Here is a 282,575-nt window from a genome sequence, read left to right as displayed (position 1 = left end):
AAGGAGCACAAGTCTGTGTCTCCCTGTCCTACCTGCAGATTTGGGTGGACTGTATTAAAGGCATAAATTATATTTGTCAGTTTCATTTTCTCCCAGCTTGTCTGTCAGTTGGGTCTGAGACAACCATCCACGGTTCTGCCCACCCACTATAAATCCACCCGCAGTTCATATCTAGCCCTTCCAGCTGCCTCAGTGAAACTAATCTCCTTACGGTCGCGTTTTTTACAACTCAAACAATATGGCCGCCCTAACCGCAGTCCACAGGGTCCAGCTATTTCAAGTAAAGTAATATTCCTTCCTTAACAGAGCAAATTATACACAGTGTCAGTCCCATTTTGTGGCTCTCTGTGTCTGTCAGTTCCAGAGAGGCATTTCGGAAGTCAGCAAGAGGTTTTTATTAAGACTGTGGTCTGGGCTGTCTCTTAAAGGGAAACTAGAGATGTCTGTTAAAAAAAATCACCTTAAACACAGGGAAAGTGTTTAGTTCGACATACCATAAATTCATTACCATTTATCAGCCGTCAGTTAGGTTTATTTGCATGTCATAATTTTACAGTCATGATTGTCACAAAGCTATTCCTAAAGCAAAGCAATGAAAACAGGCAAAGCTCAGTAAAACGAGCCATCGCTATAATAATTATAAAATCAGTATGACAAGGAACTATGAGGAACTTACAAGGTTAAAGACTTTACTAAACTGCTAACCTATTCACAATTAAAATCAGGTTAAAAAGCCAAATAGGACAGAGTCCTAGATAACGCCAAAGAAAGCAACACCTAAAAATGAGTGAAGAGTGAGCCACGATGGTGAAAGAAGGAATACTGTCTTTTTGTGAGGGCCTGAAAATAGTTTCAGTCAAGGGAGGCAACAGCAAGAGCAAACAAATGATGCAATGACTGAAAGAACTCTGGGCCTCAATGGGATTCCAATCAGTTTAGTTGGATTAGTTCACCTGGAATTCTGCTTTTCGACCTCATTTTCGTTTCCTATTAAGAATTTGTCTACACATTAAAATGACAGCATTTGGCACAATGATATCAGCAGATTTTGGAATAATTTTGGCAGGATACACATATTTCTACATTCTTCCTCCAAAATATAACTTTTGAAATCTTTTGCATTTAAAAACAGGTAGGAAGAGGCCAACTCAAGAGGATGTATTTTTTTTCACTAATTGATCATTTTACTTTGTTACTCTGCTCTCAGTGACACTGATAATATATGTGCTGGACCCAGGTCTAATGTAGCTCTGAGGCATAAAGGTAAAAAGGCCTTATCAGCAAGCATTTATTTATTAGTAAAATAAACAGCGCCTCAGCAAAAGTTACACTCTAGCAAACTATCAACAAATTGGATGAGGAACAGGTCAATTAAAATGAGAAGATGCAAAGGGTCTTAGTTCCCTGAATATCATCTTTTCTCTTGTGTACAGGAACAGGAGTACATATTAATAATGAAAGGAACTGTGGTGATATACTACATACTACAAGTATTTTGAAGCCTATATGAAAGGATCAGATGGTTCACTTGTGTATTGATCTTAACCATGCAAACCCCACACATCTGCTTTGGTGGAAAGCATTGTATTTTAAATTGGCGTTTCCAGCATCAAGCTTGTCATTATACATGTGACAAGCTGGATGTCCATACATTTTTAGATAAACTTTAGTCAAAAGAGAGAGAGGTGCATTCTCGGAACCATTTAGCATGTATTTTAAATGGAGTTGTAAACCTAAACTGGAGTTCCATAAATCAACAATAGTACACAGGCTGTCAAAAATAACAACATTGATGACTTTTGAGTGTGGCCATTCACTTCCACCAAACTGCTCACTCCTGCCCATTAGTTCAACACCCAACAGGCAGCCATAAATAGACCCAAATCTGCCAGCCCACATGGTCACTGCATTATGCAATGACATGCAGCCTCCAATGACGCACTACGACTTACGAACGCTCGGAACCACTTAGTCAGGGCTGCAGTATCTATGGGGATGCACTGTATTCAGATCGGTAAACACGGGCCCACAATGCATCTGTCATGTTCTCTGCTGATTGGGAGCGCGGCAATTTGACATTCATAATACTATATAAAGGAAACTGCTTGAGGAATGAATATCAGATTGAGATTCAGTCCTGAAAAGTGAAGCAGCATTCTAGATATAAAGAGAAATAGCCTGGGCCTTGGGGTGGGTGGGGAATGGGTGGTGCCACAAATTTTCAAACATTTCCTCTCCCATTGGCTTTCAAGATCCTCACATATGGGCATTAAAGGCTTGGAAGGTCCAACCAAAACACTAGCCCCAGATTAGCTTTCTTTGTCAGATAAACACTCCAGATGCCCAAAAGGTCTTACAGACAACAGATGCCTTCAAATACAGAGTTCAGAAGGTAGATCCTTTTTGCTTTGTTGAATGCGGACTTGAAAGCATGGAAAACCCCTTTTGGCAAGGTTGCTATTCAAAGAAAAATATAGGACCCTAAAATTACAACATGTGTGTTTTCTTAAATTCTCTCAATTCAACAAAATAGAACAGAGAGTAATGTAGTTCTCTAAATGTCTGTATTACAGCTGCCATGGGGTGTTAAATTGGGAAACCCCATGGGAGAGATCTTCACAGAAAGAATTCTAGAATGAGTGGATCAATCAAATCAGGACAGACAGAATGCACCCCACCACCAAACGAAAAAGCATGATGAGACCAACAATATTGGCAGCTATTCAAAACCGCAGACAACATTTTTTCATTTAAGAATTATATTTAATCATAATGCCCAAAAAACTCACAATGCCTGTCACTTTACCTTAGTGTGACATGACAATATGCACCCACTAAAAATGAAGAAGCCTTTGTGAGTGTACTCTGCGGAGATTTATGGCACAAACTGTTTGTATCCTACAAAGGTTAGTTACATTGGGGTGGAATGAATCAGCATCAGGTGGGCTGGACAGACACCAGTTCATGGGATTCTGTTAGGCATTCACGACCCACTCCACACTTTAAATTCAATCATTCTATTAGCCATATCAAAAGTTGGATAGTTTCCAGATCTACTGTGCACTGTGACTGTAATTCTTATACAACCATATAAGGCTCTGTACCATGGCATTTTCCTTTTTGAGTAAAATGAGTAAACATATCCTGCTTATTAAAATCCTTGATTATGTATAGCAAATACTGTATCCATCCATCTCAGTCTTAAATCTCACATTTCTGTATGTGGTGTATCTGGTAATAGTAAATATTTTTCCTCTATGTCCTCTATGTGGGCAGCCTGTAAACCTGCAATGTAATTTGTTGTGGTTGAATTTCACTATTACCAGATACACCACATACAGAAATATGACCAATTAGCTTAGACGGCTGCTACAATTATTGCTGCAACAAGTAAGTGAATTTGGGAAGAAGTCAAAATGAATGTATCACACCAGTGTGCGGCAGAATCTTTATTAATACTCAGAGTGGAACACAACAGAGAAGTACAGGTAGGCCACAATCATTGCATTTTTGGGCCTTGAAACATCATGACTGACTGCAGGCAGGTCAGTAAACCAACCCATGATAATCACTTGCTCCAAATTGGATATGAGTTCCATGACTAGATTTACAAAGTTGTTAATGCAGCCAACAAGGAGTAGATTAAACCAATTTAGGAGTGGATGACAAGTTTTTTATTCCGGGTGTATATGTTGAAGAAGCTGTCGTGCAATAGGGGGTATTGCATTAACAAGGTGTTGAAGCATAAGCATCACTTCATGCAATGCACGATTTAGATATTCTGCTTTCGTTTTCTTCTCTTTTGATGATCCCTCCTGCAACCATGTATTCCTGGCTACTGGATCAACATAAAGCTGATTCTCGATCATGTGGCCCACTTGATTAACAATTTGTTGCCGCTGTTCCACAAAAGGGTTGTCATTAAGATTTGCATGTCTGTCTTCCATTAAACGGTTGTACCATAACTGAAGGTAATCTACACATCTATCAACAAGTACTTCAGCTGCCTTGCCATAAACTTGTGAGTTCTCATCACCTTCCTTAGATTTTGGTTGAGCGGGTACCTGCATGTTGTCAATGATTTTGTTGGTTTCTCCATGCATTGCACCATTTCTATATAAGCCATCTAATGGATCATGTTGATGAACATGCAATTCCAAATAACCTTTGTTTAATTTCTTTATGAGAAAATTGTCTATTATTTTTTTGTGGAGTTTTAGGAGGCCAGCATTTATAACATGATCACCCTTTCGTTTAATTAACAAGCTTCCGTCCCTTTGGTTGGATTCTTCATCTGAGGTGTCACTCAAGCTCATTGTATCTGGTGAGGGGAACAATGTGGATTAAATCGTGGTTCTTGTGCACTTTCATTCCACTTTAAGGTTAATCATGTTAATACAAAGATACAAACTGGCTTGAAACCTGAAATTCCACTGTAATAAAAAATTTCATTTAGCAGTACAGCAGCCCCTGCGCAAATAGTAGTTTTATCTTCTCTGGATTACGTGCATCCACAGCTTTCCATTCACGTATGATTTTTTTAGCCATGATAGCTAAGTTTTACCATGTATTCGTGATTTACAATACCACTGGCATACAAAATGGAATTTGGAATTTCAAATCACCTGTGTCCACTCCAGAGCCCACAACCTGCTCTCAGAATGATACCTGCTCTTTTAAATCTTGACTGTCATAGTGTGTAAGAGCTCAGAGTGAAAGTTCTGCACGTGCACTTATGAATGACAAAAGCCACTCTGACTTATGCCTTTGTCAAACGGCTCCATATTCACAGGAGGAGCAGGCAACACAGTAAGGCTTTGATGAGTGTTAACCACAACTTCCCCTAACCCTATGGTAACCATTAACTCTTGCCAACAGTGGTTTTGGGGACATCACCCTCACACACATTGAGGGATTGCTGTATAACTGCTGAGCTACACACTCCTGAATATGTGAGTTGGTGTGTTGTTAGTACTCACTTGAAGACCGGACATTGTAGAGCACTTCCTTGTCAGACAGGAAGTGGCTGTCTTTTGAAGTGAGCTCCTCCTCCCCACTCAGAACCCCAACCAGAGCCAGACACTTTAGACATAAAGAATAAACTAGGTTAACATGCATACACTACGTAGATGTACAAGTAAACTAGACATACTAAAACACAGACGTGCTCGCACACACGTACACATAGCTGACAAAAATGAAAAAAAAAAAAAAAAACAATTCAAAGAAATAGTGATACACCAACATCATGGTCACTTTTGACCACAGATGCCCCTGGTTGATCATGCCTTTCTGACTTCCATGCCAACATTAACATAGCCACTGTTTCTTGTGACACATCTGCAAGTTGAGCAGTCTTTGTCACTGAACAAAGACCCTTTCTGGACTCTTGTTCAGGGTGCCCTGAAACGGTGGTTTGTCTAGACCCCACAGCCTGCCTGCAGGTATCCCTCAATGCTCTGTACTTGGCCCCCTCCTCTCTCTTTACATGCAATCTCTTGGCTCTGTTATCTCCTCCCATGGTTTTTCATACCACCTTTCTTGTCTTTTCTATCTGACACACAGCTTGCCTGAAGGACATTTAATGCAGGATGGTGGACCACCACCTGAAGCTGAAACTGGCTAAGACTGAGATGCTTTACATATTCCCCCCCCCCCCCCCCATTTTCAAGATCTCTCCCCTGCCTAGAAACTACAAGCTATGTCACCGGTTTCACTTCTACTGCCTTGGGGTGACCCTTGACAACCAACTGTCCTTCTCTTCACAAGTTGCAGCAGTGAGCTGGGCATGCAGATCCTTTTTGTACAGCATCTGTAGGATCCGCTCCTACCTCACTGTGTATTGTCTGCAGATTCTAGTTCAGGCCCTGGTCTTCTCACGTATGGACCACTGTAACTCCCTCCTTGCTTGTCTTCTTGCCTGTGCCATCAAACTGCTGCAGCTAACCCAGAATGCAGCTGCAAAACTTGTCTACAATCTCCCTAAGCATAGTCAAGTCACACCACTCCTCACATCATTTACATTTATATTTATTCATTTAGCAGACACTTCTATTCAAAGCAACTTACAAGTAAGGTACAATACAACACAAGCAAAAAAACCATACAGAGTCAGAAATATTAGAAGCACTGCATGACAAAGTTTCAAAGGTTGGCCAGGCAAGGTACAAACTAGCAGGTAAAGCTAATGAGTGTGTTAAATAATTACTATTTATTTATTTAAATTTTATTTTATATTTTATTTTATAGTTTAGTAGGTGATAGTTTAGTCAAGAGAGGTTCCTTTAGGGGGAAGTGTTTCAGGTGCTCAGGTCATGTTATTTGCTTCCTATTAGTCCTTGCATCAAATTCAAAACCTTTGTGCTGGCATACAAGACAGTGAATGGGACAGTCCCCTCATATCTTCAATCAGTCTTCAAACCATATGGACCACTATCTCTGCAACCTTGGAGCAACTGGCTGTCCCTTCCTGATGGGGTCACTCCTCTCAGCCACAATACCTGTCTGTACTGGTCCCCCAGGGGTGGAATAAACTTCCCCAGGGGTCAGGACAGCAGTTATTTGCCATCTTCCAAAGCAGACTGAAGACCCACCTCTTCAGAATGCATCAAGGTTTCACCTCAAAGCCCACCCCTAACACCTGCTTCTTGAATTATTTGCTGCTTATTTACTTGTATCACAATGTGTTATGAATATTGTTAATAATGAATAAACTCTGAATGAATACTGTTATTACTGTGTGATATATTGTAATGTATGTACTTGACTTCTCTTAGTTTTCTAAGCCATCTAGTTTCAGGTTAGTACAATATAAGCTGTGGTAGGGCATGAATGATGTTGTACTCACACTCACTGTTCTGGCAATATTGTTAGCCGGGTCAGACACTGTTGCTCATTTAACATGGGTGGAAGTTTAACGCTTCCATTTAACATTTCTGTTCTCTTGTGCTATAAGTCGCTCTGGATAAGAGTGTCTGCTAAATTAATGTAATGTAAAGACATGAGAGGATGTTAATTGATTAATTAAAAGCTATTACAAAGTATTTCAGAGCTATAAGGGTTACTTACCAAGATAAGTGGTAAGTAGGAATGTGCCATCTCTCCTGTCACTAGGCTTCACCTCAATGTGTCAGCCTGTTGATGTGGGAGACACAGACAGTGCAGGATCAGACCATGGTTGATGCATGTGTTTAAATCAAGCATCCACATTTGTTGAATTAAAATTTTTATTTCTTTAAGATGTTTGTTTAAGAGTGTTCCCAATTCATTTTAATGCAAACGTCTACATTTCAATCCCACAATATTGCACATCTCTCCAGGGCTGTTAATATCTGACCAATCACATATTGCACAGCCACTTAACATATACATCACACAGCGTACTGATTTTTATATCATATAAATAAGCAGCTAAAATAACACATACATGAGCAAAGCTTGCATTATCTGCTTGTCTTTGCTATCGTTTCCTATACCACAACTGAAGATACTGTAGCTACCTACGAAAGTAGCTACAACCAGTCTGGCTATTGGATATTTCTGGATATATACACATACAATATTTACATTTGAATATATCCTGTATAGTTTTATGGTTTTCAATTCACTGACGTATTTTTCTTTCATATCATAAAAATATCAAAAAGCTGCACCTGACTCCTGCACCTGATGCCTGTACTTACCTCAGTAAGCTATTCAAGTCTGAGAAGGATGTGAATTCTCTTGTGCCGTATTGCCGTCTCTAGAGACAACCTGTCTCAAACACTTGGAAGCAAATAAATTTATCCAGAATTGCAGTGGGAGTGGGGGTGGAGCAGGCAAATATTTCTATACTTACATAAAGCAATTATGGAAAAATGTGACATATTTGATTGGTTATCTTACGATAACCACTTGTATGCAATGTGGTTACTATATATGCAAAGGTCAAGTGCTGCAACTCACACCCAAGTGTTAAAATATTAAATTATGAAAAGACGTGTCTGTGAGTGTACATTTACATGTGTATATGCATACATGAAGGATAAGGATAAGGATAAGGATGTTTTATTGTCATTTCCAGGACATGTTGTGCATGACAGGGAAAGAAATGAGGTACTCAGGTCCCGGTTCAGAATAGTAATAATAACAATATCAGGAAAACAATAAAAAAGGGGAAGCACACAATAACACACCAAAAGATTAAATAGGTAAATAAATATATAAATATGAGTAAAAGTGAGCAGAGTAGTAGTCATAGCAGCAGAATTGTTCAATGATAGCAGCAGTTCTCTGTGAGATTCCAGACCTACAGTGCAAAGTGCAAGGTTTCAGTCTAAGAAATTACAGCAATGCCCTGGTGGGTAATGATGCCCAGATGTGGAGTGATGAATTGTTCAGTGAGTCACAGAGTTTGTCAGTCTCACGGTGTCTGAGAAGAAGAAAATAAATGTACATATAATGTGTGTGTGTGTGTGTTTCTGTAATTATGTATGTATATACTGTAATTAGGTAGGGAATTATACATCTTCAACTATATCTGTAACACAAGAATGTAGAACATTCAACACCAAGACATGTACTACATGGACAGACAAACTAACCAGAATCAAGGTGTTTATGAGAAAAATAATTTTTTTAATGCTAAGCAAGAAAAACATAGTAAGAAATGCAGACAAACATTTGGACACATCTTGTGCTTAAGAATTCAAAAACGCATGTCTCAAAAGTCCTCTTACTCATGATACATTTTATGTCCTGTCTAGTTTCTCATAGGGACTACGAGAGCTAAGAAGTAGCTATTTGCTAACTACACTTCAATTAGCACATATAAATGTAAAGATTAAATATTCCAAAATTTCAAAAGTACTCAAAATGAAATATATTAAACTTGAAGATTATGTATTACATCTCATTCATTGCTACTTTAACTCAAATTTCTCGTTTATCTCAAATTTATCTCAGTTTTCAGAAAGGTTCCAATAAAGTATTGAATACAGTTGATGATGATCACGATGTACAAGTTCATATGGCAAATACTAAGAAATGTTGAGTGACTGCCTTTATGTTTCACAGGACCCACCATAGCAACTCAGCAACTTAGCAACCATTCAATAGTCCTCATACTGCAAAGCTTAGTTAATAATTGAAAAATTATTGCTATTTTAATTAAATTAATTTTGCTAAGTTTCCACCCACATCAGAATCTCTGTATTATTTCATTATGTGGACTAGCAGACCACAGTTATACTACCTATAACAAAGTAACAGATGGACCAATCAGAACAGCAAGCTCACCTCAAGGTGAAATCATCACATAGCATAATCTTATTGAGTCTTTGTGGAAGGTAAATTTTTTTACATAGGCATTTGAATGGAAACTGTAAATGCTGCAGGATAGGCATAAATGGATTTCATACATGCAAGCTGCTGACTCTTACATAAAAAGTTTGCATAGCACAATCTTTCCATTGCCAGTTACTGTAACTGTCAAGTGATACTATAAAGGTAACACTCATTTCACTTCCCTACCACATTCAAATTATTGGATGTAATCTGGGTGGATCCAGGACAGACAACCCTTTTTAGTGACTGCCATCATTTTGTAACCTTTTGCTTCCTGACTGTGCCCTCTACACTTGGCACACAAATGAGGTTAGATCTGCGGAGGATTTCCAGCTCCAAGAAGCCATGCCTGTTTGCTGGGAAATATGAGGAAATGACCAGAGTACAGATGTACAAGTACAGATGCTGATGAATTGGTCTGTTCCAGCCCACTGCAGGGAATTCTTATCACATGGGGAGCAGCAGGACACTGCTGTAGGCCCCGTGCTGGTGAGAGGGATGCTGGTTCAAAACCAACAGTTTGTGCTGTTGCACCCTCAGGCAGGTGCTTGCAAGATGCACTGTATAAGGGAATATAGTAGGCCCTGGATCAGGGCATGTATAGAGGAAATGAACACATACTGTACAGTCTTATAACTAGCCTGGTGGTAAAATGAAATGGGTTGTTACATCAAAATGTACACAGATGAGCATTCATGTAAATGTATTTAAAAATGTTTATGCACAACAATATGTTTGCCATGGATTAATATTACCTAGTGCCTGAATATTCAGTCTCTTTTTTTCTGATCCTCCAAAAATGACATATTTTCTATTCAGTTATTAGCCAGAAAGTGTGAAGATCTGGTGCAACTATGCATAGCTCTTTAAGTTGAAAGTTTAGTCAAAATGTGAGGGACAGTTCTTTGTGTCCAAATGTTGAAAGGTTGGGGGTTCTTAACATGTGGTCAGCTGGAGATGGCTGGCATGAATTTGTGTGTTTTGCATAGCCGTGATTCAAGCAGAATGACTCATCCACAGTCCCAGTTGGAAAACAAATGTGAAAATCATGACAAAAATACTGCACACCCACCAGCCAGTCAGTGATCAGTAAAATGTCCTGTTTTGGCTCAGACATCTCCATGGAAATGAGAAGTCTCTGATGGCTGAGCAGTTTCGGCTTATTGCAAGTCACTGAGTACATGTTCAACCTTTGATATAAGTGATTTTATACAATCCTGACATAATTCCAACATTGCCACATCTACTTGGCAGTAAGAATTCTTTTTTTTATATCTCATTTATATTATTATTCATATCTCTATTTTATGTCTTTCATCTACTGTTGTCTTTTGTAAGATATTTAAAATTGGAATTGACTGAAACCAAAAAGGTACATTAAAGTTCTATTAAATATAGCTATATTATAGCTAGTATATAATATATACCTTTGTGAAAGATTTCCTCCTGTTCTGCAGTGGTGTTTCTACCTCACTTTTGGGAGACTCACTCATGGCACATTTTGTTAGTCCATGCTGCATCAAGGGATACAAAGTGTACTCTGAAATGCCTCTTTAAAATTTTAAGATGTATTTTTTCATTGATTTATTTCTAGTGAAGTGAACACTTTATTGGTTTAGAAATGCATAAGTCTTTTGCTTTATGTAACCAGTTACAGTAGCGTGAGCAGTTTATATTTTGCATTTGTGTAATGGATATGGATAAAGAAAACAGTTCATTCTGAATTGACGGTAAACACAGGAAACAGTGAATGAGCTCAATGTGAAGATCAGACACACACACGCCACCCACAAGCTCCCAATCACACGCAGCTCCCATGAGCCTGCCGTCAGCAGGCTGAGTGATGCGCTTCGTGACGCCTCTGCTACTGTAATTAACATCACACACAATGTGCAATCACCCAGATCAGAAATGAGAAATTAATTCATTCAAACTCATTTTGGCACAAGGTGTGTGTGCGTACGTGTGTGTGTGAGTGTGCGTGCGTACGCGTGTGTGTGTGTGTGTGTGTGTGTGCGTACGTGTGTGTGTGAGTGTGCGTGCGTACGTGTGTGTGTGTGTGTGTGTGTCAGGGAGCACGTGTTCGGGTGTGTGTGTGAATAAGGGAGTCTTGTCAGAGAGCACAGGTCTGATTTGCTGTGAATGGCAAATAAAGCAGCCCATCCTTTTGATGACAAGTCCACGTGAGGAGGCGCACGATTAAAGAGCTTTTCTCTCGACGGCACCAACCAAAGGGCAACTTGATAGCCTCAATCCTCTGTACGTCTAATGGAAAAAAAGGGAGGGGGAGACAGCTGTGTAATACAATGACAACAATAAAGTTTTTTTTGTTAATAAATAATGCTCTGCTCGTTTCTGCTTCTTTCAAAATCTCACTGTAGGTTTGAGAAATTGTTGTTGTTGTAAAGCTGATCTGGGACCATATTCATAAATGTTCCTGGAGTAAGAATCTGAGAGGATGTTCAGAGAGCTGGGAGGGAAATTGCTGCTGGAGGTCATAAATGACTGTGACAAGCTTGCAATTTTTTTATGATTGAGTATCTTCAAGGTCTCTGATGGCAATGAATTAATGAGAAGATACCGATTACATCAGACAGGGATTCTGTTTGTGACAGATTTAATTACAGAGTCAATCACTCATCTAAAACAGAAGAAAACACTGCAAGCACTGTGAGCCTTGACAATTGTATTGATATCCATACATATTTTTGTTTTCAAAATGTATTTATACCTGTGTGTGTGTGTGTGTGTGTTATTAACAACAATACAAACAAGTTTTGGTGTAAAAATAGGGTGATAAGTGAATTTATTTTTAACCATTTTTCCAAAAAATAGAAATTAAAATTAAGCGTGATAAGCCTCCCTAAGTGTCCATTTTTACTCCCCTAACACACAACTAGTATCCACATTAATGTTTTGCTTAGGTCTTGAACACAGCTGAGCTATATGTATCTGTATAGATACTGTGTATATCTCAGCACAAGTCAGCAATCAAAGCACCACAGAAGAAATGAATAATTACTTTTTGCAATATTGCAATATTTTAACAGATAAAAGGAGAAATGGAATACTTCAGTAAATTAAAAAATGAATGCAAATAATGATTTCTACTCTTTGATTGGTGGGTGATGAATAAAAAAGCCAGTGTCTATTGTGAGTGCAACATACATGCAGATGTGGTGTGTTTGATTTCAGTGGGCTCCCATTCAGAATATTTGGCCACAGGACTCCTAAAGAAAAGCAAGAAAGATAAAAGCTAAAGAGTTCATTCTAAAATGTTATGATTCTTTACAGTGCTTCTTTAAAGAACTACCACAATTTGTTGTGGGTTCAATGATATGAAAATTCAATGGTTCAATGAAAATCTCTGACAGGTGACAGCTGTAAAATGAAATATTGCATCAGTTCACAATGGCTCAAAAGGCTTTTTGTCTTCATGGAGTAGTGATACATAGTTGATATGTGGATTCCTTCAGACTACAGACACCAGCAAATGCAATGATTTACTTACAAAAAGAGATGCCATTGACAAAAATTCTTTGAGAGTGCTAGTGGCGCTGTATGGGGAAAGGTTTACCAGTTTTAAAGAATCACCTGGATATAATGACTTACACCTCAATAAAAGGTAACAGACACTCTCAGTCTCTGCGGCATGACAGACGGACAGCCCTGTGTGACAAAGCCAGGACAAGTGTGACTATCCAATTGTAGCAGCGGTCCTGTTGTGCATTCCCCACAAAGAGACTGAAAGGTGAAAAAAAGTCCCCTTTCTAAAAGCCACTTAGGACCATGGAGAGCAACAGAGTGTGAGTCTATAAAAACAGCTGGTTACCAGGCCTCTGGGCAGCCACAGCAATGGAAAGAGCCAATCTCGATTCCGCGGTCCCACATCAGTCAGTTGAGGCAAAGCAGGAAAAGTGAGGCTCATGAGGGCAGCGGATGCAGAAAACGAGGCATAACCTAGGACTTAAGGTGATATTGCCTGGTCAGTGAATTTATTCATACTACTATAAGGACAAGGGACCAGCTCACCCTTACAATAACGTCCAAATTTGACTCAGGTGGTATTGCAGGACAGAAACCTATCAGAACACTGTGTTTTTAATTAATTAATCTGCGTAATACTTGCCTGGATGTTTCAGGTTACCTGAGGAGAGGGTTGTTTCATAACACAGCAGGGCTTTGTGGAAGATTTTATGAGACTAACTGGGCATAAACATTGCCACGTGCCAGGTTAAGGTTTGAGAAGGACAAGGTGGAGGTTCTGACATTTGTGAGGTTTGTCACAATGACTAGATGCCCCCTTGTGGTGGAAAGATCTAAATTACTGCTGAACATAATTAAAAGAAATTCACACAACTAGATGTCTTTTATGTGAACACCAAGTTTGCAAAATTATAATTCTATCATGCGTTATAACCTTGAATGAAATTGTATATTGTATTAATTTAATAAAATATTCATATTTATACACTGGGTAGCAAGTATACAAGTTCAATCAGCATCAATCTGTGAAGTATGTATGTGCATGTCACATAAGGAGATGTTTACGCTAAGGCTGTGAAGAGATTCAGTTTCATACTTTAAATAAAAAGGTTGTCTGCTCGAGGCCCCCTGGCAATCTTCATACCATGTATTCTGAGAGCTCAGGTTGACACTGCACATACTGTAACACGCATAACACGTTCACGGTGCAAGAACAAGTGTCCTCTGGGAACTGATGGTGGCCTTGATGTGTAAGAGAAAGCCACAGTCCAGTGATGTAATACTAGTTTGACGCACTCAGTCGATGGGGAGACAATGAAAAGTCTTTCTTTGTGGAGCAGACTTGTATTTATAGCTTAAAAGAAGGGTCCCTTTATTGTATGGTTCTAATGGAGCCAATCCTCTCAACGATGGCCCTATAGAAGCGTTGGGCACGCTGAGGAAACCAAACCCCTCCTGTGACTTCCTGAAATAGGCCATAAACTATTCATACGGCAGGTTCAGTTGTGGCACACCTAGGGCTATCGGATTTGCAGGAGTCTGTAGAGATTTTTTTGATGCTATCCGATGTCTATCTTCAGATAGCAGGAGACACTTGCACGTTATACTGCTCCTTCCTGGAACCACAGTAGGAGCTGCAACAACATAACTGATTCACAAGTTTCGCTGGACAAATCCCACAGGATTTTTCTTATGAAATGCTTTAGGTGGATTTGACAAAGGTTTGACACAAAACATAATGAAGTGATGAAAAAGGAACAAGATCAAGGCATTGTCAAGGCACAAAAACTAAAAATGGCTGCTAGTGGTGTGCACTGAACCTGAAGCAGCTGATGAAATTTGCCACAAATATTTTCAACGATTTCTCACAAAGCCTTAAAAAATTCAGAGCCAGCATTACTTTATGTCATAGGATACATGATGCTTCTAGGACAATAAGTTTGGATACAACAAGATTTTTTAGCATCACTTTGGAATGGCTAAACGCTCTGCACTTGATTGAATCAAACCTTTAAATATTCCCTGTTTTACTATCCAGCATGTCATATTACAGGTCAACACCTCATCCATTCATCTTTTCTTTATGAAGAAAACGGGATGACAAGGAAATGATTGAATCACATATGTTTATTGTTGTAAAACAAGCTAAAACAACACATTTCATTCATTACAACCTGTTACATTCATAACTGAAGTCCATACAAACGCATTCGCTCAAGTATCACACTTCAGAAGTTTCTATTTTTGTGACTTTATCTTCTTCACACTTTTTACACAAGGGATCAGTTTGAATGTACTCATCTTCAAATGAGACTGTATCAGCTTGGCATTTACAGTTCCAGTGGCAGTTGTAGACTTCTTCTTCCTAAAATTCAGCCCTTTTTTTTTTCTTTTACAGTATTGGTAGCAGAATATTTAGAAGGTGTATGGCACCTCTGTAGGAAAAAAAACCCTGTCGCATATAAATAGGACACAAAGTGAGAAATTTGACATTTAAATTTTTATAACATTTAAATTATAATTTTAAAATAAGATTTCAAATGTCATCTTTCACCATCTTTGCTTGACACGACAAAACAAAGTGCATATGTGGAAATCGAGGCGAACGTGAGGAAATAAAAAAAAAGACATGAAATCAAAACGTACATGTGTCTGGTTGTTAGGTTCAGGTGCATTAAGTGTGTGTGTGTGTGTATGGGGGGGTTTCAAGTTCAAGGTACTGTAGGTAATGTCTCAGGGGGTAACACTGGGGTCTAATACTTGAGGCAACGGCTGTAGGAGCTGTAGATCGTCCGGTCAATCCACCTGCGGAACACAGACACAGCGGTGTAGACTCCCGGGAACTTGGCGTCAGCACAGCCGTTCCCCCACGACACCACACCGTAGACACGCCCCTCGCACACGAGCGGCCCACCAGAATCCCCCTGGGACGACAAAAAAACCATGCGTCGAAGACCAAGCCAAGTCACAGAATCATTCATTCAACCAGCACAAGGGATGAACAGTTCCTTTTGGGCTTTATTTTATATATCATAAAGGATTCTCAACTAAAACAAAAACACTCCCATGTCTTCATAAATATTATTGCCTATCAAAGATTCAGACCCAGGGATATTTCTGACCTAGACAGACCCGGGATTCAACTTCACATTATGAAGCACCAGGTACTGTATATCTTTCTGTAATTAATTAATATCTAACACTTATATTAACTTTATTTGATGCTACATGCATCATATTTATATTTACTGAATATTGATGCTAAAATATACTTAATTAAAGATAATGCTGAGGTTGAGGTCTTTAGTTCATTCTCAGTATCTCCTGTAAACACGGCAATAAACTGATTCTCCATTTCATCTTTCCCTTATGGATGTTAGCTTGACTAGCCCTGACATATAGTCAAACTAACACTCAGCACAGTAATCTGTTATGAACAGTGACAGGAGAAGACATAAACAAAACATCAGAAAGCACACACAATGGAAACTGATCCTATTGCATACCATACCACTATACCATTGCTCATTCAAGTGTTCTGAAAGGACAGGGTGGGCCAGGGTATTAATGGCACGGAAAGAAAAAATGGTTGACTGATATAATAATAATGTATAGGTAATTATGGTATGGGTCTGTCAATGAAGCTATGCACTTTTTGACTACTGAGAGTGCCTTTTTTCCAGACTATTCCGGTCACACCCCTTTGAACGTGATTTCCTATTGTTAATACGTGGAACTGTACAAAGCAGTATCTCATGTCGATCTTTGCTGTCTGCTGTTTGAGGTGCATCTCACGTGGATCATGGCAGCTTTGAAACTGCAGTTTTATCCTGTTTCTTTAACTGTTTGATGCAAGGAATGCACGGTTTACGTTAGATTTGGGCAGCAGTGCAGCATAGTGGTTAAGGAGCAGAGCTCCTTGCCGGTTCAATTCCGCCCCAGTGACACTGCTGCTGTACCCTTGGGCAAGGTACTTGGCCCACAATCGCCTCAGTAAATATCCAGCTGTGTGAATGGATAACATTGTAAAACCTGTAATTGATGTAAGTTGCTCTGGATAAGAGCGTCTGCTAAATGCCATTAATGTAATTAATGTGGTTTTCACAGTGACTGTATTGGCTCCATGCAGAGTCTGGCTCCCTAGTGATCATTGTCTCAGGTCTTTAACACCCTCTGTTCCCATTAGAGATCATTCTTTGATTTTGAAATGGTTTTGGGGAGCAAAAGGGGCTGGGCTTCAGTGAAGTTCTGAGCTCAAACCAGGCCACGGTGTGTCCAATGACGTGTGCAATACAACCAAGGATCCAGGCCAGGCGAATCAGAGACTCCCAGAGAGGCACGCTGTCCCACTCAGGCCTACCTTGCAGGCATCCTTTCCCCCGGCGCTGTACCCAGCGCAGATCATGCTGGCTGTGATGTTCCCGTTGAAGGAGCTGCTGCTGTTGCACTTGGCGGTGGAGACGATGGGCAGCTTGACCGTGCGGAGCGTGGTCGGGATCTGGCCCCCGCTGGAGCTGGTGTAGCCCCACCCCGACACCCGGCACACCCGCCCCTCCGGCACGCCAGCACTCTGCCGCGGCAGCGGGGCGATGGACACATAGCTGTTCAGGACCACGGGAGTTTTGAGCTGGACAGGGCAAGGAGCACAGATACTGTGGCGCTGTCACTTTCGCCAGACAAAGAGCCCAGTGCATGATATCAATATACACTTATACACCCACACCATTCTTCGTGGATAGTGCTGGGTATCCGTTCGCACTGACAACCTTGTTGGCCATGTATTCACTTGGCAGAAACTCTTATCCAGAGCAATTTACAAAGCCTAATCATGTAACAGAAACAACAGCTCGTACAGAATACATACATGGCAGCACATAACAGAACAGAATATCAGCACAAATGTGGAAAGGCAGCTGCACAGGAAACCACATAACAAACCAAAGGGAGAAACAGACACAGCAGGAGGGCTGTTAGAGAAGGGGGAGGCTGTCAGAACGAAGCCAAGATCAAAGACCTTGAAAGGAGAGGGAGAACAGACTTCGTGTGTCAGACAATGAAGGGATTGAATTACATAAGGAATGGTGTTTCTAACAGCAACTGAAAGCCAAAGCGGTGAACATTTGAAAAAAAAAATAAATAAATAAGGTGTTCAGAGGACCGAAGAAAATGCTAACCCAGCAAGGGATGACAGGATGAGAGATGAGTTGACAGAGAGGGAGAAGAGGAAGTTTTCACACAGCTATAAATGAAATTCCTGACAGAGTCTGTGGAGAAACAGAGAAAGACCTAATGCCCCAATATTAAGTCCATGAGTGTCCGTGAGACAGACCATCGCATGTCCTAATTGTGATATATTTCACCTGGCACCCTACACAGGATAATGGTATGATTTAGTGTGTCTATTTGTCTGCAAAATGAATCCACGATGTGTGTTCATACATTAATGAGCATGATGTCAGCGTTGTTGTTGCTCTTGTTGTACTGCGGATGAGGTACCAGACTCTGGGGCTTGGAGTACTGTTCAGTCCCTTCAAACACGCTCAGGGAGTAATCTCCCGCCACCACCATCATCTGGTCAGATCTGGGAGAGAAGGACAAAGGCAAGTATAACCACCGAGAGGAGCATTCAACACCAGGCTTCACTGAGCGCAATGACTCTTCTGTGGTTCATCTGATCAGCAATTTCATCTGTAATTCTCCATACCCAGTGTTAGACAGCCCTGATATTCTCAGTCTGCTGCCACATAGCCAGTTTAATGTGTCTTTTTGAATTTTAGAAGCTCTAATTAAAATGCTGTGTGAATCATAAGTTCATTAACCATAGAGTACTTTAAAATTCATTAACCATGTGCTTAAATGCCTCTCACACCTGGCCACCAGGTATACCTGAATTTAATTCTTCAAAATCCAAAAATGACTTTTTTGCCAAAAAAAAGCCAGCATCCCAGACCATTCGTTGGTGAACTGTCCCTCAAAAGGGGACATTCTGATGCTGTGGCATCGCTGTGTTGGTGTCACATCCCTATGTCTTCTATTTCTTTAATGATTTCTCTTAAAGAGAAGCTCAGCAACAAAATGGAACAGCAAAGGCCCACAACCTTTACCAAATGTAGGTTTTTCCATTACATACCTTATATAAAGTACCATTAAGTTTGGACACAAACTTTTCTTCATTCTTTCTTCATTAATTTTACTATTTTCCACATTTTAGAATTATAGTAAGGACATCAAAACTATAAAATAACACAAATGGAATTATGCAGTGACCAGAAGAGTGTCAAAGAAATCAAAACTCTTATAATGTCAATTCTTCAAAATAGCCAAAAAATATTTTTAAAAATTAAACTTTTTTGGAAAGAAATTCATACATAGACATCAACTTCACAATGTATATCTGTCTAAGAAAAATAAATCAAGCATTTAAGCATAAGCCTTTTGATGGATGTCTTTGAATATATGTTTCCCATTATCTTAAACAGTGTGTCAAAACATTTGACTGTTACTGTATCTTTATATATCTTTTATACCTCATGAGCAGAGAAATCTAATTTTTTTCCACCAGAAGAAACAGAAGTGAAAACACACATTTTGTGCAAAGTGTTCATTTGTAAATTTGTAAATGTGTAAATCAAGAGTAGGCTACATTTTCATTCCAGGTCAGTAATGCTAAAATAAAGCGGTTCTTTGGTCCATGCATGAGCAGATTTTAAGAACGTCCACTCTGAATCAAAGATGTTATTTGGTGTAATTAGCGGCGGTCTCAGTCATCGGGCTCACGCTGCTGTGATTTGGTTTCTGCGGACACAAAACATGAATTAGCCAGGAAGCCTCCAGACAGATTCCCACTGTTTGAACGGGTAGGCATAATGCCTGCCATTGTTAAAGTTGCAGGAGTTTGCCGGTTTCATTTTCCTGCGTTGGCTCTCGGTTGAGGTAAGCAACAGGCGCGATAATTCAATACCCCTATCACAGAGGCTCTAAATCCGCACGCACGCCTGAGATGACAAGGTCACCCTACTTTATCTGTACATCTCACCCATAAATTCCCAGCTTCCATTCTTCTGGCTGTACAGACAGAAGCGCCACCAAAATCTTCCCTGTTTAAAAATTTTGACCAAACTCCTTGACAGCATGTTTCTTACACCAATGAAAACACATGTACTTAGGATGCTTAAAGGGTCTGAATAGCGTCTGATGGGCTGGCAAAGCCAACGTCAGGAACTCAATGATTTTGACCAGCTTACCCAATGTTACAGTGCGCTGCCGTTAGCACCCAGTATCTGTTTATCAAAGACCCCCCGCAGAAGTGCTGGCCTTTGGTGGTCTGTATCGAGACAATGTACTTGATTGAGTGCGGCGCTGGGGCATAGCCTCCCACTATTCGTCCCTGGATCAGACCTTGGCCTGCAACAGAACAGACCGTGTAATTGCACACCACAGATAAAGGTTTTCCTGGTAGATCCCATCAAACCAGCACTGTGCCAAATAATCAATTGGCATATCTAAACAAAACTTCAGGATATGACTAAAAACATTGAAACATTGAATGTTTTTTTACAGCCACCCATTGTCACTTATATGCGTACCAAATCCCAGTAATTTCTGGTTAACTTCACATACTGAGGGCAATTAGGGTAACTCTACACAATCCCCGCCTTCTGGTGTCGCTACCTTATCTCAGTATGCGAAATATAGACGTGTGGGATTGAGGGTGTTATGCAACGGTGCATGAGATCTCATGTAAATGATGTGACTGGAGGGAGTGGCAGCCCATATCAGTATCTCAAATCGCATTAATGATGGAGGCTTACAGGAAAAACATCTTTCTTTCTGGTTACAACCTGGTCCCCACCCCTACCTCGGCTGGACAGAAATACCCAGCATGCTTGCAAATCAGTTTTGTTACCTCCCAAATATAATGTTTGAGATTGGTGTGTTTTCCAGTTACCTTGTCAAATCCTAATAATATTTCACATGCAGCCCAAACTTGAAAACTTTGCACTTATTTTGATCTAGGGACAGATTTATTAACATGAGACAGTTTAAATGTAGTTGTTCTCAAGGCAGCACTAGAATTCATCTTCACCTCTCATGTTTTAGGTGGGGGAATTTTATCACTGTAGATTTGGACGAAAGGGCGCATAAGGATGCTACCATAAAAATGACAAGTCTTTTGATTTGCATCAGTTTAATTCTTTTAGCATTTAGCGTGTAGCTCTAAAAGGTACTGATGAATTAGCAATAATTAACAAAACTAATTAATTAATCCCCACCACCTCCAATAAAAGATGAAAGCTTCCCCTTTATAAAGATCTAGCTCTCGCTTTTCAACAAGAACCAGCATGACAATTTAGCCCATCCAGGTGAGAACTCCTTCAGGCTCCCTTCACTGTAAACTCACAGTTGTAAACTTTACACTTTGTAAGCTTTTCTAACAGCAACAGTAATGCAAGCCTATTAAAATAAGGTTTTACATCACAGATGACAGTGAGCACAATTGCTCTGTTGAAAATTGCTTAATTATATGATCAAGTTAATCAACCAAAAAACATCTGAACATACCAAAACTGAACTATTGATGAATAAGTGAATTAATGTGAGCTGTGTGAAAAATGTAACAATTTACAGCAAACCATGTAGTCACAGTTATGGTCTATTGTAAGCTACCATTCTGGACAACTTGTACACCATCAACTGTTTCAACAACTGCATAAATTAGGGGTAACGGCAGCATCATCAACAATAAAAATCAAGAGTAATTTACAATAAAACTGAAAACTTATTTGTGAAATACAGGAAGCAACATGGATCTATTTCTAACTTGAATCTACCGAAAGGAAATAAACAAGAAGTAGACAACTCATTCATTTAAAATATGACGCGACATAAAATATTTCCATCTCAATGGCTGGTCATCGGTCATCAATCGGATGCTGCAGCTGGTATGGCCTGCTGAAAAAATCAAGGAGCACAGCCCATACTCACAGTTCACAGCGAGGAGCTCCGAAAAGAGGCACCACAGAAGGACAAGCAGGCTCATGGTGTGACGGCGGGGGACGGGCAGGAGATGACTGCCAGGAATGGCTTTGCCGCTGCCTCCCTGGTTCCTCTTAAGAGGAAGGGATCTCATCAGCACTGGTCCTCAGGTTTCTTAGTTCCGATTTCAGTTTCCATGGCCACACCGGTCCCGCTAAACAATATATGATTCAGAGGAGCAACAAAGTGCACCTTCATGGACCTTTCTCTCCTGTGACCTCTCTGCCTCACCTCTCTGCCTCAGTTATAGTCTGTACATTGTTTCCCTTGATAAAAATATACATCTATATTTCATGCCACGGCCAACCGTTTAAGTGCCACTCTGTATAAAATGAATTATTAAGTGGACAAAACGCTGCCTGTGGATCACCACAGGTGAAGTGCTAGTTTAAACCTGTAAAGACTGAAAATGTGTGAGGGGAGTGTCCTTAGTCAGTTAGTCAGTTTATTTTTTACTGTTCTCAGTGCTGACTGGAATTGTGTGGTCCTTACACAAACTGACCAGTGGGGCCCTTCCCTGTTGGACACTGATGGTCTCCACTGTCATACCGGCTTTGTGCACGTCACCGGTCTGCCCCGTTTTTGCGGGGACATCATTAAATATTGAGCTTGCTCCAGGCGGGGTCATTCTGTCTCATGCTGCCTATCTAGGAGGGAACTGCACGCGGCTGGCCTCTGACATTCCACCGTCACCCACAGCCCCTCACCACACTCTCTCACAGGGAATTCACCTTGTGACTCTGGAGATCACCATCTAGATACGTTAAATAAACATTACAAATGTATTACGCATCACACATTATATCAGTGTATACATACGAGCCCAGTTATAATTATTATAATGAGTATAATAATAATGCATTAGGTACTAATAGCAACAGTCCTGTAAAAAAAAAAAGATTAAACACAACACACAACAGCTTTGTAAGATCCTCACAATGAGTCCTCACTCCAGTATAGTCACAAAACAACTTTTTACTTTCCTCCTCTCTACACAAAATACAGCTGTTGGAATGAAACCACATTACAGAACATTATTGCCATTTAGCAGAAGTTCTTATCCAGAGTGACTTATATATAGGTTACAATTTTGTACATGTTGCCCAGTTATACAGCTGGATATTTACTGAGGTAATTGTGGGTTAAGCCTCTTGCCCAAGGGTACAACAGCAGTGCCCCAATGGGAAATCAAACCAGCAGCTTGTCAGTTACGAGTCCTGCTCCTTACCACTATGCTACATTGCCGCCCCTGAAACTAATTAACTGTCTCTAAATTTGGACTCCGGATTTCGTGTTTAGACTCCAAGGGTCATTCTATCCTTTTTGCCGGTCAGAAGGATCAGGTTACCAAATTCAGGTGACTGGGATGCTGCATTGTGGGTCCTCAGACAACATGTATGGCCCCGCACTGTGACACGTGAGATCATGTGACCACAGGATCACCTGGCCCAGTACAAGCTCCCTCTGTGAAGGGAAACTCAGCCAGGAAACAAAACTCGAATCCACAGCAAAATGTCTTTTTTATACCATCGTGTTTGTTGTGTATTTTTTTAATGAAGCCATTGTGTGGTATGACATGTGGCTTTATGCCATCACAATGCCCTCAGCATTGCTGATAGGCTGAAGCATTATCCTCCTTTCATTGTCACGATGAATGAAATTCCATTGCCTTATCACTGTCTTCAGTATAAAAGAAATTTAAGGACCACTTCAGCTATTGCACAAAGAACCACAGGAGTTTGAGTAATTTAGAGAGGGACTTGGATAATCTAGAGCTCTCTTCTTAAGAAAATGTTCTCACTCTAAATTTGCCAATGTATAAAGTTTAAGGAAGTATTGTTACTCCATGAAGGTCAATCTTCAGCACAGAGAGCAACAGATTGTTACTCATCTCAGATCAAAGCTCTAAGAAATAAGAGAAGGACAATGACGGGCTGCCCATATAGACAGATACAGTGAACGGAAGAGGCAGAGGTACATAAGTAAAGTCACTGTTGATAACTCAGCATTTAGCATCTTGTTCCTCTTTAACATTAGTGTCATGGGGTGAAGTGGTTTCCCAGGGAGCAGAGGCGGGCACCGCACGGGCACCGCACTCACCCCTGTGTGTTTGTGTATGTGTTTATGTGTGTGTGTGACTTGTAGCCAGAAGTGGTGCGATAGTGTCTGTGAGTGTGAGGGGGGGGGGGGGGGGGGGGGCACTACAGTGTGATAACTGCTGTGTGACAGTATGCTTACTGCTAGGGGGTGCTCCTGATCCTGCAGGGGGGAGTGAATATACTGTGAAGGGAGTATAGTGAGGCATTACCAGAGTGTGGCATGTGTTCCCTTGACTTTATGAACTGTATTTAATAAAATAAACTCATTGCCACTCGTCTGTCCTTACATGTTGACGGGGTGAGGGTGGACACTTCCTGACTGGGAGGTTCTATGGAGGTCTGACTCTGATTATCTTGTGATGATAGTTAATTAAACAAGTACAGAGAACCCAGCACTGGACACTGGCAGCTGGATAGATGCCTACGTCACTTCAAGCAGAGGCGGGTCATATTTCATCCACCATGTTCATCACCCTCTTGTCTTGTTTTAGCATAAGTGGCGCGAAGAGCCTGATGCTATTTGCTCTTAACTTTCAGCAAGCAAATAAGCAAGTATTCTGATTTCATTACTCGCACAGAGATCATCAGGAGGCTGAAACTGGCTGAAGATCTTGTTAAGTAGTAACCATATCTAAAGATTGTCATGCATTTGCTGTAAGCTTAGTAAAAACTCCAAGGGACAGGACAGAGTCTGGCCAAATGTAATTTGACAAGGCTAGACAAAGGCTATTCACATTGACAAAGGCCTCAATTCACCCTAACTTTCAGGGCAAATCGCATGCATCCTTGCCAAACCACAGCCTAGAGTGTTGGCTATTAACCTGATCCACTGGCATCACCATTTATAATGTATCATCTAGTTTTTATGATAGACAACAAGGAGCCGGAGACACACAAAAAGGAAATATTCAGTTGGGCTGAAATTTTTTTTACTAAAATGTAATACCTGAAATCTGGCAAGACACAAATGATTACTTCAGAGCCCACCTCATATACCTCCACCTTTCTTTAGGATAAACATCAAATCACTGTCCAGTAATACTTCGGTGGCAGTTCAACATGTTGCCTTCCAGTGTTACAAATCCCCATCAGAGCAGAACATGCATGCGGCCGTGCTTTAAAAGGACAGCGGAGGTGTCATGGTTGGGCTCAAGCCAAGATGCTTTGCAACAGCCGTGAATTTAAGCAAGCACTCACTTCTTAAGTGAACCTAAGGCCTTGAAATTCATGAAAAGTTGTTCGTTATTTTTACTGACATATGTGAGGGTTTTTTTTTTCCCAACACAATATGTTCTTTTCATTGCTTTTGAGTTATTATTGTGAGAATAAACGGACCGCCTGCATTTAATTGTGGGTCAAAGCTAAGTTTGACAGACACAAAAAGCACTAATATGGTGTAAGGAAAGAAACATAATGCTTGTGTAAATTCCTTCCTCAAATATAACAAAATGCATTGTGTCAGGAATGAACACTAGTAGTAATGTAGTAATACATCTGAAGAACGTTGGTTCGGTCTAGCGGTGTACGCTGGATTTTTGGCCATTGTTCTAACACAGTTTTCAATTACCTGTGTGCAGTCAGAGTTTGAATTGAGTGGGAACTCAATTCATCTTTTGTTCCAGGTGTCACCTGCTGATTGAGAGGAATCAATAAATGACAAGAGTTTGGATGATAAGAAGCAGGATTTGGATACGTCTGGGATAGACAACGACATCACTGTGGCATTTTGTTACTAAAACAAGTACTCAAGCGTTCAAAAGATAATTACAGTATGGCATTCTGTTGCTATTTTCAAACCTTTTTGAAACTGACTATGTGGACCTTCCTCTTTGGTTCATTTGGGGACCACAACAGCCCTTCTGCCCCCCCCCCCAAGCAGAAGATGACAAAAAACAACACACATAATAGATGTCATCTCAATAGCATTTACACCCTTTTTTATGGACACATTATCTGATACACCATTATACTGTGCACGCCAAGTCTGGTGAATATTTATTTTCTGAGAGGTATCTAATTCCTGCATTACTACAGCCAACAATGAGAGACTGAAGACAATGGAGAGTTATAACACTTGAGTTGAGTTATAATACTATGGCATAATACTTGAGAATCCCATGGTCTTTGTTGGGTACTGGGTCAGTCCATTGATTGCGCTGTGGGATAGCCTCGTTCGTTCTAGGAAGTATACGCTGGAACATCACAATAGCAGGGGCGAGGATATTGTTGCAGTATAAATACCATGAGAACATTTCCAGAGCAGCTAGTTTGGAGATATCATTTTAGTTTCTGCAAAGAGCCCTCAACAACCTTGGGTGAGTAAAGTACTAAAGCTAATATTATTTGTATCTTGAATTTTGTACTGCACTGCGCTACACTTATATATTCTATCCGCTCTTGTTGATCCAGTCGCCCAGGAAGGCTCTCCAGAATTAAAATTGTTCCACTGTTGTCCACACTGTTCCGTAGTTCTGTTTTTCATGTTAATCTATGTTTTTGTATTAGGCATCATTATCAAGTCAATGTGCATGTGTCAATTGCATCATCCTCAGTCAACTTTGCAGAGGTATAATTAATAATGTTTCTATTGACATCAAGACAGGATGAAGGCTGATATATGGTTCAGATCAGTGGGGGTTCAACATGTATTAAACGAGGAATGAATGAACCCTTCTGGGACAGATGAAGATTAAGGTTCCCACCTGAATGTGGATCCTTCTCCAATGTTAAATCTGGGTACTACACATCATGGTGAAATTGACATGTAAAGGAAAAATTACTGGATTTAGTTGGTCCTGGTTTCCTGTTTGGTGTTTTGGGCTCATGCCCTGAAACTGTTTCACACAGATTTAACCGTTACCTTTCTCTCTGTGTCCGGCAGGTGCCAGCAATCATGGGCCACTTATTTCAGCCTGCGGTGCTGCTCCTTGTGATTCTCACTGTGACAGGTAATCTCCCATGTCTTCTTAAAAAGAGAATTCAGCTGCAAAAAAACGTAAGACAGTTGGTAAGCTTATTCCTGGCCTCTCTGATGTCTAGAATTGGATCTGGTAATCTGGAATTAAAGCATGTCCACAAAGGGTTTCTGTCAAATACAGAGAAGGTCCACATAGAACATGTGCAGATCTTTCTCTACCATGTATCAGCGAAAAGCAGATACACAGGGCATAAGAAGACCCATCTAGAAAAAAAATCTAAAAACTAAAATGCGAAGATCAATGATTCAGTACAGAGTTGTCTGAGAGTGAAAAATAACAAATACATATTAAAGGTGTTTTTGGTTTTGAAATGTCATGCTCACCTTGACACATTAAACACAGAAGAAACAGGAATATAAACTCCTTTAAAGGTAAAGAGAAACAACAAATTATGATTTTTCATGCAGTGTCATTTTAAAGCGTTCCTTGGCTTGCTTCTCAGGGTATAAAAAATTCACAATGTTCGAAACAAATATACAGTATATAAAAATAGTTGCTACTATTCTTTGAAGTTGCTACTATCCTTTAAGTGTTCTAAAATAATCAATAATCTTGAATATTAAACTAAAGACATGTTCTGTTGGAAACCCCTGCTTGCAGCACAGCCTTGAGTAGCCTGGTGCATGATTGATAGAAATTCATTCTCCCACAAGCTTAAGTTTTCATTTCAAATAAAGTAAAATTGCATGCATTTTTACCCTACTCGTCAACCTGAGTACACCATACTAATCTGTTCCTGAGAACAGACATATACTTTACTTTACAGAATAGATTTTGTACAACTAGTAATGGTATGTGTAAAAATTGTAATAATAACGAGAAAATGATTATGAATTTACAGCTCGATAACAACGGTTGTAACACTCATTAACATGTTGCACTTAATGATGGCAACAGTAATAATTGTAATGGCATGCCATTTAGAAGACGCCATTATCTATATGAACAGGACTACCCTTATCATTTAAAATTCCTGACTGCTTTTCAGTACATCAAGATCACGTTAGAATCATAAAACATAAATGCCATTAATAGAGCAAGGAACTGGGTGCCACAATTAAAAGGAAATGAAAAACATGCAGCAGTAATGAGCAAAATTACATCTCCAAGACAAGAGAAACAGCAATTGTTTTTAGAAGGAGATCAATTCCTTTGTTGTATGAACAGATACTATGCAAAATTAATTATTGATTTTATATTCACAGACATTTATAAAATCACATATCTAATGACAATGGTAATAGTTTCTTGCAGTGCTTAATCACTGAAATGTTAAATCAAAGCTTAATATGGAATCGCAGGCTGTCTGTCTTTGTCACTCTATCTCTTCACTGTTTCTGCGTTTACCTCATGGCATTTGATATGTTTCAAACATGTTTGCTCAGACAGAACATCTATCATTAATGGCAGCTAATGATAGAAGTTCAAGTCAATGTCAGAAAGTACTCCGTTTTATATAGAAATGAATCTGGAACACTGACATCACCTCATCTTTAGGAGTTTCCTAAAAGTGCATTTGGAAAAGTATAGTTTGACAGCACTGAAAAAGGAGCAAAGATACTTACAGCTTATAGATAAGCTACATATAGATAAGTACATAGTGTCTTACCTGCACTCCTCAGACAGGATTTAAGCAGGGATTCATTCAAAACAAAAAAATGAGAGCAGGTTTATTACTGCATAATTATCTAAGTGTACATATACTGTAATTGCTCTGTGGATAGCATACATGTCAAGCTCGGCACCAGGAGAAAATAGAGAAGGGTGCAATAGCAATCCACATGAGTGCACAAAAGGTGATAAATACTATGTAGACATCGGGATATACGGAGACCACTGGGGGTGCACCCAGGTCCGTCTGGGGGTGCAATGCACCTCTAAGGACCCCCATAGCACCAGGCCTGATACACATAAGTGCTACCAGATAAAATGTCATTCTGACAGTTGTAGTCACAAATGAAAATTCCAAATAATGTCGGATGACATTGACCATTTCATTAAATCAGCTGTATTGTCAAAGAGATCAAGTTTCAATGCTGAGCAATGTGATCATTATGGATGTTCTTTTTGAATGTTCTTAGTTGTGACACTCATTCACACAAATGGTGTGCACAATTATGTGGTGGTACAATGAGGTCTTACTCACAGAATGATTACATGTACAAAAAATGAATGTTTTGTTTATTTAGGTACCTTTGGGCAGAGGATCATCGGGGGCCAAGAGGTTGAGCCGTACTCCATCAAATACCAGGCGTCCATCCAGTACAATAATCAACACTACTGCGGAGGCACCCTTATCCACCCCCAGTGGGTTGTGTCTGCTGCCCACTGCTGGAGACCGTGAGTACTGTTATGTTAAACTCGGTGCAGACCATTAATGCTCAAAGGGTACCAAGTGGGCTACCTGACAATCAATTATCAGTCATACGTACTTTCCTCGAAATAATGTCTGTAATGTCTGTAAATGTCTGTAAACGATTTCAAAATAAACTGGCAAAGTGGTTCAATGCTTTAGTGGAAGGTTTAGGTGGTGGATGCAACTCACACACAAAACGAATGATGCTGGCGCCAACAAAAGTTGACATGAACGTTAACAAAATTAATTTTGTGTTGGCCTACTTTATTTCTTTGAAGAGTAACTCCAGGCCTTTTTATTGAAATTTAAATGTCTATATACAAATCTGCCGATTAAGGAAGTTTTTGAAAACCAAACACGTTATTATATAGCCTATTCGTCAAAATTAAAATTATTCTTTTAATAGGAATCATGGGAAGCAGCGCAAAGCAGCGTAAATGCACTTCAAAAGTAAATGAACGTTCACGAAATTACCGTAACACAAACAGACGAAGAGTTCTGCTAGTCTGAATAAACCTTTTAAATTGGCGGTGTACTGTTTCATGTTTCCTTGTATTATTTTTTCACGCAAGTATGTCGTCCAAATGGCTAAATGTGATTGCGGGTGGTTATTCGAGTCAAAAGATGAAACGCGAATCTGATTCTTCTGAAATTTATCATTGCATGCAGATACTTTCAATATACATTTATTCAATAGACGTATTTCATGTTCAAAGTGCATTTGATGCTTTCATTCAGCAGTTAACAATGACTGGCTAATAAATCTATTCTAGTAATAATTTATATAACAACATTGGGGCAAGTATGGTGCGAGACAATAAAGAAGAGCAGCAGTGATAACTCCTTACATACTGCAACTTTCTCCGTTTCACAGGAGCACTTTGATCAAAGTGGTTTTGAGTGAGCACAGCCTCTCCAAAGAGGAAGGATTTGAGCAAGAGTTCAACGTCTCCAAGATCTTTGTATACTACAATTACAACTACAAGACCTTCAACAATGACATCATGCTCATTAAAGTAAGTGCAGGTTATTACAAGTCTGACTCCTGCCTGACACTTTACTGCAGAGAACGTAGATAGACGTCGATGGCCTATGCTGCCACCTACAGGTGCAAGGAGCTTGTGCCACATAAAATAATGATTTAACAAAGTTACCTTTTGAGTGTCTCTTGTACTACAGTAATTGCCATTGCGGAGGCTTCAGGGATGCCTTTCTAGTCACTGTTAGTTTTCCTTTGCTTTTCAGGATGCTCATAATAGTCTTTTACGATATTTGGGCAAATAGAACAGGGAATGCCCAATTTCACAGCTGCATCTCTTTGGTAAGGCTCGAGATGGAAGCTTTTTCAACTTTTTTCTTGTCACGGTGACAGGCGCTGTACTAAACTGCACATCTTTATTCTCAAAACATTTTGTGTGCATTACTGTATGTTTCTGCAATTAACGAGAAATACGAATTAATAATATGAGTGTCGATATAGTAGTGTATATTTTTACTTATGCACCATTGCACTGAATTGAATACTTCATTATACGCTGTGAGTGAGCAAATACTTATAAGCAGTTCTAGTAGTTCATCTGAATTCTTATTATTCTTATGATTATTTAAACAGTGTTACAGCAATTGATATGTGTGTGTGTGTTATGTGCGATTGATTCTCATATCAGTATTTCTTACGGGCAGAGTGCACCATATCTGCTGCAATTTATTTATGCCATCAGATTTATGAAAATGTTAATAATGCTGGTATTTCCAAAACGTGACATTCTGTACATTAGCATATTACTGAGTGTGCATGAACAGGTGAGGGGAGCCGTTCAGCATGTGAGAGACAAACCACATCTCATTTAAATTTACTTTGCATATTCACACTACAGTCAAATGAACGTTGGATCGAGAATGTCTATGAAAGGAGAAAGTACAAAAAGGAAACCACGTTAACTTCAAGCCTACGTACCAAGTAGGAGTGAATTACTTCCAGTAGGGGTGGGTTGAGGCAGAGTTTTCATGAAGTGGGCATATTTTTGGCAGTATGGAGATTAGTGTTTGAGTGGGCATTTACACACCCCTGACCATATGATTGGGTAGTATAAACAAGGGACCAACCATCAACCTAGAAGGATACTGACAGGGGTTTGCCAAGTAATCAGGAGGTCTGAGAAGGGGGCAGAGGGATACGGGGATTGGGCTGTTGGTTGGCCCTGTACTCTTTCTCCTTCTGTAAACCTCCTTGGTCAGACATCTGCCTCCATCTTTAGTCCATATCGATCATCTATAGATCAATAATCAATGATCACAATCATCCATATTGATACAGGTCGTCTAATGTCACTGTGTGTCCCACCCATCAGCTCGGCCACCCGGCCCAGCTCAATGCCAACATCCAGCCAGCCGCCCTCCCAGACCCCAACGGCGCCCCACTGGCGGGAGGGACCACTTGCACTGTCAGTGGCTGGGGGGTCACCCAGATCTACAGCTACTACCTGTCCCCAGAGCTGCGAGCCGTGGACGTGGAGGTCATCCCCAACTGCCAGTACTACTACTACTGGAGGATCACTGAGAACATGATCTGCGCTGGCTCCCGCTTCGGGGGGAAAGACTCCTGTCAGGTGAGTTTGTCACTGTGCCCCCCACCCCAAAGGGGGTTGTGCAGTAGAAAGTACCTCTCGAGACTCCTGGGATACCTTGCGCATCATTTTGACTGGATGGTGTATGTGAATGTCAATGGCTTTCGCGTTAAAAGTACATCCACATTTGTCTCTCGAAAACTTCTGCTGGGCTGGAATGCATCCCTTTTCAATTGCAGCCCTGCATTGAAATTCTGAGTGTTCGACATTATAACACTGACCGTTGCTTCAGATTGCTAGAGAAAAGGCACAGGGTTCATTTTGAGTCCTCCCACAGTGTCAGCACTTCTATGCCACTGGAAGGGCTTGGTGGCTTCTTCTCTGACCTCCGCCAATACCTTCAGTCCCGTCCCTGTGATGGAACAGGCGCCCTCGAGTGAACAGGGACATGTCAGAGAGAGAGAAGGACCATAAAGAAAAGGCCCATTCAGCTGAACACAAAGGACGGCGGCGAGACATGACCGAGATCGCTTCCCCAGCTGAGAGTAGGGACAGACAGTCCAGGGGTGCGGTGCATTCACGGGTCTCACAAAAAAGGGACAAAGAGAGGGAGAGCTTTGTTCACGCCAAACCTTTTGTGTATCCCTTTCTGCAGGGCGACTCGGGGGGCCCTCTTATCTGCAACGACTTTCTTGAGGGCATCGTGTCCTGGGGGATCAGCTGTGCCAATCCCTACTTCCCAGGCGTCTACACCAAAGTGAGAAACTATGTCAGGTGGATCACCTGGATCATCGACAATGACAACTACAATTGAAGTCGCACCCTGTGGAGGCAAAGGGCGGAGGATTAGATTGTCCCTCACTTGAAAAAGATGAAGACGGTACCTGTTTTAGTTTTTAAAAAAAGCCAACTCCCAACACAGTTTGGTAGCACGGTGTACTTGCGGACATCCAGGTGTGTATTGAATAACGCATTGCTGCACATTAGTCCTAGCGCCAGTAGGGGCTCAGAACAATCAGCTTTGAGGGCGCAGGTACAAATCCCAGTCTAGTGCTTTTGCTATGCACTTGAGAGAGCAGACCTGATGTTTTTTTTTAATCCTCTTTCTGCCTACATGCAAAATTGTGTCTTTCTTTAGCTAAAAGCTTCAGCCTTAGAAATTAATAAAGGATTATCAATCAGGAGCGTAGCCAGATATTATTTTTTGGGTGTGCCCAACGCTGATAGGGTGGGCATGTAACCTGAGACGTGGGAACTATGACATTATCTTCCTTGTAAATACTGTCAGGAAAAAATATCAGTTTATATTTAGCATGAACAAACAATAGATTAGTTAACTATGCAAATTTGGCTCAGCCCTCTAGAAATTTATTGCAAATTACTTTCAAGCTCCCTTCCTACCTGATCTCAAAGTTTTCATCATAAACTACAAAAAAGGGGTTAAATGTGAAGGGGATAATGAAGCATTCAGCAGATATTTATGTAACAACTGAGAATTTTTGATGTGCAGCACAAATGTAGACATTTTCTTTCACACAGATAAAATGGAATTTGTTTAGTGGGGTTGACATCTGCTTTGATTTTAGTGCTTTCAGAGTAATGGGTAATTCGTGTATTATAACTGTATCATTTTGCAAATAGCTAGCAACAGCTAAATGCATTTCACATCCGTGGCAACAGGATGGAAAGTTTCCACTTGTAATTTTTGTACAGTCATTTAAACTTTCAAGAAGTTGTCTAATGTTTCATTGATACATTTTGCAAACACAAAAATGAACAATTATCACAGTCATAACCATTTCCTAGCTTTTTAGCATTATAGTTTCATTTCATTATAGTTTTAAATATTTCTCAAATAGCCCACAGCACATGACTGTAAACCTCGACTACAACATATACCCTCCTAAATCCTCTATTCTTGCTTCACAAGATCTTCGCCTCAATGCCTCTTTTTCCAGCCTGCCAAATTCCTCCTAATTTAGAAGAACAGCTGCCCTCATCCCTCAATCCATGTTTCCTCATTACCAATTGAAGGAGATAATCTAACCCTCTAGACTTTAAAGTGCTGATTGGGTATTTGGATTACAATTGGATAACAATTTCGTCCTTTGAGGGAAGTGTAAAAAGTGGGAATGGCAGTTTTTTCTTCCTCTTGTAAGTATATTTCAGTATAGTAAAATATGGGAATTTTTACTGATGGCTGCAATCTCTGCTGCATCTCATCGCTGTACCATGTAACATGGCCTTGTACTTCTGAAAATGAAAACATGTATTCTGATCTTGTGCCAGTATTTGTCAGTCTCCTCATCACTTCAAGCAGTGTTTCGAAAGAGTCATGTTTTGCCACAATGAGTCCCTGTGCTTGCTGGAAGTCGGCTATGTGTGTGTTATATGGGTTCTGTGAAGAGCGTTCTCCCTTGGTTAAACACTATATTCGTGAGCAACCAACATTAACACAGCCACACAGCTGGGATTACAATCTGTTTGGTAGAGTTTAATGGTTACTGCATTTTAAAAAGGGTGAGTGTTTGCAGTGTCTTGACATTTACTGTCTCTGGAACAGATCATTTGCAAACTGCACTCGCAATATCTAGCAGTTTTTTGAGTGGGCATGAACACCATATTTGTGGTCTCTGGCAGCAAACCAGTCATCAACAGCTCGATTACTCCAGCCCAGCATTCCAAACAAAAAATTTGGAAAAGAAAAATGTAAGACCCACAAAAGTCGGCGTTAACACCCAACTTCTAGACCTGATATAATTAGTTCAGCCTGCAAAATCCACAGTTTTAGTTAGAATAAAGTGTATTAAAGTGTTTAAGCTCTAACAGCTAAAACAAAATGCATCTTCCTTCAGACAATCCTCTAGAAAATAACACGGAGCAGTGAAAAATATGACACACCCAAGTTTTACATAAAAATTGCAAATGTGCCTCTTGGTATTTTCTTTGCCACAGCAACAAATATTGCTTTGTTTTCATCAATATATTTATTTCAAGACATTGCTGTTTGTGACCATCCTCTGTATCAACAAAAACAAAGTGCTCTATTATGAATTCTTAAATGTGTCTTTATTATTCTAGCATGTCCGTTTAGAAAATTGAGATTAGCAGCTCATCAACATGTTTTGGCAGTAATAACCTTCATCAGGGCATGATGATGTTTGTCGCAATGTAAAAAATATTACCGCTAATGTAACCAACATTTTGATTACCTGCTAGTGGTACAAATTGACAAAAAAATAAGACATGATTCACAACAGACTCAGCCTAACCGCAAACTACCTGTAACAGCACTTTGTGAAGTACTAGTGGAATTGACAAAAAATATGTGCTGGTATATAAAAAAAAAAACAATCTTTGGTGATATTTGCTTGTCAAAGTTAAGAACATGGTACATTGCCATTTAGAGTTAATCTGGGCCCTGGTATGAAAATTCAAATATTGTTCAAAGTCAGCCATCAAAGAAAATATGTTATGCTACAGCTGAGTTAATCTAGGCCAATATGAATGCTATTAAACGTGAGCCACCAAGACAGACCACCAAGAACAACCTAGAAATCTTACTGAACCACAGAAATTTGAATCTTTATGAAAAAACAGTCAAGTAGTCCTACAGACACCTACATCCGAACAGAGAATAGAGAATGTCAGAATACTGAATACAGAATTTCTTTCTCCTTTCCAAATTTGCTGACTCATTGCTCATCGTACAGGCATGCTAGAGGTAAATTTCACTGAACCGCAGCAACCACACGTCCCAAAAACATATCCAGTGTGCTCTAGAGACATATGTCTGGATGGACCGGGTAAACAGATCCATGTGACCATCATCTGAAATAGCGCTTCAAGTCCTTGTTTACTGTAATTGTGCTTGCTTTCTGCAAGACAACAAAACACACCCTCAGCAAATTCAAGTTGAAACAAAGTGTTTTGCAACCAGAGCAAATAGCTGCAGATGAGGCACAGAGGGGACAGCAGTTTAATTAATGGTTAATCTTTATTAGTCAAATAAACTCAGCTGGTCTACCAGAATCCTCTGTGCACGGGGTGGACGGCCGTGCAGTGACCCGCGGAGAGAACTCTAGAAGCGGCCAAATGAGGTCTCTTGGGTCAGTAACCAAACACACAGGGTCAAACAGATCACATTAGTTTCCGTCATTACACGCTTCCTCCGGGACCCCTGCAGGGAGTGTTTACATCACCCAGCACAATCAGCAGCTCTTCTACATTCACTCTCATAAAATGTGGACCTGAATATATATATATATATATATATATATATATATATATATATATATATATATATATTTCTGTTTCTCCTCCAGGCCCTTTTCTGTGTGATATTTACCACTTAAATAATAAAGCTGGACATTCTCCACCTCATTTTGTGGCTTGGAGTTCACTGCTCTGCGGCAAGCTTTGGTAGCAGCACCGCAATGCACAGCTCAGTCTTTACTTCCTGATCTTGCGTTTCTGCCCCGGCTGCCGTGGAAACCGGAACGACTGGAGCTGACACGGAGCAGGCTGTCAGAGAGCAGCAGGCTCCGACATCCCTTTAACGGGGATTATGTAACCTGTCTGCTCACAGGCTCCTTGCCGCCCCTCCCTCCCTGCCTGCACGCGCTGCGTCTGACGGGCAAACAGGGGGGCCGGCTGCACATCAGCTGTGTGTCTTTATTACCGGCCACCCAGCCGACGCGCACAGGAGCACACAGGAGCACACAGGAGCACACACCCGCGCACGCGCCCACACGCACACGCGCCGCTCAGACATGGGAGACCTCCAGATCATCGTCAGGGAGGACGAGGAGTCGAGAATCCTCCCGTGCGCGTCGCCGGACGGGATTAAAGGGCTCATCTGCAAATCCCAGGAGGCCAAAGAGTTCGCCTACTGCCCCTACAGCAATTTCCGCGTGGGGGCGGCCCTGCTGGCCCACGACGGGACCGTCTTCACAGGTGAGCGGCCGCCCCGGCAACCCTCTCACACCGGGTGAAGGCATCACATTTTGTTTGCATTCAAGAAAGCCGACCGTTCATTTACGACAGTGACAGGCGCACCAGTGATAGTGGTAGACAGGTCAACACTGAATGCTACTCATTTCCTGTGTCTGTGATTTAGATTACTAGATATACATAAAGTGTTCATTTATTTACCAACCGTCCAGTACCCACCAAACTTCAGTGAATAATGGTCACAGAATTATAAAATAATACTGAATCAAAATATATCTCAGGTAATGAAAAATCAAAATTATTTGCCCTTTTGGTTTTGTTTGTGTATGCATGCGTGTGTTTACATACATTTTAAGATGCAACTACTGTTTATAACATGAAGGTAACTGTATTTAATACACAACTACGGTGTAATACTCACCCAGGAAAGCAGACATTCTAATTGGGTACAATGCTGACAAATTCTGAGAAGAACCTACCACCAGGCCTGACCCGTGCCCCGAAATGAGAGCAGTGAGCTAAAGTGCTCTCCCGGCATAGCGAAAACGTTCCACCGCACACAAACAGCGTGAAGATAACAACAAACCAGGTCATCACTTAGCCCATTAACAAACCCGGCCACGGCACACGCTGCCCTAAAGCATCTCCCCCGGTACACTCGAGAACACGCTCACCCGACATGGACTGAAGACACGGGGGGGCATGAAATCACGTTTTGTTTTGAACGGCGTGTCCTGTTAGACCGAGTCAATCATTGATCCAGCGGACAAGCTGCATGACTTCACACTGGGCTCTCCGGTTTGAACTTGAACCTCAGCGAAGATATGCATCATCTGTTGCAGATAGAGGGTCCATCTGCGGGGAGCGGCGTCACCAGATTCCCCAGGTCCAGAGGACCTGCTGCTAGCGCTTTACTGGCTCGGTTCAGCTAGGGTCCTGTTCTTATCTCTTTGTGTTTTGCCCAACTGCACCCTGAGGACATCAAACACATAACATTGCATAATTTATCTGCATTGCCAGATGTCATCACAAAGGGCAATTCATGTCATTTACATAAGACCCCTTCGCATGGATAAAATCCGTCTTTATACACTTACTTGACTCCAGTGGTTCCAAAATTGGGAGCAACAATGTAACGTTATTTTGCAACTCAGCACAAAGTAAAATATGACAAATACGACCAACAAAGCTCTTATGAAAACTAGACCAAAACAAAAAAAAAAACATTTTCTGTGCCCAGTGCAGTTCACATCTGCTGCTACTAAACATTGAACCAGTACAGTTTACTCCATGAAAAAACAATGATAAGGAAAAATAGTGTTAATTTATTATTAAATTACAATAAAATATTAAATTAAAGTAATTATGCATAAATATTTCATTTTGTCTACCGTTATCTTTTCGTATGTGTAATATGGGTTATGAATATGGGTCCAGAGGGCTTCAGCCAGAGAGAAAGGGGTAAACTAGGAAACTCTAATCACAAGTCCATTTTCCCCAGCCAATGGACCGTGCTGCAGCCAGATATACAATTACAAACTCCCTGTACACGCCAGCCAGGTATCCACTTGCATAAATCTACTGGTTTATCAGATGGTGAGACATCTGGAATTGTGTGAATGGGTAAAAACAGGGACAGAGGCCTGTGTCATTATGTAATCCACAGCCTTGACCTCCAGAGGCCCTTTATGAGGGGCTCAATGTCAGCATTGTTTTTGTTTGTGCTCTACGGAGGAAACATGTGCCCACCAGGGACTTGTAAATGACTTTTGTGGGGTCCTGCTGCCCCACCAGGTGATCATCAGATCACATACCTGCTTCAGTGTCCGCAGCACACAGGATTACAGTTTTTTTTCCCCCACGACAGACAGAAAGACGCACACAGACTGCTCAGCCAAAGAATTTACTCGGTAGCCGTTTTCTCAACGGAGCTCTGATACTGCAGCAACGAACTAAAGCAACGCTGTGACAATATTAATGGTACATGCTAACAGGGATGCACTAGCTGAGGGCTGCTGATGCAAGCAATATGACAGCAGCAGTGCCACAGATCCTCCTCCTGGCGCTTTGTCTCCCCCAACGGAGCAAACCCCGGTTCTCACTCCTCACCCAGTCAAACCGGCAGCTGATTGGCTGACTCTTTTGTCCTCCCCCTCCAGGCTGCAATGTGGAGAACGCCTGCTACAACCTGGGAGTTTGCGCTGAAAGGAATGCTATTGCAAAAGCTGTGTCGGAGGGATACAGGAATTTCAAGGCAATAGCCATCGCAAGGTACAACAGCACATTGTGCAGCATTACTGAAAATTCAAGCATGGTTCAGATCTGGAGCGCGCGCACACACACACACACACACACACACACACACACACACACACACAGATATATAGGGACCACTAGGGCATATCTCTGTGGCAATTGGTGATGGTCTTACCACTTAATTTAGATGTTATTACTTTAGGTACATTTTCACTGCAATGTTTTCTGCAGTAAATTTATTAAAATGTCAGTGGGGTGGGATAGTACACTGTGGTTCATTTCCCCTGAAAGAATACAACTTGGTAGATTTTTTTAGTATTACCAAAACCTGACTTCTGAATCCCCTTTGCAACTTGTGTGTGAGTGCTGCGACCATGCATGCCTGCGTTTTAGTGGATTCCCGATTAGTCTACGGGTCATGTGTCCTGTTTTCATAAAGGTCAGACATAACAATGGGTCCTGCATATGTGTGAAATGATGCGGTGGTCGAAAGCTTTATGTCTTTATCCAGACCAAATGGAATACCATGGTTACGGATTTTTAGGGTGCTGTCTCAACACACATGCATGTTATCTTCACTTCTCTGTCTTTTCTTTGCAGTGACTTAAATGAGCAGTTCATATCTCCCTGTGGGGGTTGCAGACAGTTCATGAGAGAGGTTAGTACAACTTATCATGGCAACTGACCAACAGTCACAGAGGGAAAGTGTTAGGGTTCAGAAAGTCCAGAGTGTAAAGAGTATTTGGAAATGAACCCAAAATGTTTAGTTGTCTGGACCAAGCGAGAACAGTTCATAAATTCATAGTACATCTAACAAAACACTTTCCTTGTGTCTCATTTGCCTCATATACAGTTACAATGCCAAATGTCTTTTAAGAAAAACAATGCTGTCTTCCTCTGATTTAAACATATTTGGAGGGGAAAACAATAGGAAGCACCACTTGTACAAAGGACAACTGGGCTCCTTTGGTATGAAAAAATTCAAAACGAAGCCACAAGACATTTTGATTCCCATAACACTTTTGTAACATTTTTTATATTTCCATTAGCCTTCAAATGCAATGAAGGTAAAGCATAAATGCAGGAAATGCTACAGGCATTTTGTTAGCAATGTTCTGAGAATGTTACACATTTGTGGCTTTTGCGGCATGTTTCTCTTTCAGTTCGGCACTCACTGGGACGTGTACCTGTCCAAGCCTGATGGGTCTTACGTGGAGACAACCGTGGCAGAATTGCTCCCAGTCTCCTTCGGGCCTGAGGACTTGAAGAAGAAGAAAGTGTTCACCATTCAAAATGGCTTTTAGATCACAGTAAAACGGACGCACCAGGAATAAAAAAGGAAAAAAGAAGGCCATTTCACCAATACAGTGTTAATCAATGGCGGGTGCTTTCTTTTGTGACTGCTGAAAGGAGAGGCGTGATCAGTCCTTCCATGGTATTATTGGGAACGTGACTGGACATTGCTTATATTTATTATTAAGAGGATGTATGGGTAATATAGCAGGAGCTCTGAGAACTGTACATTAACAGTGCATGTTTGCACTGAAGTGTATATGGGTTGATGTGTGCATACAAATGTAGACTGTAATTCATTTTGCATGAATGTATTTTTAATTGTATATCGATATACAATGCTCTGTACATTAAGTAAATGTCAGGTGATTCATGTGATGCATGCAGGTTTTCTGTTTGAAGATGCCACTTGCACTTTAGCCTAAGGTTTCGATATAATCTAACCACAGTACTTGTCATCCTTAGCTTTGATCGGGAAAAAAAAAAAAAACGAATGCCATTACCTTTTTCAACTTTCTTGGGTATTTTTCATTCATTTTTTGGACTGCAAACCTGCTCATTTTGTGAAGAAAAATGAAAATGGAAAAATGAAAGCAGTACCACTTGCATAAATTCATCGTGCTACGTTAAGGCCAAAGAGCACTGCTGGAACACTGAATCAAGACTGAGCAAGATCTGCGAGTGTGTCACTGTGCAAAGATCTGCATGTTATCTTTTTTCTGCAGTGATGTAGTTCTGACTGGCAATGCCAAGTCAAAGTTCCAGATGCAAGCTGGGGGATGTATTCACTTCTCCCCACAGAACTGTGTCTCCTCCCTTAGTTTTTCCTGATTACTGACATAATATTGTTTTTGATCAATGACAGGATGGGGGGTATGCACGGCCACATCACAGCTGCCCCAAATTTCAAGGGGCAATCAGGGGCTTCTCTGTAAATTAGCAGTGAACTTGAGAGTAGGTAGTCAAGTAGTACTTGAAAGTAGGCATGGATAAGGCAGGGGTAAGGTTCATTGCGATAATTATTTTAATCTCTTGCTGGAGACAGTAGACTAGTGCTCTTATTTATTCTGACAATAGAAGGGTGAGATCCCTTAGTAATGCTATGTTATTACTAAGAGAGCCACAGCTCAGCTTTCTTTGGAATTATGGAATTAATGTTAAGCACCCTGGTCATGTATTGATGGCAAAAAACACATGAGATTTAAATATCATTTTTATTAATGCAACACAACAAACATGAAACATAAAATAAATATTTGTAAACAAGATCAGTGCCTATTTATGTGCAATATTTACAGTTTCTGTTTTTTAAACAATCTCTATTCTCACCCAGTTTAGATTTATGAGCACTACTGCTGAGTAAATGATACAGGCTGAAAACACAGGAGCACAAATGTCTTGCTTGTCCTTTGTTCTGCTTTTTAAAATATTTCTAATTCAGCCTCACTGTGGAGCTGTACCAGAGAGGAGTTGCCAGGGCTTTCTGTTGCTTATGCGACTCCCAGCCGGGTGTAGGCAACCCTGGTCTTAGAGTGCCAGAGGCGTGTCTGATTTTCCTTCCATCCAAGCTGCTAATCATACCATTTAATTAATTACAATATAAAATGAATGCAGATGGCCTTGTGCTCAAGGTGCTCAGCACTTCACCACTTCATTTCAACCTCAATCCCCTGCATTAATTTAGCATAATAACTGATCCAATTAAGCATTTAAGAGCTTGAGCCGAATAAGAACGTGACAGCATGTCGGGTTGCCTCAAAGCAATGCCTCTTTTTGCTTTTGCTGTGGCAGAACACAGGGAGCTCTATAACAAAACCACTGTTACTGATAAGCAGGACATAGCAGTGCATCATGGACACTCAGAACAGCCTGGACCCCAACATGAACCCCGTGAACTCTGCCTTTTAACTCTGCCTCTTAATGGAGACCTGGGGATGTTCTCTGAAAGAACAGTAGTTCGCTGCACAATTATCATTTAATGTGTATTCAGCATTTCTGAAAGAAGCTTGACATTACTTTTAAATTCAATGGGAAAGTCTAAAATTATTTCAAAAATAGAACCCAGGGAAAGTGTTAAGTTGGATGCTCCTGCTGTCATTAATTAGGCTACGTCCAACTGAACAATTTCCCTGGGTTTGCTTGACACAAAGTCTCCACAAGTGTCTTTTACCAGAGAGGGACTGGAAGCTGAGGGCTCCGTTACTGAATTTAGGCCATAAGGGCATCTTTATGAGAAAGGGTGTGCATTACCGCCAAAAAGCGCAAATGCCCTGGTCTCCAAAACCCCTTCTCTCTACTTCCACTCCCACAATAACTCAATTCAGTCAGAAAAAAATGTGTTCATGAGCAGAGGCCTTCAGCAGTGTCACCACGTGGTCTGGAAAAGTGGCACCAAGCCTGCCAGTACTGATATTTCAGTTTCAAATGCATTGTGGGAAAATGAGAGAAGAAACAGGAGTTTGACTGAGTGCATACTTGCTTCCATTAGGGTACATTAACATTTGCTTTCTTAAACTGATGGCGTACAGCTCAAAGCTCTGTACTTTCAGAGGTACCTGACTGTCTTTAACTTTCCCCTCACTATTATATATACTATATGTCTATATATAATTAAATTATAACCAAATCCAGTGCAAGCATTTTTGTGATCCTTTCTCACACCAGTACCAACAGTGGTCTTCAAGTTGGACTTCCTTCTTTCATATTTACACTAAAAACCGGTATCCTTAAATAATACAGCCTTTGCATTGTCTGCATTATGAGGGTACCACAGCTACATTGAGCCACTGGGGGGAGTAGGTGTTGTTAAAACTGTACAATGGTTGTTTAAAAAAATGCGACATGGGGTCAGCTGCATTCCAGGGCAGCGTGTCATTGCTGCTGCGGAGACGGCAAACTGAGCTGCAGGTGTTACGCAAAAACCTCTTTCCTCACGCAAAAACAAACGCACCAGAACAGGAACTTCACATTCAGGACTGCGTACCTCATCAACACAGGCATACGCAACACAGGGTACCAATTAACTCTGAAGACAGGACAAGACAACTCGTACAAGCGTACCAGTAAAAAAAAAAGTTCAGAAATGTGGCTTATGGCTTAAGCAATGCTTACTTGGGATGTTATGTCGATTGTAAGGAGGTCAGTCGCAGTCCCATGAAGACAGACTGATATGAAGACAGAATTCCTCACCCGCTCCCCTGAATAAAATTTGATACTCTAGGGTGTAAATGTAGCAGCAGTAGTTATAAAGGGAATAGGAAAGGAGTAAGAAATGAACAGTGACTCTTCCAAAGCAGCACAACACATCCGGTGCAAAAATAGGGCAAAATTCAAAGTAAAAATATCTTAAAATCTCAGTAACAGCATGATGGCCGGTGGTCGACAGTGCAGCGGGAGGGTTGGATCGGATGACCATCGAAAACCTCTTGCACATGACCCACCTGAAGCAGTGCATTCCAGCAGACCCCACCCGCTACGGCGGGCCTCGCCATCCCAGGACCTTCCCAGCTCTCTGAGGGTGCCCTGCTTTCACGATGAGGGGCTTTATTTGAGGAACACCAGATTCCCGGGGCGCGTTCGGGGGGGCCCCTTGGTGGAGACCTACTTGCGGGCCGTGATCTTGTCCGGGCTGGGCCAGGCGGGGATGTAATGCCTGGGCAGGGTCCCCTCCATGAGGTGCTCCATCCAGAGGCCCAGCCGGTCCAGTTTATGATGGATCTGGAGGGTGGAGGAGGCGGGGCGGGGGTGCGGCTTGCGCGGCTGCTCCTCCCTCCAGCCCGACCTGGGCCTGCCGCCGGCGGCCCCGCCCTCGCCGGGGGGCCTCCCGTCCAGGTCATCGCCGGTGTAGACGGGCTTGAAGAGGCAGAAGTACCTCTTGTGGCCGTTGAGGGCCAGCACGTAGCCCGTGTAGTCGGCCCCGTGGGGGGCGTCGTCCTCCTCGCCGTCGGCCCGCATGGCATCCGGCGCCAACTCCATCAGCGCGTCCATCCACTCCCGGTGTTTGTCCACGTTCAGGAAGGAGTAGTGCAGCGTGGAGCTCCTGGGAAAGACAGACACACCCACACAGAGAGGGCTTTTCACTGACCGCCCCATGCAGACCGACTCCAGGGCTGCCTTATACACACTACACACATCCACCATCAGCACAGCGATTCTATTCACGATAATTACCTTCCAACACCAGGAAGATATATGTTTCAAAGGTTCTTATTCTTGTTCTGAGGAAATTAAAAAGAGGAAAAGCAGACAGCTGGACATACCAATCATTTATCCGTGCCATGAGCTATGTGTGCTTGGTATATCCACCTGTCTGCTTTCCCTGGGGCTCACTTAGCAAACATTTGCTGAAATTTTTCAGCAAGCCTAAAATTAAGAGCTTCAATAAGATAGACGTTATGTTAAATGATAACTGGAAAGTAAACTACAGGCAGCTCTTAAAGTAAAATGGCCACTGGTGCCCTTTATAGGTCATAGCGTGGTTTAGTTTAGCTTCAGGGATACCCCAGGTGTGCTCTGCTCTGCCCCAGGGACGTGTAGCACACACTCACCTGGTGAAGGAGTACACCTCTTTGGCAAACTTGCTGAGCAGCACATTCTTGGAGGCGTCGGTGAGAACCACCACCACGTTTATGTGCCCCGGTCGCAGCTTCACCAGGTTGCTGGTGTACGTGATGTCCGTCAGCTCAGTCACCTCCACAAAGTCCTTCTTCGGTGGACGACTGCAGAGGGGGACAAAGATGGCGACAAAGGGGTTTAAGCAATGAAGAGTTTCATGTTACAGCGCCTTTTCATTGGCCCGTCACATTCTTCATAAGCAGCCGAGCAAAACAAATCATGGAAAAAACAAACAGCATTTGTTCACTATAGATAAACAGCAACTTGCACATTAAACTCAGTTATTCCCACATACACAACAATATGTCTCAGCAGTGCCACGACCACAAACCTTTCCCTGTTGTGAGTTTATACCTTTTAGACTAGTAGCATGGCCAGAGTCTCCAAATCATCCACTACTAGCACTTGTACTATAAGACAGATGAGCTATTAGAAACCCTAAATGATTACAAGTAATATTTAAAGGCAGCTATCATTAATAGGAAAAAAAACAAGGGAAAGCGGTTGGTCACACGTACCATACATTTACAAACCTGCCTTGAATGAGTCATTTACTTATGGTGTGGTGAAAAACCGAAAAAATCCCTGCACCGGGTTTTCCAACATGTTTTGAATTTTAGGCTCCAAATGAGACACAGCAAGTAACAAACTACCCATAATTCCCCTAAGAGTCCATGCACTCCAAGCCGCGCCTTGCCTTGATGGGTCCGCGCTGCCTTCTGACCGCTCCTCTGCCTTCGGGGCTTCCTTCCCCTTGGCCTTGGGCTGTTTCTCTTCGCTGGGATCGCTGGAACCGAACGAGAACCAGAACGGTAAATCAGCACCAAACTGTGATGCAGACCGGACCACAGAGCGAAGCGGAAAGGATGGGGTGGGGGGGGTTGGGGTCTCACCTGAAAGCTTGGATGATGACTGTGCCAAACAGGATGAAGAGGGCGGAGAAGATCAAAGACAGCAGTGGCATCATTTCGCGCCTGCGGACGACAGTTCCTCTAAGTACGTTCTCAAGGACTCAAAAGCCGACACAAACGCCGACACCCGCAGACAGCCCTTAAGCGTGCATGGACAACTCGACATTACATTACATCATTGTCATTTAGCAGATGTCCTTATCCAGAGCGACTTACATAGGTATATTGTACATGTTATCCATTTATACAGTGGCAGTGCCCCAGTGAGGAGTCAAACCAGCAACTTGCAGCCACGAGCCCTGCTCCTTTCAGCTATGATTCACTGCCACCCCAACCATCCCACAATCCAATGAAGGCCTGCCTTCACATGCACACTAGCAGAGCAAATCTGGCTGGCAGTGTGGGTATTTCAGATTACATCCTTTTGTAAGCTTAATGCTGGATGCCAAAGGTTTCTTTCATTTTACTCACAGTTACTACAGACAATTCTGAACTGACGCGAATCAGGTAAACATTTTGTAGTAAGTGAATGTGTGTGTGTACCCGTGAGTGTATATCTGTGTATGATTGTGAGTGTGCACCTGTGAGTGTTTATCTGTGTGAGTGTGCGTTTTTGCATGCGTACAGTATCTGTGTGTGTCCAAATGAATGTGCCTGTATGTGCATGTGTGTATCTTTGTGTGTGCATGTGTGTCTATCTGTGTGCGAGTGTGTGCACATGCGTGCGTGTGTGTGTGTGTGAGAGAATTTCTCCGGGTCCTGATTGGATGACATCAGCCTCATCCTGTTTCCCATGGCATGTTAATTATAGCCCAGGTGGAGTCATTTTCTCCAGAGTGCGACGGCAGTGTTCCATTTAGGATTCAAATCCCCATGACCACAAATCTCCTTCATTACATCAGTACTGCCCACAGCTGCACTTACATTTCAAACACGCGCTACTAAATAATTACGCAGGCCAAACACGTGGGCTTCAATTTCCAGAGATACATTAACATTTTAGGTGTTTTAATGAAGCCGTGCGACAGTGAAGACAGGATATATGGCAGAGACCGCGTGACAGCAGCTGGCTGCATGCCTGAACTTTGCAGTGTAATGCCCTCTTCAACTCAGGAAACATGACAGTTCCAGAGGATGTCAGCCTCTTCACACAGGAGAGCTGCACGCTGCCCTTTAACACAAGAGCAGCATGACATCCTTATATTATAAACTGTTTACGTTTAATGTGTATAACCTAACACAATTTTCTGACCCAGGTAAAACGCTACATTGTCCTGAAAAGCCCCCACCCACAACATCTGCTCAACAACTCCTCCACATATCCCTACAACAACTCCACACTGCCGCCCGCAGGCTATTAAATGAAAGGCAAGTCAACAGACCTACCAGTTGCGTTGAAGAAGATCCTCCACCATTTGAGAGAGGTAGTCATAAGCCGAATACATCCACTGAATGAGAAACATCTAGGTTTGAAAAGAAAATGGAAATAAGAGAGAATGAATGTCTCCAACACATACTGAAACAATGGATATTTTTGCCATCATGAAATAGATCGTGGCTTCTCTGTCTGGTGACGATGTCTAAACAACGAAGATTATACAAAATTAAAATCCAAACTCGAACATCTTCAGTCATTTTGACCATTTTGACTTGTGTATTATGGAAGCTTTTTGCCTTTGGAACACCCACATCACACACAGAGACGTGATTACTTACTGTTTGACCCTGAATTTACATATTTTATGTTCACAGCTGACTTATTACACATTTATAGAGCAATAAGCCACTCCATCTGATGCTATTTTTATCAGTACTTACTGTTCACATTTTCGACACCTTTCCTGTAGGAATCAATGGAAGCTGTCATTCCCGAACAGAAAAGCCCTGTGCTTTAAATAATCTGTCCTCCAGACTCCTTCCACATTCTGTGCTCGAGAGGACAGAATGCCAGCTGTATCCAATTACAGTTAATCCAGGGCATGGTCCTCAATGAACCCAGAGCTGGACATCCAACGATAATGTTTCATAGAGGAGAGAGGAAGGGACTGCACTCTTGCTGAAGCAATATACCAGTAATGGTCACTGCTCAGAATTAATGAATATATGCATTTACATTTACATTTATTCATTTGGTAGACGCTTTTATCCAAAGGGACTTACAAGCGAGGCAGAGTACAATTAGTTAAACTCTGATACGTAAACTAAGTGAAATTGGGTTTCATGAAACAGCAAAACGATCTGAGAAAATAAAGGATTTGTGAAAACCTGTTAGTTTTCTATTTCGATTGCTTATTTATCCACAGGCGTGATGTGTGATTCACCATTGTTTTACCACAGGAAATTCACAATGCCAACACTTAAATTGGAAAGTTGTTCCCCAATCTCTGCTCATATGTTGTGTGAGAATGCCCTATAAAGACTCACGGAGGCGAACTCGTTGTTGAGCTCGGGTAGTGTGGCGTCGTAATGGAGGAAGGAGGGGTCCTTCTGCAGCAGGTCCAGCTGCTCCTGGAGGCGGTACTTGTCCTCCTCGCTGCCGTTCCAGCCGCCCGTCACCGCCCTGTACAGCACCTTCCCCGCCGCGTTCCGCCTCTCCAGGATCACCACCTGCCACAAATGCAGCACACAAACGCACACATACGTAAATGCACACATGCACACACATACACAAGCATGCATATGAGCACAAGCCAACCACCACACACACACACACACACACGTGTGCACACATATACACACGTTATTCCCTGAAAAAATGTGTCCACAGAGACTGCCCTTCAAGTGGTCGCGTCAAGAAGAATTCCCAACTACAGTCATGCACCACTTAACGTCCATTTGGACAACGTCCATTCACATATACATGTGTAGTTAAGGTTACGATAAAGTTAAGGTTATGATAAAGTTTAAAAATCCCAATCGCAGAATGGGACGTAGCGGACGTAACCAGACGTAGTGAAGGCAACGCTTTCCGCACGCAACACATGTACCTCATGTCTCATGGAAATAAATTGCGTTGCCAGGCATATAATGGTACAGTACATAGTATACCATATACTGTATATAGTATGGTGTTTGCACAACGTCCAAATCACATAACGTCTTATTTCACAGAACGTATCGTGGACGTTAAGCAACACATGGCTGTATTATACTATAGTAGCCTATGCAGTGAGACTGACCCATCAGTTCATTACCAATGTCCACCTCTCTCTGTGACAATGAGAGGCTGAACTTATCTCTGTCTACACCATTTAATAAGCTGAAGTTGTGTGATGAGCTGACAGCTGGTTAGCATTTGGGTGTAGCGGTTTATCTTGGTCTGTGGGCAGCGGGCAGGCAGACCTGGGGCGGCACACTCTCCTTGTTCTTCAGCAGGGCGTCACACAGGGGTTGCTGGCTCTCCTTGTAGACGTAGGCGAACCTCAGGACCTCCTTGGTGTTGGCAGAGGCGAAGGCCAGGAAGGCGTCGTTCCTGGGGGCGAAGGACTCGCCCGCACCCGTGATCAACAAGACGCAGTATCTGCACGTCAGAGCGTAAGTGAGATTGGTCGGTCACATGGGCAAACGAAAATGGAACACGGTGGAAACTCACAGTTACAAACAGTATTACATCACATTATTGGAATTTAGCAGACGCCCTTATCCAGAGCAACTTACATAGGTTATGGGTTTTTTTACAATGTTATCCGTTTATACAGCTGGATATTTACTGAGGTAACTGTGGGTTAAGTACCTTGCCCAAGGGTATAGCAGCAGTGCTCCAGTGAGGAATTAAACCGGCAACCTTTCAGTTACGAGTCCTCTTCCTTAACCACTATGCTACACTGCTGCCAACAGCACAAAAGGAGGCAAGCCCAGCTCTCCCTAAAAATCCAATTTAAAGCAATGCAGGGCCTTACTTCCTGCGTCGGTGGAACTGTTTCACAGGACACAGCTCGTCAAAGAGCTTCTGGTTCACCAGGCGGGGCACCAGGAGGAACCTGTTGGCGGAGATGAATTCGTCCACAATCTGTTTCTTCATCCCTTTCGCCTGTGGGAGAAGGCAGCATTCAGGTTAACTGAAGGGCCAAACAACCAGGAGGTTCCAATCCAAGGTGGAGGACTGCTATTGCACCCATCAACCCTAAGTTGTTTCTCAGTTGTTTCTCATGCATCTAGCAGGTCTGCTAGAAGCATAAACATCATCTGACTCAAACCATTATTCAAATATCCAAAAATCTAATCAATGCAGTATGCTGACACACTGTATATTTCTATGAATGACAACAGCACATGATATGTGACGTTAATCACCTTCCTGTGTGACAACCCACACTCTAAATGGAGTTCAGCTGGTGTAATTTACTAATTTACATTAAAAATTCCATTTTCAAATTTCATTCAATTCCCATCAAATATCCATTCATATATACAGTACCACTCAACAGTTTGGACACACATTTGTCTTTATTTCTACTATTTTTCACATTTTAGAATAATACTAAAGTAAATAATAGTAAGTAGTAAAGTAGACATCAAAACTACAAAACAACACAAACAGAATTATACAGTGAAGAATAAATGCTAAACAAATTTGTATTTTAGATTCTTCAAAATAGCCAAAAAATATTTTAATTTTTTTTTTTTAAAGAAATTCATACATAGGCATCAACTTCACTATTTATATGTCTAAGAAACACATTTCAAGCATTTAAGAATAAGTACGATCAAATTTGATCAATCAAATCAATCAATCATGTCTTTGAATGCATGTTCCTGCCATCTTAATCAGTTGTTTGCAAACCTTTGACTGGTACTATACATTCATCCATTCATATATGTCACTAATGATCATTGTATTTAAATAAACTACTGATCTTTGTGCCAAGAAGCGCCCTTTCAGCGGGCAGAGCTACCTGTATGATGTCAGCCGGTTTCTCTGTGTTCTCCTTGAAGAGGAGCATGGTCGGGGCGTAGGTGTTGATGTTGAGCCGCTGCTGGAGGTCCGCTGTCTCTGTCAGCCCCTGGTCCACATACCCGAACCGCACATAGTCTTTGTACGTGAACGCGGCAAGCTGAAGCACAGTGATGAAACATTAGCAGTTTTGCACAACTGGCAATTTGTACAGTTTGTTTGAGGCTAAATGACTAGCACTTAGCATTTCGCTTCATTGCGCCTAGGTCTACCTTGGCACTGTATAAAGGCAATTATTATTATTATTATTATTATTATTATTATTACCCTGTAAAGAAGGGGGACCGCAGGCACTTGGTCAAAGAGCAGCACGTGTGGCTTGTTCTCCTCATACCAGCTGTTTAAGAAATCCAGGTAGTTTCTATCGGTGACCTGAAACCAAAAGAAAAAGATCATGACAATGATAACTGAGATTTGTTGGTGCATTGGTCCTCTGCCAAGGAACACTATCATTTAATTATTTTCATAATCAAGTTACATCCTGAGGCATACAAACATTCACTACATTGCAAACACAGTACTGAAAGCGAGACTTGACAATCTTAATATTATTTAAAATGCCTGAATTAGGTTAGGACTGAAATACACTGAGATCATGTTGATCAAATTCAAGCCAAGGTGCAGTGGACCATGGTCCAGAGCCTCAAGTTTCTGCTCAGCGCCTAATGGCTGTTATAATGCAAACCACTGCAATATGTGATTCACAATACCAACTTGCAGCCAAGATCTACACCTTCATTCATGAAATCCTGTTTTGCAGGGCACCTTACCTGATGAAATAAAAAATAAGTAACTGTAATTTTGTAAGTTTTAATATTTGCTTCAAATCTCAAGCAACAGTGAGGAACACACAGGATCACACCACACTGGAGGCTGTGTTCGACATCATGTCTGACAGTTTAACTTAATACCAGGATACCGGTATATTACTGTTCTCACTCCCAGCCCCAGGATGTGGACGATTGGGTTTCGTCCGAATAATGTGTACTCTGGGGCATGCAAAACCGCTGTGAATGAGAGCTACAGTGACAGACTGACACCCACAGTGTGACACACCCCCATTCAGGGACTGTTGTGTGTACCTTCTCCACCAGCCTCTGCGGGAGTAGATCCTCCACGAACTGTCGCAGGTGCTCCTTGACGACGGCATAGTGGAAGAAGGTGACCTTGCCATTGATCAGGCCCAGGATGGAGGGGGTGCGGTGCGCCCCGAGCTGGTTGGCCAGACGTCGCTCCTCACCGACGTCCACCACCCCAATCCCCACACCTTTGACACAGAAGAACGCCCCCTCTCTCTTAGTCATGATAAAAATCACATTTGAAAATTAATGAGGATACTCTTACTGAACCATCTATGGATAAAAAATTATTTCCACCTCTCAGAGTCGGAAAAGAGACTGCCATATTCTGCTCATAACCTAGTTAGTTATAAATGGGTTTACTATTTTGACAGGAAGTCAAATCGCCTTGCATTCCCAGCGTGAATCAGCTGCTAACCATGGGCGCATGCTGTTTAAAGAGACTTACAGAACTCTGACAGTCAGGAACTAAGGCTGGCCTTGCCTCAGCTGAAATGTTAATCAGGTCCAAACTTCCCAGAGCAAACAGCATAACGGATTCTTCCTTTAGCAAAGGTTTGACACGACATCAGTGAGCTGAAGCAATTTTTTTCAAAACAAAACGTCTGTCCTGTCCTTGACCATATATACTCGATTCCTGATCACAGTTTGGAAAAGTTCACAACAGGGTAAGTGGCTTGAACTCAGGTGTGACCTGCAGTTAAAAGGCCATTTCCATGACTGACTTCCCAGTCAACAGCCACCAGCAGACGAGGGTCAGCCTAATGAAAAACACAAAAACATTGTTCCCTTGCGCTACCCTGAGGTTTTGTCTGACCGCGTATGCCATTCTGCCGGACAGGTAAACGTTCTCACCCAGGGCCTCCAGCTCCTGCACCGCCTCCCTCCAGGCCGGCTCGATGTGGACGCATGTGAAGCACCAGTCCGACGTGATCTTGATCAGGTACGGCCGCTTGAAGCTGTCCGGGACAACGTCTCTGACGTACTCCGCGTAGCGCAGCATGTACTTGCTGTCGGCGAAGTCGCGGCTCGCCCGCGGGAAGTGGAAGAAGCTCTCGTCGAAGTAGAAGCTGTCGTGGAAGTGGCGGAAGCCGTGCTGCGGCTGCTCGCGGGCGGCGCCCTCGTCCATCCACCCGTGCCGGTCGTAGTTCATCCTCATTTCCTCATTGGACAAGATCTGCGGGAGGCGGAGCATGAGGTGGTGGGTGGTGCACAGGAAAATGCACAGCGGAGTGTATTACATTTACATTTATTTACATTTACTCATTTGGCAGACGCTTTTATCCAAAGTAAGGCAGACCACAACACAAGCAAAAAGCCATATAAGGAGTCAACAATATTAGAAGCGCTGCATGACCAAGTTTCAATAGTTGAACACAAGGGTACAAGATAGCTACTAGAGATATAAGTGCATGAAACCATATATTTGAATTTTTAAGAGAAACAAAGTTTAAGACATAAGAAATTGCATATGTCAAAAGGCATGTGGATATAGTCAATACACCAACACATACAGCTTTCATATGAAAGCATGCACTTGAACTACCAAGATGAAGCATGTTTTCTTTAAACTGTTTACATTTATATTGGAAAATAATTACCTGATAAGATTTTGTAATTTTGATAAACATATCCTCAGCCCCTGGATCTTTGTTTTTGTCTGGGTGCCTTCAAAAGAAATGAATTTACTGTCATTTACTGAAGATTACGTCCAAGTACCACATATGTGTGTCACATCACCTGACGCAGTTTGGACACAGAGGTTGCACATAAACAATATTGAGACTAAACAGACGTACAAAGAAGAGCATTACTCTTATTAACAGACTAAGGCCTAATATTTCAAAAATTTCAAAACAGAAAATTTTAAACTTTAAAAAAGGCATTTGAGCAACTGTCTTCGATAATCCTGAAGTTATTTTGCTGTTCACCGCTGTAATATGGGTGTACAAGAACAACCAACAAGCATATTTATTATCAACATAACAATGAAATAAAAGCAATTTCACATGTATATTTTTGCCGGCTTCCAACTAGACATCCCTTGAAAACTTCCGCATCAAGGTTTGGAGAAAGGTAACTAGGGACAATTCTCACCATTGTTTGGCTAGCTGCTTGTACGCCCTCTTGATTTCGGCGTGACTAGCGCTCTTGGTGACGCCGAGAACTTCGTAAGGGTTGAATTCTGAGGCTGTTTCCACGAGACAGTCCAACAGCAGCAGAAAGAGTGCCAGTGCAGCCGGCAACGTCAAAATTGCCCTTAATAATCGTACCATCTTTTACTGTCAGTGAAGCCTACAGAAATTTAAAAAGAAACCAAAAGTTACACGGGGATCTTGTAAAATCCTCCTCACACTCCGCGTCACCTTGTCACAGTATTAAATCAAGCAGCTAGCTAGAATCGCACTTGCAGGATAAAAAGCTACTAAGGTGACGTCTCATAAAACATTTAACAGTATTTAACTTAGTCGGTAAACACAAATGCAAGAACTGTCACAAAATCATACCTACCAAAATCAATTAGGAGTAGCTTGCTTCCCAGCTGCAAGGTAGTTAGCTAGACAGCAAGAAACAAAAAAACAAAGCGCTGAGGAGGCTAGCGAAACAGCTATAGACAGAAAATGAATTTTAAGTAAAATAAACTTTAAGTAGAGTGAGATAACTAGCAATCTGGCTAATTTATCCAAAAGACACAAAACCTAGGCAGACTAGCGACCGAACGTGTGTAGCTGTGCACGGTGCTCAAAACGCTTCAAACAAATCGTTGGATCACGTCTCCCAGCTCACCAAGCCGCTGTACAATGTCTTCACTCTAAACCCCTTTCAGTTATTCTTTTTTGGATAACATTAATCCTGATCTTCATCATCGCCCCCAATTTTACACCAGACAAATTCTGGTCTACATACTTCCGGTCACTGCGTCATGATGTCATATACCATGCATAAGCGTGTCCACGCAACGAAAAGTAAACAGTGACGTCTGCACACTTTTCCTTCAATGACTGATTCAGGACCAGCTATTGTAATCCCAGTCGTGTCCTTGATCATAATTTACGAAACATTGAGACGGATCGGAGGTGAATTTTGGGTTGACCGAATTCGGTTCCACCGTTCTTCTTGGGCAGGGAGAACAGAGAAGGTGATTTAAAGAAAGCATGCATGGCATTGTGTGCGTTAAGAAGCTATACCAGATTGATGTACCTTGAAACCCTGTCGCTAAGCAGCGTTCTGCAGAATAATCCTTCATGTGTGAAGGATGCTGAACAGAATTAGGCCGATACCTCTAGTAACATTAATTTAAAAAGGCATTCAGTTCTAGCAACCAATTATTCTTAGCAATCTAGCAACCCCAATTGTTATCACAATAAAGTCCTGTATTGTGAAGAGCTAAGGCCAAATCAGTCAGCCGGTGCTGAGACTTACAGCTCTAAAGTGTACGAACACAACCGCCTCAAGACAGTACAGCAACAGTCAATAAAATTGGAGTAAACCAAATTAAAAGCTAACACCTGCAAAGCTACATAGCCTACCGGGAAACACAAGCAAAAGCTCATCATAGCTGTGCTCCATTGTGGAGCTGAAACCAAAGACTGCAAGAACCTTTACAGAGTACAATGAGGAAGTGTTTGTGCTTCAGATCCGGAAATGGTTGGTAAAAGTGGACAGAGATGCTGGAGTGTGGGCTCTACATATTAAAAATGACTTCAAGAGACAGAAGAGATGAAGACACCGAGCATACAGGGCTGCTGTCTGGGTCTTATTAGAGATGTCAAGAACAAGAAGGAACTTTGTGCAGTTACAAGTGGAAAAGAAGATACCTAGGTCATCAGAAGGCCAGGATGTCTTGACAGGGATAAAATATTTCTCTGTGAGAGCACCACGCAGGCAGACTTGTGGCCCTTCTCTTGTTCTATATTGTTCAATTTGTGAGTATATGTTTTTCTTTTATTTTACCACATCTGATTTTAATCAACATGAAAACTAAAAGAAAGAACAATGAAATTATATTTTTCAGGATTGTCAGAATTGACAGTAAAGGTAATATTTCAAAATCACCTTTCCAGTCTCTTCAAATGTATTGTTACTCAGAGGTATTACTTTTACTTTGCATTGAAGCTACATTGAGACTGTAATATTACAGTAATGACAATGTTCATATAATTTTGAAATGTGGTCAGGTTCACCTAATTGCTTAGCCCTGCTGTTTTTTTATTATTATTTGTGCAATCCACAAGGCATCTGGCTATTATTTGCACCTCATTCTGTTTATGGAAAACAAATCAGCAGGCCTTTGCAACAACAAGCAAGTTCTAATCAAAGATTTATTTGAGGGTGGAATTTCCCTTTTGAATCAGTCGGGATTGCAAGCATCCGGCCGCAGCTCCCAAGTCTATCTCCGGTGATCCTTTTAGCCGTTAACCACCAGGCTGAAGCCGTAAAGTTGTTCTCCTGGCAGAGGCCTTCATCTGTGATCCAATGATTAACTCCAGCCCTGCTATCACCAAGAACAACCCAATTCTACAACAAGAGCCCAGCTCATCCCACAGCAGCAACGCATGGTGAAACTATAGCACAATGTCTTTTTAGTTTATTCTAGCTGCATTGCTCTCAAAGAGGACTTTTTAATGTCTGCATAAATAGGTTTGTCAGAAAAAAATGAAATCAATGAGCCTTAATTTTATAGTGACGGTTAAGTATAAGGCATTGTGCCTGCCATTTTTTTCCAGTTCCAATTTATGAATCTGTGAAACAAAAAGGCATTTGCCCTGACCCTTCTTTATTTCATGTACAGGTCAAGCACAAGCCCAACCAGATTTCCTGCCAGGCATCCTCTGAAAACATACAGCATGCTGGGGGAACCTTTCTCAGGTGCAATGCATCCCTTTCTACCCCTAAGCTCCACATTCTTGCCAAAATCAAGAGTGATGTCAGATCATATCCTGAAATGCATCCCGGCTCTATCCCATGGCTTTGATTTTCTTAATCTTCTTCCCATTTAAACTTGGTGAAATTTAATCTGGAAAAAGCAAGTAGTTTGTAATTTGTACAAGATGATTGCCCTAGAATGTAACATTGATCAACATATTGGTCTATGATGAATTACTTTGCTGGTTTATAAAAAGATCTCATCACCTGCTGTGAATATTTTATGTAAACAAAAATACTTTTTGCACTTTTGACACAAGGAATGTTATCAAAATACATTTTGGATCCAGTTAATACATTCTCAGTTTTAATGAGATATTAGGAGGTATCTCTTAAAAGAATACCACAAACAACAGTGAATAGCATATTGTATCTTTGGAATGCTGTCAGTGACAATCATTCAACAGAAGACTGTGATCCATAATGACAAATCCATTGGAAGAATGATATCAGTTTAAGTTTAAGCTATGGAATTTAAGCGATGGTACACAGGATATTTTTCGTGAAGGTAATTCTTGTAGGTCTTCAGTAATTTAGAAATGGGAAAAAAATATATATTTTTGAGCAGTAGATGTAAGCAAGTGTTGTTTTTGTGTCTTGACTAATTTCAGCAACCTCTAATATCGTAATATAGTTTGAGAAATAAAAAGCAATACATAATAAACGCATAATGTTTAACACAAAGCTCGTTGCAGGTAGATTAAATTTAGGGCTTAGTCTGTGTGTTTAATGTGTTTGACATGCCTTAAATAAATTGAGATATCTAACAGTATCCAAATACTGTATGATGACAAATTCATCATAAATACTATACAGATTGTCTTAAAGTAATTGCATAAATGTCAAGTATGTTTACACACTTTTAAATTGTGGCACAGTTTATAGAGCTGTCACTTAATGTAAAACATGCAATTTGACTCTGAAAAAGATCTATCTCAGGACATTCACATCTACTCCAATAAATCATGTAGGGTGGTCCGTAATTTGGCATGTGCAAGGAGGTGACTCAGAGTAGCGTCCTGAGCCTGCCAGCTCATTTCCGTCACTCTTACACTGTATACACTGTTATATTTCGCCCCCTCAGGGCGGCGCATGCCTTTTATGACTCTGTTCCCGGGGTTCTCGACTTGGGGACTTCAAATCTGAGGATGTCAGGGGAGATATTGCCTCACAGCGAGGTCCAGGAGAACGGAAGTGGCTCTGTGTCTTGGTGGAATGCCCGTTCAATGTCAGAGGTGCTTGTGCACAGCTGCAAAATCCTGCCTCTGCTGTATTATGTCCATAACACATTGAATCTCCTTCAAAAAGGCAGAGGGTATGTAGTTAAGTCTCAGGGAGTTTAACTCTGTCATTGTCTATGTGCATGAATCCTCACAGCACACTTATAGACCTGTATTTCAGAATTGGAGGGTGGTATTTCATGAAGGCATTTTTGGAAGTTCCAAGACAGACATTTAGGCATTTAGCAGATGCTCTTATCCAGAGTAACTTACATCAGTTATGTTTTTTTGTTATCCATTTATACAGCTGGATATTTACTGAGGCAACTCTGGGTTAAATACCTTGCCCAAGGCTATAGCAGCAGTGCCCCAGCAGAGAATTGAACTGGCAATCTTTCGGTTACAAGTCCTACTCCTTAACCACTATGCTACACTGCTGCCTACACTTGGCTTCCCTTTGTCTAATTAGGTAGCCTAGTATAACACTGTTGCTCATTCAACCTGAATGCATACAATGGACATTGTACTGGAAGTCACTCTGGATAATAGCGTAATGCTAAATTAACGCAATATGATGTAATGCAAAGTGTACTGCCCTTATAAATCTGATGTGTGGTGAAGTGGAATGTAATAAAGAGTGCTACTGTGAAGCCCTGTGCTGTGGATGGGACATGTGAGCCAAATGTGTGATTCACCAGCTGAAAAGCCACAGAGGCTCGCTCTTGTTTTTGCGACCTGACCGTATTAGGAAGCCAAGACGATCGTGCTGCTGAGATCCGAACATGAGTCCAAAAACATTACAAAATATGTGAAAACACACCCCTTTCATTTTTGATTCAGCAGCCAAGGCACAATTAAATAGTACCAGCCTCCCTTTACCTCACCAGAATAAGATGTGTCTTGATTCTTTTCTGTAATAAATCTTTTCAGTCATTGTTTTAAGCACATTGGATCCCTGAGAAAAGGTCAGGTTGTTCTGGATGCTGAGGAACGTATTTTGGTAACATCCCATATTTTATCAGTTTGTTAAAACTGGACTTGAGCAAGACCATAGGATCAGGGCTCAGCTGTCCAGCCCACGCCTGTCCCCCTAGAAAAAGGCATCTTTCGGGAGAGTCACCGTGGGCAGGACCCTTCAGTTCTGCTGTTAGGGCCTTGACCCACACTAGTGTCATCGAGTGATCCTTTGATCTGAGCAGAGAGGCGGGAGCTGGCTCCAGCACCGGTGCCGATGAGAGGAAGTGTCAGCCAGACAGCAGGAGTGCTGGTGAGGGATCAAAGATGTTTGTCTCTCCCCACGGGAGTTATGCTGTTTTACCTGGCAGTACATCTACACTTCCTGAGCCCCTATAGCCCCGTGTTTACCTCACATTATTTACTAAGCAGACGCCCTCATACAGAGCTATTTACATGCCTTAGGTATCATCCATTCAGCTGCTTTTTTAATAGGCTGTACTATCTTTCCATGCTGTTAATTACATAGAGTAACAACATGGTTCATGTGACACTGAGTTTTTTAAATGCTCCTTTCCCATTCCCAGGCATACACTACATTGTGAGCCATAATAAAGCACATTTTCATATATTGTCCTCTTACTGGGAATTGCAAGACAATAGAGATGATACAACTGAAACTGTATCCAACTTTCAGCAGTTTGCATCAAACAGACACAAACATTTTTCATCTTTGAAATAAAAATCTTACCAGGAAATACTTGCTCTGTGGTAGTTGGTGAAGTACGTTGGAGTTTAAATTGTTAAAAAATATCTGGGAGAGAATACATGCATACATATTTTTTCCCCCCAGCATTCACAGACAAAATGGCGCAGTTTTGTGGGAATGGCAAATGTTTATCTTTTGTCTGTGATCAGAAGACAAAAATGAAAACAGCTCCGGGTAATGTAATAACAGAGATGTGTATGCTGTCAAAGCCGCAATACACATGCCTTCGATAAACAGAGCTAGAAGCAACTTGTACACAGAAGAAAAACGCTACGCCAGTGAGTCTGCTCACAAAGAGGAGTTTGGACTTTCAGTCAGCCTGTCTGGTTTGGTGCGCAAGCTCTGCACATGTGGTCTTACGCTGTGCACGAACATGTTGCGACAGAAACGTGTGTTTATGTGTGTGTTCTGTCCATTTGAACTGCATGTAGAACAAAGAACTGGGGCGCGGAGGCAGCAACAGACATTGTTATGTCAAAGTTTTTTTTTCTCAAGGTTTACCACACAGTGCACAGGCCCATATCATTTTCAGTCCTTCCACGCACAAATATCCCCTGAACCTATTCATTCTGAAACACAAGAATTCTAACATCAATGTTGTCTTTTCAGAGGCCAAACAGTAGGATAATTCAAAATTGGGCTCAGGCATAGCATAGAAGGACAAGACTGCATAAACCCCCCTGTGCTCAGTAAAGAGCAAGCGTCACCTCATATTCTGTTCTGTTTCTTCCTTCTGCCCTTTCACCGTCATTTGGAACAAAAGTGTCAGGGAGGGTGCTGGACATGGTTAGACCCCCCCAAAAACATCCAGGAACAGGAAGCAGCTGCCTTCTGATCCTTTTCCAAGAGGGAATCACAGTTCTCCTCAATAATGGAAAATATATTTTTATTTGGCAGTTCAGGGTGTTCAGGGTGAGGGACATAGCTCACAATTTATTCATCTGTACTGCTGGACTATCTATCAAAGCCATTCAGCCTTTGTTGAAAGGTACACGAGAAATGTCCTGCCCAGGGAATGAGCCAACAACCCTCTGTAGGCACTGTGCTGCCACCCCAGTGGTCACTTCAAAAGAGCCAAGTTAACCTTGTTTATATGAAACCATTTCTGCTGTGCCCGGCAGAGCTTGTGCACAGGAAAGCCTGGAGAGGGACTGTGGATTTGGCCTGATCTGTTTGCCCCAACACAAAGTGCAGGAAAGCTCAGTGTGCATGTGAACCTGCCAGCGATGGCAACATCACCCCATGGAGTCAGGACAAAATGCTAATGATGAGCCTGCTCACACAAGGAGCCCAGGGTTTTGAAGTTACATGAAATGAGTTGTTGAATCTTGGCTCTGTCCTGGAAGTTACGCTGTTGTGAAGTTTGCAGGTTCACAGGGCTCTCTGACCACACTCGTGACATTAGTGCTATGACACAAAATACATGAGGCTGTAGAAAGTAAAATGCTATGAGAGTAAAATGATGAGATTGCAGCAGGACTCAGCATGAGTGAGTCCATTATCTACGTGACCCAGTGGGCACAGATAGCTGATGTACTCCCTGTTCACAGGCATCAGTTTAAAGCAGCAACTATGAAGATTTCTAACATTTGTTATCTTCTGGATGCATCAGTCCTGTCTTTGGTACCTACTATCTGCCTCTCCAGATGATATAGCATTCAGTGCGTCTTTTGTCATAAATGTGTGCGGTTTAATTTCACAGTCTGGCCCCCTCAGATCACAGTGAGTGCACCATGCTCATTTTTATTTGCTTGTTAGTTTATTTTCACCGATACCCTGCCCTTTAGGTGATTGGGGCAGCTCGCCTTGCTCACCAAGTGCATTATATCAGCTAATCCACATACCATAAAATCAGTGTCTCTGTGCAGGAACTGCATCCTCCTAGTGACGCATGCATCTGGACACGCTGACAGAAGCACAAGTGGATCTCCAGACAGCCCCCAGTTGGAGGCTGGTGGGTGGGTGATCACTACATATCCTTTGGTTGTGCCCCCCCCCCCCCCCCACCCCTCCGGGTGCTGGCGATCTGATAGCGTCCAATTTCCTCTCTCTTTGATGTGAATATGTAGGCGCTCCAATCGGTTACAGGATAAAGCAGCCTTTGTCAAAATCACCTCACAGACCTCCTTTCTGAAATTGTTGATAATATTTGGGAAACTGGAAAGCCTCTGGCATTCGGGCTTTAAGCTTGTTCCCCTGTACTGACCGGAGCAGATAAATCTTGCTCTTCAGGAGAAGAAGTGGAATGCTGCTGCCTGCAGGTGATGTCTTGAATAAAGCTGTACTACATGGTACAAATGGAGCAATAAACATTTTGGAAATCACACCTGAGCACAACTTTTACTGATAACAATACAATTTCTGTTTGGCTCCGTCTAATCGCATTTTAATTACGTTAGTTTATCTGAAATGACAAAACTAAATAGGTATCCTATCAGGTTTCTGCCACATTGCTATAGCAGTGTAGTGACATAATTATTTGGTTACAAGGTATACTGTGCAATGTATGTATGTTGAATGTGAAAGTGTATGTATGTACAGAATACATGAGTTAGCTGAGAAGGTCTGGCACGAAACAGACTCAGACTGCAAAATATAAAGATACTTTTTTACAATGATGAACAAGGAGTGAGGCAAATACAAATGAAGTTATATTTTAAGATATATTTGATTTATTGCAGCTCACTGTATTCAGCAGACATGTCCCTTCTGATATGGTTTTGGTTTGCACTCCTGCCTTGGAAGCCATTAAATTTAAATGTGTGGGATGGTAATGAAATGAAATATCTATGCTATGTGGAAAATGCCCCTAATAAAGGCTGAATTAAATTCAGTGGCATGTGTTGACAGAATTTCTCATAATACGTCTTTGTGCATAGTGACTTCAGCTTGTGGCCATTTTAGGACATCAAAAAAGCAAAAATATGTATTTAGCTTTGCAGTGCATTGTGTTGCTATGACTGTGTCTCAGTAAGAATGTCTGTGTGGGGAAAAGGCTTACAAAGACAGACTCACAGATTCATCCACACAGAAAACATTGGGGCCCAGAGCAAAGCTGTGGGCACAAGGGCATGAGTGTGTGTGTGTGTGTGTGTGTGTGTGTGTGTGTGTGTGTGTGTGTGTGTGTGTGTGTGTGTGTGTGTGTGTGTGTGTGTGCGTGCGTGTGTGCATGCCTGTGTGCATGCATGTGTATGATTTAAAGTGACACTATCTCTTTAACAAAGGCCCAGACCTGAGAGATAGGACATGCCAAGGTCAGAATGGAGTTATGTGTGCAGGGAAGTGAAGATATTATGTCATGGGCCCATATGGCCAAGATCCAGATACTGTTGCCCTGCATGTCTCACAAGATTGAAACTAACCACACTATGTATCAAAACCTTTAGCATGCATATACATAAAAACAAAATACATGAAAACAAATATCATCACCTCAAATGCCTTAATTACCCCTGTAAATATAAAAAAGTGTTTTTGTTTTTTTGTTTAATGACACAGTATATTTACTTATGGCACACTGGATAATTAGCGGACCTTGTGTCTGTGTTCCCGCTAACAGCCCAGTTTCAGTGGATTTCTAAAGTCTAAAGGAATTGTGGATACTCTTTCACAAAAGCTGGTTATGTCTGACATTAAAACGCTACTTTCACACAAATTCACTAAGTGCTAATTACTGTGTACAAAGACATAAAATGACAGTGTTGGCCTCTTGTATTATTTGCCAGTATACTGTGCTGCAGAGAAACACTCTGGTCACCTCTGAAGCTCTTACTTGTGACCAGCAGAGGCCGCTAATGTCTATAAACAATCAGTTAGGGAATTTATAATTATGTCGGTAGCCCACAGAAGTGTATTTGAAAGTCAAGCTATGTAAGTCATCTTCCATAAAAGCAAGTTCTGTCCCTGCACAACTGAAGACCCATGTATAATAAAGTGTAACACCAATAACAGCAATCTTAGAAAGGGCTACGTCTGATTCTGGATTACATTTGGAAAACAGCTAACTGTATTGGCACTTCTGCAATGTCATATATCTTACCCGTTTTCTGGTGAACTGGGTCTCAGTGTAACAAGACTAACTGGTATGATCTTAACAACAACATGATGTAAGCCTAACAGTATGATTTTCAAAATTTAAATTAGTTGCTAAACATATTTTAGGCTGCATCAGGTATGCAGATTTTTCGTTGAAACTAACCCCTTTACACATAATATAGCACACCTTGAAGGGTTTAGCATTTTTCATGTTCATCTGTTCATATTAATCAATCATACACATTTGTACGAGCAAAATTAAATATGTAAAAGCTGCGTGGCATGTTTAACCACCCATTTTTCATACATGCAACATTTGGGTCACAAACGTCTATTGTGCGGGGAAAAAAGCAACTGTGGTTCACACTCACAGTCACAGAACTGTATATGCTTAAACCCCACACCACCACGTAACCATGTGCTAGAGGTATTGCGCAGAACAATGATGAACAGCCATAATGATGAAGAGAGGAAAAAACTTTGCAACATCGGGAGCTGTATGGGTGACGTCTCGTTTCTCCCATTGAGGGAGTTGCAGGTCTCTGTAGGAGCACTCCCAGAGATAACCGAATTCCATTCCGCTTTTTACTTTGGGCAGTGATTCGAGTATCCCGATGGATTTGGAGTTTCAACGACTCTGACAATGTAGTGTCGGAGTGGAGGTGAAAGCGGGTTTACGCGAAGAAAGGATTTCTTTTTAAACAGGCTTTTATTCATAAAATAGTGTTTTCTTTTCTTGTAGCTAGGCTGCCAAGAGACCTGTGCGACGTTGATGAAGTCCTCGTCGGGCGCTGGGCGAATAGACAACTGCGGGCTTGCACCATCAGAAAGTGCAAAAAAAGTGCACGAAATTACTTGCCGAGTGATCATAAGCGAGAGACACTGATTTTTGTCATTCTTTTTTTCACCCAGCGCGTGAATTCTGTGCTGGGTTGGGAAAAGAATGGAGACGCGGATAGTTCGACATAGAGTCTCCGGACTTATCATCTCTTTCGTTTTAACCTTGCGTCTGATACATGTAAGTGAGCATTTCTTTATTTTATTTTTTGGTAAACGTTGTCTGAATATGACAGTCGCTGTTACTTCTCAATAATGCTACACCAATGCACAGTCACACTATACTGAACCTATCAGTGTGTCTGTGGCGCTCCTGGTACAGTAGGTGCGAACAGAAAGATGCACTTAAAGTACATAGTTTTCTTTCAAAGGAAGTTAGGAGTATCAGTAGGTGTTTGATCCAAGACACTGCACTCTACTGGAAACATTGTGGGACGCTCAATGATACAGCAACATGCTGTCTCGTGAATAAATCCACGTTGGGATATTAAAACACATTCCGTTTTCAACGGTGTCGCTAGTGTGGACTGTTGCTGATCTAATTTTATTCCCAGAAACAAGCATTCCTTTTCCACAACTTATCAGTATCAGCTGCATTTTGAAGGCAAACTTAAACACTGTGGTATTTTAGGCTCCATGAATGGTCGGTCGGTCTTTAGTTTTGAACCCATGATCGGAACGCATCTTACTATCAAGTTTATGCAAAATATCTGCGACTGTAGGATGCATGCTTCGGTATCTGTCGCGTGTAACGTTTTACGCCCTGTCCCAATTGAAGGATTCATGGTTTTACATTAGAAATACAGGCAAATAGCTGTCTTTGATTCCCCGATTTAGGTTTTTTTTACTCAGCGCAGGTGTACATAAAGCCGCATAAATGGTCGCTGATTACTGAACCTTTCCAGGTTGATTTTTAGCAGAAGAAGGGACGCTTGCCAATTGTACGAATGAGACATTGGCATTTTCTTGACTTAAGCTCTCTTCACTACTGCGCCACGTTATTTATGGAGCGTTTGGACTGGTGTCCACACGTGTTAAAAAAAAAGACGATTTCAGAGAGTGGTCCAAAAGTTTGGAGAGACAATTACCTGTCGATTTTTTTCTGGCAATGAAGCGTTTATACACCTCTGCAAGTTCCGACAAGTGTGCCTGTAGGCTACGAAAACAATGAAAATAGTTCACGTCGTGATAATTCTTATTTCACAGCGCCATGCTTCCTACTGTATAATCCCTCGTTTATAGACATTTTGCGCGATATAAAGCCATTTAAATAATGGCTGTATTAATCTCCAAGCTATCCGCGATTGTCCTGCAATTGAAGAAAATCTGATGTTTTTAGATTTCATGTGAGATTATAGATTATAAAATATAAATTTAGATGAGACATAAACTTTTTAGTGGTAAATTCTTGATAGTTCATTATGTTAAGCAATGGACTCAATAAACAACTTTCACCGAATTGCTTTGATCAATTAAAGTGAACGCCAGATACGTAATTGGTGTCCAGAAATAAATTAGATTACTTTATTGAAAAATTAAATCAAGACTTATTAGCATGCGTCTTGGATAAATGACAAATAACGGTCCTTGATCTGAGAAAGAAAACTATGTAAAACATAAAAAGATAGCACTGATATTTGCGATATGAATGTGTAATGCCCTGTCGATGATGTGACTGAGTTGAATGTAAGACATTGTCACAAATACTGTAATTGATCGTGAAAGCAAGATGTTGTCTCACTTTTTGATATATTAAATACCTTTTACCCTCTATTAGACTTGTAGACAAAAGCTCACTCCAGCTATAAACATAGCTGTAAGTATCTGTGTAAGTCGTGATAACAATATGCTCTTTACGTGAGAGCATACCACCACCACCACCTATATTCTTAAATGGAAACGTGATGATTGAGTGACGCGGAAGCAATTTAACTTGCTGATAATTTTATATTAATTTTATAGTTGTTTGCCTTGGGGTGTCAATTGCACTTTTAAATAGTATGTCAACATTTCTTTCACAAGAAATTTGAATCGTTTTTTTGTATGATCTTTGTCTTTCACCTGTTCAGCTACTGAATAATAACTTCATTTAAATATTGTGATTTATACACAGAGATGGCTCTAGATACAGGTTGAGATTTTACATTCACAAATTTTCAATTCTTTTGTAAATATCCTTTATTTTTGAAACATGACGTCAGGACAGCAGTTGAAGAAACTGAGAAAAAAGCCCATTACCTTAGTGTTCTCGAATATCTGTACCACTTGTTTGTCATGGAAATGGTGGTACCAAAATGCTATGCAAAATGTAATGCAAATAGAGGGAAGGGAAAACAACTATAACTTTGTGTAAATTTTGGCTACATTGTGCCAGATTCAGAACTTTTTTCTGTCAAAATATAGCTGTCGTGAACGAAGAGCTGATGACACTACCATTCACATTAGCTGTCAGGACCGTAAATTTAAAGTGCTTGGACTGGATGTTGGTGGTGGTGGTGGTGGTGGTGGGGGGGGGTGCTTATTCAATGTACGCCAGCAGTGAACAAACAACAGGCAACAAATCTCCCTGACATGACACGTTTGACCTCTCAGGTGGGAGACCTGTCCCCCTTGCCCTTAAAGCTCCTTTGTGTACTTGCTGAAGCAGTCTTGCCACACAGGTTTTTCTCCACTCATATTTTATTAGCTGATGTGCATGATGAGAGTAGAGCTGTGCTTCACCTTGTGTCCCGTGGCCCACTCGTTAGCAACTGTTGTTAAAGACAATACATGTCATTCACTTACATTTTAAACCCTACAATGTACCTTTTGAAATAAAAGCCTGAAACTTGAATGGACACTCTTATGTTCCCTCTCATCACTAGATTTTCAGATATAACACCTTTGAAAGGCTCATTGTCTTTGTATTTACTTTTCATAGATAGCACACAAGTAATGTGAAGGCTGGTAACTGATTTGGTTTGAGCTCATAGTTTTACAAGGTTCCTGCAATAAGGCACAGCTTATTACCTAAGAGGGTCATCATGTCCGTATCACAATGGAATTACATGGAAGTGTGAGCAATTTGAGTTTTTGAGCTTTTGGTCTGAAAGAGTGAAAGGGCGGATCTCTCCCTTCTTTCAATTGATAATTAGTTTAGAATGTTAATTTGTGGTATCAATCTACCCTGTAACAAAACACTAACAGTAGCACTTTGTTTCCAAGTAGCAAACCAATAAAAAAGAATGAATAGTTGCCTGCAATGGTCATGTCATTGTTTTGCTAATTAGTGGTTATTCCTTTAATTACAGAACTCACATTAATGAGCATCCAGTTCTTATATTTATCATTTAAATTGACAAAAAATATTGTTCAAGTGTTTTGTCTCAATACTTTTATTTGCGGCATTCAACTGTTTGCCTGGGTGTGTCTCAGCAAAGACATGCAGATCTGTATTATAGAATGTAAGGATTACAAATGTATCTTTGGCTTCTAACCATGGAGCTATGTGGTACAGATTGATATGTTTATGAGTATTAGGCATTTGCCTCTCAATATACCATAACGTAGTTAGTGTATTTAGTCATACCTGAACCATGGACCCCAATGCATGTATTCAAGTTGGGGAAAATAATTTACCTGCTATCTTCACAGAGATGCCCAGACCAGAGTTACAATTCATGTCTCAGTGCTCACCAATTTTGTGCCCTAACCACTGCTTCACAGCACTACTATTCACTAGAAAGACTAACCGAAGCATTTTGTTAACTTGTTTCATGGTTTCTAGCACAGAGGCTGTGGTTTGGGTTGATAACTGGGCCTGTTGTTGTTATTTCATTATATTTGTGGAGCAGATACTCTTAATCAGGGTAGCTTGCATTACATTGACATTTATTCATTTGGCAGACACTTTTATCCAAAGCAACCTAAAAGTGAGGCAGAGTACAACACAAGTGAAAGCCATACACAGAGTCACAATATTAAAAGTGCTGCATGACCAAGTTTCAATGGTGGGCCAGACAAGGTACAAGTTAGGTATATAGGTATTGCTTTAGGTGGTAGTGATTCAGGTGAGTGCGATTCATTTCAGATTCAGTTCTGGATATTGATTTTGTGCTGCGATGTGATGGGACCACCAGATGCCATTCAGTAGCAGAGCACAGTGGTTGGGAGGGAACATCCATAACATACATGCATAGCTTGCCATTTCTGCATGTTGTCTATTTACACTATACAACAGATTTTTATCGAATCAATTTATTTCAAGCATCACGCCCAAAGGGTGCAACAGGAAATCAAGCTGGCAGCATTTCAGTTATGAGCCCTGCTGCAGCTTCCCTGCATGTGCTAATGTAGAGGTGAGGCATGCACTCTTCCCTGGATGGTCCACCACAGGCTACACTCCATGGAGGATTTCATGATGGGGGGGGGGGGGGGGGGGGGGGCAGTGCATCAAGGAGGCTTGTGTTTCTGCTCTCTTTGTCATTGTCACAGCACTGCCAACCTTTTTTTGTGAAACACAATCTGTCATTTTGTTTCCAAGCTCATGCACTGCCTCAATTTAGTGCCCCTCTCCCAAATATTTTAAAGGCTTTGCAGCATATATTAAGTAACCAATGAGGTCATTGTCTGAGCGACACTGTGACACCTCGGTACTATATTGAGTGCAATGTTGAAGTCAGGTGGTTGCCTTGCTTGTGTCTGTTCTGAGCTCATTTATATCTTGTCTGTGAATTCTTCGTTCAGTGCTAATTGTAGTTAGAGACACAAGGGAGGCACGTGCTACAGTTTGATATGAAACTCAAAGAAAACTAAAAACTCATATTGTGCATGTTTTGTAATATGAAATGGAAAATATGTACTATTTGCGATTTATGTACAATTTGCAACCACACGCACATTTTGGGTATATCAACCTCCTCCTTTGAGCCCATAACCTGACCCTCCTCCTCCTCTGGTCTATGGTAGAACTTGTGCTCAGGATCAACCATTCAATTTAATTAGATTGAATCTGGAAACTACGAACCCCTGTCGATCAGCCATTCTGATCAATGAAAATGTACAATGTGTGGTTTGTGCACAGTAGTTGTCATTGAGTATAACATCAGCCTTCTTTCAGCGGGTTATCCTTGCTGGAAAAAAATAATTTTTGCTTCCCTCCAAACTCAGTCTACTCCTACATCCTGTGTCAGTTTCTCAACCTGTCTGTTCAGATTTTCACTGTCCCCTCCCAGCCAGACTAATTCATAACCCTGCTGTAGAATGACACAGCAAGGCAAATGGGTGGCTCAGGTCAAGGCCCAGGGCTTGAGGCCCAACGGGAGGAAAGCAAATAGTGACTCCCTGAAGCCTTCAGGACAGTGCACAACTGCACAAATGCTCAAAGAGGAAGCAGGAGCAGATCACAGGAGTCTAGTGTGTTCTGGATGCAATAGCCTGGGCTGTTATCTCCTAGGAGAAACTTGCTAATCTCAACTGTTACATTGAGTCAGGATGTAGGGCACTGGTAGATGTTTTAAAGGTGCATATTAAAAGTGAAAAAAACTTTATATATTTTTTGAGAGGTTTAGAAAGGACGTGTCTGCAGTGATGTCAGAATGTGAAAAAAAGTATACAAGGTAATAGAAAATGCTCATTGGTTAAACTGGTAGCTTGTTTTTCAATATGTCTGCTGCAGGCTGCTGTAAGGTAAAGCAGAATGAATTAGAGATTTCCAGTGAAATTGTCCTTTATATCTTCCATAACTGAATAAGAAAAACAAATGCATCTGGCTCTCAGTTTTAGCCTACATCCAAAATAATATATTTAGTGTTATAATTCCAGCCATACTGAGTTGGTCTAGAGGCTTGTGTCAGCCTGTGTGCTTGTATAAGTGATCATTAGGTGGAAATAGTACCATATTAATGCTCTGACTCACTGAATGACTATTGGAGTGATATGTCAGCACCTGGTGTGGTGTTACCCTCTGTCAGCAGATATTTTGATACATTAAAAAATGCATACGATATTCAATCATCCCACATTCTTCTGTATTCATGGTTCCACAGTAAAAAAAAAAGCTGTTCAGGTTCACTTCTTCCTTTCCTGTTCCCTCTCATCACAACCCAATTTTGTTGGTGCACCAAGCTCTGTGCATCGGCTTTTCGGCCCTCTGTCCCGGCTTTTCCCTGCCTCCAGGAGAGAGTAGGGTCGTGGCCCACCGGTATGTCCGAGATCCGTTTCACCACTCCACACTTTCATTCAGCGCCCGCGACAGATGGGCCGGAGTCTAAACACATCTGCGGCTCTGCTGGCTGGGCGCGCTGCATGTGCAGACACGATGGGTTGCTTTGCCAGACACACACACACATACACACACACACACGTTTACATGCGCATATGCATGTACCCACACGGCCTGGCTTTACACATCAGGAGGCCTTGAGGAAAATCAGAGCTACCTGTCTGGGACTCCCTTTGTTGATCAAACCGCCCATAAGTTACAGAACCTCAGCCACCTGAGAAAGGAAACACTGAGGTTTGATTACGCGGTTTGAGCGAAAAGGTGCTGTTCTAGCTCGGGCACAGATTCCAAGTATAGGCTTCTGTTTGAACAAGCTGGACCTGCTTGAACACTCAAGCATGTTACCTGAACTGTGTCATTTAAAATACAAATAAATGTAAGTTATACTCAATAAGTATTCTGTGATTGAAAAAAATGAGAGCATGGGTTTCAACAGTTGTGTTGTGGAGTTTAAATCTATCTACACAATAACGTAGCAAATTTATCCAATAAACTCAACTTTGGAAAACCTCTCTTGGCTGGCCTGTGTGGGAGTTTGAAAGCATATTCTTTTTAATTTGCTCTAAACACCACATATTAAGTGCCTCTTGGTTTGGATCAAGTCAAACAGATGAGTTGATATGGATATGCATCGCAAGTCAAAAGTCAAGGCACATTTACTTGTGGAGCAGAAAGGCCTCTCCATTGATCCTTCACGTGAAATAAGAAACTGTCAAGTTTTTTGTTTTTTTATTGCTTTGACCTTCGTCCTCTTTTACTGCAATGTGTCTTTTCTGGGCGTCGGAAAACGAGCCAGGTCACGGCGGGGTCACGCAGGAGGTCGTAAGGTTAAGATGGTGAAAAAATTGTGACGGGCTGTTGCTAGGCCCCAGCCCGAGCTGCATTGGTATGCTGAACCGGGATATTTCTTTTCAGGCTGAGTCCACCCTGTAGGTTGCTGTCAGAGAACTCCTGCTTTATTGCCACACAAACAAACTGACTTGCGTACATCTGCATAGGTCAGAAAAGACAGTTATAGCCTGCTGGAGTTTTCTTGCCTCTGTCTTTGTGCTCAGTTGGGATGACCATTACATTACATTATTGGTATTTAGTTGGACTGGTATTTATCCAGAGCGACTTACATGAATTACAGGGTTTTACAATGTTGTCCGTTTATACAGCTGGATATTTACTGAGGCAGTTGTGGGTTAAGTACCTTGCCCAAGGGTACAGCAGCAGCGCTCTCATGGGGAATCAAACCTGCAACCTTTTGGTTGTGAGTCCTGCTCCTTAACCACTATGCTACACTGCCACCCCATACCCTATAACTTTTACCAGTTACCTCTTTAACTAAAAGCAACCAGGTCACGCCGGTAAATGCCACAAATCTTCAGCTGCATTCTGAAGAAAGAAAACTCTGTACTGTAAGTAAAAAATTAACTCTGTGCTGCGCTGCGTCTTGATTTATATACAGGGAGACGGGGAACAGGATTTACAATGAGTCACGCGTGCCGATTTTCCGCGCCTGCCTTGTGGTTCACTGGAGGCAGAAGCGAGGATGCCCCTCTGTGGGGGGAGGGCTCCTTTGCTCCCTTTGCTGGTGCGGCTTCAGCCAAGTTCACCCCGGCCATTTTCGGGCACTTAGGTCAGCCATTCATCTCACTGTCTCTGGCAGCCCAACAGCGGTGATGACAAAATTGAATCTTAGCATATGCCCTTTTCCCTCAAAGCTCAGTCAGTCTTACATGCAGGTTTCAGCATGCTCCCGGATAAAGAAACATAATTTTTCCTCCCCCCTTCCAATAAGCGGAGAGCTCTCCTGGGCTGTTATTAAACCATTGACTTTCAGAAAGGCAGGCAGGCGAAAGGAATTTTGTCGCCCTTGGGTAATTGTTCTTCACCGTGAGGGCAGAAGCGGCAGCCGTCCTGACGGCTGGTAATGCGACTCTCGGCGGCGTTCGCTGGGATAGCTTTCCGCGCAGCCGCAGCGCACCCGCTTACCTTGCTAGTGGAAAAAAAAAAGACAACTTGGAAAGGTTTCACACAGGCCTCGGCTCCTCTCCCTCAGACGCTTATCGCTGTCAGGCTGATCTCCATTGTGAAGCAGACCTGCTTTGTCAGAACGGTGTATAAAGTTGCACCTGAGGTTGCAAAGCAGCACAATGGGGCTATCTGGTGCAGTGGGAGAGAAGGCAGTGGTATGTTTTGTGGAGCTGACGGGTGAAGCTCAGTGCTCGGCCTGATAAGTGCTGCTATCTGGCGGCCCATCCCACTGCAGCCGCCAAACCCCAGGCCACCTCCTCCTCCTGTTCTTCCTCCTCCTATCTCTCAGTTTTTTTTCACCTCTTTACTTACTTCCATGCATCCTTACTTTCTTACATATTTGCTTTCTTCCCTGCTTGTTGGTTTATTTGCTTTAACATTTCTCAAATTATTTTTCACATAGCTGAGGCTAGGTTGACTTACCACTTGTCAGCAGTCACCTGTGTAGAGTGCAGTGCAAAATGCAAAATCTGGCCTCATTATTAGCCTTCCCCCCTTTGCCACCAGGCCTCTTCTCTGCACCCCCCTGGGCCCTCAGAAACCCATGAGATGTCTGGATAATTCCCCATGAGACCTCGGGAACCTGCTGTGAGTTTACGTGTCATAAGCTCCCCTTTGAGAACCGGCAGCCTCGAGAGGCTATCACCCGTCTTGTGTCCACCTCCCCCCCACCCCCCACCCCACCTGGCAGACAGGAAGTGAGATTGTGTCTTGTTTGGGCTTCCAGGTGAGGGAGATGGGGCTTTGATAAGGCTTGTAGCCCCTCCCACCCACAATTCACAGCAAAGAGTCATTGCAGACTGAGTCTTATCTCACCCTGCTGGAGCCAAATTGCTCCTGTCAGAAGGAGTGACCTGTGAGGTGCGATTATCCTGTCCTGTTTATTTTTAAAGTCAGCCCAGTCAGTTTTACCGACTGGCCTCCCACCCTTACATCTTCTGCATGGTCTGCATCTTGCATTTAAGCTGCACAGCTAGTGCAGTAGTGGGCAGGGTATTGAGCAATCTGCAACCAAAGTTGGGTACTATGAGGACAGCCTTGAGAAATGATATTGACATAAATTGCTCCAGTAAATATCCAGTTCTGTAAATAGATGATGAAAATGTACCCTAGGAAATGCTTGGCAAAGAATCACTCAAATACTGCACGTAATGCACTCTGGCCAGCGCAACAATTGAGGTCTCCCGTCCAAGCAGCTAGATTCACGCAGCGACTTTTTCAGGGCAAGGATGTGTGATGTTTTTGGGCGCTGGAAGACAAGGCTTGACTGATTCATCATCCGCCCGGGGGGGGGGGGGGGGGGGGGGGGGGGGGAATGGCATCTTGGAGAGAGGGGCAGGGGAGCCAGCTTCCTTACAGTAAAGTTTTCTCAGCGTTTCCTTCACACCTTTCCGTGCATGTCCTGTTCTGCACTTGCTTACAGCAGGGGTCCTTCTTAGTCTCAGCCACCCATCCAAATCGTTCCAGTTTTTCTGAAATGTGTATGATTTAGAAATACATGCCTTCATTTGTCCATGCCTTTCGCTTGGAAAATGACATCATCTTACCGCCCTCATCTTCTCTCACAACTCTGCATTCTGCAAGCTGCTCACCCGCCCTCAGATGGAAGGCCCTGTTAAATGCCTTGGTGTGTGACGAGCTGAAAGTGCAGGCCTGTGTCATTGTTCTGAGAGGAAAATGAGTGAGCGTGAGGTTTCGGGGCAGGCTGTCGGAGAGGAACGGGGTGGTGTCCACATGTCACGTGCGACTGTCGTGGTTGGGTGTCTAGGACGGTGACAATGCATCTGCAGTGGGGTGTCACCCGATTCCTGAAGAGCTGCGGGCATGTTGAGTGTTTTTTAGACCAAAGTATCTATGTATACCTTTACACCATTGTTTTGCTTAAAATACACTGCTGTAACATAGGTCTTGGGTGTAAATAGAAGACATAAGACATCAGACATAAAAGTAAAACTAAAAATCTTTGAATTCATGGGTATCCATGACTAGTGTCAGAGAGATGAAAAAATCAACATTTGCCAAACTCTGATCAATAGATTTTGATATTCATGACATTTTGATTATATACAGTAAATGATCACTAGCCTGTATTGAATCTAAGTACTGTAAACTGCTGTAGGATACATTTCATAATAGTTTTAAGAGGCAGTGCCATTATCTCAAACTTAGAGCCTGTCAGTGCCTGTTCAGTTTTACGTGTTTCCATGTTGACCTTTTAAACAGATTGCTGAAGATGAGGTGAGCGAAAAAAATAGCAAAGGAATGAAAATGACCTAGCAATGTGTCAACGTAAGGCAAAAAAAGAGAGTTTTACTGCACTAACGATTTATTAGGCAGGAAAGCCAAAAGCGTGATTTATTCAAGTTCCAGGTCTCTGTGGTTTTATGAGTCTGCTTATGGATGTTTTTTCCTCACATGGGAAAGAGGCAGTGATAGCACAGATACTCTATTTATTATGACAAGATAAACAGCTCCAGTGTTCCAGGAGCTTCCAGTTGGTAACAGTAGGTTCCGGTGTTGTCTGCGTTCCTGTGCTAGCTATGGATGTTCTATTTTAGACCACGCCCCTTCAGGAATGTTCATAAGGAGCCAGAAGATCAGAAGACTTTTTTCTTCAACATTGGCAGCTACAGAACTTTCAGTGTGAAGTGCACTACACCGACTATCTGGTAATCACATAGGGAGTTTGTGGTAACTGTGTACAGCGTAGGCTGTACAGCTGGCTGGTCGAGGTGGAACGTCTAAGTGACATCTTGCTCTGTGAGCCTATCACAGTGCTTTGTAGGACGTACCAAGGATTTATCTTGATAGGGTCATGTCATTAACTTACTATACGCTTTTTGTGCCCAATCAAACATTTTCCCTGGGCTTCATTTTCATGTTTTCAAATATGCAACTTGCTGTAAGGTGTCCTTCAGAAGCTCCTGTTATATCATCACTTTTAAGATAGTTGTAAGGTAAATAGATAAGATAGTTGTAAGGTAAATAGGTTGATTTTTCAGTGATCAACTCCTTGGTTTTCTTGAAGCACATCAGGGGGCCCGTGGACTGTGGATCAAGTGCTCTTGTGAATGGAAATAAAGGGGGTGCACAAAATCCTAACCGGTCTTTGATAAGGAAATAATCTAGATTCTTCCTGTGTTGCAGTGGCTTTGTAGACTGTTATCCCTCCAGCTGTTGCAGTGTTACAATGTTTATCAAATGGTTTCCAGACACCCCTGTTGCAGTCCCCAAACAGGCTTTAAAGCTCACATGTGACTTCCTTTCCTGAAGGTTTGTTTTTTTTTTTTTTCAGATGACACTTGATGGATAGTTGATTGGTAAGCGCTTGGTATTTTGAGACAACCATTTTCCCAGGTTGTAGGTTTTCTGAGAACAGCCCTAGGTCCGCTTCAGATCCTTTTACAGCAGATGTTTCGGAGTCAGACTTCACGTGGAGCTCGGGAGTCGATTAAACATGATGGTCGATGCGCGTTCTGTCTGCAGCTGCACATGTCAGAGCCAGCGGAGACATTTCTGTGGATTTCAGAAATAATGCTAGCATGTCATTTTCTCTCCACTATAACCTCTTGTTGACTACAGAGGTTGACCTGGGCTATTGCCCTGCATTTCTATCCAGAGCCCACATCTCCAAAGCATTCTGGAGGTAAATGTCACTCAAGCTCTGCCTGAAAGGCTCGGAGTCGCAGTTGCTTACCTTTCTTTCCTTTTTGGATTTTCAAAAAGTGTTTCTCATTCTCAGTTGTGAGAAAAGGACAGAGGGAAAGAGAGAGAGGGGGTAACTGCTCTACAGAGAAGCAAAATAAAGAGGAGCAGGGTGTGTGGGACAGCCAGTATACATTGCTCTTTTGTTGGCTTTTGATTACAGTGCAGACATAATCTAGATGGGTTTCCACACAACAGCCTTAAAATTAAAACAGCTGCCTGTCCATGGTAACGTACAGGGTTATGTATCAGTGCCCTCTTCTGCATCCTTGAAAGGCCCCCCTTACAACGTAAATTTAATTTTCTCAAGGTGGTGACATGTTACAAAACCAGCTAATTCAGATCCTGTCTTTCATAACTAAACACTAAAACCTCAAACTCAGCTCACAGACAAACAGGTGAAGATGTCATGGATATAGCATGTCCCTCTGCAGCTGCTTAGTAGGAGCTGTTGAGAGGGAGGAGGACATAGAAGTTTTGCAGTGGCCTTTGCTACTACATGGACTGAAAACACACGGTTTTCTAGTAAAATGGTTTTATATTTACAATTCAAAGTTCAGAGTCTTTAAATTAAATAGGAGTGTATCATTTTTGCAAAAGTCTGGTATTGTCGTTATCTCATGATCAGGAAAACCATGGAATGGCTTGTTACAGCAAGATAGGTTGAAATAAACTACAAAAAAAAACATTAAAAACAGAAGTCAAAGCCATAACCACCTCTGTGCTTTGTCTCAGGAGGGCTTTGCTGAAAGCATATTGGTTTGATTAAAATGTGTAAGGTAGCATTCTGTAAACGGGGTTTACTATGCTCGTAAACCTAATGGCTCGAAAGAAGGCTGGTACCACAAAGCCACGGTCGAGTCTGAATACCAGCTGGGCGTGAGTCACTAACCCTTTGAAATATCAAATCACTTATTAATGCCCTTTTTTTGCTTTTACCCCTCAGCAGAAAGAGAGCCGTGCCCTCTCTGTTTCCAGAAAAACTGAAAACATGGGTCCCTGGCTGTGTTTCTGCCTGTTTCAGGCCAACAGAGTGCACTTGAAAGAAGGTGTAGCATATACATCTGAGTGACTGGGTATTAATATCTAAAGGCATGTGGCAGCATGTCCTTGAATACAGATTCTCAGCTCTTCAAAAAGCAATTGAACTAACGGTTGCTAGTGTTACAGCCCAGGCAGAGGAACACACTCAACTCGACAGTCAGCTACCCCAGGACTCACACTTCTTTAGAACAGCACTGCAAAGCCTGTGAAGAGTAATTTCCAGTCTGTCCTTTTCAGCCCTGTTTCTTGCACTTTGGTTCCAGCTGGGCACAGACTCGTTCAACCAATTTTCTCATCAGGGGCAACTCAGTCACTCTTCATAAGTGGTTCAGAATTAAGGCGCCATGAAAACGCTTCCTGTCTTCAGGACCGCAATGTTCCTAACCTCCAAACTTGAAGGTCACCTGCTTTGGGTGCAGAGTGGTCCCTGCAGGGCCCAATATCACACTGTATGGTGCTTCACCAGGGGGATGATGGGATGGCTTACTGCGCGGTAGAAGCTTCACCTGGGGGGTGATGGAGCAACTTGGCATGGAGCAAAACTGCCCTCAGACTCACTGGCGCAAATTCAAGGGCCTCTATTGGTGCTGGGCTAAACCTCACTTCATCATTTTGCTGGGTTCCCTGGTGAAAGAATGGAAGTGATTGCAGGGAGGAGATTTGGACGGATAATAGGATGGTGGGTCCAGGGATTTTGGTGCCTATTTTTTTGTAAAGGCAGGCTAGACTGGGAGGGTGTGAGTTTTCATAGTTACATCAGCCAGCAGCGCGATGTGTCTGAAAACCAGTCAGTAGTATTCGCCCCGCTGGCATCGCATCAAGGAAAGGTGCCAAGTTCCCGGGAGCTGTTGGAGAGCGAGAGAGAAAGCAGTATGAGTGAGCAGCAGAGTCACGGAAATGGCACCATTGCTGGCTGGGTTAGGCGACTCCACAGCATGTCATGCAGTGCACTGTAATTAAAATGATATGTGTGATAAGGCGTGAATGGCAGTTGCAGTTTTTATTCTGTACGTCTCCTTAAAAGAAGGCGTTATAAGTCATGACGTTAGAGAACAATAAAAGATGGCAATGAGTGTAATAATTTTTTTTCCAAAAAGCTATCTATATCTACATTCATTTCTATATAAGAATAAGAAATATGCTATATTAAAGCTATAAAAGCTATAGTATCAAAAAGCTATGTATCTTGTTTTTGTGTTTTTTTTCCGGTAGTTTAACAGGAGAATCATGAATAAGAATGCGGTAGTGCATGTGTATACTGCCAGATAATTAGAATTACATTAGTCACAGCAATGCCTGGCTCTGTGCTTCCCGCTCAGCACGAAAACTGCTAAATGTACATAAGTCAATGCATGTTAAAAAGTGTCTGAAAATACGCACCCCTAAACACAGTGTGCATTTGCGTATTGCTCCTCATGGCTTGCATTAAAGGCTGACATTTCCTCTCTAAAAGATAACAACAGCAGCTCTAATTGGCTGTGGTGAACAGTGCCGCTTATAGGATTCTGTCCATGTGTGTTACTTCACCCCCATCTTGATTAGAGGCCCACGGCCCTGCCTGGTTAGCTGGAGGATGCAGCTGGTCTGTGTAGTACATTTTCACACAGGTCTCCGGTCACCTATGTGTCTGTAATTACCTGCTATTATTGTGGGAAAGGGCCCTCCCACATCTGCTACTAATGAACATGCGGGGTAGGCCTCTCGCTTCCTGTATAGGTGGACATGTCCTCGCTCTGGCAAACAGATGTTGTATTTACACCGCGCATCTTTCTCTGCCCACAAGTGCACCTTCTAATTTTCTTCTGAATCGAAAGTGCAGGTGAAATTTTGGGTTTGGCTGCACAGAGAATTGTAACAGTAATGGAAGAAAAATCATGGAGGTCCTCTATAATACACTAAAGCATGGTTAAGGTATTAGGCTATATATTACATCACAGCATTTGCTTAAGGAAAAAAACTGTAGCCTAGGAGGTACTGAACAGCCATATCTACTAGGTCCCCCTCTTTATTTTGCGAGCTGTATCCAAGTGTTGAAAAAACCTCTTCAAGGAGAAATCTAGGAGGGCCTGTTAACAATGTGAGGGAGTGTCAGTGTTGGAAAGAAATATCAGGCTGAAGGAAGTCATTAACCAACTTCTCTTTATCATGGGAAGTGGGATTCCATCTGTGCTTAATTGACCTGACTCATAAGTCACCCTCTCTCTTACAGGACTGACTCCCGTTGGGCCTGCCTAATTTTCAAAATGAGCAGTTTTAGGAAGAAAAGAAATTAGCCTTGGGAGATCTCATTTGTAGACTTAACGTCTGAACTGATCTGCAATGACAGAGCTCATCTATAAACCCGAGTATATTGTCCAGCGCTGGTTTCCTGGTTCAGGGATTACACTTCATTAGTTCAGTGTATGCGTTTTACATTAAAGGGGATTTTCCTGCCATTTTGTGTCAGTGCTGGTCAGTGGTGTTATTACGTTGCAGAAGATGTTGATTCTGGGAAAGCAGAATAATAGCTACTTTCAAGAAAACTTTACACAGTGTTGTTAGGTGCTTGTGACCACGGGCGATTCTTAATCCAAACATAATTTTTTCACTGTTTCTTGTGCGCATCTATTTGCTTGTGTTAATATTCATCTCCCTGCCTATGCTAAAAATGCCAAATTATTAATATCTCTTAATATAATGTTCATCACAATTTCCATACTATTTTTTTAATAACAGGATTTCTTTAAGTTATCGATATAATACAGAAGTACCTCTTTTGCATTTTGTCAGCGTTTTGGAAGTGCTGATGGTGAGGTTTATTTTGGGGTATTTGGGAAAGGAAGTAGGAGCACATCTGTGGAAGTTTTTATTTGTCTTTCATTGGAACTTGCCTGTAACTCTGTGCGTGGGATTCAACGGGCGTGGTTCGGTCCGTGGTGAATTCCTTCCTCACCCTCCTTCTGAACAATGGGTTTGCTGTCAGAACTCCAAGCTTGCATGGTGAAGTGTCAGTCACATGACATCCACATAACACAGCGACTGGAAATTATAAATTTATATTTAATATTAATTTTGAATACTTCATTGAAGGGTCTTGATATTTTTTGCACTTGAATACAGTGTAGCCAAGCAAGATCTAGTGGAACATTCACATAAGTTACCTTAATTACAGGTATTTTTGGATCTGCTGTGATGAAGGCTTCAGTTACATCCGTTTCAAGGTCACAGATCCTATGAAGTAATGTCTGTGAAATCTTGAAAATTCTGAATACAGCCATAAAAAATGAGAGGGGAGTAAAAACAAAATTGTTTGTTCTGTTTAAAATGCACAGTAAGAAATTGCAAAAAGAGGATGTGCTTAATATAATTGCACATGCTTGGAAACCAATGTAACGGTTTGGACATGCCGTATCTCTGTAGCTCTGTTTTCAAGATGCACATCCTGTTTTCCCCGGTCTTGCTTCATTTGTAATCACAATGCAACTGTCATCTTCATCACCTTAGGAGACATCACCACGGGTGATGGGGGGCTGGGGGGAGCCAACAAAGGGCAGATTTTGTAGATGGGCTCTGAGCCCTGGTGGGCGCCCTGTGCTATTTATGCACAGCTCCTTTCATGTTTTAAAAAAAATTATATATTTATTGACAGAGATGGCAAGGTATTGCACACCGTGCAGTATTCTGCAGTCCACTAATGCACTATTTAAACCTTGATAATATTAATGATTATTTTTTACCAATGACAATGGCAGTGATAACCAGTATAATGATTCATATTGCATGCTTTGTGTGAGTTGATGTGTTCTTTTTGGTTTAGGATAGATAAAGTAGAAAATCTTTTTTTGCAAGAATGAGGTTTAATATTAATATAGCAGTGGGAATATTTACACTGACTTGAACTGTTTAAAGGAGTTGCCAGCCTTAGTAAGAGCCTAAATGTTATCAAAAATGACCTCAGAATTTGCAGTGAAATAGGATAGGCAATGGGGAACCTATGACCAACTGTTTTGAAAGGGAAGAGCCAGCTTGGACTGTAGCCATTAAAATCATTTAAAGAACGTCTTGCTGTTCTGTTTAGCATTGTCCTGTTGACCAATGGATAAACATTGCAATGGTCAGCTCCAGCCAAACAGTGTGTTTCCCTCCAACCACTCACAGCACCACCTTTATCTTGTAGCTTCAGGGACCCCTTATCCTTGTCTCCTGACCCAATTCACAAATCTTATTTGTTTTTCCCACGATCTACATTGCTGCACTAGGTAGGGGTTGAGCCTTAGTTTATGAGATGTGTTGAACCAACCATGAAAGCTTGAGCTACTTTTCTTTTTTATTTCACGTTCAAAATAATGACATTGATTTTTTTTTCAGTTAACTAAACTATTTCAGTAGAAAATTAACTAATTTAGTGATTTTATGGAAATAGTCAATATGCATGGATCGAGTGAAGTTAGCGGTGTTTGTAAGAATTTGATTGCATTACTGATCTGTAATTATTGGGAAAATACAGTAAAAATCATTTCCAAAATCTCCGCAGTGCAAGTGTCTTATAGAGGAGTGGTCATCCTATTGTTAAAACACACCTGGAGCAGTTCTCTGAAGGCTTCTCCTTACATTTGTCATTGGCATGTATTTATTATCCATGCTTGAAATGAATTTTAATGGAAATACAAAATGACACACACAGTTTGTTGGACATGCCAAACACAAACTCAGTAGCTTATTCAATTTCCTTTATGAGCAGTGTTGCTACCCAGCTGGTGTTTTACTAGCTTGACAGTATTTTAATATACTTTGACCCAGCTACTAGTATTTCTGGAAGTGGGTCGTAATTTTATAGAATACAGTTATAGAATAAAGAGTGCAGTTTGGTCAATCTGTCATTTTGAAAATATGATGACAGAAGATTGCATGTTCATTCTGAGTGCTGCAGAAGCCTAAATGCAATCTCATTGAGACACAAAAGTGTAAGGTTTGAGCTTTACTGAACCTACATTTGTCACAACCTTTGTTTCATGTGGCTGTAAACAATTAACTGTGTACTGTTCTTTGCATCTGTGTGAAAATATAATAGATACGCATATTAGTCAATACGCATGACAGAATATAGGCTTTCACAAAAAAGCAGGCTTGAAAACTAAAGAGCTGTGTGCTTGAGCCATAGCATCTAGCTTGTAGATTTCAAAAAGAGATAAATGTTTTGTTATACTAGCCAAACATATTCCCCCAGCTTTTATTTTTTATTGTCTCTGAAAGAGATTAACCTCAAATGATTTTGAATTGAGTGTCATTTTCGCTGGTATGTGTTGGATGCATGTTCATTGCTCATACTTGAATATTCTCTTGCATTCTATAAGGGTTGTGTGCACTGTGTTTCTGCTTTAAGAGGTTGGTAAGGTTTTGAAGTGGCACTTGACATGCCTGAACCCTCATCATACTACTCATGGTCAACCAAGCATACTGAGGTCAGGGAAGAGCTATAATTGTACACTTACTGACAGTAAGTTTACACTAGCCTTACAGGACCAGAATGAAAGAATTCACTTTATGTTTCAAAAATGCTGGATGTATAAACCTCCATGTTACTGAAGAAGACCGTCTAAGGCCAGCCCCTCTTTCTTGTGTTCTTACTCATGGCCATGACTGACCACAGTGGTCAAAGGCTAAGGGTCAAGGGCACTGCAGTAGCACAGATGTTGTCCATATGGGCCAGATATCCAGCTCCCTGTGTCTGACACTGAAATTCTGCCTCTGCAATTGTTGAAGCTGTACATGTTCTGATTTGCTGGCTCATTATGAACATTCTTGAAGGGGCGTGGTCCATAAGAGAACAAAAAAAGATAGCTGGTGGAGGAATGCAGACAGCCACGGGGCCACTGGAACCTCCCAGATAAGGAATCACAGAAGTCAGAGGGAGCGCAGGAATATCTAGTCATTGTATACGCTGTCTTTGGCAGCTGCACCCACTACACACTGTACCACTGATGTGCGCATATGTAAATTATGTTTACAACCTGCCGCTGTGTGGCTTTGAGGGAGTGGTGAGAGGTTCCTACACAGTGGCCTGGGAATGTATACAATGGACAGTTCTGATGTCTCTGCATACCACGTGCTCTCTTTTGTAGTGCAGTTAACACACACCCACTTTCTCCTCCCCTAGCACTGGGGAAAAATATTTTATTTCCTTCTACCACCTACTATCTTAGACATGGCATTTCAGCTTTGTAGACCACCCAGCATTCGCCTGAGCTAATTGTCTTCCCACCTTTTCCATGCTTGGTATTATGTCACATGTCCTCCTGTGTCTCTATCTGAGAAAGGCTGGTGGTATACTGTTTTCCAGAGTTTTCTGAAGTGGCTGCCCTCATACACATGACACCAGAGGATCATTGAAGTGGTGTGCACAGGAATAAAGGGTAATACTTTTGGCAGCACTACTATCAGTACTATTGCAGTATTCAACTGAATCTGATATAACTGCATAACATACAGTAGATCAAAGGGAGGTATGTACTTACAAGGTACTTTTAAAGGGGCTGACATTTACTCAAAACTGTCGCATAAACCAACCTAAAGGACAGGACACCAGTATATGAACAACACTGTTTTTTAGTTTGTTTGTTCATTCATTTTTTGGCAGATCTTGGAACCTGAAAGTACATCTGCCAGTTTCTGCAATCTAAAGCAGGAAGGATAATGTCTATTTTAATATCATATCAAATTATAATTTCAATCAAGAGCGGTCTTCTCTCAAAAGACAGTCTGTGTGCTGTGGTATTGAGCTGCCACCGTGATGTGGGGAAGGAAACAAGGCCTGCTGTCTAAGCTGGAGTGATGGAAAATAAATTGCATGGTATCAGTTAACATACTCTTGTTCAATTCCCATTTGGTTAAGACCACTGACATGATTAGATTTTAGAATGACCCCGCTGTTGGTCTTCTGCAAAACCAGAATGTGGTCGGGTGTCTGTCCTGGTGTGTAGTTGTTTTTATATGTTATTCTAACTGAAGTAAGAAAGGGATCCATTTTGTAAGATAATGGCATGGAAGTGCTCTTGGGTAGACTTTAAAGGAAGGAGGTTGATTTCTACTGGCATATAGCCACTCTTGAAGGGACGGTGGTGATCCTGGAGAGAGGGGACTCTACTTCGGGGTCTGATCACCTGCAATCAGGAGCCACTGCAGCCATGGTGTCAGATCCTTGAAAAATGTGACCCCTGAACCCATCTCTCACTCTCTAGGTTGGGTGAAAGAACAGTCCGTAGTGTTGCATCATGGTTATTCAGAGTCACCTGTTGGATTTCCCCCACAGTGGACCCAGTGCTCATTTGGACCATTGCCACTAGAGAAAGGAGGCATTTGAGTAATCATTATATTAAGTACTAATATAATGATAATTGCTAGAAGCATTCACACAAAGTAGAATGTCTTCTTATATGCTCCAGCATTCTTAGAAATTTTAATCAGGGACTATGCTCTCTAAACCATTACAAATGAGAGGGTGTTTTCAGTGAGGTTTGTTTTTGCAGTTTTTTGAATGCACGGCATTCAGAATGATATTTTCTCAGGAAAGAGTCTTCTATTAAAGACTTAAGTCTTTTCCAGCATTTACAATCATACAATCTTTACCCTTCACCATCAGAGCTACAACTAGAGCTACAATGCTAATTTATACAGATTACATCAAAATATATTTTTCATAGTATTAATTAGGGCACTGTAATATGAGAATGACTTGATGAAATCACTTCATGTGCAGCATTGCCAAGTCTGTGCATTGTCTGTCTGTGGCTTCAGGCTACTCCACTGGGTTTTGACAAGACAGTTTTCATTATCTTCTAATGTTCATACAGTGGAGTGAAATAAATGAGTCTGCTTTCCTTGTGTATTAGTATGCTCTAATGTGGTAAGCATTTTCTCTGCGGATAGCTGTAGGTATGTCTGCTCCTTCTCACGATATACACTGGCCTTATCGTAGTTTTGATTCATTTCGTATATCCTGTTAACTTTATGTACTGTAAGGAAAAAGTTATGTATGTAGCTTCTTGTGTACTGTAAGTTACAGTAACTCGTCTGGTTGACTAGAAGTCCAGAAAAAAAAAGCTTTTGAGTGAAACATATAACTGAAGAAGTGACTAGCCATGTCTCCTTGATGTTTGGTCATGTGCCCAATCACTTCCAAATGGGTTAGGCGTCACTCTTTCCAGCCTTCAACCTGATTCAACCTGCACCGTGCTCCGTTCCGTGGACACCGACAGTGTTTCTTTCGTGAGGTAGCTGAACTATTTCTGGAACTTTCTGTGGGAGCCAAGAGAGAGGGAGAAGCCTGGCTGTTTTCAAGCCAGCTTGAAAGGTTCCCAGTTCCAACTGCAGGGCTGAGGTTTCAGTTGCAGCGGTGTTGTTAAATCAAGAGAGGAAGCAGCAGGGCGAAATGACACCTACAGGGTATGGCAATCATGTGTCAGTCTTGAGCCAGCTCCAGACCAAGAAGTAAACAGAGGCCTAATTACCAGAAACAAAACAAAGAAAAAAACAGACTATGAAAAACGTATGCTCTCCATTCAGAGAATGGTATTCTTAATCTCATGTAAAAAAAAAAAAAAAAACATTGAAATGGTAACACCTACATAAATGTGTTACTTAAAACAAAACTTATAGTTAAGCAGTACTTTGAAGAAAGGCCTGCTTTTAAATAGCATAATGCTCAAAATACATTTTAGCTTTTTATTTCAAGATATTGGGTAGTTATGAGCAGTCAGCAGTGTTTTATAGGACAGGTACTGTCTGTTAAAAAGTAGAACTCATCTCTCCTGAAAGTAGCTGACTTTGGTAATCACAACCTAGAAAACTGTACTTGGCATAAAATTTTCCCTGAGAAAAATAACGACAAAAGTGTATAATGTAAAATCAATTTTTCCATTTTTTTCACTGTTCATTTACCATACAGTTAACATAGCAGATCCCTGTGGCTTGCTGTTTTAAGCTTTGTTTAGCATTTGTAGAAAAACCGGATATCCTATTCCAGCATTGGCCTTCTCTGCCGTTCCTCCTCATGTCATCAGTTGAAGTTCAACATGAAAGCAGGCAGCTGTTAGGTGATTTCCAGCCTTGTGATTGAAGAAGGCTTTAAGAAAGAGCTGTAACAGGCCACTGAATTCCTTCTCTCCCTCTGATTTGCCCCCAAGGCTCTACCATTGTAGGGGTTGTGCACACAAATTTGAGTCTCCCTCCCTAAGCCATGTGGAACCAGCTGGGTCCGTCTTTGTTATCAATTGATTTATATTAAACGGGTCGACCCGGGCCACAGAATTTAAAAGATATTACTCACTCAGAAGCGCTCACTTGTTTATTCATTGGCCTATTAAGAAATATGAATAGCTTGCTGCGGGGAATGGGATTTGATTGCTCCTATGATGTCATAGGTCACAAGAGTGCTTAAAGATGGGCAACGAAGGCTCCGTTTATAGACTGCAGCTGCGTTTGGAGTGTTTTTGCTGTATTCTTTTTTTCAACTCCAGGTTTTCTTCTTGTGTTAGCCAGTGGAAGCTGAGCCTCTGCTGCTTTGAATGTCTTGTCCCAGGACCTCCGCATTCTGTCACTGCTAACCATTCCCAAAGACTCTCCTTAGTGAAACCCAGCTTTAATTACACGACAGTCATTCTGAAGGGGACCCCATAAGATGAGGTATGACCATTAGCACAGTTCAGAAAGTTCAGAAAGTTTGGACTGTAAAATAATCTGATCTTGGAAGGCATCCCTTGTGTGCCATGCACTGTAAAATTATAGTAGTAGTTCATGTGGACCAACACATCTGTTTTCTTTTTAAAGAAATAGACAAGTGCACACATTTCTCCATTACTTCTTGCCATCTTGTGCAAAATGTTTGTCTTCATGCCTCTGGAAGTGTCATTGATGTGTTTTTGAGGAAATATTTCACAACTGTGTGTACACTACTATGTCTAACTTAAAACCCTAAATAATACCAGAAATCATGACCAGGAAAGGAACTGCGTGACGAGTAGGGAATATTATAAATGACACAAACATTTGTCAAAACATATGTCAAAGCTTACTGGGTAGTGTGGCAAGAAAATGCCCACATCTTTTCCATCAGAAAATTGTGTAATTTGTAATTAACAGTTTTCCTGCCTGTTGTCTCCTTCTCACTTTATCCCAAAACAAATGGCATCCCAGATTTCACAGAATGGTTGCTGATTCTTAATTCACTAGACTCAAAGTTAACTGCTCCTCTGTCTTGAAAGTTTCCCAGAATGCAATCCAACATGGACACAAATTAAAAGAAGGGGATACTACAACAGCAATACGCTTGTCCTTGGGTCTAGTAATACGTACAATAACATTATAATACAATAAAATTACAACATGCAATTCATTTAAAAACAGATGTATATCAGTCCTTTGAATGTCGACAGCAGATTTCAATGCGTGGAATCACTCCAGGGTACTCATTTCTTGGCCTCGCCTTAATATTTTCCTGAGGTCGTGCCAAAGGTCTCACCACACAGCAAGAGAACAAAATAGCTATACACAAGTAATTAAACAGTGGAGACATACACGAGTAATTTAAAAGTCACTGCATTCAGGCAGTGTAGTCATTGGCTTGTCGTTGCCACTCCAGAGATCTGGAGGCTTGACAGACCCGTTTCTATTAATAGGTCCCCGTCACTATTTGTTGTGGCCCAGATCCCCACCCTGTACCCCCCGACGCAGTGAGAGCGCAGGACAATGAAAGCTCTGGGCAGGGGCAACAGGTGCTGGAGGCCAGATTAGACAGTCCTGGAGCGGGAATGCAGGCAAGGGCCCCCAGCCAAGCAGGGTAAGTGGAGGTTAAATTTACTGCCGCGACGCGGGAAAGCCGAGCGCGACCGCGCAGCTGCGGTCGTTTCCCTCACCGCACCCGGCATGTTGAGCTGCATCCCGTTTAATCACCCAGCCATCCACTCCTGCGGGGAGTTCCGGCGGTGTACGGTTACAGTCTTTTGGGACACGCAAGGCACACGTTGGCTGTGATTGGCCTACGGCTTTGGGATGTGCTGCATGGTCTTCAGAGGTGGTCACGTCCACGCCTCAGTGTCTAGTTGTCTGGGTGAGGTTTCCAGGCACAGGGCAAAATACAGCACAGAGCACTCTGACACAAATTCAAACTGTGGCATGCTTACAGGAAAAAAAAAACAGATGTCAGATGCGGTCCTCCAGTTGGATCATTGGATCATATTCCCATCGCAGTCTTAATTGTCCAATCACACTCCAGCGTCTGATGTTGACCGCGAGCCACGGAGTACGGAAACATGGCACAGATGGAGAAATGGCCCAGGTCCAGAAGCCCTTCCTGTTATTAATAAACGCTCCGTGCTTTTCCCTGGAGGTGCCACTGGTTTTGGAGCTCTGTGGGGGTCTCCTGAAAACCGGTCACTCTTTGAGTCAGGTGACAGGAAACAGGAAGTATTTCTAGTGCTTGCTCTGCTTATCTAACATGGCAGTGTGAATTAATGTCTTTTTTATTTTTGTACTATGGAAACTGTATCTTCAAAGAGAGCCACCACATTGGGAGGTAAGGGGCAGGTCAAACACATATGGTCACATGATCATCCTCTGATTGTGTTAGAGTGACAGAGAGTGGCCCTTTTGTTGTGGTATGTTCTTTCTTTCCTTTCCATTTTAAGTGAACGCTAAACCTCCGCTTCAAGAGGCTTTATTTAAAGCAATGGATTGACATTCCTCTCTGGTTGTTGACAAAAAGACACGACACAACCCAGTCATCTCCTTATTAGTGTAGTGACACGTCATCAATTCAGCTGTGTCACAGTGAGCATGCATTTCAATTTGCCCAGTATGCAAACTTAAAACAAACAAGCACATTTTCGGCATTCAGACATGCGCTTAGATTAGAGACTAACAAAGTTGTTGGACACACATGAAAACAAGCCTCATAACCATGGAATTTTTTCCACTTGCTCCAGACTTGTTAACACTATATAAGGTTACATTAGCATTGTTAAGAGTGGAGTTTGGAGACCTGTATTGAATGAGGGAGAAAAAAAATCTCTGTTGCCCACTGAAAGCTTTGAAATGCAGAGGGAATTTCTGTCTTTGTCCTCTGTGTTTGCCATTGTATTTGTATTCGTACTGCATTTCTGTTTTGATTATAACACAAATACTGTCTCCATCAATGAATGGCCATTAATTTTGAAGGAAGAGTTTATTGCTGGCTAATAAACTTGACATAGCCTTTAAATGGTTTCTTTCTTGTAATCTGGCCATAGCCACAAATTCACACAGACAGCTGAATAGTGAGGGGAAAAGCCATGTATTGCTACCATGTTTGTACTGTACATCTGGTTGTTATTGTGCATATGTGCTTTTGTGCATGAGTGTGTGCATATGCATGTGTGTGTGTGTGTGTGTGTGTGTGTGTGTGTATTGCTCCCTGGTTATTCAAGTCTCTGGTGATCTTGTACACTTACTCCCCACATTCTCTTTACAGGGATCATTGATACTGAGCTACTTTTCACTCAGAAATAGGTAGCACACCTCAAAAAGAAGCCTGAGGAGAAGTTTGGTTAGCTTTTGTTTATTCACATTTATCTGGCAGTAAATGCTCTCAGTCATCACGGTCTGGTCACAGTCATATAACGGTCTGTTTTAAGGTCTGATCTACAGTGCAGTATGAAATAATGTTGCACCGGTATGCTCGCTTCCTTTCACACATCTCCCAGGGCATCTCAGCTGCACGGTGTCATTACGCGAGCTGTTGTTTGTTTGTACTTTGGCTTCGTTTGCAGGGATTGTGTCTTGTGTGTAATTATTTTTTCATCAGTCCATTCAAGGACGAATTCTCACACGCTTACAACTGCCCTAGAATTTTTGTATTTACAAGTAAAGGGATTTTAAGCCATAAATCTATGGTTCGCAAAGCTCAGTGCTTTAATTATGGCTGTGAAATCCCCTCCCCTGCTCCTCCTAGACCACCAAGCTGTGCCAGCTTTGTGTGGCTTTGACATTGTGCGTAAACAGTGGGGGGGCTGCCCAAAGCCAATCATTGTTGACTGTTTGGGCTCTTCTTGAGAGCAGGGGTGAGTTCACAGGAAAGCCCCAGGGCCTCTTCTGATTCTCCTGATGGGGTGGTAATTGAAGGGAGGAATCTACCCTGAGGGCCACATGAAGTCAAAATGATGTCCCAGCTCTGATGTAGGATCACCATTAGGTAGGTGTATTATTAGACACATTATTATTTTATAATACATTAATTAAAACATTAATTACTTTAATTATTTTCATTTTTTGTGTGTTTACAAAAATGTACAAGCTGACAAAGACAGGTCTCTTTATATTTTTTCCCTTCAATGTGACGCAGTAGTTCCTGTAATTGTTTAATAGTTGTCTGATAGCGCTTTGAAGAACTTGGACCAGGAATCTTGCAACATGTCTCACAGTTGCTGGGTATGTCAGGGCCTTATGAGAGCCAAGTCAGGGTATGATTCCATGGTATACGTGCGCTGCCCTGCGAGGTCTATCCGCTGTGGGCAGGCTCCTAATGGTACAGTCTGCTCAGAGCCTCTCCCACTCTGCCTCAGAACCACGTAGCCAATCTGTCGGGTGCTGCTTCAGTCACATTGGGTAGGCATTGACTGTTTTCAGCACAGGATTTCATTCAGTACACCTGTGAACGCCTGTCATCAGATTCCTTGCTGGTTTTGCTTTCCTCACTGTAGACCTGTCTCATGGATTGAAGTAAAACTACAGCCACATCCTAACTGTATGTCCCCCTCTGGAGAATGTCTATGGGCAATACCAAAGTCTCCCCGGTAGCAGCTGGCACAACTCCCCCCCCCCCCCCCCCCCCCCGTTGTATTTCTTAATGCAGACCTTGCATTTCAAGACATCAGGTTTGAGTTGTCATGAATACCAGGGAGTTGTCTTACTTGACAAGTGATTGAAAGGTCTTTTTAGCTGCAGACAGCTCTGAAGTAGCAGGCAACCCTGTCGTAAGGGGATGAACCCATTAGATCTGATAATGTTTTAACTTCCAGTGTTGTTTTATTGAGAGATCAGTAGTCACAAGAACCATTGCCATTTAAACTGACTTGTGTAGGTTTGTCCTCATGCACACTGACACAGTACCAATATGATAATAATTTATAGGAATTCTCTAGTTTACAAAAGCTGAGATGAGATCAGTTAAAGGACAATACAGGATGCCCCAAATCTTACCAGCAAGCTGTTATGGTTTAAATTTCATTATCTTTTTTGAAAAGAAAATAGTTTCACTTATTCCCTGGTGATTCAGTGGACTCCAGTTGGGCAGTAAGCATTCAGGAAGCAGTGAAGAGATTTTTCTTTACCAGGTAACCCGAGACATCTGATCTCATTGCCTCAATCGTTCTTTCAGTACAAGTCAGACTCGGCCAGCTGAACTGCACATGTCACAGCAGGCTTATGTGTCAATTCACCTTCAATCCCCTTGTGATGCACTCAGTCTATGGTGTGTGTGTGTGTGTGTGTGTGTGTATGTGTGTGTATGTGTGTGTTTGTGTGTGTGCGCATATGTCTGGCCATCTCTTTTGTGCATTTCTTTGCATAACCTGCAAAGTGCACATTTGTGTGTGTATGTGTGTATATCACTTTGGAGGCTTCAGCACTGCTCTTTATCACTGTTTTATTGTTGTCGCTCCCCAACACCACCACCTAAGCAAGCTTTATTTTTTTTTTCTGCGGGGAGAAGAAGCCAACTCAAACCTCATTTTTCCCCTTTTAATCTCTGATCCTGACAGCTCGTAATTTGGACCTCTCCCCTGCCCCCCCCTCCATATTCTCCCCGCGTCGTGCGAGCACGCACTCGTGGGGGAGACTGTTCTGACATGTCCTGCGGAACAATGAGCTAGCAGCACGTCTTTAAATAAAAGCAGGGAGCGCGAGCTGGGCAGGATCACAGCGAGGCCTGCCTTTGCCAGACACGGTAACACCGTGTGAGAAAAAAAAAAGGGACAGCATTTTGGTGCTGGGGCAGTTTGTGGTTTTCCCGATGACTACATCATTGCACAGGCTGAAGGAAGTTGGAGTTACTTTGAGTCGCAGTTCCGCGTCTCCCCCAACCGTGGTGCAATAAGAACACAGCTTAATGAAACAGCTGCAGTGGGCGGGTCCATAAGATCACTCATGTGCCGAGAGAGACCCTTTTAAAACCCTGTCTCTGACAGGGTCCTGAAATACTGTAACGTGCAAAGCATGAACTGTATGTGGGATGGAATGAATGACCTAAGGATATGATTTTTTTTTGTCGCCAAATGTACATGTTTGAGGTGTCTCTGTTTTCTAAATGGGATTTTTCAGTGTGCACCGAAATAGCACTCAGAGCATCCGGATACTCTTGCAGTATTTGCGTGGGTTTTGTTAGAATATCTACTGAAAAAAAGGAAACAGACCTTAGGCCTGTTGGCAAAGCCAGTCTGTTGACAGAGCATCGGTGTGCATTGTGTTCTGTTCTTTCTCCTTTCCTTCCCGGAGCTGCGCACCATTAACAACCTGCGCCCTTCTGCTGTCGAGAGTGGGAGGGCCTCACTTTCCTTTGCAAGGACACTTGGTCAGGGGTTAAACAACAACATAAGGTGCGTGGTGGGTAGTGGGTTCCACCAGGCTTTTTAAAAAAACACTCAGGAAGCACATACTCATGTTCAGCTGTGTCCTGGCTGTTTGGCCTAAGGGCCAAATCCCGTCAGCACCATGCCTTGCACAGATTTGTCGCTGCCTGGCTTGCCCCTGGCCAAATGCTGTCAATCTTGGCGCATATTTGCTGTCAGGTTGTCTGTGAGGCTGTCATGTGCCGGTTTTCGGGACGGGGCTAGCTTAGGCTCTCGGCCTCGTCTGCGCCGTGGCAGTGCCGCAGAGATAGCGGCACGTCAGCCCCTCGCCCAGAGGCCAGGAGGCCCACGCGAGCGCTTGCTCCCGGGCGATGCAGCCCTTCGCGTCACCTTTATCCTTCACCTCCTGCATTCCTTTCCTTCCCCAAATCCTCTCTGCCCTTGGCCTTTGGCAAGACTGCAGTTTCGGGTCTGCGAGACGAGCATGCAGGCTCTGCCCCGAAAAGCATTCCTGCCTCAGTAACCTTGAAAGTAGGCCATTTCACGTGAACTACCCAGGACGATAAGGAAGGATATCCTTGGAGTGGTTTTCCTCAGCGCGCTTTGATCTTCCTCTAATTCAGCGCTGTTGAGGATGTGCTGGAGAAAAGCGAACGCTTATCGAAACGTGTGCTGGCAGTCATCCTTGGATTGGCTAGAGTGCAAGCGGCTCCATAGGACCCTGCTTAGATAGGAAACCATGAACCATGGGATTCTGCATAAATATGAATCCCTGAACAATGTGATTCTGCTTAAATATGAATCTCTGAACCATAGGGCCCTGCTTAAATATAAATCCCTGAACCATGGGATTATCCTTAAATTTGAATCCCTGAATCATGAGATTCTGTGTAAATATGAATCCCTGAACAATGCGGCCCTGCTTAAATATGAACCCCTGAACCATGGGACGCTGCTTATTGTTATGGTTAGTAAGGCAACGCCTTCTTGGACTTGGACCTGTTCAGCAGCTCGCTCTGCAGTCTGTGTGGACTCCAGCAAGCCCTCCAGACTTCAAGGCCTAATTTTTCTGTTTCTCAATGATTGTTCACAGCAGAGAGATGAGATGCTGGAATTCCTGGCTTACTGTAAACAACAGCTGGTGGAACCTGCGAAAGGCCCGAAGCCTTCAGCGGTCCCTCAGAAAGCACGGTGTCCTCTCTCTCTCTCTGGCGCTCTCTCTCTGTCTCTTTCTTACTCTCTCTCCAAGTTGCTTTCAGAAGTCTGAGCAAGGGAAACAATCGAACAGTTGCTGTTGTGAAAACTGCGTAACCAGAAAGTAAATGAGCACATTCCACAGGGCTAGCACACAATCAACCCTGTCACAAGTGTCGCAAGGCATCCTATCACTCCTCATCAGAGGAGTTAAAATCATACTGTCAGGTCTGCAATCATGTGGTCTGCAGTGGGTACACAATGCCATGTCCTAATGACTAATGTGTGCATCTGTATGCATGCATACGTGTGCACATCTGTGTGTGAGTGTGTGTGTGCACATGTGTGTGTGTGCATGTGCGTGTGTGTGTACGTGTGCGTATTTGTTTGATTACCATGAATCCAATTGTGAAAAGGCCTTTGAATATTTTTATTGCTATTGGCTTTACTTTGTTGGCATCTTTCTATTTATTCAAATTTTTTGACCGGCATATAACACATTTATTTTGACATTTAGAGCATCAGTTTTTTTTCATGCAGAGCAGCCTGACATGCTGAAACGATGGTACACAGTAATTCTACAGCTGTTCCTGATGATGCATGTGGCAGTGATGAAAGCTTAAACTTGCTTTCTGTGCAAACACAGACCATTAAATCATGGAGACCAAAGACGAGCAAAATGCCCCATTGATTTTTGGCTTCTTTGATTCTGAACCTTTTTTATGTATATCCCACTTTATTATTATGATTGTAGCGTAACAGTTCCACTTGTATTTCATTACCATATGAGTGCATTTCCTGAAAACTACAACTTAAAAAGAATCTTAACTGTGAAAGTCAACAAATCAACAAATCTTGACAGCACTTTTGCATAATGATGGAAAGCTGAATATAAGGCCTGCTTCAGTGTGTAGTTTGGATTCCATTTTTACAAGCCAGGAGCGTTCCAACAGAACATGTTACAGGACCCATTGCAGCCCAGCAATGTCTTTCGGCCGAGACGGAATCATTCTACCATGACCTTAGTGAGGACACCACCTCTAGGGTGACGGGGGGAAGAGAGGCCAGGGGGGCGGGGGGGGGGGTGCACGGGAGATGATCGCACCAACGGTTCGTTGGTCGGCTCCAGTCTAAGGAATTTGGCCAGTCAGCGCTTTCCTTTTGAAAAAGGCCCGGGATTATTATTGCAGGCTGCTCAGTCAGGGGAGAAAGGATTTCGGGGAGAGATCAAGTTCTTTATTGGCTGGAGCCATTTAAATGGGAGATGCGCCATGATGGGGTCGGGTGGAAATGGGAACTGGCGTGCCGTACCAACTGGAAATGCCAGGCGTGGCACCCTGCCAGTGGGGGGTATGCAAACACACGGATGAGTGTATGTTTGTGCGGGGTGGCGTCGGGTGGGGTGAGGTTTGGGGGGAGGGGGGTGGAGGGTAGCAGAGAGGAAAGAGGTTAACCATCACAGGGCTTCACTCCAGCTGTTGAAGCTAACAAAGGAAGCCAAGGACACCCATTGGTCACCATGTCACCCATTGGGGGGCAATCACCTTTCAATTTTCAGTCCTCAGAAGGCACAACTCTCATGAGAATTATTTGTGCAGGGATTACAGTTATACTTGGGGGGGGGGGGGTTGATGTTATTGGCAGGTGTTCTTCTGGGAGTCTTACCACTGACCACAAGCGTTCGGATGGCCAATGTGATTGTGAAGGGAAGAGATGGTATATTTTCCATTGGAAAAGCCCATCATAATCCATTCCATCATAAAATACAAAATACAATAAAATAAAACTCTGATAGTAGAAAGCATACTTAAATAGATGAGGGTCTGTTCATTTCTCAGGTGTTGACAAAACATCTACATTATAAGAGTCTATCACCACTGTGGTGTCTGCAGCTACAGAATCAACATAGAAATCAACAGATCAATGACAGAACTGAAAGCAGTTCAAGTCTGACTGATTGTAGACATGTTCAAAAACTGTGTAATGTGTCCGACCGTTCAATAAAGGCACAGCCTAAAGCAATTATTCATCTCTGGCAATTTACTTTTCCTTTTCTGTGACAGTATCTCTCTGATAAATGAGCGCTAAGGCAAACACAATGCCATGTTATCATTCTTACTTTGTGGCATTCGTATCGGCTCGGCCTTGCTGCCTCTCCTCCACCCAGGTGTACGGGTTTGATGGATGTCGTCTGAAAATGGAGAATTTGGCCCCTGTATGAAAGCGTGCTGCATTTGCTTTCTTGCAGGTGGCTCAGGGCTCCAGAGTGTGGGGAGACTTGGCACTGCCAGAAGACCTCGAAGCGGGGCGGGGCCATCGGAGGTGGGAGCGATACCTGGCCGAGTCGGACGACGAGGACTTCGCTGTGGAGGAGCCCTCTGGAGGTGGGGACGGGGTGGGAGTGTGGGGGTGCTTCCCAAAGGAAACCTCCCTCAAACAACTTACACTACCTGTAATGCACAGTCTCTTGAAAAATCTGAAATGTTCAACAGTGGAGATGAGGAGGGCTGAAAGTCAACACTGAATTCCCATTGAGAATAGCCAAAACACTGTGATAAACAGCTTCAGGGTCTGTCCTCCCAGCAGTAGGCCACAGTTGATGTGTCAGTGGTTCTCGAGGCCTGTGGCGGCAGCGGTTTGCGCATGGAACCACAGCGGTACTGATGTTCCAACTGTGTCCTTCTGTTTCTACAGAGGAGCCCAGCGGGGAAGAGGATGGGAGTACACCGGAGCCCCCTGAGGTCACCCCCACAGCCATCGCCCCCACAAGTAAGGGAAATGGCGCTCCCCGCTTCCTCCTCAAAGCCAGGGGAGCTCTGTGGAGTTCACGTATTTATTTCACCATGAAATCCTGATTAGAACTCATTTCTCAACTGCTGTGATAACCAAGGGAAACAAGGAAAGGGATGGGGTTGTTTTATGGAACAGCTGAAGGAGACAAAAGCTGCCGAGTCCGATACAGGCCATTTTTAAGGTTAGGACCTTTCATTAATTTATTCAAAGGAAGCACCTCCATCCATGTCCAGTGTCCCTATCATTGTACTAGTAATGAATACTAGTATAGGTATTGTTCTGTGCTCCAGCTCAAGGGAAGAGGGCCATATTCTGGCCTACCAGTTCTCACATCCAGCAGCAGCAGCCTGGCTTTCCCACATAGCCTGCCTGCCAAAACAGGTAACACTCCTGCATTCAGCAGTGAAGACTCTAGGTGGTAGAGCCTCTGCCAGAAACTGAGAAATCAAGTGCTGGCTCAGTCTGGTAGTGTACTTGCCTTCAAGGAAGAGAGTTGATCGTTACAATAGGAACGGGACACAGCTCAGGGCCACATCACTGAACCACAAAAAAAGAAAGATTGATAGGAAAAAAAGCACGTAGAGTGGGCATATGGAATTTCACGTCTACATTTCTTGGTGCTGCAACACTCACGCTTTCTGTCTATTGAGATGCCTTGGCAAGGCTTCTGAGGCTTCTTTACAGTAGCTCACAGGCAGCCGGCGTAAGGTAAAGAACCGAAGCTGTCTGCGCGTTGGTTGCGCAGTGTACCTAAAGGTCTTTTCCCACAGCGATGACGATCACCGAGGCAGCTTTCAGAAATGTGTCAGACACGTAAACAGTCCTCTGCCCGCCTTTTATCGGATGAAAAACAAAGGGAATTCAGATGAAAGGAAGGTAAACAGTGGAGACGTGGGCAGACGGCAGGCAGCTCCCGTTCCGTCCTGCCCATCCACTTTGTAGCGTCTTCTCCTTTTGAGGTGGCAGACACAAACGGCGAGCAACAAAGCATTTCCATGGGGCCAGCTTTTATTTGGGGCCAGCGCAAAATGGGAGACTGGTATTACCAACTGGATAAGGAGGGACAAAAATAAAGCAGGGACTGCTCTGATGTGTTCCCTCAGATCCAGGTGCCATCAGACAGAGGTGTACCTAGGATCACATCAAGCACAGGCAGGTGTAAAGCATAAGCTCCTTTGCTTGATGATGCACTTTTCCTGTGTGAACTCTGAATATGGAAAGAAAGTGTTACCCAGGTTGTTTTTGACATCTGTCTGTGCCTTACTTATATTCAGCCATCATGTATTTATCTGTTGTGCATGGTTTATTTAAAAAAAATCCTTGTTGACAGTGTGAGAGATACATACATTAGACAAGCATTTTCTCTTCCTCCCTTTCCCGACTTAATCATAAATGCTGTCAACACTCCTGTGAGCTGTGTCTAAAAAGGCCTTGGTATAAAGAACTGCCTCTTTTCCCCTTTTGTAATGGCCGTATCAGACACTGACAGGGTCTCAACACTGAGATGCAATGGATGACAGTATGCACAGAAGGCCAGAGCACAACAGCTTTAGAATGTCTCCGGCCAGTTTCTGTGTGGTTTCAGAGCTGTGGGGTCACAACATTTTTTTCCCCATTTGTTTGTGCTTTGCCTAGGAAGTGGGCCATTTTTGAGAGATGCAGAGTGCTATTTTGGTGTCGGTATGCTCGTAATGTAAAATTGTAGACATGCTCATTCATTTTCTTCTCGCTGCTTTGAATTCCATCGGCTCTTTTGCCGTTAAGGAGTCCTGCCTGTGCAGCCATCTCGATACTCTCTATATGAATGGATCTGGAGTCCCTAACATTGTAAATGTGAACTTGCCTTGAGACTGGATTAACTCCTTATGTACTGCATTCTCGGCCATGTCTGCTGGTTCTGTGTCGCGTCCTTGGCATTGATCAGCGGCGTGCCGGCATGGCCCATTACATCATGTTGAAGTAATTGTTTTGGGTAGAAATGCCATGGGGTGACATCAGGGGTCTGAGTGGAGAGATCAGCATCTGGCCTTGCTCTTCAAAATAGCGCAGCACCCAGCCTAAACCACACCACCCCGTGACTCTCCCCAATTTTGCCACCGAAACCCTTATAGTGTCTTGCAGGGTGGGCCAGTGGTCAAAGGGGCGTGGCCAGATTATTATGGGTCAGAAATGCTGCAGTTGTCCCCAGTGGGAAAATAGGTGGGGCGGTGGAATGGTCTAGGTGGCTTAAAACAACAGCCATTAATCACACAGGAGCGGCCTGTGCAACAGAGGCAATAACTTATCCTGCTTCCAAAAGGCGCAGAGTAGCTGTAACTCTGTGAGCTCCCAAAATGTAATGCACGAACAGTTGCATGATGGACGAATGATGCCGTTAATATGTAGCACACACAGCAGTACATTTCAGCCTGGACAGATCCCTTTGGGCAGCTGTTGCCTTGAAGGTGAATTGTTCCCTTACGTTCCAGATTTGACTTCTTGACTCTATTCCCGCAGGGTGTCAGATGTTCTCCTATTAATGGGTTAATGGCTGGAAATTGTTTTTCAGCGGTTGCATACACAGCATGGGGTTGTTTTCAAATCCAGATTTCTCAGCCGAGCCCTGCTGGGTTTTGATTATTTACTCAGCAATCACAGTGCATTTGGGTGACATTCAGATAGATTGCCCTGTTTCTTCAGTTGTTCCACATGTTGCTGAATAATAACTCCCCGAATCAACTGCCCTCATAGTACACAGAATAATGGTGCAGCTGTCTCATACAAACAAGGACACTGTTAGTGATACAAACAAATTCAAATGAAGCTGTGAAACATTTGAATTGTGGAGGACATTTTATAGGAGGCTAATTGTTTTTAGCAATGTGTAACATAGTAAAGATATTCATCACAGGCATCACAGATGTCTCAGCTGGATAACCCTTGTTAATTTTGTTTTAGAAACTTTCAGTACAGAGTGGTATTGATTGTTCTGATACTCTGAGGGACGGGAAGTCTGCTCAAAGTTTCTGTGACTGATCTCTAGATGACTGCCTTGGGGAAGGAACCGTGGTTTTCCTGAGCTGGAAGGTTTCAACCATGCTGTTGTCATTGCCTCCTTGACTCATAGATTTCGTAAGTAAGCAAGCCCCTGGCCTCTTCCCCTCTTTAACACTGTGAGGAAGGGAGGGGCAGAGAGTCGTTTTGAGGTTTTGAGTTGTATCCCTTTTAATCAGCAAAGGAGTCTAAAATCTTCTATCTCCATTAGGCCTTATTGCTTGATTGCTTTAGGTCTAATAGTAGTAAAAGGAAGTTAGGTACAGACTGTGCATCCGACTCCAACTCATTAAGGCCTGCTCACTGGAAGCATCATTCTGATCCATGATGAAATGAGGCTGATGCACACATAGGATCTGATCTTCTGATCTACAGCATCTTCCTGACTATTTTCCAAGAATGCCTCCAAAGAGTCTTGTGTGGGTTCCCAGCTCAGCTGCCCTCTATGGCCAACCCCTCTCCACCCCCAGCATTCACAGGACCCCCTCTATCTTCCCAGGTCTTCCAATAAACATGGAAGAACTGTAGCAGCAATGGTTTCATCTCTGTTTGTGTGAATCCTGTTTATGTGGAAAACCAGCAGTCCTTGTTCTAATTTTGGGTTTTTGAAGGGTTGGAAATGTTGACACTGACACCCTCTAGAGAGTATGGCTGCTATTACTCATCTGTCTTGAAATCTGTCCATATTTTAGCAGGGACAAGTTAAGATAACAGGACATTTTTAAAATACTGCTCTCAACCACTTTTGTCATGTCTGCTGCATCAATGCAATGGGATTGCCTTACTGGAAATGCATATATACAGTAGATATGTTTTATTTATGTATTTGTTATTATAAACCATCATATATTTATGCTTGTTTTTTTTTAATTATTACATTAGTTTTATTCATCATATTAGAGACAAATAGTATGCGTTATTTCTTTGTAATGCAAGAACTGTGTAAGTCAGTAGCCATATTCAATATCCTAAGCACCTCTTCAGTTGTCTCTTGTGTTTTCTGATTTTGGGCAATGATTTATTTTGAGGATTAGTGTATGATGCAAGCTTATGAAATGTTTGCCGTTAGCAATGCTGGGAAAGGACAGATGAAACACGAAATCAGGATTTCTATCAAGAAAGAGGGAGAATGTCTGGTCTTGCAGGCAGTTTATTAACACCATTGGGACTGGCAATGATGCAAGAACAATCCTCCGATGTCAACCATTCTGCGTCTGCTAAACTTTCTGAACTGAATCAGTTCAGATCCAAGGAGGCTGCAACCAAATTCTGAATGACAAACCGTCCCACAAATGCACCTAAGGTGAATATCTCCTGTAAATACGGAAAACAGCCATCCGACAGCCAGCGTGCCGCTCCATTCCAGAGAACAAATTCCAACGCATTACCTCATGAAATAAACTGCATCTGTGCAAAACATTTAGGGAGCATGACCTACTGTAAGAGGGCTGCCGGCATGTCTATCACACATTGGGCCCTTTCATGGTGTAGTGGTTGGCCAAGCAGGGCTCCCAAATAATTATACTACAGCAATCAGCTATGTGGCAGCAGCTACAGCTGTTTTGGCGGTGTCTCTTTTATTGCTAACCTTCTTTAGCTTACGTAGAATCAAAAACTTTTTCCATGACATTAATGAGTAAGAATGATTAGAGACTGGAGCAAGGGAAGAAAAGGAGAGGAAGAGAGGGGATGTGCACGTTTGGAGAATAACAGGCAGAGATCCACAACAGCCTGTTTGGTAACTTTGGGACCAGGGAATTCAGCTGGCTGGGACAAATAACAATGCAGTGAAATATCATTTTGACCACATAGAGTCTTACCCCAGCTGTAAGAATCTGTATGTCCTATAGGTGGCAGTCTAGAGCAGCAGTGAAAGAGCTGGTCTTGTAACCCATGGGGTGTTGGTTTGATTCCCAGGTGGGGCACAGCACTGTACACTGTAGCAGAATACCTGAATTGGTTCAGTAGCACATATCCAGCTGTATAAATACATAATGTATTGCATGGGGGCTATGTTAGCTGGTGTGGATAAGGAGTCCAGCAAGCAAAAGAATAATTCAATTCACCATAATGTGGATCAAGAGGCAGCTGTATAATCATAAAGTCCGACTGCAGTGTTGATGGGAAATGAGGTCCAGATCTAGTCTGAGCATATTACAAGACCAGCAACACTGGACTTCAACATCACTACAGATGTTAGAGTTTTATATTAATGAACTTAGCTCAGGTCTGCTTCCTTCTGCGATATGTGAAGCCTGAAGATACATTTTTTTATCTACATTCACTTTTTTTCCACTGGAGCTTAACTTACCTTCCTCATTGACTGTATCCATTAGGCAAGGATATCGCTACAGGCTGTTGTGCTGATAACAGAAGTGTTGCCTCGGAGATCCAGATTTTCCAATGCTTCTTTAGGAAACATTGATCCAGAGCTTTATCCAGTGGAAAAATTTAGCGCATTTCGCATGTGAAGGAAACCTCTTTCTTCCTGTCCAAAAAAGCAACAACAGAAGGCCTTATAATCTTGAGTTGCCTAATGAGTCTTGATAAAGAGGCAATGTAAGTGTGTCCTTACAAGGCCTGGCATAGTTGTCGGACAAATCAATATCGATAAACCTGAAATACCTCTTTAGTCAGAGTTACTTACATAAAGGGGCAGACATGATATAAGCACGTAAAAAAGGAAAAACATTGTCATAGTAGGCTTTACAGGATATTTCACAGTGCTGTGCTCAGCACATTCGAATTACTGGAGTCCCCGCAGCCAACAGTTTGTTTTTATAATAGATTACGCCGTTGTCATGGTTTCCTGTAGGAGGCCTGGGAGTGTCCATAATAGTACTGATAACTTATCTCTGGAGATGTGTAAAAATTTTATAGCTTTTGTTCCGGTAGCTTAAACAAATAAATACATACCCACTGTGGATCACCCCAGACAATCTCGTCACATTTTTTTTGTTTTTCGTGGCAAAGTAGAGGATGAGCAGAAAGCCAAAATCTTGCTTTGTCTTCATCTAAAGAACAATATGCCCTCTGTCTCAGCAGCAAAGGACATTAAACGGTTGTTTAGTCTCATCTCTTTTTTTCTTTCCCGGCTGTTTGATTTTGACAAGGATAACAGCATTTCAGCGCCCTTTGAAGTTTTGGATGGTTCATTACTAACAAAAATTGGCTGGGCCTCCCTGATATTTTCATGATTAAAACAAAACTATTTTAAAACGGCCAAATTTTGACTTTGTAGAGTATGATTGTTCTTAGCCTAATTACCATTGTCCTAAATATACTCCCATTAAATCCAACATCTGTAGTACAAATATGTGCTGTAATTTGGTGAAAGAGATTTTGTGTATGAAAGTACATTGTATATTTTCATCTGTCAAACAGCTTAACTAATTAAAATAAATTTGCAAAGTTGCAAAATCCCAAATTTGCAAGATGTTCTTTCTGTTGACACTAGCAAGTAATATTGGGTATTACAAACTGGGATTCTCACTGTGCTTTAAATAGAATTTATAGTGGTCATCTGTGCTGAAATACCCCTGTGAAGGCAACTTCATAAGACTCACTGATAATTGCATGTTTTCATTTGTTTCCTGTGTACATAAGAATTAACTTGACACTCTTAACGTTTAGCAGCATAGCCTGTGTTTATTGTCCCTCACACACAAGCTTCTGGGATCATACGAAAACCCACTTAAGTGAGGTACAGCTTATCATTACCAAAGCCCCGATGGCTGCCTGTACCTTTGTACAAGATTGCTGTTTAGGTTCACATTTGTTTCTTTTTTAAGTGTTGTGTCAGGTTGATTTCCTTAAATTGTACGCCCCTGCCGCTAAGTATAGAAGGCTTCCCGTACATGCGAGAGCACTGCGTTTTCTCTCCCTGCGGAACAATAACTGTGTAAATAAGGAGCCCAGCTCCTCAGACTGATCCTCACAGTTCCGCTTAAGTGATATTTCAGAGGCCGTTGGAAAGGATGCAGGGCGTGTATCTGGTGGGAATCCTGACGGCAGTGTATAGTTGTTTAGAAAGGGAGTTATGCCAGGGAATTATACCGTAATGTCATGCCCTGGTGAGTGAGGTACAGTTGGATGTTTTTGCTGTGGTGACACTTGCCCGTTGTCTGTGCCATTTCTTTCCGTTCCATTCCCAAACAACAGGAAAGTCTCTTGCCTGGCTTCCTCAGAGGTGTGTGTGTTTTTCCTCTGGGGATTACCAAAACAGTACATCTTTAAAGAAGGAATCTGACGTGTAGAGTCTTAAGGATATCCTCCGCGGTCCTTCAACTCAGATAACTCCTGACTGCTGTGCCAAACCAAGCACTCATAGCTTGTGTGTGTGTGTGTGTGTGTGTGTGTGTGTGTGTGTGTGTGTGTGTGTGTGTGTGTGGCGAATGCATTAAACTCAAATCAAGTTCACCGCTTACTCTGCAGTGAGACTGCAGTGCCCAAAAGAGATACAGTAAGTCAGTGAAATTTTGCAAATCAGCAACACAGTGTTATTACCATAGGTGCTATGTTGTACTATCAGTGCTATTATGTGAATGTCCTATCCCCAGCTGGGTATTTGAAACTTCATAGCCAAATGTTTTGGAATGTCAAATTACAGAGCAAGTCAGTTGAAGCCTCTTGTCTGGATGAAAGCGATGCTGTGTTGTATTTTCAGTAAGTAATTTATTTGCCCGGACCCTAAAACAAACATCAAAGTGCCATCTCTCAAAGAGTTTGCTGTTTAGTTATGCTGGTATTTGAGATGGGCAGCGTTCTTGGCGGAACAGGTCATGGGGATCATAACAACCGTTGCCATTAATTTCAACTTTTTCACTGCTTAAATGTTTTCACTTTACTCCCTTGGCGAATCGACCTGCTTCAGGGCACCTTTCATTTTTATGCATTATTCATTTCTGCAGCTGGATATTTTATGGTGCACTTCAGGTTCATTTAACAGCTGAAGGGAATGACAGCGGTGTATCACCCACGAATTAAGCCTGCAACCTAGTCATCCAAGTCTAGTTCCTTAATCATCACACTACACTCCTGCCTAATATGAATTTGATGCAGTTAAGACACAGTCAGGAAGATATATAGGTAAGATCCAAGCTGCGGTATTGTAACCATGAAATGATTTTAGGGTATCATCTCCTGTTCGAGACACACATGATATAAAAACATTATCAATCACTAATTAATTGTACACAATCTCTTGTAGATGTAGGTGTTTTTTTTCTTCCTGGCAAATGTGTTTCTCATTACATAATTTCCAGAGTTTGGCAGTGAGCCATATTGATATAAGATTATGCGAACAAAAGGCGGATATTGTTGACAAAACAATTAGTGATCCTATTTAGAACCCTCTGTGCAAATTCTATGCCAGGGAGACATCACTAATTCCCACTGACTGTTGGGTTTGCTCATTCTTGCTTGAAGTCTGTCGGAGGTGTTGCTTTGTGTTCCGTTTGAATCCATCCCAAACTGGAGAAATTCGGTTTCCCAGTGATTTTCTCTGTAGTGTCGGTTCTCCCTATTGCTGGCTCTCTCTCTCTCTGTCTCTCCTTTTCCTCCTTCCTTCCTTTAAAACGAAGCTTTTTCCGCTTGCTTCTATCGCCTCGTAACTGTCTCCACATTCCCTGATCATTCCCGTCTTCCTCTGTCCCCGCTGCATTATACTGCCAGAGGTGTGATGCATAATATAACCTCACCCCGCACCCTCTCTTTAGCATCCCTGGGGTAGTCTCCATGTATGGCAGGGAGTGATCAGCTCTGAATATCAGGGGTGTAATAAATTATGTCTTCAGATTTTCCTCCTGGCTTTTCCTGCTCTTTGTTGTACTCTTTGAAATAACACGAACACATATACTGTAGCATGGTTCCTGTCCCAGATACCCTCCCCTGTAACACGCCTTGCATATTTCTGCTGTTTTACAGCACAGTTCTTTCTCCTTTTGGATTATGAAGAGGTACTTATCTCCACTCCTGGCCTCCCCTGAGGCCTATGTCAAAGTCCCGTCTAAATGATGAAGTAGTGGTTTTTTCTTCAGAATACGTCTAGATTACTTAAATGGGAACACCTAATCCCATAATTACCACGTTTTCTCAAGGTGGACCGTCGCAGAAGGAGAGTTGGCTGACTTAGTACTTACTTGTCTGTTGCTGGGTCAAGAGATTTTTTTTTAAACTTTTGACTGAATTATTTTGTCAAACATGTACATTGACTATTATGTAAAAAAGTGTCTTTGACATGAAGTAAATGGTGCATGACTGCAACGTCCCATTGGATGAGTACAGTGTATGATCTTGATTCACTTATGGCATGATCCCCCTCCAGTCTGAGCGGTAGTAATCTGACAGGTGAAAAGTGGAGATGTAGTTGAGTAAATTGTGCTTTCAGCATTTGTGGGCAAGGTCTTGGTTTAATCCCAACCAAAGTTTCCACCACCGCAGTGGCCTGAATTCCCTCAACACTTTTTCTTCTTTTTGACTCAGAACCAAATGAAAGGGAATTACTGTACAACCTTAAACACCACTGGTGTTTCATCACAACAAATTTACAACTGAGCTCAAAGGGCTGCAACGGCTTGAGGTGCCACCGGTTTTTTGCTTATATTGAAATCAGTTTTACAGCTGATAGCCCATATTTGTATCAGGAGGGGGGAGGTATCAGAGGATGGAGACCTCAAGTGCATTCCAAATTGGTAAAAAGTAAAAAGCATTTTTGTTTATTGTTAAATGACCCCAAGCCACAGCTTCACCATTATGTGTAACATCAGCATTTTTTAGTATTTTGTCAGCCAATCAAATGTATAGAGTATTTTGTGGTTGTGTTGGGGCAGTGTTAAGATGGATAGGAAGTAGTTTGGATGGGGTAAGTGTCACCTGGGAAGAGTAGTGATTTGGTTTTGTGGTGGTAGTGGCAGGTAGGGGTTAGCAGTTCTTTGGATGGCTTAGCGGGGATAGCAGAGCACAGTTATGGTTGTCAAGGTGGTAATAGTAGTGGATGTTAGCGTTGGGGAGTGGTTGTGAGGAATATGAGTGTGTTGGGGGTTGGGTTCTGACTGATCCACCACTGTTAGTACAGCAGACAGATGTGATCCCGAAATAAGTGTGTGAATTGAGACTTTTTTCTGCCTCCAGCCCTCTAGCATTCAGCTTTAGCACACTCGGGTTGGCGAGAACGGGTTTTGCCTAATGGAAAAAGCACGCGGTGACCTGGAGAATTTGCCTGAGAGCATGGAGCCGTCATTAGTACGCAGGAGAAGCAGAGTGGAACGCTGTAATCACAGGCACAAGCCTGGACCCAGTCAAAAATGCAACTCTTCCAGGCCTCGTGTACAGTGAATGAGATTCTCTCCATTGCTGCAGTGCATAGTAGAAGAAGATTCAGTTGGCCTGGGTTTAGATTGACCATTGTGCCGCATGTTTCAATGACTCTTTGTTCAGTTGGCATAATTAGTGTTATATAAGCAATTAGGCCTGTTAGAAGCAGCCTGGATGTTGGAAGTTACCAGTGCAGCTTTGATTTGTGTTACTTTCAAAACACAAGTTGGTACTGAAATACTGGCTGAAATACTCAGTTTACTCAGGGCCAAATTACTTTTAGGCCTTTACTCAGGTCTGCTTTCTCTGAGTGGGACCAGGTCTGTTTACGACAATGTAGTGTGTAATAGCAGGAAATTCCAATGTTCATAAACACCAATTAAACATCATTTGTAAATCTGGCAATTAACCAATAAGACTGTCATCTGCATAGCTGATGTGGAGTCTGAAATCTGCTGTAGCAATATGCAGTCGTTAATTGGCAGTTAGCAGGTAGGTGTTATATTTGTGTGTGTTTGTTTGTCTGACTGTGTGTGTGTGTGTGTGTGTGTGTGTGGATGGCAGGAAGGAAGAGAGGGTGTGTGCTGTGTATCAGAGTGAGACAGTATATGTAAGAAATGGCCCGTCTCTGAAGCCCCAGTACAAGCTGATTTAAAACATAACTTCCTTGAGGTGCCACGTCAAGTAGCAGTCGACTGTAAGAAACAGCTCAAATATTGACTTCCTCACCGACCCGGGCTGACAAACTGAAATCAGAAGTGGGCAAACCCACCTGGGTGTTAGCAAAGGAGTGTGAAAGGGGCACCCAAGGGCTTTAGCCATGAGAGGTGTGTTGCATTAGATGCCGGAATTCGATAAATATGCAACAGAAGATGAGGGCAATTTTTATTCTGTAGCGAGTTAGCATGTACTTTAGCATCACTCAGAACTACAGGCTGCCTGTCACTACAGTGTGTGTCTTTGAAAAGATGCTGCAGTACAATGCACCCTAGTCTTGTGATCCAAATTCCCTCATATATTATGAATAACCACCAATACAGTGCTAACCACCAATACAGCGGACTCCTTTTGAGAGCTGCAGACCAAATGAAAAGACAAATGGAGTATATGAAAACCAGAGAAAGTGTCTGGGTTGCCCACAGCATGTTTTTATGCTAGTAGTGTCTTTAACTTGGCGTGAGCAGGATGCAGCCATCTAATGCTCACCAGTGATTGTTCTGAAACACTTGTTTCCCTTCCCTAGTTTTTCCCCTAGAAGTGCAGTTCATTTCAAGCTCAAACGAGGGAGGCCTGCATGTCAAAAGTAAGGTCAGCTTGTGTTACTTCCAAGAATGGCCCAAGGTGTCCTTTAAGATGGGCCCCCAGACTTGCGCTCTGCTCTGGGATAGGCTGCCCTCAGGGGCCCACTGTGTTTGACTTCGTAGGGGCAGGGGGAATGCACTACTTCACCTCCGGAATCATTCAAGCCCTTGTTCTCAGGACTCTTGGCACACCCATGCCAGGGGCTCACCTCTATTTGGGCCCAGGGAACAATTGCGTCCCTTTTTTCGTTCTTGGAAAGAGACTGTAGTAGTCTTGTGAGGAGCTGTCTGCCTTGGTAAGCATGGCCCATGATCTGAGGGTCGAATGTGTCTGTACATGCGTGTGTGTGTGCGTGTGTGTGTGTGTGTGTGTGTGTGTGTGTGTGTGTGTGTGTGTGTGTGTGTGTGTGTGTGCATGTGTGCCAGCTTTTTTGCAGAGACAGAGTTGCCCTATTGCAGAGAGATTTTGTCTAAAATGAGTGGAAAATCTACTGTTGGTTCACTACTTGTGGCTGGAAATTGGTAGATTAGCACTTCATTCAGGCAAATGTTCTGCCAAATGAAAACTTCATAGGGCTATAAAGTGTTGTACATTGTACCTTATTTCTTGTCAATTGGCTATAGTCCTTTTTGCACAAAGGATAAAAGCAGCATCATTAAGGTCAACGGGCTGAATCATTGCAGTATCATAATGCTGATAGTGCAGTATTGTTTATATCAATTGAATAATAACAAACTAAAAATCATTTTTGCGCACAGTACCCTTCACATCATAATGCCTGATGGGCAGGTAAAATAAAAGTCAAAAGTGAAATAAATCTGCTTTATGGCTAATTAACTTTCATTATGGTGGTTTCCATAATGTCCAGTGCTTTTCTCAATTTCATGCGCAATCATATAAAAGCAACCCTGTGAGAAAGCAGAAATGAAGAAAAAAGCGTTTGACATAGAAAGCGTTTATGACTCTGCCTTGTGAGAACCACTGACTTAACATGCACTTGCCATGTCCAGCTAACCACTTTCCCTGGGGTTCAAACTCAAGTTCAAAGCTTAAAGTGATTTCAAGCACCAATACAACATATGTGCCAAGTGTCAGTTTTAAGGGAAAGCATTGATCATTTTTCAGAGCATAGCCAAAGGAGCAGTTTCTTTTCTTTTTTTTTGTATTTTCTGGCACAAAAACTGTGTGAGCTGTTGCCTATTCTCTCGTTCCTTGTGAACTGATCAAAATAAATGCAGAAGGAAAAGTCCACACACATTTTCTGCCCTACAATTCTTCCATTACATCACATTATTTATTTGCTTAGCGTCAGCCCGTGTGCGCATATGTTTTTATAAATCCCATCATTTGAGAGTGTGACGGCTCTCTGTTCACGGCCTGCTGGCGTGCTCCAGTCAACCTCTCGGCATTGCCCCATTATGGATTTGAACCTGCAATCCACATTTAGTGGCCTGAACGTTTGACCCTTACTGAGGCTGTAGTTAGCTTCTGTTTCTCACAGGCAGCAGCCATGTGGTCATGTGTATGATGTGAGTCTTCTCTTCATTCACAGTCTACTACCGTGCACTGGTAAACTTCACGGACTCCTTCCCATACAGTCCAGAGCTGGAGGACATTTACTCGGACACATTTCAGAAAATCTCAGACGACATTGTGACCTCGGTAGGTTAACCACTGGAAACACGGTGTGTGTGGTGTGTGTTTTACTGAAAATGGGTGGTGGAATGGAATAGTTCTCATTGTATACAGTATGAGTTATGGAATGAATAACATAAGTGTTGTCATAAACGATTAACATTTTTATGTTTATTTCTTTCCACATTATGAACCAAAGGGTAAGCCACCCTTTCCCTGGAGAGCCACATTTTTACACAGTTTCTCCATCTGACTGGGATCTCCCTGGCCTTATATCTGGAGCAGCACTATACTAATATCCACTGACATGTAAATTAATCTGGATGACCTGTTTTATTCATGGAGCACAATATGCCAGTCTATCCATGTGTTATGGGAATCTATGAATCTGTGTGCCAGTGAAGCCCTTTATTTCAGGCCAGCAGGGCTACAGGGGCATCAGCCCTCATCTCCTCATCACACTTCAGCTCCTCTGTTTTTCATAGTTGTCTGTAATTTCTTTGTTGAATCACGGTTATAGGTACATACTAACAATCATGTTTTCTTCATCCAACAGTTGGAGGCTCTGTACAACCAGATCACAGGAGTCCAGACTGTCAATGTTGTACTCATCAAGTAAGACCCTCGCCTCTTCTTTTGCCTCTCCTCTTCTTTCTCCTTTTTAGGGTCACGGGTTCTGCTGCTGTAGCAGGCACGACAATACGATTTGCCACAAGTATGCACTAACCTGAGATAATGAATGCACAGGAGCTGAGCAATAAAAAACGCCCCTGTGATTCAGTCACTCTGTCAATGCACAATAACTGTTTTTCATTAGAGTGGAAAAAAAATGGAAAAAGCTCCTCCCTGCCATCATGCATAATTATATCAGTAAAGTGCACGGCCGTCACTAGGCTGGCTCAGTGAGCCGGGGTGGACACACGGCTGGGAGAGGAGGCTATTTATGGGCCAGCTGCGTAAGAGAGTTGCATAATATGTTAGATGTCACACTGAAAGCGCTGCCAGGCACCTTGGACCTGCTAAACTGAAGAAATGATGGCAGCCCTGTGGAAATCATGTGCTCCAAGCTCAATGCGTCCAGTCAAATTAAGCGGCTGAGTAAAGCGGAAAGTCTTGGAAATGCTGCTCTCTCCCATTCACTAAGTTTCCTAGAGTCAAATATGACAGGCCGGCAGTTGAAAGGTAGAGAGCCGAGTGCAGCAGCCATTCCATCAATTTGCATATTGTTTAAAGTATTCAACATGTTTGAACCTGTATAGAGACAGTATCATTAATTTTTTGTCTTTAGACATGTTTGGGGGGTGGGGGGTGTGGAAATATACCTTTCAAGTTTGTCCTCGCCTAGATGAGTTTTCCTGTTTCACTCAACACTGTGTTTTCACTTATTTGACTTTCACTGATGCAGAACATGAGAAGCCATAGACAAGGTTTATGCATAGTATTTAAGGCCACATATTTTCCTTTTTGAAACTGGCAAGCTGACCTTAGGCGACTCGGGTGAATTTTTCCTGTGCAGGAAACTGGGCAAGGACATATTCGTGGAGCTGGACGTGGGGTCAGACTACAACTCGGATGACAAGGAGATCCGCGAGGTCCTTCAGACTGCCGTTAGGGAGAGCTCTGTGGCCTCCTTCAGGACCTCCGAGCAGGGCTTCCAGTTCCGACGCCTCGGGGAAGGTGAGGAGTCGGAGCAGGGTGCTGGAGGGGGGAGGGGGGAGCCCTGTGAATTGCAGCCAAACCCATGACACAGCAACCAATGAGATCACTGGTTAAACCCAAAACTGACAAACCGGGGAGGTTTATAAGGAGTGAAGAGAGAAATTTGAAGGCATTGAGGCTCAAGAGTGGGTGGAGTGATCTCTGTACTTTTCAGCATTTCCTCATGAAACAAACTGAGGTCATAAGGATGGCAAAGGGGAGGTAGAGAACAAGGTGCCATAGAACTTACAGAGAACTTGTTTCTCAACACACAACTGACCACTTACCTCTCTGAAAGGAATGTGTTGCTTATGGATATGAAGGGTAGAGTAAGAGGATATCAACAAGCTTTCTTTAGTGCCGTTTTCATACCCAAGACACTTGACACAGCAGACCGACCATTGTGCGAGTGTGTAGAGGCCACACAGCATGTACACTTGGGCTCTCTCATAAACCACTTTGAGCAAACGTCAGCCTGCATACATGCACTTGTACACACACACGTGCATTCATACTTATCAGTCTATCCCATGAACAATTACCAAAAGCAATAAACAAAGCCATAGCCATGTCCGAAATATTGCCGCTGGTAAGCTGACCTGTCATCTGAGCTCTCAGGTAATTAACAGGCTGTGGATTATGGGTAACAGTCATGTGGTGTCTTTCCTCATACCTTTAGCCCAAACCCCTTTGCCTCTTGAAGCGGAGGTTTTCCCAGGTCGGTACAGTGTCTGTTGCATGGGCACGCTACACATACACATTAAAGGGCACCTTTGGCTGTTCTCTGAAGAATGATCAATTATTTACAGAATAATTACCATCTGTCATCAATTTGACGCTGAAGGTTAAGTGTGACACTTTAGTAGTCATTTAATATGCAAATTAATATCAAGACAATTTATACATTTCTGGAAGAGGTCAATAAATACTTGAAATTGAACACCAGGAAAAGTGTTAAAAGGCACTTTCAAGTGTTTACCATGTCCAATCAGACAGCTTTTCCTGTGTTTAATTTGCTCACAGATACCCCTTAGGTGCCTTTTGTCTCCCCAGAAGGAGAGCTGGTTGACAGAAACTTACGTGGTTCATGCTGTTGCAGAATTTCTGTGTGTTTATATGACTGTGCATGTTTTTCTTCATTGATGCCTTCTTTGAACTGAACTTCATTTTGCTTAATTAGGCCAGGTCGGTCATATTTCCACATATACAGAATGTTTCCTTTTTTACATTTCCATGCAATTATGCAGATATAATGTAAAGACCACTTAAATTCTGACAAGATACTACTTGTGTTAATTCCTGTCATTATTAATACCGTTTTTCCCCTTAAAACTGTTGAAGAGATGAAACAATGCTTTTTCAAAGTTTTTTTCTCCAACATGCCCCACAGCTTAGTGGCTTCAAGCACTGTCATGTTCTGCATGTGGATTAACAAGGATACTGTGTGCTGTGTGAGTCTGCACTGAGAGCTGTTGGAAGTCAGTGTGCTCCATTGCATTGGTTTATCGATGACTCTACCAATCCAGGCCATAATGAATGAATGAATTTTGTCTTTATTGCCCTGAAAGAAAATATGAGATCCAGGAATTATGTTTTGAAGGAAGGAAGCAGCAGAAAAAAATGTTTTTCACCCAAACGATTTATTGCATTGTAGTTTGATTACTCCATGTCTTAGTCCAAGGGAGCTGTACTGTCTATACCCCTCTTTGCCATTCAACACTGACCCCTTCAGTTTAAGATGGGAATTGGTTTGGAGGTTAGGACTGGCATTAAGTTTTTGGATAGAGAGTTGAGTTAGGTTATGGGTTATGGAGATAGTAATTGCAGGGTTAAGGAGACAGTTGCAATTACTTCAACCACAAAATCCTTTCCATGTAATATGTTACTATATGTAAAGAATGTGCACTCATGTGAAAGCCTCCTATCCTGTTATGACAGTGTAATTACACTGGTATAACTGCAAAAGCAACACTCATACAGAATGTGGACTGTGTGTTTACATTACATTATTGTCATTTAGTAGATGCTCTTATCCAGAGCAACATACACAGGTTACAATTTTTACATGTTATCCAGCTGGATATTTACTGAGGCAATTCTGGGGTAAGTACCTTGCCCTAGAGTACAGCAGCAGTGCGGCAGTGGAGACTTGAACTAGCAACCTTTTGGTTATGAGCCATGCTCCTTTCAACCATGCTGCACTAATGGCCACAGTACTTACAGTGAGGTGTCCCGAATTTAGCTCAAAGCATAGCCCTAGAAACTTCTCCCTTGACCACCACTCCTTAACGCTCATGCTTTGACCCCCTGTCCATCGGCCCCGGTGCTCCTCCCCCTCAGTTGTGCCGAGTCGGCGGGCCTGCATGGAGGACGAGTTCATGTGCCTGGATGGGGACTGCATCCTGCTGGAGTATCTGTGCGACAAGAGGCCTGACTGCCTGGACATGAGCGACGAGCTGGACTGCGGTGAGTGAGAGGGGCCAGTCACCCCTTCAGCCAATGAAAACCGCAGAAGCCAGTATAAGAGAACACTGCTCAAAGTAGCATTTGCTATTCCTGTTCCTCACATGCTACTGAGCCAAAAGTTGGTAACTTTGTACAGTTACCTCATCATATTGGTGGGTTAGGTGTGAACACAGACTTTCCGGTGGGTATCTGCTTCAGCTGAAGGTCACTCTCTTTAACTGAGAAATGCAATAGAAGTTTGAGATTAAGGAAAATCAAAATATGATTGAAGACAGAACATAGGGAAAGAGTATGTACAGTGTCAGCAGGGCTTGTGATTTATAAATGCTTGGTTCATGAAAGCAAAAACCTTCCAAGGGTTAGAAGTCATCAAAGGACAATCCCTGGTGCTTCTTGCTGCCAAATTGATGTTTTTGTGATGTGTATTTTTAGACCAGGTCGTAATTCCCACAACTACACTTGCTCCAACTCCTACCACCATCGAACGCAAAGTCCCCTCACCCCCAGTGCTCGGGCCCTGCCGGGTGGACCAGGCCACGTGCCCGACCGGGGAGTGCATCCCACGGGACTACCTCTGTGACGGGGAGAAGGACTGCCCCGATGGCAGCGATGAGCTCAAGTGCGGTGAGAACATGTGAAAGACAAGTGTGCAGCATCACTCTGGGATGTGTACACAGTCACACACATGCATACACACATACACACACATATACATATACACACACACGCTTGTGCACTCAGCACCACCTAGATCAGTGAAGGTTTCCCACGCTATCTCTGTGCTAGCCGTACAGTCACAAACCTCCCCTCAGAAAGCCCTGCTCTGCTGACCCCTGGTGGTGTGGTGTCCTTTTTGCAGGAACCCCATCTCCCTGTGAGCCCAACGAGTTCAAGTGCCAGAACGGGCGCTGTGCCCTGAAGCTGTGGCGCTGCGATGGGGACAATGACTGTGGGGACAACTCCGACGAGAGCTACTGCCGTAAGTCCCGGCCCCTTTCCCCGGTAGCGTCAGCATCTCCTTCACATATTCCTGAACTGCTCTGTCAGAGACAACATGCAGCATCCTGGTTAGAGCAGTGACCTCTGACCTTGAGTGTCATTTGTTCTAATCCCAGAGAATCTACTGTGCATTGTAACAGGCATGGCAGAGTCTAGTTCAATAGCATAACTTTTGATGCACGCAAGCAATGTTCAAGCATGCTCTCAAGGTGCCTGGGGTACATTTCCAGCATAGGGAACCAGCTACAGAGAGGGTGTTTACAGTTGCTGAATTTGATCAATTGAATCAATGATGTTAAGCCTGACTTCAAACTGTATTCTCTATATCACCGGTGAACGTTATACCAGGTGCATCAATTATCTTTGGTTAATGTTTCATTACATGAATGGTGAAATATCGTCTGCATTTAATATGCATATCAAGTAGCAGTGCATTGTGTTATTGATAAAGGGGCATTCACTCTCTCCGTGCTGGAGAATTAACACACAGAAGCTACAGTCGGTTGCTCGGTAGCTGCACTGCAGCGAGTTCCATTTAATCACACCGTTGGATCTGTGTCTTCTCAGCCACCAAAGGCCCAGGTGACACCTGTGCTCCTGAGCAGTTTGTGTGCCTGGGCGACCGCACCTGCATCCCAGCCAGCTACCAGTGTGACGAGGAGCCGGACTGCGCTGACCGCTCGGACGAGGTCGGCTGCGGTAAGCCCCTCATCGCACTCTGGTCTCCTCTCACCAGCGGCCATCACCAAAGTGATGGTCGCTGGTGTTTGGTTGTACATACCTTGCATTTATAAATTAGTCTTCTAAGAATAGTCGCTTGGTATAGCTATGAAACGCTTTCCCTGTGCTCATTTTAAAGTAATTGCTGGCTTTTTTCACTTCACCTGAAGTTATTGCCAGTTTCCAGTTAGAGAAAATGATTGTTGCTGACAATATATGAAGATGTTCAGCTATCAATGGCAGATGCCCATTGCAATCAGACACGTATATGGCAGCAGAGGTTTGGTGTGGCAGCACGGCTGTTTGGATGGTCTTTTTTGGTCTGCTTAATCGCCCACCCCTGACCCCCAGATCCGCCCGTGGTGACGAGCCCGCCGGAAGAGTCCATCACGGTGGCGCGGGGGGAGACAGTGACCTTTACCTGCATGGCTGTGGGTGTTCCTACCCCCATCATCACCTGGAGGCTGAACTGGGGTCACATCCCCGTGAGCGGCAGGTGAGCTGGACACTGTGCCTTATAAATGTAACCATCCGCTCTACTCTGCACACCTAACTCTAGCTTGCAGACCAAACTCTAAACTTCAGACCTAACTTCACCCTGCAGACCTAACTCTACACTGCAGACCTAACTCTATACTGCATGCTATCCACTCTACATTGTAGACCTAATTCTACACCACAGACCTAAGTCTACATTCCAGACCTGGCTGTATGCTGTAGACTTCCATTCTATCTGTAGATCAGACAATAGACCCCTCTCACATTCTTTCTGTATTAGCACTAGGTAGAACTGTTTGGTTCAGATGATTACAATAAGGATTGCTTCTGTTGTGGCCAATGAAGTAAATGGATCTGGTGGACGAATGCCAAGAAAAATGAGAGTTTTTGAGAGGCTTGATGTCAGCTCAAATAAATTTTTTCACTGTGAATCTTTACTCATGATGTAAGACAGATATGAATACATAGCTAGATTCTTGCCCTCCGCATCTGAAGACAATAATTCTGAAAAATACTGAGACTTGAGATGACATTTTAATGCATCAAAGATGTGGCCTCTAAATAAAAACACAATGTGAAAATGAGCATTGTTGTTTTAGAAGGTGTTAAATGTATAATTTGAACATAAATGCAGCGGCAGATGTGCCTGGCTGCTAGGAAAAGGTTACCTGAGTTGCCCTGCTGTAAAGGTTCCTCCCTGTGAGAATTCATGTAACAGGTGTGCATCCAATTTCCCCTTCACGCCCAGGATCACCATGACCAGTGAGAACGGGCGTGGCACCTTGGTCATCCGGGATGTGAAGGAGGCAGACCAGGGAGCATACACCTGCGAGGCCATCAATGCCAAGGGCATGGTGTTCGGCATCCCAGATGGAGTCCTGAGCCTCAGCCAGAACCCAGGTACTCCTACACCTTCAAACCCCCACCATCACCACCTGCCCAAAACCCAACCTCTCCCACCCACAAAACTCCTGCACCCAACCTGGTGCCTGCTTTTGCCAGGCAGGCAGTTAACCCCGTTTGATTTGAGGTGTCTGATCCATAATCCCATTGGTGCCAAGATGTGTTGAGAGAGAAAGCTGAGAAATTATGCTACCTTATTACTTTCTCTCTTGATAAAAACCATGTGATGTGTCTCTTTAGAGGACACCTGTGTCCCTATTATTTCTGTGTTTTGAAACTCCTCCCTCGCCTGTCGTCCCAGATGACTGTCCCGATGGACACTTCAATGTGGCGGGCAATCCACGCTGTGTCCCCTGCTTCTGTTTCGGCATCACCAAGTCCTGCCAGAGCAGCAGCCGCTACCGCAGCCAGATCCGCCTACGCTTCAACCAGCAGGGCGACTTCAAAGGTACTGACCCACCCTGCATCTGCGAGTCTGATCCCAGGGGAGGCATCTCTTCAGGTTCCTCCTCTGTGCCATCAGGGTCTTTATTACCATCAGTAAGAGAAGTGGATTTAACAAGTCTGTCTGCCTGTCTGTCTGTCTGTCTCTCTGTGCTTCTGTCTTTCTCTCGGACTGTCTCACTCTTTCCTCTCTCTCTCTCCTTGTCCCAGGTGTCAATGTGTCCTTCCCCTCCAAGCCGACCGTCTCCCCTCTCTCCAGCAACCAGCTCCTGATCAATCCCAAAATGGAGGAGTTTCAGCTGGTGGACCTGTCCCGGCGCTTCCTGAGTATCGAATCCCATTGGGCGCTGCCTCGCCAGTTCCTGGGCAACAAGGTGGGGCTGCGCTCCGGGGCGGGGGTGACACCTGCTGTCTCCCTAGTGCCCTTCACCAGCCTGTTGAGCACAGCGGGTGCAACTTGGCTTTTACTGTAGCATTACAACATCCTATTGTAACATCCTATTTCATCTCTGCATTTTCGGATCATAGCCCTGTTAGCATCTGTACACAGCAGATAGCAGTAAACTTGGTTAAAAGCATAGTCTTAAAAGATTGGACATGAGCTGTAAAAATGATCTGAAATTGTTGATTCTCAATTGTATGAGAACAGCAAATGGAATTGAAAGTGTAGAAGCTCAGCAGTGACGAGTGGTGGTTGGGTACTTGACTTCTGACCAGGATCTCTGTTGAAACTCCAAATTGTGTCTATAGCATGCTTACCAGCGGTTGCGCGGTATTCTGACTGAACTGAGGCTTGTCTGTGCTTAGATCGACTCCTATGGGGGTTTCCTGAGGTACAAGGTGCGCTATAACCTGGGTAAGGGGGAGTCGGAGCCACTGGAAAGGCCGGAGGTTGTCCTGGTGGGGAACGGACGGACCCTTGTCTACCGCCGGGGCACTGCCACGCCCCCGCGAACCCTCACCCAGAAAGCAATCAAGTTCACAGAGGTACAGCGCCTCTGTGCAGGGGCTATGATGTTGCCTGTGGCTTACAGATTCATATCCAACAATGATTTTAACGCTGTTAGCCATGTGGAGTCATGGGGTTTGAATGTAGTTTCACTCTTGTGAATTCCTTCACCTAGTAAAACCCAACTTGCAATGCAAAGTCCTAGATGTAAGTAGTATAATTAGAATATGCTGCATGTCAAATATTACATGACAATATATTAGTTGTATTTCCTACTTCACACATGATACTCTATACATACACTCAATGTGTTTGAGCAAAATATTTATTATACGATATTATCTATAATAATCTATAACATATAATAATATTATCCTTATTTGGATCATTTAATGTGTCTTTATGAGTACTGCATCAATTAATATTGAAATAGCTGCATATACACATTTAAGACGCTGCTGGAGAGCAAATGGTAAAATGGTAAAAACACAGTTCCTGAAAGAATGCTGCTTCAAAGCTGTCCAAAGTGGATGAATGTGTATCTTAATTAACCACATCAGAGCCATAGATTAGTTTAGAAAGGTCCTTTGAATCAGAATAATCGCAGGAGGATACTTGGCCTTGTTTAAATTGCTGTGAAGCCAAAGAGAACAGCATGACTCATCACCTGAATACTCACAGTCCAGAGGCTGGTGTTCAAGTTCTAAAAATACACCCTGGACTCCAAAAACGGCATTGTTTGTCTCTGTTGCCATGGCAAATGTTTCAGATATGACTCACTTATTTAGCATGTTTAAATCACTGGGTTCTCTGTTTGCTGACAGAAATTTAATCACACGATAGTCTCTGTGATAAACTGATGAGACCCATGTGTGGACGAGCTCTTCGTACCTCTCTGGAGCAAATCAAAACCCAGCCTTAATCTTTACTTAAGTATCTGCCGAAGTAGTCCTTATTTTCAGTGCTAAAAGATTAGGCTCAGAGCTATGTTTTGTTTGACGCTCTATACATAAATTAAAATGATCTGGACTATTTCTGTATGCAGAACTGATCCTGTGGCATGTTGACCTTTTTGCAGGACTCCTTAAATGAATTTCATGCTACAATGAAAATAAATCAAACCATTTTCTGGATAAAAAGGCACATAGCTGCTCATTTTTAGCATCGCCATAGATCGTCACCATCCAGATTCAAAGATGAGACATGTATCATCTCATCTACCAGGAACACTGGCAGCACTCGTCCGGCCGCGCGGTGGCACGCGCCGACCTGATGATGACCCTGGTCAAGCTGGAGAGCATCAACATCCGCACCATGTACGACGGTCACATGATCAGCGTGTCGCTGAGCGACATCGTCATGGACACCACCAGCACCGAAGGCAACGGCCGCGCCCTGGACGTGGAGGAGTGCAGGTGAGCGCCGCCCTGGAGGGAGCCCTTGAAAACAGCTACTCCAGCTCTACATGAGACAGACTTGAACACATGGGCTTTTGGTCTAATTTTGCCTCTTAATTAATTAAGGAATGTGTAGGACAGGTCACAAACTTAGACAGAGTCTTAGTCCTCAGGTACTAAACCCAAACATCATCAATCAAGGGTAGCACTGCTGTGAGTCACAGATATTCTATTGAAGGAACTGAAATATTTTTAAAAAGGCCCATTTTCTCCAGTTGCTGTCTCTATCTTTTCAAAACAATAGTTCATGACACGATAGATCACATCTCAGTGCTTCCAGTACCACCTCTCTGGGCGGTTCATTTTCACCTGTTACACCTGCTCTCTGTTAGATGTGTGACATTCCCAGTGATGAGGTTAGCAGATGAAAGCTCTACTGATTTCAGTCAAAGTGCTGCAGAGGGGTGCTCAGGATGTCTTTGGCTCGCGGTGACGTGGAGGGTCGCGCCCCTTCCTCCGCAGGTGTCCCAAAGGATACTCGGGCTTATCGTGTGAGGTCTGTTCCCTCGGGTTCGAGCGGGTGCCTGGCGGCCCTTACCTTGGAACCTGCGGAGGCTGCAACTGCAACGGACACGCCAGCGCCTGCGACCCTGTCAGTGGCCACTGCCTGGTAAGACCTGCTGCCCGGTAAGACCCATGCTGAGAATGCTCAGCAGAATCCTTTAGTTTGATGTGTCACTGTGTGTAGTTCGAGTCAGCAGCTGCAGTAAGTGTATCTTGCCTCTGAGCACTGATTCAGGATTGTCTGACACTAGCATAATCCTGAAACGGCTCAAGCCACTGGGACTGGAAAGGAGTCCAGATCAGTGTTGTTTTGTTAAATGCCTTTGGTACCTGCTTATACTGACATCACGGTTTATGATGTCATTGATGACAGCCATAGCAGTTGGGTCGGGGGAGTTCTGACATGTTTTGACAAACCCGAGGGCCCTGTCTCCCTCCCACAGAGCTGCCGGCATAACACGGAGGGGCCACAGTGTGATAAGTGCCGCCCAGGCTTCTTTGGGGACCCCAGGCGAGGCAAACCGGACGACTGCAAACCATGCCCGTGCCCCGTCACGGACATATCTCGCCGGTAAGTAGCTGTGTTTTACCACCATAGAAATAAGCACTGTAAAAATAACAACGGGACCGGGTGGCTATAATACAGGAACCTGGATAACACGACCCCTATCCACAGTTGGGAGTTTCTTGGTCTGTTTCAACCCATTAATGTCTTTGTTTTCAAGTTTCCACAGTGATAGCAAATGGAAGTTTTAGATCACGGTCCATTTCAATGAGTACCATATGTTATGCCCCAAAACAACAAACAAAACAATCTAACATGGATACTACTAACTAACCTGACCTGTTTACGAACAAAAAGAAAAGAAAAGACAAGCGACTTACCTAACTTCCTAGTGCAAAAACAGGAGAAAAGAGTGCCAAAAAAGAAAAGGCTTCTCACCCCTACAACTACCCGAACCGGACTCTTGGCTATTTACAATATTTACAACGGAACAGACAACAACATATTCAGTGAAATCACAGAACAATGTACACAACGACGCAGAGAAGTATGTTTTTACATCGCAGCATGCACGGTCGGGTTGGGAGCCAGGAAAGCAGGGGCCGGCATCGGATAGGCGTCGCTTTAAAAACGGCGCCAACAATCCCCAGACCAATCTCCAGCCGCCACCTGCAACTAGACAGACAGACAGACAGAACGAACAGCCCCACCCTCAAATGGGGGGAAGAGAAAAAACAGAAGCACACAGGGGAAACACACACAACGAAACACTTATGACTCAGGGTCATAACACATAGGAGCTGACAAAAGTCTGACACAGATCAAGGATTTGCTGGAAAATGGCATGGGTCTGGGGCTCAATAAAAATATTGATGCAACATTGAATTCATACTGTCTGCATGTTTGAAGGTTCTCTGCCACCTGTTTCCTGGACACTGACTCTAAGCCCACGTGTGACGCGTGCCGACCTGGCTACACCGGACGCCAGTGTGAACGGTGAGGGTGTGACATCATCCCACCTTCCATGGAACACTTTCAAACATGCACACTGGCCAGTTTGTACATCAGAGCAACCAAACTTTTAACTAAATGGTCTTGACCTATCAAAAATTACTGAGTTTTTGTACATTATATCCTTGTTCATGTCTGTCTTTCCATCATTTGTCTCTCAGCTGTGCGTCTGGCTATCAGGGGAACCCCCTTCTACCCAACGGCAAATGTGTTCTAAAACGTGAGTGTCTAACCACACTTTAAATGCCATGACACACCGTTTCTCTCCCTGTGGGAAGTCTTACTGAGCTAGCCTCTGTAGTAGGGACAAAACTCATACAAATTCAGCTACCCAGTCAAATTCAATTTAGAACAGAGCTTGTTGCTGTGAAATTTGCAAAGATTTAACAGAGGAAATAAATCCTGGTCACAAAATGAGCACACTAAATTTAGATGTGAATCTGAATTTGTCAGTTCCACTCTAGAGCATTGCTCTGTTTGGGGAACATTTTGTTTTACGCCTTGTCCAAAATACAGTATGTGGGATGTTAAAAAACATTGACCGTTCCCCTTTGGGGCACTGATGAGAGTAACCATTCACTGTTTTTCTCCAGCTGCAGCAAGCTCAAAGTGTGACGACAGGGGGACTCTGAAATCGAACGGCAGGCCGTGCACCTGCAAGGTAACGTCCTTCATCTCTGAAGCCAATTCACATTTTCATAGGATTTCAGAGTCCACTCTATGTACTTTGACAGACACTGTGCATGACTTTTGCTGGCCAGTACCTGTGAAGGCATTTCAACCTCCGGCACAACAGTTGGCAGCAAAACTCATCACATAGCATAAAAGACGTTTCGTCTGCCATTACAAAGCCTTTCGATTACTTTTAAATTTATGTCTATTAACAGCTGAAACAGGTGTGTTGATAACTTACCTAAATACACACTTCTGTCAAATAATGAATGAACTGGAGACTGCATTGAAAATGCTGCATTTGGACTTGCCCATCCTTTTGTTATGTAAGTTAAGTCATTAATCTCTCTTTAGCACCATTCACACACTGAACAGAGTTCTGGCTGTAGTGTGAAACCGTTTTTAAAAATCCATTCATACAGAATAAAAAGACTGCATCTCAGCGACCTTAACTCAGAAAAGATCCAGGTGTGTGACAGCAGCCTTGATGTATTATATTGTTGTAATCTAAGATTGTTTTGCACACCAGTCAAAGAAGGAAGAAAAGGAAATGAAAGTGAGTGCTTGAGTTTCGTCTTACAGTTATAGCATTATGGCTAACCTTACTGAAGGTAAATCTTTGGCCTGACGGGATAGCATTACTGCGGTAATGATACATTTGAGGCTTCTTTATCGCAGCGACCATCAGCTGCACAAAAGGGTTAACTTAAAACCAAGCTTAGGTTAGTCCAAGACTGACCTAGGGCTATGTAACAGAACTTGTATTACATGTTGTTTTGTGATGTCAGAATTATAAATGTTCTCTCTCTGAGAGCGACTTTGAGTCCTCACAATAGTTCTCTCTCTCTTACAGTCTAACGTGGAAGGGGCTCTGTGCGACGAATGCAAGCCGGGCTCCTTCCACCTGACGGCGGACAATCCCGACGGCTGCCTGCAGTGTTTCTGCATGGGGGTGACCAGGACCTGCACCAGCTCCACCTGGAACAGAGACCAGGTGAGTCCTGTGTCGGCCTATGGAGTTCCCTCTGTCTCATCTGTGGCCCATGTAGTCTTCACATTAACTAGATTCTTTTACGTAGAACATGAACTGTGAACAACTGTGCCGGTGTCTGTTGTTTTACTGGTTACATTTACATTATTCATTTGTAATACCACCTATCGGACCAATTTCAAGTTGCTTAATATTGTGGTTTTGAACATCCATTGTTTGCCTATGTCAATTTTCTTTATCACATGTTGGTAAGTTTGGCACTCGACTTGCTGCAAGGACTTCACTCATAAAACCAGTATACACAACCAGAGCAAAACGGTTTACCAATTTATTACTTTTGAAAGTGAGACTGTGCAAATAGAGGTCAAAAACCCTAGCACAGTTATCTGTCTCTCGAAAGGTGCGGGGTGGCACCAACGGGCAGCTCTTCACCCTCTCCAATGGAGCCAACACCAGGACCATCACCGAGGGCATCATCCAGAAGGGCTCCTCTGAGGTGGCCTTCCGCTCCTTCTCCAGTGTCCCCAGTGACATCTACTACTGGGTCCTGCCAGAGAGCTTCCGGGGTGACAAGGTGAGCGAATGTTCATCTTATCAGCTGCATCACCTTCGCTAACTTTCTGAAGGCAGAAAGGCCTTGATTAAGACTGACCCATGATTTTACTACATATTTGGGCTAATCAGGCTTTGTAAACTCCACTCTTTACCATTAACTGCCAAAAGTGATGAGTTGTGGAACAGAATTAAGATACCTGGAGGCCACCTGTTGCTGAACTGTTGATCAGTCATTGCATAGGTTGCTGGGACTGTGACCCCATAGATATAAGTCTTAATGGGTTTGCTAAAACTGTGATTATAATTTCTAACAATACATCAGGTATTTGCAGGTCATTTCAGCTAATTGAAAGTTGCAGTACCACAACACTACCACTGTGTTGTTACACGTTTATGCTGAGCTGCAATGTGCATCCAAAATAGAGATATAAAGGCAGATATTCAACAGTAGATGCATAATACGTGTGGAAAGTGGCGCAAAAGCCATGACACTGGCCGGGTTTACCATGATTTCCCATTTGGTTGCCAGGTGACGGCCTATGGCGGGGACCTGCGCTACACAGTGCGCTATGAGCCCCGCCAGCGCTCCATTGTGACCGCCGGACAGCCAGATGTGGTTCTCCAGGGCAACGGCATCTTCCTAGAGCACTACTCCAAAACCAAGCCCCTCCCCCGCGTCCCAACAACCATCACCGTGCGCTTCAGGGAGGTACGAGTGGCGAGCACTGAGACAAAACATATAAAACCAAGGTGATGCTGTAACACACATGGCTACTCATGATTACCCAGTAATGGCTGAGGGAAAGCTTGTATTTGGCCTTTTTGGTCAAACTGTCATCTGCTGTTGATATTCCTGTACTACAGATGCAACTTAATTTAGTTAAAGATTCAAACTGAATACACACTTATAATACATCCAGACACACAAACATCCACACACATTAACCAGTATACACACACACATATGCACACAAGCACAAACATACATGCACAGACAAACACACATATAAACCCACACACACTCTAACCCTCCCTCTTCCAGTCTGCATGGAAGCGTGCTGACGGGCAGCCCTGCACTCGTGAGCACCTCCTAATGGCCCTGGCTGAAACTGCGGTCTTCATGATCCGAGCCACCTACGCCGACAGCATGTCTGAGACCAGGTGTGTTGGGGGGAGAAACCAAGCATTGAGGAAGGCTGGCCTCTTTGATAGGGATGGCAGAGACAAATGATTTTTGCCTTTTTCGGCTTTGTTCTGACTTGGCTTTTATTTTAATATTTCATCCGTTCTGATTTTGATATGTAATAGATGACCATTTAAAAAGAGAAGGCGCTGTCAGGCTGCAACCCAATACTGAAAATGTTATCACAAGTGAAAATAAGTTTGCTCTCTGACAAAAAAATGTCAAGGTAAATTGTACAGAGGCCTTGCAGTAATATCATGGGGAAAGGCAAAATTCCCTCTCACTGAAAAGAGCAGAACGAACAGGAATGCCGTCTCACCCAGCTGTTTGTGTGTTCCACAGTATCTCGGAAATCCAGATGGACATCGCGGTGCCTCGCTCCACAGGCAACAAGCCGGCCCTGGAGGTGGAGGAGTGTGCCTGCCCCCAGGGATACAGAGGGCCCTCCTGTCAGGTATCTACACCCTCTGCCCCCAAACAGGACAGCTCAAGGCTTACTCTAAAGAACTGTGTAGCTGTCCTGCACACAGTATAGTCGTACTCTTTTCCCCCATCTACATTTTGAATTTTATGTTTCATATCCACACTAAAATGTCTCACTACTACTGTAAGTATAGTTCACACATACACATAAGTACATACATGCAGGAATATATACATGAATGCATATATTCCTATTGTAAATGCATGGATGCAGATACACTCACAGGTTTTTCTTTCATTTGAATATTGTCTATATAAATGCATCACATTTGTGGTGGGAGAAGAGTTATTGATGCCCCTGGCTGCTGTTGCTGACCTGTGCTCTGTGGGCGCCCTGCAGGAGTGTGATGTGGGCTACAGCCGCACCAGCTCAGGGCTTTATCTGGGCACCTGCGAGAGGTGCGACTGCAACGGGCACGCTACCAGCTGCGACTCCGAGACCGGGGAGTGCCTGGTGAGTCCCTGCTCCTCCCGTGGGAAGACTGTTTTTTGTTTCCTGTGCCTGCAGTCACATCACTCTATGGATTACGATAGATCTTGAGCGGACCGATGCAATCAGAGGCCTCCGTTTCTGTTTTTTCTCCCTCCCAGCAATGCCTTCACAACACGGTCGGGCCGAACTGTGAGCGCTGTCTGCCTGGTTTCTACGGCGACCCTACGATTGGCGGCCAAGATGCCTGTCAGCCATGCCCCTGCCCTGGTACCTCCTCCAACAACCAGTGAGTGGATCAGTTTCACATATTCCCACAGCCCACCAGCTCAACAGCCACTGACAAAATGTGACAACACTATAAGGTTGCCAGAATGCAATAAATAGTCAAATGCAAGACTTTTGCAAACCTTTAGTTACTGGAGAGTGCAATTTTTTTATCTTTTGATTATTGAAAAGTATTATACATGATTTTTGGCATTCATACATCTGGCATAACCTTGCATAACGTATTGAGTAGTACATTAGTTAAATTTTCTGTGTGTGAGAATCCTGCAACAGCAGCAAGCTGTAATGGTTAAGGTAACAGTCTGATCAAATGCTGTTTCCCATAAACTGCATATTGTCTCAGCAAAACAAGAGTCAATAGAACTGAAATGTTCTGATCCCACACCTTGTTGGCCCTTCTACCAAAGTAAGAAAGGGTTCACAGTCAGCAAAATCATCCCACAGGTTCTCCAAGCAATGCTACTTGGACTCAGACAACCAGCCTACTTGTGACAGCTGTCCCCCTGGTTTCACTGGCCGCCGCTGCGAGAGGTAAAGCCCTGCTCCCCCGCTTCCTTCGCTCAAAGGGGTGATTGTTTTCCGCGCGGGCGCTCTTGGGAAAGCTGTCCTGGGTGTATGCTGAATGTGGATGCCCTTCTTCAGTTGGTTGGGTCAGGCTGGGGGCGAGAGCATGCCCGGTGTGTCACGTTGCCTTGTCTCTTCCTGTGGTGATCGATCACTCACGGGACACTGGTATGGGAGAAGCAAGCCTCAATCAATGCCACCCATTCCGTGCCATGCAAAATCCTTTACATGTCAGGCTCCCTCTTGCTGGGAGCTGCAGAAACTCCTGACAACTCCTTCTTAACTCTTGATTTAAGAGCTGCTTTGAGGGGTGTTTGATTGCTTGAAGTTGGCTGTCTTATTTTCAAGGAAAGGGGTGTTTTGCTGAAGGGGTATTCGGCTCCAAAAAGAACTGAAGTGTGTCAGGAACACTGATGTGCAGATTTACATTTACATTTATTCATTTAGCAGACGCTTTTATCCAAAGCGACGTACAAAAGTGCATATAGTGGGCAAACAACAGGCACAAGGGCAAGATGTGTACAGGTCATACAATGCAGATAGTGCTGAAGCTGAGCGTAAGGTCGGTGTAGCGAGCCAGAACTAATCTGATCTAGGATTACATATATTGACTATATTATGTATGGATGTGTGGAGCACTGCAATTAGTTAAAACTATGTGCCGAGGTAATCATACTGATTGGGAGTGAAAGCCAAAATGTGGTCTTGCTAATCAGTTTTAATATGCCCTAGTGAAAAATGATTTGTTGAAGACTGATTCTGATTACCCGAAGATGGAATATAGTTGGTATAGTTAGCATGGTAATGTAGTAACATAGCTGTTATAGTCAGTATTATTATATACATGAACATGGGTAGGGTGGGGAATAAGCACGAATATATTATATTGAACATTTGAATATGCTTTAAACCTAATATTGAGGTATAAGTTGTGAAAATAAATCTTACCTGGGTAATGTTAATGGTAAAGGTTAATGATTAAGCTTTTGTCTTCTTCCTTTTGTGATGTGTGATGTTCAAGCAACAAAGGTAGCGATCAAGTAGCAACCGTTTTTCTGTGGCACAATTTCTGCCAGTTGGAGATTATGCAAGAGATTTGTCATTTGCAGCAAGTGTTTCTCTGTCATTTGCTGAAGAGTTTATCCTTGTAGCTTTATCATGCAGGATCAGTTGTTATAGTATTTGACTTGCTGAAAGGTTAAAATTTTTGGAATCATTCTCTGCCCTGGCAATACCTGACACTGCAAAAAAATCATGTTCTTGTGCAACAAAATATCTTGGGAATAACACAAATCGCTTGCAATATGAAAATATAAGATTAATATTCTACAACATGGCATATATGATGAATAGAATGTCATTTCTGTTCAACATTCTTATGTGGTGTGAGGATGAAACTCTTAAACTCTTAAAATAACTCTTAAAATTACCCCGTTTTAAAACATTGATTGAACAAGATTGCTTTTTCAAATTATTTTGAAAAAAGATTTCCACTCGTAATCAAACCGCATTATCTGTGGTGAACACTCCCTCTGATAAAATAAAAATTCATATTTAAGAATGCGGAATCTATATTTTCATATTTGCCTGATTTGAGCGTGTCATTGCACAGGAGCATGATCTGTTTTCAGTATTCAGTCTTGCAGAAGCTGTTGGGTTGCTCGGTCTGTGTTTATGCCTGTGATATGAAAACATAGCTTGTTTTCGGGTGTAAACGTGACGGTGCTTTTTTCTGGAAACCATTTCCTGTCTTGTGCATCTTTGTGGCTCCTGGGGAGTGCAAAGATGGCTGCGGTGATTGGTGACTGGCGAAGAAAAATTGAACTCGCCGACATGTTTGCGGAAAGATGTGCTGACCTGAACTTCCTTGGTGTGTCCCTTCACCACAACCCGTCACTCTAAATAAAAAGGAGGGGAGAAAGAACCGTGAACACGTGCAAGGACCTGTCCCTGAACGGGAGGAATGAAGGGTTTATCCCGCTGGCATGCAGCGAAGCCGTCTACAACTTCGGCCACCAGAAGAAGGTCATGGTGGACGGCAGCGGCGAAGGCAGCCCCGATGAGGAGCACGGGGGCGGCCGCGTGACCTCCGGTCCCATCGACGTGGGCATTTCGAAGGTCCCCTCCCGCACCCTGCTCTCCACCACCATGCATAGCCTCCTCCCCACCAGGTGGCACACCACCCCGACCGCCCGCTCGGCCGCCGTCAGCTTCAACCGGACCGGCGTGCGTGTCCCCTCCCGCTCTACGCCCAGCCCACACACTCGCCACCACAGCTTCCAGTTCCTCCTGAGGCTGTCCATGAACAGCTTCAACCGGCGCATGAGCATGCTGGAGGGCAACAGCCTGGACGTGAAGGAGAGCATCCAGAGCATGCGGGCACAGCAGCGGCAGCTCAGCTCCCAGCTGGAGAAGCTCACCGATATGCTCTCCGCCTCCGAGAAGCGGGACAGGATCATGGAGCTGGAGAGGAACTACACCGACATGGAGGTCAGGCTGAGCCGGCTGGAGGGCAAGCTGGAGATCCTCATCGATGGCTTCACCGCCCTGGCTCAGGAGATCAACAAGCTCAAGCGCTCCAAGCACTTCTCCCGCTCGGCCCAGGAGCCACACCACCCGCCCTTGGTCACCACCCTCCCCGCGCCCGCCCTTGCCCTCACCACGCCTGCCGGGAGGACTCCCACAAGCACGGTCGCCGTGCGGAGGAGGACGACCACTTCGGCAAGCTTGTCAACGTCCACCAGCGTCACGACGCAAAGGACAGTGACTGCCCGCCGCCCCATTAAAAAGCACAACACGCCGGTCGCTCCAAAACGAACTGTACCATCCCAAACCATCCAATCCTCGAAAAGACGCAAATCAGCAGCTAATGGTGCCAAGCCCCCAGTGGCTACCACTACAAATCCTCCAACGATTAATGGTACTACAAAGCTAAACACACAAAAACATAGAAGTGGCCATAATGGTGGCAAGAGGAATAACAGGACAAACACTGCCTCAGAATCAGTTACAAAGACTTCTAGGGTGTTAAAAAAGCCTTCCACCACGACAGCCAAGGCTGTTACAACCACCACGCGCCTATCAAACAGAGCCAAATCAAGACACACAGGACAGGGCTTGGCTACCACCGCGTACCAGCTGGTACCACCATCCCATAAAGTCAAGCCTCCAGCTTCAGGATCAAAACCTTCTTCTAGGTCCAAGCTCTCAACAACAACCCCAGCCAAGAAGAAGAACCGGAATGGTTTCAAGAGTACTGCTCAGCCCAGTACTGTGCCGAGACCAGTCCAAGAACAAACTCCTACAACGCTTGCTCCAACGAAACCCCCCCGCTCAAATCGCCGTAAATCGAAGCAGAGTGACAAAGCACCGTCTCCCACATCATTTCAGCTAGTCCCTCCATCCCATAAAGTCAAAATCGCTTCAGAACATGTAACCGAGTCCTCAAAGCACACACCGACCACTGAATCAATGGTAACCCAATCCACTACCTCAGTGAAACCAACTAGGAGCCCTCCTCAAAGAAAAGGAAGAAATGGTACCACTAAACGTCCTGTTAGTCCAAAGAAAAAGAGACAACAATCCAGGACCAACGTCCAGGACCTTCTCCAGCTACTACAAGGAGAAAACCAGAAACCCAAGAAGAGACAGAAACAGAAAAAGGACCCCTCTATCCACATCATTTTGGGAAAACTTGCCATTCCTGTCAAAATCATCCCAAATTATTGATCAGTTTGACAAAAGAACATTCATCGGTATCTTCTAATTAAATGAGAGCCTGACCAATCATGATGTTCTTAAAGCTGGCTTTTCATTGTGCTCTTGGGCAATGAAAAAATCCATTCTTAAAGCTCAGTATGAAGGGAATGTTTTTTTCTGAGTTCTCTCCTGTGTCTTGTTTTATATATTACAGTTGCCTTTACCATCAGGAATGCTAAAGGATTATTAGGGACTGAATTGTGCAAGGGGAAAAGCAATTAGATGCATAAACCTTTGATTCTGAAATGACCAGCTGACTTAATTTTCACTGGATCAAATGGCCGGTGACCATATTACAAGGCTTTGTAATGCCTTCAAATACAGTGCATATAGTACTGAATCCTAATTGCAGTGATATTACCATTTAACATACTGTCCAATCACCATAGGACTACAGACTACAACATCTCATAGCCATGCTTTTGTTAGTGTACATTCACAAGTTACAATATTTCAAAGAACATTGCACAAGGAACCCATATAGTATAGTAAGATGGTAAATGAATACATTCTTTGCCAGTTACCAGTCATACTAGCTCCAGAGCTTTCCTACAGCTTTCAGCATTTGGCAAACTCAGTGGTAGCAACGACTGTTTTAACTGTAGTTTCACTGTACATGTTTTTGCAGAAACCATTTCCAAGTATTTCTGAAAGGCTCAAGAGGTGTGACATTGTAAATCTTTTTTTGTCTACCTCTGTGAGGTTCCTCCTTAACCATGCCAAAGTACACAGGTCAGACTACCTCAAATATGAGAAGTGTCTTATAAAGATGTAAACACCAAATGTCACAGTCTATTCACAGAAAAACATGGCTTTAACTAGCACTGCCACCAGTAATTTATTCAATGTATTCAGTATGCCTATAATTTGGTGTGATGTATAGTGTGGACACCTTAACTGCATTGACATCTCTGGACCATCTAGCACATTGCAGCATGTTCTGAAGTTTGTGACATTTAAGTGTAATGATGAACTAAATGGAAACATATGTACATACATACATGTGCAGTTCTAGTCTATGGCCACTGTGGACCTATGTGATGTATGTCTTTGCAAGCGAGGCAGTCTGGACTGCCTTCCTGGTGCTATGTAAATTCAGTTGCTTAAATTAATGCATTTTATATATTTTGTATGTTGTGCTACAGGACCAAATATTGTATCTTTTGTAATAAAATGATTTGTCTGGCAATGAGGAGTGTTCATTATATTATGTGAACGGGACAGTAAGTACTACACACACTGATTAATATAAGAGGTATCTGTTCATACAAGTGCTACATTATCTTGTATAGTCACAGATGATAAAGATGTGTATATAAATGTATACATATACATGTAAAGGTTTTTTTTAGTGATTGTTGATGTGATGTTAAATTACAGTGGCATACAAGAAACACTCAATGTTCTTTTTCCTTAAAGAATCATTTTTGTTCTGCCTCTTCTTTCACTGCATGGTGAGCATATCTTCGAGGAACAAGTGGTAGCTTTCTATGCTCACAAATGATGTTCAGACTGTGGAAAGTTATGTTCAATACCAACATGGGTCACCCCTTCCAGGGGCAAAAAGTCACAACAGATCATGAATATGACACATCACATGACATATCATTATGGAATCCTGTCAAAGCTGAAGATCCGAAATCAGAGGATCTACCGAACGAGGTAAGACACTCCCTCTGCGTACAGCTATGCCGTGTCTGTAATCAGACGTGACTTCAATTTGGTGAAGTTCTGGGAAGTTGGTTCTTGCTTGGGAAGCCACATCTGTCTTCCTCTGTTCTCAGTTCCTATGTAACATAATGATTGGAGGTGTTGCTGATTACTGACCCTCTGAAATAGACTTGACCTTATGTTTGCCTTCTGGTTCTTGTCCACATTCCTTGCGGGGCTTCAGCCTTGAAATCGACATCACCTTGTTGGTAAAGGGTTTACTTAAATTGAGCTGCGCATATTCAATTTCTGACAAATCGAACATAAGCGTTCAGTTCCTAAACTGACCTGTCATTTTTATGACCTATTGTATGTGCCTGGGATCTCTCTCATCACCCTCTTGCAGAAGGTGGTTTCAACATTTAGTAAATGTTGAATATTGTATCACTTGCCTGGCTTCCATCGTCTGAACAGTTATTGACTCACTGCCTCTTGCTGCATGTTTCCGTGGGAGGCTAAAACCCCTTACATTTTTTTTTTTTATTCAAGGAAAAATGTCTACTGTTTGTTCTCCATATCTGTGATTATGTGGGCATATGTTGGGTCCTTTGGGATAATCTGATACCCTTCCATGGGTGTCGCCTCTGGAGATCACAATAAGCACCTTTTGATTTGATCTCTTTGCTCTCCTCCTCCTTGGCCTGAAGCATAAAGGCTTGTGTTGACTCAGTCCTTCCTGTGTTTCAGGATCAAAGCACTCAGCAGCTTAGATGGCATTAGATGGATTAAGGAAGGAAAAGGGATGTCAGCCATTTCCAGTCGTGTGCCTACACCCTTTTCGTCTTAATGTTGCGTGATGCCCATGGTTGTGATTGTGGTTATACTGCACAGATAAAGGGAAATAGTAGTAAACTGTTTAAGGGCAGATAATGATTTTATCTGCTGCATTCGGATGGATTGTGAGATCCTATGACAAAGTGGGTGATGCACTGCACATAAAATAGGTTTTAAAGGATGCTTAGAACTGTACCACAAAACATTTCCCTACAGTTTTAAAGTTGTAGATTTAAAAACAGGGTTAATTTACATAGAAAACACCAACAATAATACAGTAACATTAACATATATTAAGTTATAATATTATATAAATTACACAATAGCTAAATACTATTTTAAACTAATGAAGTTTTTGCAGGCACTGTCTAACAAGGGTTAGTGGTTCCATCTCTGCCACACAGATCCACCAGTAAGAATGCCCCCGACTTTCCAAGCACACCTGTTTTTATTCTGTGTCCATTCAGAACAATCATGAACCAATCAACCAGTAAAAAGAGGCCGTTTCAATTACAGGAACACTAACAATAATAACGTATCCAAGCTCTAAAGCAAACACTGAAAAACTAACCAAATAAAAAATTAAACTGGGTAGCCATTGAAAGGAAATCATTCATTTCCATACTGAAGTTTATTCCAATTATTTTTTGCAAATTTGTATCGAAATTTTAACCAAACGAAATGCAATATTATCCCAACAAAAACTTTTGCAAACTTTTTTTTACAAAAGCTTTTGTTTGGATAATGTTGCATTGCTGGGTGTCATATTGAGTCTGTCTGAACAGAATTACTGAGAGGCACAACATATTATCTGACATGACAAACCTGACTGTTATATCTTTAAAAGACAACTGAGGACATTCATTGCAGGTTCTGGTAAGTTTGCATGAATGTAGTAATTACATTTACGTTTTAGGGGGTCGGCCATTGAATATAAGAAACTAATTTAACCATGTTAACCTACATTACCATTGTTATAGTAGAACAAAGATAGCTTAAATGACATATGTTTCACTGAGTCATTAAACCTTTATTTTTGTCTTTTGCTCTGCTATCTCTCTAGACAGGCTTATTACGATTGCTGTTCCAGATCAATAGCAATGCTATCTGAGGCCTCTATCTAGTCTAACTTCTGTACACTTCATACTTGACTTATAGCAAATATCACTTTTTTCTGTTACTTAACGGCTCAGCTGTTGCTGAAATACATTCAAGTGCTGTGTGGGAAACCAAAAATCAAATAATAATAAATGGATTTTTTAAAAAATGTGATTTTGATTTAAAATGTAATTCAACTTTAATTTTTCACTCTACATAACAAATAAATCACATTACATTGAGTGGATGCCCTGATGTTCTTATCTTATCATTCCAGGTGTGCTGCAGGTTACATAGGGAACCCAGTGCTGGGACAGCCCTGTATCATCAGCACGGGTACGTTCTCGATGCCGTTCCCGTTTAGCAGGCAGTCCAGACACTCGCCTCTGTCAGAGCGCACTGTTCCTGCTTTAACAGTGCCTTCATTTATCACTCCATCACATGCGAGCGAAAAGAAAATAAACACAAATGTCAAGTCCAAGAGAAGGAGGGAAAGGCCACGCAGCTGACCTTTATGGAGATGAATGCTTGTTGCCTTTTTGTCGTCATGAAGAGATGGTTCGCTAAGATAGTTTGGTGTTTTTCATAGTGTTATGCCATGCATGTGGAATTATATTTTGCCCATTTGAATGACCTGTCAAAAGAGCAAGGCTGTTGGCAAGTTCAGCCACAGTGCAGGTTGTTTGAACCCATAACCTCCATTTTACTTCTCCTTGCTTCCGTGTCCTACCTACACCTACATATACAGCTATCGCCTGGTCTCCATTGTCAGTCTACAGCACTGGATGGGCCATTCTGAAACATAAAAGCTTCAATAAATGGTAAAAATACATCTCACTTAAGTAGATGGTGAATGGTTGTGGACCACCAAAATTAAAGCCTGTATCAAAAAAGGAGTTTGTGTGACGGAGGTCTATAAAGTGCCTGCACAGGTATCTGTCCCTAACAGTTTGGCCCATGGTAGTCTAACCTGGCCAGTCTCCATCTACAGGGAACTGCAAAGCCTGTGACCCAAGAGGAAGTGATGGATGTGACTCAGATGGCACCTGTCGCTGCAAGGTAAGTAAGCAGAGATATTTATCTACTGATGGCCATGATCTGAGGCCATAGCATCTGATAGAGTCTGTGTCCACATGAAATGTGACCACAGATACATTTCATCATGCTAAAACAACCTAAGATATATATAGTTCCTAGCGTATATAACCATATATATAGCGATTTATATCGTATCCTGTACATAACATGTAGCGTTCATATAGTAATTTCAGCTATTTCATATGTTGATAGTTCATGTATGGTTAAATATTCGATATTTATTCAATAATATTAATGCTTATTTTATTAACACAATTCCTTTTACTATGGTAATCCTGTGAGGTTTTAAACTGATTTTTTGTTTGATTTTTGCATATGTTCTTAGCTGGAGTGACCAGCATAGTCAATTCTATCTGTACAATATTTACCACTACAATTCAGTGGATACAACCACAGTTCTCTTTCCAAGATTCAAACCTGAACCAACTAGCTTAATGACCACGCTCTTGCATGTTTGATGTCCAATGGTATGTCTTAGGGGAGTTATTAGGCTAAGGTCTGTCCTCTTGCAGACGCACACAGAGGGTCCCTCCTGCAGCTCATGTAAGCAGGGTCACTTCCACCTGAGCGCCGAGCACAAGGATGGCTGCCTCCCCTGCTTCTGCATGGGGGTCACCCAGCAGTGCTCCAGCTCCGCATACTACCGGCACCCGGTGAGTCTCGAGGGAAGCCGGGGGGGGGCTCTGGATCACTTGGTGTGGCGCACAGCATAGGTTTGAAAATCACCCTCAGATGCATAGAACTCATCCATTTCACATTTCATATGAAGAATTGTTTGTTCATGTAACTCTGTGAAGTGAAATAAGATGACCAACAACAGAGCGCTAACACAAGGGCTGTTTGCCTGTTTGCAGGGAGCCAGTAGAAAAAATATGTGATGTCTTACAATTTGGCTGACTAAACATGACTTTCGTGTGTCTGAGTGGGTTTTCCTGTTCTGAGACGCATTCTCTGGACCCCAGGTCTTGTCAGCCTTCACCCCAGGTGACTTCCAGGGCTTTGCGCTGGTGAACCAGCAGCGCACCGACCGCATTGCCACAGGCTTCACGGTGGAGGTGGACACCGACGGCACCCAGCTCTCCTTCAGCAACTTCGGCAACCTGCACCAGAAAGCCTACTACTGGCAGCTTCCTGAAGCCTACCAGGGGGACAAGGTAGAGTGCAAGGCCAACAACAGCCAAAAGCTTGGCCGCCCCCTTGCCATTTTGGACACAGGGCCAGGAGATCCAGTCAATATGTCATGAAACCCACCTCTGCTGCCTCTTTTCCGGTTTGGTTTTCAGTGCTCATGAAGCTTCCTCCTTCTGTCGCTATTCTGCAAAGCCAGCTCCATTCTCCCCTGTTCACCTCTTTGCTCTCTGAACATGTGATCTGTGTCTTTTTCTAACTCGTGATAGAAAGGGTTTACTTTGGGTACTCTTTGCTGGAACTTGAACACAGAAAACTTCATGATGCAAGTCTCTAATCTGATCACAGATATTGCTGTTCTTGGTTTTGTCAGGTCTGCATGGTTTCCCCTTCAATTGATATGAATATATTATTGTCACAGGAAGTAGGTGTTGCTGTGATGATCACTGTTCAGTGCAGTTTTGGTTATTCTTGAATGTTTTTAAAAGAGCTATAGAAAAGAGATTCATTAGCACTGTAAAAGCTTTTATTACCATTTATGCCAACAGACACAGGCTGTCATAGGATATGCTGTGTATGTTAGATATCTCAAATCCATATCCATGTTAGATATGACAGTGCAGTATAATACCAAATCAGAACGTTGTGGTGATGTCTCTCATCTTCACTTTTAGAGGGAAGCTTTCTTTGCTCGTATGAGGCGAGCACACAAGGTAAACCGTGAAGCTGCTTGTCTCCTGCACTTGATTGGGGTGATACTGACTGTATTAACCGGACTTTTATTTGGACTTTAGAAATACATTCTCTGTGAGCAGTTTTGTGGATCTGACCATTATTGGACAGAGGTGTTGCGGCTCTGTCAGTCTGCAGTGTACGGTATACTTACAGTTTTGACACCAGTAACACAACCCCACAACTTTTGTGTTATGTGATATGAATACTTGACTTTGCAGCAATAGAAGTACACATTTTTTTGTTGTGATGTGAGGTGTAGACTTACAGTTTTGACTCTGTAGTAATGGAAGTGCACTAGTTGGTGCTGAATGCTGTGCTGACTTTGAACATGCAGTGTAATTTACACCGATAATATGGGTTCCAAATCCCAAACTAGATCACCTGCTAACCTTTCATCTCTTTGGGTGTGGCCAGAACTGCAGTTTGTGTTGCTGTTTTTGAGCTTATTGTAGGTTAAACTCTATTTACTGTTTTGCTGTGATCAGTACAGGAAATCAGTACAGTTTTCACTAGGTAGAATTAGGCAGTATACCTAAACAATGAGAATATGTAGATATTTTATTCTTGAACATGTAGTTACATCTAGTTATTTTTAGTCATTATGAATTTTAAATGGCTGTGGAAAGATAGCAGTCATTCAATTACACAGTCCTAGGATGGAAATAGTAACGTGTGACATATAAAAATAAACAGTGCTCGGTTCATGTTCAGGTTTGGAGATTTACATGGCATGTAAATGACTTGGCACCAGATTTAGTCTAAGAGTTTACCCACCTGCCAATCAAACCAATTCAATTGTGCCAATTCAAAATACCACAATTACAATTTGTGTTTGTCTTAGAATGTTTCCCCTACAAAATGCAAAACACTCTGTGGTTATATAAGGAGTATGATTCATAATTAGGACTTTGATTTAACTTGGGGTTTAACCTAGGGTTGATTTGTATTTTATTATGTAAGGCAAAAATAATTGGCATGACCACTGAATGTGGAATAACCTAAAACATATCATAGGATGTATATAGATATTTTTAGTTTCTGAGTGCAGTACCCCCTTCAGCAGAGCTAAGTAGAAACCCATGCACCTAGCACTACTCCATGAAAAACAGTTCAGTTTACACAATAAGACAACTTTAACCTATAGTATCCTGTCTGTCTGCAGTGTTTGGAGCACTATTGAAAACGGACTTTGCTGGAAAAATTCAAAATGCATTTACCAAGTCATTCACCTACACTGAACACCTAGTTTACAATCTCACAGGAGCATGCTGAGTGTCTTCTCTTACACTGACATGAGGTGCATACAGTTTGTCATAGTTCTGAGGAGGAGGAAGTAATTTAAATTTGCTGGCCTCCATTTTCCATGTGTCCTTGTTATAAGCAGTGTTCAGTATGTAGGGATAATTTTCAGAATTCCATACAATTCTCTGAAAAGTCACTAGAAGCAAAGAGACTGAGAAGTTCTTCTGCCAATGGGAAACCAAGAGTAACAGAGATAGAGAGAGGGTTAAAGGGGTCTTGCTTCATCCATATAACTAGAAAGACCTTCCATGGACTGAGGAACAGATGAGGAAGAATGCGTCCGTATGGAAGTTAATGGATTCCGTGGGAAAAGGGGGCTACAGGTCTAAACGAGCCAGCAAGGTACCTGTGTGCTCTGAATGACTCGACTGTGTCGTGTATTTTGTTGAAAGATGTCCATCGGTGGCTGTGGTGTGCCATGGATCACCGTTTGTTAAATATTTAATGAGAATTTGACAGTATAATGAAATTAATTAAGCAAAAGTGCATGCTTAACATTTTTTTAAACCATTCAGTTAAATTAGTGGTCATGTAACCTCAGAAGGCATGTTTGTTCCAGGGAACTGAAGCACTGAAATGTTCCTGTTGTTGGAAACAGTCTTAGCCCATATCTGTGGGTCTACAGTATAGACTTTCTGAAGACCTCCTCTTGTGAGCATTGTGAGAAATCCAGGTTTAAATCTGGGAGTCTGTGTCAGTAAGTCTTTAAGAGCTCCTTTCTATCAATGTGCTAAATCATCACGGCATTAAGTGACTGTAGAATTCTCTTCTGGTTTACAAATTAGGCCCTTTGGATTTTCCCTTTAATTTTAAAGCAGCAAAAGCATTCAGATCTCAGTCACCTGAGCTCATAGTGTAGTAGGTCACCTGACAGTTTTGCCAAGTCTGGTTTTTAGCAACAATTGGCATTCTGCTGTTCTGGTACAGGGCTAGAGACCACTGTCCTGCATCAACATTTTCCTGTTTTGACGTGAAACTGTATTGCAAGAGCCAAACCGAAAAATTTCTATGACAGGCCCCATGTTTAAAAACATGGCCCTTTGGTCCTCATTTTGCCCATCCCCCGCCGCCCTACTCTGTATGTCTCTAAAGCCCTCACTGATTAGCTGGCCCCTATGTCACTCTCTCTCCTCTTCCTCAGTCCTCCAATGATAAGCGCCTGGACAATGAGATGTGGGATCTCAGTTCCAGCTCCTCCAATCAGCCTGCAGTCCCAGGGCCCCACTCCTCACTCACATCCTCCTCCTCTCGCCACCTTGGCCCCCCATCTCCGTCAGGTCTGCATGCCCCTGCCCCTCCCCTCTCCTCTATCTCCTCTGCTTCCTCCTTGCCCCACTCTCGCCAGCTTCGTGCCCCGTCTCACTCAGGTTTGTGCGCCCCGGCCCCTCTCTCACCCCTCTCCCGCTCCTCCTCTCACCAGCTCGGCCCCCCGTCTCACTCAGGTGTGCGTGCCCCTTCCCCACCCTTCTCTTCTCCCTCCTCCTCTTCATCTTCTTTGTCCCCGTCCCGTCACCTCGGTCCCCCCTTTCCCTCACCTGGGCGTGCCCCTTCCCTTCCCACTCCCCTGTCCCGCTCTTCCTCCTCCTCCTCTTTCACACAGGCCTCAGGGCCCAGCTCAGCATCTCAGGGCTACTTCTCTCAGCTCTGGAGCCCTCAGGTACCGTATCTCTGACCGTATATCTGAATCGCTCAACCAAAGGATCAGAGTCCTGCTCAAGAGCTCATCGGTCTCTCTTTCCCACGGGGGTGTTCACAGGGCAGGCGTTGGGCTCATCAGGGTGCCAACAGCGTCAGGCCATACGGCACCAGGCCAACCACCACAGGAAAGGTAGCCTGAGTTTGACACTCCACAGCAGTAGGAGAATGCCATCCTCAGTCATCCTTAAAAAAATAAATATACATATGTATATTTATATATAAATGTATATAGTTACTCTGATGTGTTAGGTTTTCATTGTTAGTCCACACCTTACAATAATAACATAAACACATTTCATGGTCATTTAGACCATCGTGTTTCTCAGTGGGTGTTCTGTTTGCATGTGAAAAGTGTGAAATTTTTCACTTGCCATCTTGGTTATATGTTCTCCTGTGGAGTGCACTGACTGCATGCTGTGAATAAGATTTTCTTTATAGACAGTAATTCTGGATCTCATTATGGACTGTAATACTAGAGCTCATTTACAGCCAGGCCATAAACCTTATATTGACCTCAGTAAGTCTTCATTTTTGCTCATAAACAGTAACAGGGAAGAATAATGAAGAAGCCAAGGGAGGGATCCATTGTTTGTGTTTACAACCTCATGTCATAAAAATGGGTTTGTTTTATTATGGCCTAGGCTTTTGTTGCTACAGAGCTGTATGTCAGTGCACAGGGCCTGTTGATGAGTTTTTTCTGAATGACACATTATCCTTTAGGTGCCACTTTGCTTCAATCACACACACAATAGCGTGATTACATAATAATGGGTCAAATGAGACATTCACAGGGAGCTATATGTATGTAACGTGTATGATTTTCTGTGAATGCACTAATTTATAAGTAAGAAAATGCAAGATAAGAGAATGGCAAACTGGCAACCCTTGTTGATGTACAAAAGTGGTATTTCACCTATGGACAGCCTAGTTTTGTGTTTTGGCAGTGCGTGCACCTTTGTGTCATCCAGTGTGGTGAGTTATCAGAGTGTGAACCCTTTCTGTTACGGGTCTCCCTGCTTTTGTGCTACTTTCTGCCTGCTTGTCTGCCCTGTGGATCCTCTTCTCTCTCTTTGTCTCTTTTTCTCTCTCAATCCTCTCCCTCCTCCTCTGCCGCAGTACGCTTTGGTCTACAAAGGGTTCAGCTTGCATCCTGAGGATGTCCTCTACTGGCAGCTCCCTCCAATGTTCAAAGGGGATAAGGTAACCGCTGCAGTATAGCCGGGCCCGCCCGACCACCCCCTCAGGGATTCAGTCTAACCAACGTGACAGTAACACAATCCCATAGACTTTAGTGCTTCTCATACAAGGTCAACGGAGGAGGATGAGGGCGTTAACTGCACACTGCGGTTACCCCCTCCCCCTCCCCCATGTAGATCTTTCACTCCCTCACCCTTTCAAGAGTGGGATGAGTCCCAGCGCGAAGGACAGAGTCACCCAGAGAGATCATGGCCATGCTGACTCTCTGGAATCTCCCATTCCATCTGTGCAGCAGGTGTCTTCCCCAAACGGTTGAGGGGGGAACGCTTCACCGAAGGGCACAAGGGCAGGGTCCCACACAAGACTCACGCGATCCTTGACCAACCCCCCCCCAAAAAAAAATCAATTCAGATGAATGGGACTCGAGAAGCATATTTCACTGCTCTCCATGCTTCATGTGAAATGGTGGTAAGTGATGATGTTGTATGTGTGGTACCTGAGCTTGAATCTGTGCTTGTCATTTGTAGGTGGGCTCCTACGGTGGGCGTCTGAGGTACACCCTCTCCTTCATCGCCAGTACCAGGGGAATGCCCATCGAAGACGCTGACATTCAGATCATTGTAAGGGCAGACTCCGTGTGACTCCATTTCCCAACAGATGTTTTAGGACCGCAGGAAACACAGAATGATAATATGCTGTGACAGTATATTCGGGCAGTACCCATTAGCTGTTACCCGATCCACCAACGCATGGTTTTATCATTTCAGATTAATCTGAATTTGCGTCTTTTCAGGGCAATGACATCACACTGGTGGCACAGCAGTCTTGGCAGAGGGCGCCGGGCACTCGAGAGTCCCGTGAATTTGAGATTGCCTTCAAAGAGGTGGGCTTGCCTTCATCTGTACTCATCCGTTCTGAACCTGACTCACAAAACGTCATTTTGACTCTGTATAGTAGGCATGAATGAGGATTTGCGAAGCCGTGGCTGAATTATTGCCACCATCCTTTTTTTAATTATTTCCACTTTTGGTGGTATTCCTTCAGTAATATTTCTTCCTGAGAATGTGTTTTTGCTGATGCAGTATGTTCATACTGTATGTATGTATTTCATGTTGCTCTAATTTAAAACGTGAACCATACTATGCTGATGTTTCAGTACTACCATACTGAAACATCAGCATGAATTTACAGAGCAGCGTGATCCAAAGTGTCATCCAGCTGAAAGGTAATGGTAAGGAAGCTGACCCTCTCGCTGTGCTTCATCCCCACCCCCGTCCCCGCCCTGCAGGAGAACTGGCGTCGCCCTGACGGGATGCCAGCCACCCGCGAGCACCTGATGATGGTCCTGGCCGACCTGGACGACGTCCTGATCCGCGCCTCCTACTACACGGACATGCTGTCGGCCAGCATCTCAGGGGTCAGCATGGAGGTGGCCGCCCCGAGCTACAACGGCCTGGGCCGAGCCCTGGAGGTGGAGCAGTGCCGCTGCCCGCCCGGGTACCAGGGCCTGTCCTGCCAGGTGAGCGAGCATCATGAGAACATGAGAGGTTTGATGACAAGAACATGCTGGGGTCATCATTCTGCCTATAGCCTGTAGAGTGTGTTTCATATTGTGGCAAACCTGGTCTTGACAGCTGTAGGGATACCTACTTCCCTGGCAAGGTATTCCATGCATTTGTAACTCTCTGAGTGAAAAAATACTTCCTAGTTTCAGTGTGTAGTTTCCACCTATGTCCTGTTGTTTTCCTAAAAGAGCTCACCTTGAGAAAAGCTTCTGTGTTTGATTTTAACAATACGTTGCAAACATCTCAATCAAATCCCCCCTGTGTCTGTTTTAGCTAAGACATAGCTTCAGGTCATGTGTTGGTCACTGATGATGTTCGGCTTGCACATACCAGTAATGTTCTGCAGTGCCCTTGAGTGAGTCAATCGACCTAAAATTTGGTTAGTGTGTACTGTTCTTTAAACTGGCTGTAGAAAGGTGACTCATTTCACATTGTTCAGTCATTGTTTTTGATCTAGTGCAATGGTGCGTATTTCTAATGTTGTCAAAAAAGAGCTGGTCCCATATAGAACCCATTTCTCTCCTCTTGAGGAGCGCTGTGGGAATTGCTCAGCTGTGTGCCCTGTTGCTGTCTGTGTGCTGTGTGACCTCTGACCCCTGACCTTCGTGTGACGCCTGCAGGACTGTGCAGCTGGCTACACGCGCACCGGAGGTGGCCTCTACCTGGGCCACTGCGAGCTGTGCGACTGCAATGGGCACTCAGACACCTGCCACCCTGAGACGGGCATCTGCACGGTACGGCCCACGCCGAGTACCTAACGTTCTCATCTTCACTCATGAGCTCACGAACACTCACCACTCACTCATGAAAGCAGTGTTTTCTCTGAAAAGGTTAGCAGGTTTTTGTTTATATAGACATATATATATATATATATATATATATATATAGGCAGAGCTTGAAGCATTAATTGCCCCCCCCCCCAAAAAACATTGTTTGTTTATATTTTATTTTCATATACTGAGTGGCATGTCAGTGTCAATCACATACACATTTTTAAGTGTTGTGGAATGGTTAGCTGTGAGCTGGTTGAGGAAAATGATTGGTGTGCTGAAAGGCAGAATTGTGATGTCACAGTTAACACAGCCTGTGTCTGTGTGTGTGTGAGTGCAGAGCTGTCTCCATAACACCATGGGCGAGTTGTGTGAGCTGTGCGCTCCTGGGTTCTACGGAGACGCCACCACCGGAACACCTGAGGACTGCCAACCCTGCGCCTGTCCACATACTGACCCCGACAACCAGTGAGCCTGCATACACACACACTGCATACACACACATATACACACACGCGCGCACACACACACACACACACACACACACACACACACACACACACATACACACACACACACACACTTCTTTATTAGTTGCTCCTACTTTTTGGACCCTCACATGTTCTGCTTGTAACTTCCAGGTTTTCCCTTACCTGTGAGAGCTTAAGTGCAGGAGGTTACAGGTGCACGGCCTGCCAGCCTGGCTACACCGGCCAGTACTGCGAGCGGTAAGACCTCCAGCCTTTAAGGGCAAAACTGGCACTGCCCCTTCCTGCCTTTTCCCTTCAGACTGGTAAGTCTTGTCTCCTCCTCCCCCAACAACAGCTGTGCTCCTGGATACGAGGGAAACCCACAGGAAAGGATCAAGTGTCGCCCAGATGGCAGTAAGTACTTGTGTTGGCAGCCAGAGAAACATCACAGATATTCTATTTGTTGGCCAGACGTTCAACTCGGTGTGCTCCACACCAAAAGCTGTGTATCTCTACGGTTGCTGCTATGAGTTTGCTCTGATTTTGTGGCTCATCAACGTTCTTTGAGGGGTATGATCTGAAGCAGAGCATCTACAGCCAGCACAGCCACGCAGTCAGTACCAGAAACTCCTCTTTCCAACAAAAAACCTCCTAGGCAGGGAAGTACAGAGGGTGAGGGATGCAGGATGTTCAATATCTAGAGGTGTATATGAGCTGGGGTGCAACAGGAGCTGAAAATGTGAACATTAACTTCTGGTCACCTCATTAAAAGCTTTGTATGTCTTTCAATGTGAGACTGAGTGATAATGTAAAATCATTAGTGCTAGAGCAGCGGCGGGAGGTGCACGTAGCAGACTGTAAATTTAAGTTAGCAGCTCTCAAAGCCACGCAAGGCCTTGACGTGTGTGTACATGCTGGCACCTCCATATGCAACTACATGATACAAGATGAGTTGTGCTTGGGTCTTGCCTGGAGCTGTGATGTCTGTGCACAGCAGTGTGCGCATGTGATCCTCCGTACGTGTCTTTCCAGGCGCCGCCTCCCTGGTGGTGAAGGTGCACCCAGAGAGGGTGGTCGTGGCCCAGGGCAGCCCCGTAACCCTCAGGTGCCAGGTGACCAGCTCCCCACCCCACCTCTACACCTGGTCCCGTGAGGACGGGCGACCAGTGTCCAGCAACGCGGAGAGACGCAGCTCCTTGCAAAGTACGCCGTCCCACAATGCTCTGCAAAGCTCAGAGAGTCTGTCAGGCAGAATATTTACTCCGTTGTAGCACATTGGATTATCTTTTTATTCATTGGATAACATCAGTGGTTCACATTTCATATATTGCTTATTAATACACTAGTATTTTTGCTCATTTTAATAACTTCAGATGTAGTATCTCTCCCAAGCCCACAGCGTGATTGCTTTATGTCGGGGCTCACAACTGCAACATTTTTGCAAAGTGCCCCTTGTCTTAACCACTGCCTGCTCAAGCCCCCTTGCCTTAATAGACCCGACATCCAGTAAACACCCCCTCCCCATCTGTGCCCTCCAGGTGAGGAGCTGTATTTCGCCAGTGTCCAGCCCATCGACGCAGGTGTCTACATCTGCACCTGCCAGGACCAGCGGCACACAAACAGGAGCCGGGCCGAGATTGTGGTCACCAGTATGTTTCATGCAAATTTCAGACTCATCTAAAAAGAGTTAAATATTAGATCGGTTTTTGTAGTTATCATTTGAAAATGCACATATGGTTGTGCTATTATGTAATAAGAGACAACATGTAGAATGTATTTGGATATGGCTAGCAGAGATCAGTTTTACATGTCAGGGCCATTTGATTTGCATAGTTTCCAGCTAAAGACTTCTCTCTCTCAGGGAACAGTTAAAAAAAAAGCCCACAAATGAAGATTCATTTCAGTACCTTTGTTATCTGTGCTTGCCCAGCTGGTTTGGCCAAACCAATTCAAGTGACAATCGAGGAGCCCAAAGCACAGAGCGTGTCCGTGGGATCAACGGTCACCTTCATCTGCACGGCCAAGAGCACGGTAACGTCATGAGCTGTCACCATGCAAGTCACCAAAAGGCCCTAGTGCCGCTCTCTTTACTTAATGGTCCTGGTCCAAATACCCTGCATAGCAGATGGTCAGAGTGCAAGGCAATCTGCAATTGATCACTCTTTTGCATCAACTATTGTTATAAATGAATGAATGCTTCATATTTATGTTTTTCCACTGCAGTCTAGGTGTTGGTTAAATTGCTTTCCCTCTTACAGATGCATATGTACCTTTTAATCTGAATGCAGGTTTATGTCAAGGGTAAGCTCTCTGCTCAAGGGTACAATAGCAGCGTCCACTTTTTTGATACAGAGTTCACCACTACGTACCACTCTGATCCAGAATGACTTATATAGCGTACAGTTTTTGCTATCCATTTATACAGCTATTTACGGAGACAATTTGGATGAATTACCTTGTCTAAGGGTGCAACAGCAGCACCCCCCATGATTCAAATAAGTCTTTTTACCACTACGCCACTCGACATATGACACCCTGCATTTAGCCTTTCTTTGCTCACTAGCCGTGCTCACAGCTTAGTTACTGTGAGGTACCATTATTGAGTGGGGCAGACTAGGAACCATTCTGCTTTGACGCACGTACCTCATCCACGTCTCACCAGTCCCCCGCGTACACCCTGGTCTGGACCCGGCGCAACAACGGCAAGCTGCCCAGCCGGGCCATGGACTTCAACGGCATCCTCACCATCCAGAACGTCCAGCCGGAGGACGCAGGCATGTACGTGTGCACCGCCTCCAACATGTTGGCCATGGACGAGGGCACAGCCATCCTCTACGTGCCAGGTTCGTGATCGTACCCTCCTGCGCCCGTCACCGTCCACCCCCAGCCTCCAGCCTGTGTGATGCAGAGCCTTTCCACCTGCGGGCCCCCCCCCCCCCCCCCCCATCCTCTCCACCCTCCCACGCCCCACCCTCTCCTGCTTCTGTATGTTTCATCTTCTGCATCCCTGCAGTTGGCTGCAGCACCTTGCTTTGGGTACTCCCTGCCCCAAACTGATCCAGGATCAGCTTAACCAAATACTAATTACATTCCCAGCTGTAATGTGAAAAATTCCCAAACTGATCTACAGTCAGCACTTGGGGGCAGAGTATCTAAAGCATGTCATAACGCATTGGCTTTTGTCTTGAGCTCTGTTTGGGTGTAAATAACCCCTTGGAAAAAAATCATCATCATTTCATCATTCACCATATTTCTCTTACTCTTCCTTTTTCTTTTCCACATGAGTCTGTGTAAAATCTTTACTTTGGCATGTAGAGGAGGAGACAGGGATCAGTTACACAGAGCAAGTTTATTTGTAATAGACACAAGATGAAATTATTATACAGTAGTGATAAGTCCAATTACATTACGAAATTGGCAGTCATCTCAGAATATTGTCAATGGGAGAAAATTGGCTCTTCACCATACAATATCATAAAGTGTCTATCATGTATATGTTTTAAGTACTTTATTAATGACAAGTTGCTTTGGCTTTGTTAATTGGAATTACATCCCTATTGTATTGCTATGAATGCACTGTGAAACATTTCAGATTAATTATCTTGTTTACAGATTCTAAAGATAAGTATGCAGCTTTGGCGCTACTATTTTAAGGGGTACCACCAAGTATAACTGTAGCAAATGTGTGTAAACCATAGGTACTAAAAACAGTGTTAAGTCACCACTTACAAATATTGTTCACTCTGGGAGACCTGGTTCAGAAAATGACTAGTTAAAAGACTAAAAAAGAATTATGTGTCTTGATGTTTACTGGAGTTTTTCATATAAAAGATTTCACAGTCTGTCTTGATTTTAAAATCATGCTGCACTAAGTATGCCTTGGTTCAGTTCAAAGAGCTAAATATTCAGTATATTTATAGTTTTTATAATTTTTTATACTTTCTGTGCAATATACCAAAGAAGTTGTCTGGTTCTCTTACAGCAGGGATACCATAGTTTATATCATAATCTCTTCCATAACATGAATATATTTCCCAGATTTTTGGGGGGTGTCTATCTTTGGCTTACTCAAAGTAATCGGTGGTGGTCTTGGAAAACTTTGAATAATTCTCATTAACTCCTGTTCTCTAAATTTCAATACTAGCAAGGTGTTGGTATTGTTAGAATTTTTCAGCAATTGCTGGGGGTTGTGGGACTTGGCGACTAGGGGCAGGGAGTTACTGACCGGCTTGTCAGCAGTGTTATCTGAATATAAAGGTCAATATTATATAAAAGTCTGTATTACCAGAGTTTATCAACGTATATGTGGAGAAATGTATAAAAAAATATGCCTATCTGTCTGAAGTAACGTGAAGTGGATTTTTAAACTTTATTTTCAAAAGATGCTGATGTATATGTATAGTTGACATTCTGAAAATATGTATTTTGTATGAAAACTGTGATGCTGTATTGCTTTATGAACAAAAGGATTGTCATTTCTTTAGGAGATTTTAAACTAAATGAGAAGTGACCTGAGAATAAAATCCAAACTTGAAGTGTTACAGATTTTCCTCATGTCAGACTTCAATATAAAAAGATGCCGAGTCCTGCTTGACTGGGAAGAAGTGTTTGTGTTGCCCAGGTGACATACAATAAATGTCACTTTGAGACGTTTGTTTTCTAGTTAGTGTTGATTTAGGATGAGCATATTGACAGGAAATCAATGATGGTGCTACAACGACTCACATTAAAGATCCACATTAAAGACTCAGATTCAAAGACTCACATTACAGTAAAGCAGTTTCAAGACTCACTGTATTCATATAGGAACACCAACCTGGAACTGTAAACAAATTGATTTGTCAACTCCTACTCCATGGGTACTCGGAGCAAGGGAAACTCGCTAGTAAAGATTTTACTTAAGATGTGAAAACTCACTAACCTGCATGCCTGTCTTTGGATAATTTTTGTCTTGTCATTTTGTTGTGTCTTTATTGTGTCCACTTTGTATTATTATTTTCCCAACTTTTTTACCTGTGTTCACTGATTTGTGGTGCTATATGTATACATTGTTGAAAATTGACTGATATTTCAGTTTACAGGATAAGTAAAACGATTTAAGAAATGATATTATACAGCACAGTGGGTTGAGTGTTATTATTGTTGTTATATATCTAATGAAGGGTCATTGATGTTACGAGAAATTAAAGGTCAAGCACATGTTAGCATTATTAAAAGGAGTATATTAAAAGGAGCATGATGATAAAGCCAACAATGGTACGTATCAAAAACATAATTTATTGTTAGTTTTAACACTGGTGTTGAATCATATCAAAAGGACTATGTGGTTTGTATTGGGGGTGGGTCTATTAATGTAGGCTAACTGCTTTACATTTTAAAAGGATAACAGTATTGGCACAAACATTAGCTGCCAGCAGCAATATGTTTGTGTTTATCTGCAGGGTTCAAGTTTTAATTTAAACTGGCACTAAATCAAGACCTGCACTAAGATTTAGTGTACTACCTTTAACCCTTTCACCTTGAACCACTACAGGACATTCTTGACCATAACACAACTCTCAGTTCGAGTCGGACGCCTGGCATCCCGCATAAAGCTTCGCTACTGCCTCACAAATAATATTTTTGTACCACAAGATCAAGTTGTCATCAACATTCCAGACATAGATTCATCTCAGTTTTCGCAGCTGGACAGGCTAATGGAATTGAGAATGCAAGAGCACTTTTGTTTTAAGCCGTATGCCCTCATATAAATGTGCACAATACTCCCATATCAATTGAACCTGATTTTTTTGATACAGTGACTAGCCACTTGCCAATGTAAGGTTTCTGTTCCATGGTCCAAGTTTTCAAAGGACATTATTGCAATTGACTGTTGGGCTGAAAGTAAATCACAGCAGATGTACATGGTGATCAACTGAAATCTCCGCGCTATCATAGTATGTTGCTTCAAATCACAGATCCTCTCCCTCGGTTCATTCATTTTACCATAGTCTTCTAGTCTTCACTTACACAGTGGAATAACCCGTGTCTCTTGCATTCTCATGCCATGTTTTTAAGTGTTAGTTATGAGGCCATTCCATTATGCCATCCATTCAGGGAGAGTAGTAGGTCAGTCAAAGGAGGGAATTGAAGCTTTTCATTAAACTAAGTAAAGACACAAGGGCAGCTGAGAGGATATGACAACATAGTGATGGACAATTCCAGTCTTTAGGGACAAGAATTATTCTAGAATTATCCCTCCATATAAACAGCAAATATTTGAATCTCAGGTGATTTAACTATTTACCCAAACAAACTTCAATAGAGATCTGGGGTAGGAGGAGATTCAAACCCAGCAACCTTTTGTGCCTCAGAAACATTTTTAAAGGACATACAGCACAAGGTACAGCATATATCATAGTTAGCTACACTAGACGATGCCAGTGCCAGGTTCATGAGGTCATAATGGGAGGAGCTGCCATGTCCTGTCAATCAATTCCGGTCTAGACCAATCAAGACATGTTTTGCTTCATAGTCAAAACACTGATTGGGTCAGATCAGTGAGTCATTGAGAGGGTGCTGTGGTTCCCGCCCATTATGACACTCATGAGGCCTCGCGCACCCGCCCCCCTCCCCAGCTCTTGGGCGGCGGTGAATTCTCTCACCTGTCTCACCTGTCAGTCTCTGCCTGTCCCTCCCTCACAGAGGCCTCTCAGACTCAGATGTTTTACACGGCCTATGAAATGTTTGAAGGACATAGAGCGCGTAAGTCCGCATGGCCACCTCAACTCCACCCCCCTCCCATCCTGCCCCCCCTCCACCCCACACAATCCATCACCTCTTTCATGCATGCACCCAGCACCAATCACCTCTTCTCTCTGCCTTCGGCTCCTCCCCCTTTGCATGGGCGGAGCTTCACATGTGTTCCATGGGGTTGTACTGCTCATGTGCAGATCATGGTCATCACCTATCCAGTGCCGATCAGATCGCTGTTCTGTAAAAATGAAATCAATGAGAAATCACCTTTATCTAAACTGCATCTCATTGGTTTTTTAAAAAATTGACAGTGTTGATCAAAATAATATCTGGAATGGCAGTGCACCTATTTCTTAGAACAAGTTAAAGAGCACCGAATGTTCGATGGGATTTAAAAGCAACACATTGGCATGGGTCCTGAGTGGCTCAGTTGGCAAAGTGCTCACTTTGGGGGCACGCTGAGCCCTATAACCATTATTTGCCAACAGTGAAAAGGAAGCGTTCTTCAGCTGCAGAACAAATTGGCTTCATTCTGCCAGAGACAGGAGAGGGTAGTCCATCATGGCTTCCTTGTCTCACCACTCTCAGGCACCCTGCAATTCATCAGGAATGTGCGAATTGCTGGGAGGACGTCAGTGGATTACCATCTGTCCTCCAATGAATGACAACTCCTCTGTAGTGCACTGTATAACTTGTAGTGCAAAAATTAGCCATTGGCTGCATGTGAGTGTATCTGAGGGTTGCATTCATCTTGCTACAGCACCCCTGCATGAATGCAGAGGTGGTTACTGTGAGACAAGCCTAATGCACAATTGGCAATTTCAACACTGGGGTTCATATAGGGGAAGAAAGAATTTAAAAAGCAATGGTCTCGCACTCTGTCTAGCAATGCCCTGGTTACGATTAGACTGAACTCTTGACTGCACATGAGCAATACCGAGCCCAGTTCTTTCTACCTCAGAGGGCTGTTGGGAAGGATTCATGCTCATTCATTTTGGGAGACTCCTCCCTGTGCGGTTTACCCACGCTATCAGCAGGCCCGTTTCATTTAGTTTAAATTCTTACAAGCCCCCTCTCACATCAAAGTCTCACATCTGGCTCATGAGTAGGTCACTAGTCAAGGGGTTCACCTTGAATGCAAACTGAGCTTTATGGCTAGGGTTTGTTCCTGGCCATGTTATCAGCCTTGAATGATTAGGAGCCCACAGCAGTAGACCAAATTGTCTTTTTTCTGCCAGGGCTGTACGGACGGGTAGGTTAGCCAGGGTTTGTCCCTCTCAACACACACCAGCGACACCCACTGGTTAATCAGGTACCCACAGTCTTCCTGTGTAAAGCTGTACATGAAGTGTCTTCCTCCAGCTCATGTCTGTGCAAGCCTGGCATGGGGAGTGCTGTGCGAAGAGAAGTTACGCTTGGCATCACGTGTTTCGGAGGAGAGCACGTGTTTGTCAGTGTGGTCCTAGAATGTTAGCAAAGGTTGTAACAATGCCCGACCTATCTATGTTACAACTGGGAATTTCAAATTGAGAGAAAAGGGGCAAAAACAATTTGGCATTCCAAATTTTAAAAAGTCTGTCATCCTCACTGTTATCTCACCCACATAACTGTACAGTAGTGCAGTCAGTGCAGCATGTGAAGCATGATGCCAGAGTGTGACATCACGTGTAATGTGTGACATCTCATCACTGTAATGGCCACTGTTGGCTGTACTCTGGTCAATCGCACAGTGAGAGGAGCCACCCACCGTCCCACACCCCACCCATTACATAGTTTCTAAATTTCATTCCAGACACCTGGGCATTTGTCTTGGAATTCTTTGTTTTGGATCATCCGTTGTGCTTCAGACATCACACTGTGCCATTCATGGACTCCTAACGACCAGTATTGCAGAGGTGTCAAGCTGAGCTAACCGGGAGTCTGTGTATATGCTGGTTGTGGTAGCCAGTCGACCTCACCTACTTGGCCTAATAGTAGTCTATTAGTCCTGGGCACATCTTCAGCTACGTATATGTGTGTTGCTCAGCGAAATAAAATGCAAGAGTACATGATTGGTTCTGGTTAATAAATTCAGAGGCTGGATCAAAAACCAGCACATGCACACTTCTGACACCTATGCTGTACTGCGTCTCCACTGAGGGTGAATTTTGTACCCGTACGTGCCCGTTGCCGTTGTAACCTCCAGGCAAGGACATCCCACTGTTCCTGTATCCATCCCATTGGAATCCCAAGGGATATAACCTCACAGGCCAAACTGCAGGTGCAGGAGTATCAACTGTCATTGCAGATTTGTCTGTGCGTTTGAATGGCGTGTTTGTACTAGGATAGCAAGATTGCTAACATGCACATCACAACTTAGTCGGTAGGCGGAGAGTTATCAGTCCCACACACTGCTCAGGTCTTAACAATGCCTCACTGGTAATGCTGAGAAATAAGGATAACTAATGACAAACAGCCAGGTTTATGTCAGGCAATTTCCTTTGCAATGGTACATTAGAACTCCCTCTCACCTTTTCAATTTTGAATATGGTGACTACAAAATTCTCACATGCAAAGGACAATTTTGGTTGGTCTTCACCTACATTTAGACCAAAGGACTTCCCAAAGGTAAGTGTTTCCTTTTGAATTAGTGGATATTAACAGCAGTAATCAGTAGCTGTGGTAATTTCAATCCAATAAAGGTCATCTGTTAATCAGTAAATTACAGGGGCATAGAAGGAAAAATTCAGCACTTTAACTATGCTGTCTATTGTTCTGTGACAGAGGAGTTATTCTCTATTTTTAACTGAATAGGCTCTCTGAGCTAAACTAGGAGATCAGTAACATTTGAGTATATGAAAAAGTAGCAAACAGGGTGGCCCCAAAGTCATGTCCGATATGGGTTTTTATAGATACAAGACAAAATCATACTTAATGTCTGAATTGTTGACCATTACTTTTGTAACATTTTTATTTCGCAAATTCACAATGCCTGAACACTTCCTTTGTATTTAACCTAAGCATGATCTCCATGAGCCTGTGATCATTTGGTGGCCTTCTTGGATCTTGTTCAATGAACGAATGAGATCCCTATAGCAACAAATCAAAATGAATCTCGTCATTGGTGTTTGTGAGAAGGTCATTGTCTTCTTGCACTAATTTTGCAGACATCACTCATATGGGGATATTTGTTTTTTATTAATCTTTCAGGATTGGGGCCACACTGTTTGTAAAAATCTGAGGACCACCATCATCATATACAATACAAATTATAAAGCTGTTGGCTCCTTGGACGCAGCTTCAATTTGAATTGGACTCCATGTGTCTCATCTTCCAGCTGTGTGTTTGTTAATTTGGCAAACAATGCCATTCATTGACTTAAAAGGCACTTTGTAGGGCTGTTTTCTGAAAGATGAGCAACCCATCATACACCTGACCTCATAATGTGTGTATCTAGTCAGAACTTGCAATGTGATGTGTTTTTTAGGTTCTGGAAAAAGGCAAAAAACAGACAAAGACATACATTAGAGATGACAGTGGAGTTTTGGACATTCCAGCGAACATCAAATCGGTGCCCTTGACAAAGCTTGGCAGGTCGAACAGATCGCTTTCTCATGGTTTGATTTGGGTTTGTTTAACTGTTTCGGAACCAACCCTGTGTGCCTTTTAGTTACACTTTTAGTTTAGTTGCCTTTTAGTTTAGTCGGGCAGCCTCTTCAAAGATGGCCGACGGGATGGCCAGATTTGAATAAAACCTCTGTCGCAGTAAGCATCTCGTTTGACATGCGCGGATTCCCGTGTCCCCGTGCCCGGTGTGTCGCCCCTCTTTCACCGGGGCAGTGCTGACACGATCTCTGCCTCGCCGCAGCTGCTGAAGCCTCCCAACCCATCGCCGTCATCAACCCCACCGTTCTGACCATCCAGCAAGGCCAGCGGGCCGAGTTCCGCTGCACGGTGACCGGGAGCCCGACGCCATCTGTTGAGTGGACGGGTAAGGACTGACCTGAGGTCAGTGGGCCTACAGAAAGAGCAACTGAAGTACACTGTCAAAAATATGTCCAATTTTTATTTGTACATAAGGAAACATATAGGAATCTAATCAAGCTCTAACTTGTCCAGAATGTTTATTAAATTAAAAATTGTGCCTTATAAACTGCCTTAAAACTGTTTGATACCCCGATGATTGCATTTTGAAATGTTGACATGATTTTTTGTTGTGTGTATCTCACAGTTTGATAGAGGTGTTGTCTGATTATGATGTGTACAACACGCGTCCTCCTTCACTGCACTCCTCCATTCACTCCCATGCAGGTGGCCAGGGTAACCCAGTCACCCCCAACGCCATCATCCGCGGTGGCGTCCTGACCATCCCAGTGGTGGAGCGCTCGGACGAGGGGGAGTACTTCTGCAAGGCGGCGAACGCGCATGGGGAACACACCGCTCGGGCTGTTCTCTACGTCCACAGTATGTCCACAAGCACAGCATGAGGGGAGGATGCACTCCTGCTGTCACGGTATTGAGAACCTGAGACTGACCTGTGTGTGTGTGTGTGTGTGTGTGTGTCTGTGTCTGTGTGTGTCTGTGTGTTTGTGTCCTCTGTGTATGTGTGTGTGTGTGTGTGTGTGTGTGTGTGTGCATGCGTTTGTGTTCTAGGTGCCAGTCTGCCTCATGTCCAGGTGAGCCCCCAGCGCGTGGAGATTCGTGAGGGGGAGACGTTGAGGCTGTACTGCAGGGCCGGGGGCACGCCCAGGCCAGCCCTCTCCTGGAAGAAGAAAGAAGGCCCGCTGCCCCCCCGGGTGAGCCTCCGCCATCTCTCCCCCTTCCTTCCCTTCTCTTCAGCATTCCCTTCTGTTTAACAGCAGTCATTCTTAATAGAGGAACACGGACAGCAACAGCCCGCTGACTAAATGCTTAGGACATGGAGCTCCAGTTCCTGAAATAAACATATCAAGAGCTCTAGTCAGTGTTCATGAACATAACAGGAGCTCCACTCCATTTGTAAACATAACAAGAGGTCTAGAGGTCTAGCTCCACTGTTTATGAGCGTTGTAGATTGCAGCTGGAGTTATCAGAAGGTCACAAAGACTTGATTTAATTCCATATCAGTTCAGTTCAAAATCATTATAAATGAGAAAAATTATCTACCCACCTATTTGTTTTTCATGGTAATATTACCCATTTACATTGCTGGAGTAATTTGTATTTAGTAGCATGTGAGAACAACAGCTGTGTCTCACCCAGGACTTAAACCAACAGCCTTTTTGCAAGTCTTCCCTGCTCCATGCCTCTAAACATGACTGGAAGCAGTGCAGGTTTCACAGACTGTGCTCTGGACACAGTGCAGGTTTCACAGACTGTGCTCTGGACGCAGTGCAGGTTTCACAGACTGTGCTCTGGACGCAGTGTAGGTTTCACAGACTGTGCTCTGGACGCAGTGCAGGTTTCACAGACTGTGCTCTGGACGCAGTGCAGGTTTCACAGACTGTGCTCTGGAAGCAGTGTAGGTTTCACAGACTGTGCTCTGGACGCAGTGCAGGTTTCACAGACTGTGCTCTGGACGCAGTGCAGGTTTCACAGACTGTGTTCTCCTCTGCTCTGACCTCTTCTTTGCATCCTTCTCTCTGTTTTTGTGTCCCCCGTTCCCCCTTGTGTGTTGTGTCCATGGTTCAGGCCATTCCCTCTCATGGTTTCCATCAGTTTAAAACCGACAGCCTCGATGTGTTACAGAGACGTATCGCAGAGATGCAGGTCTGTCTGTCTGTCGTCTGTCTGTGTGTCTGCCTGGCGTTGGCTTCCTGCTTACCGGTCCCAGCCTTCCTTCCTTATTCCATGAAGTGCATGTAGCCAGTCCATTCTTAATTTGCTTAACGCCCATAAATTTACTGGAGCAATAACTGGTGGACAGTACATCCGCTGATTGTGAAGACATAGCGGGGGCTAAAAGATCCCAATGGGCCAACCCCCCTTGTTTCTTTTTTATTATGCCTTTTATGAATTTATCATATACGATATACATTAATTGATGTAGTTTCTAGCATTGTCTCCGCTTGTGGGTGGCAGGCACAAATGATTCAGTGCATTTGGTAGGGCCCCTGTGAGTGTTGCAAGGAAATAGGCTGCTTGCTATAGACAGTGCAATGTCTGCAGCTTTCCCCAGGGCGCTTTGGGCCATATCGTTTGACCATGCATAAATTTTATGTGTTCAAGCAAACACTTGAGAGCCTCATGAATGACCTCATCTATCCATATATTGCAGCATGGCCCTCCATCACTGTAAGTAGCAGTTTACAGTTCACTTTAGCTTTGCTCACAGGTGGTGGGGAATCCTTTTGAAGTCACTATGTCCACTCAGCCCACACCTGGATATCGTCATCCTACTTTGGTATCTGCAAACGTACATTTAAGTTGAGGCTGTCACTTTGAACTTCGTCCTGTGATCTTGTATGTATTACAGTAAGTGCTGAAAGAAGAAATGGAAGCCGGGCAAAGCAAAGCACATTTCCCCCGTTCTGCATAACTGCTTTAATTGGAGGTGTTTTGCACCTGTGTGTTGGGGCAGTATACCCGTGAGACACACCCATGTGATTAATTATTGCCTGGGTGTTAAAATATAAAATAGCTGCAGATGTGTCTGTGCATATTGGTGGTGATTTTTCTGGTAATGGACACTAAATACCCATGTTAATGCATATATTAAATAGTTGCAAAGGGTAGCAAACCTAAAATATATATAATATATAATATATAATGGATGAAATAAAAATGAGTGTCTGAAGGTGCAATTTATAGTGATAATGAAGATAATATTTTACATAACAAAAGGGTCAAACTGTCAAAGCCATAAGATTTAATTGTTCAGACAGTAAACACACATATAAAGAATAATTCTATGTGTATGTCTCACCATTCTTCATTATGGCAAAGAAAACTTGGTAAGGCACTACTTTCTGGGTTAGCTGCAGAAAGGGGTTTGCAAAGCTTGCATCTCTGTCAGTCCACAGACCCGCAACAGAATATGCTCTGCATTTTTTGTAACCCTATTCTAGCCTTTCCTTTTGCAATAATAATCATATTTATGATCTGAAAGCTAGCAATGTAAATAAAATTGTCCATGTTAATGGTAATGATATTGCTATTAATCATATGAATTTTAAGTGAATATTATTGATCATTATTAACAATAACATTAATGGAGAAAACAGGTACAACACGTTACACAGAAGACCAATGATGATTTTGCTTGTTTGATTTCAAAATGACTTCCAACTGTAATTTATTTATCTTTTGATATAATAGTGTCATTGATAAACACAGTGAAGAAAGTAACATTTGAAAATAAAAAAAACAGTCCTTACTTAAAGTTACAAAAGCAGCTAATATCAAAAATGTTTTACATTACATTTTATACGTGTAGTATGGTCATTGTAATTATTTGTACAAAAATATAATTGAATGTATTAAATGTGTCACACTATTTTGCCAGGGCATTACTAAGTTAAGTTGTTGATAAGCTAAGTCAAGCTTAAACGTAAAACAAGGTTAAGTGAAAAGATTATTCTCACCCCTCAACTGGGCCTCTAGAGGCCCACAAGCCAGCAGTAGATACCATTAACACTGTGGACTGAAAAGTTAAATTGGCTCCGTTGAGATCACCATTCAAAGTTTCATGTGGTTGTGTGTCGGTGTGGAACAGACACCTCCTGGATGGTGGACAGTGGCCCTCCAGGGTCTGGGGTTGCGCTCCCCCAATCCCCCTCAACTCCTCTTCCCACTCTAATTTTGCCCCTCTGCCCCCTCAGGCACACGAAGAGCGCACTGACATCGGCACCCTAGTCATCTCCGGCGTCCAGGCCGAAGATACGGGCACCTACCTGTGTTTGGGCACCAACGGCATTGGCACTTCCGAGGCGCGCGTCGACGTGACCGTAGTGCAGGGTGAGAGGCTGGGCATCAGCGCTGATCACAGGCACCCTTTTGGGGACTTGGGTCTAAGTGGGAGCATGACATGTTTAGGAATTACAGTGTGAACCCAAGGCTCAAAAGGAGCCAGGTAGCCATGGCTGTCCTCGTAGAATGCAGTTAGAAAGAAGCTCCCTTTGATATGCTTCTCAGGAAATGTAGTTCTCTTGGTATTCTTGTTTGGAACTGTAGTGCTCTTGTTTCTCTCGTTATGGAATGTGATCCACTTGCTATTCTTATCCAGAAATGTATTTCTTTTGTTATTCTTGTCTGGAAAAATAGTTCTTGTATTATTCTTGCTAAAGAATGTAGGCCCACTTGTTTGTCTCTCTCCGTCAGCTCATAGCCATCCAAGACCAAGCTGCAAATATGCAACAGTCATGAAACAGGCATGAAAGTCATCTACAGGATAATGATTCTAGTGAGATGCAATCTGTCAGAATTAATATCCATTTCTGTTGACAGCTTTCTCTCCTTTTCTGTCCCCAGGAATTGCGTCTGAAATCAGGATCCAGCCTCCCATTGCCACTGTGCAGGAAGGACAATCATTGGACCTCAGCTGCATCGTCCCCGGAGACCCACCGCCCTCTGTCACCTGGCAACGAGTGGGCAGGGCCCTCTCCTCCAATCATCAGGTGGCTTCTCCTGCCACCTAGCAGTAGCTCCTGACCACCATCCTTACCCATGCCGCCTCTGCAAGGCAGTTAGCTGGATTAGTGCTGAATGACTGTATACTCAGCACAGGATTTCCTGAACAGTTTAATCACAAATTGAGTGTTAGCTACAGTTGCAACAGGGTCACGGCTTATATGTAGTCTGAATGACTCAATATGGTGTTTGTTCCATTAAATCCACTGAATTATTATCTAAACGGAGGATTGCTAAGGCTTGTAGTGGTGTATTGCCTTTTGCAGTCTTTGTTCTCATTTTTTTAACCAGGTGTAAAATAACATTTTTGATCTTGTTTGAACTACTTTTGGGGAAAAAGAAATGAGCAATTAACGTTTCAAACCCTTCACAGAGTGACTATCATCAATTTAGAAACAGCAGAAATATCCAAATTGGTAAGGGTCAAGGGCAACTTTTTAAATGCCTCTGCATTTTTTTATGGGTCAGTTATAACATTCTTTACATGGAGTAATGATGACACTGACCCTCAAATATGTCCTTTGAAAGACAGCTTCAGTAAGGTCTTATCCAAGACCAAGACCTTCAAGTCACTATGCCTTAACCTGTTGAACTCTCTCACCCTATTGGACACACCTCAGCTGCACGTAGGTCCAGCAGCCTGTGACCTGGGGTGGTTGTGTTTCTTTCCGGTAGGTTCTGGGGGCCCAGCTGCGGATTCTCCGGGCCACCGCGTCTGATTCTGGGGAGTATATCTGCCGGATCAACGGTGGCCCAACGCTCAGGCAGGCTTCCGTGTCTGTTTCTGTGACTGCCAGCTCCGCCCGTAAGAGTTTCCTTTTTTTTCACTATGTACCCAGTTTTTAAATGTCACAAATCCACAAGAAAGCTCCCTGTTTTGCACCTTTAATCTGTATGTTCAAATACCATGATAAAAACATAGTGGATTACATCCTCATTCAATACATACAGTATAATTTAAGGAGCTGGCCTGTCTACATGGGACACTTCAGTTCATAGTCACAAACATTTTCGTTCAGAAGCGGGCAGCCAGGGATTTAATCCATGACCTTAGCAAGAGTCTGAAGCCTCACCCACAGACAGCAGTGGCTATAGGCATTGGGGGAGGGAGGAGGGGTTGGAGAAACAGATTGAGAGTGTTGCCAGTGAAATTTCGGGTGGATTCCTCAGTATGGGTTAGGTATGACTCAGCGAAGGAGGTGAGGCCTAACGCTCGGTCTGTGTCCCCTTCGGCAGGCCTCCAGACGCCCATCATCTCCATCGAGCCCCACAGCACCTCGGTCCGCCTGGGCGAGTCCACCAGCCTGCGCTGCCGCATCCACAGCGGGACGCACCCCATGCGCCTCGAGTGGAAGATGGTCAACGGCCGGCCCCTGCAGGGTGGGGCCACGTGACTGACACTCAGTCGTCTGTCCCTTTCTCTTTTGCCATCTCACGTCACACACAGATTGCTCTTTCGCTGACCTATCGACACAGAGGCAGCATCCAGGAGAACCAGATGCTCTAGTTACACCTGTTCAGAACTATTAACAATGTATTTTTTGTAATGCACTAGCTCAGTGGTGTTCAAACTGTGGGGAGCATGCCCCCTGGGGGTGCGTGAGGGAACTGCAGGGCGACAGTGCATACGGTGAATTTTGGGAATGAGTTTTTTAATAATGCAGCAAAAATAATGTCAGTGAATATAGTAGAGCAAGTTCACACTAAATCCATTTTTGCATGTTGCCTGCCCTTGCACATTTTAACCCCAGAAACCGTGTAACTGCTTGCAGTACTAAGGATGGAGCATAAGGGCTAAAAAGTTAGTAAAGACTAACATTGGACCAGCTGAACAGCTGCTAAGATCTAACTGTTAAGTGATTCATTCTCCCATAAGGCTTCAGTGGAGTGATGAGTCATTTCACTCCTTTGCAGATAATGTGAAAATAGGACCGGATGGCTCTGTCCTCACCATTGTCAAGAGTCGCCGCAGCAACCAGGGGACCTACCGCTGTGTGGCCAGCAACAGCTTCGGCATAACCCAGAGTCTCGCGTCCCTCATTGTGAAAGGTACTGTGACACTGCTGATAGGGAAAAACTTCACCCTAGGGGGCTTTGGTGAATGAGGAGAGTCAGGAGCCCCGACAGAGACAGACCTCAGTCATAAATGAATATAAATGAATTACAAGGGAAGATCTTGTAGAAAAGGCTCCCATCACTGCAGTTTGCTCTTGGACTTGCTTGACTGAATTTAATTTGCTTAGAGTGAGAGAAAGTAAGAATTTGTATGCATGTATAGTGATACTATCATTTATACATGATCCCTCTTTTTTTTTTTTTTAACCTCATTCACAGACGGTCCTAAAGTGACAGTGACCCCCAGGGGTATTGTGGTGGTGAGGATGGGTGACCCCATCAACCTGGAGTGCCAGGCAACGGGCGAGCCACGCCCATTTGTCAGCTGGCACAGAGAGAATAATGCCCACAAGACTGTACTCAATAGCCCCTTGCTCATGGATTCCAATGCTGTGATGCAGGTAATCAGTCCTTGTTTCATAACATTTCCTCCAGGAAGAGTGCCACTTACATGTAGGTGTCTCGGCTGAGCATGTGGGGAAAATTGCCTCACTGCCATGGTAATTTTGCTCATATCCCATAACAGTCAAAAGTTTGGAGACACCTGATTAAGATAATGGAAAGCATGTATTCAAAGACATTTTCATCTAAAACAGGGGTCTCCAACACATCGCTCGCGAGCTACCTGTTTTTGAGTAGCTCGACAAAAGGTTTAGAGATTATGTACAAAAAAATCCAACAACAAATAAATGCGCCCTGGAAACCTCCTCCCATTTCAATCCAATCAAATACACAGATGTCCCACCCCCAGCTGTCAATCAAATAAGTTAGGCTACTGTCAAGTTTGCCAACATGTCGTCACGTCACTGAGCTACTGAGCTAAGGCAACCCAGTGTAGCTTATAAAATAGCCAGAATTATGATGAACAAAGAAATTGGCCAGGCCAAAAAAAACATGTTATTTCCATGAGGAATGGGAACGCGAGTTTTTTTTTTCCACGAATGTGAAGGACAAGTGTGTGTGCCTCATCTGCGGTACCAGCATTTCAGTCGGTAAGAGATGCAACGTTCAGCGCCGCTTCAAGGACATTCTAAAGCTCTTAATGTAAAAAGGCTTAAAGTGGCGTAATGTTCCAAAACAGCGATCAATGATCACCAAATTTCTCTCAGACATGTCTTGTCATAAACACTTTCACCTGTCAAAACATCAAAACAGAGTGCTGTCACTACGGTTGAGTATACGCTCTGACTGCCATACCAACGAGCCTGGTTCTTTGGCATCGTAGTCAAAGCTGCAGTTTGGTGTCCTGTAGACCCGGGCTCAAGGCCGGGTGGGGTGACTGCTCTCACCCTTTGCTACAGTGAGCCTGACATTGAAATTTGGATACAGAATGTACATTTGACAAGCTATTGATGTGAATTTGAGATACTTTTGATCCAAAATGTGAGCTTTGGATATTGACATTTGATACATGTATATAAAAAAGTAGCTTAATTCAGCTGGTTAATGTGAGTGTTTTGATACATTTTGTGATTAAGTGTGAGTAATATAAGACATGAGTAGCTCTCCGCCACTTTCATTTTTTCGCTCTCAGATGAAAAAAGGTTGGACACCCCTGATTAAAACACTTATGCTTAAATGTTTGAATACATACAGTCCCAGCAGATCATGGCCAGAAGCAGATGCAATAAACCCCACCCACTTTCCTTCAGGTGCTGGTGGCCCGGCCAGAGGACTCTGGGACGTACACCTGCGTGGCCCAGAACAGCGAGGGCTCCACAGAGGCGAAGGTGGAGGTGATCGTGCAGGGCGGGCCGCTGGTGCCCTCTGTGCCCCGCGCCTCGGTGCCCGAACCCCTGATGCTGGTGGTTGAGGGACAGACCGCCACGCTGCGCTGTGACGCCCACGGTAACCATCAGCGCTTTCGCAGCTTTTCCAGGAAGCTGGGTCCTTCAGCCAGTCATTTTCTGGGTTCCTTTATTCTGTCTGCATTAAGGATTGCTGAAATCCGCAAGCATTTTCAGTGATACATCATTATTAGGTTTCACATCATTTCAGTCTTAACAGTAAGCCAGGCTGTTCCATTGGAAAGGTAATTCAGTGCATTTTGTCATTTCACTGCAAGTTACTGTATATTTGCACCCTTAAGACAACCAGCGCTTTCCATACAGATTGCAGCTTCAGTTTCAGTGTATGAATACTTTTAAGTATTCTAAGTGTTGATTAACTTAGTAGGATGTTTTTGGTATGTGTTAAAGCTTTAAGGTATTTTGTGTTTATTCAAGGGACTGGTCCCCCTGTCCCTTTTATGGAACATCACCATTGTCAAATCTAATTTTTACATAGCAGTTCTTGAGCTTGAATATGTTTTATTCCTTCTTTTCTTGTCCAGGCTACCCCACCCCGACTGTTACGTGGTCTAAGCTGCGTTCCCCCATACCCTGGCAGCACAAAGTGGTGAACAACACCCTGATTTTGCCCAACGTTGGGCGCCAGGACTCTGGCCAGTACATCTGCAATGCCACCAACAACCTAGGCACCACTGAGGTCACTGTCATGTTGGATGTGGAGAGTGAGTATCAGGAATGTTTACCATAAATTTTACAGTTTATTGGTTGTATTGGTCTTCTGGTACAGAAAACGGATTTCATCGACCCACATCAACACTTGCACCTACTTAATGGTAACCAAATATATGAAGCACTCAGGCAAACCCTGTAATTTTGACTCTGGGCATTGTTGGGCAAAGAAGAACTCACATGAGCACAGTTACCTGTGAATTATAATTCAGGATGAATTGGTTAAAAAGATTAATTTAATTAATCATTTTAATGACTACCTGTTCTAGAATTTCAGGCCAAAGGCGAAACCATGAAAGGTATAAAAAGTTGTATTGCAATATACAGCATTAGTCTAGATATAGAGATATTAGGTTGGCATCTGATTCAGGCGTTCCCTGTGGCTATCATACCTTTAATATTCTGCAGTCAGTCGACATAACCACAGTGAATACACCCTTCATTTTGTGGTGGTCTGGATTGTGATGCGCCCTCCCCATTCTCCTTACTCCAGCACCCCCCTACGCCACCTCTCTCCCGGATGACCTCTCCGTGCGCGTCGGCGAGGTGATTCGCTTGCAGTGCCTGGCTCATGGGACTCCGCCCCTGCATTTTGATTGGACTAAAGTCGATGGCAGCCTTCCCGCCAAGGCGGAGGTTCAGGCTGGCAACCTCCAGATCAACCTGGCAACTGAGGCGGATGCAGGAACCTACAGGTGTAAAGCCACCAATAAAGTGGGCTCCAGCGAGGCCCTGGCCAAAGTCACTGTCACATGTGAGCAAATCCGCTTGATTACTTTTCCTTATATCTCCAAAGCTGCATTCACCTACACAACTGAAGCAGGTTCAAAAGGTTCAAGACGGGTTGTTCTAAGATCTTTACCATTAATGCCTGTGTGGTGCTTGCGCATTCTGGGAAGACTATTAATTGATTTCATACCAGATGAGTTTTAAATAGCTTTAAGTGGAAATAGGCTGATATATCCTGCATGGATTGAAGATGTTTTCCCATGCATACAAAACTAGAGGAGTGGAAAGTAGTATTCTTGTGCTGCTTTTGGGACATCTTTGGGACATCTGGCATAAGTGATGTGTTTGCACGCCTCTCCCTCTGCAGCGCCTCTGGCAGTTCGTGTGTCCCCCAATGTGGAGGTGAAAGCGCGAGGCAGCTCTGTGGAGTTCACATGCTCAGCCAACGGGGGCTTCCAGACCTCCATCGAGTGGCTGAAGGAGGGCGGCCCACTGCCCCCCAACCACCAGGTTAAGGACGGTGTGCTGAGGTGAGGTGTCCGGTTGGGATGGCCGTGAATGACAGTAAGATGTCCACCGGGTTCTTTTGCATGCTGCTGAGGGTGACATTGTACCTCTGATGATTGTGATTGGCTCCTCAGGATCGAGAACCTGGAGCAGAACGATGGAGGCTTCTACATCTGCCGCGCCACCAGCGAGTTCGGCCAGGCCCAGGACAGCGCCAAGCTCACCATCCAAGGTCTGCCAATCATACTCCCCTTCCCCCCTCCTCCCCCCAGGTCACCACATCCTCTGAACGATCCTTTGCAACCTGCTGTGACCATTCATCACCCTATTATTTTTTTTTTCTCAAAGACAGTGGTTGTTAGTGCCTACAATTCATTCCGAGGGCCCTGACCTAGCTGCAAAGTTCTAACAAATTCTTTTCTTGTTTTAATATTGTGTTGGCTCAAGTTGTTTTCCTACTCTGATAAAGTCTCTTAAAGTTACAATTATAATGGCTCATATCTGAGAAAATTATCATTATTTCCTAATTTGCTGTATTGGTTTATGCAATTGTGTTCTGTTGATGCTGAGGGGGGCCTTCGGCTGGAGCATTGCTGACCGCCCCGTCTCCTGCGTCTCGCAGCCCTGCCCAAGGTGATGATCAACATCCGCACCTCGGTGCAGACAGTGGTGCTGGGGAGCTCGGTGGAGTTCCACTGCCAGGCCATCGGCGAGCCCCAGCCCACCATCCGGTGGAGCAAGGTGGGGGCCGTGCTGCCCGCCCACGTGCTGGTGCAGGGGGGCATGCTGAGGATCGAGCAGGTGGCCCACGGCGATGCCGGGCAGTACCGCTGCACCGCCACCAACGACGTCGGCTCTGTGCAGTCCCAGGTCGTCCTCAACGTCCAGTGTAAGTAAATCGATCCAGCATACAACCAATGAATATGAATTTATGGAAGTACATTTCTGTGAGAGCAGAAAGATATCAGTTTTATCTGTCTCATCTTACTAGAGGTAATGATATCTATAGGTATTTTTCAATACAGTTTGTATCTTTGAATGAATGCTGGCATTTATTGTAAGCCCTTTGGAAAAAGTAAGTACATTTTTGGAGATGAACCCAAAGGAAAGTTTATTGTTGGACAGGCCAAGCATGCACAAGTTAAATGATGCTTTCAGGCTATGTCCAACCAAACACTTTCCCAGGGGTTTGTCTCCAGGAGTCATACACCATAGTCACCAGCTGCTGACAGATTCCATTTGTCCTTCCTTACTCTAATGCTCAATGGTCGTGTCTCCAAAGCCCTGCCCCAGATCATAGCCCAGCCCGAGGTGAAGGACGTGACAGTGGGTTCCACCGCTGTCTTCCCCTGCACAGCCACTGGGCACCCAGTCCCACAGGTCACATGGTCCAAGGTAAGGTCCTGTTACAGAGGTGTCATGGAGCGAGACTGATGGCTTTCAGATCATGGATGCTGTTCAGCCTTGAATGTTGAGTCAAAGGGGTACACTGTTAAATACTGGCATATCATGTACATACATGCATTTGAAAGGTACAGAAGATTGTTCTATAGGGTAATCTCAAGAATCTCAGGAAATCAGTCTTTTAGGGATTTAGGAACCATTTATTTGATGTGTGCATGGCAGTTCATATTCAGCAGTAGCTTACATATGCAGCTTGCACAGTGCATGTTAAGTGATAATTGTTAGTCAAATTATTTTAATTTACATCCCCTGCTGTAGGTGACCTTTTAAGTACATATGGCAGCAAGTGTCGGGCAGATCTGTGCATTGTGTTACATTTACAGTTTGGATATTGCCAGCAAGTCCTGTCCATATCCTGTTTAAGTCTGTTAGTGCTCACAACCCTCAGGGTCACAGTCAGTTGCCCTAATTACTGCTCCCAGCTCCTGACCTCGCCTTTGCCGATGAAAGTGTGTCTCTGTACGTTCTCGCAGATGGATGAGGAGCTCCCGTCCAAGGCGACAGAGGAGGCCCACACACTGACCATCCCGAATGTGACTGAGGAGGACGCAGGAACGTACATCTGCACGGCCTCCAACAAGCAGGGCAAGATCCAGGCCTTCTCCACACTCAACGTTCATGGTAGGAACTGGGGGCACCCTGAAATGTGACCACTTAAAAAAATTACATTTTTATACAAGACAGTCGTATTTATTCCGTTGCAAGGTTATTTATCCTTAACAACATATATGAAATATTTCTCATACAGTCTGTTTTAGAAAGGTGCAGCCTAAAGATTAAGGATAATATTTTATGATGACAAGGATCTGTAATCATAATTGTGTAAGAATAATTTCCTGAAATTTGTATTAGAAGAAAAACATTCTTGTGACAATCTTTAATATTTTTCGTTGGTATTACCTGTCATGTTTCAGGAATAGATATTTTAATGAAAGGAATCTGCTTTTAAAGCAAATCTTTTGTTGGAGAAAACTGTGAGCTGCATAAGTGAATTTTCCTGTGAGAAATCCCTTATAAAGATAACCCAATGCAGCAAAGCACTGCCTGTAATTGTATGAACATGTCCACTTCACTCTAACCATTTTTAACTGTTTGTTTCCCTTGTAGAGAGAGTGGTGCCCTATTTCACCCAGACACCTCTGTCTTACCTCACACTGCCTACTATTAAGAATGCCTATAAGGCCTTCTCTATCAAAATCACCTTCCGGCCAGACAACGTGGACGGTAAGATTAGATATCAAATCTATCCTATTCTTTTCTATCATATTCTATTCTACACCATGCTGTTCTTTACATAGTCTAAATACTGTTTATAAATGTATACATTCAACTTTCTTTTGGAAAATCAAACATGGATATGTGTACTGTATATAATACAACGTTCTAATGATATTTGATTTCCCTAAACCAAAAAACCAACACAGCTGCCAAATTATAGTCAGCTATTTCTTGACACAGTAGTACACATCAGTGTGATTATTTTTTGCTTGTCTGTCACATTAAAATTCATATCTTTTTTGTCACTTTTTTCGTACAGTCATCTCATGAATACATGAACACAGTCATTGCTAGGGTCTTAGGTTTTGTCTTTTTTGCCCTTGTTTAACTTTTCACAATTTCTTTGCCCCTTTCCTCTCCCACCCGTTCGGTGCTCAGGTCTCATACTGTATGCTGGTAGGTCAGAGTGTGTGAGCTCCCCCCAACACTCACTTGGGTGCTGCTTTCCCCATAAGGCCCCATTACATCCATATTCAGCCCTCAATATTCATTCCTAATGATCGCACAGTGGCACATTGTTTAACACAGTCAGGTGCTTGGTTTGGGTGGGAATGCGTCTGAAGGTATTGCTGATCGTACAGTTAATTTCTTTAACAGTAATGGTAGCAAGCCTTACATGTTGGAAATAGGACAGAGCAGTTAGATGCTGTATTTTTGGACATCCTGAGATTGCATGACTGTTGCCATCAAAAGCAATCACTCTTCTCAGAAAGGTGCTGAGTTCTCTGTTCAAATTGTGTACACAAGTACACATTTGCTGGTCCAAAGTCAGCTCATCTGTGGTGTAGAGGGATTTAATTCACTCCACTGTTATGGATCAGATGGCAGATTACACCTAACTGCTTAGTAATAGTCTGTGAGTGTTGTTAGCTAAGTTAAATGGATACACTTATATTCTATTGTGCTGGAAGTCGCCCTGGATAAGAATGTCTGCTAAATACATGGAATGTAAATGTAAATGGTACAGACTCCTTCACTTTAACAGTCCATGTCTACCGGGTGGGCCTGTGTAACTGTGAATAGGCTGGAGACTCCATATAGCATATGCCTGTAGCATGCAGCCTGTGTGGTGGATTAGCAGTATGGAATAGCCAGAAAAGCTTTAAGCAAGCATGCCTTCAGAGTGGATATGAGCTAAACTGGCTTAGCAGCATGCTACCTCCCCCTGATCAAGGACAGAGTTCCTGACTGGGGGGATAATGAGTGTGCATCCGTCAGACTGAGTGAGAGGAGGATTGAATCTTGGCTGTACATGGCTCCATGCTAAACAACACCTCCTGTTGCACCCCTAGGAATGATCATCTACAATGGGCAGAGGAAGACCACAGGAGCTGACTTCATCTCTTTTGGTCTGGTGGGTGGCCGCCCAGAGTTCAGGTAAGTAAACGCACGTGCGCACACAATACATGCAATGTACACACAAACACACACACACACACACACACAAACACACACACACACACACACACACACACACACATACACACACACACACACACACACACACACACACACACACACAAAAGAGATAGACAGACACACACATTCATTCATTCATTTTCCCAAAATGATTGCTAGGTCCCCCCCCGCCCCGGCTTTCAACACACGCATCACCACATCACGCAAGCCTTATATTTGCTTAATAAAGTACAGTCACTTTCTGTGATATTCAATTTTCAGTCTTATTCGTGTACTTGTATTTTAGTATCATTACACATCAGTCTTTCTCTCAGTATTTTCTATTTTTTCTATTTTTATGTACTTTGGATTTACAATTACATATAAAAATTGAAAAAAATATTTACAGAGTTAAATTAAATTTTGCCTGCACCTAGACTTTAAGATCCTAAAGGATGAAAGAACAAGATTTTAGAAGCTGAACATAAGTGCTTTACCTTGTGTATTCGATCATTTTACACCTGATCATCTATGGCTGCATACGAGCTATTGCTTGTTTGATTTTATAATTACATTACAATAGAAAAGGACTTAAATCAGCCCGTTGTGTTTTGACTGTGTTCTTGACTTGACCCGTCCCCGTACCCTCCCCTCCTCTCGGCTGCAGGTTCGACGTGGGCTCGGGCATGGCCACTATTCGCTACCCGACCCCCATCAAGCTGGGCGAGTTCCACACAGTGGAGCTGTACCGGAACCAGACGCAGGGCTCCATGGTGGTGGACGGAGATGCCCCCATCAATGGCAGCTCCCAGGTACAGCCAGGGGCCTTCGGCAAGCGCTAAGTCCACAGCCTCTTTCCAACCTAAACGCAGTGCATCTCATAATAAACACTGAGAAATGGTCATTAAGTATTTTTTGTGTGTTTCAAAATCTTTAGGGTTGGTTCAGTAACCAGACAACAAAGTAAGGTTTGCCTAAATGTGCAAAAAAGTAAAGAGTAAAATGAACAAGACAAAGTACAACTGTTTTGTTTTCCCACAGTACTTCAGCTGCAGAAGTGCCGTTACAATTAATAGTAGCATCTTTTGCTCAAGGCAAGAGAAGCATCATGTGTAATGTATATTAGCCTGCTGTCACAGTATGCAAGTGGCTTTGAGAAAATGCGGTGGAAATCACCTAGCAATTGTGATCAGTTCCAGTTCTAGGTCTACAATTAGTTTTTGCTTCTTTAATGCCTCTGCATTTCTGCACATCTCGGTGCATTGTGAGATCATCTTCATCAGAGCAACAGTTGCACCATTTGTTTGAGTCCATTTTTGTGAAAGAATGGGTTGAATGAAAAGTAAGGGCATGGAGCCAGACAGGCTGCCATTTTTGCTTATACTGGCCCCTGTCATGTGACACACAGGGTAAATTCCAAGGCCTGGATCTGAACGAGGAACTGTACGTGGGCGGTTACCCAGACTACAGCTTCATTTCCAAAACTACGGGTCTCAACAGTGGCTTTGTGGGTAAGTGCTTCTGGGATTATGTCTTGGATTGGGTGAATGAGGCTGCATGAATAATTTAATTGTTAGCTCCACAATGGTGCTCTGCATGAGCCCCCAGTTGAGTTTCGTGTTCAAAGCTGAACCAATCAGTCTCTTGCTTGTTGAAAATGAAGCATCTTCATTGGTCCTACGTTGTATGTTGATAGCATATTGCACCCCCCCCCCCCCCCAGAAAAAAAGGTTCATGAACCCTAAATTATGAGATTCTGACTGGCAGAAAACATGGATTACAAATCCTAATCTATGAAACCACCCCAGCATGTACTGAGGTTCATTAGTATAGTGATCATTTTTCGATGGTGAATTAGTATCAATATCTTCTGCTCCTCACTAGGTTGCATTCGTCAGCTGATCATCCAAGGGGATGAAGTAATCTTCAAAACCCTGGACCGCAGCTCCACCGGAGTCTCCAACTGTCCCACCTGCAGAGATCGTCCCTGTCAGGTGCCCACAGCTGTGTCCTCTGACACTTCCTTAACATATCTGTCTCAGCAGAGCTTGCAATGGAATATACAGAAAATAATTACATACATATTGACATATAGCCTCCTATAAGTGACCATAGATCTAGATTCACAGATCTACTCTGTACTTGGAATGTTATGTTCTCCATCTAGTGTTGTCCATCACTATCACTATACTTGCAAGATTTTTCATTTAGCATTAATCACAAGACTTACATTGTGTCAGCAATAACAACGTTTAAACATCCAACATGGCTCCATATCACTGTATGAACACCATACAACACTTTATAACATCTTAACACCTATGTTATAACAGGATTAGGGAACAGTGTATCGATTATAGTGAAAGACACTCATCTATGCATTGATTCATTTTTGAAACATATTCATGGACAATTTAGAACACGGTGCAGTGGACACCTGAACTGAAGTGTTACCAGAGCGTATAAGATGCTGAAGAACCATGTATATATAAATATGTATGTTGGAGGATTACAGACTATAGTGAGGGGTGTGCTGTTGCTGCTGTCATGTTGGTGAGTGCTGGTGTTGCTTCCTGCCACAGAACGGGGGCGTGTGTCGAGACTCAGAGACCAGCAGCTACAAATGTGACTGTGCCAGAGGGTTCACCGGGAGCAACTGCGAGCACCACTCCGCCCTGCACTGCCACCCAGGTGCCCTCTCAGCCAATCAGTGCACTCCTGTCAGACCTGTGTGTGTGTGTGTGTGTGTGTGCGCGTGAGCGTGAGTGTGAATGAGTGTGTGCATGTGTATCTGTGTGCATATGTATGTGTAGCTTGTGGTCACTATTTACAGATCATTGTCACAGTTCTTTCACATTTTAACCTCTTTATACAGATCCAGCCAGCCATATCAATGAATCACACTCCCCGCTAAGCCTTTCATTTTTAACCCTTGCAGAAGCCTGCGGGCCGGATGCCACCTGCATCAACCGTCAGAACGGCCTGGGCTACGACTGCCGATGCCACCTGGGCAAATCTGGGGACAAATGCATGGAAGGTGAGCATGCCACTGCAGTGACGCCTCCAGTTCAGACTGCTGTGTTTGATACATTTACCACTGCTTTGAAGTAGAAAGGGTTTACAGTGATTGTGGTAGACTAGCCACTAGCTGGTATGTCTGGATTTCGCACTCTCAGAACGTGCCATGCTGTGCTTGCAGCCATTGCTCCAGTCAGAGTTGCTTTCCACATTTCAGTTCTAGGTACAAGAGCTGACTCTGGTGAGCTGAGAGGCACAAACAGTGCAATACGCTCCTTGGAAACAGATGTAGCTCACAATGCATTCTGAGAGTGTTGACAATCTGCTTCCCTAGAAAAATTACAGAGTGTCAAATGCTGGATAGTGGATTTGAGACAGCAGGAGAACCTGATGGATTTTGAACCTCTTAGGCTAGACCATGATCTATGGAGCTGTGCCCAAAGAGTTAAACCCCGACATTCTGTTTTCAACCCCTTACCCTTTTCCCATGAAACGTCCCATCACTGGGACAGAAAGGGCCACGAGTAAGTGGTAACGACATGCTCTCGTTTCTGCGGCAGGCACCTTGGTGACCACTCCCCTGTTTGATGGTGAGGACTCCTTCATCGCCTACCCGCCCCTCACCAATATCCACAACGACCTGCGGGTGGAGCTGGAGTTCAAGCCCAGCGACCCAGACGGTCTGATGTTCTTCAGTGGGGGGAAGAAGATGAAGGTGGAGGACTTTGTGTCCCTCTCCCTGGTTGACGGACATGTGGAGTTCCGCTACGAGTTGGGGACAGGTGAGTTCTTCTTTCTGTGACACCTGCGAACAGGTGAGCTCTCCTCTGGGTGACACCTGGCGCACAGAGATGTTCTCCAAATAACTATGAGGTATTTTTATCCAATATTTTTTAATATTATTTATTTTCAGCCAATTGTTTTATCCAGTTTCCAGAAATTGGAATCAATTATAACTTCTGTGGAAAAAGAAATAAATATTTCAAAGTGAAAGTGTTGGATATACTAAGCACACACAAGTGTGGAAAGTAGAATTATGAATATGCATCTGTGCATCAATATAATTTCCTTCTTTTTTCTTTACCCAAAGAACGGCAGTGGTGGCTGTATTGTTTAGTTTCTAAGGATTAATAACACTGATTGCAATGGAGTGAAAGATATTCTTTTCACTCTCCTAGCATGCCGCTGGTCAGTTGTGGGATAGGAGTGTCTTGAGTTGCACTTTCCATTAGGACAGTGTGTCGTCCATGGCAAGACAGAGACATCATAACCTTTGACCTCTGGGTCTTGGCAGGCATGGCGATCTTACGCAGCAGGGACCCCGTGACCCTGGAAGAGTGGCACCGAGTCACCGCCGAGCGCCTCAACAAGGACGGCTTTCTGAAGGTGGACCAGGCACCGGAGGTCAGGAGGTCATCACCGGGGAAGGCCCAAGGCCTGAACATCCACACCCCAATGTATCTGGGTGGGGTCCCCAGCATGGACATCCTGCCCAAGCCAGCCAATATCACCATGCTGTTTGAGGGCTGCATAGGAGAGGTGAGCTTCAGAGAGCAATGAATCTCCCCTCAAGTTCAACAGTAGTATACAGCCTGTAGAGGTTTCCAGCTGACATAACTTTACTGTAATGTTGTTCTGATGTCACAGGCAACGTGATTAGAATGCTACGCTTCAGCTGGACTAATAAATCTGATCTTAAATGGCTGTTGAAATCACTGTTTTTGCAAGTTGTCAAACTTCAATGCTGAGTTACGCAGAGCAATCAGTCTCCCTTCAGTACAAGTACAGTGGAAATATCTAGTGTGTAGCACTTCCCAGCTTACATTACGTTCGCATAACGTTGTTGTGATGTCACAGGCAGCATTGTGAAAACCCCATGTATTAGCTGGGCTAATATATCAGACCGTAAATGCTTGTTAAATGCTTGTTGAAGTCATTGTTTGCGTAGATTGTCAGACTGCCAGGGATTTCTAGGTCTTTGCTTTGTTGCTTAGTTACAGTGAACTTCGAGAGCAGAACTCTTCAAGCCCTCAAAGACCTGTTTTGGCGGCTGTTCAGCAATTTTGTTTAAATTTCAGAATATCTTAAAGTAGACTCATATTAAATATGTATTCAAATGGTAAAAAAATATGTGCTGTAGAAGGCTCAAAAACTCCTTCTAGTATGAATATGCATATTCAAACAATTCAAATTTCACACCAATATATACACAAAATTATATTTATTGTATATAATTTGTATATAATGGGTCATTTTCTCAGATGCACTTTGTTATTTGATACAGATTGAAAACGTAATTTCCATAACACTTTTGCATAGGGAAAATGCTACTGGTGAAGGAACACCAAGTCTAACAAAATACAAAATGCTTGAAATATATAACTGCATAACAAAACCACTTGCACTACAAATCTCCTATTTTATTAGTGACATCTAATACTCACGGATAAACCTACATGACTTACACGTACATGAAAAAATTGTCATGCATGTATAGGTTCATGCCCTTGCACTTCTGTTGAGCTACAGAGACTGCCCGCCCCCTTGTCCCACCAAAATGGGTTGTTCCCAAGCTTTGGGCAGGGCTGCTCTTGTGACCAATGTGTCGCTCCTATCCAGGTGTCCATCAATGGGAAGAAGGTGGACCTGTCCTACAGCTTCACTGAGAGCAGGGCCATCAGCCAGTGCGTGGACTCCAGCCCCTGCGACCGCCGCCCCTGCCTCCACGGGGGCTCATGCCTGTCCAGCGCCGAATACGAGTACCAGTGCCTCTGCCGGGAGGGGTATGAGGGTAAGCCCCAAGCCGTGGGGCAAAGACCCCAGCTCTGATCAAAACATTGTCTAACATTTATTACAGAGAACACAGTCATTTCTGGGAATAGTGTTGGTGTACCACTGAATCTGCTTTAGCAGCTCTTGTTATTGCATCATTATTACATCTTTGCTACATTACTTTGACTCTTGACTTCTTAGTGAATGTGTTCTGTTTGAGCCCATTCAGCAACACAGCACTACATTTTATTATAGCAGGAAACCTTGAGTGTCGCAGCCTTTAGGAACACAAGTGTATTCAAATCACTAGGCACTAGTAAATGAAGCTAGTGATTAATGAAGTCTTCTATATAATCAAAGAACGTATTAGGTAATGTAATACATGTGTTTGATTTAATACCCTAAGCGTATCATGGATTGCTGTTGAATGTACATAAAACCTTGCCAGTTGAAACAGTACATCTTTGAAAATGTATTGAGAATTGATTGTTGAAATATGCCGAACATTCTTTCAGTTTGGTGAGCACTTTTTTATCCAATCAGGTATTAACCCTGTAAGTGATTTTCAAGTAGAGTGCTTTAGTTTTTTTTCCAAAGCGATTTTCAACAGAAAGGTAAAAGGTTTGTAAGAAAACAAAAATGACTGAACCAATATGGTCCTTTAGGTCCACCCTTTCACATTCTTTAGTCCCAGAAATGCTTGCGAGGACAACAATGAGCAAACCCTGTTGGCAAAACGCTTCAAAACAGAGGCCTAGCCAGCAGGAGGCAATGTGGAGCAGTGGTTTAGAAACTGTGCCTGTAGCCAAAAGTTTACCGTGTCAATGAAGGAAACTGCTGCTGTTCTCACCCAGAACTGCTTTGGTGGAATGTTCAGTGGCGCAACTGTATTAAGTGGGAAATGCAGGCTATGTATGTCTCTGAGTAAGGAGAGATTCATTGAGCTCCTCTTCTCTGTTTTCACCCAGGTGAGCGCTGTGAGGTGGTGAAGGACGCCTGCCAGCGTGACGCCCAGTGCCAGAACGGGGGCAGCTGCACCAACCACCGGTGTGTATGTGCCGCAGGGTACACCGGCCGATTCTGCGAGAACGGTGAGTGTCCCGCCTGACGACCTCCGCTCGCTCTTTCCCAGTACCCCACGCTTTTCAGCTGCGCAGAGGAGGGGTTAAAGATGTTTCCAGCATTGACGATCTGCCATAAACAATCACATTCACCCTACCCATTCAGACAGCTATAACAGGGCAGTCGGTTAGCCTTTTTAACTACACTTTTTACTAAACCTGAAGCTGCAGCACCCAGGTGGGGGCACCGCTATTGTGTGCTCAAGTGAGGGAACAGAGTAGAATTGCCCCAGTACACAGCGAGCTATGCAAAACCAATAAACATAATTATTAAATTATGTAATAATCTTAGCTGATGAGTGTTACTTCCTGTTTTCCACCCTATAAGCAAACAGGGATGGGCTCTGTCGTCTGCTTTAACGACTGCATTCCACTCATGCAGGGCAGTCTCCCAGCTTCCCTGAGGCCCTATGGGAAGCGGAGGGTAGCGGGGGGAATGGTACAGTATCCTAGTTCTCTGCCTGAGACCCACCACTAACAAGGAGGGAACTTCCAACCCAGGCCCCAGGCCTTCAGGCCTACCTAACACTACATGACCAACATTGTGTTTGTTTGTGTTCATAACCACAGACTGGAAGTCCAGTATTTCATGAATGTGTAAAAAGGGGAACTCTACGTTGGGTTTGGCAAGTTGAGCAGGGGACACACTCTTAAGTTCTGAAGGCTGAGGCTTTTGGGGCTCCTTTTGACTCGTGAGACATGTGGGAAATGTAGAATTCCCCTTTTTGCTTCACCGGGTCAGCCTGTGACCACCTTACTCACTGCAACGTGACTGTCGATGTGACATCTTTGAGCCTGCTTGCCAAAATAAATGTTTTCTTTCCGTGCCTGTTGGAAATTGGGAACGAAAGATGTGCATTTGAATGCTGATAGAATACTGTCATGTTGTGTAATGACTTACTACCAAAGGAATTCCATGAAAGTGTAATGCAAGGATTGGCTCAGTAGGTGAGCTGAAGTTGCCTTGAAAGCTTTGAAATCAGTGTTGCATGGTGCATCTTTATGTCAATGCAAAATGCAAGATACCTGAGGTCTGTTACAAGTCCATTAAGTGTCTAAGTATATTTAACTGCTGATCGTAAAATTAGCTATCGACTGTTTCATATTATTTTTGCAGTGGACAAGGCATTTCACTTCTGTCAATGTCAGAATTCTTTTCTGACATTCAGTCATATCTGCCATTTGTCAAATTATTCCATACCTATATACTACTAAATTGCCTTAAAAGTAAGACATTGTTTGGACGCATTGACTTGGCAACCATCAATTTGGAAGAAATTATGTGTCACAGTTCTTTAAATTGATCTTTTGGTTTAGTATTTTTCCCCCATCTCAAAACTAGTCGCTTCATTACCAGTCCTGTAGTGTCACCCATCAGTCACAAGGGGGAACCGTGGCACAGAGGGTGACAAAGGGCACAACGATCAGAAGAACTAATGCGTTCACACCTCTCTGCAGATTCCCCGATTCAGTATAGCGCATTCTTCCATGATGACGGATACCTGACTCTGCCCAAGCCGATGTTTCCTAGAAGGTGAGTTGACATACCAAATTAAGACTAACAGCTAAGGAAGGTTGAAACCCTTTTTTGTTCAAATAATAAAATGTCATGGAAGCAAAAAGCTGTTCTTGCAAAAATCTATCGTGAGTTCCAGACCTGTATGTACATCTTCTGTTGTATATGTTCTGATGTACAGTACTTCTTGCCCTACTGTAACTCCTGTGTAGGATACATATGAGTTGTGTTCAACCATACTATCAAAAGTTGTTAGAGCTTCGAGCTGTTCCATCCACTCAGAATGATGGGAAAAAGAGCCAAACCCCCCCCTTGGGTCCGCTGAATTGCACTGAGGTGATGGCTCAGTAGGCCAGGCCTGTGTCACTGCTGCCCCTCATCAGAACTAAGCTGGTGTGTTCTGTTTCAGCGCCCCTGACGCCCCGGAGACCATTGAGCTGGAGATCCGCACCACCTCGCCGGAGGGGCTGATCCTGTGGCAGGGGGTGGTAGGTCCAGAGAGTGTCCTGGATCAGCGCAAATGTTCTTCACACTCAATCTTAAACCAAATGAAAACAGTCCAATATCACCTAATATAGCATGCAAAGTGGAACTGTCACAGAGCACTGCGTATTCTTTGGTTCTTTAGTCTTTAATTTAATTTAGTCTTTAATTTTAAAAAAAAGGAAAAAGCAGTGCAATCCTGGGTCACAGCATGCAGCTCATTGCATAGTAATCACATGTTTTCATTCTGACATAAGCTTCAGATTTGCCTCCCCTGCATGCCAGAATAAGCGATAGGGGGTGTTTGACCAAAACTGCACGTTGCTTCAACACACTAACCCCGCCTCCGTCTTCTCCAGGAGCCGATTGGTGCTTTCCGCAGGCTGCATGCTAGAAACAAGGTACCCTTTCACAGCCTATCACCAGTGAGATTGCAGGCCCACGGATCCCGCGGGAGGAATGTGAATGCCGCTCATCTGTCACTCTCTCCCCTTACAGCCTCAGGACCCCTTTACAGGAAGCGAAAGTGGGGGGACCTTTTTAGCCCCCTCCCCACCCCTCACCCCCACAGCCGCCTGGGAGCATTATCTAAACAGATCCCCTATCGGTCAACCCCTCGTGTTTAAGGAATGCCTCCTTTTAACTTTCCCACAATCCCTACATGCAATCCCCCCAGTACACAATTTACCAGAATGGCTCTTCTCGAGTCAAGCACCCCTGATATGTCACCAATAGATCTTAGTGGGAGGCTTTCAAGCCGGACGGGTCATTGTGTGGTGCTGATGGATGCCTTGATGTTTGCCTCATAGATCTTTGCTGAATTCTTTTTGAGTGAGTTTGAGCATGGTGAAATGGCCCCGCTGGCTTTGTGGCGCTCCCTCGAGTCTGATTTGTGTCCCTCTGCCGGCTGAAATTGCATGTCCATCGCTCTCCGTGATTTAACCTCCACGGTTGACAGGATGTTGCATATGCACGCACACGGCAGTAATTGCTTTGTCACTAATATTAATCAATACGATCAACACTTAATTGTTAGCCGTGTTGAAAGGGACCTTCTGCCGAATGAAATGTGTTTTTTTTCCCAGTTTACTTTTTCGTGTTTTATCGAATGCTGTGGAGTTGTTGTTATTATAGTGGTTCCATTGTGACGTTTTATTTTCAGGAACTTGGAGAACAGGGAAAGGGCAAAGACTTCATAAGCCTTGGCTTACAGAACGGACACCCTGTTTTCAGGTATGTCCTGAACACATCTTTCAGTTGTGTTTGTCTGTCTTTTTGGATAAATATCAGAATGATTTTGCCAGTCAGTTGCACCTTTTCACTTAATACAGTTCTTGGTTTCACACCACAGTGAATATCGGTTTTTGTTTCAGCCATGTGGAATGTTCTCTCAAAAAGATGTCATTAACACTAATTGTCTGAACAACACCAATTATCTGTCACCACTTTCACCACTATGGAGGAAGTAACGTTAAGGAACATCTAGGGCTATTCTACAAAGCATTATCAGTAGTGAAATGTGCAGTTATTTTTTAATATTCATATGCACCTGGAGAATAAAAATAACCTCACACTTTCTGGAAGAGGTCAAAAACTCTTTGAAAATAAACCCCAGGGAAACTGTATAGTTGGACATACCAAACTGTGTCTAGTATGTGACCCTATAGGTGCATTGTACTTCAAACCAGGTGGATTCCCTGGGTGACACATTTTATAGACATCCCAATGATGCCTGTGAAGTCATTAGCTGATGCCTGTCAAATCACATGTAGCAGTGAGGTCTGGGTGTGTTTTACGTCTACAGCTACCAGCTGGGCAGTGGAGAAGCCGAGATTATCTCCAAAGAGCCAATCAATGATGGCAACTGGCACAAGCTAACTGCAGTGAGGTACAGTACATCTGCAATACATTATGTAATTTCTGTGTTATTACGCATGTTATAGCAAGCATATTACCTGTACAGACAAGGAATAACAGAGCTTCTGGGGATATAAGGAAGCAGGAAGGGGGTTTGCATATTTGGTTAGTTTTGATTCAATTACATAGGTTTGGCAGAGTTATTTGTAAAAATGTATCCTATTAATCACTGTCGCATAGTAACCTCTATTTTTAAGGGTGGTTCACTTTGCTGGGGAGATTGAATATGAATAAGATGCACATCATTGGTGCAAGTATATATTCAATAATCATGACATTTAGAGTGCAATCTGCTGATTGATGGAAATTGCAGTTTAAAATGACTGAAGCGACTGTAATTTAAGGAAAGTCTTGTGCTGCTCTGTTCTCACCTGGACAGGACCGGTAAACAGGGCTACCTCCAGATTGACGGAGGGCCCCCTCGAAAAGGACAGTCACAGGGGAAGATGATCATGGTGGACACCAAAGGCAACATATTCCTGGGTAAGCACTGTGTGTGTCTGTGTCTCTGTCAGACTCTGCAAACCCAACAGTATCCATATGCCTGGGTCATTTGACCATTTACATTACATTACATTGGCATTTAGCAGACGCTCTTATCCAGAGCAACCTACATTGGTTACAGTTTTTTTTTTTACAATATTATCTATTTAAATAACATTTATACAATGTTATCCATTTATACAGCTGGATATTTACCAAGGCAATTGTGGGTTAAGTATCTTGCCCAAGGGTACAGCAGCAGTGCCCCAGTGGGGAATTGACCTAGCAACCTTTTGGTTATGAGTCCAGCTCCTTAACCGCTATGCTACACTTTGCAACACTGCTGTTGAATTACAATTCAACCTACAATTGTCTGCCTCCTAAAAATGCTTAGTTAATAGTAAAAAAAATTCTCTGGTTCAAGTGTGCAATAGCAGTGGCCCATTTGTGATTCAAATCCACAGCCCTCAGCTACTATATTGTGTCTGATGCTCTATCCACTATATCCACATGCTTCCCAGACAAGCGGTTTAATGAAACACTTGTCATTCTAGAGACGTGTCAGCATGTTTTAAAGTAAGTGCTTAGACAGTGAAGAAAGGGGTGCTCAGCTCAGTATATATCAGATAAAACTGCATGTAAGTATGCCCGCACAATGGGGCGTTTGCCGTGCCTGCCAAATAACGCTGCTTCATGTGTTGTGGGTCGGAAGGCGGGGCTCCGGACATGACAGCGCTGACGGGAGGGAAGTTCTCCTCGGGGATCACGGGCTGCATTAAGAACGTGGCGCTGACCAACGTGCGGCCCGGCGAGCAGCCGTCTCGGCCAATCGACCTGCGGGTCCACGCGGAGGACGGCGTCAACGTGGAGCGGTGTTCGCCATAGCCCCCTCCCCCGCCCCGCCCGCGCGAATGGAGACAAGGCCCAGAGACTTCAGAGAAAAAAACACTCACACACACACTCACACGCATACACAGACACACAGACACACACACCTGCACACACAAACACATACACTTGCCAGCGAAATGGTGCTCAGCTGTTACCAAAAATACAAAAACATTGTCTTTGCTCTGTGCTGCATAAAACCAAAAAAAAACTAAACAATGTTAGCTTTTCTCACAAAATCTTCCTCGTTTTTGCATTGTCAATGAAGGACTATTTCTACAGAATATCTGTCTCAGTTTACATGCTCCCAGCAGTAGCTTTTAACCATGAAGAGAAACAAACAGTAGGCCTTCCACAATGGGCCAGTTTTTTCAGAGTTGAAGATGTTTTAACAGCACTGAATTTTTATTTATATACATATATATATTTGTGAGGGGGTGGAGAGAATACAAACTAACCATAACTTGCTCTTCTGTTTCCTGGAGTTGATTCTGGGTCCTAATACTGTGTGTCCAAGGCTTTTTGGCCTAGTTGTGTTAATACTTGAAGATGTTTTAGGCCTCCTCTCTCTCATCTATCTTAGCTTTTCCTTTCCCACAACCATTTGAGCAAGCATGCTCAGAGCTTTCTTTTTTTAACAATGGGGGGCAAAGTCTAGAGTCACGGCACAAGTAGAATCAGGATACCGGATCTCAGGTGAAGAAGCTATGCAAAAAATAATAAAATTAAATAAAAAACACAAAAGCAATGGTGCCTTCTGTCATGCCAGACCACTTGGTTTTGTTCCATTTGTTTTTTTTTTTTTAATATAGGAAATGATGTGCCTTCCGTTAAAATTTCTTGGTGCTGTTGGTGACAGAAGTGATCAAACTCAGCCTGAGTTGAGTTAATGTCAGGAAGAAAGTCACTTCCGTGTCACTGCTGTTTTCCGTGACCTTTTTTTTGAAACTGCTTAGCTTTTTTCCCAACTCTACCCCCACCCCCCACCCACCTCACCATATTATACAGTACAGCATTCAATCGCCAATTTTCTCATGTGAATTCGTAAGAACTTTTACAGTTCTATTTATGATATAGTGACCATACTTGTCAATACTATAACTACTCTCTGGAGAAGCCTTTGTATCTTCCTGTATTTAAGAGAATATTTTATTTTTGTTGAGTGGATCTCAAAGATAAAGAAAAGACGTAAAGTATATTGTCTTTTAAAGTTATGCTATTTCTACTTCTTACAAAATTCCTCACCAAAGATGTGTTTCATTTCTTCAGGCATAATAATGACAATATCTGCTAGTCAGGTAAATTAATCGGTCATGTCTTTTTTGCGTAATTTATATGTAAAGGTAGAATTGCCTTTTTTGTTCAACCCCCCACCCCTCCCTGGTCTGTGCTTCTACACTTCTTCACGCTGTCCTTCTCTCTCTCTCTCTCTCTCTCTCTCTCTCTCTCCGTTTCTCTGGGTCAAGATGTCAACCTCAGTCAGTGTACCTCTTCATCCGAGTTCCACCAGACTCAGCATATCTCTGCCTCTCACCGGACACCTCACGCATTCAGGTTCACGTAGCCTCACCTTAGGACACAGCCAATTAGGACAGGTCCTGCGTTCAGTTAGCGTAGAGTAGCAGGAGCCCTCCAAGTGTGCCGTGACGGAAGGGTTCAGGAGCATGCTCGCCAACGTGGACCGACCTCAGCGATGTGGCCGCTCGCTCGGGGTCCGCCTGCTTTTTTTAAGCGTTAGGCTTCTATTCGGGCCGACGGCTTTGGCCTCTTGCAGCACAACACTCGGTGCACGTCGTGGTTACGTCGAATAGAGGCTGTACTATTTTATTTCCATTCTAACCAAGCTCTGTCCTTTCCAGATAGGTTAATTTGTTTTGTATTTATTTTGATTTTATCCTTCTGTTTATTGCTTTCACGCTTGATAACGCTACTGTAGAGCCAGTGGAAAAAGCTTTCCTTTTTTATTAATGTATAGTGTAATGCCCTGTACGAACACACACACACACACCACCACCACCACCATCATGTTTGGGTCCCATACGCTTGGCTTGAATGAGATTATTTCAGGAGGGGAGCAAGGTAATCACATTGCTGCAAGAAATGTTTTGATTTGGAAGGGGGTCAATCTCCCCAGGGTGTCATCCATTTAAAAATCCCAGACTTGAAGAGAGCTGCCATAAGCAGCTTGAAAACTCAAGCTCTTAAAAACGTTGATAACGCCACTTTTGTAAATCACACAATAAACCATGATGGACTGTGTTGTTCTTTTACTTTTAGTTTTGTTCTTTGTTTTATTTGTTCTTATTTTTCCAAATATGAGTAAAGAGATTATTCTACAGAAAGTCCCGCTCACCTTTTTTTTTTTGCATTTGCTTTCATTTTTGGCACATGGTTCCCTAGAGCTTTGTTGTATGACAGTGATGTACTGGCCCAAAAATACTCATGGCCCACTGTGGTTTTGGGAATAGGGAGTTTTGTTGATCTCTAGGCGTGCGTCTGAATGGGATTTCATAGTGATTTAAAATGTACTTCAACTAAAGAAAAGACATCAAAAAAGAAATGCACACAGACCAAAAAGACTGCAAAAAAATCCTGCAAGCATTCCATTCATGGGACTGGACACAGTTATGTAACTATATTAACCATGTCCACCCAGCAAACTGCTGGTTCCTCTGCCATTTCTCTGCCATTTTTTTCCTCTAATTCTGAAGGACTTACCATACCCCCTGTGTCTCTTAATTAAACCATTCATGTGCTATTTATAATCTTGTGGGTGGTTTTTTTCCCTGTGCGTCAGCACAATTTCAGGGGCACAGTGTTGCCCCCCCCCCATCCCCCCCCCCCCCCCCAATGAAAAAAGAAAAAAACCTTTGTGGTCAATTTCACAGTTTACGCAGAACGGGGGCAAAGTTAGCATGAACATAGGATGACAGACATGAGCTGCTTTTCATACAGAATACAGAAGATACAGACAAGTGCAGCACACTGTAGACGGTGGATGGTAATCACTGCTCATATTTTCTATACAACCAATCACATTGAGTGCACATTTTAACTCCGGTGTTTTTACTCACACAGAAATAATATCACAACTTCCAGTTACATCCTAAATGTTCTGATGTTGATTGTGTGAACATATATTGAGGTTATGAGTGTGTTGGAACTGCAGTTATTTGTTAGGTAAAATTGCTTGTCAGTAAGTCCAGTGTTGAACATTATTTTGACTACAAGATCTTTAGGAAACCATTCATGTTGGTTTCTTCCATCATAGCACTGACACAGGAAAATTAATCCTACATTGTGACACCAAAAGGATTGTTTTTCAAATATTTCACACTAATGTGGTTTTTCACAGTGTAATTTAACCAAACATTTATCTGTCTCTTTATTATCTATTTTTATCTATTTGGATATATATTATCTATATTTATCTGACAAGGGTTATTTACATGGTGTATGTAGGGTCTACCCAATTGACCAATTCCATGGATTTACTTTCTGTGGTTATTGTTTGCTTATGTAGAATTTAAAATGAATGCTAAGCCTTTTTTTATACAAATGGGTGAAATGATAACAGTAAGGCCAAATATTTAAAAGTATTTTCAGAGGAGGACTCTGAGCCTATTTTAAGCTATAATATTTCTCAGAGTGGCAAATGAGGGGAAGTTCTTTAAGTGCCATGCAGATAAAGAGAATATCAGATTCCTTTTTGCAGGAGGCGGGGAGAGCAGCAAGCATTTCCCTTGAAAGGCAGCTAGTGGTTACAAGGCAACAGACAACACAGTTTGTGGTTGAAGAGTTCGGCACCCATTTCTTTTGTGAGCAAGTGTGTAAATAATTTCCCAAGCAGGAATGCAACCCGCTCAAGGAAATGATGCAGTCTGCATTTAATTATGAGTTATGATACCAACAACATATACACAAGTTCACACATTTGTGCAGAATTCCAAATCTCAAACAATAACAAGTAACTTTGTGATGTAACGTGAACTTCATAAAATTCAAATTCTTTAGGCACATTTATAGCCAAATTCCCAATTCAGATCTACAGCCTGACACTTATTTGCCAGGTATCTAATGGTGATGCACAGAGGCAAAACTCAGGGCAACAAACACAATTCAGTGCTGTATTTAATTAGATTTTTCCTCAAACCAAATCAGAACATTCAAACAAAGGTAGTAATAAAAGTCACAGTCCTACTGCGAAAACCTCATGAAAACCATAGCAACAGAGTTCTTTACCGTATAGAAATTCACCACAAAAAATAACGCTAACAATATTCTTATCATTATCATCTTGGAGATGCAGAAAAAAGTCTTGTTTTTACAAATTGTAAAAAAAAAAAAACAGTGCCATAGTACAATAAAGCAAAAACAACAAGTCTGTAACTAACAATGAAAAATCCCATCATGTCCTTGAGAATGTGAATTATGTTTACTGCTGGTTAAAAGTTTTCTGGCCTTGAGGGAGACCTTTAAGGGGTCTATTCAATGGACACGATCAACTTTAAAGGGCTATTTGCTTGAAAATAATGATACAAATAACTGAGTTTTGACCTTACAGTACCAAGCTACCAGTGTGAGAACCTGAGATCTGAGGTGGGAGTGGTCATACTCACAGTGTCATTAGAGTCAGCCTGATGCGAGGTATGCAGGTGTGTCCAACACGCTGATTGGTCTTTGGACAGAAGGAGGTGGGATTAAAAGTCACCATTGCTCAGAAATAAGTAGTAGAATGTCATCCTTACAGTAGTTTTACACCTCCTTGCTGTAAGAGGCTTTTCAAGTCTGTAGTTTGAAAACTGAAAATCTTTTTATATAATACATGATTGGATTTCATAACCCCCTTATATGTAGTTTACATGGGATTTTTGTTACTGGACAGTTGATGAGCTTGATTGAATAGACCCCAGGACACTAAAGCCTTATTTTAGTCCTCATATGGACATCTAAAGAAACTTCACAGACTTACCAAAATCATGCTTTTACGTTTCTCAATATCTATGTCCTACAAGTCAGTTAGGACTGTGCTATCCTTAATGATTTCCTTTGGATGCTGCTCATGTACTCAACCTGGACTTATGGAATTACTGTTCTCCATTTTATGGAGAGCAAAAAAATAGGTAGAAACTGAAGGCAGAACAATATCAAGCTACTAATGAAATACAGCATTGCCCGTTATCCCTTATCAAAGCAAGCAGTTTTAGCAACCTTTTCAAGCACATAGTGACCACAAGGGGAGAACGTATTTACAGATAAACCCCACCCAAGGGTTTCAAAGGCCATCCGCAGGCTCTCACAAATCTCCTTTAGGCGATCATTCAGGGCAAGGTTAAATCTTGATCAGGCCACCACAATGCGGATCTTCTTGGATATTGTTGACCACAGTTATTGCCAATTCTCCTCCAGCACAAAAGTCAACTGTCAGACATAATAGTGTATGTCTGTGTGTGTGTGTGTGTGTGTGTGTGTGTGTGTGTGTGTGTGTGTGTGAGAAAGAGGAAGATAAAAAGAGAGAGAGAGACAGAGCAAGAAAAAAGACAGAGAGAGAGTGTGTGTGTGTTTGTTTGTGATTAGAGATGGAGGAGCGTGTACTAAGCAACACAGCAACACTGAGGAAAAAATGCAGCTTTTGCCCAGGCATGTGTGTTCTAAAGAAGATCATTATTTTGAGATTACTCACAAGCTGGTGCAACGGACACCTCACTGAGGGATCACATGACCCGAGAGGGTAAACATGGGCAGTGCTCTCCTCCCAGGATTATGTAATAACCTTCCTCTCATGGTGGGAGAGGATGGATATCGTTGCAATTGCCTGCTTCTGAAATCAAAGCACCCCGGCTGGCTAAACACCAGGGAATTTGCATCCTAACCATTAGTGACCCAAGCCGACCTCAACATTTACACACGGAACATGTTAGGTTTTCAGTTCCTGACTGATTCTGATGGTTATCCCAGTCCAGTCAGCTGCAGGCTTTTCTATCAATGTGCCTCGGGTTCAAAAGCAAGGCAACATTAAAAACAAACAAAGTCCAACATATGGGGCAAAAACCGTGTAGCCTAACTCTAAATTCCAAAGCGGGAGCTCTCCCCACCACCCAGAGTTCCCTATCACCCAGCCAGCAACAGCGGTCCAGACACCTCCATCCATCCAGGAGTGGGGGAGGGGGGGGGGCGGTGTTACACGGCCACAGTGGTGGCCGCGGTGTCCCCCTGGGGCGTGACCTTGCCCGGGCGGAGGTCCTGGCGGGAGCGGGAGCGGGAGCAGCTGCGGGTGCAGAGCTGGCAGGAGGCGCAGGCGGAGTTGCAGCAGGGCAGGAAGCGGCAGACGCTCACCCTCCACAGGAACCACCCCGGCGACCAGCAGCACCAGCACAGCAGCACCGCGCCCGCCACCACCCCCAGCGCCACGTACAGGGCCAGCAGCGACGCGTAGCTCTGCGAGTCTGAGGAGCACAAGCAGGCCAGCCGCAATGCATTATGGGACAGCAGGTCACCGTAAAATGGCCATTTAAGGACAAGCACAGAAAACATGTTTGCTGGGACTGTGGACAGCTGGGAGTTGGGGCATCCAGAGCATTGTAGGGATATATTAAATAATAATAATTCAAACACTTTTAAAAGCTTCTCAAAGTGGAAAATCAAAAACAAAACAGTCAAACAAATGTGCATTGTGCCCAGCATTAATATTATCTTAATCATTGGGTAAGACGTCGCAAGGGCATGCAATAAAATAATGATTTTTTTTTTTATTAATTTGGCTTGGAAAATGTGATTGACCTTATCCCACTGCAACACAAGGCAGGAGAATTCAGCAAGTATCATTAAGAATAAAACCTTTCAAAAGACATCTGGACTTTGATCTCCATGATCCTTTGTTCACTGCACACAAGCACAGCAATTCCTTCAAATTCTAAGCATTTATGGTCTCTGCACACACAACACGCAAGACACATCCACAGTGGGCTACGAATGTTGTGAAAAACACTGACTTTCAAATGAGCTGGTTTTTGAGCCTTTCGGATTGAATCCAATTGAATTCAGGATAGCTGTTGTCTTGGTTCGGCGTCTGCAGGCTTGGCACAGGCCAAATGTCCATCTACGGCTATCTGCCAGCCGCAGTGTCCATTTGCACTGTCGCTAGCACCAACAACAGAGCAGCACACTCAAAGGGTCATACTTTCTCCTGACCGTCAATCAAGTTCTAATGGCCACTGGCCCAGGGTCTGGCATTTATTGTGTTTGCTCCCTCATCCATTTTTATGCCCCCCCCTTTCTTTGCAATTTGTTTTTATACTTTGGTTCAGGCTTTGGTTACCTCCTGCCCACTCAGTCTTGAGTTAGATATTACAGAACATCAAAAAACTGGCACAGAAAAATTATTCTTTAAAAATTGTTTTGTAAATGTATCAACTTTTCCTCCAAACATTACGATCAAATTGTATCTAGCAAAAATGCAAACATTTCTATTGCTGCCATTCACAATATATAATCAATATGTCACCAATGGTTTAAAATACATTTAGTTAATGTGATGTGTAAGTAGTTTCAGGATTGCTGTATTCAAATATACTGTGGGAGCTGAGACACTCTGATTGGTGCTCACCTGTTACAGAGTCTTGCTTCGCACCCTTGTCTGGCGTCCCACAGCTCCTATTGGTGGAGAGAGCTAAAGTGGGCGGATTTAAAATGGGTGATGGCGGCGTCACTCCCTGTTGCCTGGACCTCGCTGTGGAGTGCTCGCCTTGAACAGCAAACAGTGAAGGGAAGTAAGACCTCTGTCTCAACTTGACTATGATTTTTAGGTTGAGCAAAAGACTAATCCTGAAGATTTTTTTAACATTATTGACATTTTAATATGTTAGGTTGCCACATTATTGACAAGTTTGGTTGCCACAAATGATACGGTCTAACTCTTCATAACTCTTCACTCTACATAGCATGTGCCTGATGGTACTCACTAACCTTTGCAATTTGCAGGGGGCTGGACTGCCTGGTCACTGCCATCACCACAGTTATCTATGCCTTTGTTGTCACACACCAGACTCATGGGAATGCACTTCCCGTTTCTGCAAGTGAAATAGGGCTCCCTGCTACACTCTGATTGGTTGAATCCTGTAGCGGGAAAGAACATGCAACAATTCCATACAGTAACTAAATTAAAATGGTTTCAGTGGCCCCATTTAGGACTTCTCTGTGGCTGCCTCACAATTTAGTCATTCATTTATAGTTATAAGCTTGAGAATAATCTAAACTGAACAGTGAGTGCAGTTAAGATTAAGATTTCAGGATCACTTTGCAGAATACAGTGGACTTTGAGCAAGTCAAAATGGTTTTGCTTTTTTGTTGAAAAACGTGCCCAAAATGCATTTATTAACATCTGTGCTGCTGTCAGATGTTAAATGTTAAATCGCAGTTATTCAGTGGGTAAAAAAGCCAAAATCCCTCACCCAGCCTGAAAGATGTGAAATCCCCCACAAAGTCCACCCGGGGCTGCGTCCCCCTGGTCATCAGTCGCAGGGTCAGGTAGTTCCCCGTGGACAGGACGGGCCTGGGCAGGGTCTTCCCGCACAGCGGGGGGCCGATGGGGGGAGAGGATTTGTCCTTCCCGTCGTAGAACTGAATATAGGAGCCGGCGTGGCAGGGGTCCCCCGCGCCCTCCCCGGGCGTGGGCTCCAGGCGAGCTCCGGGATTGGCGGAGCCCGGCGGGGGGAGGCTCCGCGAGGCCTGCGGGAGCAGCGGGGTGGGGCTCAGGGGCGGCTGGCTGAGGGGGGAGACCCGCAGTAGGCTGTAGACCAGGAAGAAGCGAAAGTGGAACTGCACCTTGTCACTGGGGGAGGCGGCCTGCATTGTGAAGTGGCAGTCCGTCCCCATGGTGACAAAGTAGTACTTCCGGGACTCCTGGTGGGAGTTGACGATCATTCCGTCCCCGCGGATGGTCTGGCCGCAGAAGTCCACAAGGTTCACTGTGAGGACACGGGTTCAGACCGACTCGTAAAAAAAAAAAAATCCTTTTACTCACGTAAATTTCTCAGCATAATTATTGAGTTTATCTTGCGTGCCAAGTGGCAGCAACCTCTCTTGTTCTTGATAGTGCTGGGTATGTAGTTTCACCTTAAATATGATGAATAAGTTCAATTTAAAGCCCTGTTACTGAATTTGAAGACATCTTTGGAATTAAAACATTTTTGTGGAAAGTTAAAAAGAGTTAAATAAGATAAATACAGTACATTAGCCACCCAGCACTTTTGTGTGTGGAGGGTACAACTTTTTAGGAAACTAACAAAGTGTTAATGTGAGCTGGGTGCATCTCTCCAGCATTCCTCTTTTGGGCTGTGGACCAAATAATTGGAAGATTTACACCCCCCTGAACATTTATTAGCTCTGTCTCCAGGGGTGACCAGCAGATTCCTCTGAACAGCCCAGCTGGAATTTCCAAAGAAAACCTGTATTTTGGGGGGTGGGGGGACGGTGCTCATCCTTCAAATCTTCGGTAAATACGTTTCCTCATCAGCGGTTTCCAAAATTCGGTCAGAGACGGAACAGCAAGTCCCCAATAAACGTTTTACTGGTCAAAAGCCCACAGAGCCGAAACACGTAGCGAATCTGAGGTGCAGTAAAGACACCCGAGACGGGAGCCGGGTCGGACATGAGAGCTACAGTAGAGAAGAATGCGCCTTTGAAGGGCAAACAACCTTCGCATAGATCAATGTGTTGTTTTGGTGTCAATGAGTCATTCTAAGCCAACATCCAGTCCCCGCCACCGCAAGAACCTTTAGAGAATCCATGGGAACACGATTAGAGGCACGATTTAAAACCCATTTTCAGCAAATGTGGCGCACACTTCGCAGAGTCAGAGCAAATCTCTGCACATACTTATTAAGTGCGGTAAAGCAAACTTAAACACGTTTTAAAATGTGAACATAAGGGATAGTGATTACAAATTGTCATTTTAGTCCTCTGTCAGCATTTCTTAGGGGTATGGTAAGGTATACATTTTTTAAAATTGAAGTAAGTTCGATTACGGCGCTCATTTTGAAAGTTTTAAGAAATGTGTTTTATGGGTACATGTAGCTTGGATGTATTCTTGCATAAACATGTGCTTAACGTGTTGTCGATATTAGAATTACAACATTTTTGTATTGTGTATTTCTGACTGAACATAAATGATAAATTAAAATATCACAGTTCCGTTCGATGATTAAATATATAAATACTGCAAAATGCGTCACCATCCCCGTTTTCTACGATCAGACAAAATAAACAGATCTAATTCAGTATGCACTACATTACTATACACTGCTTTGTATTTATTTTACACATTACAACTAAATCAAGAAAACCCCCAACCAGACGCAAAAAATGCGGATAAACTACACTTTGCAGTTATTACGACCTATTAGCATAATGATAATCATAATTGTAATAATAACGATGATGATAATAATAATGATGATGACGGTGCACACATTGCGGTAAATAGGCCTATTAAATAATAAATACTTAAAAATGTAAATACCGTTTGTGACATAGGCTATTATGTATAGGCTATTTGTAGCGCATCATAATTTGTCACAATAACATCACTGGTAGGAGCCCATCTCCCATGCACAGGTCTAAGTGTACCATTGTGGATACAAACGCGACAGCGCAAAAATGCAATAGGTTATCAGAGTAATACACTATCGCCACTACCGTAGTAGCCTACTTAAGCGTGCTCCACAACGGTGTCTTTTTTCTTTACTCTCAGAGAGGTGTCTTTTAACAAAACTTCTCCTTTTCCATTCCAAAGTTTGCGTACACTGTTTCAATGCCAATTTATTTTAGAAGAATTAAAATCTCTTAAGCATGGAGCGAGAAGTAATTATTGCCGCAAACAAAAGCGCTGTGTCGCTGTCAGGATCGCCAAGAGCAATAAATAAATTACGCACACAAGGCGCAACGTCAGGCTAATTGCAACAAGTGGCAAGTGGATGTTTAAGCGACGGAGTAAATCTTAAAAACTGATCTTCCATCTCCTTACCTGTCTCAATGGCATTGGTCTTTAGTGTCATAAAGTTTAGAAGAACAAACAGTTTTGACAGTTGTTTCAGGCGCTTCCCCGTGTTTTCCATCTCTGCATTCCAAAAGGCGCCTTGACTGTTCCTAAAGAGAGCTCCGTTTCACAGTCTCTAGATAGCTTGTCCCAAGTCTTAGGTCAGTAGTGGCCACGTCTTTTCGATTCTGTGATCCCGCACAACGGACAACGTAATCATTTCGCAAATTTACTATGTAGACACTTAGCAGCTGGGTTACACTGACAAAGAGAGGCGCATTTATATATGAAGGTCGCTCGAGGAAAATTTGCCTTTAATGTTTCTGATACCTTTTTTAGAATAACTCTTCATCATCGTGGCTTTTGTGCCTTTGAAGCATCTCTTTGTTTAATCTATGTGTGTCCTAGGATTTCCATGACAACGCCTCCAATTTAATGGGTCAAAAGGAGCTACCGGGTTGGAGCCCCCTCCCGATTCCGCCCTGTCCTTTATCCAATACATAGCGGCCAATCGGACATGGAAATGGACGGATGAGACAGACCTCACCATCTGTTCCACATTTTTCGTGGCAAAGTTTACCACCAGAGTTTTGAAAGAGCTGGAATAATTTACTTTTTAAGACCAACGAGAGAAAGACATGCAACAATCAATAAAGAATCGGGGTTATTAAGTGTGAGGAATCCCGTGGCTTCCTCTGTTCCTAATTGTCTCAGTATAAAAAGAAAAGTGGACGAAGGAGAGATTTGGATGCTTTAGGGCAGGTTTTTCCTTACAGTGTTGCCCAGTCGCTGAGGCACAAAAATCTGCCCCATCAAGCTTCAGTTCCAGGCAAAGACTAGTGGAACATAAATAGATAATGAAACAGGCAAAGGTAAATTGCCATAACAGCATATCCTATTTGGGTTCTGTTATGAAAGTTATAAAATGCGTGCAAACAAAATGGGCTAACTTTCAACCAGCTAATAGGTAACATTCTCATTTAGTTATAAAAATTTTGAGAACACTGCATATTAGCCAGGGTCTCTGAGATAGCAGTATTTATCACCACACTACAACATGGCACATAAATAGGCTGCATCCACTCATACCTGTTATAACTATCGCATTGATTCACTTTGCGCTCATGTTTTGCTCATGACGTCTCTTTGGAGCCTGGTCCAGAGGTGACAGTAACTCTGCTATAAGCCAATTTTTGTCAGACACCCTCCACACCTATTTTGCAATGAAACCAGTCAGAATTTCATGGAAATAGGGAGTGGAAAAAAAGGAGTAACAAAAATTCTTTTAACACAGTAATTGCTGTATATTCATGGCTTGTTGTGTGAAACGTCTGCACAAGATACAATGTCTGCAACAACTACAGTGTTAAGCATATGTATCAAATTCTGGCAGATTTAGAAGGTCCACACAGGAGTCTGGAAGCAATCTTGTAGTGACCAGTAAGTCTCTCCCTCACACTTCCTTTTAGGTTATACGTTTGTATTGTCCAGAATGAGAAAATGGACAACTGGACAGAGAAGGAATAGACTCCCCTGTAACAACAAATTATTAAAAGACATTACATACCAGCCAGACCACCCCTCCCCGCCTGTCTGTCCCACCTTTGCAGTGTCGTACAACGCTGTCATATATTGTCTGTCCTGACCCCTATGTGGTGGAATGAACTTCCTAAGGCTGTCAGAGCATCAGAGTATCTGGCCTTCTTCTTGCACAGACCAAAGACCCAGCTGCATCAGGCTGCATCTTGGTTCCCTGTTCTGTTTATGTTGTAGCACTTAAGTCTTTCTTTCCTCTGTAGCACTTTAGGGGTATTGTAATGCTGATCTTATGTACATCAGTACTGTGCTATGTACATTTTTATTACTGTAGCACTCATTTCATTTTAAGTATGGCACCGGTAATTGGAGCACCATCTCATGGATTGAAGTTTTTGTTCAGTTTTCTATATCTCTAATGCCACCAGTGTAGTATTATTATATGCACTCATGCGCTTAGCTTCATAAGTTCATTCATCAGGATAACGGCATCTGTCAACTCAAATAATGTGTATTTTTATTTAGAAGGTAGCTATTCAGTCTTGGTGCTGGAGGGAAAAAATATGTAGGCTTGAGTTTCCTTCTACCCCTTTTAACTAATCATCATCTCGACTGAATTGGTCCAGTTCTTCCCAATTCAGAGATGTTCAGTGGCTTTCAGAGCAGTGCCTGACTGCACCACTTTTGCCGTAACACATTCGTACAGGACTTCTACGGAGTAATTTGAATTTACCTTTTTAATTTTTAAATCAATTAATCATACAAGATAGACCTAGTGTTCCTGTAATAGCCCACAAAAAGCGATTCGAGACTGCGTATTTTCTTCATGCGCCAGCGAAGTGGTGTCCTCATATTACAAATTTTGCCTTTTTCAGGTATGGCACAAGAAGTTCGCGTTGCTTTTATGACCGGACACCCCGCGCACGCTTATCCGAATGGTCGAATACTCCGTGTGAAGTAAACGCACCAACCACAAATGAGTATGCGTTTCTTCCGAAGAGAATAACAACCGTTCGATCTTACGTTAACGATTCACGTCACTGCCAAGCGTGCGTCGTACGTAAGTATTTCGGTCCCCTTAAACAAGTTTGAAAGTGAAGGAGGAAAAATTTAGCTATTTGAAAAAAAAAACTGACGTAGGGGCGCTAAATCTGAAAAAAAAAACTGTGAATATTATGGGAAAATATATGTATGCCAAAATCGCCTAATCAGACGCTTATGGTAAACTCACACAAGGTTCGAATGGTCATTTCTTTTTTAATAAAGAGGGAAAATAGACAGCCAGCTAGCTAACGTTAGCTAGCCACAACGGTAACATTAGCTGGCTAGCAAGCCTGTAGTTATCTCAAATGTAAATTGAGAGCCATCAATACATGTCAAGATGTGTTGGTAGTTTACTAAGACAGTCTGTGTTTGCAAGAAATTTGGCGTTAAATCTTGTACCTAATAGTTGTCGATAATTGGCTTAGTTTCATATTATTGGTGATGTGGTTGTTACCTTCAGATGTGACATTGCAAGCTAATGCTAGCTTGCTAGTGTTAGCTAACTGCGTTTCACGTATTATTTGCCTCAGAGACTACACTGGTCTTCTTAGCCAACCCGATCGGCGTTCCCTTTACGGTATTCTGCTATGAAAAGGGACACATTTTGCAATTTACTTTGTTTGCGAAGTTAGAATTAACCAGTAATCCGAATAGGTTAGCTAAAGTCGCTTGCTAAGTGGTAGTTAACGTTAGCGAACTAGCCAGCTTTCTGTGTCACCATAACGCTATTTGTCTCGGCTAGCTATCGTTAGCAAACTATGCTTGATTGCATCTGTGGCATAGTAAATCATTTTATTTAATGTGTGCATCATTAGTTAAGTAATTATTGTTTAGAAACACTGAAAATAGCCAGCAACTCAACCAATGTTTCTTTTACACATTTCGACAGCTGGCTAGAAAAACAAGGTGTTTTAGCAAGCTAACTAGCTAGGGTCGCTAGCTAGAAAGCTGCAGCGTTCAAACGAATATGATACAGTAGGCCGGTGAATCCGCGATCTCTCCCATCCTGGAATCTTAAGGCTGGTGTGGTGTTGTTTACGCAGAATGGCCCCTCGACTGCAGCTTGAGAGAGCCGCCTGGCGCTGGGTCGAGACGGTGAGACCGGAGGATGTCAAAGACGAGCACGTAGAGACCGCATACCGCATCAGAGTCCCGGCGTGCAAGAGGGGAGCATGCAGGTAAAATGCTGACATTTGTTTTGAGACCAATACAGCAAACGAGCTATTTACGGGCTAACGTTACAGCACTGGTTATATATCAATGTCTCAACTGGAAGTAAATGACGCAAAGTTGTAAGCAGCATCAGTAATGTGTGTGTTAGCAGTGCTGTGTCGTGATACGTTTTGCACGATTAGATCTCGTGTCCGCTAAATAGTTGACTGTTGCTGTTGTGTGTTTGGTCATCAGCAAAGCAAATACTGATTTGTCTGACTCGTGTTATGTTGTTAATGTGGTTTGCTGGGTGGAGTGGGCTATATTGACCTGTGTCCTGCGATGTGTAGCTTAAAGAAACGCTGCATTTCGATAACACATGATGTCTGATCATTTACATTTAAAACGTAACTCTGGGAATGCGTATGTAAGTGGCCAGAGTGAGTGAGTGTAATAGTAAAGTAATACAGGTGTTTTTGCCTTCATTCTTCAGGAGGAACTGTAAAGGAAACCCCAACTGTCTCGTTGGCATCGGAGAGCACGTCTGGTTAGGGGAAATTGATGAAAATGCCTTCCACAACATTGATGACCCAAATTCAGAAAGGCGAGACAAGGTACTAAACTGCATTCTCACTTGTGGGTACAGCCTGCCAGTATTACAAAGTTTGTGGTGATTTTGAACTGAAGTGCCACACGGTCACATAACCAAGCAGTTTTGTAAGCGTAAAAGATGTGTTTTCTAAAAGGTGACACGAGATTGAATAAAAAAAAATCCCTCCTCAACACCCTGCGTATATCTAGGCCATGAAAGTATACCATGTTTACTGTAGTCGTATGAGACGGTTGCGCCTGAGAACACGTTGCATTGGAATTTAGTGACAGTTGAGTGCCGGATTAAGAGGATCGCTCCCAGTGACCCCAGTTTCTCTCCTCTGCCCAGAACACGTTTGTCGGTCTTACGAACCTGGGGGCCACATGTTACGTGAACACATTCCTGCAGGTGTGGTTCCACAACCTGGAGCTGCGACAGACGCTGTACCTCTGTCAGAACTCCCGCGCCGAGGAGCACAACATGGACTCAGGTCAGTTTTGCCGCAGACTGCTTCCACACTGATCTGGCGAGGGCTTAAAAGGACATTGCTGTGGACGTGCGTTTGGATGCACTCGTTTGATATTCAGATCTTCTGTGACTCCTAAGATGTAAGATATTTGAATAATCAAATCTTCAATTCCCCCTTCAAGCACTGTATGGAACTCCAGTTCATTTGTGCAAATAATCTCTTGCTTGCAGCAAAGTTAATAATGTCAGTTAATTCACGAAGGGATTCTTCGGCTCTCCATCATGAATATTGATGAGAACGAGTTCTCATTTATGGTTAATTAACCAACGTTCAAATCCTGAGCCAAGTAATCACTGAGTGATGTCACAGTTGAACTTGATTAATACTAATCAAGTATTGATTCTCACCCTTAATGAATGTTTTGCTATAATACCACATAGTTAGACATCTTTGCTGTCATGCAACTTTGGCAGCATGATGCAACTTTGGCACCAGAAGGATCTGATAATGTGGTGGAAAGCGAGTTCAGAGAATTTTCTGCAGTTTGTGCACAGATGTTTTGAGCATTCTGATAGCAGTCTTGAGCAATGTTAGTGCATTGCAGATTGTCAGCAGGCAAAGTTCTTAGACCAAAGAATGTCAACTGTACTAGTCTCATGGTTATGACTCAAGTTCCACCATCTGATTTTTTGCCACATGAACACAGAATAAGCCTGAAGCTGATTTCCGTTCATATTGGACTATGTGACTTTGTTTATTGTAGACTTCATTTGATTTTTTTCCCAAAATGCATTTGGTTGCCCTTGGGTAGTATCTGAGTCTGTAAAAAATGTTTATCTTTAACACAGTTTATTGGACACAGTCGAGCTTGGAAAATCACAGCAGAAATGCCTCAGTGAGAAGTCCGTCTAAGGGAAGATGATACATTTGTTTTAAGGAACAGTACCTGTATACATGTACATGTGATTATAATTTATATGAAATATTTCAGTGTAAATTAATATGGCAGATACCCACATTCATATGAGCTTGACTTTGACCATTTGTCTTCATTAAAATGACAATATTTCTGTTGATAACTTTAGATTGTGCGTAAAATAAGCCCAGAGGGGCTTTTTGTCCCGGCCATGCTTTGTGTCATACTGAGAACTAGTCACATTTGGCATGAATTGAGTTTAAGCATTGACAGAAGTGCTAAGTTAGATGGAATTAATCAAAGGGATATTTCAGTATGAATAATGGGATGCTTTTCGCCCACAGATTATGAACCCCAGACCATATGTGAACACCTGCAGTACCTGTTCGCATTGCTGCAGAACAGCAACAGACGATACATCGACCCCTCCGGTCTAGTGAAGGCACTTGGGCTGGATACAGGACAGCAGCAGGTACAGAGCCTGTTGTCATTCAGTTTAGCAGCTGAACCCACCTTTCCTGCAAGCAATTCACACACCATGAACTGAAGTCACATTTTATACAGTGGAACTTCATAAGGCCTTAAGAATGCGTACCTGAAATCTCCCACCAGAATGGCATTGCTGCCTTACAAAGGATTCAGAAACGACTGCGGTGCTGAGAGCTGACGCTGAGTGAAGCTGTGCATGAAACAAGTCACGCACGTGGAAAATGTCATGTATCACTCTGTTAGCCACCCTAGAAAATAATAGTTTCTCAGAGCTGTTTCATAAAATGGTAATGCCATGCTAATGAAGGCGTTATGTAAGCTTTATGCAGGCTTTGTGCAGTGTTAAATGTAAAATGTGGCAGTATCTCATAATGGCTGAAGCAGTGAGAGTGTGTTCAGAAGCCCACCAGTAATGATGGAAGCCTCAGTAGTTATTTCTTTTTGCTTGTGAACCTGAAACTTGAACTTATTAGTAATGGTAGTAATGTTGGTTTTCTTCAGTCCATTCAAATTCGTACTGTAGTGTGGCATAGTGGTATGAAGCAGGGCTCGTAGCAGAAATGTCACTGGTTTGATTCCCTGTTGGGGCACTGGTGTTGTACCCTTGGGCAAGGTACTTAATCCAGAATTGCTTCAGTAAGAATATAACATGTGAAACTAACATATGTATGTCGCTCAGGATAATAGTGTTTGCTAAATGACAAAAATGTAATGTAAGATAATGTCATTCAGTCAGACTGTCATAATTCTGTTTATAAAGGAGGTTGTCAGTGGCTGCCTGTGCATAAACAAGAGCTTTCCCTCTGTCATCGTGGTGGGAATTCACACCTTTTTTTTCCTCATTTCCTTGTCGCCATCCATTTGGTTCCTGTAGGATGCTCAGGAGTTCTCCAAACTCTTCCTGTCCCTGTTGGAAGACACTCTCTCCAAACAGAAGAACCCTAATCTACACAACGTCATACAGCAGCAGTTCTGTGGGCAGTTTGCATACGTCACTGCGTAAGGCTTTTATCACAGATTTTTTTTTATGTATGGGCCAGATTTTCAGCTTGGTGAATTCCACGTTGAAAATTTTGTCTCTGCCATTGTTGTTGCAAGAAGTGTTCCGATTTGCTAGCTCATTGTGAACATTCTGGAAGGGGTGTGGTCTAAAACATCCCAAGTCAGTGTAAGCATGCAGACAGCACTGGAACCTTTTGTTACTAACTGGAATCTCCTACTTTTTGGATGGAAGGATCGCAGGAGCTGAATATCTGGTCATGATATTATGGTCATGTGTCCTTTATTTTCTTTGTTTGAGTGAAACGTACAGTTTAGATAAGACAGCCATGGCAGTAGAGCACACCGGTGACAAAGCTAGAGATTTGTTTTGATGTTTGTGTATAAGCATTTTAGGCAAGGGGTATTACAAAATCAACTTCAACCATTGAAGTACATAAATGATTACCCTGTTTGGTATCACTGTATCAAGTCTATTAGTGTTTAATACAGTTAATGTATTGTCAGAATCCAGATTCTGAAACCATGCCTGTACCAATCTGGAGAAATAATGTAGGAAAAAATGTTTAGATTATAGCCAAGTTAATTTTATTTCTTGATTTAGAAGATTATGAATTATTCAAGTCTTCCTGCACCTTAAAACAATGTCCCTTAAGTAGAAGGACAGGTGCGTCATTTCAGTGTAAATAATAATATTAAAAAAGGCATAATCTACGCACCATAGTGTCAAGACAAAAAAGGGACATGATCGTCATACTGAAAACCCTTAAAGTCTGTCCCTTTGCTTTTCTTTTGTCTCCTACAACTACCCTTTGCACATGGAGTTTTGCATGTGTCATTTAATAAGTTTTACCTGTGAACCTATTGGTCTTTTACTGCTAAGTGCAGATCCTCCGATTTTGACATTTGGGTCAACCAGTTGATACTATTTTCTTTAATTCTGGGGGAGAACAGAGCCATAAGTCTCCTCTGGAGAAAGGTATTTAAGACTCATCATCTTGAGACAACAAGGTGAGTGTTGGGAGTCGGTCAGGGGACTGATGTAAAAGATGCCCCAATAAAAATTCAGTGATGTTATGGTTTTGTTCCAAAGGATGATAAATCTGCACGTTGCCCACAGCAACGTCCTTGCCCCCTCTTTATTGGTAGGTTTTATAAAGCCAAGTGTCTAGATTGTTGGTGCTTTGATATCAATGCTGGAGCAAGCCCAAAACTGTGTTTTATCGCCTGTTATTTATCTCTGAAGGTTTGCAGAAAAATGTGTATGTGGAATTTATGGGATAGCCTATGTCGAGCTTGATGGAAGTTTTATTTTTTACTAGATTTGGTTTTGTTACAGTAAAGGTTACTTTTTATCAGGGCAGCATTTTTCCCAGTTTTGATTTAAAGATCAGACTTTGGGTGATGTCTTTTGAATTTCAAAAAGACCTTGATTTATCCACCAAACACAACAAAAAGTGGACTAGGCTGACAGTACAGTTTGGTTTAGTGTGTTCCCATAGAGATATTTTGTATCTACTGCTCAAATATCCTAAAAATGTCTACGTTCTGAATTGATTGAATCAGACCAGGGTTAGATGCAAAGAACAATTTGCATGAGAACAAAAAACAATTTACATTGGAGATACAAAAAAGAACAGCCTAAAACACTATTTTAAATAAAGATTGAGAATATAAATTTAAATTTAATTAATAATCGTTGAGACCTAAATAGTTAAGAACTAAAAATAATTTTGATAACGTTAGAACTACTTAGCCTTGGTGAGTCAGCAGATAAATAGTAAGTAGCTAGCTCAGTATATATACACTGCATTTCTGCTGTACAGAAAATGTATTTTCCTAGTCAAAGGAAAAGAAAGAGTATGTTGTTTATAGGTCTGTTTCCCTGTTACTTGTTAAAGAGAAAGAAAGACGGTGCATTATCCTGTAACACCCATGCTGTAATCATTGCCGCTGGCATTTGTTTATCTTTGCTTCTTAAAGACTGTCTCCATAGTTATTATCTCCGTATTATCAAGAAAATATCCTCCCTCAGGATAATCTCCACAGTCCAGCAGTGTATGTTAAGGTATTTACCCTTTGAAGAACCGTGTCTGCCTTCTGTAATCATTCAATCGTTGATGAATGATTTCCCAGGGAAACGTTTTGAGTTTCCACTAAAGGATTAACTAGTAAGATGTTTAATTGTTGACCTCCTCAGATAGGACTTTATTTATTTGTTGGTCTTCTACTTGTCTGAATGTGTCATTCGAGTGTGAGCTCAGTTGCTTTCAGGGCTGTTATGTTGTATATTTGTGCTGTTGATTGGAAGTTGATTGGAGCCACCATCTCCACCAGTGGGGGAAAGCACTGCGATTGGCTCCACTCGGCGAGTCGCTGGTAGCACCACCCATTCTGGGGTGGCCGAAGCGTCACTCTGCCATGGGTTACTGAGCTGTGCGGGCCTCTGTTCCCCCCGTGTGCCACAGGTGTAACCAGTGCGGCCGCGCATCGTCACTGCCGTCCCGCTTCTACGAGCTGGAGCTCAACATCCAGGGACACAAGCAGCTGATGGACTGCGTCACCGAGTTCCTCAAGGTAAACTCGGCGGCAGCCGCGTGGCGCGATCCACTCAGTTCCCCCGCCTCGTGCGCTCAGCCCTTAAGAGCGTTGAAGATGTTGTCTTACTGGGATGTGAGTGCCAGGCGGGATTGCATAACTGTGGAGAGCTTTTTGCCTTTTACGGGCAGAATAAGGAAGACGTTAAACAGCCCAAATACTTTCTTCTCCTTTATCATTCTTAAATCAAGTTAAACCATGTTTGAAGCCTTGTTTTTTTTCTGATCTTCTGAAATACTTACATGATTCTAGTGCTTGACATGATCATCAGACAAAGCACTTGTGTACAAATCAAGGATCTTCAAAGTCAGTGTTAGGAGCACAGCACCTGACCATACAGGCTGGTTAGGTGTGTGTATGTCTATATATGTGGGCGTATATGCATATGCATGTGCCTGCCTGGCTCATTTCAAACCCCCCCCCCCCCCAGGAGGAGAAGCTGGAGGGGGATAACCGGTACTTCTGCGAGAGCTGCCAGAGCAAGCAGAACGCCACCCGCCGGATCAAGCTGAAGAGCCTGCCCCGCACCCTCAACCTGCAGCTCATGCGTTTTGTCTTTGACAGGTGAGAGACGTCCTCGTGTTCGCATAACGTGCAACCTCATCCAGAGCGGCACTCAAGGCCGTCGCCACTAAATAGCTCGAAGAACGCAGCCCAAGGTTGTAGCACTGTCAGCAGTAGTGATAGCGTTCACTTAAATGAATGCTAACATGGCTTTTTGTTTGTGTTCTCTGTTGGTCAGACAAACGGGCCACAAGAAGAAGCTGAACACGTTCATCAGCTTCCCGGAGGTCCTGGACATGGGCCCCTTTTTGGAGCGGAACGGTAACTCCCACCCCTGACATTGTGCTTCCTCATGTTTCTGTCAGTCCGGCCATTCCGAGCTTTCCCACAGTTTTTCCTGTCAGACGGTATCTTTAGCTTGTAGCGGGTTAGCGAGGCTCAGGCCGTGAGCGGGGTACTGGCGCCCCGGTGCGGCAGATCCGGTGACTCAGTGTTCTGTGCCCTCGCAGAGGAGAAGTGTGTTTACGAGCTGAACGCGGTGCTGATCCACCGCGGCATCAGCGCCTACTCCGGCCACTACATCGCCCACGTGCGCGACGCCCGCACCAGCGACTGGTACAAGTTCAACGACGAGGAGATCGAGAAGATGGAGGGCAAGAAGCTGCAGCTAGGAATAGAGGAGGACATTGGTAAGTCTAGAGAACAGCTCTGCTGTTTTGCATATAACAGTATATGCTGTTATATGCAGTACCATATACTAGTATATGCCATTGTGTAGAGCACCATAAACCAGTACACTTGTTTTCGTTTTCCATCCTGCCACATGTCTCACAGCACTTTCTAGCAGTGTACACGCCAGCCCTTTGCAGTTGTGAAAACAGTGTCTTCAAACAATAGATTATAATTTTAAAACTATTTACTTTGACATGTTCTCATGTAATAAGTGATCTTGTTTCTTTACTGTTACCACAGTGACTTACCCTGCTTTGTTATTCTGGCTCTAGCTGAGACAGTCAAGTCCCAGACGCGCAAGCCCAAGTGCAGCAAAGGGTACCACTGCTCACGGAACGCTTACATGCTGGTGTACAAGAGACAGGCTGAAGAGGGGGGGGATCAGGAGGCGGTGAACATTGAGGTACCAGGTGAGAGCTCCTTTCGGGAGGGAACAGGGGCAGTTAAAGGCACCCACCATGGTTCACTGACAGAATAATAGGAAAGCACTGGAGGTTGGACATACAAAGCATAAAACCGTTATAAGGTCAGTCAGTCTCGAGGTGATTTGTATGTCCGTGTCCAGCTAAATGCATTCATATGGGATAATATTCAAATGTAAGAGTGTGTGTAAAATTATATGGTACATATACAGGTACATAATGTATAAAATTATGTATATATTAATCTTTTATTTTGTCACTGGAGAAGGTTCAATTTGATCATTCTTGTTAGATTTTTTGGAGAGTAGTTATAGTTGCCAACTGTCAGCACAGTCATATAAACTGACATATTAAAGTACTTCAGAAACCCACCCTGCAAGGTCCCATGGCTCTGGCCTGGACCCACAGCGTGTCCTTGGCGTGTCTGATTCCCGTCCTCCGTGTTCTGTCTGTCTGATCTCGTTTTTGCCTAGCCTTCCTACAGAGGCTGGTGGAGAGGGACAACAGGAAGTTTGAGGAGTGGTGCATGGAAATGGCAGACATGCGGAAACAGAGCGTAGACAAGGGCAAAGCCAAGCACGAAGAGGTGAAGGAGCTCTACGAATTGTTACCCGCAGCAGACGGTCTGTAAAAACATTCCCGTTCAGTATCAAAAATAAATAAATGTATCATTACACAAGTACACCATAGGGAGCTTCCCTTTGTCCTCAGTGACACAGCTGCGCCATTGCTAATGAAAAGTTTCAGATACAGTTGATGCCATTTCCTCTCTTTCCCTCACTCTGTGGTGTGCATTCACATGTGAGGAGCTTTCTCCTAGGGCATGTTGTGGTTGTGTCATTGAAGACAAGGAAACGTGTACAAAACTTGCTCTGTCTTTTTATAGATATGTGTTCTGTAAACATTGATGTTAAAGAGCACACTTAACCCCTATTGTATGGGAATATCTCCCCCTTGAGTCACAGAGAATACTTTTATATTGTGTTTTAATATTTACCACTCTTTAATGCATCGAGTTGATGTTGTGTGTCTGTAGCAGTTGCATCAGTTGGGCTGTAGGTGGCGCACGTACTCCAATCGTGCGGTCATGCCTCGCTTCCTCCTCTTTTGTAGACCAGCCCTTCGAGTTTGTCCCGCTGGAGTGGCTGAAGAAGTGGCTGGATGACTCCACCGTCACTAAGTCCATCGACAACTCCAAGTTCCTGTGCTCCCACGGGAAGCTGCACCCAGACAGAATCGGGGACGTGAAGCGCATCTCCCTGAAGGCCGCCGAGCACTTCTTCAACCGCTACGGAGGGAGCCCCCGATTAGATCGTAAGAGCTCCATCATCACGGGACACAACACAGACTCCCCACGAGATAAGCTCTCACAGTGCAATATCAGTGCCTCCTAATCAGCTTTTGAAAATAGGTGTTAACAATCTCACAATGATCTTGTTCTGCTCTTAATGATCTCACAATGATCTTGTACTGTTCTGCCAACAACAGCTATAAGTTGCTAAGAGGTCAGCAGCTAGGCAAACTCATGCACAGTAGCAGTCTGCGTGGCTCTGCATATGTTGTGGTTCATATTTTCCAGTGTTTCCTACGTTGCTTTGTGGGTGTTTTTCAGAGCAATGTACGTTGGTAGCCAGGACAGGCTTTGTGGCATGACTGCTTTGTGGTTATGCTCCACATCCAGGGTCCTCTCTGTGCCTGGAGTGCGTGGTACAGCGATGCCGGGTACTGCGGCTCAAGAACCAGCTAAACGAAGACTACAAAGAAGTGTCCAACCTTGTGAAAACCCCACTCAAAAGGTGCTCCCAGCTCTTTTTTTTAACTGTGTGAATAAGCAGGTCTTCAACTCATGTCTTTATAAGGCTACAGAACATCATTTAAAGTCCAGATACATGCAGAAGTTCAAACGTTGAGAATTCACCAGGCCACTGTGGTTGTGGGTAATTTCTCGGGCCCGGCTGTGTTGTAGTAACGAGGGCTTCTGGATTGGGAAAGCCTCCTTGCGGAGCTGGAGACAGCTGGCCCTGGAACAGCTCGAGGAAGACGAGGAGGAGACCAAGCACACCAACGGGAAGGCCAATGGGGAAGGACCGGACATTTCCGCAGGGAAAGGTTTGCTGCTTTCCGAAGGGCACCACATCACTTCACAGTTAACAGTCAGGTTTGCGTATGGTTACTGTGCAAGTCTAATTACAGCTGTCAAAATGTTCTTATTCAAGATTCATGTCTAACTGACTTTATGTCGAATAACTGAAACTCCATGAAGCATTTTGTGAGATAGTGATTGTCTGAGTGGATCATAAAAATTAATAGACAATAGAAGAGAAAACTTTAAGGAGCTTTGCCAGTGGACTGAAAGCAGTAATGTTTTTTGTTTTGACTTGCAAAGCAGATACAGGCGTTTGTGAGGGAAAAGAGGAGGGAGATGAAGAAGACATGAAGACTTTCAACGAGGATATTCTCTGTCCTCACGGTGCGTACCTGTGTCTATATAACCTTTACAGTGAATACCCATATATGACTAAAAAGAAGTAAAATAATTTATCACCTGTTTTCCTTTCTGCATAAATAAGCTAGTCATTATTCACACAGAAAGAAAGACTGGATTTTCACACATGGTTTTCGCACGGGAATCGTTTGAATGCGTGGTCTCAGAGGCAGCCGCGGCTCGTCCAAATAGCCGATGAGAAGGGAACGCTCCCAAGAGCTGGTCTCGTTTCGTCTCCCTCCAGGAGGCCTGAGCATATCAGAGAGCGAGAGGAAGCTGATTTCCACTGAGGTGTGGAGCAGGCTGCGGGTGTACTTCCCCAAGGCCCCCGAGTTCACCCACCACCAGGACCCCTGCCAGCAGTGCATGGTGAGTGAGCCCCCCCGCAGAGCAGGAAGACGTGCAGCACTGAGTGCGCTGAAGCTTCACCGAGCCCGACACAACCCCCGCAGTCTGGGCCTTAGGCTTGGATGTGAAATGTCAAATTATCGCTCTTCACTTACGTAGATATATAATACGTTTCCCCTAAATTGTGCACCACAATTTTAGATCTTTTTGAATGTTTTCATATTTGTGAGTTGCATGTATTTGCTTTCATTCGTTCAAAGTAAGACTGTGTATTTTTCCTGTTTTATTCATCTTTGCAAATCTTTGTACTTTGCTATCCATTTTTTTAAATTCACATAGAATGCCCCGACTCGGTTTTATCGTTAACTAGGATTTATAGTTGATTATTTGCTCTTTCCAATGTGAATGTGCTTGTGCACTAGTGTTCGGAAAAAACATCTTGCAGCTGTTAAACAGGCAGTACAGTTGCTTCCGAGTGGTACAATATTCTGAGATGCAAGCCAGGAATAGCCTCCAAGGAGTGCAGTGTTAGAATTTAGACTTAAATGGAGTGGTACAGCAGGTAAAGCATTTGCAGAACTATGTTAATGTGTTTTACACAAGAAATCTGCAGATTTGTTTCACAGCTTGTTTGTGGCTGCCATGTTTTATGATTCTGCATTTCTTTATTAGACCAACACAAACAGAATGATACACGTGTAATTCAGGCGCAGAATTTTCCAGAATTTTTCAGAATGGTCTCTGTGAAACAGGTATAAAAGCTGTAACACTGTTCTCCTCCGGTTGTGTGTAAATGTGTATCCTCAGAGGCTGGACCAGGAGGGTAAAGAGAACGAGGCGCTGAATAGGATGATGGCCAGCGAACAGAAGACGTCCCTCCTCAACCTCTTCCAGGAGAAGAACCGGCCGACTCTACAGAAGTGGCCGCAGGTAACCCGCCGCAGCTCGGTCTGAGAGCGCCAACGCCATGGCAAACACGCAGTAACGGCAGAGCCCCTCCCGGGGCCGCAAACACGTGCTCCGAGATCAACGTACCTGTCTGCTCTGTGCATGCTACTGCTAATGTCTTTGTTTGTCATTTTCTTCTCTTAGGACACGGACATCCTGTATATAGTCTCCCTGTTTTTTGTTGAAGAGTGGAAGAAGTTTATCAGGTGAAGTAATGCTGTGCTTTACTCACACGTACAATATTGTTTGCTTTTTTTTGTTGTCTCTTTTTTGCACCAAGTGAAATGGTACAAGTCAAGGTGTGTTTGTTTTGAAGTTGTCTCTCAAAGGAAGCAGTCCATATCAGTCTGTTCTTACCCATTGCATATGAGCTCATTCATGCTTTTTGTGTAATACTGGAGCCATTCTCAGAGTGGCATTCACTCAGAATCATACCCGCTAAGCTGTTCCAACTAGCTGCGGGTAAGAGCACCCATCAAACAGACACTGCCTATAACATTACGAAAAACACAGATTCCGTCTGACTCGCGTGGGCCGAATGAATCCCCGTCACGGCTCCTTGTGACAACGCTGATCGCCGTTGTCCCTGCATTTCAGGCGGCCAGCGAAGAGCAACCCGGTGTCCAGCGTGGCGAACAGCGTCCTTCTGTGTCCACACGGCGGCTTCATGTTCACGTACGACTCCATGGTCAAGGGGGATGCGCAACAGTGAGTGTAGTCTCTCCTCTAGGCCGCAAGAGAACCCCCTCGCACCTCCAACACCCGCTTTGCTGTCACAACAAGCAGCATAGAATGCCAGTTGTAGGATGTGAATATTTTGGGTAAAAGAATTAAACCAAAAAGCGATGGTGTCAAATCATGAATTTGGATTGAATTCCTTCCACCCGTAGCCCTCATGCAGTCTGTTTTTCCTTTGCACAGTATAGCTCTGCTCTGGCCAAGCGAATGGGAGGTGATCAGCAGACTGTTCCTGGTGGATCAACCCATCTCCATATGCAGAATTAGTGAAAAAACGCAGAACGACACTGTGAACGTAGAGTACCGAACTCAGCCAGGTAAGTTAGGGGGGACACAGAGTACTGAACTCAGCCAAATGACTGGGGATGTTACATGCGGAAGCAGACTGCTTGCAGTATTGCATCATTGTGTATCTGTGTGCTTAAAGGGGAAAAGGAATAAAATAAAATGAGAGTTTGATATGTATTGATGGTTAGGGAATAGGAATTTAAAATAATTGACTGTCGACATTTGGAAAACGGGGAATAACTTGAGAGGGACACGATAAGATCTGTGAGTTGAGGGTTGAAGTTACATAAACCCTTCTTTACATCAGCTTTATCAGAGTATAGCTTTGAAACTAGATTAGATGAAGTGGAATGAGTATAATTATCTTTGTTATTCAGGGTTATGTTGTAGTGATCGGGGGCTTATGTTTGAATATGCATTCCGTTAGTACAGTTGAGGAGTGAGCAGAGAGATAATGTAAGTACAGCAGAGAGCAAATCTTCGTTAAGTGGGTAGAGGGTAGAGGGTGGAGGCAGGCTGTTGCGTGATGATGAGTAGAGTGTGGCTGCTTTCAGAGCTGTGCCTCGACTGCAGAGAGGGCCTGATCTTCCAGCAGCAGAGAGACATGCGAGAATACGCACAGGCCACCGTCTACATCCGCAAGGTGGTCGAAAACAAGAAGGTGAGGCTGGCACACGGACGTGGACATGCACGTCGGGGCCAAGCACAGCTCTCTAATCTGCCTGCCTCTCCCTCTCCTTCCTCTCTGCCCTCTCGTCTCTCTCCCCCTCTCCCTTTCCCTCTCTTCTCCTGCTGCTGTTCTTTTTCTCTCTTTCCTTCCACTCGTGTCTGTCATCTTACCACTCCCTCTCTCCGTTCCCTCTGTCCTGCCTCCTCTCTGTCTCTCTCCCCCATCACATTCTCTCTGCTTCCCCCTCTTCCTCCCCGGCCCTCTCTCCTCCCTCTCCCTCCCGCTCCGTCTGTCTCCGCAGATAATAAAGGACTCTGCCCCGGAGCTCACCATGAGCGGCTCAGAGGCAGAGGATGAGAGGGAGGAGCACAAAGGAGAGGGGGAGAACGACCCTGACTTCAGCCAGGTGAGTCCTCACATCCCAGAGCTAGCAAACATCCGCAGAGGTCCATTTGCTGTGCTTCAGTCCAAAGAGGCACAGGTCAGGTATCAGAATGTGTCACACCTACACTATATGGACAAAAGTATTTGGCCACACCTGTTTTTCAGGGTTCTCCAGTGAAGGGCAATCTTAAAGCTTCAGCATACCAAGACATTTTGGACAATGCTATGCCTCATAAATGCTCTACAGAATGAATGGGCACAAATTCCCACAGAAACACTCCAAAATCTTGTGGAAAGCCTTCCAAGAAGAGTGGAAGCTGTTGTAGCTGCAAAAGGGGACCAACTCCATATTAAAGTATATGTATTTGAATACAATGTCATTACAGTCCCTGTTGGTGTAATGGTCAGGCGTCCGAATACTTTCGTCCATATCGTGTATAAAAGGGTATGGCCCCCTTTCTCCTTGCATCCATGCCTGTTTGTAAACTTGATAATTTTAGGCTGCCTGTTTTTAAAATGTGTTGTAAATTATATATAAGTATATTATACATTATGTATATACAGTACCAGTCAAAAGTTTGGACATACCTACTCATAGAAGGGTTGTCCATTATTTTTACTGTTTTCCACATTTTAGAATAATAGTAAAGACATCAAAACTATGACATAACACAGATTATGCAGTGGCCAAAAAAGTGTTATTCATACACTGTATACTGTATGCAAGGCCATCACTTTCATGTTATCAGTTGTGTTTAAAATGAGTTGGTAAAATGCAGCATGAATCTTAACACAGTGGTAGCTGCCAGCAGTTTCAGTGACAGTGCGCTGCTGTTCCCCCATCCAGTCAGAGGATGGTGCCAAGCGTCAGAAGCTGAACGACTCCAGCAGCTGTCCCGGCGTCGCCTCGGGAGCCTTGGCCGGGCCGCACAAGGCGGGCATCCGGAGGAGCACGCGGCACCGCAAGCTGCGAGGGGAGAAGGCGCTCATCGTCTCCGCCAATCAGACGCTCAAAGAGCTCAAGATCCAGGTGCGCCGTCAGTTTCCTGCGTTTCAGTCAGCATCCGCCTGCCGCCTGGGAGCGCGTCCCAGAACGGCCTTCAGGAGCCTGTTCAGTTACCAAGCTCCTATTGGATTGGATTTGTCTTGCTGAAGTGAGCATGCAGACATGATCAGACCTGATCTGAATTGTAGTTGTGGGGCAGTGTGCACAGACGTCAGAAGTTGGCGACGCCTTTGAGAATGGCAGATGAGAAGAGGTGTGTTCTCCAATCACAGAACAGAGTACGGAGTACATTCGTAGGATCCTTTTTATTTATTAGTGTGGGACTTCTGCAGCATCTCTGTGTGTTACTTTTCAGATCATGCACGCCTTCTCCGTCGCTCCTTTTGACCAGAACCTGTCCATAGATGGACGGTGTTTGACGGACGACTCAGCCACCTTGGGCAGCCTTGGGGTCATCCCGGAGAGCGTCATCTGTTTAAAGGTACAGGTGTCAATCACCCGGCACACCATGTTAAGTCGTCAGTTGTTTGTTACCATAAGCGCTTATGAAACCTCTGGATGTGCCATCTCTGTTTGACAGGCTGACGAACCCATAGCAGATTATGCAGCGATGGACGATGTATACCAGGGTAAATTGACTTAATACAAATACATTTTTAGATATACGTAATGTAAAGATAGTATTTGAAGTAATTACCTCAGTACTTAAGTTTGCATGAGAACACAAGGAAACCTAATTTACTGGAGAAGGTCAATAATTACCTATGTGATTTGAGTTCCATAAAATGACAGCCTAACTCACTACATCTTGCTGTCAGCAGAACACAATATTGGACATTTGGTTCTTTGCTTGTCCTTCAGTGGAGCAATTCATGATCACAGTCTTCGTGTTTAGTTCTAGCTTATACGTATCAGTTGTGATGTAACATACAACAGGGTTTCGTAACCCTGTAAACTGCTTTTTTTGAATTAAAGTGTCTGCTTGTAAGATTAGCTAGATGGGAATGATGTGACTTGTGATTTTAACTGCAGTCTTTATCAATTTCCCATCTTCTTCCCTCATCTTCTCCAGTCTGTATGCCTGAAGAGGGATTTAAAGGTAAGTTTGTAGTTTTCTTACCTTTGTTATCTTTGACAGACAGGTAGCAATAGATTTTTAGAATTTTTATACATAATTGAAATATTAGTGGATTAAAAAGCAGCCAGCCTAGAAATATTATAGTCGGTGATAATATTTAAACATTTCTATACAATCCTTTCACTTGTACCTTATGTTAGATTCCAATAACCCGGGTCAGCACCTTATCTAGTGTCATTACTCAAATTCAGAGCTAGGGCTATGTCCCAGTGCATGTTTCCTCTGGGCTTAATAAGGCCATGACTGAGAACAGCTCCGCTTTATAAGCCTCACTGCCATCCTTCCTTCTGCCTCCAGGCCCACAGGGGGCAGCAACGGTGTACATGGGCAATTGACTATGTTTAACGGAATCACAAAGCTTGGTCACCATATTTTTTCAGCCAGTAGCGAGTTAGGCATCCTCACCAGCAACATTTTAAGCAGTCTTGCAAGTGGAATCCAGGCTCAGTTCTCAATACAACATTTTATAGCATTCCAGATTGGCAGAATGTTGTCTTTTTTTTAAAATTAATTCTTCTGTCATTTTGCAGGCACTGGGCTTCTTGGACACTGAAGAAAACATTTCACCTTGATGGAAGATGGCAATACCAGACCAAAAAAAGCTTGATGTAGTTGAAGATGGCAGCTGGCGGGGGAAAAAAATAAAGTGCTTTGGTTTATTTTTTGTTTTGTGACTGTATTTTGCGATTCCTCTCTGAACGTTTTGGTTTTTTTTTACGTTTCGCTCGCTTTTAATATTTAAAGACGTTGATGCATTCTATAAAACTTTCTGGGTTTCCATCACCATGGTGGCTACTGTGTGTACAGAGACAGGTTAGGCTGTTCTTCCGGTGGAAGCACACTGTGCTGTAGGCGGCTGCAGTTGTCACGCCTGAGAAATTAAAAAGTACCGTCTTACATGGGTTGTTGAAAAAACTTTTGTGTTAAAACAGACAAGAGAAATGTTTGGTTCTACTGAAGCTTGTCACATTACTAATATATTGTCAAAATATGTTTAAGAATGCATGAGCAACTTTTAAATATTGAAAATTATAACTATTCTCGGGATTAAGTACCTCAGCAACGAAATAATAACTCACCTCGCGACATTTAGGAACATCCACAGACGAGGGGAAAAGAAAGACATTCAGTTTGCCTTTAATTTCTTTAAAACATTGCAAACATAGCATAGGTGTGCACTGCAGTCTGTAATAGGATTCAGGCATTTACGTGAACCGTTCCTTTCTGTACGTTCTTTCATATGGGCAATAAAGTTTTTGTTTTCTTCTATTTTAAATGTAGACTTTTTGTATTCTTCTCTCTGCTTTGTTCTGAGAAAGCTGCCAGTGTGGATGTGACCTCGCTGGAGCCACGGAAGACAGACATTTGTGCAACTTGAACTGTATTTATCCTCGAACTGTAAATGGTACATATGCAGAAACTATACAGCATGCTACAGATGTACCCAGGAAGCTGAAATGTATATATTCCAGGGTCATGTGGTTTGACAGTCATATTGTGCATGATGGGAGTGTTTCATTTTTGTACACACTTAGGGCTCCTCTTAAGTTTTTATAAGTTTTCTAGTACAGTAGTTGTTTCAGCCTCCTCGAGACAATACAGCAGCTGTACTTAGATTTCACCCCTTATACAACCATTTTGATGACTAAGTGTAAGTGTTATTTTTCCTCCAACTCAATGAAATCAGTTTTGGATAAGATTTTTTTTTTGGGGGGGTGTTTGCGCTCTTGAAGTGACAGGTATTTTTATTACTCAGTGCGGTGGATAGACTTTTTCAGTCCAGATTCACAAGATGAAATGCCAGCATGCTGACCATGCTGTAGTACTGTTGATCAGGGTACTCAATTTTTCAGAAATAGATGTGTCCTATTGTTTGTTAATTTTGGTATTATCCAAGCATATCATAAAATCACCATGAATGACAGAAGTAGTTCAATTTTACATTTAAATAACCTTGCAGTGTAACAACCTGTTTTTTCATGGTTCTCACTTGAAGCAGAGCCATATTCCTCTGCAATCCAGTCTCAATTCATCCTCAGTTACAAAATTAAGCGGTCATTGTCATGCAGAAAGAAAAAAAAACTACACTGAGCATAATGTAGTTGGCAAGAAGCATAGCGATGCATCGCAGCTTTAGGGCTGAAGACATGCAGCAAAGACTTCAGTATTTTACATTGTAACCAGTCATGTCCCACTCCTGACCTTGTTTTTACTTTGAGACTGTACAATTGCAGTGAGACTCCTGCTTCAGGCATTTAAGTCGAAGGGAGCTAAATTGTTGCATATACTTGATTGCACCAGAAATATGTATGGTGCCTTGAGTTGTTAGATGCCCTCAACATTTTAAAATATTTTTTTTTTCTTTCATGAAAGCTCAAAATGTCATTCAGCATAATAATGTGCCGGGGAGGGTGTATCTAAATCAACAGCTCCAGTCATTTCTGGACTAAAACTTTATGACATAAGAAATTACATACCCATTGTTCTTTTGGTAAGAAACAACATGACCATTTCCAATTATTGGTGGAACTCCCCCCTTAATTGCAGAAAGAGAAAGTACATTTTTACATTTTTTTAGGGTGTAATGCCATCTATGGGGCTTATTGTGTAAGTGCTGACCTGGATTATATGTAAACAATGCCATGTGCTCTTTACCCCTCCTGCAGGCCTGTGGTCAGATGGGCCATGTTTGTGCAATAGAGGCAATAAAGTATGGCCTGCTACAGTGTATCTGTACACTGAATAGCCTCTGTACATCAACAGCCCCTCCGAACTGCAATGGCCCTCAATGTGCTCTCAACATTGCATGTCTGGACGTCGGGCACCTGGGAATCTACGAACTATGCCCTGCAAAAAGGTGGTTGATAATGGCTAGATAATTACACTTTCAAATTATTACAACTGAGTACAGCACATCATTTATAGTATTGGTATGAAAGGGTCTTTTGAAAAAAACCTTTCAAAAATATCAGTGCCTCCAATATTGGTTTGTATTTCAGGTTTCAGCTGTAAGATTTAATTGATCACAAATATTCTGCTTGTCACAAACTAATCCACCTTCACACTGTATTGTCACAAAGTTGTCTGAGTGACACCCCATTGTCTCCCTGAATCATACATACCCATACCGTACATACCCTCAGTTGCTTTTTTTCCCCTTGATAAATTATTCAAATATTTCATTTTTGTATGGCTGTTTTCTTTAGTAATAGCAGCGTGGGTCAGTTTTCCTGACTCAATCAGATGTTCTGTATTTCCTCCTATAGCACGACTAGATGTCTGCTATAGAACAGGTAATAGCAAAAGCATGCAGAAGTGGGTCGTCATTTCCGGTGGAATGTCACAGCCAATATTCAATTTTGGCTTTAAAAGACGGATGAGCTGACAGGAGCACACCCATACCCCCGTGGACTACATAGCTGGGCGGATTATATTGCCTAATTTTAATACTGGAGGAGGGCATAAATGTTGACAAAATAAATTTTAAAAAATTGTTTTGAACCAAGTAAAACAAGACCTAGCCATTCATATTTGCAAACCAAAACTTCATTTTCCTGCAGGTAGGTGATGTAATTAAGTTGTAGTTGTATTTGCTGAATATGCTCTTCTGCTTGTATAATTGGTGTGTTTTTTTTTTTCCAATTCTTATAAACGATACCTTGGTAGCTTTTATAGTTACACGACAGGTTGCAAGTTTGTGACGATCCTGTTGCAAGGTTTGATAGAAATGGTGGGTGGAATGGGAGGACTGTCATTGGTCCATCTACGATGTAATTTATTTGATATGAATGCGTGGTGCAAAACCGTCATTATGATTAATTTAAACATTTAAAAATGTATAAACAATGCTTTGTTTCTGACAAAACTTTTTACAAGCCGTGCTGACTGAAAGCTAATCATAGTTACCGCAGATAACCTTTGTGTGACGATTCGCTGATATTTCGTCAAATGTCCTTTAATGTTTGAAACCACGTAACCACGTTACTTGATAATGGTTCTCCCTCGCAGCTAAACCTCGCACTATCATCTGTCATCTTACATTTTGTACTACACCGTACAGTATTTTGAAACACAGTCACGAAATGTATCAAAGTCAAGTCTTAAAGACTTTTTTATGTATAATTCCGAAAGCTTTATCATGACCCTAGTTTAACGGTACAAGTTCAGGTACAGGTTTATTGGTCCTGTGTTCTCCATGGCCCGCTAACGTAGGGAGTGCATAATAAGCTGCATATACGGTTAAAACCGTAATACGAAAGTACACGCCATGTGTAAAAGGAACATTTGATCACAGTTAACGCAATCAAAATCACGCACTTTGTCAATGATATGTGTAATACATCTATTATCCATATGCTAACATTATTAAATAAACCACCTACATTACCACTGTCTAGCCAAATAATTGTGTAAAACACAGCAGTCAGCAGAAATAAAATAGGAGCACAGTCAAGAAATAAAATAATGATGTCATTAAGTCAAATTAATATGATAAACTTAGTCTATTCAAAATTTTATTATTTATCCTTTTCAGTTGCTGTTCCAGAGCCACTCAGAGACGACAATGATTTTAATGGCCCCTCTGTATGGTATGTATTTTTTTTTATTATTGATTTCCCCAATTTTGCTAAATGTGTCTTGTAACTTAAAAACCAAGGTGTGCATCAGGTTTTTCAGGTTTTAAGGTGTCAGGTTTAGTTAATGGCTCTTAATGACTCTTCAGGCAGCTGGCAGTGCAACTATAATTTCTGAAATTCTATTCTTATTAGCATACGTTCAGGGGGCATTGTAAACAAACTTGTCAGTTTTTTCCATAACATTTTATAATTGCATTTAAGAAGAAAATAGTTATATCTTACACTGATTTTGAGATGTACAAGGAAAGACTGCAGAAATTTGGTGCCCGATCATTTTCTGACATTAATCAGATATTTGAAGCATGTTTAGTAACACACAATGCAGTATTTATTGTACTGTAATGTGTATTATCAAAACTTTCATCACGAAATGCTGGTATAATATTTCACATGCTCTATGTACCACATCACAATCCAGTTATGCAGGTGTTAATATTTTATATATTTGTATATTTCTCAAACATTGAAACACCCCTCCAGGCAAAGTGTTTGGTCAGACTATAGACTGTCATTTTGAATTTGTTTTAAATTCACATATCATACAGTGATAAATAATACTAGAGAAATCATTACTCATAACTGTGTGTTAACTTCAAGAGTGAGCTTCTGCTAGCCCACATCAATATTCCCACATTATCATTATGGCCAAAGAGAATTTTTTCGCCTCATGCCAAGATCAACATTCTGCCGTGTGTATTTAGATAAATATGAAGACCGACATTCATGCTGCATGAGAGTCATCGTTTTGTTGCCATAATAAATCGATTGCAATGGCAAATGAAATGGAAGAAAATGTTTGACATTGTTTTTGTCTCTGACATCATTGCATTAAGATCACATTGTGCATTTATTTTGGTTTATCTGTGTTGTTTATTGACATAGTAAAAGTGAAGGCTTATCCTGCTTGTCTTGTTAGTGAAACAAACAGCTCAGGACACATGTAGAGGGATCCTGTTATGTCTCATGTCTCAGTTATGTCTCCCACTGCTCCCAGGCTTTTACCAACACACCAAGAGGCTGCTCCTGGGCAAGAGGACCAGCCAGGTCCAGCTCAGGGAGTTTGCCCGCAAAAATGTGGCCAATTCCCTGTCTATAGCCAACATGGTGGCAGGAATGGCCTCAATCCTCTGTAGCCTGAATGGGTGAGTGGGGATGTTGCTCTCTCCTCAGACTGTCTTTCAGGTTTGGTTGAAGCTGTTCAGCCTAGCCGCAAAACCACTTTATTAAATCACAATGGGTTTTTACTATGAACGCATATTTTATAATTAGTGCATATTTGCACAACATTTTGCACCTGCCAAATTTTAAAAAATGGAAGAGCATAAATTTGTAACTCAGATTTAAAGACAAAATGCAATGCAATAATTTTCCACTTTGTTGAAATACATTAATGGTAATTGGTTTAGAGTAATTACAAGGAAAAAGAGTATTACTTCACAAAATGTCAAGCAAATTTTAAATAGCAAATTCGTCTGAAAAGAAATTCAGAACACCATTAACCAGTCAGCTGTGTATGATTGCAAGAGCATCTAAAAGTTTAATCAAAAACTAAAAACAGCCACAAGTAATTGTTTTCTTGTTTTAAGAACACATAATTAACAGGATACCAGCAACTGACAGCATGAGTTACACTGAGAATCTGAGGGGAAATGAAGTCACTGTGAACCCTACTGGTACTTTCTCTGTGTTTCTTTGTTTTGCATGGTCATGCTCCCATGTTTTTTTTTCCTCTCTTTTTTCGTGCATTTCATTCTCAAGCTGCCAGTATGCTGCCTGCTGGCTGGTTCTGATTGGTTACCTGCTGGACCTAGCAGACGGAGCAGTAGCTAGGCGACTGGATGCCTGCTCAGCACTGGGTGAGTGGATCGTGTCAGATAGGCCAGTCGGAAGGGTGTCTCCAAATGCTAGCCACAATCAACAAAGGACAGATGCCATTGTCGTGTTGATTTTGAGATCAAAAACAATCTCAGGATGCTGCTGTAGGATGACAGCTGTAGAATGACATAGGTAGATGTTACAATAGTAACTATAGTGTAAAATGCATATGATTGGACCTAGAAAGTATTTTCAAGTTTCCTTTTAACAAATTAAACCCAGGTCATGTTTGATTAATGGTTTGGGGATACCAAAAACATTCTAAGTGGATATCCCAGACAAGGCTAGTAGATAAATGTTCAAGACACCCAGTAAGGTATACATGCTATGTCCAGTGGTACAAGTAAAGTCAAGTATTAGTACCACATATATCCAGTGCTATCAGTAGGGTCATGTGTTTTCCAGGGAAAATGAAGCAACAGTGAAGGTAACTCTGCCTTCTTTAGCCAATTGCCAGAGACGCAAAGCTGATGGAGATAGATTGGGTTTGCGGTCCATTTTGAAATCAATATGGGTTAGGTGAAACGCAAATTCACATGCAGACTGTAACTACCATTCAGCCTCTGCATGATTAGAGACCAATCTCTGGCAACCGTTGGTAGGTGTGGCCATGTCGCGCCATCTGCCGAGTGTCAATTTGCGCGTGACTTCACACTCAGGTGTTTTTCACCTCCTCTGTCAACGGCACAAGGGGAACACTTTCCGATCGGCCCACCTGATCCCAGGGGGATTACGCCCCAATTGTGTGTGTAATCCCACCGCTTGCAGAGCCCCGCATTCCTGAAATCGCTGAAATCTTTGACCCCGAGTTACGGAATTCAGTTCCTGTGTCCAGGCCCGGATCAGAATTTGCCCGCGTTCGTATCTTGACAAAATATGCCACCCCACAGTGGGACAGTGAGGTCCTGGCATGAGGAATGTTGTTTACAGAGGGACGACGAACCGGTTGGCCTGATACAGAAATTCGCTTGCGTGTCTACAAAGCGAGCAAAGCGGGCCCTGCTTTACTGCATAAATGGCAAGGCTGCCTAATGTTGGTCCTGGAGCTCAACACCCTGCCACTCTCTAAATCACTAAAAATCTCACAATTAGGAGAGGAGGAACTACAATGACTCAACAAAGGCAGGGACCAGTGAAATTAAGAGCAGAACCGTTTGGACTGGGGACCTCCAGTAACAGCACTGGCCACACCTCCACTACTATGAGACAACATCATCAGGCAGAGCATACCTGATCTGAGATGGTGGGAAAGGGATGTGAAAGGTTATAGTTTTCAAGCACATGGCAACACTGTTTTCTGATCTTCAGTGCACCCCTTGACGTCTATGACTCATACCCTCTTTCTTATTTTTAATTGTTAACTGAACATTAAGAACACCTCACTACTCCGTCTGAAATGTCATGGTTCAGGTGCCAAGCTGGATGACTTTGCAGACTTCACTACCTTTGGGATTGCAACCTCGCTGCTCTTGACAACCCGTGGCTTGATGGACAACATCCTGTGCATGTGCTACGTCATGGCTGTGTTCATACGTCTCTGCTTCTTCTCTACCGGTGAGGAGGGCTTTCAAATGCAAGCAATTCTTTATGCTTTTTGTTCCCTTTTTTAACTTTTTATACATATTACTGCTACAATTCTCAATACATCCAAATGGGGTTTCTGTGGGGTTCAGTTTCTCCAAAGAACTCATTAATTTCAGGCTCTGATTCGGCATACATTACATTGCAGGCATTTAGCAGACACTCCTATCCTGAGCGACTTACATCGGTTATTGTTTTTTTTTTCCATTTATACAGATGGATATTTACTGAGGCAATTGTGGGTTAAGTACCTTGCCCAAGGGTACAGCAGCAGTGCCCCAGCAGTGAATAGAACTGGCAACTTTTTGGTTACAAATCCTGCTCCTTAACAACTGTGCTATACTGCCAACCCATTATACATAACAATAATATCTTCATCCACGGATGATTTTTCAGAGAACACTGCTTGGTGTCATTGAAGGGGATTCAAATTACACCCTCTCCCCATCCTTATGTTGTTCACTCTCTTCCATGTTGTTCATATTTTTGTAGCACCTTGTGAGCCTGTTTCTCAGGTAAACTCAGCCTGAGCTTGTGCTGGTCTCTCCCCCGCAGGCATTCCCTTCATGTACCGGGGGCTGCCCTGCATCTATTCCTCTGCCATCCTGGCCTGTGCCTCCCTGCTGTCCGGGGGCAACATGCAGGTCCTGCGTATGACCGCTGTGGCCATGATCGTCTTCATGGTCAACCAGAGCTTCTACCCTCATGACCGTGTGCTGGAGTCCCAGGCCTGGAAAAAGGTCGTCTACGCTGGAGGTAAATTGGGGGCACATTTAGATTATTAACCCAAACCACTTGTTTCTATTTAATCATTTACTCATTTGGCAGGTGTGCCTATCCAGAAGGACTTAAAAAGCAATGGTACATAAGCACACATAATATGGCCACATGAACGACAGTGTGTAACGTAACAGCTGAACGTGTGTCCAGTCCAACATATGGCATTGCATTAGCCAGTGCAGTACGGAATGCAATATTTGAACATCAAGACTTGAAAAGTCACTATTTCATATCCCAGGCTGTGCATTCCTGTCATCTGTTTGAGTAATATTTGACATGGTTTCAGAACAGTGTATGTGGAAGTCACTCTGGGAAAATTTGAAGGCAGAGTGCATCAACACTAAAAAAAAAAAACCAAGAGCCTGATTCAAAATATTCCAGTGTGGAGTGGACTTAAAATCTTTATTTTTATGGTTTCATTTTCTCATAGTGCCATTTGTTTTGCAAAAAATACATTGCTATAAACATGTTAATGGTCATTTTAGCAAGTAATACAGAATAGCAATGCTCCACCTTTAAGGAAATGTAAGCCTGCTAATTGGGCTGGATTGACCAAATTCAACTTTGAAAATAATTAGTACTACTAAAATATTACAAAAAAGACAAATAAGTAGCTAAGATGTGAATATAAGCAACAGTGGTCATTAGGATATGCAATAAATGAAAGGTTATCCTCAGGACAGCTCTTCAACTGGTTCACTGATAGGATGTGGAACCCAATAATGGCCTTGCCACAACAAACCTGACGTAACGTCTTGCATCACTAATGTCACTAAAGCTCCAAAAATGCACATGGTTAAACAGAACTTCTTGGGGTTCCTTGTTGCACATGGAACCTGATTTCTTCTCTTATTTTCCTCTCCCTTTCTCCCTTTTTTCAGGAGTTGCCATGGTGTTCTGCTCCTCGTTCCCTCCAGCCTGTGTGTACTACCTGCTCTGGTCAGTCTCCTACATCTTATTTCCCACAGCGCTGTGGAGCTGCAAAGTGTGACGTTTCAGTCCAGGACTCTTTTTTTCCTATGGACCGAAGAAAGACAGACTGGGTTTACTGAACAAGCCACCAGACTACCGCTGTTTGTTACTGTGGAGAATATAATTACACCACACTACACTCACTCATTCAGCCAGAGAGACCACTGCCTCTTCTACTTTTACTTGAGGGAGAAAAACATTGGTTGGATGTTTGCTTGTGTGGAAGTGGTGAGGAATATAATGTTGTTTAATCTGCAAGTCTTTTCATGCGCTTTTTTGTTTTCAAAAAAATATTCTTGTATGCCACATAAAATCACCAGATCACCCAAAACATTACTCTCAGTAAATCTGGGGCCCGAAGGTCTTGTAAAAATCGATGGGTGCTTGGCACAGTTCGTAACAAAAACACTTTCTTTGGATTTCATTTTCTAATTCTGTGGGTCTTTTTCATAAACATGAAAAATGTCAAATTCAATAAACATGTAATTCTATAAACCAATATTCTTGATAAGGCACAATTGTAAACTATTTTCAGAGAGCAGTCTGAGTGTACCTTAAAACTACTGTTTCCTCAGTTTAGCCAAATAATGCACTGATATGGCCTTAAACTGTTAAAACTGAGATGTGCCTTTTTCAAACATTCAGGTGCTTTTGACATACTACATTTTAAACATAATGCACCAAAGTTAAAAAGTTTTTCAATGATATGACCTCTAGTTCTTTAAAACAATCATATATTTTATTGATTAACGAAAAGGGTCTTGTATGGTCAGTGTTTACAAAATAAATTTTGTATAACAATGCTTCTGTTTGTGTATGTTAGACTGTAAAACCAAGTGCTGTGTGTGTACAATGTAAGGATGTGTGTTCTAATGACAGATGACTGTACAATATAGTATAGTTTCCTGATATAAAGTTTCCTGATTGATTCTATTGCAAGTTCTTAATTGTTTTAATGTTGCACTTGCTCCTCTCATGCACATGAAATATCTTTTTAATAATAGAATATGAATGTAAAGCTTACCCAATAAGAGCCTTTTCTAAACTTTTCAGTGTTTCTGAGCATATACAGTTCATAATGTGACAAGCAGCCATTTTAACTACAGAATTTTTACAGGTACAAAATCAGAACTTATTTGGAACAAAGGATATTGCTTATAAAAGGAAAACGGTCTGATGTCTAACTGTCAAATTACAATGGGAAATAGTTTTCATGGTACTAGAGAACTCTGGTCCAGGACCAGCTTTGCTCTGTTTTTGACGCCCTCTCTTGCTGAGCTGTGCAAGAACCAGCCTTTGGCCCCAGGCTCTTGGCCTAGTTACACATAGACCAAGTGGAGAATTGGGAGAACTGCAACATATCATTGTATTTGTCAGAGCTGCAGATTTTGAGAATATGGAAATGTTACAAGAAGTGCTAGTTCATAGCTAACTGATTAACTTTTAAAGGCTGGCATATGTAAATTGCCCTGTAACATTTATTTTATCCAATCAAACATCTCTTCATCTCTAGAAATATAAGTACATTACATACATACGTAGCTATCAATATATATGTTAACTCTACACTTACTGTAGTTACCACAGAGAACATGGGTCACTACACACTTATTAACTGGACCACTCTAACAAGGATTAATACAGAAGCTGTTTTCATCATTAGCTTGGTAGCATTAAAATACAAATATTCATAATTTGCACAGTGAAAGCTTGAGAACATGAGTATTTGAATGAGATTGCATCATAGTGTTACTTTGTTACGCCAGGCTACAAATGGTCAAATGGTTTTTATATTTGTAAGAAAATGTATTTATTAAAGCGCAGTTGCACAGTAACTTTTCAAACACTAAAAAGTGGTAACACTGTACATGAGAGCAAATGCACGTATGGCGTTTATCCACACATACACAGCAAAGCATTTTGACCAGGACTGGCCTTTGCCAGGTTACAAATGCAAGGGACACTTCTAAATCACAGACTTAGTAAACCATGATGGTGAGGCAAATCCTTGTAGTGTAATTGCATGTTCCAAGACACCAGTGTTCACAGTAATTTGAACCCATGGGTTATGTGAGGCCTTGAATTATGCATTCTGACTTGTTGCAGACAAATTCAAGATTAGCTTGTCTTTAAATCACAGAGTAATACCCTAAAGTGCATTACACTGTAATTACACCACAGAGCCATCTAATAGCTTTCAAAAACATAAAAAGTCAGTATGGTGGAAATACTTAATGCAGTGGTTTGCAATTTTCATGTCCAGACTTTATTTGACCTGATGAGTTCCAACGGCATTACTTGTATTGAAGAAATATACCTGTTCAAGAAGGCCACGGTCACTTGAAATGCTATTTTCTTTGGTAATTTGTAATTTCTTGATTGTGGGGAGAGATTAATTTAATAATAAATTAAAAAAAAAAAAAAACCTGTTGCCCTTGTATATGGGAACAGCGCTTTTATTGAATAGACTGCCCTCCCGTGGAACCCCGCCCGCAGTTCACGTTTGTAAACATGCCTGACAAGGTAAAAAAAAAAACCTAGCAAACCCTTTTTTTGATTTCGAAATAAAATACCTTTTCTGCATTCAAGTCTGAAAACGGATTAGCAAAATCTAATGTAATTTTCTGAAAGCACAGTGTACAGGTTTTGACCAGTTAACGAGCTTGCCTTTCATGGTCATGAAATACCAGGCTATGTATCCTAATGTCCTCCTAGCAAATGATATTTGAAATAACCTCCCAAAGATATAAAACCTTTAGAAAGAGCATGCATTCGAAATCACCCTGTAACTAGAACCACGAAATGGAAACAGCCGCATTACAGAAAACGAATTGGCAGCTGCCGACTACCCAAGAGCTCTAGAACGTGGAGTCTGCGCAGTGTCGTCTCCGATCAGGACAAAGACAGCCGCCATGTTCAAAATACGGAATCTTTATTGCTTCTCCTAGTTATGTCCACCGACCGGGTTTAAATAAAGAGCTGGATTATTTGAATAAGAGTTAAGGTAAAGTGATAAATTCAAAATGTATGTTTGGGAACGGGAGCTCTGACAACCCTGAGTGTCAGCCAAGGAAAACAAATCATAGTTTTGTTATAGCTTTATTTGCGGCCTTTGCCATTTGTGTCAATAAGTAATGGCGCAGCTCAGAATGGTTTCTTCGCAATCTTGTAGACTACTTTATCGTTTTCAAGTTGATGTTTTATGCAGCTGTCAGACAACTAACTATTGAAATTTCAAACAATAATCTAACTCTCTACCTTGGCTATCCAGTTAAACCTACCTCTAGCTTGGTTGTTTGCTAGCTAGCTAGCTAACGTGTCTCAGGAATGGTCCGTTTTAGTAGGTAATACTACCTTGCATCTCGTAAGCTTGCTACTCAATCCTTTTCCACTGTAAAATGTACTCTTACTAGCTGGTGTCCTATAGATTAAATAAATAGTTTTCATTACGAATGACCAACAGTGGTACTGATATTCAGCCAATTGTGCTTGCTCGCTAGTTTGTAAATAAGCTCGATATATTGGAATCCTTCTTTTGAATGTTGGAAGCCATTTAGCTGGCTTGCGCTGTTCTCAGATAGCCAGCCAAAATCAGCGGCGAGCTGTTCGTGTTCTCGTATTGGCTAGCTGACTAATAAATTATTAGAACAAGTTATTCGCGTGTTGTGTGAATTTTCATTGATTTGACCATCCCATTCAAATTGGGGTATTAATCCATTCAGCCACTTTAACCAATTTTAAAACAATTGTGCTGTTTACACTCTCCAGAATTTCAGTCGCTAGCTAGCTACCTAGCTAGCTGTCATTACAAGAGTAAAAGCACTCTTTCCAGATAAGGTCACTGAATGTGTGGTAAACCTGTGGAAATGCTCCCTCTAGCGGTGCCTCCCGTCATCAACTTGTCTCCTCTGTGTTCATATAGCTCCCCATGGAGCTCCCTAATTATAGCCGGCAGCTCATGCAGCAGCTCCATACCCTGCGTAAGGAGGGCCAGTTCTGCGACTGCACCATCCTGGTGGGCGATGACCCTCACAGGGCACACAAGCTCGTGCTGGCCGCCTCCAGCCTGCTCTTCAAGTCCGTGCTGGAGGGGTCAGAGAGCATATCCATCGACCCTGCCGTGGTCACCTCCCAGGAGTTCTCCAACCTGCTCGAGATGGTCTACACGGGCAAACTGCCCCCGGGCGAGCACAACCTCACCCGCGTCATCGCCGCCGCCGACAGTCTGCAGATGTTTGACGTGGCCGTCAGCTGCAAGAGCATCCTCACCAGCCTGACGAAGCGGTCGCCCCCGCCCCCGGTCAAAGGATCGCAGCATGCCAGCTCTGGCAGCCAGCCTACCTTGCCAAGCCCTGATAAGGTCCCACCGAAATCTGATCTGCATGGAGCTCAGGGGGAGGCAAAGGTGGCCGAGCAAGGGGCCCAGGAGGTCACCAATGGCTCTTCAGAGGACACCACCAACGCGGCCGTCGACGGCCCCGAGGGACCGTCTCGCAAAAAAGCTCGCCTGGAGTCTCCGCAGGTTGCAGGTGCTTTTGCTCTCTTCATTCAACCATCGCCTTGTGCTCTATGTCCCGGATACCTCACCATCTCATTCTGGAGGCCTTTTGTGGCTGCTGTTGTGTTCATGTGGTGTTTGCACATCTCACGGTTTAATAAGCGTGCTCTATATCAGTGACTGAGTCTGTTTAAGTGTTTCCCTGTGCACATTCTTGTCAGATGCAGCGAGTGAAGGCTTGGAGTTCCTGTCCAGGTGCAGAGGTAGGATCGCTGGGGCAATATGTGATGTCCAGCCCTGGGTGAAAGCAGTGGAGACCTGGGAGGCCATTTCCAGTGAGGAGAGACTGGTGAGGATGGCAACCTTGTTAGAAAAGGAAGCAGGTGGCCCTGCTTTCCTCTGGTGCTCTATATTGTACTTTTAAAGACAAGACACGCTGGATGTTAAAATGGAATACCTTGCGATCTTGTCACAATACATAAGTAGGTGACTCCTTAAGATTTTCTCGGTTATGTGGTTCCATGTGACCTGTCAGAGGTATAATGCTTTGACACTGGTTGCAGTTTCAGTGACAGACCTTGCCAAATAAGTGTGAAAACTGAGCAGGAGGGACAGACAGTCTATAGCACAACCTGCTCCATTGGGCGTGCTGCTCAAGGAGATGCAAGATGCTGAAAATCCCGCAATCTTGAATGAAGGCTGAGCAAACATAATGCAGTTTTGTTAACAGAAAATTTACTAGTAGTATTATTATATTATCTGCCTGCCTCTCACTGCCCAGGTCATTTTAGACTGCTGCAAAGGAGAGCCAGGAGGATCCAGCGTGTTCCACAAGCTCTTAGAAAGAGCCGTGGAGCGCAAGTCTCTCTCATCGCAAACTCTCCTTTTGCTGCTGGATCTCTTCAAGGAGGGCAACCCAGATCTGGCCACGGTGCTGCAGGAGTGCACGCCCCGAGGGGAGAGGGGCAGCGCTGGACCGAATGGTACTAGTACAGAACCAAGACACACAGGGCACCGCAGTGCTCCAGTGTCCTGCTACATGCTGTTAAATGGAACATTTGCCACTGTCAGTTTATACCTGCTCTTCACCTGCATTGTAATTGGATACTTGCATTTTTACCATCACTTTCATAATGCATAGAACATTGTTATAAATCTCCACCTCTAATACGTAACATCTTTTATGAGCCTTCACAGTGCTTGATGTAAGCGCTTACAGATGCTTGTAGCTCCCTATGACAGCCAACATTGCACTTTATGACTGATAGGGTGATACTAAAGTGGTGCTTTCCAATAGTCATGAATTATTTCAAACTGTTTGATCAACATTTTACATGACTGTGATGTTTGCATCACAGACCAAGCTGCTGGGAAGAAACCCACATCTGGTGGGCTGCTGGACCATGCTGCAGAACTGACTGACATCCTCTCTGACGTCAGCTCCATCATGGAGAGCCTGATTGGTGCCGCGGAAACCTGCCTGGCGGAGGAGGAGAGGAGGGTATGACACATAATGGACTGAAATAAAGTATGAATGAATGAAGTGGGAGATGAATGAACAGGCTTTCAGTGGCTGAAAAGGTCAAGGCAACAAATCTTTGCACTTTACTTTGAAATTTCTGGCCATTATGGGTGCTCAATCATAGTTCATCCATTTAAACAGAGACTGGAACGCCTTAGCCAGACGAGGGAGGAAAGGAGAATGTACTGTTTCCTAGTGATAAACAGTTTCTGTAAGGACCATGACTCCTGTGCCATCCATTCTTTATTGAAATGTGTTGAGCTTGAGATGTTGCTGAAATTAAATTAGAATGTAACCATTCCATTAATTTTTTTCCAAATCCAAAAAAAAAAAACGAAAAAAACGTATAAAAAACAATAATCGCAAGATTAGCTTTTCAATGGATATATATTTTTATAAACTTAAGTGCATATGGACTTTTTATAGTTGCTTGGAGTCATTTTTCACTCCCTATTTTGAGACATGCACTCAAAGATTATTGGCCATCTGAAATGTTTGTGTTTTTTTATTGACCAATGACATGGATTCAGTGCAGTGTAGAAAGAATATGGACGTCCTATGATCAGGTGTCTCTCCCTCAGGTTGTGTTGGAGTGCTGCAACGGCAAGGGCCCCAGGGAGGCGGTGGAGGGCCTGTTATCGAGGGCAAGGGAGGAGGGGCCCCTGAACGAGGGGGGCCTCCTGAAGCTTCTCCAGGCGCTCAGTCCTGGGGTTCCTGGCCTGCAACAGCTGCTGGACGGGATCCTGGTCCACAGTGGTTCCGCCCAGGAACCAGGAGGTAAGACGTGAGACCGGAGTCCAGAGGCACGTTGCAAGCACTCGGTCAGTCTGAGGAGTGCTGGTTTACTGAAATCAGGCTGTAGTTTGGGGGCTTGCTGTTGGCTTTTCCAGTTGGAAAAATGTCCATCACAGTATGTAAAAAGTGTGACAGACTCTGGATTTGTCCTAGGAATAAGATCATCTTAGAATAAATCCACTTTAATTTGTAGCTGTTGCCTACGACAAAATGTGTTTCTGTTAGTACTGGAAATTGCTCATAGTGAACTAATGTGAACAAGAGAGTTTAAATTGGAAATTGACTCCAATAGTGCAGGTCACATCAGAAGCCTGAGACAAAACCTGTTTGCTTTTCAAGTTATATCTTTTCAAGGAAAAGGAGTAAGAATTGGATACAATGACAATGGTTGAACTTCTGTGTCCTCTAGCCTGTTGATTATTTAAGGCTACTTCTATCTGACTCATTAGGCGAAAATCGGGATGAAGATGACGCAGCCAGTCTGTTGGGAAGGTACCGCTGCAGACTGGTAGAGTCACTCTTGGATCCCCAGGCCCTCCTGCGCAGCCTAGAGGCGGTGAGCGGTATTGCAGCAGAGGAGAGAGAGGTACACATCATCCTTTCTTCTTTAGTCTGCTTTCAAAATTAGACGTCACCAGGGGAGAGGACCCAGCATTGCAGATGTCATACGTTCACCAAGATAGATCTTGTCGGCTGAACAATTTTTCTGTAGAAATGAACTTCACTCCTTAACAATACTTTAGGCCTGGGATGGGTTTTTGGTGCTAGAGGATTAGAGTGTTCTGGTTCAACCATAACTATTTAAGTCAGATCAATATTTGGTTCGCCCCAGGTGAAGGAATATATTTCAGATATGTCAGTAGTCATAGTGTCTTCCTGTGTATATACAATGCAGTATTACAGTACCTCTGCCCTGCAGATCTTCCCCCAGTGTATATTGAATGTAGTATTACAGTACCTCTGCCCTGCAAATCTTCCCCCAGTGTATGTAAAACACAATATTGCAGTAACTCTGCCCTGTGTATCTTCCCCCAGTGTATGTAAAACACGATATTGCAGTAACTCTGCCCTGTGTATCTTCCCCCAGTGTATCCAGACACTGCTGAAGCAGGGCAGTTGTGCTGAGTGTGTGGACAGGATGTTGTCTCTCAACCCGGACGGAGGCTCCACCACAGCCCTGACAGTGTGGCGGCTTCTCTTCCGGGCCGGAGCACGGGACCCCTCACTGGCCTTGCTCCTGCAGGAGGTCAGGGGGGAGCCTGGAGCCCAGAGACTCATCCACTCCGGTGAGTCTCCCCTGTCTCTGGACTGAAGTGTGCACTGGTCGAACTGTGTGGCTTTTTCTGTTGGCTTAATTTTTCAGTCATCATGTTTGTAAAGTTCTTTCCAATATTAAAGGATGACTCGAATTGGGATGCACTGCACTACCTTGCCTTGAGATTATTACAGCTGAACATGCTCAGGGTCGAACTGTATGAGGTCAGTAAAAATGTAGAGAAATGATCTGGTCCTGGTGGAGCTCCTGTTCAGGAGATGAGATCGGCAGACAGTGAAAGTTAACCATTAAATACACCTACAAATTGGGGCATTTGGTTTCCAAACCTAGACCGACTGTTGGCCCCTTGTCAGGTATACATTTTTAAAAATTCTGTTGAAATCACCATATGTACTCTGCCAATTGGCTATTTCTTTCCATCATATCCTCTCATGAATTTTTGAAAAACCTTTTTTGGATGATATATGCTGTCTTAACGGCATTGGTCATGCATTGGTCAAAATTCCCCATGATTCCTTTTTCAGTTATGGACACAGAGAGCCTGCACCTGGACTTCCTGTTGAAGCACAAAACATTGATCCTTCAGACAGTCGGTCACATGGGTGTCCTGGAAGAAGTTGCAAAGGAAGTGGAGAACACACCAGAGGAGGTCACTGAGGTACGTCTCTGTGGTGAAAAGGATGGGAATTGTGCAGCTGAGGGAAAATCCACAACCTCACCGCTGATATTTGTGTCACAGTTCGTCAGAAGCTGCCAGGAAGGACACAGCGGAGCATCGGTGAAGGACGTCCTCGGGTGCGTCTTAGAGGAGCAGTCGCTCTCTGCTCAGGCATTCTGCAGACTGCTCCTCCTGAGTCAGAGGACCCTCCCTCAGCTCCTGCCTCTCAAAGAAGACTTGGAGCAGGCAGGTGAGGAAATCTCACCATAGTGTCATCCCTGATGCTTTGTTTCGGTAACTGTTATAGTTGTTCACGGCACCTGTGAAGTCACCATTGAGTTGTTCCCAGACGCTTAATTCTGACTGCAGTTTGTATTGTTTGACCTGAACAGACAGCCATCACCATGGCAATGTAACAGAGCAGCATCCACGTGTCATTTTCACCCACTGGTAGACAGTGGACATTACACTGAATGTGATGTAATATAGACAGTGTATGTATATAATATAGTTGAGGAAAAAAAGAGCTCCTGTCCTCTGTTGAGGAGATCAGGACTGCAGTTTGAAAGAGCGCTCCTTGATCAGCTCTGATTTCCACCCTCAGATCGTGTGACATTCTCTCCTCAGGGAAAGGGGCTGAGCTGGAGGCTCAGACGCCCGGCGGCGCGGAGGAGGAGGCGAGCAAGGGGCGGAAGAAGGGCGCCAAGAAAGGCGCGGCCAAGCAGTGCTTCTGCCAGTGGTGCGGGAAGGCCTTCACCTTCATGTGCCGGATGGAGGGCCACCGGAAGCGCTGCCCCCTCTCGCAGGAGGTGACACACCGCTGCCCGCACTGCCCCACAGAGCTGCCCACCCCCCGCGCCCTCAAGCAGCACCTCTCCCAGGCCCACGAGGGCCAGGCCGGCAAGAGGAAGAAGCAGACGCAGGTGGCCTGCGACATCTGTGGGAAGACCTTCGCCCACCCGTCAGGTGAGCGGGAAACTCCGCCGAATGCACTTTGCAGCGGCAGCTCTGAAACACACCGGTTACCCAAAGCCTTTCATTCTGAAGGGTCTTATTGGTGGGAGGTACTTCTGTGTAATGTTAAAAACAGCATATTCAGAAGTACAGAACAAGCGTAATTGGAAAAGTGTCTTGACATTAAAAAATGTCTGGCAGTAGCTGCACCAGGATTTTTATGATTACAAGGTTACAAGGTTCTTTATTTGTCATTCGACATGTTAAAAACACGAAGAGCGAAAACTGTTCCCCAGGACCAGCGTTTAAAATAGATAATAATAAATAAATAAATAAATAAATCAACACCTAAAATCATATAATAACTAAAACACATTGTTAAAAAAAAAAAACGAGCAGCATTGGGATGTAGTGCAGAGGGCAACTATGGCACTGAGTTCATGAGCCTCACAGCCTGAGGGAAGAAGCTGCACCTCAGCCGTGTTGTCTGAGCTCTGAGGCTGCGCACCCTTCTGCCTGAGGGGAGGAGGGTGAACAGTTCATGGGCTGGGTGGGTGGGGTCCATCATGATGTTCGTTGCTCTGGTTCTGCATCTGCTGTTGTAAATGTTCTCCAAAGAAGGGAGGCTGCTGTTGGTCATTTTTTGAGCAGATTTAACCACTCTTTGCAGCGTCTTCTTGTCAGCCACAGAGCAGTTGCCGTACCAGACAGTTATATGGTATAGCATTATGTTATTATTATTGACACGATCACCAAAAAGGTTACATGGCTGTATATTTGCAATTCATTCCTGTATTATTTCCAATTTACCACCTATTAACTGTCATTGGCATTTGAGAATTATCATTCAAAAACCTGGCTTTAATCTGATAATTGCATATTTTTGGATGCTGAAAGTTTAAATGCCACACATAATGAAATGAAAATACCATTGTATCAGTGTTAAAACAATACCCAAGTAGCCTTCTCAACTTGCACGGTATGGTGAGTAAGCAAACTTTGCGCATGCAGGCTTGTAATACAGGTCTGTAGTCCTTTTGAAATGAGAAATATCAAAGCCTAGAAAATTGTTCAGTTGGTTCAGCTGAGAGCCCGACGAGTTGAATCTGGTGTTTAAGAGACTGGATGGTGCAAAAGCCTGCAGTAATGCCTGCCTAAACCACAGTGGCTTAGCCCTGCTTTTGCAGAATGTGGGGCATGGAAGGGAATTCAAAATGAGCAGAGTGATGTGCTGACTCTGCAGACTTGTTGAGGTACAATACACCTGGCCTGTGATGATGCTTGGAGCGTGCCCGTTTGATGTAGCTCTTTGGTTGGTGCACCGCAGGTATGCTGTACCACAAGCGCACCGACCACTTTGACGAGAAGCCGTACGTGTGCAAGGAGTGCGGCGCGAAGTTCGCGGCCAACTCGTCCTTGAAGAACCACATGCGGCTGCACACGGGGGAGCGGCCCTTCGTCTGCAAGCACTGTGACATGGGCTTCAGCCAGGCCGCCGCCCTCTCCTACCACACCAAGAAGAAGCACTCCGAAGGTACAGCACAGAGACACCAAATACCCAAGCTGCTTTTTCAGAAGGTGCTGGGCGCTGACTGTAGTGGAGGGTATGGGTACGATGGTCATGTGTACCGGTCAGACCTCAAGACTGAGGAAAGGTTTAACAGTAGTCCCAGTCAGTCAATACCTTGGGTATTCCCCAGGGGTCTGTTCTTGGACTTTTAAATATTTTAACCTACAATAGTATTGCTTTAGTTTTATTTAATCAGTTGTGCCATTTTCCACTTTAAGACAGTGCTTAAGATAATTTGTCTGAGGCAATCAATCAGGGATTGAATATAATTTTATTGATTGTTGGTGTTAATGAAATTCTTGTCACTTCATTTTTGTCTCAGTGATTTGTTATTGATTATGCATTCCTATTCTTCTATTTGCATATGCTATTCTAAGCCTGCAGGTTTGTCATCTAATGTGAGCATGTGTCTCTTATTTCAGTGTGAAACTTCAGGTATTGTTGTCCTCTGTCCTACTTTTCAGTGCAAAAGAGTAAAAATAATAGCTGATCTTTCCATCTTTCCATGCTCTCAGGCAAGATGTACGCTTGCCAGTACTGCGAGGCCCTGTTCGCCCAGTCCATTGAGCTGACACGTCACGTGCGCACACACACGGGGGACAAGCCCTACGTCTGCAGGGAGTGTGGGAAAGGGTTCAGCCAGGCCAACGGGCTGTCCGTCCACCTGCAAACCTTCCACAGTGAGTTGGACGCCACCTGCTACCTTTGTGCAATCAGTCACCATAGCATTAGTGTTAGTCCTCTTATACAGTACATACCAACTCAGAATCATCAATGACATTTTAAGAAAAAATTTGTCTACATTATGTGCTTGGCAGGGTATAAAGATAACAAGAAATTTAAACCATTCACAGATAAAGAGGCCGTTAGTGTCTGTGTCATTATTTTTCTAAAGAGACCTTCTGATGTCCAGTTGTTGGTTTAAAAAGAAAATAAAACCATAAGCATAATAAGGGCCACTGGCCTGGCCTGGAAAAGCCAACTAAATGCTATACCTGGGGTTTGTTTTCAAATGAATGTTTTTTTTTCCCCATTAACCAAAAAGTTAATTTGAAGTTCCAGTTCATAATCGTTGTTAACTGGTCATGGTTACATGGTTACTTACAATCGTGCAGCAAGTGGCCCCAGGAGCTTGTTCAGTTGATCTACATGTACTGTCAGGGGGGAGTTGTAAGCGGTGGTCTTCGTCTGACCGGCTGAGTTGTGTCTCCCCCATCAGATATCATGAACCCCCACGACTGCCAGAAGTGCCGCATGAGTTTCCCCTCCCTGGAGGAGCACAGGAAGCACATCCAGGAGTGCCACCCCAAGGAGTACCACCAGTGTGAGGTGTGCAGCAAGGTGTTCGGCACGGCTGCCCTGCTCCTGAAACACGTCGTCACCCACAATGGCAAGAAGCCCTACAGCTGCAAGATCTGCCACAAGGCCTACCAGGTAAACGCCTCACACGGACAGGTGTGTCGGTAAGGTTAATCCTAAAACTACACAACACAGGGGTTTCCAACTGTTAGTGTAAAGCCACAGGGCACATAAGCACTTCTGTCGCCTGTGGTTTTACTTTAAGCTTTTTACTGCTATTTGCAATGGATTGTTCAAATGGCCCATGACTACCTCTCACGGTGTTGTGTGTTTTTGCAGCAACTCTCCGGACTGTGGTACCACAACCGCACCACCCACCCCGAGGTGTTTGCCGGCCAGGGCTCCCGCCTCCTGAAGTCTGTGTTCCAGTGCACCAGCTGCGACAAGGCCTTCTGCACCAGCGCCAGCCTGGCCAAGCACGAGAAGGCCGAGCACCCAGGCAAGGCTGCCCCGCGGCCCAGCGTTTAGAACAGCTCGTTGGCATTTTTACGCTGCCTGCTGCAAATACAATGAGCGGCCCACATTCTCTCATTGTACTGTAACCACCTGAATTCTCCCTGAATGTCAGGATTCATATAATTCCTGTAATTCAAAATGATGAGTTATTTATGATTACGGCTCAGTAGGCTTTTAAACATTCAAAAATGTCGCATATTTAGTTACTCATTTACACGTGTTTTTCCCTCCAACAGAGAAGATTTATGAGTGCGAGGAGTGCAAACAGACCTTCCCTGATTTTGATTCGGTGGTGGCCCACAGGAAAGACAGTCACTCAGGTAACGTTGCAAATGCTGACCGTGGTCAGTCAAATTTGATTTGTTGATCAATTAATTAATTGATTGGTTGCTTAATTAATTGAGTAAATTCCACACAGTTCTACGTAGTAAGTCTACACAGTGAACTACTGTGATTTCCAGCACTTCTGCCATTGACAGTGGACATTGTAAAACTGCACCATTACAATGACTACATTGAGAAAACAGTCATTTAACTAATAATGAATAATAGGAGTATCACTTTAAAAACCTTTCTACATCACCTCTTTTATTGTGAACTTCTTCCATGAAGCTGTCTCCCTTTAGTGCAGTTGTTAATAAATATGGATGAAGGAAATCTAACCATTTTATAGTGTATTGTGTGTGGGTGTGCGCATTTGGACAAAGAGTTGTTGAGTTGGCGTGTCTGCAGAGCGCTGAAGTCCCTGCAGCTAGCATCAAGATGTCTGTGATCATATTTCAGCTAGAATGCGCATTACATTGTTTGCTTAGCAGACAGGTGCTACGTACATATCATCCACATACACAGCTGGATGGGCACCGAAGCAGGTCAGGTTAAGAGCATTGCTGAAGGGTATAACAGCAGTGCCCCACCTGGGAATCAAAAACGGCTACCTTTAAGGTACAAACCCTGCTCCTTACCAACATAGCGCGCTGCAGCCACACTAATGTGGCAGTGCCTTTCCCTGTGTCGTTCCGCTCTCTCCGCAGACGCTCAGGTGTTCAAGTGCCTGTACTGCCCCTCCTCCTACGGCAGTGCCGCCGAGCTGCAGCAGCACCTGTGCGGCCAGCACTTCAGCGAGCAGGGCGAGGCCTTCGGCTGCACCCACTGCGACCTCATCTTCCCCACGCAGCCCGAGGCGCAAGAGCACTTCCTGTCCCACCACCAGGAGGCGCTGGCCGAGGAGCCCCAGGTCTCCACCTCCCAGATGGTAAGCGCGCCGCAGGGGCGGGACTGGCAGTCTCGCACAGCTGTGCTTTCAGAATCTGTTTGGTGCCATTGTGGATGTGCTCCCCGATCCCAGAAAAGTCACAGAATTTCCCGTTTTGCATGCATTTTTACACATTGACTCGGCTTAGTCATTAGTAGATGAGCTCGGGCGATGGCAGGTGTATCTTTGCTTCCCAGTCTGGCTGGACTGACTCTCTCCTAAATGCAGTCCTCTAAGCACTGGGCTACATAGCATATCGGTACTGACCTGCTGTCCACAGCTTACAGTAGTGTATTTGCTGATGCAGACTGCTCTCTGCACTGAGAGCCAAAGCGTGCCATATTTTCTCTGAGGTGCTGAGGGCACATTTCAAAGCAGCGAGAGCAGGCCTTCCCAGGTCGAGCGTTCACTTACATCACATAAATTACTTTACAGAAACTCTTCCATTTTTAAACTTTAAGCGCTGTTGCCTAATTCTGCGAAATATGGCTTTCTTGCAGAATGAAGTATCATTCCTGGAAAATACCCAGCATTACCCCCTAATCTAAAATAACCTGGCATTATCCTCTTGTGAAAGCGCAGAAATGTCTGGCTTATGTAACAGTGGTATTACTGCACCTGCTGCACATGGCACGCTCACTCTCGGCTCTCGAATCCCCCTCCCTCTCCCCACAGGTGATCCAGGCGGAGGAGCCCTCCGGTGGGGCCGAGCAGGTGATCGCCCTGCACCAGTCCCAGCTGGGCGGGTCCCAGGTGTACGTGGCGCTGGCCGACTCGGAGAGCGCGCCGGCTGGCTCCGAGATCGTGGCGGTCAACATGGACGACCTCCTGGACGGCACCATCACCTTCATCTGCGGGGAGGGCCAGTGAGGCTGACCCCACGCCACTCTGCCCGTAGGACTGCACCCAGAAGTGAAATCCAGGGAGAGCGTTTGATTGGACGTGCCGTACGTTTATCAATAAGCATAAGGTGGGCTGTTGACCTGGTGAGTGGCCAGTGTGTTCGAACAGAGACCTTCCCTGGGCATTATTTCCCAATACTAACTTTTACAGACAGTTTAAAGCCACTGAAAGTTCCAATTCAGAATGCACGTTAAATAGTAACCAAGATAAAACACTGGTATTTACCAAAATTACCAATATTTGAACTTAAGATGTAGCACACTGGAGGTTTATTGTTTACTTGAAAAGCAAATATCTGAAAAGTTGAGGGGAAAGTATTTGGTCGCAGGCCGATGACCCACACTAATTGATGAGTGTTCAGGGCGTCCAACAGATCACTTTCCCTGGGTTTACTTTCCTCACACAAGAGCGCTACATGTCCTTGTACTCCATGCGCTCTTTGCCGGTTCACTATTTGTTGGTGAGACATTTGTTGCTCTCAGTGTCTCATACAGACTTCACCCAGTGAATCAGCCGTCCACTGCAGAAAGCAGCTCTGATCAGTAGAGCTACATCATCGGCAAAGAGCTGCATGATTTCTGTGTTCTAGCTGTTGACCGTTGTCACATTGTGTATATATGGAGCTGTCTGTGGAGTTCGGACAGGCTCTCATACCTCCTGTTGCTTGAGGGGTAAACTTGCCTAGTGAAACAGTCAATAAATGCAAGCAATTAATGAATCAGGTGGGGTGAAAACCAAAACAGAGCTTTCTGCACCATTAACACTTATTGTGTCCAGGGCCTCCTGTTAGCTGACCCTGTGTGATGTCAATAGTCCTCATTTAGTTCTAGATTTTGACTGGTCAGATACAGGGCTTTGATGAAATGTCCTGCTATGATACATAAAGGCTGTCAGTGTTGTCCCTCACAACTGTAAAAGTGCTAAGCATAGTTAGTCCTTGGGTCACCGATGTGTATATCTGATTTTCAAATCACAGAAATTAGCACATTATTTATGATTTATTTATATTTTTTGTCACAGCTGGAGTTGTATTATCTACAGTTATACATTTTAAAATGCTGTCTGTATATCATCTATGTACTATGACCCCCCAACACACACACACACTTTATGGAGTGGGAGTCATGACCTTTTGCCTTTTTTTTAATATTTGGCACTGAGACCACAAGGGGGTGCTATAAAATTACATTATTGTACTTGCAATACAAACCCCAAGGTAGAAGCTCTGGCATCTGCTTGGAAAACACATACTTCAGGCAAGCCACAAAAAGAAGCAAAATAATACCTTTCTAAATTAACTCTTTGAATTCCACTGACTTTTTTCTAAGCTTTCACTTGAGTTTTTAAACATTAATTGGGGTAATTTAAATTGCTCAGCAAACAAATTAGCAGCATACTGTGGTACTTACAATACGTAAGGGTAGCATTATAGTTTCATGGTTTCAAAATGTACCTCCATCATATCAGTTTAAAGAACTGGATAATCACACCACTTATGGTCTGCAGGTGTCATATATAGTTCAACATCTCTAAAACTCTCCAAGCAGATAGTAACACAAACACATCATAGGTATTGCAGATCTTTATCAGAAAGCAACCAGACAGGATGTTCACAGCAACCAGACAGGATTCTGCCAGTTATAAATATGCAACACATTAAATATACATGTATTCAGAGAAGCTGAATGACCACCCAGTTAACGACCCTGAGAAAGATTCACCGCTATCAGAAGGTGCTTCATTCAAATCTCTCGTCACTGAGAACCATGTAAAGTAATACGTACAAACGACACAATGAAATTGTCATAGCCTTAGAGTCCTCCAATAAATGAACCCTTGATCTTCGTGGGACTTGTGGTGTCAAGTATGAGTAATCAAAACTCCAGTGTCATTGTTTTGTGGTTTTTGTAGGGCACCGCGCTGCATTGCTGTAACTGAAGGAGGGCAGTGATCCGTTTCACAGTCCTCTGCAGGCTCCATTAATAACCATTCAAAAGCCCTTAAATGGAGGGGATGCAGGTTTCAGCTGTGTTTTTGTGGTCAGATCACAAGGAGTGATAAAGAGGACCATCTGAACAAGGTCTAATTAGGGGGCCAAAAAATGTGACCTACTTTCTTGTGGCAAGCATCACACAGGAGTAAAATGAGACATTTCTGTCTTTCTGTCTTATACCGAACAGTTAATCCTTGGGAGGTGAGATGGTGTCCCTTAAAGTTCCATATGGTATGAAAAAAGAAAGGTAAAAATGTTCCACCAAGTTTGTTTCAAACTCAAATTTACTAATAAACAAACTGCAATGTTTAGGTTACAGCATGTAGGACTGAGGAAATGTGTTAATTTGGTGTTATTTAAGGAACAGAAACTTGGTGGAAAAAAGGTGTAGCCCTTTTCCTTTCTTTTTTTAAGCAGCACACTGGAGACACCTGAAGCTTGTGAAAGTTTGATGGATTACTTTCACAATGGTAGTGTAAATGTAGACTTCCCAGGCAGACTGCAGTGAATTCAGAACCATCCTTTTGCATCATAACAGAAATCTACATCGAGATTCTGCCCCGTGTATTCTGAAAGTAAACAGCAGCCTGACCCCCCCTGAGGTTCCAGTGTAACAACGCTGAGAACACCCACAATGTTTCCAATGTAGTGCTTTTCATGTGCACTCAAATGACCTCAGGGTAAAACTGCAGGTTAATTTACCCCACAATGCAACCTTTCATTAAACATTAAGACTTGAATACAGCTTGACCCATGCAATATTTATGAAACATTATTGGCTTGATGACAATGAACAACGCTCCCCAAAGCGCAGGTAGCCCAGAGCAGAACGCCCCTCCACACAACCAGCAACGTGACTGGAGCTCTGTGCCTCTGCTGCTGCTGCAGTCATTTTTCAGAAAGAAATATTTCATGATCACAAAACGCTCATCTGCATGCTCACACAAAGCGCATAAGAGACTTGCCTGGTGTCTTTAAGCAGCAGAACACCGATGCTCACAAAAAACACATTTCTGCTAATAAATGTCATCTTCTTTCCAAAGACAGGCTAACAGCTCAGAGCCGCTTTATGTCATCATTAGCGGGGGGTTCGGCTCTGGGCTAGCAACACTTTGAAAGCAACATTATGAGTCATCAATGAAATGCTTTCAAACATATTGGAAACATATCCAATGATAGACTTTGACCCAAATGACCTTTTGGGGATGCTTAAATTGAGATGTCTCACATAAAGCAGCCACATGTAAACTTTGACCTATGGTGACAAATAAGTCTCGAGTGGGTTACAAACACCAAAAGAAAGAGACACATTTTTTACTGTCCTGAGGGATTATCAGAAGCCAGTCAAAACCAATGCAAAAAGGGGGTGCATAATAGTTTCCCTGTATTCTGTTGAGAAATGTTACCGCTTTTTTGGTAATCTGATGATCCTAGCCCAGCCTGGCCTGCATTATCCCTGTTACAATTGCTCGGTAGAGCTTAGGCCTTTTTAGTGCTCAGACTTTTAGTACTACATTCAATATGCCTTTTGTGCGGAGGCGTTTGCCAAAAAAAAGTTTTAAAAATAGGCTTGGCTCGGAACATGGAGTCTCAGAGGGGAGTTGCTACCTCAAGCCATTCGGCCCCTCCTCCATCTCCACTCATTAACACCAACAGCAAAGAGGACAAGACAAGCCACACAGTAAAAAAAGGACAACCGCATTAAAATAGATATTATTCGTACAGTAGGAAATACAAAAAAATTATTTTAGCTTTTAATAAAATACTGTACCAGCTGACCAATGTCTAATTTGCTTCCCAGGTTGCTCCATATTTCATACAGTGCTAAAAGCAACCCTCCATTTTCAGTAGAAATCTCCAGGCAAACTACAGTAGATACCAGGCTGGCTTTAATGTTCACTGGTGAAATTGTGCACATTACCCATAGGAACAGGACTGAAAAGAACTCTCGCTCAGGTGGTGGTCACTCAGGTGGTGATCTTCTTCTTGGGAAGGTAGGCATTGGTGATCTGGTTCATCACCACCAGGGCGGGGAAGAGGGGCAGCAGCAGGAAGGCGTACCACAGCAGGCCCTTGACGGTGGCCTGGAACCAGTCGGTGAACATGGCCAGCACCACGGTGACCGTGGCCAGGAGGTAGGCCACCAGGCCGCAGGTGGCGTGGTAGAGCCGGAGGCGGGCGTGCGAGGTCACGCCCTGCAGCTTGGGGAAGAGCAGGCAGAGGCCGCAGGCCGCCTGGAGCGCGGTGGCCACCAGCGTGCCCACGCCCAGCAGGCTATGCCAGGTGGCCAGGTGGGGGCGCTCTGACACCCGCTTGCTGGCGACCATGAAGCCCAGGCCCGTGGCCCCGCCCAGCACCACCAGAGCCTGCAGAAACCAGTGCAGGCGCACCTTCCCCTTGCGGGACTTGAAGCAGAACGGCGAGCCCTCCGTGGAGAAGAGCAGGATCCCCTCTGTCATGCACAGACAGAACTGACAGAGGAGAGCAAAGGAGAAGCACAGAAGCAGAAAAAAAAAAAGAATGAAGCGGAAATAGACAATGAGAAACAGGAGGAAAAAGGGAGGGAGCGAAAGAGGAAAAGAGACACAAACAAAGGGAGGAAGAAACAATAAGAAACAAAGGAGGGTAAACAGAAAATGCAAAAGAGGGAGAGTCAAGAAGAAATTGAGAGAGGGAAGAAAGGAGAGAAACAGCGAGAAGAGGGAACAGAGAGGGAGAGAGAGAGGGAAGAGGGAAAAACAGGAACAGAGAGAGTGTGGAGAGAGGAAGAGAGATTATGTCAGCCTTAATCACACAGACGCAAATAGCACTCCCAAAGCACAGGAGTTACAATTTCTGCTTTGACAAATCCAGGCTTGAATACAAAGCCTAACACATATGTGATGAAGTAATTTGGAGACAATGTGGTGTAGTGGCAAGGAACTGCGGTCATAACCCAAATGTTGCTTGTTCAATTTCCTGGTAGGAAATGTTGTACCCTTGGGCAAGGCACTTAACCCAAATTGCCTTGCTAAATATCCACCTGTTTAAATGGATAATATGTAAATTATTGTAAGCTATGTGAATCACTCTGGATATGAACGACCGCTAAGCAGCTGTGATGCAATGAATGGTAATGCTGACTTGCTGGACTGCAGCCCCTGGCTGTGAACTTGCACAGCCTGTGAACTTACGTAGCCAGTGAGATTTACAGCAACATACACTGTGATTGGCTCTGAGTGTCACAGCCGTCCCCGAGCCAGCCGGCGATGAATGAGGTCCTCAGTGAGGGCTGCTAGGCACAGACACTGCGAACTTCAGGCCCTGTCAGTGAAGTAAGACTGTAATGCTGTGCCAGCGTGCGTCTCTACGAAAGATCACCACACGGGCACACAGACACTCCCTTACGCGTGAGGACGGGGCACCGTGATGCGCTGGCCCCTGCCCGCATCCTCTGCGTTGCACGAAATCAAATCCCTCCTGGTGAAATCGGCCCTCGCTAAGGGTGAGGCAGCCTCGGGTTTCGGATGCTGGTTGTCCGATTCATTATTCATAGGGGGGATGCATAATTCATCCGCTGCCTTCAAACAGCGCACTAGAAAGACGCGCGTCTGCACGGTTCCTAGGCATGGCGGGGAAGTCATTTTGAAGGCTGCATTGTCTGGGGGGTTAAGATTCAGACAGGGATCAACACACCGGTGGTGGCAAGGAAAGAAACTGAGAGCTGGTAACAGAAAAAAATGCGTTGACGATCCTTACTCATTGCATTACATTATTGTTATTTAGCACACAGTCTTATACAGAGCAACTTACATAGTAGGTCACAGTTTTATCCACTTATACAGTATATACAGGAAATGTTTGGTTAAGTATCTTGCCCAAGGGTTACAACAGCAGTAGCTCAGCGCAAAAACAAACCAATAACCTTTTGGTTATGAGACCTGCTCCTTTACCACTACACCACACTGCTGCCCTAAACCTGTTTATAAGAAAAGTGTTTGGTGATAGTAATATTTTTGCATTAAGGCTTTTTAAAACAAACATCTGCTCAATCTGACAAACAGATCAAACAGGGCACCTTCATCCTGTTCAAGTGAACTCCAAGTGAACTCCACTTCAAGTGAACTTTGCTTATAAGAAAAGGTCAATGACCCCACCATTTGAAATACCAGCTGGCCTGACTTTCTGTGTCACCCAATGATGTATTAATTTTAGAATTGACTTGTTGGTTTGGACCTTGGATAGGGTGACCGTACGTCCTCTTTTTCCCGGACACGTCCTCGTTTTGGGACCTAAAACACGCGTCTTTAAACGAGGACGTGTCCAGGAAAAAGAGGACGTATGGTCGCCCTAACCTTGGAAGCTCTCAGGATGTGCACGTATGACTTTGAAAAGATCGCAAAAGACTTACTGCAACAGACATGCACACTGGATGCCAGGAAAAGAGACCTGGAAGACAAAACGATTCATTAGCAAACAGGTGCAATCACACTAATATGAAGTTCATCGTTACACTGAATAATGACTCGGTTTTGTTCTCCACCAATGTGACATCAAGTAGGCTTGGCAGAGTTCATGTTATTGCAAACGCTGGAAAGTTCTAATGACAAGCGAAGACGGCCCAGACATAAAGCCAAGGGTATGAATAATCCATGGACTCACTAAACTAGGCCTTTGTTACCGCGCAGTGCCGTCAGCCTCCGCTGACGTTTGGCTTTGAATTTTCTTCAAAGCATTGTTTTTCTTTCATTGTTGAGGAAAAGCCTTTTTAAAGTCTCCCTCCCACTACAACTGGAATGGAACTCAGTCGTGTGGTTCAACGTTCTTTCAACAATAGAAGCACTGCAGTAAACCTTCACGATAGAAAAACAACATAGTAATAATCACATTATTATTAATATCGATATTAACTTGAACAACAAACAAGTGAACGTCAAACGTATCTAGAATGAGAAATAGCAAAAGACAAATGAGTTATGTCTTATGAATTATGTACAGCACCATTATGTAGTGTTTCATTCCATGCAGAGGCAAATCCCCAAGCTCAGAAGTGACAGAAAGTGGGAAATTGTCGGAATTTACGTGAATACAGGGAAATGTGCGGATCTATATCTACCAGCTTTTCTGCACAACCAAGGGTCAACTGATAGGCTACATGAAAAACACAGCAGCTATGCAATAACAACTACTACTGCTGCTACGGTTATTGGTATGGACAACAACAGTAAACATCAACAAAAACACAGTTTTTGCAGTTTTGCTGAATGAATGACAAACTCACTTGTTCCCGGTCGGGATAGTAGAGACATTAATATAGTGAATCCCAGGGCGACGACATGCGCAGCGATCACCGCCACTCTCCGCATCCACACATAGAGCCAGAACTCGTTCATCCCCAGTCCCTCGCCGACGGGACTGTACTCCACGTCCGTCCGCATAGTTCACCGTGTGTGTACTGTTGATACTTCAGATGGAGGAAACATCGTATCCCGGGAAAAGCCGGCACGGACGAAGAAACAACGCATGGCGTGGAGATTGTTTCCAGAGCGTCCAAAAATTAGTGACGTTTTATAACATGGTAGTCTAGTCCCTAGACGTCACATAACTTCAATCACTGCAGCCTCTGTTAACACAGCTCCCCTAAATGTGATCAGCCGCAACCTGCAGTGGGTCTGCCGGTTGAAGTGTCAAGTATATCTAGTTATGTAGCTGTGTTCCAGCATATTTTAAAATACTACACCTTTCGGGTTACAGAGTATCGACGCATCGCAGTAAACGTTCAGCGCTGGTTATCCTGGAATGACTGGACTTCTGTAAGCCACATGAACCGATCTGCTGAAATCTAAAAATCCCTCAGCAAAGGATTAGTGCTTCTTTCCGGCGCTGTGTCCGTGCATAAATATAGTCTTAGCCACATCAGTTTTATCCCGAAGCGTGTCGAACGTCACGTTCCGGTTGAAGAGTCTTATCACACTCTGGCGACACTTTCTGACTTCTTTCTGCTTACCTACCTGAAACATAATACACGCTCAGGTGTTTTTTTAAAAACCTACTTCCTGGATACAACCGGGGGGGTGGCGAATGACATTTCGAGCGCTTGAAAAAAATTGGCCAACGTCATCGACAACAGATCTCCCTTGATGAGAGGGACATCTATTGGCCGCATTTCCCACACGGAGATGTGCTTGATATTATCATGGCACTTTTTAGATCTTCACTCGAATGGCAGCATTATTATAGAAAAATAAAATAAGTCACCGGCTCTTCTTTGCACTGCCCCTTAACACAATATCCCAGAAAAAATTAAGGAGTGGTCATAAAACGACATCTCTGAGTCGTTTGCTGAGTATTGTGAGGAATGCCGAGTATTGTGTGTGTAATCACACACTGTTCAGATGCTTTTCCAAAGCTACCAAAGCCTTGAGGCGTTACCGGAACATTTTAATGAACAAAAGACGTCAGAAAACTAAACGCCGGGGCCCTGGGCTGCCGCTTTGTAGTCATACTACCTCGGAATCTCAACGATTGGGCGTATTTTAGACTTAAGTCAAATGGAGTGACTCAAGATATGTCCCTCTAGGTATATAGATACTAATATATGTTTTGCCCAGCACATTCTGCTGAGTTATTCTTCGACTTCTGGTCACTGAAGAAACATCTACCTATGACCCCATGTAGCCTACTGCATATACCAGCTGTTAACACAGCTCTCCTGAGAGACGGTTGTTTGATCATGAAAAACAAGTGACACCATGTATACAGAAATCAGTTCAGCAGACCCCATTTGGTTTAAAGACGGATTCTCATCTTCCAGGTATGCTGTCAAACAAGGTCTAAAGGCATTTCTGCAGTACTACATCCCCCATGTTATCTAATGCAATCCATTGCATGTTTTACACATATACCTTAATTATAATTTGGTCCCAACGATTCTCAATGGGAATTTAGTAGAGAGAGATGGCTAAAACATAACTAATTTCCACTCCTTAAATCACTTTCAGAATCTTCCCAAAGAAACAATGTTATCCCGTTATCCAATGCCTCTTGAAAATGTTGCCTATATCACTCAAGAAGTATTTCAAAAACTTCTTGCAGTGCAGGTCAAAATGTGTTGCTCAGTATGCATTTTTATATGCGACTGGCATTGTTCAAGTGTTCAATTTCGTGGCGTTGAACTTAAAAACATGGACGACTTCAAGTGTTAAAGGATATTTTAATCCATTTTATATATCAATTCATTTTTTTGTTTAGCAGCATGACAGGTAGGTCTTGAGGTATTTCTATATTCAAACACATGTAATCACACACCCATTCTCTCTGTCATACACTCACACACATCAGCTCGTACTCCTTGGTGTACAAACATTCATATGACTTCAGCATTCAGGCGTAAACTCATTTCTAGTGTCCCGTTCCCCCCCCCTCCGCAGTCAGTGGCAATAGACTCCTATAGGCTTCATCTCCAAGTGGCTTATAAGGCAGGCACTCTCAGTGATGCAGTTTTGGCTGTTAAGAGAAGGAAGAAGAAATGTCAGGTTGGCACTCAGGCAGTTATTTCAAAACTTTCCATTCCACAACCTCACAGAACATTCACGATCGAGAAAGCAAGTCTTCCAAATAATGATCTTGATACAGCATTTAAGTGGTGAATAAGTGTTAAACTCATAACTAAGTGCTCGGTGAATGTTATCTGCTGGAAGAGAAAACACTTCAATGGATCTCGTCGCTAGACTGGGAAAAAGGGGGCTAAAGTGTCCACTGTGTTGCGTTACACCCGAGAACCACAAACACCTGTCAGAACTGCAGCTGTCAAGGACAGACATGAGACCACCCACCCAAAAACAATATTGTTTCCATACATTTCAAAACCTTAGCCTTAGCTAGTGAGTAGCTGGAATTAAGTGCAGGCTCCTTCTGTCCTCCGACACAGAGCAGCCTAGAGTGTGATATTGACATGAGCTAAGAGATGTGCGTCTTAAATGAGATGCCTCGTGTCCCCTTTAAACCCACCTTCTGCGTGCTGAGTTTCTTCTCCAGTCCTGTGGAGAGCCCTCCTCCCTTGCCGTCTTTCTTCCAGGAGAAAAAGCTGGAGTGAGAGGAGGCGGGCAGCCGGTGAGCTTTGGGGGATGATGGGCTGCTGTCCTTGCTTTTCCTGCCTAGACCCTTGTGGTCATAACTGACTGTCTTACTGTGCAGGCTCGAGCCGCCCCCCCTGCCTCGAGAGGAAGGGTCAGGGGATGTGTGAATAGGGGGAGGCACACGCTTGAACAGCCCCGGGGAGGTTGAATGAGGCTCCGCGGGGGCTGTCTGAGGGCGCGGTTTGTGTCCGGGCGACAGGGCGCCATTGACTGGTCCGTGAGGGGAGGGGGCCGTCCTGCCCAGAACAGGCAACCGTCCTTTGTCGTGGAGCACAGAGTTCCTGTCGTGGCTAGGCGAGTCGTCCTCTTCGGGGGACACCCTCCGCTTGCGAGAAGTGGTGGCTTGCTCCACCTGCTTCAAGCGCACCTGCTGCTTGCTCGGCCGGCCTACGGGATTGCGCGGGCGGCTGAGGCCTGAGGGCGAGGAGGTACTGGCAGGGAGGGGCGGAGTCACAGGCTGGCTGCTCCCTGTGCCTTCTGACAGGCCGCAGGTGGTGCCGGAGCTGGGGGAGCAGTTCTGTGGCCGTGTCTCCCTCCCGGCCCCATTCGAGGAGGAAGTCCTGAGGGAGGAAGCACTGGGAAGTCCCACCCCCCTGGCAGTACTGACTGTGGAATGCTGGGAGCTGGAGCCAGTAACGGTGGCAGCGATCGAGCCCTTGGCCAAGGTGCGATGTGTCTGGACATCTGTCGCTTGAGGTATTTTCCTGCAGGGTGCAAAAATCATTGATAAAGTTTTGTGCTCTAAGTTGACCAATATGGGCCATTGCACAAGAGAAGGAAATAAGATATTTTCTGACATCAACAATGTTTTTAAAATAAAACCAATCCAATTAGGCCATTCATTATTTTACAAAGCATTTCTTACTTGGCAAATTAGTTAGCCCATCATTGCGTTTTTACACATACTCTGGTGACCTTAACCTTGAGATCTAAGCTATGGACTGGACTTGAGGACACCAGCATGCTTGCATGCAAGGCCTTGAAAACAAGGCGACCCTCACTTCCACAGGTGGGCGTTGAGGTGGTGCTCCACCATGGCATTCAGAGCGGACCGCAGGTGGTGTAATCTTCGGTCGAAGGTGAAGACACTGCGGCCCAGAGCATGGCTGCCAAATGAGCAAAACTGTAAGAGAGAGAGAGAGAATCTTAGCATCCTTCACGCATCAACTTGACAGCAACCTCTTAGGACAGCTGAAATGGCCTCAAACAGGGAGGGGCCGTTACTATATGGGTACAACTGCTGCTAATACAATGGTACAAGGTTCTGTGCTCTGCGTTCTCTTGCAAAAGGTACAGGCATGTTATTACAGCCCCATCTTCCTCCTTAAAGCTTTGATGAGAAACCACAGCAAGAGGAAAATAAGAGAGGAAAGCATATGCCATGTACAGTCTTCTGCTGACAATGGGGGAATAAAAATCAATGGCATATAAAGTGCGTATTTCAGTACAAGTCAGCGGCATATGATTTCAAGGTATCAACAATGCATCTCATTTCACTTTGGAATGATAAATCAAGCAGGGCATTTGTGTCAGGTGTTCCAATAATGTCATATGTAGCTAATGCTCCCCTTCCATGCGGAGATTGTTCTGCCTTGGTGTTACTGTAAGCAGACTAAGCTAACAGCAAAACGGCTGATAATGACGAAGGTAAAGGCAGGGCCTTCTCTTACAGCGAGCGGTTTTGGGTGCCAGGGGCTTGAGTGCCACTCAGGGTTCTCCTCCTGCCCCTCCCCCTCGCTCTCCTCGCTGGAGAGCCGGCTGTGAGCGGGAGGAGAAAGCATCTGCGCCTCCTGCTCCTCCGGTCGCGCCCTCTCCTCCTCCGGGGCGCTCTCCGACGATGTCCTGGTCCTGCCAGCGGGGACGAACCGAAATTCAGGGCGACCCAAACTCCCACAGAAGCCCTTACACCAAGCACTACACACCCACCCAGCACACCCCCACATGACGAGGCTCAGCGACTCCCTCCCCCACCTGAACGCCGTGCTGCTGGCGAGGTGTCTCCTGCAATGCGGCCCTCCCATCTGGTCCCCGGAAACCTCGGGGCCGGGAGAGGAGCCCTCGGGCCCCTCCCTGGATGGGGCCGGCCGCTCCCGCGCCTTGGACCCGGTCTTCAGCTCTGCCACCAGCTGGTCAAAGTTCTTGCTTCTACCAATAACCTTCCTCCGCTGGTGGATGGAGTGGATCTGTGTGTGTGGTGGGGGGGGGGGGGGGGGGGGGGGGCAGAGGTGAGATAGAGAGATTGAGAAAAGGAGGAAGAAGAGAACAATGAGAGGGACCTAAAGAATGCTACAGGACTGTCTAACCTCTACATCAGCATGTGGTTCTTTCATACAACAAACAAATTCAACCACTGATGGGGCATTCAGACATATAACACATGACTGTTGAGAGGGTGGACAACTTAAGTTTTCCCAGATCACCTGACAATCCTCCAATCAAATCAATTAGCAACCCTTAGCTAGTCCAGACCTTCATGTTTTCAATATATTCTGTGTATGCTTAAAATACAGGACAGCTATTCAAAGTGTGCAGGCCTGGGTGCTCCACTGATTAAGGGCATGGCTCATGATGCTTAAAATCCATTCAGGTTCACTCTTTCCATGTCTGTACACATTTTCTCATACTATCACCACCTATGGCACTGCTTTTAACAGGAAGTCTTCTGAATATAACGGATAATGACTACAAAGGCAAAATCCATTTTAAATGTGTGGTTGAACAAAAGTGACTCCAAAATGCCAGAAGGCCTTTGACCTTATTTTTTCCCCTTTCATATTCCATTTCCTGTAAGTGAGGTCACACTTCCTGCTTGCCACTGACCCTGCTTCACAGAGAAAGAGGGGTGTGCTCATAGAGGGAATCACTGACCATGCTTATCTCAGCTAGACTTTACAACGCCATACTCAGGAATGGCAGACATGTTGGACCATGGGCACGGGGGCTTAAACTTAGCTGAGCTCTCATATTAACATGTCCATATAGAATACCTTCTCTGGACAAGAAGCATGTCCACCACATGGTCATGACTCTTTAATACTCAACACTGTTCAGAGGCAACGTGTGCAGTTTTCATTTTATTTGGTTCCACTTATGTGGGTATCGACTTGTCGGGGTATTAGGGTGACAGAACCAAGAAGGCCACTGAACCACTCCATACCTCTAACATGGAATATATATATATATAAAGTATACATGCAAGGCAAACACATGCAAGATACTAATGACATAACATTATATGTAATGAACTGAAAAAGAGGTGGGAGGGTAATGTTACATTGCAAGTCAGCAGCCTGGTACACAGTTTCTTCCTCTCCGGGTCCAGCACTCCACAGTGCTTGTCCAGGTCGCATTCTTTCCCTAAGGAAGAAAATGACGTATGTTAATCATCTGGGACCAGCCTACATCATTCTGTGAGGTGACCATCCGTTTCCCTATCTCCACCTTCCTATTGAACAGTTTGTGAATCTTAACCTTGCCAGACACAGTGAAGGCATAACATTGAATAAATCTTAAATGAATAGCGTCAGCTGAGACTTGGGTGGCTCGTTTCCAAGAAGGCATGAACTTTAGCATGAACCTATGTGCCAGACAGGCCCCAAACGAAGAACAAAAACCCGAAAAACATCACTGCCTGCACAGAAACACTACTCCTGGAAGCCTTACTGGAAACTTTCTTGTAGGTCCTGGGGCCGCGGAGTGGGGCGAGGAGGCTGGGGGAGCGGCCCGGCTCCCCTCTCCGCTGCAGCGGCTTCTCTGAAGCGGGCGGCACGCTGGGCGGAGTGGCACCATGGGGCCAAGGGGGATCTCGGAGGCTGGGGGCCGGGGACTCCGGGGGGGACTCCGAAGGAGGGGGTTGCTTGAAACTCGAGCTACCGGGAGGGGCAGTCCCAGAAACTTTATCCAATGGCGAAAAGCTGGGAGAGGGGAGATTGGTATATAATAAGCATAAGGAAAAGATGGAGGTAAGTTAGAGAACACAGGGATACATATACATGAAGGGATATAGGATGGCGTTCAAGCTGTTCTTTACTATAAAGTTCTTTACCATTCACTAATCAGAGCCCATTACTAGCACTACTACTGATAATCAGAGCCCATTACTACCACTGACAGTGTTGCTCATTCAACCTGAATGGATACACTTATGTTCTATTGCGCTGGAAGTTGCTCTGGATAAGAGTATCTGCTCAATGCATGTAATGTACTGTATCAATGCCACCCTGAATGCTGAACCGCTGAGTGGTCCCGGATGTCACCCTTACCCAGCTGCCTCCTTCTGGGATTTCACATGTCTGTACTGAGGCGGCGTGAGGGGGGGCTGCGGCGGGACCCGGGGGGGCCCCGCTCCCTGATGCCTGCCGTCCCGCGCAGCGTGGGACGCCCCGTGCAGGGACGGGGGGTGTCCGTGGCGGGGCCGCTGCAGGGAGGAGGAGGGGGAGGGGTGGAGGCGGCCGTACAGCTTGCTGAGGGGCCCGTGGCGTCTCTCACAGTGCTTCTCGAAGGCCTGCGGCTTCACCACCTGACTGCAGTGGCTGCACACCACCAGGTAGAAGTCATCGTGCGCCGGGCAGTGTCCGAAGATGGACATGTCTACAGGGGAACAGAAGGGAGCGAAGAACATGTAGTTAATCAAGATTTAGAGTACGCCCTACGGATTCCTGACACGTGAAGTAAAGGGCCAAGCTTTTTATGTCTAGATGAGCATAAATACTGGGACTGGTAATACTGTCATTTGTCCAGCCAGCATGCAACGTCCAAGACAAGTACATACACGCTCTATTCCTATATGCCAGAGATTTTCTAGCCTTACTACAGTAACTGCACACATGATTAATGGCCATTTTAAAAAACTGACAAACACTCCAAGAAAGTAATCAAAGCCAATGCGCATGACAGATTAGCGAGCATGTTGCACTAGGACCGCGACAGAAGCATGAGCATAAGGGGGGATTGAACGCAAAAACACAATTTAAAAATGGATTTTTTGGGATTAGCTTGTGTAAATCATTTGTTATCGTGACAGCTTCCGTTATTTCCTGCATCTCAACAGTTAGCTTGTGATTTTAGTATTCGTGGCTATGTCCTGAGGATTTACATTATAACCACATGAACACGCAGCCTTGGGCCAAGAGCATCCCTCAGCCACCCTCTGGCCAGTAAGAATGCAGTGTAGGGATGGCTGCGACACAAAAAAAAGCACCCCGCTTCCACAGCGAGAGCAATGCAACACCCCAAGAGAAAGCGCATCCCTTTGACCAGGGAACAATGTCACCTAACCTAATCACGAATCAATGACACGTGTGTGGCCTGGACAAGCACGTGTCGCTCCTCCGGCGTGGCGGCGGACCCTTCCGGAAAGGCCGGGGCAAAGACATCTGTCTGGGAGAGGCGGGCGCAGGCGGACACCTGATGCGCGCTGACAAGCGGTGCGGACAAGGCCAAGGTCTGCCCGCGAGCGCAGGGCCGAGACACAGGCAGACACACGCGCGCACGGGCAGACCGTGTCTGTCACACAGCTGCTCTCTGGCAGACAGAGCCTGGCTCCCCACCGGCTGCCAGGGGGCATGAGGGCCTCGCCGCCCCCGCACCCCCCCCTCCGCAACATAGCCAGCTGATTCTCGGCCCATTCAGCACTCAATACCCCGGGGGGGGGCAGGGACAGAAGAAGGGAGGGCCTGGGATTGGGAGAGGTGTAAACACCCCCCCCCCCCCCCCCACGCACAATGCAGCAGACAAGGAAACCTGCTTGTGGATGAAGAAAGCGTGAGGGATCCCCTAATTTTTCTCCCTATTTAGCATACGGATCTCCATATCTGCTCATCCCCGACCCCAGTTACATATATGCTTGGTTGACTTGAGGGAGAAGACCTAACACCAGCCACTGATCAAAACATTAATCAAGCCAGAAGACAAAAATGTACAGCCCTATAATATAACCAGTGAATAATTTTCCAAAGAGCACTGGAATCATATCAACTGTATACACTTCTTGTTGTCAATCAGGAGTGAACAAGGGAAGAATACATAACTTTATTTTGTGAGACATGATTCAAGCACGGCCCTTAAAGAACAACCCCAGCTACAGGCCCACCGCTGTTTTTACCAGAGGATTTCTCCTCTGCCTACAGAATCACCAGCAATGGACCAGCACTTCAACAGCATTTCTGGACTGGGTCCGATTTTCACAGGACCATTTATGCATGAAAGATCAACTCCAACTACCCAATCAAGCAACCACCAGAAGCAAACCAGCTTTTTGCTCACTGCATGTCTCCTTACATCAGATCGCCATGAGCCAACAACACATAAAGCAGCAGCATTAAACTGTAGCGCCACGTGCTATATGAAACATTGGCCAAATTACAACATCCTTTAATGCAAACATCACACACTCTACGTATACTATCATTCATTTGTGGATTTACACATCTTAAACTGCCTTGGCCATTGGGTTACGCAACACATAATCCTCATGGTGATGTCATAATAAACGCAGCACATACCTTCCTTCCGCAGGGTCATCGTTTCCACCTTTTTCTTCCCATTCTTGCTGCACTCCTCTGCATCAGATCCTGCCAGTAAGAACAGTCTTTATGGATTTTGCAAATGGTGGCAGAAGTCGTTACAACAACGTACATTGTGAAAGCAGAGACTTCAGTGATTGTGCCCCAAACAATGTGAAACTATGCTGGGGATAACGTTTCTATTATTATTAACAATCACAGATTAACAGTAGTAACAACAACACTATCAGAATATTGTGATATGACTTCTTTTGGCAGTTACACCAAGCTAATTGTAAAGCATCTCATCGATGCTCCTCTATGAAACTCCTATTAAAGTCCTTACATTTTTTCCCCCATTTTCTCAGGAAGCACAACTCTGTGAATCGTAGCTGGAGTCTACCAAACTACTGTGACTGCCCTTACAAAGACTGAGACCTTACAGTAGACTGGGCTGACCTGGGTGTGTCAAACTATCAATCCCTATCAAAACGTTACAGTCGGCTAGCGAGGAAACAGATTTAAAGAGCAATATGGCATACTTTTAAAAAAGCTGACCAAGGGATCGGTCTTTTGTGAACTGCGTGGCTGGGAAGCTTACTATATTCAGAATGTCAAGATTCATGTCATAAGTTACAGTTAGCTGGCTAGCTAGGGGTCTGACTTGGTTAACTTTGTCCCGAGGTGCTTGTTGAGCGCCTGTTTGATGTTGGTCGAACATTATTTAGCTAGGCAGTTCATTTACTAGCAAAATGGGAACTGAAAACTTGGGGAGTGTAATGCACTTTTGGAGGGATGCCAAACAATGCAAGACCGACTCGCACATTCCGATCGGCGTAAACATAAACCATCTCTCTGGTCTTGACATCCGAGTGAGAGGCGAGGCTCGTGCGCCTTCCCATCTCCCTAAACTGTGATGTCCATTGATAACTAGATTTCGGTACAGCACAGACAATATAACAGGAGAAATACTCCTCCTAGCCACCTAGCTATCTGGTAGGTAGCTAACTAGTTAGCTGTGTAGCTAACGTTACAGCGTAGGGCTCCTCCTCCGCCCGGCGTCTGCATTCTCCATCGCAGAAGTTATGTAGCTAGCTAGCCATCCCTGTTCCACTAGTGATACACGTTGTGTTCTACAGCTTAACTCCCATATGCACGGTCTTGTAAGATACGCCAAATTGCTAAATATTGCAAGAAGCGATGAGCATTTCAGGAGATTCATTACTTTTTAAATGGATGCTACATATGCGCTAGGACCCGGGAGAGTTCCTAAACTCACGACTTAATACCCATCCAGCGCTAGGACCCAGCGGGTCCTTTGTTTGGGTTACACGGTAAGGGTGCCGTGCGTTTCGCCGAAAATAAAACCTAGTCGAACATCTGTTCGGTTTGAAATCGGGCGGCGTTGAAGCCGAAGTCATCACTTACCATCCGGCACGAAAACTTTAGCCCTTTCGACCCAGGAGCTCCAGCTTTGGCCTGCGAAATCATCGAGACTGGGGACCCGCCGATCCAGGGCAGCCATTACTGCTACTGCGCGTTCACGCACCGCCATCATCACTGCGCGGGCACAAACCTTACGTCATCTATCGCGTTCCCGCCAATGAAGGATTACCTGCGTGCGCAGGCACAATGCGCAGATGGGTGGGAGCAGGGAGACGTGCAGCCTCCGCGAAGCCAGGTTACAAAGGCTCCATGCGAAACGAAACCCCACCACTCCCTGACACTCGATTGGTGCGTGTCCCGCACAGAGTTCGTATTGATTGGCTGACGCATGTCTGATGCCGGGCAACGGTGAGGGCCACTGATCTCAGCATATAAATCATGTACACTGTTACGTGTGACTGTCTTGAGTAATTCCGCGAACGTGATTCTGTTTCAGTTTTCGTGATCGAGTATTATGATATACATAATTTACTATTTTCGCCAGTGTAACTTACCCATGGCATTAACTGTTAGCTTTTTTTTTCACCCATAAATAGGTGTTTTTTTTTTGCAGTCACTTGCGGTAATATTCACCACTGAAGGATTCCGCCACAGTAATGAACCCTATAGTCTAGAGGGCAAAAAGGGCAGAACAGGGGTCACAGGTAATGTGAACAATCAGTCAAATTTTATGTTATAGTGTTTTTTCTTTTTCTTTTTTTTACAATGGAAATTGACACAAAGTGCTGCGCATTGAGCATAGGCTTGTTCAGTTCTTGTGTCTCTTGTAAGTGGTCAAGAAATGCTTGTAAATTCTTGCATTTCAGGAAGTTGCTAGGACAAATACACTCAGCTTGATACTTCAGACCCCTGTCTCACTTTCTATGTAGAAAATAGACCATCTAATAGAACATCTGATGTGAGAGCATTTCACTGTGTTAAAATGGTTCCAAGGTGACAGGGTAATAAAATAGTCACTCAACAATCTATAAGCAGGGGGCAGAGAGGGAAACAGCCTCCGCATACCTGCAGTCACTCATCAGACCTTACACACCTGCAACATCAGTCCACGCTGAAACCTCAAAAGGCCTAGCTGTCCTTCCCTTACCTGGGTGTGGCACAGTCCGGTCACACACCCCTGTATCAGTTCTGGCCCCAATGTGACTGAACCATCTTCCCATAGCAGTCAGGCCAGCAGAGTCGCTGGTCATCTTCTGCCCGCAGACTAAGACCCATCTGTTCAGATTGCATCTCGGCTCATCTTCCCAGTCGTAATTCAGATTTTCTCCCTTACTGTGTATTCTGAGTATTACTGCAAGGCAGGTTGTACTGTTGTGCCTTAGCATTAGCGCTAGTTATCACAGCACTGTGTGCTGAACTCGCACATGTTCAGATGCAGTCAGTCGTGCTCTGTACGTATCGTTGACTGGATTTGATGCACTTCTGTACTGTTGCTTTGCAAGTCTCTCTGCAGAAGTGTCTGCTACGTGAGAAAATGTAACTGACCATAGGTAGGCCCCAGCTGTATTTAGAGGCATCTAGCGACATTACAGGGTCAATGAATTTGGCATCTTAAAGGGTATGCTTTTAGCCAACACTTTAATTGAATACTTTGATCTGTCCATATAGATCCATAATAAGGCCATAATTAAGGGAACCATTTCTAGCACATGTCTGAATCCACAGGTCAGGGAGTATGTGATGTGCTGTAAGACCAAGGTTCAGAGAGGCAACCTAAAGCTTTGCCACACACAGATTTGTATACCTCCAGATGGATCTGCAAACAAATAAAGAAGACAGGAGGTCAGAGCACTTTTGAATTTTCTGTATATGAGTGCCAACTGGAGTCTTAACAATGAATGTAAGCTAGATGGAAACTGCACAGATCACTGTTCAGCAGTATAATAATTGTTGCAAGGGGTTGTAGATGACAATGGTGTGAAATCATTTCTACAGACACATGATTAACTTAGGTACTACTATGATATAATTACAACATCTTAAAAAACACTCACAAGAGTATACGTTGCCCTACTTAAGGACTCTGCTCTTTAGGAAACAGAAAAAATACACAGAGCTAGGAAAGCCTACACGTGGATAGTGCAGCACTTTTAAGAGGACATAAAGGGAAAAGTATCTCAAGTGAGAGAGATGCTTATCTTGTGGGAATGACTTGTGAGTTCCTTAAGCCATTCCCTTGAGATACTAAATTGGTCCCTGAAGGAAAGTATTTTTGTCCATGTTCCCTTAGGTGCACTTGTAGGATTGTGAACAATCTGGTGTGCTACTATTATTTTTGAAACCCCACATGAATAGTTTATATTTTCGCTCTAGCACTTGACTTAGCCCATAGGCCCAGCAGGATATCCTTCTTACCTCAGAGAACTCCCATAATCCTCCTTGATCACTCTGGGCCCAATCTTTTTAAGTGTTTAAGCTTTAAAGAGTCAAAGTCAATGATTTTACACTCTGCTCTGGTTCCTGCTCTTTTTGCTATTCAAGCTATTTCCCATCTGTCACCAATCAGAGCAAAGCAGGCAACATATAAATGCTATCCAAGTGTGTCACACTCAGATCAAAAGCTCTGTAACTCCACCAGTATTTCATTGTCTGTGAGGTTTAACTAATAATTTGTCTACCTACACTGTTGGAAATAAGTCCAACATCACACACTTGCCATTACTTCTTAAATTCTATTAAAAAGTTTGCTGTATAATTACAAAATATAACAATTGGTGAGGGCAGTGAGGTTAAGTGGTAAAGGTGACATTTCATGTTGTGAGGGACAGCTTTACTCACTCTTTGCATTCCACTGCTGAACCCTTTTCGATCTTCTGTATGCTTCCAACTCACTGCAAACCACAGACATTTATGGAAATACTGCCATCTTGTGGCTTGACTAGGGATTGCACAGTGTGCCCCATGCAAGCATGGACACAAAACCCAGAACAGGGGTAGCAGCTCTGCTCCTTTATTTTACAATTTAGCATATGTACAGATTTAAACTTGATTTTTTTTAGGTCACCACAGTAGACATAAATGCACAAATGACTGTCACATTCCAAAAAAAGTGCCATCCAAGTTTGGAAAAAGAACATCTTTAAAGCACAACTTAACTGTAGTCTTCATTTTAGGACTATTTTATTAACTAATAGAAAAAAAAATCTGACCTGAATGTGCTGCCAGGGACCATACTGAATAATGACAGAAAAATATGAATGTATGACTAGTATCTCCTGCCTTCCCTTTATTAAGCACAATAGAGGTAGCAGAGTGATACAATCAATGACTCCTCCAGGAGAGATGGCCCTCGCTCAGAATCATCTGAGGAATATTTTGGCACGTGAAGTGAACAGAACAGGTTAATAATGACAGTAAGGCTAGAAGTGCAAAGCCAAGAGTATTACATCTCAATTAATCTCACCTATTACACAAAAACATAGCTTAGCAAACATGACAAAGCAAGATTTCTTCTTGTTAAATTAAAAGGCACCAAGGGGTGTTCAGTGAGAAAATAAAATGCAGATATGCCAAGAAAGATATGCTATTTACTTTAAGCAAGATTGGCACCTTCAACTAAAAAAGTCACTTTTCCAGACACTTTTTCCAGGATGTAAAGCTCAAATAACAAGTCTGAGTTAAAAGACGACTGTAAAGTAAACTATAGATAACCTTTCAGAGAATATCGCTATGTTTACTTTACAGCCTCCACTTCTTCAGGAAATGAAACCAGAGGATGAAGGCAATAAGGAAGAAATAATCTATTATATAAAAGTAATAATCAAGGTTCTTTTGAAAAAAACACAGCAGGGTTCAGTAAGGCCTAGATTCAGCCTACCCACAATGCACGAGGTCTTTAACTCTGAATCATGGGGTGTTGCGTTTCTTCTTCCTCTCCACGCACAACACCTTTCAGTAATTTCAGCAAGCTGCCAAAGCCATAGTGCAGTGCAAGTGGTGGAAAAAAGCACAGATGTTGTGCATGAAGTGCCCTGGAGATAAGATGACTCTCAGCCTGGCTCTGGAACTATCAGTCGGTTCCAATGCGTTTTGCCTCCCCTTCACCAATTTTCTCCACCTTTTCCATCATCTATGGATGACACTGCGTCGACGCACCCCTTGGCACTTCACATAAACACCAAACACGAAGGAACAATCAAGTGGAAAAAAAATACAACAAGGAGGAGACAGAGCTGCAGAAAATGTAGCATATTTCTTTAAGAAAAAAAAAAAAACACACAGTAGCCAAATGTGGGATTCCGTTTCTAATCGACCAGAGCAAGCAGTTATGTAAAAAAAAAAACTGTATAAATAATGCAGTTTAACCAATAGTTGTGTTTCCATGACTTTGAACAGTTTTAGCCAAACAGTCCAAAAATGGAAGTTAGTGTTCAGACAGAAAACAGGCTGATTAAATTGCACATTCTTACAACCGAGACTAAAAAACAACTCAAATTTGGCTCAAATTCTGATGCTTCCATAACTATACCACTTAACAAACTGCCAATGACATCAGATACCAGACTGTGTTGGGATAGGCTGCTTGGCTCAGACGTTTAAATAACATAATTGTTTGGAAAGGGCATCTTGCTTATTTGATACAGAGGACAATTACTAGGATACATTAAATGATTTCTCAAACAAATAATCATAAGTAAAAAAGAAAAAAACTAGAACACCTGATCCATACTTCCAAAAAGCTTACTGTATATGCCAACTGGCAGTGTGTACAGCGATGATGTTTTCAGTGCACTCAAACAGTGGAGGAGCATTCAACCAAGACAAAGGGTCTTGTTTTAAATTCGTAGTTATAGGTGAGGGGGAGATTCATTACAATGTCAATATTTTAATAGTTTTGGTCTTGAAATGAACTGCATACTTGAAAAAACCTGATATTGTAGGAAAAAACAATCAGTTGGTTGGGAACTCACAATGTCCAAGTTTCACTGGCAAATTTCAGCTGAAGCTTTGGCTGATTAGTCATGAAACAGGCTCAGTCATTGTGAACCCCCCCCTCCCTGCCCACACAGGTTTGGCCTGGCATTTAGCTCCAGCTGAAAATCAGCAATCATAACTGGGCTGCACTAGATCTGCGTTAAAAAGCTTTTCAAATTTGTTTCCTTGACAATGAGGTTTCTGTGAACCAGATCTGGCCCCCTCCAGTTCATGATTGACCTGAGAGGTGGGAGAGTGTGTGTGTGCGCGTGTGCATGCATGTGCATATGTGTGTGTTTGTGAGAAAGAGAGACAGAGAGAGAGAGAAAGACAGACAGACAGACGGAGAGAGAGGAGGGTTCCAAGATCCATTTAAGATTTTCCAGCTCCTTCCTCCACACCAGTAGGGGGGTTGGCTGGCTTGTGGAAGGGGGTCTCCTTGTAAATGAACCAGCAGTTCCCTGCCCACAAGATGAGGTTGAGAAATCCAAAAATCTGTGACAAACAAAAAAAGTGTAAAATAAAACGAAAAAAGAGAGGAAAAAAAAAGCAATAAAACCACAAAAAGCGGAAGCAGACACTGTCAGACTTTCTCTTGTTTTGCCACCACATAATGATTACGATCTGGCCCAGATCAGATTCAGACTTTCCAGTGACTATTCAAAGAATGAATGTGAGGCTTTAAAGACTCATGCTCCACACCTCTGTGGCTTGAGAGTGCTGTGTGTCTACTTGTCTCCGTATGCATATGTTCTAATAAACCTTGGTTGCTGAGTGCTGTTCTGTCTCTGGCTGGTTCCTGACTCCCCTCACTCACCGAAAGCTCCTTTGGGGGAAGTTCCACCCTATCAGTTGCAACAGTCCTATCAAATGTGGCTAATTTGAAGATGAAACTGCAGGCAGTATGTGCGGGGGTGTACTTTCTGAGACAAATAACTTTCAAAATATTTTTTCTACAGGGATACAGGTCCTGGCAGTGAATAGTAGTCTTCATTGACTTGTGCAGTGGGTGTACAGTACAAGCTTGCCATACTTGTAATATCAACACACTCACAACACTTGACATAAAAGACATCAAGCCACTGCAGAAATGTAAAAGAAATAAATTAAAGAACTTCATTTATGTTATTTTTACGATGAATTGAATAATATTTTATTATTCTTACAGATTTTCTCCAGGATTCCCAAGAACCCTGTGCTGTTGGTTTACAGTCCTACAGCAGTGCTGGATCAGGCAGAATGGCTTGCAAAGAAGGATGCAGCCCTGACATTCCCGTTGTAGGTTAAGGGTGAGGGGATGGCTGTACAGTGGGCTTACCACAGAAGCATTGAGACGTCCCATCGCAGGATACGGCCCGGCAATGCACTCGCGCCCAGCAGTCCCAGTGCACTCTTTGATGATGGACGTTACCAGGTTGTAAGGACTGGTGGCCGCCTTGACATCGGTCAGGACTTTGCCCCAGGCAGACGATGACACCAGCCACATGAAGGCAAAGACTGCGGTCACAACCAGGTCCTGTGGGGACAAGGGGTAGCTTTTTTAGGACAGGTGAGCAGGGCTACCGGGTTCATACATTACCCTTGCATGCTCAGTATACACCAAGATGCAAGACCGACGAAGTGACCGATCATCCCTGCCATTTGGGAGGGTTAATTAAAAATCTCCTACAAAGCGTTCAGGCCTCTCGCCTTCAACTGACCGGGCAATTCGCTAAAATTGCCAGTTTAAGGTGACCCATTACATTGAACTGGGTCATCCATTTTGCAGGGGGGAGACAGCTCTGATTTGTGTTAAAAGAAAAAAAAAATGTGAACAGTTTGGTTTAAATTAAAAGAAATCATGTCACAAGCTAAAATTTTAAAGAAAAATTCTTATTTTTCAAGGTATTTTTCCCTTTTTAATCAAATAGCATTGGCTAAGTACACGTTCACGACAAAATAGTGCAATTCAACTGCTAGCTGTGATCGCTTCTTTCAGCCAAATGGCTGCAAGAGTTTCTCTTTCCACCACCATTTCAAAGCTGGCACTGAAACTGCCTTTTGGGAGCGACTGCTTCCAGGGTGCTGTCTTGAATAGTTGACAGAGGAAAAGGCAGCATCCAGGGCAGCTTTGAAAAGACACGTATGCGGTCATGTACAAAATATGTACACTATATCTGCCAGATACTCCGAAGAGTGTAAGAGTGTAAGAAGGAGCCAGCACAGGAAGCTGGGCTGGAGGTTACTGGCTCGGCGCTCCATGTCAGTATGGTCGGGTCACCGGCCATAAATCAACACTCAACACAGATGCGATATTAATTATAGCAGCTTGTCACAAATTATCTGTCATTTGTGGTTGCCCCTCTGCTGATATCTCTCCCCCTCTTCTGCTTCTATATTTTCCCAACATCCAAAAAGTCTCAATAAGCTAAACCAATCCATTTGTTTGTTATTTGAGGGTAAAAGTATGGCGATAATTTGTGGCTCTGCTGTTTAAGCCATGATAGGCTCCAATAACAGAAGTAAAGTGCACTGTAAAATGGGGAAAGGGAAAGTCAAATGATCACACATATTCAAAAATACTACAGATGATACAATGTAAATGACTGTATTATTCAATACAGATGGATAGGAACCCAATTAACACAAAAAAATAGACTTTGCATGTCAGTGTGTCTGAGCCCGTTTGTCCATTTATGACTTGTCTGTTGAAATATACCAGCTTGCCTGCTGTGCAGGTGTTATTCTTGCACTGGCCAGATCGCCTTCATCTGAGGCTCACCCTCTCACCCAAACTCTGAAAACGGTTTATAGTGTAGCGGAGACACGGGCAGACTCACAATGACGGGGCCGCGGGAGGTCTCCCGGTACACGTGCTGGTAGCCCAGGTAGAGCACCAGGGTGGCAGTGCAGTACAGGAAGCCAAAGACCCCGATGCAGACGTAGAACTCGGCCGAGGAGGAGTGGTCCCCTGTCAGGAACATCTTCTCCGTGTTGTTGCAGGTGGGGAACTCGTACGAGCTGCTCGGGAGCCTGCGGAAGCAGAGACAAAGCTGTCCACACCGTCCAGTTCCTTTTGGAAAACAGTCTGTAACACGCCATTCTTTCTTCTACTGAAATAACCACATGGTATCTGGGTGGTTCTGTCAGAGAGCTAAACTCAGGGAGAGCATTCAGTACTCATAAATCAACCCCATTGTGGCCTAACCCTGAAGTATTTACTTACTTATTCCACCTAAGTAACACACTTATATGCAACTGGTTTTCATGGCTGAGTCAGTGATTGGTATGACCATTTTTTACCATTAAAATACTTACTGCCCCAACTGCATACACAGTATGTGTTAATTGATCATTTTAAGAGAACATTTTTCACAAAACAGCCCTACAGCCTAAGTATGACTTGAAAAAACTGCCTGTTTTGACCTCTAACGTTAAAGGTGTAAAAAAAAAAAAAACACACCATTATAAGACTTTTAAATTACATGACTTAAGAGAACGACAAACATCTCCATATATTAGCTTTTTAATGATACTAAAATCATTTCATTGAAATCCAAACAGAGCCACAGAACCTTAAAATCAAGAATGGTAAAGGCTAAACTGACCCCCTTTTAACCAGTTAATAACACAAACATTCTGCATTTAGTTGGTCGCTTTAGGAAACCTCACAATACCGTGATGGTAATGATACATGTTACAGGTATACTGTGTGGACGCTATGACATAAGCCCAGAATGTAGCGTGCTGCTCACCTGAACGGGTAGCCAAAGGTGACGTTGACGGGCTTAACGTCAGTACCACACTTTACACTGAAGCTGGTCGTGCCGGAGTAGCCTCCCGTTGTGGCAAAGGCAAATATGGTAAAGACCTACAGAGAGAAGACACATCTGTGTGAAAATAATAATAATAAAAAAACACAATATAATAATAAAATAATAATAGAAAAGATCAGTACTGTCAACAACCAAAACAGTGCCCAATAAAATTCCGGCCTGACTAAAACTGATCAGACAGGACGAGAGTGAGTGACAGGAAGAACTGCAGTTTGTTTTTGTTCAGCTGAGTTTTTGCTTGGATTAGTCTGGACTAGACATATCAAACAGTCTTGAGTGTAGGCTAAGCCCTACAGCCCAGGCTCTACACCATCAGCACGACCTGTGACCTGGAACGAGAGTAAATTGGCTTTGTTCTGCTGGGGATAGGCATGGGTGGGTCGGCCTGGATCTCCTCGTCTCGCCACTGTCGGACACCTGTGATTTTTTCAGATGCCTGCCAATTGTGTGGATGATGCCAGTTAAGTGTCACCTATCCTCCAATGAGAGCCCACTGCGGTGTAAGTGTGTCACTTGTAGTCCAAAAAATAGCCACTGGCTTACAGGTGCTTTCCAAAGCACATTGTCATTGTGCATGTAATGGTTTCCTTTATTTAAAATAGTTCTACCTCTCACCAACAGCCCCCTCTGAAGTGTCAGGTGGTCTCCCTTACAAGCACACATGTGCAACATCTGCTTGTTCCCCTGCAGTCTAAGCCAACAGTGCTAAAGGAACTACAAGGAGTCTTAATAAAGAAATCACAATGGAAAAAACATGCAAAAAACAATAGCCTGCACATAAGTAAACGTAAATAGATATAAACACAATTTATAGTGTTTCCTTGGTTACAGTACAATGCAGCTATAAGAAAAAGCTGTAGCTGTAATGTAATTGCTGTATCTGTTTGCTCATTAACTCCGCAAACAGTCTTAATGCCAATTTTAGTGTTGACAGGCTCTGTCGTGTATGGTAAGAACTCTGAAACAGGAAAGATGAACTCCCAGTAAAACATTGTCCCTCGCGACAGGAGGCCGGTCCATCGCAGTTCCGGTGAAAGCTCGCTGTGAGCGGGTTTTTTCCGTTGTTTGCCTGGAGGGGAGGCGAGGGACGAGGTTGTTGGGGGGCGGGGGGTTGACACAGGAGAGGGGAGGGCGGCGCAGTGGAACGGCGTTTCTTCTCTTGGTTTGTGGGCCGAGTCTGGACTTTCCCTTTTGAGGGCGAAGCCTGTGCGTTCTGCCTCCACAGCTGCCCACATCCTGGCTCTGGAGGTTTTCAGCTCCTCCTTCCTCGCAGGAAGTGCTCCCCGCAGGAGCGCTGCACTCGGCACTTTTTACAGGGCTTTTATGGCCGCTCATTACCGGCAGGATCAGGCCATAATTCACCCTGGTGCTTGTAAGGACAAGCTAGCGTTGCGCATCAGCGAGTTCTTCAGGGTTTGTTTTAGGACTTTTTTTTGGTCGTCTCAGGCGTAAGGCATGCTCATGTTTACTTTTTGAGCACTGACAATCACCAAGCATCCGACTGAAAAGTCCATGCTCCTGATTTTTGGGTCAGTGAAGGATAACAATGAAACTATGCATTAACTATGAGAATTACAAGCATTCAGACGTAGCCATGTTATAGTATAATGTGGCCAAAAATCTGATATGTGCAGTCAAACGATCTGGAGTTCAAATGGTCTGGGGATTTAGGGTATAAACCCCCTGTGTGGCCCAGCTGCCTGACACTTAAACCACTTAAAATTATACACCATTTAAAACAGTTCAGTCAAAGGTATGATGGCAATATTTTCATTGTGTTGCAAGCCAAAATATCCTTTCAACTATTTCTGATCCATAAAATTACAGCCATAACCAATTAACGTCCAAGTGGAATTAAAACTGCACCTCTTCAGGAGTGTCGCTGCACACCCCTGGAGCAGCAACCTGAGGTTTGGGCCAAAATACCACAGTGATTATACACAGTGCTTATATAGTTACACAGTGTCATGAAGCCAAGCAGAAATTAGCAGCTATATGTGACACAACTGCCACAGGTCTCTCCTCTTAGCAGCACCAGTAACTCAAATCTCAATCTCCTTCAGAATGGACACCTGTTATTTCTGCGGGCCTTATGGGTAAAAAGACACATTTTTTCTTATTTGAAGATATATATGCGTGGCATAGCTCTACTTAGGTTCTAGGATGTGGATTTACTGATATTTTAAAATGGCATGGAGTACAACAAACTACACAGCTCTCTCTTTCATGGCAATAACACTGCCAAAGTGTGAGCAATACTTTTTAGCTTCCCCTTACAAACTGCCACCTCTGTTCCTTTTAATAAACCACAGAGAGTGAAGACAATATCTGCACACAATCGTGTTCCCAGTCATTTACATGGCAGTTCTGCACAACACTTAAACATGTCTTAGTGCTCCATTTAATATTGGTAATACAGTAAACACATTAAGCTTCATTCTTTGTGTTTGCCCTTAAGTGAATGCAGGTGTTCACTTGACCCAGTTACAGCATTGGTTCATTTGCAGTAGTGCACGTAAATAGGCTGATGTTTTTTCCCCAACCACACATGCTTCTTTTCCCAAACAAGACCTGAAAGTTCCACCACCAAAACCTTACTTGGACCTGAAGTCAAAATCTGTTATAGATTTAAAATGAGTTTGATCAAATTCTGGCTGGTCAAAAACAGACATAAAAGAGATAAAATGACAGAAGCAGAGGAAATAAGGACACGTGTGTGAACACCAGTGTTTGCTTTTTACTAGCAAGCCATGTGTGAGCTGAGGTGTCTCATTAGGACTGGAGCTTATCCAAATTTCGGTTGAGCCAAGTGACTTGAAGTAAGAATACACCCCGTTGATGTCCTCACCCTCAATCCATCTCCTTCAATGCTGTACGTCAAGCGGAGAGCCATTTTAAAGTCTTTGGTACAACTTGGTCTGACACTGAAGACCCAGCCAGAAGACCCAATCCAACCGCAAAGCCACTGACCCAGTTTGACAGTTTGCTTGCCATTTGCCAGAATGATTTACCACAGTGGGTTAGCTACCCATGATTAGCCCATCTCACAAGCTGTCCCTGTGCAACGTCGTGTTTTCTGCCTGTACCATCTCACCCTCACACCATTTCAGGATCTTTTCGCAGCAGGGTCAGAACCTTGTAAGCTTGGCTGTATTAAATACCATCTTCTGGCAGTCTTTGGAGCCTTGTGCTATCTTTTTGGAGCCTGACACCTCTTTTCTACCCTGCAGTTGGAGCCAGGCTGGCTGGCTTGGTGCAGGCTCTGCGTTTTCTATAGTAATTTTTCACTGCTGCCCATCAGATCAGCCCACTGGTGTTACTGGTGTTAGCCAACTCACAAACGTGGGTAGTGGCGTGGGTGCAGCTGCACCTTTATGTTTCTTCCCTCTGAGTATATGAGAAAAACCAAGAGAAGATAAACACAGAACAGAGAGAAGATCACAGCAATTTAAATGAGGTAGACAGAATGTGTTTTTTTTTTTTTTTGAGGTAGGAAACCTCAGCCTTGCACTACAGAAAGTCCAGGCTGTCGATCCGGACAGACAGCAGCATTCAGCGCTACAGCCGTGGTTGCCGATAACACAATGCTGGGTTGTACCAGATCAGTCAACCTTGGCTCTCGCTCTTCCAAACCTGCTTCAAGCTCTGTGGTGGAAACAGGGTTAAAATAAAAAAAAACAGGCCTTCTCAACCTCCCGCTCTCTAATCGAGCCGACACCCCCCCTGCAAATAAACCATCTAGCCTGCACATTCCTGAATCTCTCACCACCACTAAGTGTTCTGCTTCCCACTGACTCCCTATAAAAACATACCTACACCAACACAAAGTTGCAATGGGAAGGAAACAGGAAGTAGTGGTGGGGGGAGAATTAGCAGGTCTCATCTGGAAAATCTTTTGCTGAAATCTGCAGACTACAGGCCTGGCTGGCTGAGTTTCCCCAGCAGGTAGCCCATGCAGTCAGCATGCAGGAGGGAACGGAGCCCACCCTGACAGACTGGCAAATCCAACGAGGGGACCTACTTCTACATGTGGTCAAGCAGCAAACAGCCATTTCAAGATTCTCTTTTAATTGAGCGTCACAAGAAATGCTTGTGCGAATGACACCACCATGGCAGAGGTCAAAATGAGTCAATGACTCTGTTGTGCAAATCTCATCCTCTTCTCTGACAAAACAAGGAGACTGGGGGTGAACCATGCAATAGGGTTTACAGTACAATTCCTGGTAACTAGCCCCACCCACTGCACCGAGGATGGGAGATGAACAGCATGGCTTTAAGATTCATTATCTGGCCTGCAAGATAAGCCTGCTAATTGCTCTAGGCCTATTTCACACCCACGCCTTCTGTACACAGTTCACACTCCTGCTAAAGCCAAAAGTGTATCATAAATAGGAAACTGTCACCATCATTCCCAGCCTCATGCACTCTGTCGGGCAACTCTGGTCTATAGACGAAATGTTTCGTCATCTGATGTTCTTTACTACAGATGGCTATGAAAGTTTTATAAAAAAAAAAAACACTTTTCATATTAGGAAAGAATGCAACAACCACACCCCCTTACAATTGTGTTGGATGTGGCCTCAATGCAGGCTGTGAATATCTGTCCTTGTTACAACCTTCAAGTACACTCTCTAGTGTCATTTCTGTTTATCACATAATTATCTGGGCATTATTTGAATGCTGCTCAAGTATTCGCGATTTGAGATTTACATTTACGACTTTTAAAATGTTTCACTGCGAGAGCTAGCCAGCGTGCTACTCACTAACAGAGGTGCTTACATTTTAATGTTGCGCGCTGTGCATCGCTGCTAGCGGCGGTTATTGATGCAAATGTCATGGTAATTTTATTACATTTTAACTTTCTGTGAACAGAGATGTGGAGTTCAGCGCCGAGGTACAATTCCGGTTGGCCAAGTATGTTCGTGAAACCCTGACTTTAGAGGCTCTTGTGCAACAAGCTATCTAAGCAAGGTTGTGTTTGACTAATGTTTGACTTCCTTTGGAATTTACTGTTGAGAATAGTGAATTAAAATACGCAGTCCGAAAGTTCACAAATTGGGTTTGTTGTCTTTACAGTGGTTCTCAACCTTACTGGTTTGAGAACTAATGCTCCAGAGAATGTTTGACTTATCTTTGTCTTGTGACAAAGTCAGGAGAGTTCTCAACTAGACGCCTGAACCCCAGTCATCACTGGATGTTTTCGACACAAGTCCGACAGAAAACGGGAAGCAACAACTTGAATTTCACTCCGGACGTGGAATTATTAAATACAACTGTTTCGCACTGCAAGTTATATTTCAATATTCACACACACTTCCTAATACCGTACATTAGGGTGAACAATATAATATAATACATTTCGTAATATAGCATTCTGTTTTAATTTAAAGCATTGTTCTCGAATGACTTTGGGACTCTGGACGCGACTATGTCTTGATTAGGCGCATATTGCAAAGATCTAAAAAGGCACAAGAACAGTTCAGACGCGCAATACCATCCGTCTTCCCTACTGTGACCAGAAAAGCATTATAAATAGCGAAGACGCAGTCATTGTTCACTCTTAGAACGCTGTGCTGGGCAATCAAAGCAAATGTTCGCAGCTTTTCCGACTTTAACTGCCTGTTTTTACAGTAGCACAAATGTGCTCAAAGGCCAAGCGCAATTGCCCCGGTTACGATCAAACACGAGATTCGGACAAACTAGGTAATACCGCACCGGGATGGCTGGTGTCGTGCTTTAGCTAGCTACAGTAAGATTTGAAAGCATTTCGAGATTATTAAGTGTTGCTACATACAAACTACAGAAATGCAGTTAACTGGGTAGGTATCTAACTCAGGTGTGAGCATATCAATGAATAGTTACTACTTCAGACAACGTTAACCAACTAATTATGTACATAGTCGCTTGCAAGTTAAAGAGGGTGTTGCCCAAGGGAGCAGCTTGCTAGCCCGCTAGCTAATTAAGCATATGACATACGAGCGTTGCAAGATTGCGAACTTGCTAGCTAGTTTGTGTCAGATTTGTACGCAGCGAATCGGTAAAAGTTACATTAAAGTTGAATTTGCTACTCGGTTACAATCTTGAAATCTTCAGTGAGCTAGCGAGTAAGCAAACCAGGCAAGGGAAGGGCTGGCTATATCTATATACAGTGAGAGTGAGTTCTGCAAATACTTTGCAGAGCAAAGGCCATGAACTGTCAAGCACTTACCCATTCTAGAACTCGAATAAATCCCAAAGGTTCTTTCAAAGGTCCCAGGTCAAGACTGAATCCCGACATCATTTGCTAAAGTGAAAGAAAGCGACAAAGAGACAAAGTCACTTGACAGACTGTGACTGTATCACGGGATATCAGCATGTCGACCAAGCAGTTGAAAGTGGTTGTGATAAGCTCGCCACAAACGAAACTTTGAAGTTGTTAGCTCGCTAGCAAGCTGGTCCCCTACCTGAGCTACTGCGGCCATCGCGCTATTCTTCAAGACTGTCGATCTAGGTAAAAAACGTTTTTCTTAATGCAAGTTAAATTATTAATTTGTTGTACAAAGACTTAATAAAGTCTTGGCTAGGATTCTGTTCAAAAATTATATCCGTCTTTGCCGAACTTCTGTCAAACTTTTTTGACCTGACACTGCACACGTGATACACAAGTTCGCTTGCTAGCTGCAGTTCTTAAAGCGACAGGCTCTGTAGTGTGACTCGACGTACCTCGCTGTAAAAAGCAGGTAAGATGTTAGTGTCGTCACTATTCTTGTACCCAGACTTGGAAGGTAGTGTTTAAGTTATAGGACACATTATGCAGCCCCTTTCTTTTTTACTACTACGTGGGCGAGTTTCAGACGAGAGTTTCGTGGCCAATCTGGACGCTTTGTGCTTTGATCCTGTGCTTTATACATCACTTATTCAAAGAGAGGTATTGCATACACTACACAAAAGTTACTCCTGGAAATGAAAAGACTACAGTTTGAATTGCGGGTTTCTTCTCAAATCGTTTTAGAGCCGGAGAGAAGCCCTTCTAAACTACTGCCATGCTGCGCCACCACCTCGGTGATGTGTAGCGACTTGACGCAACAGCCCACACAGCAGCTGAACTAGGTGAGGAGTCATCTTGCCAATTAAACTTGGAATGGCTGACCCCGAAATGACAAATAAATTCTGGGAGACCATCGTGGAATGTTGAATGACCATGAAGAGGCAGGTCTTTAGGTTAATATCTCATCAAAATGATGCCACGCCCCGTAGGACTGTGTCCTTATCACTGCACTGGGGGAGCAGCTTGTTGCTTAGCTAACCAAATCCACTTCGATGCGCAAAGTCATTTTTTCCAATGTCATGCTTCGATGTTGAGATTTTACAGAAGGTCACGCGGCAGTTCTGCTGGCTTGAAACAACTGTATGAAGGTTAATGCAATACAAATAAACACCTAACATTTGAGCTCACCATATGTGAGTCAGACACAGAGATATTCACTGTGACTCTACAAAACTACACAATGCTTTTCCTTAATATTAAAAATAACAAAGGGAATGACCACAACCTCGTAAGCCATAATGTAAGAAGATGTTTATAGGCACATCTTAACATTTGTATGCCATGTATGACCATCTGCTGGCACGCTATTTCTGCCATTTCCAGCTTTCTGTGATCGTCAGGGCCAAAGTCGTCCAATCAATTATAGAAGCACTTAGTATGTTAGTAAAGTTTGACGTCTGTTAAAAACACCCTCAATCCTGTCTTCTGATCTGGCTTTAGCCTATATTTGAACTTCAGTACATATTATTGTATAGTTTTCTGCTGTTTTGAGTTGCTGTCCTGTAACTTAAAATTTGTTTGGTTTCGTACTGCATTCGTTTCTGTATTTGATTTCATGCATGGTAATAACCTTGTAAAATGCATCTTATCAATCGAATTAACATTACCTTTCACAACATACATCATCGATACATTGCTGCGTAAAACGTGCTGGTACGGCTGTTTGTATCTGTACTCCCGAAATCGCGTCAATTCATGAACCACGAAAAAGAAATACAAGAAATTAAAATGCTTTACACGTGTAATTAAAAAAACAATGAAGGGTTGACGACATCAATAAACGACTCGTTTTGGGTTCTGTGCGCTATTTAGGGAAAGCATGTGGCAGGCATAGCAAAAATAATTAGCTAATTAGCTTTGTTTTAACGTTAGTTAATACGTTAAATGCAAACAAAGACAAGTGGGCCATTAACATGGACATAAAACATTTTAAACCACAATACTACATTAAATAAGACATGAAAACGCTTGTAGGGTATCTGGTAGTTGCCCCATCTCACGACAGTGATGTACGCGGAACGCATATTTTTCTGAGCTTCCATTTAACCTCCGGAAGAAAGTAAGACGTGCACTTCCTCCCCTCACCCGCTCTGCAAAATCAAGCAAACTCATTCAGCGGCGTAATCTGTGAGTAAATGCCACAAAGTGCCAGCAAGCAAGCCAAAGATTGTGAATGCTATTTTCTATAGATGAAATAATCTATTCATGAACTACATGCTGTATTCACAAAATACTACTTGTAGCGTTTTTCAGTTGCTGGCGTGCTAAGAAGCAATACTGTTTTTCTATCAGTGGCTAAGAGGCTACCATAGCTAGCAAACTTGCTACCTTTCTAGAGAGGTGTGTTGTATGATGATTAGCATTTGAATATAATCACGTTCTTTAATATTAAAGTTTAGTGAGTACAGGGAATGGATTATGGGGATTGCCAAATAATAGAAGAATACCTAGTAGGTTAGCTAGCTATCTAGCTAGTAGACTGATGGCACCAGCCTAAGCAACAAACTTGAACCATATTTAGAACTGACTGTAGTAACGACCAATGGCAAACTACCTTCAGAGATAAGCCCTCCCTATAGTTCAGATATATCCAATGGGGTAAAGGGACATTGGCGTTGATGGGTTAGGGTGATTTCCTTACTGCCAGTTTCTCCACACTTGCCGACTTTGCTTACTTAGTGCTTTCTTTTCGTTTTCTGTTTTTGGCGCAAAGTGCATTTCTTTCTGCATATCTCCTTTGTTATTTCCACAGACTGAAATCTGACAAAATGTTTTTGACAAGATCGGAATATGACAGGTAAGCAACCGTTTTTGGTATGATCTTTGCTTTGTCATGACTGACGCGAGCAAAGGCCTCTCTGGGTTGTTAGTTAGCTATGAAGCTAGCTAGCTACATTGTTGTAAACTTTAGATGACAAGCTATAGCTATTAGTCATGAAAAAGAATCATGTGTACTTTTCAGATTATTAAACTTGTTTTTAATTATTGAAGATATTTATCACTATTTCAACAAAGTAAGCAAATGTGCTAGCTAGCTACTTGACTAACAAGTTTCACTTTCAGTTTTAAATGTTTAATCGTTAGCCACATATGTTCACGTAAGTGCAAAGTATGGAGTACTTATCATCTGGTAAAATTTACTGTTATGTTTTTATGATGAGAATTTAAGTTATTTTTTGCTTTGCAGAGGTGTGAACACATTTTCTCCAGAAGGTAGACTTTTCCAAGTGGAATATGCCATCGAAGCTATCAAGGTATGCTTTTATGGTTCACCTGCAGCTACTGAGAATTCTGATTTTCTTTGTAGGGTAAAGATACATTCAAACAGTGAAATCTCACTGATCAGGGTGATATTTTCAATTAGTTAAGTAGGTTGTGTGTTGCATCTGGACCTGTAATTGGAAGGGTGCAGGGTCAGATCCCAGGTGGGACCTTGGTGCTGTACCCTGAGCAAGACGCTTAATGTGAGCTGCTTTAGTAAATATGTTACTGCATGGATATGGATCAGATATAAACCGTTAAACCAAATAATGAATCCTCAGTTAATTTTATATGCCACTGTGGTTGTGTCAGGTGTGTAAATGTGATTTGGCATTCCCCTATGCCAAATCACATTTTAGGGGGGTTAGGGGAAAGTGTTGACAAGCAGTAAAATCAAATTCCAGTATCACTCAAGTTGCCACTGGGTTTTTCCAGCTGGGGTCCACCGCCATTGGTATCCAGACTTCGGAAGGGGTGTGTCTCGCTGTCGAGAAGAGAATAACCTCCCCTCTCATGGAGCCTAGCAGCATTGAGAAGATTGTTGAGATTGATACGCACATAGGTAAGTGGCAGCTTCACTGATGTTATGCTAGGCCAGTGTTTCTCAGTCCTACTCCTGGAGGCCCCCTGTCCTGCATATCTTCTATCAACAGTTAGAAAGTAGTACCATATATTACAAGAATCTTCCCATATTGGTGTATTTGACGAGTGGAGAAATGTGCACAAAATGTCATGATATCATTAAAAAAAGGCATAGTGAGGGAATGCTTTTAGTTATGCTGTAATGTATTTAGAACTACAGAACTCAAGTAATGCTAAGATTTGCAAGATTAAATTATAGCATATCCTTCCTGTTTATCATTTCACTTTCTTTCCCCAGGTTGTGCCATGAGTGGCTTGATAGCTGATGCCAAAACGCTAATTGACAAAGCACGCGTAGAGACACAAGTGAGCACATGTTTAATTTTTACAAACATTTTCCCATCTAAAACTTGGGGTAGGTGTAAATGCATGCAGCCTAAGTGCTTGGTCAGCCTTTGTTTTATGTCCATGTGAGTCAGCGTTCATAAAAAAATCTGGTCCCTGATCCTGTTATTATCCAGGTCCTGTTGTTATGTGAAGTTGGTCTGCTGACTTGGTGCCGTTTCTTCCTCTCAGAACCACTGGTTTACCTACAACGAGACGATGACGGTGGAGAGCGTCACCCAGGCCGTGTCCAACCTGGCCCTGCAGTTTGGTGAGGAGGACGCGGACCCTGGTGCCATGGTAACCACCGATCCTTAGCACCTGCTGCTGTCTTGCCCACAACTCCTGCAAGAGACACAGTGAAGTCTTCCTGTTTGCATTCATGTGCCTCCTGAGTATGTTATGAAGGTGCTGTGCAGTGACACGGACGAAGAAGAGAAGACAGGCCCATTTGTTCCACTCTGAAATCTGCTGGATTCATACAGTATTTTGTGGAACGCCTTGCCAAAGTTTTATGAAATTTTAATCACAAGGTAGTACTTTTTAAATATTCATAAATATTTTTAAAAATAAATTTTTAATGAACTTCAAGTTCTCAAGAAACCTCAAAAGCCATTCAGAAATGGCTCAGACAGTAAAAACGCTTGTTACAAACGCAGATTGAGTGCTACAACGTGGGTTCAAAACTGGCCATCTCATTTGCACCTTGCCATGTGGCCCTGAATGGGTTCAGCAGTTGTCGGGGAGGTTGTGGCAAGCTTAAATGTTTAATTGTTGACTACTTGGATGAAGAAGGTAAAAAAATGCAACCCTCAAAGGACACAAGTGTGAGACCAAGTTTGTAACTATATATTTGGTAGATAAAAATTATATAAAATTACATTGTCCTCTAAGTATGCCTGAGTAGGTGTAAAAATGGCAAAAAAATACTGTTGTAGTTAACTATATTTCAAAGAAATGTTATCGAATACCGCATGACAGATGAGCTATCATTCAAGAAAATTGGGTGAAGCCAAAGTCAGTCCCATTTTAGTGCCAAAGTTAGTCCCTGTCTCACACAGGTTGACCAATTTTAAAGACTTGGCAGGTGCCCCTGTGCATTCTGTAGGTTGCTTCAAAACAATTCCCTAACCGTGGTGGTAGTTCCTAGAGATGCACCGATACTACTCTTTGGTACACGTATCGGGCCGATACAGCATGGTAAACACTCATATTTGATATCGGCATCATAATTTAATGCTTCCAGTTACAAGTACACTGATGTATAATGACATAGCCAGCCAGCTATCACAAGATCAGATAATGGAGTACTGGAGAAGCAACGCAGTCCGATTCCCTCCTTTGGCTTCCACAGCTCGGAAATTTCTTTCCGCGACATGCACTAACGTTGAGAGCAAACGACTCTTCAGCGCAGCTTCTCAAGTTGTTAATGAGAGAACAAACCGGCTTGCGTGTGAGAGAGCGGAAATGCTTCTCTTTAATTAGGGAAACCTTCCCCTTACGTTTGCGTTTACTCAGCCAAGCTACACTGCCTGGCCAAAAAAAAGTCGCACACTCTAATAGTTTGTTGGACCGCTTTTAGCTTTGATTACGGCACGCATTCGCCATGGCGTTGCTTCGACAACCTTATGCAACGTCACAACATTTATTTCCAGAGTTGCATTAATCTTTGGCCGAGATCTTGTATTGACGACGGGAGAGTCGAACCACTCCGTAAAGTCTTCTCCGGCACATCCCACAGACTTTCAGTGGGGTTAAGGTCAGGACTCTGTGGTGGCCAATTCATGTGTGAAAATGATTCCTCATGCTCCCTGAATTTGAGCCCGGCGAATCTTGGCATTATCGTCCTGGAATATGCCCGTTCCATCAGGGAAGAAAAAAATCCATTGATGGGATAACCTGGTCATTCAGTACATTTAGGTACTCAGCTGACTTCATTTTATTGCCACATGACGTTACTGAGCCTAGACCTGTCCAATTGAAACAACCCCAGATCATTTGCTTATTTAAATCCAAACGGCAACCTTTTTTTTGGCCAGGCAGTGTAGATAAGCTATGTTTCTTGTCAGTTAGCCAGACTGTTTGTAGCTGACTACTGGCTTTGTAGAGAAGGCACTTAAACATTTCTACGTTTCAAATAATAAACATTTTCTTTGAGTAACTATAATGCTTCTTTCACCCCCCCAAATAAGTACTCGTATCTGTACTCGGTATCGGCTGATACTCTAAAACTAAATACTTGGTACTCGTACCGGCATTAAAATTGGTATTGGTGCACCTCTAGTAATTTCCTTTATGTTCTCCCTCCTCAGAGCCGTCCCTTCGGCGTTGCACTTCTCTTTGGGGGACTGGATGAGAAGGGGCCCCAGCTGTGAGTTTGCTCATGTCCATTAATGTACCTGTCTCTCCTCTGTTTGCAGTCTGTGGTGTGAGATTTTGTGCCTTATTATTATTATTATTATTATTATTATTATTATTAATTAATTTATTTATTTTTACCTCTACAGATTGATGGTGGGAAATTATGGGCGTGTTGATGTATAACTTGGGCTCTGTGAGAATCGTCTGTTTTTACAGTTTGTTTTGTTGCTTTGTGCTATAGAGTCGCTGGGGTCACAGTTACTCGCCTGAGTGGGCAGTAACCAGAGTGCAGCAGTCTGCTTGTATCCACTGTGCAGGCACAATGGGCTCTGTTTACTTATGTAACCAGGCAACAAGAGCTCTCTCCACACATTGAAATGACAGTTTATTGAGCTCTGCACAGACGTTTTTCATGTGTTTCATGGTCAGCACTAGAGCTACCCCCTCGCTGTGGAATTAAGGCAGCTGAGGTTGCATAGTAAGGTTCATACCACAGTTAAATATCGATGACTTCTCTAGTCTGGGATCTGTCATGCAGTGGCTGTGACGAGAAACTTAAATACCGTAACGGAAGTGCGATTTTTATCACTTCAGGCAGTGTATTTCAGTGTTATTTATAGGGCGTAGGCACACTACACAAATGCATGGCATGTAGTTATGCTGGCAGTAGTGTAGGATCTGTATTTAGTTAACGGTGGATAGAGGATTTCCTTTTTTGTGGAATTGCATCAGAGAAAATCACATTTCTGCGTCAGTGTTAAGCGGAGAGATGGGCCTGTCATCAAGCAGCAGCCTCACGGAGGGTATCCTCCATCCCTACTTTCAGTAACTAAGGCCTGTACCTACCACATCTCTCCGCCCCTCTGGAGGCCTCTGTCAGCGTCCTGTGAGGCTGGGGGCTTCTTTAAAGACAGTAGATAAATGAGGGGGCTGTATGCTTTAGTGGAGGGGAAAAACCATGCAGATTTGGTGCCTTTTTAGTTGACCAGAGATTACCATCTATAAAACAACACCAATGTCACCATTTAATCTGCGAGAGAACCGCCCAAGTAAACAAAAGAACTGAGGTGAAAGGAAAGCTGACGGAGTATATGAAGTGACCCAGGCTGACCATTGAGTGAAGCTTACTGGTCTGTGTGTCTGTGTAGGTACCACATGGACCCTTCAGGCACCTTCGTACAATGTGACGCCCGCGCCATCGGCTCTGCATCTGAGGGTGCCCAGAGCTCCCTGCAGGAGGTCTACCACAAGGTGAGGCCTCAGATCCCAAAAGCCAGCCCTCGTTCATGCTATTATCATATATTTTCATATTTCAGTTAACCGCCAGCTATTACAAAGAGACTAAAGTAAAGTACTGCTGGTGGCAACTCATGGACATTGTACCAAAATCAATCTAAAACATGTCAATTTTTAGGGGCACCGCCTAGGGTCTTTGCAAGTGGCCCTTTCGTCCTGATCAGCATCCCAATAATCATCATTCCTCATTCCTTTGCGTCCGGAATTTGCTGGAATAAAATGGGCAATGCCGCTCGAGTACGCTTCGCAGGAGCATACCGCACGGGCCGCTGTTGCTGGGGAAACGCTGAGCGCATCACAATGGCGTTCTTTTCCCCCTGTCCTCTGGCGGGAGACGGGACGGGGTGGCACTACGGCAGCACCGCTCCCCCTTCACGCGGGTGTGTCGGCCATTGTTTCCACACCGCCAGCGCGGTCCCAGCAGCCGAGCCGGGAACAGCCAGCCCTTTGATGGGAAAGTCCCACACGGAATAGCTCTTATCGCTGGCCCGCCAAGGGATAAGAGACTCTTTGTTTGCTTTTTGGGAGGCGACTAGGCCGCTTGTGTCGGGGGCAGGCTCGCTGCGTGACCCCCGTGTTGTGTTTACTGTGGAGCGATGCCCTGGCTCCGGTCCAGAGCAGCTTTAAAAAGCTGGAGGTGCCGTAGCGCTCCCGTCGAGGGGCTGGAAAGCGTATGTCCACCGCGGAAATCGGGTTTGTGCTGGAGCACTCCCGCTGAAGGCCTGCGGTCGGCCAAGGGCAAAGGAGATGTGAGGAGGAAACTCTTTGAGCAGGGGTGCATAACTCGAGTTTGATTGATGTATTCCAGCAGATCTGGCAGGTCTCTAGCATATTCCATCCTTAAGAGTAAATAGAACCAAAAGTAGTACAGTAGCTGCTTTAACTCTATTAAGGCCCAGTTTTGCAAACATGCAACGTTATCTAAACACTGGTTTCACTGTTAAAAAGGCCAGTGAAATTTTGCCCTGTGATTTTTGGTCAAAATAGACATGGTTATTTTTAATAAAACAATAGACCCTCGACATCAGAAATCAAAGTCTCAGATATTTAAATGGTCACTAATCAAAGTGTTGTGGGGAACCCGTAAGGGAAAATTGCCAAAATTGTCATTTCTTTTGATTCAGAAAAAATAGATCTAACTTAAAAAAAAAAAAAAAAAAAAGAAGAAGAATAATTTGATTAGTAAAAAAGGTGTTCAGAAATTAAAGCCGGTCTGCCAGCCATGAAAACCATCCCCTCTGGTTTCCGGTCTGATGCCTCATAATGGTCAGTCAGCACCAGGGTGGAGTGTGACCAACAGCAGGTTGTTGTGCGTTCATCTCAAAAGGTGCTGGCCTGTTCTCACCTTGAGAAGCTTTCAGTGGCCCCTCTGTTCTTGCCCTCACCTCTGACATGAGCTTTCCTGGAAATTTTGTTCCAGCTTTCCTGCGAAATGTGTACTGTTGCCGTTTTGGCACAATCTCCCAGAACCGAGAGCTACTTATTCTGCGGCGCATTTACATGGATAATCCAAAACTTCTCAAACAGCGTATCAAATTAAAATGGACCATTTTCACAGGAGTCTCTCTTTAAGCTTGTCTGTCTCGTAAATGAGGAGACATGGTTTCTGTGGCGCGATTGGGAGCGTAAGGTCCCAGTGATATTTGTAGGCTTTGGTCAGCTTCCCATTTAGCCCCATCTGTGTTTTTTGATCATCGCAGCAGTGTAGCCGCGCCTCTTCTTCCCAACGCCCCGCCAGGGTCAGGTTATTCCAGGGGAAGAATGTCATCCATCTAGTGGCGGGACAGGCCCTTGGCTACAAGCAAGCGCTGGATACACACACACACACACACACATATACACATATATATTCTTTGTAATTTACAGCCACAGACATTGGTTCGGGAGGGGATGCTCTTGACCCGGTCACATGCACGCAATCTAATTATGGATGGCATCTGACTTGCCACAGCCTGGGACAGCGTGGGTAATTGGCAAATCTCATTTGAGGGTGCAGAAAACAAAGGCTCGCTCTCACGGGTTTTTGTTTTTTTTCCCCCTGCGTCGCTCAGTTGGAGACTGCACCAGTAGGAAGTTAGAATGATAAGATGTTTAGTGCTCGGAGATTGAATCTGTGTCCCATTTTCTCTCTTACCCCCCGGTTTCTGTTTTCCAGTCCATGACGTTAAAAGATGCCATCAAGTCCTCCCTCACCATCCTGAAGCAGGTCATGGAGGAGAAGCTGAACGCGACTAACATCGAGGTGATTGACAGTCCTTTCTCAAAGGCTCGAATAGGCCTGAACAGCCAGCCCTTGATCAGAGATCTTAGAGCTTGATCTGAGGCAGGTTAACAATGACTCTGGGCACGGCCGCAGCTGATAAAGGCAGGATAAACCACAGTGAAATGCCTCATTCAGTTCCTTCCCCGCTGGTGCGGTGCAGTCTGGAATGAGGCGATACGATCGAGAGAGAGAAAATGCGAAATGAGCCAGCTGATTGTGGCATTTCACGTCTGCACAGAAGCGAAAAAGACTTCTCATGCAGCGTGTGAGGATTGAGTGCAGCATCTCACTGAAGTAAAGTCAAAACTAAGACTGGATGGGGGGAAAAAAAATGTAGCGCTGCCTGCCGGTTAGTTCTGTCATACCAGCTTCAGTCTCTGAAACACTTTCTTGTCTTTTCTCCCTACACCTCCAGCTTGCCACAATAGAGCCTGGGAAGGCCTTTCACATGTACACAAAGGAAGAGCTAGAAGACGTCATTAAGGACATCTGAACCGGAAAGGGCCTCTGGGCTGCGCGCGTCCTCGCCGCACTCTTTCAGAATATTGTGGTTTTACTGCCCTCACGGAAACCAACTGTTAGTAATGTCTTTTTTTTTTTCCTTTCTTAATCTCAAGGATTTCTACAAGTCTGTACATACTACAGAATAACAACAGCACTGGGAATTAAGTGAAATGAAGTGTGTGGGTGGGGGGGTACTTTTTGTTACGACTGGATACAGCAAATAAAACTGTCATATTCCAAAAGCATATAGCCATCTGTGTGTTTGTTCCAGAGCCGCACAATGCACTGCAACAGCACATAATAGGGTCATGTGATTTGCCATTTTCTACCTTTAAAAATAGTTGGAAAAACTGTGTTTTGGACTCTACTGAATTTATGGCTGGTAGAGTACATTTTGTCAACAGAGTAAAACAATGTAATATGCTCTTATGCAGATATTTTCATCTCAGCATTAGTTTCAATGGACAGTCAATGGGTCTTTTGTCTGAAGGCTTATGCAATTCTCCTCACTGCAGGCGGCCTATTGTACTGTCTCACAGTGAAACTGAAAACTTATACACAGGAAAAAA

The 282,575-nt window shown here is 43.4% G+C and overlaps 14 protein-coding genes across 30 annotated transcripts; 8 read left to right on the top strand and 6 right to left on the bottom strand.

Annotated features, from left to right (window-relative positions):
* Positions 1-15,025: 15,025 nt before the first annotated feature.
* On the bottom strand, positions 15,026-37,708 carry LOC118779393 (trypsin-like). 14 transcript variants are annotated; one of them, XM_036531489.1, is made up of 10 exons: positions 37,221-37,467; positions 27,247-27,286; positions 26,806-26,928; positions 26,648-26,684; positions 25,513-25,574; positions 21,796-21,919; positions 20,055-20,214; positions 18,250-18,391; positions 17,171-17,437; positions 15,026-15,734 (listed from the first exon to the last, which is right to left on the bottom strand). In XM_036531489.1, the coding sequence occupies exons 6-10, from the start codon at positions 21,848-21,850 to the stop codon at positions 15,564-15,566; spliced, it is 795 nt and encodes a 264-aa protein (XP_036387382.1). In that variant the 5' UTR covers positions 21,851-21,919; positions 25,513-25,574; positions 26,648-26,684; positions 26,806-26,928; positions 27,247-27,286; positions 37,221-37,467; the 3' UTR covers positions 15,026-15,563. The 14 variants fall into 14 exon arrangements, with proteins under 14 accessions (XP_036387382.1, XP_036387380.1, XP_036387383.1 ...); XM_036531487.1 differs by lacking the exon at positions 25,513-25,574; XM_036531490.1 differs by lacking the exon at positions 26,648-26,684 and having other exon boundaries at positions 25,513-25,577.
* LOC118779396 (trypsin-like) lies at positions 28,564-33,633 on the top strand. The gene is made up of 4 exons (XM_036531493.1): positions 28,564-29,263; positions 30,154-30,295; positions 31,631-31,888; positions 32,502-33,633. The coding sequence occupies exons 1-4, from the start codon at positions 29,073-29,075 to the stop codon at positions 32,658-32,660; spliced, it is 750 nt and encodes a 249-aa protein (XP_036387386.1). The 5' UTR covers positions 28,564-29,072; the 3' UTR covers positions 32,661-33,633.
* On the top strand, positions 36,153-40,883 carry LOC118779395 (cytidine deaminase-like). Its single transcript, XM_036531492.1, has 4 exons — positions 36,153-36,802; positions 38,959-39,070; positions 39,656-39,713; positions 40,219-40,883. Exons 1-4 carry the CDS (start codon positions 36,619-36,621, stop codon positions 40,357-40,359), a joined length of 495 nt encoding a protein of 164 aa, XP_036387385.1. The 5' UTR covers positions 36,153-36,618; the 3' UTR covers positions 40,360-40,883.
* A 2,997-nt stretch (positions 40,884-43,880) lies between these two features.
* Positions 43,881-54,801, bottom strand: LOC118779392 (dnaJ homolog subfamily C member 16-like). The gene is made up of 15 exons (XM_036531475.1): positions 54,694-54,801; positions 54,004-54,201; positions 53,508-53,574; positions 52,762-53,083; positions 51,910-52,094; positions 51,095-51,199; positions 50,769-50,927; positions 49,773-49,903; positions 49,216-49,393; positions 48,298-48,480; positions 47,260-47,336; positions 45,856-45,936; positions 45,660-45,749; positions 44,896-45,066; positions 43,881-44,387 (listed from the first exon to the last, which is right to left on the bottom strand). The coding sequence occupies exons 2-15, from the start codon at positions 54,180-54,182 to the stop codon at positions 43,949-43,951; spliced, it is 2,367 nt and encodes a 788-aa protein (XP_036387368.1). The 5' UTR covers positions 54,183-54,201; positions 54,694-54,801; the 3' UTR covers positions 43,881-43,948.
* Positions 54,802-64,398: 9,597 nt separating this feature from the next.
* On the top strand, positions 64,399-183,698 carry LOC118778949 (basement membrane-specific heparan sulfate proteoglycan core protein-like). The gene is made up of 88 exons (XM_036530751.1): positions 64,399-64,828; positions 96,698-96,833; positions 97,144-97,218; positions 110,444-110,553; positions 111,083-111,141; positions 112,043-112,203; positions 114,565-114,690; positions 115,123-115,314; positions 115,550-115,669; positions 116,257-116,388; positions 116,761-116,905; positions 117,656-117,807; positions 118,112-118,258; positions 118,465-118,628; positions 119,062-119,241; positions 120,428-120,618; positions 121,123-121,270; positions 121,608-121,735; positions 122,579-122,665; positions 122,842-122,900; positions 123,274-123,341; positions 124,206-124,346; positions 124,744-124,917; positions 125,428-125,607; positions 125,941-126,059; positions 126,424-126,535; positions 126,905-127,018; positions 127,156-127,283; positions 127,727-127,813; positions 129,757-130,666; positions 131,044-131,189; positions 135,465-135,523; positions 136,179-136,246; positions 136,798-136,938; positions 137,248-137,526; positions 140,592-140,727; positions 140,818-140,892; positions 141,133-141,278; positions 142,265-142,348; positions 142,873-142,965; positions 143,139-143,228; positions 143,634-143,864; positions 144,531-144,644; positions 145,021-145,148; positions 145,322-145,408; positions 145,506-145,564; positions 146,183-146,353; positions 146,689-146,799; positions 147,081-147,181; positions 147,813-147,993; positions 151,835-151,894; positions 155,733-155,855; positions 156,176-156,328; positions 156,518-156,660; positions 157,535-157,612; positions 159,664-159,799; positions 160,289-160,458; positions 161,147-161,276; positions 161,708-161,851; positions 162,386-162,520; positions 162,806-162,987; positions 164,239-164,434; positions 164,919-165,098; positions 165,599-165,859; positions 166,202-166,364; positions 166,476-166,573; positions 166,964-167,230; positions 167,624-167,736; positions 168,279-168,426; positions 168,913-169,029; positions 169,462-169,479; positions 170,376-170,460; positions 171,149-171,293; positions 171,890-171,992; positions 172,366-172,475; positions 173,064-173,172; positions 173,420-173,518; positions 174,060-174,281; positions 174,794-175,038; positions 176,119-176,290; positions 177,240-177,362; positions 178,851-178,926; positions 179,318-179,396; positions 179,751-179,792; positions 180,554-180,624; positions 181,196-181,279; positions 181,688-181,791; positions 182,504-183,698. Exons 1-88 carry the CDS (start codon positions 64,754-64,756, stop codon positions 182,674-182,676), a joined length of 12,177 nt encoding a protein of 4,058 aa, XP_036386644.1. The 5' UTR covers positions 64,399-64,753; the 3' UTR covers positions 182,677-183,698.
* On the top strand, positions 139,636-141,139 carry LOC118779993 (pectinesterase inhibitor 10-like). Its single transcript, XM_036532376.1, has 2 exons — positions 139,636-139,792; positions 140,592-141,139. The coding sequence occupies exons 1-2, from the start codon at positions 139,715-139,717 to the stop codon at positions 141,120-141,122; spliced, it is 609 nt and encodes a 202-aa protein (XP_036388269.1). The 5' UTR covers positions 139,636-139,714; the 3' UTR covers positions 141,123-141,139.
* Positions 183,699-188,859: 5,161 nt separating the features above from the next.
* On the bottom strand, positions 188,860-193,793 carry ldlrad2 (low density lipoprotein receptor class A domain containing 2). The gene is made up of 5 exons (XM_036530750.1): positions 193,703-193,793; positions 191,130-191,645; positions 190,645-190,794; positions 190,286-190,423; positions 188,860-189,125 (listed from the first exon to the last, which is right to left on the bottom strand). The coding sequence occupies exons 1-5, from the start codon at positions 193,791-193,793 to the stop codon at positions 188,860-188,862; spliced, it is 1,161 nt and encodes a 386-aa protein (XP_036386643.1).
* Positions 193,794-196,324: 2,531 nt separating this feature from the next.
* usp48 (ubiquitin specific peptidase 48) lies at positions 196,325-213,802 on the top strand. Of its 3 annotated transcripts, none has more exons than XM_036530959.1 (28): positions 196,325-196,486; positions 197,338-197,472; positions 197,940-198,060; positions 198,387-198,528; positions 199,768-199,895; positions 200,787-200,911; positions 203,380-203,488; positions 203,940-204,073; positions 204,252-204,334; positions 204,523-204,702; positions 205,018-205,155; positions 205,641-205,790; positions 206,281-206,481; positions 206,849-206,963; positions 207,134-207,276; positions 207,557-207,637; positions 207,897-208,021; positions 208,808-208,930; positions 209,093-209,154; positions 209,546-209,656; positions 209,870-210,003; positions 210,529-210,635; positions 210,946-211,050; positions 211,876-212,058; positions 212,390-212,515; positions 212,615-212,663; positions 213,107-213,133; positions 213,703-213,802. In XM_036530959.1, the coding sequence occupies exons 2-28, from the start codon at positions 197,339-197,341 to the stop codon at positions 213,723-213,725; spliced, it is 3,159 nt and encodes a 1,052-aa protein (XP_036386852.1). In that variant the 5' UTR covers positions 196,325-196,486; position 197,338; the 3' UTR covers positions 213,726-213,802. The 3 variants fall into 3 exon arrangements, with proteins under 3 accessions (XP_036386852.1, XP_036386850.1, XP_036386851.1); XM_036530957.1 differs by having other exon boundaries at positions 207,554-207,637; XM_036530958.1 differs by having other exon boundaries at positions 196,446-196,471; positions 207,554-207,637.
* A 3,934-nt stretch (positions 213,803-217,736) lies between these two features.
* LOC118778947 (transmembrane protein 269-like) lies at positions 217,737-223,036 on the top strand. The gene is made up of 6 exons (XM_036530748.1): positions 217,737-217,761; positions 218,804-218,951; positions 219,568-219,665; positions 221,095-221,238; positions 221,821-222,021; positions 222,927-223,036. The coding sequence occupies exons 1-6, from the start codon at positions 217,737-217,739 to the stop codon at positions 223,034-223,036; spliced, it is 726 nt and encodes a 241-aa protein (XP_036386641.1).
* A 2,911-nt stretch (positions 223,037-225,947) lies between these two features.
* Positions 225,948-238,259, top strand: zbtb40 (zinc finger and BTB domain containing 40). The gene is made up of 18 exons (XM_036530747.1): positions 225,948-226,021; positions 226,940-227,546; positions 227,737-227,864; positions 228,297-228,498; positions 228,874-229,016; positions 229,619-229,814; positions 230,282-230,418; positions 230,920-231,118; positions 231,633-231,766; positions 231,848-232,016; positions 232,394-232,732; positions 234,048-234,254; positions 234,806-234,970; positions 235,510-235,724; positions 235,929-236,088; positions 236,342-236,425; positions 237,137-237,357; positions 238,033-238,259. Exons 2-18 carry the CDS (start codon positions 226,946-226,948, stop codon positions 238,225-238,227), a joined length of 3,495 nt encoding a protein of 1,164 aa, XP_036386640.1. The 5' UTR covers positions 225,948-226,021; positions 226,940-226,945; the 3' UTR covers positions 238,228-238,259.
* A 3,827-nt stretch (positions 238,260-242,086) lies between these two features.
* LOC118779099 (cytochrome b561 domain-containing protein 1) lies at positions 242,087-246,398 on the bottom strand. 2 transcript variants are annotated; one of them, XM_036530989.1, is made up of 3 exons: positions 245,514-246,228; positions 244,644-244,681; positions 242,087-242,724 (listed from the first exon to the last, which is right to left on the bottom strand). In XM_036530989.1, the coding sequence occupies exons 1-3, from the start codon at positions 245,668-245,670 to the stop codon at positions 242,221-242,223; spliced, it is 699 nt and encodes a 232-aa protein (XP_036386882.1). In that variant the 5' UTR covers positions 245,671-246,228; the 3' UTR covers positions 242,087-242,220. The 2 variants fall into 2 exon arrangements, with proteins under 2 accessions (XP_036386882.1, XP_036386883.1); XM_036530990.1 differs by lacking the exons at positions 244,644-244,681; positions 245,514-246,228 and adding an exon at positions 246,384-246,398.
* A 1,267-nt stretch (positions 246,399-247,665) lies between these two features.
* Positions 247,666-256,431, bottom strand: atxn7l2a (ataxin 7-like 2a). The gene is made up of 10 exons (XM_036530971.1): positions 256,302-256,431; positions 254,874-254,942; positions 252,633-252,960; positions 252,034-252,284; positions 251,645-251,727; positions 250,342-250,553; positions 250,041-250,218; positions 249,372-249,493; positions 248,243-249,074; positions 247,666-247,738 (listed from the first exon to the last, which is right to left on the bottom strand). Exons 1-10 carry the CDS (start codon positions 256,429-256,431, stop codon positions 247,721-247,723), a joined length of 2,223 nt encoding a protein of 740 aa, XP_036386864.1. The 3' UTR covers positions 247,666-247,720.
* Positions 256,432-261,530: 5,099 nt separating this feature from the next.
* Positions 261,531-271,698, bottom strand: sypl2a (synaptophysin-like 2a). Its single transcript, XM_036530988.1, has 6 exons — positions 271,492-271,698; positions 271,257-271,331; positions 264,968-265,083; positions 264,053-264,245; positions 262,552-262,749; positions 261,531-261,728 (listed from the first exon to the last, which is right to left on the bottom strand). Exons 1-6 carry the CDS (start codon positions 271,507-271,509, stop codon positions 261,606-261,608), a joined length of 723 nt encoding a protein of 240 aa, XP_036386881.1. The 5' UTR covers positions 271,510-271,698; the 3' UTR covers positions 261,531-261,605.
* Positions 271,699-273,416: 1,718 nt separating this feature from the next.
* psma5 (proteasome 20S subunit alpha 5) lies at positions 273,417-282,248 on the top strand. The gene is made up of 10 exons (XM_036530987.1): positions 273,417-273,482; positions 274,108-274,152; positions 274,543-274,609; positions 275,052-275,178; positions 275,497-275,564; positions 275,775-275,882; positions 277,895-277,953; positions 279,092-279,194; positions 281,395-281,481; positions 281,918-282,248. Exons 2-10 carry the CDS (start codon positions 274,124-274,126, stop codon positions 281,993-281,995), a joined length of 726 nt encoding a protein of 241 aa, XP_036386880.1. The 5' UTR covers positions 273,417-273,482; positions 274,108-274,123; the 3' UTR covers positions 281,996-282,248.
* The last annotated feature ends 327 nt before the right edge of the window (positions 282,249-282,575 follow it).

The sequence above is a fragment of the Megalops cyprinoides genome, chromosome 6 (genome assembly GCF_013368585.1).
Source record: "Megalops cyprinoides isolate fMegCyp1 chromosome 6, fMegCyp1.pri, whole genome shotgun sequence".
In the NCBI taxonomy this organism is placed as follows: domain Eukaryota; kingdom Metazoa; phylum Chordata; class Actinopteri; order Elopiformes; family Megalopidae; genus Megalops; species Megalops cyprinoides.
This window is presented reverse-complemented; position numbering and strand designations above follow the sequence as displayed.

Coding starts and splice junctions, on each gene's coding strand:
- LOC118779393 (XM_036531482.1), bottom strand. CDS start 21,940: ATGAGATCCCTTCCTCTTAAGAGGAACCAGGGAGGCAGCGGCAAAGCC. Junction 20,215..21,795: donor GGAGCTCCTCGCTGTGAACT/GTGAGTATGGGC, acceptor GTTCTGTTGCAG/GCCAAGGTCTGATCCAGGGA. Junction 17,438..18,249: donor CTGACATCATGCTCATTAAT/GTATGAACACAC, acceptor TGCCCTGTCCAG/CTCAAAACTCCCGTGGTCCT.
- LOC118779396 (XM_036531493.1), top strand. CDS start 29,073: ATGATTACATGTACAAAAAATGAATGTTTTGTTTATTTAGGTACCTTT. Junction 29,264..30,153: donor GCTGCCCACTGCTGGAGACC/GTGAGTACTGTT, acceptor TCCGTTTCACAG/GAGCACTTTGATCAAAGTGG. Junction 31,889..32,501: donor GGGGGAAAGACTCCTGTCAG/GTGAGTTTGTCA, acceptor CCCTTTCTGCAG/GGCGACTCGGGGGGCCCTCT.
- LOC118779395 (XM_036531492.1), top strand. CDS start 36,619: ATGGGAGACCTCCAGATCATCGTCAGGGAGGACGAGGAGTCGAGAATC. Junction 39,071..39,655: donor AAGGCAATAGCCATCGCAAG/GTACAACAGCAC, acceptor TTTTCTTTGCAG/TGACTTAAATGAGCAGTTCA. Junction 39,714..40,218: donor GCAGACAGTTCATGAGAGAG/GTTAGTACAACT, acceptor TTTCTCTTTCAG/TTCGGCACTCACTGGGACGT.
- LOC118779392 (XM_036531475.1), bottom strand. CDS start 54,182: ATGGTACGATTATTAAGGGCAATTTTGACGTTGCCGGCTGCACTGGCA. Junction 53,575..54,003: donor AAGCAGCTAGCCAAACAATG/GTGAGAATTGTC, acceptor TTTCTTTTGAAG/GCACCCAGACAAAAACAAAG. Junction 49,904..50,768: donor AACCGGCTGACATCATACAG/GTAGCTCTGCCC, acceptor CTTCTCCCACAG/GCGAAAGGGATGAAGAAACA.
- LOC118778949 (XM_036530751.1), top strand. CDS start 64,754: ATGGAGACGCGGATAGTTCGACATAGAGTCTCCGGACTTATCATCTCT. Junction 127,284..127,726: donor GGTACCTCCTCCAACAACCA/GTGAGTGGATCA, acceptor ATCATCCCACAG/GTTCTCCAAGCAATGCTACT. Junction 162,988..164,238: donor ATTCCAATGCTGTGATGCAG/GTAATCAGTCCT, acceptor ACTTTCCTTCAG/GTGCTGGTGGCCCGGCCAGA.
- LOC118779993 (XM_036532376.1), top strand. CDS start 139,715: ATGAGGAAGAATGCGTCCGTATGGAAGTTAATGGATTCCGTGGGAAAA. Junction 139,793..140,591: donor GGTCTAAACGAGCCAGCAAG/GTACCTGTGTGC, acceptor CCTCTTCCTCAG/TCCTCCAATGATAAGCGCCT.
- ldlrad2 (XM_036530750.1), bottom strand. CDS start 193,793: ATGGAAAACACGGGGAAGCGCCTGAAACAACTGTCAAAACTGTTTGTT. Junction 190,795..191,129: donor TTTCACATCTTTCAGGCTGG/GTGAGGGATTTT, acceptor TTCCCGCTACAG/GATTCAACCAATCAGAGTGT. Junction 189,126..190,285: donor GAAGCAAGACTCTGTAACAG/GTGAGCACCAAT, acceptor TGTGCTCCTCAG/ACTCGCAGAGCTACGCGTCG.
- usp48 (XM_036530957.1), top strand. CDS start 197,339: ATGGCCCCTCGACTGCAGCTTGAGAGAGCCGCCTGGCGCTGGGTCGAG. Junction 207,638..207,896: donor GGATATTCTCTGTCCTCACG/GTGCGTACCTGT, acceptor GTCTCCCTCCAG/GAGGCCTGAGCATATCAGAG. Junction 212,664..213,106: donor GATGGACGATGTATACCAGG/GTAAATTGACTT, acceptor CATCTTCTCCAG/TCTGTATGCCTGAAGAGGGA.
- LOC118778947 (XM_036530748.1), top strand. CDS start 217,737: ATGATTTTAATGGCCCCTCTGTATG. Junction 218,952..219,567: donor ATCCTCTGTAGCCTGAATGG/GTGAGTGGGGAT, acceptor TTCATTCTCAAG/CTGCCAGTATGCTGCCTGCT. Junction 221,239..221,820: donor TCTCTGCTTCTTCTCTACCG/GTGAGGAGGGCT, acceptor TCTCCCCCGCAG/GCATTCCCTTCATGTACCGG.
- zbtb40 (XM_036530747.1), top strand. CDS start 226,946: ATGGAGCTCCCTAATTATAGCCGGCAGCTCATGCAGCAGCTCCATACC. Junction 230,419..230,919: donor TTGCAGCAGAGGAGAGAGAG/GTACACATCATC, acceptor ATCTTCCCCCAG/TGTATCCAGACACTGCTGAA. Junction 234,971..235,509: donor CCACCTGCAAACCTTCCACA/GTGAGTTGGACG, acceptor CTCCCCCATCAG/ATATCATGAACCCCCACGAC.
- LOC118779099 (XM_036530989.1), bottom strand. CDS start 245,670: ATGCGGACGGACGTGGAGTACAGTCCCGTCGGCGAGGGACTGGGGATG. Junction 244,682..245,513: donor ACTATCCCGACCGGGAACAA/GTGAGTTTGTCA, acceptor TTTGTCTTCCAG/GTCTCTTTTCCTGGCATCCA. Junction 242,725..244,643: donor CAGTGTGCATGTCTGTTGCA/GTAAGTCTTTTG, acceptor CTCCTCTGTCAG/TTCTGTCTGTGCATGACAGA.
- atxn7l2a (XM_036530971.1), bottom strand. CDS start 256,431: ATGATGGCGGTGCGTGAACGCGCAGTAGCAGTAATGGCTGCCCTGGAT. Junction 254,943..256,301: donor TAAAGTTTTCGTGCCGGATG/GTAAGTGATGAC, acceptor TCTTACTGGCAG/GATCTGATGCAGAGGAGTGC. Junction 250,554..251,644: donor CCAGGCTGCTGACTTGCAAT/GTAACATTACCC, acceptor CCACACACACAG/ATCCACTCCATCCACCAGCG.
- sypl2a (XM_036530988.1), bottom strand. Junction 265,084..271,256: donor TTATTCGAGTTCTAGAATGG/GTAAGTGCTTGA, acceptor TTCTCTCTGTAG/GTCTTTACCATATTTGCCTT. Junction 264,246..264,967: donor ACCTTTGGCTACCCGTTCAG/GTGAGCAGCACG, acceptor CTGCTTCCGCAG/GCTCCCGAGCAGCTCGTACG.
- psma5 (XM_036530987.1), top strand. CDS start 274,124: ATGTTTTTGACAAGATCGGAATATGACAG. Junction 274,153..274,542: donor ACAAGATCGGAATATGACAG/GTAAGCAACCGT, acceptor TTTGCTTTGCAG/AGGTGTGAACACATTTTCTC. Junction 281,482..281,917: donor TGAACGCGACTAACATCGAG/GTGATTGACAGT, acceptor CTACACCTCCAG/CTTGCCACAATAGAGCCTGG.